This window comes from Carcharhinus amblyrhynchos, chromosome 4 (genome assembly GCF_965287045.1).
Source record: "Carcharhinus amblyrhynchos chromosome 4, sCarAmb.v2.hapA, whole genome shotgun sequence".
Lineage (NCBI taxonomy): Eukaryota > Metazoa > Chordata > Chondrichthyes > Carcharhiniformes > Carcharhinidae > Carcharhinus > Carcharhinus amblyrhynchos.
Window position 1 is genome coordinate 72,275,497 of NC_137327.1, and position 287,187 is coordinate 72,562,683.

The 287,187-nt window shown below is 42.4% G+C and overlaps 1 protein-coding gene across 7 annotated transcripts; it reads right to left on the minus strand.

The window, feature by feature from the left end:
* Positions 1 to 57,960: 57,960 nt before the first annotated feature.
* Positions 57,961 to 209,757, minus strand: LOC145342114 (muscleblind-like protein 2). Of its 7 annotated transcripts, none has more exons than XM_080187343.1 (10): positions 209,639 to 209,757; positions 107,511 to 107,675; positions 101,633 to 101,833; positions 96,035 to 96,271; positions 94,435 to 94,488; positions 92,373 to 92,523; positions 91,420 to 91,455; positions 79,738 to 79,829; positions 79,327 to 79,400; positions 57,961 to 62,827 (listed from the first exon to the last, which is right to left on the minus strand). In XM_080187343.1, exons 2-9 carry the CDS (start codon positions 107,562 to 107,564, stop codon positions 79,344 to 79,346), a joined length of 882 nt encoding a protein of 293 aa, XP_080043469.1. In that variant the 5' UTR covers positions 107,565 to 107,675; positions 209,639 to 209,757; the 3' UTR covers positions 57,961 to 62,827; positions 79,327 to 79,343. The 7 variants fall into 7 exon arrangements, with proteins under 7 accessions (XP_080043469.1, XP_080043462.1, XP_080043467.1 ...); XM_080187336.1 differs by lacking the exon at positions 209,639 to 209,757 and adding an exon at positions 169,882 to 170,109; XM_080187341.1 differs by lacking the exons at positions 94,435 to 94,488; positions 209,639 to 209,757 and adding an exon at positions 169,882 to 170,109 and having other exon boundaries at positions 92,373 to 92,418.
* Positions 209,758 to 287,187: the final 77,430 nt, after the last annotated feature.

The window sequence follows — 287,187 nt, forward strand, 5'->3', positions numbered from 1 at the left end:
CCATTCCCTAGGGGGAGACGGAGATTTTGGCTGCAAGCTGCACAGCACACCTCTATTTCTCCGTTGAAATGATAAAGATCAGATAATAGAAACATGGAAACTAGAAGCAGGGGTAAGTCATTCTTTGAGCTTAGTCCACCATTCATTTTAATCATGGCTGATCATCAAATTCAATATCCTGATTCCCTCTTCCCCCCATATCCCTTAATCCCTTTAACCCAAAGAGCTAAAACTAATTTCTTCTTGAAATCAGACAATGTTTTAGCCTCAACTATAATCTGTGGTAGTGAATTCCACACATTCACCATTCTCTGGGTGAAGAAATTTCTCCTCACCTCACTAAAAGGTTTACCACTTTTCATCTAGACACCCCCACCATTGAGAACATTCTTTCTGAATCTACCTGTCTAAGTCTATGAAATCCCCTCTCACTCTTCCAAACTCCAGTGAATATAATCTTAACCAATTTATGTGACAAACCTGCTTGGTGAACCTTCGCTGTACTCCCTCTATAGCAAGGACATCCTTCCTCAGATAAGGACACCAAGACTGTACACAATACTCCAGATGTGGCCTTACCAATGCTCTATACAAGTGAAGCAAAACATCCCTATCCCTGTACTCAAATTCTTCCTGTCTGCTCTTCCTAAACACTGAATAGTTCTTAATGTTTAGTTCCCATCCTTGGTTACTTTGGAACCATATTTTATAATGCCAACTATAATATACATATTTACATCTACTTGTATCACTAATTCATCCATTGTTTTCGATGCTCCAAGCATTCAAGTACTAAACCTTAAGGTAAGCACTTTAAGATTTATTTTCCCTTTCCTACAAGTTTTTACTCTGGCCCTTGATCTCTCTGCCTATCACTTTCATCATTCTCCTTTCTGTCTTTCTTCTTGCTCTTAATTCCCCTTGCTGTGAACCCTTGCAAAGGTTCCCACCCACCTGCCATATCAGTTTAAACCTTCCCCAATCACTCTAGCAAGTACTCCATCAAGGACATCAGTCCCAATCCTACCCAGGTATAACCCGTCCAGTTTGTACAGGTCCCACCTCCCCCAGAACCAGTCTCAATGCCTGAGGAATCTGAAACTCTCCCCTCACACCATCTTTTCAGCCATGTATTCATCCTATATATCCTGCTGTTTCTACTCTGACTAGCAAGTGGCACACTGTAGTAATCCTGAGATCACTATCTTTGAGATCCTACTTTTCAGCTTACTTCCTAACTCCCTACATTCTGCTTTTAGGACCTCATTGCTTTTTTTAACCTATGTTGTTGGATCAATGTGTACTACGATCTTTGGCTGTTCACCGTCCTCCTTCAGAATATCATGCAGCCACTCCAAGACCTTAGAACCAGGGAGGCAACAAACCATCCTGGAGTCTTGTTTGCAGCCACAGAAATGCTTATCTATTCCCCTTACAATTGAATCCTCTATAATTATTGCATTCCCATTGCAGAATCAACCATGGTGCAATGGATTTAGTTGTTGCTGTTTTCCTCTGAAAGGCCATTCCCCTCAACAGTATCCAAAACAGTATATCTGTTTTGCAGGGGAATAGCCACAGGAAATTCCTGCACTACCTGCCTAGCTCTCTTGCTCTGCCTGGTAGTCACCATTATCTTCCTGCCTGTGAGCCTGAGCCTGTGGAGTGACCACCTCTCTATGCGTGCTATCCGCGATACTCTCTGACTTGCGATGTGCCACAGTGTCCCCAGCCACTGCTCCAGCTCCAAAATACAGGCTTCCAGGAGCTGCTGCTGGAGACACTTCCTGCACACATGCTGGCCCCAGACCCTGGAAATGCTCCCAGCGTCTATTTGCTTGAGGGATAGTTATAGGACACCAAGGAGGATTCCTCTGCTCATATGACTTGGCCATGCTAAATTGTCCTTTTGTGTCCAAAGACATGCAGATAATGTGGATTGGCCATGCTAAATTGTTCCTTAGCGTCTAAAGATGTGTAGGGTAGGTGGATTAGTCGTGGTAAATGAGCGTGGTCATGAGGATAGGGTAGGGAGGGTGGCCTGGGTAAAATGCTCTTTCAGAGAGTCGATGCAGATCCAATGGGCCAAATGACCACTTTCTCCAATGTAGGGATTCTATGAGTGCAAAGGATCTGTTACATCCGCCTGAGAGGGCAAATAGGACAGCAGTTTAAAATCATCCCTATACAAATGGCAGGGGCATCATAGGGCATCATTCCCTTCACACTGTACAGGAAATCTTATCCTTGACTTTGGTGTGCCGGTGTTGATCTGAACCCCCAACCATTGCACTCAGACAGAGCACTACCAACTGAATCTCAGATGACTGGTAACAGCCTTCGGAAATGGCCTAGCAAGCCATCCAGTTATAATGGGGTAGGTAGGAATGAGTGATCAATGCCAGTAACACCCACACCCAGGAATACATTGTTTAAAAACTGTTATGCTGTTTTAATAACCTGTTTGACCATGTTATGAATGTACCTTGCCAATCAAGGCCTGGGGTGGGACGCAAATCTGGGGAGCCTATTTCAGAGATAGCGGCTCTATCCACTGCATCACAGGACCTTCCCTGTTCAGTTATGCATTTAAATGATTGTTGTAGAACAGAGAAGCTTTCAACTTTCGACACGCATGCCACTTTTTCCAATATGGAAACCTGATTCAGGCCATTTGATAAGTTGAGTTAGACACGTTTCATTTAATAATTGTGGATCACATTTCGAGTTCTTAGATTATTTGTAATCAACATTTAAACAGTCAGGGCAATTAAGAATTCAGGAAAGTCCTGTACCATAAACATCACAGAGCAAACAATATTTCATGAAACAGATTATACAATCACTTGGAGAACAGCAAAAGGATGGAAATCTGTACAGTGTCAGAGGTTTAAAGTCCTATACAAGTCTGCTGCTGTGAATAATTCAGAACAACATTTCAAAGGGTTGAGCTACAGAAGAAGGATGGTGAATATACATAATGAAATGTGTGGTGTAGCCTGCCAGAAATCCTGTGTTCAATGGGGAGGAGCTTGGAGGAGTCCAGTCTGAACTTGGCATGGTGCTTTGTGCCAAGCTTAGTGCCCATCCTTTCCAGGGTGGGAGTGGTGGCAAACTCCATTGGCACGCTTAAGGACGCAACTATGATGCTGCATCTCAACTGCAGCACAAGTGGAAGCCAATCACTTCTTTCTGAGGCAGGGAAACTCAGACTGAGGGCATGGATGATCACTTTACAGACATGCAGGCTTGCACTGCAACCATCATGACTTTGGATTACAATCTCACAAACAGACCAGCAATCTGACCTCCAACAGGTTACTAGGATTGCTGAAGTCCTGCACCAGGACAGTGGCAGTGGTTCCATGGTGCACATTCCTTTTGTCCTCACTCAGGATGGCAGCATGTCCTCCCATTCCTGCCACTCCACCAGTGCCCTTGCAGTTCTCAGTTAACCAGCCCAGTCAGTTGCTGCCAATGTGCCTGGGTAAAGACACATGCAAAAGTTGGCACTAAAAGAAGGATCAATGATGACGAGTTGAGTTTTGAGTTGTATATGGCATGGTTTCATGGGTTATTTTTGCATTGGAGCAAAGCAGATGCTGCTGTGGTCAGTGGCTGAGAGATGTGGGGCAGTCAGTAAATGGCGAATATGGGTTGCGATTACTGGTGAGTTCAGCCATCATAATCAAGGACCCCTCGCACCCCAGATATACTCTTTTCCATCTTCTGGCTGGAAAAAGGTACAAAAGTCCTAGAAGACGTACCAACTGACTCAAGAATAGCTTCTTCCCTGCTGCCATCAGTCTTTTGAACGGACCTACCATGTATTAAGCTGCTCTTTCTCTACACCCTATTGGTAATTGTAATACTATATGCTGCACCCTTTCCTTTCCTTCTCCCCTGTATACTCAATGAATGATATGTTTTGTCTGTATAGCACACAAGAAACAATGTTTTACATGTAACAATAATAAATCAGATCAAATTAAATCTGGGTGTACTTTCTTCATTGGGTAGGTTTATTGGGGGAAGCCAGGTGAAGCCTCCTTTTTACACTATTAACTGTTGTTTTCCAGGAGGTTTACAGGTCCCAAAGCCATTTTGAGAAACAATGGAAAGAAGATAATTATGTTAGGTGGGTGGGTGGGTGGGTGGTTGTGGAGGGCTAAGTTGACAGGTGGGTGAGTGTGGAGGTAGAGGGATGAGTGAGGGAGTAGTTGGGGGTAGATTGGTTGAAAGGATAGTTGGGTCCAGAGATTGGGTTGTCAGGGGGTTGGGAGGAGCAGCAGGGTGGTTAGGCTGGTAGCCAGGGGTGGGTGTTAGGAATTGTCAGTTCAAGGGGGTGGTGGTTGTATCAGGGTAGTCGGGTTGGAGGATAGGTGGGTAGGGCTAGTTGGGCCAGGAAGATACTCTGGGAATCAAGGCTGGTAACAGCCTGCAGAAATGGCCTAGCAAGCCATCCAGTTATAATGGGGTCGGTAGGGATGGGTGATCAATGCCAGTTACACCCACAGCCTGGGAATACATTGTTTAAAAACTGGTGTTTGGGAGCTGAGTGATAACTGGGACAGGAACCGTGGGTGGTAGGAGGAAGAATCATGAATGTTTCCAGCCTTAGAGGTGGGAATTCATGCCATATTACACAACACAGATCTCATTAATGATACAGTCAGGGGTTTCCCAACTGTTCCAAGGCAGGGAGGGTTGGATGGTGTGCAACCTGTCACCATTTCCAGATGCCATATTTAAAAGGCACCTGGGGATGGCCCACCAATCTCCAGAATCAGTGATGCATGCTTGGAGGTGCTGCTCAATGCAGTGGAGGCCAGGAGGCAAATCCTCTTTCCAGAGGATAACAGGACGAGGCCGAACCATCACATCAACCCTGTATGGGAGGAAGCCACAGGACTCTTTCCTGAAGGTGTAACCCTCACTAAGCACTGCAGGACAACAGTAGAATCAGCACTGCTTCTGTAGGTCATACCTGGCCTATCTCTCCAGCTAATAGTTTGCACTGATACAGTCTTGTTCCTACAGTGTGCATAAATCCACCCCAAATTTGCAATTGTGAGTAAATTGGTCAATTTGTTAATAAATTGATAAATGACTTTATATAGCACCTTTATGATGGAAAACATCCCAACATGCTTTACAGGAATGCTATTGAACACAACTTGGCACATAAAGAGATAATAGAACGGGTGGCAAAAAGCTCAAAGAGGTTGGTTTTAAGGAGTGTCTTGAGGGAGAAGAAAGATACAGAGGGATTTAAGGGGGACAATTTATAAGCTTAGGTTCTCGGCAGCTTAAAACACAATCCTTACAAAGCAACAATTCAATCCAGTTCCTTTAATTCAAAAGACAGCAGGACCACAAGTACATCAGTTTCCCAACTCACACTAACTAGAGTAAAGAGGCAGCGTCCTGTACTTTATTAGTCAGCATAGGTAAGACAGTGTTAGAGGGGGTGCATAAACTAATCACTGCTGGAAGTGTAAATGGGCAGTCATCAGGGGCAGTGAGCGCTGAGCCTACCCATGATACCTCATGCAGTCCAAAAGGCTGCCAAAACTCACCACCTAAGCTCATTGGCACGCCAGGCAGAGGGTGGCTGACCACCCCCATCCTTCTCAAACTGAAAAGGAGCGGTAATCAGTTCAGGAAAGGTTTGAGGTTAGGAATGAATGCTGGAGAATTTAGAGAGGCCTCTATTCACATCTCAGGTCTTTTACCTCTAAGTAATTTTCATATCTTATTGACTGCATTTTTGCAGGTTTCCAGGGGCTTCCTAAGTGTTTGTCAGTGGGAAATGCTTCATTTGGTGTCGATGATAAACCTCCTGGCGTAGATGTCCATGCAGCACTTCAGAGTCGACTACCCAGAGAGCAAGTGGAACAGATCTGCAAGATATCACATTGACTGAGAATCAATGATAGAGTCAAACCTGGCTTCTAAAATCAGAGAAAAGTGGACACACTCAGCTGGTGAGGAGAGAATGGGTGCATTAACATTGCAGGCACAAATCTGAATGCAGTCCTACAGCTGAAATTTATCCTGCCAGTTCTAGCTGTCAGCTGCAGCTGGAGTTCTCATCGTGTTTTCTTTCCTTGTTTCCACTGGTTATAAAGCACCCAGAAGGCTGCTGCTAACATTTACAAATTAAAAATCAATTTTCCCAATTGTGCTTCCTAACCAGCCGACATTCAAAACATCCCAATGCACATAAAGACAGCACATCCCATGGAGGATATATCATGAGGGGATATTTTGACATGAATTACAATTCCTAATTTTCAGGAACAGCTGAATATATTGACATAAGAGCACAAGGAATGGGAGCAGGCCATTCAGCCCCACAATGCACTATGATGATGGCTGATCTGTATCTACCTATGTACCTTCCTTTAATCCCTAGCCCTTGATACACATGGCCTTGTTTCTCCCAATCTGCAATTCTTCTTGTGAAACGTAAGTAATCTGTGAATAATTAACCTCCTTAACCAACATTCCCAAAGTATGTTTGCTTCTGTGATAATAAATTGGTTCTCTACCACACTTTAAACCCAAGAGTGCAAATTGGATGTTTACAGAGCAACAGCATTGTAACAAACTCCTCATTTGGAGTATTGTGCGCAGTTCTGGTCGCCTCACTATAGGAAAGATGTAGAAGCTATTGAAAGGGTGCAGAGGAGATTTACAAGGATGTTGCCTGGACTGGGAGGCATGCCTTATGAAGTTAGGTTGAGGGAGCTGGGACTCTTTTCCCTGGAGAGACGAAGGTTGAGAGGCGACCTGATAGAAGTTTACAAAATGTTGAGAGGAATAGATAGGGTGGACTCTCAGAGGCTATTTCCCCGGTTTGAAATGGTCGCTACGAGAGGACACAGATTTAAGGTGCGGGGAGGGAGGTTCAGAAGTAATGTTAGGGGTAAGTTTTTCACTCAGAGGGTGGTGAGTGAATGGAATCGGCTGCCGTCAGTGGTGGTGGAGGCGAACTCGCTGGGGTCTTTTAAAAGACTTCTGGATGAGTATATGGGGTTTAATGAGATTGAGGGCTATAGATAGGTCTGTAGGTTGGTAGGTGATGTGATCGGCGCAACTTGTGGGCCGAAGGGCCTGTTTGTGCTGTAGTGTTCTATGTTCTATGTTCTATGTTCTAAAGTGAACACGAAGTCTGATAAGGAAACCAACTGCTTAAGCAGAGAACCACTGAATATATATGGTGTAGAAAGAGGCCATTCGGCCCATCAAGTCTGTACCAACTCTCCAAAAGAGCATCCCGCCCAGGCCCACCTCTCCATCCTATCCACATAACCCTGCACATTTACCATGGCTAATCACCTAACCTGTACATCTTTGGACACTAATGGGCAATTTAGCATGGTCAATTCAGCTAACCTGGACATCTTTAGACTGTGGGGGGAAACCGGAACATCCAGAGAAAACTCGTGCAAACATGGAGAGAACGTGCAAACTCTACATTGTCACCCAAGGCCTGAATTGAACCAGTGTCCCTAGCGCTGTGAGACAGCAGTGCTAACCACTGTGCCACCTTGGAAAATTTATTATCCTGTGGAGGGTGAGCCTTCAAACCAGAATGCCCATCGGATGGATGTGAACAGAAGGATCTTCAACAGGGTAGGTTTACTAGAATGATATCTGGACTCCATGGATCAATGGAGCAGAGATTATCCAAACTGTATCTGTATTCCCAGAAATTGAGATGGTTATGGGATAGTTTGGTTGAAGTTTCTAAGGGAAACCAATAAGGTAAAGGAGAAATTATTTTAACTGATTAGGGAATGTAGGTCTAGGAGTTGAAGTCTAAATATTCAAGCCAGACTTTACAGGAGTGAAATTAGAAACCAAATAAGGGTGCAGTATGGAACTCTCTCCAGCAAATGACAATTGATGCTAAGTCAGCTGTTAAATTTAATTCTGAGATTGATGGATTTTTGTTGTCCAAAGTCATTCGGAGATAATGAGACAAATGGATTTGAGAGGTTATTAGAGCTCCTCCTGTGCTCATGTGTCAGTTTGTTTGGGATCCTGTTTCCTGCGGAGAAATACAAGTTCGCCTTGTGTATGCAGCATTGAACTGTTTTGTTCACAATAGCTAATTCAGGCTCCATATGTGACTGGGTGGCTGGAGAATATAGACCTCCATTGAGAAAGGCTAACCTCCAAACCGCATACCAAACTCAGTGCACATTTCAGCAGTCCTTGGTTTGACCACTAGGTGGTGGTGTTCATCGGTGTGTTTGCATCATTCTCCCACCCCAACAAGTACAGTTAATGAGGTGGTACAATGTCAGATTGCACCTCCTTGGTGACTAAAAGAGGGACACCTAACAATGAGAAATAGTGCTACACTAAAAATTTAATGCAATTGAAAAATCCACTCATCACATTCGAAAATAAAATGCCATTTCTAGGCATGGTGGCTGGGTAAAGAAAAAATAAACTCACGTTCATAGAGAATATTTCAAGACCTTTTGTCCATTTGAAGACGCTTTACAACCCAATTAGATATTTTTGTAATTTAAGAAACATTGCAGTCAATTTGTGCACAGCAAGCCCTCACAAAGCAGCAGTGAGAAAATGGCCAGATAGTCTGCTTTGGTGATGTTGTTGGAGAGATAATTATTAACCAAGACACTGGGGAGAACTCCCCTGCAAATCTCTGACCTTTTATGTTCACCTGCAAGATCTCAGTTGCTTTGGGAAAATGACTTTGTTAACACTGCAGCACTCCCTCAGTGCCACACCTATGCATCAACCTGGATTTGGTCTCTGGAATGGGACTTTAATCCATGACCTTCTGTCTCAGATGAGAGAATTAACAGCTGAGGCATCTGGTGTGAACACTTGACTTCATTCAGAGGCTGACAAATGCTAACAGCAGCCTTGCCTGTCAGTTCTGCTTTCAGATGGTGAGTTAGGCAGATTTCAATGTGCTGACTCACGGTGGGCAGTGCACAGTAAGAAGAATGCACAGGCATCATCTGGGAAGGTCTGCCATGCAAAGCATTCCTCCTGTTAATTGATTGTGAATCGGAGAGCCGTGTGCATTATTGATTGCCTCAATACTGTTGAGTGAAGACAAGAAATTTTCAGCCCAAAACCAGCAGAGCTGGTTCTGCTGTTGTGAATGTCTGTCTGTTAGCATGTGCTGATGTGCTAATTAAGATGATTCTGCAGGGACTACTCTAATTAATTGTAATTGTCTTAGAATTTCCCCTCCCCCAGATCAGGCACCTAAACATGGTGAGTTGCTATGGTAACACATTTTTAACCTTCTCATTGGTTGATCTGGATCTCCACATCATGATTTGGACGACACAGGTGGCACCAATTAAAATCAAATTAACAAAAAGTGACCCCTTTCTCAAGATGCACAAACGTGAAACATTGAATTATAAATAAAAACAAAGTAAACTCATGGACTAATCAACGATGCTATACCTTGCGCCTTCTGCTCGTTGCTGTGCCCACTGCATGGGAAAAACCCCAGCTGTATTGGTGTCATTGGCTGCCGCTTTGCCAGGGAAAATCAAGAGAGCAAGACCGCGAAAAAGAGGCGGGCAATCAGAAACATTGTACCCATAGGCAGGCACTGCTGCCACACAGGGCTAGGGACCCCGATTTGATTCCGATTTAGGGTGACTGTGTGGAGTTGGCACGTTCTTTCCATGTCTGCATGGGTTTCCTCCGGTGCTCCAGTTTCCTCCAAAGATGTGCGAGTTAGTTGGATTGGCCAAGATGAACTGCCCCTTAGTGTCCAAAGATGAATTAGCCATGGTAAATGTTATGGGGATATGGGGCCTGGTTAAGATGAATGTCCGTACGTTAGATTCCCTGCACTATAGAGATTCGATGGATTCTACAGGCCTATATTGAACCCGGACCTGGTAACCACTTTGGCCAAGGGCAGGAAGGTGACCTATGAGCAGGTTCCCTGACTACCCGCTCCTCCCCATCAAATAACAAAAGGACAGGAGAGTGGGACAAAAGTGCATCCAGAGGTTGTGGAGAATAAAATTAATGGAAGAGGGGCAGCAACCTCACACACTAGGACTCGTGTAGGCTGCAACAATTATAGACAAGCCAAAGAGACATTCAAGTGGTTTAAAAAGCTTTTGGGCAGGACAGCTCCATGCAACACTCTCCAACCCTGACCTGAAAAGGAAGTTCTCTATTGGGGTCACTGGTCTTGTCTAAACATCAATGATTAGCCAAAGTATGTCAAGACAGTGAGATGGAACATCAGGCTGTGTCTGGATAGGAAATGTGGGGATGAGGTGGAGAACACACAGGATCAGAAGAAAGTGAAATGTAGGAGCAGGAATTCTGATTCTTGTGATCTCAGCATGATGGCACCATCAATTTTCTGTGAAGTCAGTGGCACAACGCCACACTGTCTGAAATAGTGCGATGTACGACTGAAAGACCTGCTGAAATTAATACAGGATTGTTTGCTGGTGCAGTATGTCAAAAAGGAACAAATGGAAATCATATATTAGATCAACATTTACTTTTGAACCTAAACTGATGTTAGAACTCCTGGTGGAAAACACTTGGCAACATAAGAACGTATGAAATAGGAGCAAGAGTAGGCCATTCAGCCCCTTGAGCCTGCTCCTCCAGTCAATAAGATCATAAATGATATGATTGTGGCCTTCATTCCACTTTCCTGTTTTCCTCCCCCTCACCCCCAAAATCTTTGACCCCCCCCTCCTACCGAAAGATACAAAAATGTCTATCTCAGCCTCAGCTATATTAAATGAGCCAAGCTACCACTGCACTCTGGGGAAGAGAATTCCACAGACTATCAAACCTCCAAGAGAAGAGATTCTTCCTCACTTTCCTCCCCTTTTTCTGAAACTCTATCCACAACATTCTGCGATTTAGTTTGGCCGTTAGGTACTAACATCGACAATCAGTTCCAGATTTCGGAAGGGATAACCTTTTGGATCAGATCAACCAGTCAAACCTACAAAACTGACATGGTTACAAATGGTCAGTGATTAACGGCAAACTAAAATTCATGGAAGCAATATGCACCTTCACATCAAAAACAAGGAATTAAAAATTATTATTTTAGGGATGTGGGCATCACTGGCAGGGACTGCATTTGTTGCCCATCCCTAATTGACCTTGCACTGAGGGGCTTGCTGGACAATTAGGTCTACCAGTTAAGAGTCAGACACATTGCTGGGGGCCTGGAGTCCCATGTAGAGCAGACAAGGACAGCACATTTCCTCTAGTGAACTCAGTTGTTTTTTTTATAACCTCATGGTCACTGTGACCAGCTTTCATTACTAGGTGTTTCTTTTTTCAGATTTCACCAGCTGCTATGGTAAGGTTTGAACCCATGCTCCGAGAGAATTACCCTGGGTCTCTGCATTATGAGTTCAGCAATACTGCAGAAGAGGCCATTCGGCCCATTGGGTCTGCATCGACTCTCTGACAGAGCATTTTAACTAGGTCCTCTCTCCTGACCTATCCCTGTAACCCCATTTATTTACTGTGGCTAATCCATCTAACCTACACATCTTGGGCCACTAAGGCCCTGATTTTACCGGCACGCCTGCCCCAGATTCGGGGTGGGAGAGACTTGCAGAATGGCATTCTCCATTGGCCTTGGGTGTGACCTTCCAAGCTTTGGGTGGGCGTGACGGTAAAATTTTGGCCTAAGAGGCAATTTAGCATGGCCAACCCATCTAATCTGCACAAAAGTTAAAATTCTAAATTAGGACAAGGCCAATTTTGATAGTATCAGGCAGGAACTTGCAAAAGTTAATTGGGGGAGTCTGTAGGAAAGCAAAGGGATGTCTGGTAAATAACAGGCTTTCAGAAGTGTGTTAACCAGGGTTCAGGGTAAACATATTCCTCTTACAGTGAAGGATAAGGCCGGCAGGAATAGGGAACCCTGGATGACTCGGAATATTGAGGCCCTGGTCAAGAAGAAGAAAGAGGCACGTGACTTGCATAGGCAGCTGGGATCAAGTGAATCCCTTGAAGAGTATAGGGAGTGTAGGAGTAGAGTTAAGAGAGAAATCAGGTGGGCAAAAAGAGGACATGAGATTGTCTTGACAGATAAGGCAAAGGAGAATCCAAAGAGCTTCTACAAATACATAAGAGTAACAAGGGAGAGAATAGGGCCTCTTAAGGATCAACAAGGTCATCTGTGTGCGGATTCACAAGAGATGGGTGAGATCCTAAATTAATATTTCTCATCAGTATTTACTACTGAGAAAAGCATAGATGTCATGGAACTTGGGGAAATAAATAGTGATGTCTTGAAAAGTCTACATATTACAAAGAAGGGGTGCTGGAAGTCTTAAAATGCATCAAGGTAGGTAAATCCCCAGGACCTGATGAAGTGTATCCAGGACATTGTGGGAGGCTAGGAGGAAATTGTGGGTCCCCTAGCCGAGATATTTCAATCATCGATAGTCATGGGTGAGGTGCCTGAAGATTGGAGAGTGGCAAATGTTGTGTCTTTTTGAAAAAGGACTGCAGGGAAAAGCCTAGGAACTACAGGCCAGTGAGCCTCATATATGTGGTGCATAAGTTTTAGAAGGTATTTTGAAGGACAGGATCTACAGGCATTTACAGACACAAGTATTGATTAGGGACAGTCAGCCTGACTTTGTGAGTGGAAAATCACGTCTCACAAATATGATTGTGTTTTTTGAAGGGGTAACCAAGAAAGTAGATGAGGGCAGTGCAGTTGATGTTGTCTACATGGACTTTAGCAAGGCCTTTGACAAGGTAACTCATGGTAAGTTGTTGCGTAAGGTTAAATCTCACGGGATCCAGGGTGAGGTATCTAAGTGGATACAAAATTGGCTTCTTGACAGAAATTGACAGGTGGTTATAGAGGGTTGTTTTTCAAACTGGAGGCCTGTGACTAATGGTGTGCTGGGTCACCTGTTATTTGTCATTTATATTAATGATTTGGATGAGAATATAGGAGGCATTGTTAGTAAGTTTACAGATGACACCAAGATTGGTGGCATAGTGGACAGTGAAGTATATTATCTCCAATTGCACCGGGATCTTGATCAATTGGGCCAGTAGGCTGACGAATGGCAGATGGAGTTTAATTTAGACAAATGCGAGATGATGCATTTTGGTAGGTTGAACCAGGACAGGATTTACTCAATTAATGGTAGGGCACTGGGCAGAGTTACAGAACAAAGAGATTTAGGGGTACATGTTCTTAGCTCTTTGAAAGTGGAGTCATAGGTAGACAGAGTGGTGAAGAAGGCATTCGGCATGCTTGGTTTCATTGGTCAGAACATTGAATACAGAATGTGGGATGTCATGTTAAAGTTGTACAAGACATTGGTAAGGCCTTACGTGGACTACTGTGTGCAGTTCTGGTCACCCTATTAAAGAAAGGACATTACTAAACTAGAAGGAGTGCAGAAAAGATTTACTGGGATGCTACCAGGACTTGATGGTTTAAGCTAGAAGGAGAGGTTGGATAGACTGGGACTTTTTTCTCTGGAGCGCAGGAGGCTGAAACGTGATCTTATAGAGGTCTATAAAATAATGAGGGGCATCGATAAAGTTGATAATCAATATCCTTTCCCAAAGATAGGGGAGTCTAAAACTAGAGGGCATAGGTTTAAGGCGAGAGGGGAGAGGTACAAAAGTGTCCAGAGGGGCAATCTTTTCACACAGAGGGTGGTGAGTGTCTGGAACAAGCTGCCAGAGGTAGTAGTAGAGGTGGGTACAATTTTGTCTTTAAAAAGCATTTAGATAGGTGGGCCGAAGGGCCTATTTCCATGATGTAAACCTTTATGACTACCTTTTATATTACTACTACATCATAATCTCTTCTCTGTGTTAGCATGTGTTGATGTACTAATTAAGATTATTTTGATCCATGAGAGACAATGTTCTGACATTTTAAAAATACACTGGGGTCAAGCCTGTCCCCTCAGCAGGAAGGAGTGTAAGTATTGTAGTTGCAATTTTTACAACGGCAGATCAAACAGAACTGGATGATTATCGAATCATTAGCTTGAATTTGGTAATGGGAATAGGTGGAATCCTTGTGCTTTTAGGAAGGGTAATTAGGGAGGTAACAAAGTCTTTAAACTAGTACGAGATCGAGAGAGATCTAAAAAAAAAGAGGAGCTTATGGCAGATACTGAGGGCTATCCAGCCTCTCCTTATAACTTAAACCATCAAGTCCTGGTAGCATCCCAGTAAATCTTTTCTTCACTCCTTCTAGTTTAATAATGTCCTTTCTTTAACCACAGTGAGTAGTGAGTATCTGGAACAAGCTGCCAAAGATAGTAGTAAAAGCAGGTACAATTTTGTCTTTTAAAAAAACATTTAGAGCATTACATGGGTAAGATGGGTATAGAAACACAGAAATATAGAAAAACTACAGCACAATATAAGCCCTTCAGCCCACAAAGTTGTGCCGAACACGTCCCTACCTTAGAGATTACTAGGTTTACCTACAACCCTCTATCTTACTAAGTTCCATGTACTTATCTAAAAGTCTGTTAAAAGATCCTATTGAATCTGCCTCCACCACCATTGCCAACAGCCCATTCCATGTACCCACCACTCTCTGGGTGAAAAGTTTACCCCTGACATCTCCTCTGTACCTACTCCCCAGAACCTTAAACCTGTGTCCTCTTGTAGCAACTATTTCAGCCCTGGGAAAAAGCCTCTGACTATCCACTTGATCAATACCTCTCAATATCTTATACGTCTCTATCAGGTCACCTCTCATCCTTCGTCTCTCCAAGGAGAAAAGGCCAAGCTCCTTCAACCTATCCTCATAAGGCATGCTCCCCAATCCAGGCAATACCCTTGTAAATTCTATGGCTTCCACATCCTTCCTGTAATGAGGCGACCAGAACTGAGCACAGTACTCCAAGTGGGGTCTGACCAGGGTCCTATACAGCTGCAACATTATCTCTCGACTCCTAAACTCAATTCCTCGATTGATGAAGGCCAGTACATCATACGCCTTCTTAACCACAGTTTCAACCTGCGCAGATGCTTTAAGCATCCTACAAACTCGGACCCCAAGATCCTTCTGATCTTCCACACTGTCAAGAGTCCTACCATTAATGTTATATTCTGCCATCCTATTTGACCTGCCAAAATGAACCACTTCACACTTATCTGGGTTGAACTCCATCTGCCACTTCTCTGCCCAGACTTGCATCCTATCAATGTCTCGCTGCAACTTCTGACATCCCTTCACACTATCCACAACACCTCCAATCTCTGTGTCATCAGCAAACTTATAAACCCATCCTTCCACTTCCTCATGCAGGTCATTTATAAAAATCACAAAGAGTAAGGGTCCCAGAACAGATCTCTGGGGCACTCCACTGTCTCACTAACTGTCCTGGCTGGAGACAATACACATCTCTTTAACCTGTGCTAAACCCTCTGTCCACTCACATTGTCTGTACCTTTAAGACTTGATTACCTGTAAAGAATTGCATTCTAACCATTATTTTGTAAGTTGAATTTGTGTCTTTATATGCCTTGTTTGTGAACAGGACTCCCACTTACCTGATGAATGAGCAGCGCTCTGAAAGCCAGTGGATTTTGCTACCAAACAAACAGGTGAGGTGCTGGAGGACTACAGGTATGCTAACATTGTCCCATTATTAAAAAAGGGAGGTAGAGGTAGACCAGGAAATTGTAGGCCAGCCGGTCTAACCTTGGTGGCGACAAAATTTCTAGAAAGAATTGTGAGGGAGAGATATTTCTGCACTTTCATAGATAATCAGAGATGGTTGGCATGAATTCATTAAGGGATAGTTGTGTTTGACAAACGTAATCAAATTCTTTGAGGCAGTAACCAGGAGCGTTGATGAGGTTAATGCATTTGATATAGTTAATATGGTCTTTAGCAGGGTTTTTAATAACGTCTCTCATGGCAGACTGGTCAAGAAAGTAAGGGCCCATGGGATCCAAGGCAAAGTGGCACATTAGATCCAAAACAGTCTGAGAAGTAGAAAGCAGAGGATGATGATAGAGGGATGTTGCCGTTTTCAGTGAGGTTCCACAGAGAGGGTGTTAGGGCCCTTGCTGTTTATGCTGTATATAGATGATTTGGGCTTAATTGTAGGGGACATGATCAAGGGGTTCATGGATGACACAAAAATTGATAAATTGGAGGATAGCCGTAAACTTCAGGAGAGTGTCAGTGGACTGGTCAGGTGGCAAAGCAGTGGCAAATGGAATTCAACCTGGAAAAGTGTGAGGCAGTGCATGTGGGGAGGACTAAAAAGGCAAAAGATTGGTAGAATCATGGAAAGGCTGAAGATCAGAGAGATCTTGGAGTGCACATCAACAGATTCCTGAGGTGTATAAGGTACGGGATTCTTGCCTATATTAGCCGAGGCATTAACTACAAGAGAGATCATGCTGGAACTATATAAAACACTGGTTAGGCCCCAGCTGGAGTACAGTTCTGATCACCACATTATAGGAAGGATGTGATTGCACCGGAGAGGGTGCAGGAGAGATATATCAGGACGCTGCTTGGGCTGGAGGGTCTGAGCTATGAGGAAAGATTGGATGGACTGAGTCTGTTTTCCTTTCAGCACTGAATGTTGAGAGGGGACTTGATAGAGGTATATGAGGTTATGAGGTACACCAATAGAATGCATGAGAAAGCACTTATACCATTAGCAAAAGGGTCAATAACCAGGGGGCATAGACTTAAAGTAAGAGATTGAAAGAAGACTAAGAGAGGAGTTGAGGAGAAACTTTTTCACCCCGAGATGGTGGGAGTCTGGAACTCAGTGCCTGAAAGACTGGTTGAGTCAGAAACACTCGTAACATTTAAGAAGTATTTAGAAATTCACTTGCACTGCCATAACCCCCAGGGCTATGGACCAGGTGCTAAGATTAGTGTAGTCAAATCTTTGTTGGCCAGCATGGGCATGATGTGCCGAATGACTTCCTACTGTGTATTAACAATTATGGATCTAAAAACTGCAAGAAGTGTGAGTAACCTAAATGTAATAAAACAGTGAAGAACACAAGAAATAAAGTATGCGAGTATGTTACTGGCAGTGACCTGAATAAGGTTGTCAAACTGGAATCGGAAAAGGTAGTTAACCATAAAGTAAAATAAATGCTATTAAAAATGGGTTAAGATGTTTGTACAGCAAGGCACACAGTGATAAAACTGTGAGCTGGAGGCAATCTTGTGCTGGGAGGAACCAGACATTATTAAGATTACTGAGATGTAGTTACAAGAGCTGGACTGGAAATTAAACATTGTGGGATAGAACATATTCAGAAAAGATAGAGAGGAAAAGTGACGAGATGGAGTAGCTATAATGACTTGGAAGAACATGATGGTAGTGGAAAAAAAACAGAATAGAGCTATCAACAAGTCAAAAATAGAATCCACATAGATTGTGTTATGACTATTAGACTTTATAAAATGGTTATGTTTAAAACTATCTCTTTTAATGCAATGTAAAATAGAATGCCGTGGAATGAGGGATACTGTGAAATATACTGAACTTTGCCAAGCAACAGGCTCATGTTACCAGGCTGCCAGAGGACAACTAAAGAACCACTAGTTGATGCCTTGTTGCTGGAAGTTGATTCAAGTGAACTCAGAAGATTAAAGCAAAGGGATGTTATTTATGAAGGTACTGGAATGTTCAGCCTCGCAGGGCAGGGAAAAGCAAGCCTGCTGAATTGCTGGGAACTTTAAATACAAGGCTATGTATCTGCTGAGAATGTGCCATGATGTATAAACATGGTGTGAGGTTTTAGGTTAAGAAGTTTTTGGGGAATACCTTTTCTGTAATTTAGTGCATTAGTTGCTCCCTAAGTAATGTTTAGTCAATGGTGCTTTTAGTTTGTTACACTAAAAGCTTTATAAAGTAAACCTTGTTATGTGATTCTTTGTGCTTGTCACTGGGATTTATAACTCTTTTTAACTGTTATCGATTTCTTTAAAACTTTAACAATTCAGCTGAAAGATCACAAAGGATCCATCACACTACACATTAGGTATAGTCTACACAGCACCTAATAGCGGAAGGGAGGTAGAGGAAGAAGTATGCAGTCAAATCAGGGAAATGGGAAATTATAGAATTTCAAGTACCCTGACATCAATTGAGCAGTAGGTAATCCATAGAATTCGTAGAAGCCCTACAGTGAAGAAGGAGGCCATTCAGTACATTGAGTCTTCACCTTCTCTCTGAAAGAGCATCTTACCACTCTGCCCTATCCCCATAACCACACATTTTTGCCATGGCTAATCCACTTAACCTGCACAACTTTGGACACTAAAGGGCAATGTAGCTTGGCCAATCCACCTAACGTGCACATCTTTAGACTGTGTGAGGAAACTGGAATACCCAGAGGAAACCCAAGCATAAGAGCACAAGAACTAGGGGGCATAGCCTCAAAATACAGAGAAGTCAATTTAGAACAGAGTTGAGGAGGAACTTCTTTTCCCAGAGGGTAGTGAATCTTTGGAATTGTCTGCCCAATGAAGCAATAGAGGCTACCTCATTAAATGTGTTTAAGTCACAGATAGATAGATTTTTAACCAATAAGGGAATTAAGAGTTATGGGGAGCAGGCGGGTAAGTGGAACTGAATCCACTATCATATCAGCCATGATCTTGTTGAATGGCAGAGCAGGCTCGAGGGGCTAGATGGCCTACTGCTGCTCCTATTTCTTATGTTATTATGTTCTTACACAGACAACCAGGGGGTGCAGGATAAAAGGGATTAGGACTGAATTAGCAAGGCAAAGAGGAACAATGAAATTAAATTACCAAGGAACAGAAGGCAAAATAGTAAAATATTTGACAGGCAATCAATTAAAGGAAGGCTATGATGGGAATGTGATTATTAAGGGACAGAAAATGATACCACAGAATAATATAGAGATGGCAGAAATATTAAATCATTATTTCACTTTAGTATCTACCAAGGAGACTGAATAGGAGAACATGATATTGAACAATGAGATAAGGAATGAGGTAAGTGCATTTAAAATAAAAACAGGATTTATTGAAAGAAAATCAAAGAGGATAAGATCCCTGTGTCGATGGATTGCATCCACATATTTTAAAGGAATCTAGGGAAGCGATAACAGTGGTCTTACTACACGTGTTTAATAATTCATTAGAAAAGGATTCAATGTCAGAGGACTAGCTGATAGTTAATGTAATTCCTATATTTAAGTTGGAAGGCAGAACATGTCCACTGAATTATAAAGCAGTCCATTTAAAATCAGTTGCAGGAAAAATAATGAAATCCTTAATAAAGAAGAGAATAGAAAAGCGTTGAGAGATTAGAAATATCATAATCAACAGTTGGTATGGACTTCAAAGGAGAAAATTTTATTTGACTAACCATATTGATTTTATGAGGAAGTAACAGAGAGGGTGGATAGTGGTCATATGGCAGATGTAATTTATCTGGATTTTCATGAGGCCTTTGATAAGGTGCCTCATAATAGTCTACCAAATAAGATCAGAGAATGTGAAGTCAGGACAAGTGGCAGAATAGAATGCTAACTATCTTAAAACAGAAATCATGGAATGGGAGGCTAGGCAAGCAAATGAGAGAGAAGGGAATTGGGGGTTACAACATTGGATTTGGATAAGGAAAGATGGAGAGAGGCTTGAATAGAACGTAACCGCCAGCATCAAATGGTTGGGCCAAATGGCCTGTTTCTGTGCCATATATCTTACATAATCGTTTATAAAATGTTTGCCAGTATTGGCCCAGATTTTGCGGTTAGTGATGTTGTGCTTGTATCTTCCCATAGACTTCTCATGGACTTTTAAGAGAAATATTACAGCCTTTGGAGTGACCCCATTCAGCATGTTATCTTATGCAGGGGACCTGGGGCATGAGTCTTTTCAGCAAGCAGAGGAAAGAATCCTCCGAAGTGGTTACCTTGAATAAAATGTGACAGCAGATATTGAATGACTGCTTCTGCAAATAAGACCCACTGAAAGTGTGGTTATAACACTCAATTTTGGCTTTATTTGATGATTTCCATCATTTGAACTTACCTGCAGACGTGAACCAGAAACGTATAGAATTAGCAGCTAAGTGCTCATTAGATGCAATTTTCATGGTTTGTGTGTATGGGGGTTCCAAACACTCATTTCCATGCAAAGTGCAGTTTTCTGACTGGGACATAGCAACAAACTGCAGGATGGCTCAGGGATCAAGGAAGAAGACAGAACGGGTTAGTGTGGCACTGCATGTCCTGGCAGAAGAGTCCAGAGGATGTCCTGTGTCCACAGTGAGTAAGGAAACCTTGGTGCTGTTCTTCCTGGTCTCATCAAATACATCATCCAAACCAAGGGAAACCTTGAGCAAGATGCTTTTTCTTCTGGTGACTCATTGGTTATAATAGCACAGTAATCCTTTTATTTGCAATCCTTTTATTTCATTCATTTGTGGACATGGGCGTTGCTGGTTGGTCAGCATTTATTGCCATCCCTAGTTGCCTGAGGGCAGTTGAGAGTCAACTACATTGCTGTGGCTCTGGAGTCATGTAGGCCAGGCCAGGTAAGAGGGGCAGATTTCCTTCCCTAAAGGACTATTAATGAACCAGATGATTCTTTCTGACAATTGACAATGGTTTCAGGATCATCAGTAAATTCTTAATTCAAGACTTTTTTTTATTGAATTCAAATTCCATCATCTGCTGTGGCGGGATTCGAACCCGGGTCCCCAGAACTTAAACCGAGTTTGTGGATTAATAATCTAGCAATAATTTCACTAGGCCATTGCCTCTTCAGGAATGCTGTTCATAAACCTTGACAAAGGGGGTGTAGCGGCAGAGAGACTTGGTTGTATATGTTCATAAATTATTGAAGGTCACAAGGCAGTTTGAGAGTGGTTAATAAAGCATTTAGCATCCTGTATTTTATTAATAGAGCACAAAGGTAAGAGGCTACGTTGAACCTATACAAAACACTGTTCAGCATTAATTGGGGTATCATGCGCAGCTCAACCTTATTGCGCACCACAATTCAAAATCTATGCGGTGTGGGAAGTCACTGTTTTATTTTACTTTTATTTTACTTTTTTATGGAATAATTTTTTAAACATTTTCTATACTATATTTTTATTAACATTTTCACATGGGTGAACCCTGAAGCTTCAAGTTTCACACAAGAAGCTGAAAGCTTACTTATGCTGGGATCATGTTAAACGTTACACGTGCTATTTTGCTCATCACATACTCGATGGGCGGTACTTTACAATCATGTCATGCCTGTTTTCAGGCATGATGCGGTCATAAAATGGGGCATAAAGCGATTAGTGCGATTGGCACAGGTTTTCGCAACCGGCACCATTTTATGATTTCTGGCGCAGTCAGCCTCTCGCCAGAAATGGTCGAGAGGCTGGTTAATGTATTCAAATATATTTAAATACATATTTCAGTGTAATTAGCGAGCCCTGTGTTCAATCGTCCGGGCTCACCTGCCCTTATGGCCTTGAACAAAGAACAAAGAACAAAAAACAGCCCAGGAAACAGGCCCTTCGGCCCAACGAGCCCGCACCGCCATTTTAACACTACCAGTCCCCCCCTCCACCCATGACCCTTATCTATTGTTTTATGGCAATCCACATTGCGGGAAACTAATTTAGGGACAATTTATTACTTCTAATCAGCCTAATAGCACATCTTTGGGGTGTGGGAGGAAACTGGAGCACCCGGAGAAAACCCACGCAAGCACAGGGAGAATGCGCAAACTCCCACAGACACCGGCCCAAATCCATGTGTCTGCACAGCAATCAGTGATAGTCACTGAGCTGTCATCTTGCCCAGTATCTGGTCAAGTTTAGGCACACACTAACGACATGAAACACTAGGCCAATCTCGAACATTCAAGAGCAGCCCAAATACAATCCATCGCGTGTATGCCCCTTGTTGGACAACAAGGCGGACCGACTTAAAACTTGTGAATGAAAAGAGAAAAAACATTATTATTATACCATATCCATTTACCTTACCAGGGACGCCCCAATGCTAATGAACGTTATTTAAAACAATCTCCTATATCCACCCATCTCCAACCCACTCATGTGCCTGTCTAAGTTACTCTTAAACAACTCTAGCGTGCTTGTCTCCACCACCTTACTTGGCAGAGCATTCCATACCCCCACTACCCTCTGTGTGAAAAACCTCCCTCCTGCTATGAGAGGACACAGATTTAAGGTGCAGGGAAGCAAGTACAGAGGAGATGTTAGAGGTAAGTTTTTCACTCAGAGGGTGGTGAGTGAATGGAATCGGCTGCCGTCGGTGGTGGTGGAGGCGAACTCGCTGGGGTCTTTTAAAAGACTTCTGGATGAGTATATGGGATCTAATGGGATTGGGGGTTATAGATAGGTCTATGGCTTAGTAGGTATAGAAGTGATCGGCGCAACTAGTGGGCCGAAGGGCCTGTTTGTGCTGTAGTGTTCTATGTTCTAATATCTGTGTTATACCTCTCCCCCCTCACCTTAAGCCCGTGGCCCCTCGCATTGTGTGTCTCTAACATAGGAAATAGCTTACCTCTGTTTACTCTATCTATACCCTTCATAATCTTATATACCTCTATTAGATCCGCCCTCAGTCGACGTCTTTCAAGGGAAAACAGCCCCAATTTGTTCAATCTTTCCTCATTACCCAGATCTTCCATACCAGGCAACATCCTGGTAAACCTCCTCTGCACTCTCTCCAGAGTCTCCACGTCCTTCCGGTAGTAAGGCGACCAGAACTGGACGCCTTATCGGAGAGGTTCTTGCCAGCAAGGAATAGATATGCTCTCCATGAATGGAGAGCAGTCGACTTAGCTTCACTGGTGGAACTGGAGACCTTTGAGGCCCCCTGGGGAGGCTGAGGGCAAGAGAGTTGCCCCTTGGGCAGTGCCACCCTGACAGCTGGGCAACGTCCACTGGGCAGTGCCAGGGGGTGGGATCAGTGGGAAGGGGCCAGTGGGGGGCAGGGCCAATGGGGGAGGAGCCAGCAGAGGGTAGGTTTGAGGGGGAGAGTGGGAGGGAGGGGGGGCCTGCTCTCTGCAACGATCAGTGGGATGGAGTGCAGTGGGTTGGTGATCAATCTGGACAGCGGGGGTCAGTGGAGGTTGTGTCTTGGGTCATGGGGCCTCACGATTGCAGGGGGGGAGCTACTTCAGGCTGCCTGCATTTGTAGGGGCCTGACAGTTCTTTCTTTGTCTGTCTGACCCCTGCTACTGCTGATGTGAATGCGCAGCATCAGAGGTCTACACATGTGCACTACCTTTCTTTGCAGGTTTCCAGGCGTGTTAAGCCCCACCCACAGGCTTTTATAGTGAGCAACAGACTTATTCAAAATTTTACAGCCAGAGAGCATACGGGGGAGGCTGAATCACACCCAGAAAACAGGCTTGAAACTTTCTCAGTTCCACGCCCATCCGGCACTTAGGAAAAAACCTAGTAAAATACCACCCACGGTGTGTGATTTAGCTAACCTTGCCAGAAAACCACTAACTCATGCACGATGCATGATCAGAGGTCCGGACTAATCAGTATTGACCACCTTATGAGGATGTGTTTAATTAATGAATTAATGTAAATGGGCACGCTCCAGAGTAATGACTAATTATACTGGATAGTAACAATAGAAAGGAGAGAGGAAAGGAGAGAAACTGATGACATCTGTGTGAGTGACAGAGAGAGGGCAAGCAAGACTGAGAAGCTGGTGTATATCTTGAATGAATTCCTAATAAACTTGTCCAAAAGCTGCGAGGTGTTAGTGAATTCTTGAATCTAACAGAAGACATTCGAGAAGGTGCAGAAAAGATTCATGAGAATGGTTCTAGGGATGAGGAACTTCAGTTACATAGATAAATTGGAGAGTTGGGACTGCTTTCCTTGGAGATGAGAAGGCTGAGAGGAGATTTGATAGGGTCATTCAAAGTCCTGAGGCAACTAGACAAAATAGAGAGGGAGAAACAGTTCCCAATTGGCGGAAGGATCAAGAGCAAGAGGGCACAGAGTTAAGGCAATTGGCAAAAGCAGCAACACAATGAGTGATTAGAAGCTGGAATGTGCTGTCTGAGATTGCGGTGGTGGCAGTTGCAATTGAGACATCCAAGAGGGAATGAAAAGGGAGAATGCAGGGTGGCAGGGAGAAGGCAGGGCAGTGGTACTAAGTGAATTGATCCTTTGGAGAGCCAGCATAGGCACAAGAGATTGAATGGCCTCCTTCTGTGCTGTAACCATTCTGTGACTCTATGTAACCATCTTGTAAAGTCCAGCATTTATAACAAAGCTTAAAGCAACTCCCTGCTTTCATCCTAATGTCAAATTTACCTTATAGTCACTGGTACATAGAGACCCAATGAGTTTAGACTGCATCCACTGGGAAATAAAGGTCAAATGAGTAGATCTAAAAGATCAACCATCCTGAATGTCATCTGCAATACCTTTTTTGATTCTCCTTTGGTTGTTATAGTAACCATACACTGAGAGTGTAAAGTTAAGCTCAATGATTATAAACACCTCTGATTATATCAACAGCATCAAGTAATTCAATCATAAACCATTAGGCTCCCACTTTTACAGTTACTTAATAAGTAAAAGTCATGGCTTTAGTTCGGTGGTATTCTTGGATTTGTATTGATATTTCGAGGAATGTCTGCTATATTTTCCTCATTATAAATAGGCCCATTGATGTACTGTGACTAAGTCACATTCCACTGTTGTTACGCTTCATTTAGGGAACTTTCCAAGATTATTTTCCAGGGTTTTGAAGATTGTCTTCAATGGGCCCATTCCTTTTCCAGAAAAAATGCAAATAAATGACCCTGCATCTGACCCCAACCACTGAAAGAGCACAGAAAATAAAAACCAGGAAAAGACTTTACAACAATAGCTCTTGCACAACCCAAATAAATATCATTAAACTTTCATAGAAGGAAATAGTTTCTTAACAACTCATCATTTTCTGCTTGCTGATAACTCAATGTCATAACTTCTCAATTTGTTCCTGAGGTGTAAGACAGCTGTTTAGGAATAGCAGTCCATCACAAAATTGTACAGATATTAATTTATATTCAGTGAAAATAAATATCATGGAATTGTATGGCCTATTCAGCCCATCCTGCCTAGTTTTCTGAAAGTCCTATCAATTATTCCCATTACCCTGCTTTGTCCCCATTGTTGTGATATTATGTGCATGCCACTATGATGTAAAGGCAATCAGCAGAGCAAGAGTTAACATGGGACTGGAGAATAGCAGCAACCATGGCAGCAATGTGGCACAGTGGTTAGTACTGTTGCCTCACGGCACCAGGGACCCAGGTTTGATTGCCAGCCTGGTCACTTTCTGTGCAGAGTCTGCACATTCTCCCTGTGTCTGCATGGGTTTCCTCCAGGTGCTCCGGTTTCCTCCCACAGTCTAAAAGATGTGCTGGTTAGGTGCATTGGCCATGCTAAATTCTCCCTCTGTGTACCCGAACAGGTGCCGGAGTGTGGCGACTAGGGGATTTTCACAGTAACTTTATTGTGATACTAATGTAAGTCTATTTGTGACACTAATAAATAAACTTTAAACTTATAACCATGGTGTGATGTATAGAATCACATGATAATAGACTTAAAGAGAACACTCTATAAACAACCAGCGCCATGCAAGACAGTAGCCTGGAATTCATAAATAGTTAGACTATCAATAAACAGTTCATGTTTAAACATATAAGTCTCAAGCTCTTCACTACTGAGATATCAGCCAGCAGTGAGATACCATGGCTGGAATTCTCCCAAGAATAAGTAAGTGCCCAACAGGCAGGAAAAAAGGAGATTTTTCCACTGTTTTTTGAGTGTACTTAGTTTAACAAATCTCTGGCACTCCACAGAAAGCCTCAGGGAAATACACATCACTAAGTGGGAAGCAGGGCCTCACCCCACTGGAGAGGCCAGAATCTATGCACTGAGCAGGCTACTGTGCATGTGCCGATCTGTCAATGGGGAGATTGGCGTATGGACACTGCGCACCTCTCTGCTCCACCCCACACTCCTCGCATTGCTGGCTTCCCGATCATCAGCCTCCTTCTACCAATCGCTGGCTTCAAAACCATCCCCCACTGCCAATTGCTGGCTTACTCGACCTCCCTCCAACTCCGATTGGTGGGCCACTTGACCACCTCCTCTCCCCGGGCCAGCCCCAATCACCAGTCCCTCCATTGGCCAGCCCCAAATGCACCCCCATTACCTCCCCACCCTGTGCAGCCCCAATTGCCTCTTCCCTCCCTCTCCAACTGATCCCATGGCAGAGTGTGCAGCGGGTTCCCCCATGAGCACCGATCACCCCATCCCCTTTGTAGGCCATGGCCCCGCCTCCTTGGTACTGCCTGGCGTCTGGTCGGCAGTGCCAGCGTGCCTAGTTAGCAGTGCTAGGATGCCTGAATGGCTGTGTTAGGGAGGCACTGCCCAAGGAGAGCCCCCTGCCTCTGATCTCCCATGAGGCCTCAATGGCCTCTACCTGCACCAGCAGAGTGTTGACAACTGGTCCCCGGGAGAGGGAGATTCTAATGAGCCTGGAGGATTATGTCCCCAGGCTTGCTAATCATATGGAAATGGCAATTTCAGTATTATAATCAGCACCACGCCAATTTCCAGTGCGAGGCTTATTAGATTGATAAGCATTGCTGGGAGACTTGCGATCGGCCGGATGCCTCCCACTGATGTCTCCCGGCCCGCTGCGCTCCCCCCAACAATACAATGTGGTTGGTGACAGTGAGATCAGCAGTGATGACCAACAGTAATTATGATCAACCATTATGATCAATGGTGATCAACAGCAGTAAGAAAGATGGCAGCCAAATGCATTAATCAAGAACAGTATCCAAAGGTATGAAAACCTGAAGCCAGACTGCAGACATGCACCTCAGAAGAAAACTTGCAAGACTGCTGAATAATGTTGAGTTAAGACACACGGATCACAAGATAGGTGAGCAATGCTGCAGAAAATTGCAAGAATCTGGTGACAGTCCCAAGGCCCTAGCATCCTGAAGGCAACAGAAAGAGAGCTGGAGATGAAAAAAAGAAGGTTGAGAGTTTAAAAAGAGAACTCTGCAGAGCAGAGTAAAAAGAGAGGACAAGCCTGCAGAGTTTAATTGAAAGGGAAATCTTTGTCTTCCTGCACAGAGGGAAACATTGCAGAGCCAGGAATAAAAAGTGATATAGTTTTAATTTTAAAGAAAGAAATTCTACAGTATTTTTTTAAAAAATTGTTTTTTAAGAGAAAGAAAAGTTTTGAGTTTAGACAACTTAAGAAACAGGAAAGGTTCACAGTCACTTGGAGTCCACCAAAATTTAAAAATGTGGGAAACTCACAGCACAGAAGAACTGACAGCTGCTGCCAGCCTGAGTAAAAGGAAACAGTGCTGCACTGACAGCTCTGAAAGGGGTAAATACAAAACATGGCTATGGACAGAACATTAGAAAAGCTAGCTGTACTTGTGATAAGGAAATGGCTATACCAGGCACAAGAATCACCTAGTATATTCCCAATAGAGCTCTGAGGGCAACAAGAAACCCCACAGACAGGGCAACACCACTGAAGGCAACAAGAGGCTCCCAATGGAGGGCAACAAAAGACCCCAAAGGGAAGCTATCAAGACAATGAACAGTTGAAAGAATTGTCCTTCAAGAATGATTGCAAAAGAAATGTGTAACCATTCAGCAACATGAAGAAATGAAGACTGTCTTAAACAGCAGAATGGAAGCACAGCAGAAGAAATTTGAGGTGAATCTACTGAATTACATGAAAGCTCAAACTGAAGTAAAGGTGCCTCACAAAGAAAAGTTGAATGATCTTCCAAAAATTCCTTAGATCGAGGTTTATTCTTCTGGAAGAGTACAAAGAGAAAGAACATGACTCTCACTTCAGTGTGAACAGGCTGAAGAAGCAGTTGGTGGAAGAGACTCAGCAGTTCCACAGTCCCGCAGTAAGCTACAAGAAACAGACTGCAGAGCTGAAGAAGCAGCTGAGTGGCAAAAAGGAAATGCTGCAAAACTTCCAAGCTGTGAGCAGATGATGAAGCCATGATGAAGCACAATTACAGAACTGAAACAAGTTTAGGCTTCGTTGGAGATAAAACTAGTCAACAGTAAAAACAAAATGAAGGACAAGGACAAAGTTATGCAGCAGATCAAGAAAACTCCAGCTGAAATAAGATCAAACAAAGCCATGGTGTCTGAAAAAAAGCAGATGAAATGCAATTTGACGGAGCATAACGAGTGAATCAGCTGGAAATAGCCAAGTACCAGAAACACAGAGTACTGCTGCCATTCCTCCACACGTGACAGACAGATATGTGGAAGAACTTCGAAGCCTCAAGACCATCTGAATTCAGAAAGTCAGAAATTTGAAGTGGGGGAGAAGTGATAACAAGTAAAGATAATATACACTGTTGGAATGGGGTAAAGTTTTCTTTGAAGAAGAAAAGGGCATTTTGCAACATTGTGTACATGCCACTGTAATGGCAAGCAAGGATTAACACGGGACTGAAGAATAGTGTTGCCCATGGTATGATGTATAGAGACACATGGTAATAGACTCAAAGAGAATACTGTAAGCAGCAAACCTACATGATATCACACAACGCAAGACAATAACCTAGGATTGGTAAACTGTTAAAGACCACAAATAAATGGTTAATGTTTAAACATACAAGTCTCAAATCTCTTCATTGAGACATCGAAAGAACATGCAATACCCATGATCTCGTTTTTTTTTGCCTTTTCAAATATTTATCCCCTTTGAAAGGGATTATCAACATCTGTTCTCATTGCTTTTTCAGGCAGCACATTTCAGATTGAAACAACTCACTAAGTAAAAGAATCCTCATCTTACCCACTCATCTGCTGAATGTCTTAAGTCTTTGTCCTTTGGTTATTGATCCTACTGCCATTGGAAACAGCTTCTGCTTATTTACTGTTGTCAAACTCTTCACAGTTTAGAACACCTGATTAAATCTCCTCTTAACCTTCTCTGCTATAAGGAACATATCCCAAGTTCCCCATTCTCTCCACATTAACTGAAGTCACTCATCCCTGATACTATTCTAGTAAATCTCCTCTGCAGCTTCTCTAAGGACTTAATATCCTTCCTAAAGTGCAGTGCCCAGATTTGGACAGAGGTATAATCAGTATTGTTTTAAGGCTGAATGGAACTTCCATGCTTTTGTGCCCAATGCTTATGTGTACAAGGTCAAATGTTTTTATAACAGCCTTTGTAACTTGAAAATGGATGACTAATCAACAGTTTCAGATGGCAAATTGAAAATCTACCTCAATGTTTGAAGATCAGTTGGAATAAACTCCCCACTTGTTAACTTTCCTAGTTGTTCTTGGCATGATATGCAATGTTGTACATGTATTTCTTACTCATTCACAGGATGCGGGCGTTCCTGCCCATCCCAAGTTGCCCAAGAGAATGTGGTGCTGAGCTGCCTTTTCGAACTGCTGTAATCCCTGTGATTAAATATACCCACAGCGCTGTCATTCCTTTTAACTGTGCCCCTGGGTGTGTCTACATTAGGAGTCTGCTTAGAAACAACACTCAAACCTGCATGTGCATTCTCTAGCAGGCCCAAGCAGTACAACATTTGTGAACAGGTACTGTAAGGCATCAAAAGATGAATTGATATAATTTATTCTTGGGGATTAGGTGGCAGCGACAAGGCTGGTGTTATTTCCTCTTCCCTTATGAACGTAGAACAAAGAAGAGTACAGCACAAGAATAGGCCCACAGCTCATCAAGCCTGTGATGGCACATGATACCTTTCTAAACTAAAGACCTTTTGCCTTAATGTGGTCCATATCCCTCTATCCCCTATCTATTCATGTATTTGTTAGGATGCCTCTTAAACATTGCTATTGTATCGGCTTCTACCACCTCCTCTGGCTGTGCATTCCAAGTACTTAGTATCCTCTGTCTAAAAACCTTGCCTCTCACATCTCCATGTAACTTTCCCCCTTTTGCTTTAAACCTATGTCCCTTAGTCTATTCGTAATATATATAAATGACTTGGAAGAGGGCGTACGTGGTGTGATCAGCAAGTTTGCAGATGACACCAAGATGGCAGGATTGGCGGATAGCGAGGAGGATTGTCAGGTGACACAGCAGGATATAGATAGGTTGGTATACTGGGCAGATAGATGGCAGATGGAATTTAATCCTGATAAATGCGAGGTGATGCATTTTGGAAGGAATAATGCAGGGAGGAGTTACATGTTAAAGGGTAGACCAATTAAGAGTATAGAAATGCAGAGGGACCTGGGAGTGCAAGTGCACAAGTCTCTGAAGGTGGCAACACAGGTGGAGGAGGTTGCAAAGAAAGCTTATGGAATGCTAGCCTTTATAGGAAGGGGTATAGAGTATAAGAGCTGCCGTCTAATGCTACAGTTGTACAGAACGTTGGTTAGACCGCATTTGGAGTACTGCGTCCAGTTCTGGTCACCTTACTACCAGAAGGACGTGGAGACCCTGGAGAGAGTGCAGAGGAGGTTTACCAGGATGCTGCCCGGTATGGAAGGACTGGGTTATGAGAAAAGATTGGGTAAACTGGGGCTCTTTTCCTTAGAAAGACAGGGATTAAGGGGGGATCTGATAGAGGTGTATAAAATAATGAAGGGTATAGATAGAGTAAACAGTGGCAGGCTTTTTCCTAGATTGGAGACAAATATCACGAGGGGTCATGAGCTAAGGGTGAGGGGGGAGAAGTATAATTTGGAAACTAGAGGAAGGCTTTTCACACAGAGGGTCGTGGGGGTATGGAATGCACTACCAAGTAAGGTGGTGGAGGCAGGCATGCTGGACTTGTTTAAGGTTTACTTAGATAGGCACTTGAGTGAAACTGGGATGGAGGGTTATAGGAGACGGTTTTAAACAAGGGTCAGAGCCTCGGGACGTTCCTGGAAATGTAATGCTACATGTGTTGATGTTTTGTCTCTTTTACTCCGCAGGTGTGTCGGTCCACCTTGTTGTCTAACGAGGGGCATGCACTCGGTGGGTCGTGCGTGGGCTGCTCTTGGATGTTTTGAGAGTGGCCTAGTACTTCGCATCATTGTGTGTGCTTAAAACTAGACCAGCAGATGGGCACCAAAACAGCTCAGTGACTATCACTGCTAGCTGTGCAGATACATGGATTTGGGCCAGTGTTTGTGGGAGTTTGCGCATTCTCCCTGTGGTTGCGTGGGTTTCCTCCGGGTGCTCCGGTTTCCTCCCACACCCCAAAGATGTGCTCTTAGACTGATTGGTGTAACAAATTGTCCCTAAATTATTCTCCCCTGAATCTGGTTTCCAATGGGGGTACCATACGTATACACATGGGTCAAGGTAGGTGTAGGAAAATGCTTTGTTAAAATGGCGCCACGGGCTCATTGGGCCAAAGGGCCTGTTTCCCGTGCTGGGTTGTTCTTTGTTCTTTGTTCTAGTAATTGACATTTCTATCCTGGGAAAAAGACTCCGACTATCCATTCTACCCATGCTTCTCATAATTTTATAAACTTCTATCAGGCCACGCCTCAGTCAAACCAAAGTTGTCCAATCTCTCTTCATAGCTAATATCTCCCCAAACCAGGCAACATCCTGATAAACCTTCTCTGTACCCTCTCCAAAGCCTCCACACCTTTCTGGTAACATGGCAACCAGAACTGTATGCAATATTCCAAATGTGGCCTAACTAAAGTTCTATACAGTTGTAACATGAGTTGTCAATTTTTATATTCTATGCCCCACCTGATGAAGTCAAGCATGTCTTATGTCGTCTTGACCACCTCATCCACTTGTGTTGCCACTTTCAGGGAACTGTGGACCTGTATGCCTAGAACCCTCTGTATGTTAATGCTACTAAGTGTTCTGCCATTTATTATATACTGCCCTCCTGCATTAGACCTTCCAAAATGCATCACCATGCATTTGTCTGGATTAAATTACATCTGCCACTTCTCTGCCCAAGCTTCCAGTCTAAATAATCTGCTGTGAGGGCAGCATGGTAGCACAGCGGTTAGCACTGCTGCCTCACAGCACCAGGGACTTGAGTTTAATCCCGGCATTGGGTAACTGTGTGGATGTTGCATGTTCTCCCAATGTCTGCATGGGTTTCCTTGGGGTGCTTCAGTTTCCTCCCAAGTCCAAAGATGAGTGTGCAGGTTAGGTGATTTGCCATGCTAAATTGGCCCTTTGTGTCAGGGGGACCAGCAGAGTAAATAATGGGGGGCTATGGGAATAGGGCCTGGATAGGATTGTTGTCAGTACAAGCTTGATGGGCTGAATGGCCTCCTTCTGCACTGTAGGGATTCTAAAATTCTTCTATGATTCTATGTATCCTCTTGTTATCCACCTCACAATATGCAGCTCCTCCAATCTTTTGGTCGTTCACAAACTTACCAATCAGACCACATATATTCTCCTCCAAATCATTTATATATATTACAAACCGCACGGGTGGTAAACCTAACATTCATGGAATATTGACCTTTGTCTCGAGGGAAAAGGAATACAAAAGTGAGGAAGATGCTTCAGTCGAATAGAGGTCAGACCCCAGCTGGAGCATTACACTCAGTTCTGGCTAGACCAAAAGGCCATAGAACATTGGAGCAGAAACAGGCCATGTGGCTCAGCTAGTCTGCTCCGCCACCATTCAATGAGATCATGACTGATCTGGTGTGATAATCCTCAAATCCATTGACCTGTTTTATCCCCATAACCTTTACTCCCTTACTGCAGTCAGGGTAATATGTTGTATAAAACAGCATTGTGTGCAGATTCACACAATGATACCAGGGGATTAAAGAGTTAAATTATAACAGCATGTTGCATAACTTGTTTGGATTCCCCTTAAGAAGGCTCACGGCGTGAACTAATAATCTCTTTACAATGATAAAAATTGGAAGACAGAGAAACAATTTCCTCTGTTGGTGACATAGGGCGTTATCTTGTGGAGGTGACAGGGATCTTGCCTGGCTGGAAAATAAGTGAGAAAGCTGTGTTGTCTCATTTAATGAAGGCCCACCAAGCCACAAGCTAATCACACAGTCGAGGGGGCGTTGGCAGGCCTTTTTATGGGATCAGGACCCCGGGTGGAGGCCCACCTGCCAAGGACTGTCTGCCTATCAGAGGCACATTTTGCATTGAATCCCATGTTGAAGGAGGAAGGAGGTCGGGCACACTGCCATCATTTCCAGGCACCATACTTAAAAGATATGTGGGCAGACCTTCACTAACAGCAAGGGGGATGAGCATGAGAAGGCAGCTAGTAGTGGGCGGCGGTTTCTCACTTCAGCAGTGCATTGCTGGAGCACTCCTCAAGGTAATTCATAAAAGGCAGAATGTCCTCTTCACCAGCGATTGCCACAGACAACTATCCCGGCTGATCATTGCAGCATGAGAGGGTGTAGGCAGTGTGGTCAGCGCCTGTAGAGTGCAGAGGAGGACCACCCTGCTGTGCAGGAAAAGAGTCAATGATTCGATCCACACTGCAAGAGTAAGTGAATCTTCCACTGTCCAACCCAACTCACCACAGCTGTGGCTCTCCCATCGGCTGTCGGGTTCAATGGCAAAGCCAGCATTTCTCTTGACCATCCCTATATGCTCTCGACAAGGTGTACACTGCTGCCGTATTGAACCCCTGCAATTCATGTGCTGTGCTACTATTAGGAGAACCGCAGGGGTTTCCCCTCAGCCACATTGAAGACACAGTGTGTAATGGCAGGTGCTGCTGCTCCCTTGCACTTGTTGCCCTGTCATTCTAGCTGGTACAGCTGGTAATGGGTTTGGAGTTTGCTGTTTCAGGAGCTTGGTGAGTTGTTGCAGTGCAACCCACACCTGCTGCTACTGCGAACAAGTGGTGGAGGAAGTGAAGGTTGAATGTACTGGATGGGATGTCAGTCAAATGGCTTGTTATCCTGGATGGAACACCCATTTTCTACTGGAGATGCAGTCAGACCTGCACTGATCTAGGGAGTACAAGTCACCACCACATAAAACCTAAAATGGGCAGTCACTCAGAGAGACCAAAAATAATTGTATTTTGCTTGCCATGACTCCAGAACATACCAAAGAGTTTTACAGCCAATGTAATATTTTTGAAGTGTAGTCATTGTTGTCTTGTTGGACAGAAAAATGGGAGCCAATTTGAGCACAGCAAGTGCCAACAAACAGAGCAGATAATGGCCTGTAAGCTCCTGGCACCCCAGTGTTTGATTTGGAGGATACTCCAAAGTTGCACTGGGGATCCCTCTTGGATGTTTCCAGTTTACCCGGCAATTATCCAGAAGCACTAACTTCCTCTGGAAAACTGCACTTGGCTGGGAACCATCCGACAAAGCACTTTAATTTAACTTTGGATAGTTCTGCCAAGTTTACTCAACCCCCCAGACTTCCAAATCCCCAGAGGACTTCCACCCCCATTTCCCCGAACCAACTTAACCTGACACGTGCCATGCCCCCCACACTGCAATCTAACACCCCCCCCCACACCACACTTCCAGCACTCGAGCTCCGACTCCTCCCTTGAGCCCCTTTAACCTCACCTACTTTATGATTTTGTGAAAAAGGGAGGTGTCCTGCTTTGGAGATGTTCGAGTTGGAGATGCTCCACACTGCCTGAACCTCACCTGGTCTGAGTCAGGACAACCAGGCAAGACAGAGGCACTCCAGAATTTTAACGCAGACAAGTGAGTATGGAGTGGCAATCTGACGTTGTAGCCAATCTGTCTTGGTGATGTTGGTTAGAGGATAAATATTGGCCGGGACGCTGCAATGAACTCCCCTGCTCCAACTCAAAATAGAGCCACAGGATAGTTTACATACACACAAGAGGCTGCAGATTACTCCCAACAGTGCAGTACTACCGCATCACTTCACTGGAATGGCAGCCTTGAAATTTGTTATACTCATGTCCTGAATTGGGACTTGGACATGCAACTTTCTAGATTTGAGGCTGGAGTGTTACCAACTGAACCACAGCTGGCAAACCACTTATGTGGTCACTTAGCATTATCATTAATTTCAAAGTTACATCTTGAGCACTGTGTTTATTCATTAGTTTACACTGTATAGCATTGGTTGACAACCATAGAATCCCTACAGTGCAGAACGAGGCCACTTGGTCTATCGAGTCTGTACCAAATGCTCCGAAAGAGCATCTTACCTCTTCCCTCTCCCTGTCACCCCACATTTTGACCATGGCTAATCCGTCCACCCTGCACATCTTTGGACTGTGGAAGGAAACAGAAGCACCCGGAGGAAACTCACACAGACATGGGGAGAGCATGCAGTTTTCTTGAAAGCTTTTCTGCATTGTTAGTATGTGAAAATTACTCCTGCGTCTGAAATTTCAATGTGTTTTCAGCAGGCCTAGCAGTCAATCCAGAGAGAGAAAGAGAGATAGCGGGTCGAATTTTATAGTCCCTCCCACCGCCAAGATTTTCCAATCCTGCCAAAGTCAAGGGACTTTGAAACGTCTCACCATAGTTAAGGCCCCAGCTACAACAAGGCCATAAAATTCCACCTGGTATTTCAGATTGAGTAATAAACTAAAAGCAAAATACTGCAGGTGCCAGAAATCGAAATAAAAGAACTGCAAATGCTGAAGAAACTCAGCAAGTCTGGCAGCGTCTGTGGAAAGAGAAACAGAGGGCGGGATTTTCCAGCCATTGATGCCAGTGGGATCTTCCAGTCCCACTAATAGCAACCCCTTGTCGAGGGTTCCCAGACAATTGAGCGTAAGCAGGCCAGATCCAAAAGGTTGGCCACATTCAGAAATCTTCCATCAGCAAATTGTGTAGAAACAGCCTGCATGAGCCTGTTGCAAACATCAAATATTGCAGTGTCAAATGTAAAGTGTGAGAAAGAGGGAGGGAAAGCAGAAACAGTGAAAGTAAAATCAATTGTTTCAGCAAATTTGCAGAGTCAGAGATGAGATCAACCCAAACTATATCAGAGACAAACCAAAGATATACCTGAGACAGATCAGAGACAGACCTGAGACAAGGCAAACAGAGCAGATACAGAACAGGGATAGATGAGAGAGAGAGACCAGAGACAGCACAGAGCCTAAAACACTGGCTAAGGGTGCAAACAAGGGAACAGAATGTCCTGCTATATGTGCCCTGGGAGATTGCAACAGTTGCAAATCAACAGTCATTCCTGAAATAACTCCTGAGAAACCGGTGTCTCTTTCCCAGATTTTGTTTAATTACAAAATTCTATGCCACTGCTAGAGTGCTTCAGGTACAAAGTCAGAGTCAGGAATCCCAGTGGACCTGACACTCCCTTAAAGTTACTCAGGTAAGTCTGCCTGATTGGGCAGGCAATTATGACCTCAATCAGGGAGCTCATACTCCAAGAGGCCAACCTCATGTGCCTCATTGACATCATTACAACTCCTTGTAAGAAGCACTGATAGAACACGATATCCATGATTGCTTCCTGTCCAATGGGCAGGTGTAACTGAATGGACAGCAGACTGGATTGTAAGCTCCCCACTAGTAGTTTTGAAGGCTGGGGAACTGTTAAATCCAGGTGGCAGATTGTCAAGTGCCTACCTGTGCACCCCTACCTCTGCTGTAGTTTTATCAGTGGTGAAGGTGGCATCAGATGACCAGCTTGACACTGGGTCAATTGAAGCTTGTGTGTTTAGAACATAGAACATAGAACACTACAGCACAAACAGGCCTTTGGCCCACAAGTTGCGCCGATCATTTCCCTACCTAACAGGCCTACCTATAACCCTCAATCCCATTAAATCCCATAATCATCCAGAAGTCTCTGAAAAGACCCCAGCGAGTTCGCCTCCACCACCACCGACGGCAGCCGATTCCACTAACTCACCACCCTCTGAGTGAAAAATTCCACTCACTCACCACCCTCTGAGTTTGAGATTAATACTGCAGTTGGGATTTCACAGGCGGCAGAAAAGACCCACGCAAATGGTCAGGTTGGCAGGTTTCCCTGCATGAGCTAGTTTGATGTAGAGATGCCTGCGTTGGACTGTGGTAAACACAGTAAGAAGCCTCACATCACTAGGTCAGAGTCCAACCAGTTTATTTGATAGTAATCTCACAAGCTTTCAGAAACGGTGTTCCTTCGTCGGGTGTGTGGAAGGTTCTGGTCAGAGAAGGGCATATAAGGTCACACACAGTTTACAGAATGTTGATTAGAATGCAAGTCTTTACAGCTAACCTGCTATTCAAGTCTTAAAGATGCAGACAATGTGAGTGGAGATAGCATTAGCATAGGTTAAAGAGATGTGTATTGTCTCCAGACAGGACAGTAAGTGAGATTTTACAAGCCCAGGTAAGTCATAGGGGTTACAGATAGTGTGACATGAGCCCAAGATCCTGGTTAAGGCTGTGCTCATGTGTGCGGAACTTGGCTATCAGCCTCTGCTCAGTGACTCTGCACTGTTGTGTGTCGTGAAGGCCGCCTTGGAGAACACTTACCCGAAGATCAGAGACCGAATACCCATGACCGCTGAAGTGTTCGCTAACAGGAAGGGAACAATCTTGCCTGGTGATTGTCGAGCGATTGGGGAGACCATGCAGATGCAATGCAACAGATGAACAAACATCGCTCATGAATGAACATTGGAGCAATCCGGCAGCAAAAAACTACAGAGAAAGCAAAGACAAACTCAAAGTCGCCAACCATGGCATTCCATGCTAGAACGTCCATACCCTGCCTGATCTTCGAATCAGTAGTGTACCTACATTCTGTTCAGCTCCAGTTATCAGTGTACTTAGCCTTTATCTGTGATATCACCGTGTATTGCATGTAGTTGAACATACTGATGAACATACACTTGAATATATAAAGGGGTTGATATACATCATCACAGGAAATTGTTCTTCAATAAAGAATCCTTTGCCTTACCTATTGTACCCCTAATGTTTGATACATTCATGTTAAGAGGCAATGGCATAACAGTATTTTGTGCACATAACTGCTGTAATGAGACAATGCTGGCAAGAGAAGGCCAGTGTGAAGATAAAGGAACAGGTATACTTTTTTTGGAATCATCTACACCCTTCAGATTTCAGAGAGCTTGAGGTTGGTTTTACCATTACCATAAGAGATTACAAAGGATCTGGAAAGCTTCCCAAAGGTCCTAGAAATGCCTGATGAACCCACGTCTTTCCCTGCAATAGTATGGGAGACATATAACTTTTAAATATCCATACATTGCCATAATGACTAATAGTGATGATATACAGGGAACACTCTATGATGCTTTGAAACATCTCCTACTATTAATCCTTAAAGGCAAAATTATCCTTAAACAATTTAGTTGCTATAGTTACTGGTGAAGCATCCTCAGTCAACATAGAGTTGGAAAGGAAAACTCAAATGGAATTCTTCTGCTTTTGTTGGGTGCCAAGACTTACCTTGCTATCACGTTATACAACGTCCCAACTACAAGGAGAACACAAGGCAGCCTGGCAGCAAAAACATTCACAGCACCAGGAACCCAGGTTCAATTTCAGCCTTGGATGACTGTGTGGAGTTTACACATTCTCCTCATGTCTGTGTGGGTTTCCTCCAGGTGATCCAGTTTCCTTCCATGGTTCAAAGATGTTCAGGTTAGTGGATTGCCAATGCTAAATTGCCCCTTAGTGTCCAATAGGTATGTAGGTAATGGGGATTAGCAGGGTAAATGCATGGAGTTTTGGAAAGCTCTGTCGGAGAGTTGGTGCAGACTCTATGGGCCTCTTGCTGCACTACAGAGATAGGGATTCTATGATTCGAAGCTCTGGCATCTCACTAACCATGTGCTTGCTAAACTGAAGCAAAACATTGATGTCAAGCCAACTCTTGCTATGTGAGGAACAGATTACTGGACAAACAACCAGCTGATCTGCTCCAAACTAATTCTAAAGATCGAGCCAAAGCAGTACAATGGCCATGGCACTGTGGTAATTTCACTGGACTGGTCATTCAGAGACCTTAGATCTTAGAATTCTGGATTTGTATCCTGCCACAGAAAATTAGAAGGCAGTTAGGGATGGGCAATAAATGCTGGCCCAACTAGCAACACTCATGTCTTGTAAAATGAATTTTTAAAAAATCAGCTTGCCAAAGCAATGGGAAATAATGGGCCAGTGTTAATATCCCTAAACAAAGTAATCCAGGGACCCAGGTTAATTCTCTGAGGATATGGGTTTAAACCCCACCATGGCAGATGAATAAAAGCAGAACTGAAACTCATCTCATTAATGAATACCATGAAACTATGATGAAATATCGTAAAGACCCATCTGGTTCACTAATGTCTCTCAGGAAGAGAAATCTTCCATTCTTACCTGGCCTACATGTGACTTCAGACCACAGCAACGCAATTGTCTCTCAACTGCCCTCTGAAATGGTCAAGTAAACACTCATTTCAAGACAATTCGGGATGGGTGACAAATGCTGACCTTGGCACAGCATAAAATAAAAGCTAGGTATAAACGCCTCAAGAAACCAATTATTAGGCCTTATCAGAGAATCATCAAAACCCTACAGCACAGAAAGAGGCCATTCGGCCCATCGAGTCTGCACCGACCGCAATCCCACCCAGGCCCTACCCCCTTATCCCTACACATTTATCCACTAATCCCTCTAACCTACACATCTCAGGACACTAAGGGGTGATTTTTAACACGGCCAATGAACCTAACCCACACATCTTTGGACTGCGGGAAGAAACCGGAGCAGGGCCCAGACTGAAATAATGGAGAAAAATCTGGTGCTGTGTTTATTCATACAAGTGCTTGATTGTAGTCACTGAGATGGTGCAGCACAGTGTTTACACAAACAAGGACTAGATTGTAATAACAGATCTTTCTATGAAATATCCAGTTCCTGCAGGGCAGGAGGAGGCCATTCAGTCCATCCAGACAGATCCTATCCCAGTGTTTACCCTCCCCCTGACCCTGAGCAGTAACTGATCCTGCCCAGTGTCCCTATGCTGCTGATGTTTGGAGAGTGTGAGGAAAGGCTCCCCCCGCAGACACGGGGACAATGTACAGACTCCACACAGACACTGAGCCCAAGGCCGCCAATTGAAGCCGGGGCCTCCCTGACGCTGTGAGAGCGCAGCACCAACCACTGAGCCCCCACCGTGCCGCCTCACAGTGTAACTGACCATCCCCCCGGCTCTGTTAATATTATACAGAGACACGCTGTATTTACACAGTAAATCACCATTTTAATCCTGAAGCTGAATGTTGAAACTTTTTTTGGGCCGTTAATTCCTTACCGTTATTCACAAATCCCCGCACCGACCAACGACACCTCGCCTGCGCACACCCTCCAGGAGTGATACTTAGCTACACAAGTTGACACCAGTCAGTCATTTGATCTTCCTCCCTCAAGTGCTGTAGTCTGAATGGAAGCAGCTCCCTGACTTCACTTAGGCATTCTGGGATGATGCAAGCACTGGGGCAAAGGCTGGTTTCATGAGGTTGTTGAAAAAAAACCTCCTATCTTTTCAAAAAGAAGCAACTTGTGTGTGCAAATCTAGCAGCATCATGATCAACAACCAAGCATCAAACCTACAAAAAGTGCTAAACGCAAGCTCTAACGTGCTTTCAGAGAAATGCAGAATGACTGGTGGAAGATTAAACCTGATGAGCTGTAACATCTAGTTGACAGGCATGATGTGTGTTTTTACAATGTGTTGAAGATTGTGCGTGGCCCAACTACCATAACCTTTGCTCCAACCTAACTGCTGATGGAAATGTATCAATCATGGATAAGGCAGCAGTGATGGAAAGGTGGTGAAAGCACTTTGCTGAAACCTTCAACAGTGACACTCACATCTCAGCAGACTCTCTGCTTCAAATTGCACCTAAGAAGTAAAGTCCGTATCTTCCTCCTTCCACTGTAGCATTGCTGAAGGCAATCAAATTAATCAAACAAGACAAAACCCCCGGCGCAGGTGGCATTCAAGCAGAGGTTTGGAAGTGTCATGGTTGTTAACTAGCTTGCAACTGTCTACAAGGTCAAGTCGGAGACGGAATGACAACCCGTCCCTGAGTGGCAGTTAACCAATTGAAGTAAAAGGCTGAATGAATACTGCTCTTCCATGGTTGACTTAATTTTTTTCAGTCTGCTGGTGGGCACTGCCCCAGGGCATCTGAAACACAGCCAGTGAAAGGAGATGGCCGCTTGGAAGAAGACTTGGGAGGCCAGAGCTCCAGAGTAAATTAAAGGACCCTCTCCATTGCATTCCACCCCACTGCATTTCATAAAGATGGCCACAGTCACGACAACAGAGGGTTCCCACAGTCTGGCAGCTCTGGCCATTTTTAAATGTAAAACTCATAAAAGTATTGCAAGGCTGCCTCCATCTTGAGGTGCCCTCTGTCCCCTTTACCTACATCAGCAGGCTGCCACTGTCTTTGTTGGATGGCATCCTAATGGCCCATCAATGAGGGGAGCCTATCCTCTGTCATTAATTGTGATGTTGAGATGCCAGCATTGGACTGGGGTGGGCACAGTAAGAAGTGTCACAACACCAGGGTAAAGTCCAACAGGTTTATTTGGTAGCATGAGCTTTCGGAGCGCTTCTCCTTCAACGGGTGACATCATTGCCAATCTTGAGGTCGCAACTCATGTTTTATTACACCACGGGAGGCCTTAAACCAAAATCCTCACCCCCTGTTCTCAGAGCAGTGCAATGTTCTTCCCTGCAGTGATTGAAGGGACAACACCAAGAGAGTAATTGTGTCACTTCTCCAAGCTCCAAAAGAAATGGCCTCGTCTTTGGAACGGACTCAAATGGAAAGAATTCAATTGAAAGTAAGAGATTAATGAATTCTACACATGTTACCTGTCAGTCAATTAGAACTGGAGATGGAGCTGGTAAATAGGAATGCAGGAAATACTTACCTGCAAAGTAATCATTGTACTATAAAAAGGCTCATCACTGTCATGAATGTCAATCCAGATCTTCTTCCAGAATACTTAATTGGAAAATATAGTGCTTCAAAATTGCATGGAATGTTTTACTGAGAAACATAACAGAACACTGATCGATCAAACAGAAAATTATTCACTGTGTATCCAATAACGGGGACTGAGGTCTTCAGCAAAATACTTATCTGAAAAACGTGCGATTTCACTTTCATTATGAAAGATGAGAACAACAGCAATCTGCATTTATATGGCTCTTTAATGTTATCAAATGTCCCAAGGCACTAACACAGGAGTAGAATCAAACATAAGGAAATAATAAGACATATGAGCAAAAGCTTTGCCAAAGGTACATGTTTTGAGAAGTGCCTTGAGGGAATTCCAGAGCTTGGGACCTAGGCAAATGCAGGTACTACCACCATTGATGGGGTGATTAAAAATGGGGAATGCTTGAGATGCCAATATTAGAGGACTGCAGGTAACTCCCAGTGCTGTGAAACTAGAGGAAATTGGAGGGAAAATCAGGGTTTGAGCATTGCGTGACAGGAGACAATGTGGGTTGGTGAGCACAGGAGTGATAGAGAAATAGAACATGAAAGGAGCAGCTGAGACTGGGATGATCTCCAGTTTAGAGATGGTGAAGTATGATGAGAGTCGAACAATGCATTGGTTTTGTCAAGTCTAGAGGTGACAAAAGCATGGGTGAGAGATTTCAGCCATGGATAACCTGAGGCAGAGAAGGAGCTGGGTGAGGTTATGGAGATGGAACTGGGCAGTCTTAGTGCTAAATGGGCAGCAGCTCATCTTAGGGCCAAATGTGATACCAAGGTTGCAAAGAGACCAGTTCAATCTCAAAGAGTTCCCGGTTTTACTAAATATTTACCTTTGCATCAAATATGTATATGCAAATGGTTTGGGATATGGTGTATACGTGGGGAGATGGGAGAGGGTGGACATGTGAGAGGGCAGGAATAGAATGCATACCTGAGTGGGGTGGAGTGGTATATAAATCGAAGTTTACAGTTCCTTGGATATGGTTCCTTCTCATTATTTATCTATCTACTCGCTGGGCCAGCATTTATTGCCTATCCCTAGTTGGCACTTACCACCCTCAGCCCCTTAACCATGACAAAGGCTTTTATTCCTTCATCTCCCTAGCCTACAAACAACCCATAAGGAGGCTGCCTGTGCTTAAGTCTCCATGGTCCCATACTAACATGTGAAGACTTAGGAGCCAACACTGGAGTCCAGATACCCAAGTTAAAATGCAGCCCTATAGTGAGTGTTTAGATTAGATGGCCAAACAATGCGGCAGATAATATTCAGGAACAAAAACAGAAAATGCTGGAAAATCTCAGAAGATCTGACAGCATTCAGGGGCATTAGTTGCAGCTTTATTTTTCCAATCTGAACAGAAACTTTCTCTATGCAGAGTGAAAATATGTTGATTACAAATTGTTAGCATACATGCCGAGGAGGTGGAGACTTCCTTGTCTTGCAATTTAGTTGCACCTGTACTTAATCTGGATCAAAGGTTCAGCGGCTCATCTCCCTAGCTCCATTCAGTTTAATTCTGTTCTATCAGGTCAGCACTGACAGCTGCCTTGACTGCTTAGTGTCTCCAATTCAATATTAATCCAATATCAAGTGAAGCAGGGATGCTCTCCTTCAAGCCAAGATAGTTAATGGAAGATTTAATTTGGAAATCCAAAGATATGAAAGGTTTTGAGAGAGTTAGATCAGAGAAAACAATTTCCATTATCAGGAGTTGGTAACCAGAGGACACCATTTTAATTGCCAAAAGAATCAGGAGAAATGAAGAGAACACAATGAACTGCTATGGAATGCACTGTCTGAAAAGATAGTGGAAGCAGATTCAATAGTAACTTCTAAAAGAGAATTGATAAAGGACTTTCAAATGAAAAACTTGCACATCTATGGGAAAGAACAGAGTTGGGTGGTGTGGGACTAACTGGGTAGCACATTCAAAGGGCTAGCATAGGTATGGAAAATTAATAGCCTTTATTTACATAAGAACAAGGAACAGGAATAGGCCATCTGGCTCCTTGAGCCTACTCTGCCATTCACTAAGATCATGGCTGATCTTTTCGTGGACTCAAATCCACTTACCTACTCGTTCACCATCACCCTTAATTCTTTTACTGTTTAAAAATTTATCTGTCTTTGCCTTAAAAACATTCAACGAGGTAGCGTCAACTGCTTCACTGGGCAGGGAATGCCACAGATTCACAACCCTTTGGATGAAGAAGTTCCTCCTCAACTCAGTCCTAAATCTGTTCCCCCTTATTTTGAGATCATGCCCCAAGTTCTATTTTCATCTGTCAGTGGAAACAATCTCCCTGCTTCTATCTTATCAATTACCTTCATAATCGTATATGTTTCTACAAGATCTCCCCTCATTCTTCTGAATTTCAATGAGTATAGTCTCAGTCGACTCAGTCTCTCCTCATAAGCCAACCCTCTCAACTCCGGAATCAATCTGGTGAATCTTCTTTATACTCCCTCCAGTGTCAGTATATCCTTTCTCACAGTACTCCAGTTGTGGCCTCACCAGCTCCTTGTATAGCTGCAACATAACCTCGTTGTTTTAAAACTCCATCCTTCTAGCAATGAAGGACAAAATTCCATTTGCCTTCTTAATTACCTGCAGTACCTGCAAGCTAACTTTTTGTGATTCATGCACAAGTTCCCAGGTCCCTTTGCATAGCAGCATGCTGCAATCTTTTACCATTTAAATAACAGTTCATTTTGCTGTTATTCACACCAAAATGGATAACCTCACATTTACCAACTTTACGCTCCACCTACCAGATCCTTGCCCATTCACTTTCTATAGCCCTTTGCAGACTTTTAGTGTCCTCTGCACACTTTGCTCTGCCACTCAAATTAGTGTCATCAGCGAATTTTGACACACTACACATGATCCCCAATTCCAAATTCGTCCAAATTTCCTTCTTACTGCCTCAACCTCAGAATGCTTACAACTAATGCCCCAATGTGACTGTTCCTGTTTTCCCCATCAGACATCCTGGATGGAATTTTTTGAGAATGATTCTAAGCATCCAAAAAATGGGAGAGTTCCTGATTTGTTTTTTGCACGATCTTATGCACTTAGTCATTGAAAAAATGACGTAGGCTCTTTGTAACTAATGCAGGCAGTGGGCTGGCTTAATTCACCAACCAGCCTGGAGAGGTCTACTATATGCAGACCTCTGGCACATGCACAATTGTAAAAGCAGGGGTCTGACAGACAGACAGAGAGCTGTCAGGTCCCTGCTGGAGCCAGCCTGAACCAAACCCCATCCTCTCTGCAATCACAGTGCGTGAGCATCTAGTCCCTGCTGCAACCCCCACTGCCCAGGCCAATTGTGCTCCCCTCCCCCATCCAGTCCAGTTGCAGACTAGCAGCAGCCCCTCATCCCTCCCCCCATCTCATCCAACACGGTCCGATCACATGCAGAGTGGCAGCAGGCCCTCTTCCCTCCCCCGATCGGGCCACCCTCTCTCCCCTGATCAGGCCACTCTTTCATGCCCTGCCCCCTTCACCTTATCCCAAAGGCCCCATCCCATTCATATCCCACCCATAGGTCCCACACCATAGGCCTCGCACTCATAGACCCTGCCCACATAGGCCCCATCCCCAGCACTCCCAGTGCCAGGCTGGCAATGTCATGGTGCCAGGGTGACTCTGCCAGGCTGGCACTGCCCAAAGGACATCCCCTTGCCCTTGGCCTCCCCGGGGGGCCTCAAACGTTCCACTAGCGAAGTCAACATGACTGCTCTCCATTCAAGGGGAGCAGGTGTACTCCTCACCAGAGAGAAACTCTTCCAGCGAGACCATAAATGCAAGTGAGCCTGGATGATTGAGCACCAGGCTCACTAAACACATGTAAAATAGAATTTGAACATATTTAAATAAATTATTCAGCTTCTCACCCATTTCCAGCGAGAGGCTGACCTTGCCAGAAATGCAACTCTCATAAAATCCGGAGAGCCGAGAAATTGATCCTGATTTCTTGGCTCTTGCGTGATTTTCCCAGCTTGCTCCAGTGTGGGAGAATGAGAGAGAGATGAAACATCTTTCATGTTGGAATCTATGCTGTATAACAGTCTGAGCTGATGACTCTCAAACTCTAATTGGATGGATTCCTGCAGGGAATCTTCATCACAACTAACTGGTGATGGAAGGTTCCAGCTTTGAGATTTTCAGCTGCAGTTACAGAATATATCCATGGAGAAACTGAGCTGGCTGAATTCATAAAAGTGGCTTAGGATGGGTCTGACCTTTAAAGAGAGTTTTGCACTCACACACTGTCTTCATGTCCCTAGAATGCCCCAATATGATTTACGATCATGACATACCTTTGAAGTGTCATCATTGTTGTAACATAGGAAAACATGGCAGTCCACACAGTAAGATCTTTTATAATTGCCCTGAGTGGATAGACAGAGCTTTGCTTTAAAGCTTCATCCCAAAGGCGAACTTCAAATAGTGCAGCACTCCCTTGGTGCTGCACAATCATGTCAGTTGGGATGGCTGTGTTCAAATCCTGAAATAGGATCTTCTGACATTGATTCAAGAGCACCACCAAACATGGCTGATTTCTTACGACAGAACAAAACAGAAAAGTGTCAATTTGAATTTGGATGAGAGATGCTCTTTGCTCTTCTTAACCTTATGGAATTATTTTGAGATTGTGTGGGAAGATCTGCGAGTTAGCGCTCCCAGCTTGGAGTATCACTAAACAAGAGGAAAAATTGAGTGTCCAGATGTTGAATGCTGTGCAACCGAATGCTGCTCATCTTGATTTTGTGGTCCTGAAAGTAACTGAGGCAAGCCTACAAATGGGCATTCTGGCTTCTTCTTTTTTTGGGATGCAAGCAACTCTGGCCCATCCTTAGTTGTCCAGAGATGTGGTGATGGACATGGTTGATGAACTGACCTTGCCCCACTATGGTGATTGGTGCTGAATTCCAGATTATTGCCTCAGTGATGATGAAGCATTGGCTGTTCATCTCCAAATCATGAATATGTGTGACGTGTGGATTGTCAGATCAGCCATGATCCTATTGAATGGTGGAGCAGGCTTGAGAAGCTGAATAGTCTATTCCTGTTCCTATTTCTTATGGTCACATAGAAGGGGGCTTGGGTTGATGGTGCTCTCGCACTATTGCTGCTTTTGTTCTTTTTGACACTAAAGGAGGGAAGGCTGGGAGGTTCTGTTAAAGAAATGTTGGTGAGGGGCTACAGTCCCTTTGTGGATTGTACAAACAGCAGACACAATGGATGTTGAATCCAGTCGAAATAGCACTTGGAAGTGAACTGCTGAAATTAAATGGATGGTGTTGAGCTTCTTGTGTGTTGTTGTGGCTTCTTCCATCTAGCTGATTAATGAATTAATTAATTCATTAATTAATGTTAATGAATATTAATCAGGCAATAAGTACATGGAAAAAACAAACCAATGGGCTCCCCAAAGGTGCAGTACTTGATCCAATCCTGATCGACTTGTATACAAAAGATCTTCTAAAAACTACCACCTAAAAATTTGTATATGCTGATGATATTTGCCTCACAATTCAAGCCTCCAACTTCGACACCTTGGACTGGGCCCTAAACGTGGTCTTGTGAAATCTTAAACAATACCGCAACACATGGTGACTCGCGCCAAGCCCTGTAAGAGCAGCATCCAGTTTATTCCATCTTCACAATGCAAAAGCCAATAATGAGTTCAACACTCCAAATGAATGGCACCCAACTCTAGCATATCTCGGAGTGACCCTAGATAGGAAACTAACCTTCCAGAAACACCTCAAAACAACTGCAGCCAAGGTCAAGTCCAGGAACAACTTGATTTCCAAACTAGCCGACTCGATGTTGAGTGCTGCTAACATCACCCTCTGAACCTCAGCACTCGCACTCTCATATGCAATAGCAGAATGCTGCACTCTTGTTTGGTCAAGATCATCACACAAATGTGGAGCTAACACTTTGCCAAATACTACCATTCACATCATTACCGGAATACTATTGTCAACACCACTCTCTTGGCTCCCTGTCCTGGCAAACATCACTCCTCCATGTGTTCACTGACTTGCAACAACAATTGATGCCACTGTCTGTTGGTGTGTTCGTCTAAACCCTACGGTTTAAGTATCTGAGGAGCTACAAATGGAAATGAACATTGTGCAATTATCAACAAACATCCTCATTGCTCTAGCGATGAAAAAGCTGAAGATGTTTGGGCATAGATCACTACCCTGAGAAGCTTCTGCATCACAAACATGGGGTTGAGATAATTGGCCTCCAACTAACACAACCATTTGCTTTGTGGCAGATATGATTCCAGCCCATGGAGAGTTCTTCTCCTAAATCCGATTGGCTTCAATTTTACTAGGGCTCCTTGAAGCCACACTTCAGCAACTGCAGCCTTGATGTCAAGGGCAGTCACTCTCACCTCCTGTCTTGAGTTTAGCTGTTTTGTCCCTGTTTGGATCTGGCTGTAATGAAGCCAGGAGTTGAGTGGTTCTTCTGGAACTTGAACTGAAACTGAGTGTCAGGAAAAAGGATATTCATGAGTAAATGCTGCTTAATGCCAGTGTCAACAACTTCTTCAATCAATTCACTGATGATCGAAATTGCACTGATGCAGTAGTTGGCCAGGTTGGATTTGTCCTCCCTTTGTGGACAGGAGGTACCTTGACAATATTTACACTGCTGTAGCTATACTGGAGGGGCTTGTCTAGGGGTGCAATGCGGTTTTTGAACATAAGTATTGAGCATTATAGCCAGGATATTGATGAACCCATAGCCTTTGCTGTATCCAGTGAACGTAGCTGTTTATGATATTATATAGAGTGAATCAAATTGGCTGGAAACTGGCATCAGTGATGCTGGGAATCTCCAAATAAGGGGAAGATGGATCATTCACTCCGCAGTTCTGGCTGAAATGAGTTACCAATGCTTCAAACTTGACTGGTGTGATGACACCCCAACTTGATAAAGTTGACTCCATTGTTGCTTTCATGAGTACTCCATGCTCTCAATTACAATGACATCAGTAGTTATAGTTCGGAATAAATTTGATACCAAATTTGATAGTGCACTGCACTCAAAACAAACACGCACAAAGCTATTCTGCACGTTCAAAGTTATCCAGGGCATTCAAATCTATCCATGTGCTCAAATCTGTACATGTGTAAAAGCTATCCACATAATCAAAGCTTTTCAGCATGCTTAAATGTTCCCAGCATGCTCAAAACTATCCATGTGTGTGGAGTTTCCCAGCATGCTCAGGGCTATCCAGTATGCTCAATCCTTGAGGATGGCAATGTTTGGAAGCCTGCTGTTCCAGTTAGTTGTTTGATTATCCACCACCAAACACAATTGCATGTGGCAGGACTGCAGAGCTTAGATCTGATCCGTTGATTGTGGAATTACTTGTTCCTGTTAATTGCATGTTGCTTCCACTTTTGGTAAGCAAGTAGTCCTGTGCTGTAGCTTCATCAGGCTGACAACCAGAATGCCCGGTGGTGCTCCTAACATGCCCTCCCACACCCTTCATTAAATCAGTGTTGGATTCCCTGACTTGATGGTAATGGTGGAGTGAAGGATATTCAAGGCTATGAGGTTACAATTGGTGGTTGAATCTGCTACTGCTGATGGCCCACATTATCTCATGGATGTCCATGTTTGACCTGATGTCATGAGACTTTGTGGGTTCTAGAGTCAATGTTGAGGACTGCCAAGACTGTCTACCACTGTACTGCCATCTCAAGTGGATTTGTCCCGCTGGTGGGACAGGGCATATCCAGCGATGGTGATGACAATGTCGGGAACATTCTCTGTGAGGCATGATTCTGAGAGTATAACTATTTCAGGCTGTTGTTTAACTAGCCCATGAGACAGCTCTCCGAACTGCCCCAAATTCCCATATGTCATTGAGGAGAGCTTTGCAGTGTAAGGTTGTCTTTGTTATGGTGAGATTTGAACTCTGGTTTGTAACTTGAATTGCTAGTCCTGTAACATTTCCAGAGCCCGTGGCCTAGGAAGTTCAAGGCAGAGCCCACCAAATGTAATGCAGTTAAAACATATGTTCAGGAGGCTGAATTAGCTGTAAGTAAATATCTCTGAGGCTGTGAGATTAGAAGAGGTTACAGAAATAGGAAAGCTGCAGGGACTGGAAAAAATTACAGAGATGGCAGCGGTGCAGAGACTGCAGGAGATTACAGAGATAGGAGGGATGCAGGACTGGAGGAGATTATAGAGATAGAGAGGGGTGCAGGGACAGGAGAAAATTAGAGAGATATTGAGGGGTGCAGGGACTGGAGGGCATTTTAGAGTTAGGGAGGAGTTCAGGGACTGGAGGAGATTACTGGGCAGCACAATGGCACAGTAGTTTGCACTGTTGCCTCACAATGCCAGGGACCCGTTCTGGGTCACTGTCTGTGTGGAGTTTGCACATTCTCCCTGTGTTTGTATGGGTTTTCTCCGGGTGCTCCGGTTTCCTCCCACATTCCAAAGATGTGAGAGTTAGGTGGATTGACTATGGTAAATTTTCCTTAGTGTTAGGGGGACCAGCTAGGGTAAATGCATGGGGTTATGGGGTTAGGGCCTGGGTGGGACTATGGTCGGTGCAGATTCAATGGGCCGAATGGCTCCTACTGCACTGTAGGATTCTATGGTTCTACGATTCTATGATTACAGAGATAGGGGTGCAGGGACTGGAGGAGATTACGGAGATCGGGAGGTTTGCTAGTGAGACATGGGAGGATCTAAATTAGTTTGGCAGGGGGATGGAAACCAAAGCAAAGGTGAATTAACTGAAGGGGGACCAGAGAGTAGGGTCAGTAAGACGCAGAGAAAGAGCAAGCAGGGTGATGTTGCTAATCAAAGAAGGTCTGGTGGACCGAATTGCATTTGTTTCAATGTGAGAAGTATAACAGTTAAGGCAGGTGAACTTAGAGCTTGGATTAGTACTTGAACTATGATGTTTTTGCTATTACAGAAACTTGTTTAAGGAAAGGACAGGATTGGCAGTTTAATGTTTCAGGATACAGATGTTTCTGATGGGATAGAGGGGGATGTAAAAGGGGTGGGGGCATTGCACTAATGGTTAAGGAGAATATCACAGCTGTACTCTGGGAGGACACCTCGGAGGGCTCAAACAGCGAGGCAATATGGGTAGAGCTCAGGAATAGGAAGGATGTAGTCAAAATGTTGGAGGTTTACTATAGCCGCCCAACAGCCAGTGAGAGATAGAGGAACAGATCTCTAGGCAGATTTTGGCAAGACGTAAAAGTAACAGGGTTGTTGTGGTGGGATATTTTAAGTTTCCCTATATTGATTGGGACTCACTTAGTGCTAGAGCATAAATGGGACAGAGTTTGCAATGAGCATCAAGGAAGGCTTCTTAAAACTGTATGTAGATAGTCCAACAAGGGAAAGGGCCATACTGGACCTAATATTGGGGAATGAGCCTGGCCAGGTGGTCAGTAAGGGAGCAGTTCAGGAACAGTGACCACAATTCAGTAAACTTTAAGGTACTGATAGATTAAGATAAGTGTAGTCCTCAAGTGAAAGTGCTAAATTGGGGGAAGATTGATTACAATAATATTAGGCAGGAACTGAAGAAAGTAGATTGGGAGCAGATGTTTGAGAGAAAATCAACATCTGGCATGTGGGAGGCTTTCAAATATAAGTTGATAGGAATTCAGGACTGGCACATTCCTATAAGGATGAAGGATAACTACGGCAAGTTTTGGGAACCTTGGATAATGAGAGATATTGTGAGCCTAGTCAGAGAGAAAAAGGAAGCATTTGTCAAGCAAATGTGGAGTACAAGGAAAGTAGAAAGAACCTTAAGCAAAGAGTAAGGAGGGCTAAAAGATGTCACAAAAAATCATTGGCCAGCAGGATTAAGGAAAATCCCAAGGCTGTTTATACATATGTAAAGAGCAAGAGGGAGAGGGTTGGCCCATTAAGGACAGGAGAGGGTACCTATGTTTGGAGCCAAAGGAAACGGGCGGGGTATTAAATGAGTACTTTGCATCAGTATTCACCAAAGAGATAGACTTCATGGATGATGAGTCTGGGGAAGGGTGTATAGATAGTTTGAGTCATGCTGAGATAAAAAAGGAGGTATTGGGGGTCTTGAGAAACACTAAGGTTGACAAGTCTCTCGGGCCTGATAGGATATACCACAGAACACTGTGAGAGGCAAGGGAGGAAATTGCTGGGGCCTTGAGAGAAATCTTTGTATCCTCATTGGCTACAGGAGAGGTCGCAAAAGAGAATTGTCAATGTTGTTCCTTTGTTTAAGAAGGGTAGCAAAGATAATCCAGGTAATTACAGGCCGGTGAGCCTTATATCAGTGGTAGGGAAATTATTGGAGAGGATTCTTTAAGACAGAATTTACTCCCGCTTGGAAATAAGTAGACAGATTAGTGAGAGGTGACTTGGTTTTGTGAAGGGGAGGCCGTGTCTCACCAACTTAATTGAGTTTTTTGAGGAAGTGACAAAGATGATTGATGAGGGTAGGGCAGTGAATGTGTCTACATGGACTTCAGTAAGGCCTTTGACAAGGTCCCTCATGGCAGACTGGTTCAGAAGGTGAAGTCACATGGGATCAGCAGTGAGCTGGCAAGATGGATACAGAACTGGCTCGGTCATAGAAGACAGAGGGTAGCAATGGAAGGATGCATTTCTGTAACAAGTGGGTTCCTCAGGGATCAGTGCGAAGACCTTTGCAGTTTATAATATATATATAGATGATTTGGAGGAAAATATAACTGGTTTGATTAGTAAGTTTGCAGACGACACAAAAGTTGGTAGATTTGCAGAATTGTGATGAGGACCATCAGAGGATACAGCAGGATATAGATTGGTTGGAGCCTTGAGCAGAGAGATGGCAGATGGAGTTTAATGTGGACAAATGTGAGGTAATGCATTTTAGAAGATCTAATACAGATAGGAAATGTACAGTAAATGGCAGAGCCCTTAAGAGTATTGATAGGCAGAGGGATCTGGGTGTACAGGTACACAGGTCACTGAAAGTGACAACGCAGGTTGAGAAGGTAGTCAAGAAGGCACACAACATGTTTGCTTTCATCTGCTGGGGCATTGAATTTAAAAATTGGCAGGTCATATTGCAACTTTATAGAACCTTACTTTGGCCAAACTTGGAATATAGTGTTCAATTCTTGCCACCACACTATCAGAAGGATGTGGAGGCTTTGGAGGGGGTACAGAAAAGATTTACCAGGATATTGCCTGGCATAGAGGCATTAGCTATGAGAAGTTGGAGAAACTTGGTTTGTTCTCACTGGAATAATAGAAGCTGAGGGGTGACCTGATAGAAGTCTACAAGATTATGAGGGTCATGGACAGAGTGGATAGTCAAAAGATTTTTCCCAGGATGAATGGAATCGGCTGCCGTCAGTGGTGGTGGAGGCGAACTCGCTGGGGTCTTTTAAAAGACTTCTGGATGAGTATATGGGGTTTTATGGGATTGGGGGTTATAGATAGGTGTTGATGTGATCGGCGCAACTCGTGGGCCGAAGGGCCTGTTTGTGCTGCAGTGTTCTATGTTCTATGAAAGAGTCAATTACTAAGGGACATAAAGTTAACATGAGAGGGGCAAGGTTTAAAGGAGATGAACAAGGCAAGTTTTTTACACAGAAGGTGGTGGGTGCTTAGAACTCACTGCTAGAGGAAGTAGTGGAAGCATTTACGATAGTAACTTTTAAGGGACGTCTAGTCAAATACATGAATAGGATGGGACTAGGGGGATATGGTCCCTAGAAAGGTAAGGGGTTTTAGTTCAATCGGGCAACATAGTCAGTGCAGGTTAGAGGGCCGAAGAGCCTGTTTCTCTGCTGTAATTTTCTTTGATCTTTGTTCCTTTGTTTTTTGGATGCATGGACTGGAGGAGATGATAGAGTTAGGGATGGGTGCAGGGACTGGGGGATATTATAGAGAAAGGGAAGGTGCAGGGATGAAGTATATTGTTAAGTTGGCGAGGTGTTCAGGGACTAGAGGAGATCAGAGATATAGGGAGGGGTGCATACATGGAGGAGATTACAGAGATGGGGAGGTGCAGGGATGGAGGGGATTATAGAGTTAGGGAGGATGCAGGGACTGGAGGGGATTACAAAGATAGGGAGGTGTGCAGGGACTAGAGGAGATTATAGAGATAGGGAAGAGTGCCGGGACTGGAGGAGATTACAGAGATAGGGAGCGATGCAGGGTTTGGAAAAGATGATAAAGATAGGGAGGGGTGCAAGGACCAGAGGAGATTATAGAGATAGGGAGGAGGCAAGTACTTGGAGGGGTTTAAAAACAAAGATGAAAATGTTTAAATCAAGGCATTACGTGATGGGAGCCAAAGGCTCCCATCCTTTGGAGAGGCAATCCGTTGACTGTGGGTGTGACTGGAAAATCTCAGCTATGGGCATAACTGGAAAGCCTCGGTAATGGGTGAAACTGGAAAATCACGACAATGGACAGAACTGAAAAATTTAGCCATGGGCAGAACTGAGAAAATCTCAGTTATGGCAATACTGGAAAATCTCAACCATGGCGGGACTGGAAAAATTCTGCTGTGGCAGGACTGAAATATTTCAGCCATGGTAGCATTGGAAAATCTCGGCCATGGCGGGACTGGAGAATCCCACCCTTGGTGTGCACTGGGACACAGGCTGCAGAGTTAAAGATGTCTCCAGTTTAATGAGGGTAAATGAGGGCGACTGGTCAGCAGTGTATTGGAATAGTCAAGTCGAGGGATGACAAAACCATGGGTGAGGGTTTCAGCAGTAGATGAGCTGAGGCAGGGTGGAGTGGGATAATATTACAGAGGTGGAAATAGACAAACTTAATGATAATGCAGAGGGAAACTAAGAGCTCAAATCAGAGTTAAAAATGTTGCAAGCAATCAGGTTTAATCTTAAACAGTTGCCAAGGAGAGGGGTAGAGTCAGTAACTAAGGAGTAGAGAGTTTACAGCAGGGGCCAGTAGCAATGGTTTCTCAATATCTAGTACTGGTATAAGGAGGTTTGGTATGCAAAAAAATGACCAGCATTTGGGATGGACTTTTCAATGGTTAATAAAGCAAAACATCTGAAATAATTTAATAAAGAACTAGATGTCGTGCTTTGAGAGACAGGAGGAGAGCGTAGAGTCTTCTGCAGAAGGTGGGTCTTCCATTCATATCGGTCTTGTTTACACACTAGGGAGTAGGAAATGGTCGGAAAGATTATGATTTTCCAATTTGATAATATTCTGCAATATATCTGTGAGACAGTGGGATAAAATGAAATAACATTCCTGGCTAAAATCCCAGTGGGTGTGTGAGTTTGTTTCATTAATAGCATCTCAGCCCTTCCTTCATATTTGGGAGAAAGAGAGACAGACCATGCCTAAGCATCTAAGAACATAAGAACATAAGAAATAGGAGCAGGAGTAGGCCATCTAGCCCTTCGAGCCTGCCCCGCCATTCAATAAGATCATGGCTGATCTGTCGTGACTCAGTTCCACTTTCCTGCCCTCTCCCCATAACCCTTAATCCCCTTGCCTATCAAAAACCTGTCAACCCGCGTCTTAAATATATTTAGCGAGGCAGCCTCCACCACTTCAACGGGCAGAGAATTCCAGAGATTCACCATCCTTTGAGTGAAGAAGTTCCTCCTCAACTCCGTTCTAAACCGTGCCCCCCCCCTTTATCTTGAGGCTGTGCCCTCTAGTCCTACTGTCCTTTCTGAGCGGGAAGACCCTCTCCACCTCTATCCTATCCATCCCATTCATCATCTTATATGTCTCCATGAGATCTCCCCTCATTCTTCTAAACTCTAACGAGTACAAGCCTAGTTTATTCAGCCTCTCCTCATAGTTCAACCCTCTCAACTCCGGTATCAGCCTAGTGAACCTCCTCTGCACTCCCTCCAAGGCCAAAATATCCTTGCGTAAGTACGGCGACCAAAACTGCACACAGTACTCCAGCTGCGGCCTCACCAGTGCCCTGTACAGTTGCAGCAAGACCTCCCTACTTTTATATTCAATCCCCCTCACTATGAAGGCCAGCATCTCATTAGCCTTCCTGACCACCTGCTGCACCTGCAGGCTGGGTTTTTGCGACTCATGCACAAGGACCCCGAGGTCCCTCTGCACCGTTGCATGTTGCAGTTTTTCGCCATGTAAGTAATAGTCCTTCCTACCATTATTCCTACCAAAGTGGACAACTTCACACTTGCCAACATTAAATTCCATTTGCCAGTTCCTGGCCCATTCGCCCAGCCTATTTAGATCCCTCTGCAGACTTTCCACACCCTCCGCACAATTTGCCGTTCCACCAATCTTGGTGTCATCAGCAAATTTTGACACCATACACTCGGTTCTCTCCTCCAGATCATCTATGTAAGTGGTAAATAGCTGAGGCCCCAACACCAACCCCTGGGGCACTCCACTAGTCACCAACCGCCAATCCGAATAGCACCCATTGACCCCCACTCTCTGCCTCCTATTTGACATCTCTATTATACTCATTTTGTCAGTTGACTGATAGGTGTTTGATTATTTCTCAGTGCAGGGACTGCTTTAATCATTGTATTCCTTTTCCAGAAAGTGATTTCTTTGACAGATTAACACCAAGATGTCGGCGTGTGGCCATATAAAACACTGCACATCTAGGGAGCAGGAGGCCTAATCTGAGCAACACTCACCTATGGTTGATAGTCTTTCGTGGGGTGCGGTTACACTGGTAAGCCCATCCTTAATTGCCCTTGAACTGTGGCTTACTAGGCCACTTCAGAGAGCAGTTGCTGTGGGTCTTAAGGCCAGACCCTGAGGTAACTAATGACAGATATCTTTTCCTAAAGGACATTAGTGAACTAGATGGGGTTTTACAACAATCAACGATCGTTGTCATGATAACTAGCTTTATAATTCCAGATTTATTAATTACATTTAAACTTTACCAGCTGCCATGGGAGGATTTGAACACATGCCCCCAAAGCCCTTGGATTACTGGCCCTGTGGCATTACCACTACGCTATCATCATCTTACAACAGTAACAGTCTTAAAATAGTGCCACAAGCTCTTGTATTCCTGGAGGTTGCTTCCTCACAGGGCCCAAGTTCCCATCTGATTGGAAAGTGAATGACTTCTTCATCATCAGTCTGGACGAAAGTCAAAAATCATCAAAACAGGCAATTTTTCACCCCTTCCCAACATCTTCAAAGAAGATGCAAAGAACACAATTTTCCTGCCCCTTTTGGTTGTTCTCCTGGGTTTGTTCACAGCAATAACTGTGAGATTAATCTTTAGAACAATCAATTTGTAACAATGGCAGGGCTATCTGACTCCATCTCATTGAAGATCAATGGCCCACCACATTCCCCCACCACAGCGAAGTCCTGTCATGACAGGATGGGAAAGTTTGGGCCAAGATCTTTTCAAAGGTGTTTGGTGACCCTCACTACCCCAGTTGCCCTGGCAAAGCAGTTAGCATCATTTTGAAAGGGGGTCATTAGCCACAAGTACAGATCTCAGGATGCAAGTCCTTGACTCCATTTAATTTCTCCTTCTTCAGGTACCATTACCATTAGTGATCATAGATTTCAATTAGATTGGTCTATTATAATATATGGCAAAGTGCTGCAGTGATTTGCCATTGAATTTCCACTCTAACACTTGCCTTTAGGCATACTAGAAGAATTTTGGGCTGGTAATCAACCAGTTTGGCCACATTGTGGCCATCAAGTAAGTGGAATTTGAATCCAGAGGTCCTAGACCAGAGGTAAGCTACCCATTGCACTACAGGACTTCCATTCCCATTACTGGACACTGAAATGTGCAACATATGTAAACTCATAAAACATATTTGGATTTGATCCAAGGCTGTTTGCAGCTGGTTTCTTCACAGAATCAGAAACAACAAAAAAAGCACTTGTCTTTTGTTTCACTGTGATGTCAGTGGGCGTAAAATAAACGTACAGACAGCTAACCATTTTAAGCACTTTATTTTTTTTTAAAAGGTCAGAAATTAAACAATGGCATAAAATACTGAAATATGTAGCATACAGCACATCTCATCTAAAGCACGTACAAGCACTACAGCGAGCTAAATTGGCAGAAATCTAAAAGAGAAAAGAATTTCAAAGCTACTATCTTGCTTGTAACAGCTGAGGGAATGAACAGCTTTTTAACATCTGTGCGATTTTGGGACCTGGCCTTAAAGGGTAAAAGCTCCCATTCCCTTCATTGCAATGTAATTTTTATTTGCCCATTTTGTGAGGTGTGATGTGGGGAGGCAGTCTGAGTGCGACTCAGATTAAGTGCGAGGTTATTGAACTCGCATTCACAAGCAGGTAAAGATCTCCTCCCTAGAATGCAGACAGAGATTGCAAATCACCGTCCGGAATCAGAAATTGGCCTCTTTGTGCCGGGGACAACAGTCCTCGAAAGTTGACAACGAGATGCTCGTTGAGGGAACAAAGGCACAGGGGACCTTGCTTACAGGTTTCCAAAGCAACCCATGAGCAGGGATACTCATTCCCTCAGTTGCTAGGATACAGCAGCCATGGCAACAAAATCAGTAGGCTTCCACCATCAGATTGCATCTGTGTACAGTATTATAGAACTTGAACCTTTGAGATCAGTGTAACATGATTGTTTTTTTTCATCTTGCAATTCATCTGTTCCTTTGTGTGTTGCTGGTTAATTTATTTGAATTTTTTTTCACTGTTTAGAGCATTTCAACAGTAGGATTGTAACTGGCTGCTGAAGGCTTGATTCTAAACTCTAGAACTCAGTGTGTGTGTTGTTCTCATTCATTGTACAGTAAAGCTATGGCAAACTACAGAGCTTTTCTCAACAGCAAAGCGCTATCATGCTTCCAGATAAGTTTTATAGCAAAAACCATTCCTCGTTTCTTTTTTTTTTCAAAGCCTTTAGCAATGCCGACCTTATTTACCTTAACAAACTTTTCTGTATTTAACACAGTTCCTTTTTTTATTCAAAATAAGATCTGAATATTTCTTTTAACTATGTACATAAGTGCAAAAAAAAAGATGTGTCACACACAATCATACACTAACAGGTCAAATCAGTTAAACTGCAGCATTCTCAGATTTTTCAGAGTTTTTTTTACAACACTGTACCACGCTTTCAACTTGTTAAAAAACCCGGTTCTAAATCCATGTGTTGTAAACCTCTTTGAGAAAGGGACGTACAGACACAGATTCAGGTCTCAAGTATGTTTTGAGTGGAACTTTGGGTATTCAAAATAGTCAAAGGATATCATTTCTCTTGGCCTGAGTGTGTCTAACTGTACCTTTTTTTTAAAGTTCATGCCGATGTACATTTTTTTTAAATTACAAGTGAAAATTCACAAATAATTTATACAAAGGTAGCCATGTTGTAGTTTTGTTGCCATAGCAACAACTCAATATCATAATTAGTTAACAATGAATCTATCATTGTAAGAGTTACATACAAAGTTAATTTTATTCTAAAATGTAAACTACACAAACTAGGTATGTATTGTATTAAACTTTTTACCATATCCCAGTGAAGGTTAGCATAAAATAAATGACTTTTAATGAATTAATAAATGGTTTCAAATACAAATGTTAAAACCAAACTTTTATTAACACTCCCTCAGATTTAAATCGTTAGTTCCTAATTGACTGTAATTAAAACTAAGCAATCAACATAGAGTAGAGAAACGACAGCGATCAGTGTTAGAAAATGAAATTTTTAGACTTGAGTCTTATCACTGTTACTACACTGTATGCTGTAACATACTGACATTTAGATTAGGCTATTGGCTCAAAAGTCTATAGATTATATTGTTTTAAACCATTATAGCACATCTAAGGCCCTTTTACAGGCACACAGTTAGTCAAGTCAATATCTCACTGATCCTCCTGAGAGGGATGGAACTTTGTTCCCAAAGATTTTTCCGTTCTCAGAGCACAGTATTGTGAAACACACAAGGGTGAAGAAATGTAGTGTTACGAATTCTGTCAGGTGCGTTGACAGAGCCTGCAAACTACATTAACTCAAATTCCCATGTAGTTAATGGAACATGTGGCTGGTATACAATGACTTAGCCATTTAATCATTTCAGTATCAGAATCAGTGTGCTTGATTCCTACCCTTCCCCCTAGCTATGTGTTGCACTTTTTTTTGCTGCGATGGAAAACACAAGGGTTAATTTTAAATTTGTCCAGCCCAACTGGAAAACAATCCCTGTTTCAGTCCTCTACCCTCTTCTTTCCACTTTCCCTCAGTGTGACCCGTTTTATCCAATTTCAGGATTTCTTGCATATCATTTGCATAAGGCTGAGAAAACTAAACGCAAAGAACAGAAATAAGAGGGAAACAGAACTGTGGATGATGTAAACAGTGATGTTGGATGATGAGGTGGCGTGAGATGAGAGGAATCGGTGAAAACAAGTGCAGGAGGGCATCAGATTCCAGCCATCCCGCGATGTGAGACAAAGAAATGAGTCTGTGATGCTGAAAATTCTTATTTAGAGTCACTTTCAGTTAACGTGACTGTTATGAAGAATGCACACGAGCTAATGATGTTTATAGTCTGACGACTTCCATTTTTCAATTAACAAATCATTTGGAATAATTCATTGCACATTTAGTATTATTTCTCTTAGTGCGTACAGCTTCAGAAATGGTGTTTTTTTTTGCCTGTGTTTTTAAATTGCATTTGGCGACACTAGTGCTTTGAGCTTTCGTTGCTTTTAACCCTTTTAAAATTTTAATTTGCCAGTGATGCTAAAGCATCTGAGGCACCTCATTGAACTACCCTAAACATCCTCCATGTGTCTTTTTATCAGCAGGAACCTTGGACCTTTCTTGAAATGGGAAGTTTATTTTAAATTTCAGACTTACATTCTACACACCCTGCATCGAATGCTGGGGAAATGGTGGTGTGAATGACTTGGGAGGTTAAAAGTATGATGGTTTGGAAGTACTGAGCCAGTTCAAAGGATTACCCCATTGAAGCTAATGAGCCTTTCCAATTGCATCTCTTAATGTTTCAGAGGCAACACCCACCTCCTCCCTGTATTCACCATAGTCAAGATTCGCAGTGATATTCTGCAACTTATGACACAAATGTAGCTCTGAAGTGGATTCTGAGTTTGCACTGCATTTAATGGCATCGTCTTGAATGTTGCCAGTGTTACAAACTAAAAGCAAATTAAACTAGACCCTTGGATTACAAGTAAGGATCCTGGTGGAGGTAACACTGTCATTTTCAATACACTCTTTAACTGGATGGGATCAGTTGGAGATCCCACTGTTCTGAGGTGGACAACCTCAAACAGCTCTCTGACTCTCAGCCCAGTCAATTTAAAGGAATGGACATTAGCGTCTGTCATAAGTAGAATTATCCCACTGTTTTACCGAGATGCTGATCTGTAATCTGAAGCTGTATTTTCCTAGCCGATGCCATCAAACACAATGCGGGACTGCAGCAGCCCACTATCAATGTGACAGAGCTCTCGGATAGAGTCTACTGTGGTCAGAAAGCAGTTCTTGTACCTTGACAGTGAAGCGCGGAGGATGACAGCATGAAACATTTGCTTTAGCTTCAAGGAACCAGGGTCCCTTTAACACCCTCAATACACCACATTCATTCAAGCTTAGTGACACTCATCCGGCTTTCTCTGAGGCACTGTAACACAGTGTGAAGGAAGAGGTTCTGACCAGCAATAGAAATGAGAGAACACACAAAACACGTGCAAGGTTATCCTCCAATAGCCAGGCCTGTTTCATCACAACAGTTCAGAAGGAAAAACAGGACAAAAATATTCGCAGTAGAAAGTAAGACGTTAACAGAAAGATCAGTCATCTTGTCTCTACATTAAAGTCTTTTGAAGTCCTCAGGTACAATTATGCAGTAACTTGCCAAAATCACAGATTGACTCTGGCACATATCTGTCAAGTATTTAAGTTTCATTTCTCTACACAGATAGTGATACTTATCTAGTCTTTTTGTAAGATCATGAGTTTTCTACTAGAAGTGTTTATATAGTTGAGTACTGCATGCCCTTCAGAGGCTCCTGCTCATAACCAGCTAATATCACAGGTATAGGTGTGTATGTGAAGCATGCATGAATATTTATGCAGAAAATATTGCTATACAAAACATATCTCTTAATTCTGGATATATTCTAAATTTATAAAATTTGATGTTACATAGACAAGGCATAATTGAAAACTGGATACGCAGTACGGACTGGAGTTCATTGTCACTCTCTATTTCAATTATTTTTGTCCTGTTTCTTATTAACATTCATTTTTTGTTTGTAATAAGGACTAAATGGGAAACATGGTGATGAAATAGGAGGCTATTGGGGACCCTGTTCCACGAAAGACATTTCCTTAAAAACAAAACTATTTTTTTAATTCCAATGTAAACTTAACATTCAGTTAAGATAACACTCTTACATAAAAATCGAGACAGATAAACAATTTCTATTGATAATATACATTGAACCAACAGTCTTCATACGTTGAAAATGCTTATCACTATTACCATGAATTGATTATAAATGTGTTACAGCAATGAGATATAAGCAGTAGTATATCTCATTTAATTACTACATATAAGTAGTGTCTAACAGGAGTATGTAAATTTACTTGATGTTTGAATAGTGCTTTTTGTTTATCTTCTTGACATTCCCATCATTTTGGTTTTAGTTAGCATGTAGGCTGTGGTAGGCTTACTGTGGAGGTGGTAGCATGGGGATGATGGGAGTATGTACACAAAGGCCATGTGCAGCTTCCCAAAGACATGTTCTGGTTTTCCACCAGTGTGCTGTTCATTATTTCAACATGATGTCCTATGGAGCAAGAAGACAGAAGTTAGGGTACATAGAACAGGCACCTGTTTTGTCCTGTTTACATGTCACACTGTTCTCATTCAGCCCTCTGCCAAACATTAAGACTCAAACCTGATGCTTCAGACTACAATTTAAATACTTTCAAGCCTTCATAAGGCAACGCTATCATCAAGTCACAAATAACTTACCATTCATCATATTGCAGCAAGAAATGCCTTTATAACTCGGTCACTAATGTAACAGTTCAACTTTCTATGACCTACCAATGTCAATTTTGCAGGCAGTGGTTAAATCATTGAACTTTAGTAATTCATGGAATTTTAGTTTTTTTAACCTAATTTAAAAACAATGTTTGTGTGTCCTTTCTGTTAATATTTTCATTCCGTATATAATAGAAACTGCCAATGTAAATTGCTCACACAGCAATTTCATGAATGAAGATACTGCAGTGCCATCTTTACTGGAGGGTGCCAATACAGCATGACAACTTTACATCAGCATTTTCCATCATTAAATGTCGGCCTAAGAAATTATAACAAAAATACTAAAATCTTTACACCTGCTTGTTCGGGTCTGAGTATCTTTTATTGACTAATCCTATTTAATCTAAAAACTATATTCGTTGCAATACCTGCTGTGTGCAATGTTATAGAAAATTAACACATATAATTATTTACATATTTGGAGTTGTGCATAAAAGCAGTTCTAGTTTTTCATTTGTTACTGAACTAGATTTCTCACCAGATGACCATTTGGGTTGGATGCTCTGGGCTCCATTGTCTGCTAGGTGGATTGTTTTACCAAACTGAAGCCCCCTGTCAGACCAACAGGCTGACTGAAATTGCTCACTCCCAGTGCTCATAAAACATTATTATCACAGAGTCCTACCAGAGTCCATGTCCTACCCTTCCCAAGTCTCACAGCTGAGTGTGAAATAATGAAAAAGAGACATTCCCCGGCAGTGAAAATATTCTTTTTTGCTGATTGCTTTTTGTTAAAAATTTCCAATAAAATAGCCCATCGTATCTGGATACGATCTATCCATTAGGGCTATTTGCCCTTCTTTTCCCATGTAGTTCTATTCTCAGTTACCAAGATTGATCTAGTTCCCCTTAAAAAATGTTATAATACATGTTCTCATAATGGTCTGAAATATTTCCTTGATGCTTTCCTCTTGGTGACCACAAGTCAACATACTTGAATAACATCCATTACAAATAGATCATTATCGTGAATGTCTATTAGATCCCTTGCAATGTCTTCTGGGCAGGAAGACATTCTCCTGAGTATGGTACTCTCATGGTTTGTTTTTGAACTAGTCACACAATTTAGGGCATCAATTCTCATAACTGGGAAATTGAACTCCAAATCGTTGGCAATTTGTGGGCTGGAAACTAAACAACTGTGAAAGCTGAATTGTTGTAAAGAGAAACACACAAGTGCCCTTCAATTAAAAGCACCAGCAATCCCTAACCAATCTGTTTACATATGACCTCAATTTCACATGATGTGGATGACTCTTAATAACTTCTGAAACATAGTAACCACTGCCTGTGTAAGGGGATCACAACATGTTACAACCTGTATATTGGGTCACCACACAATGCTGTACATCGGGTAACTACAATAACACCTTTATATAGTTCAATCATAGAATGCTGTCTGCATTGCTGTCTGCCGTACATCGGGTAACTACAAGATGCTGCCTATTTATGGGGTAACTGCATGGTACTGCCTGTATGTTTGGGTACTTACATGAAACTGCCTGTTACACAATGCCACCTTTTTATTGGGTGATTTCATGATGTCACCTACATACATGGTAACTATACAGTAAAAACAAACGAGGTAACTGAATGATATTGGCTGGATATGGGTTAACAATTGTGTATACATATGTAATTACTGCACATAGTTGCTTCAGTATGGCTAACTACATGATACATCGCAAGTATGGGGTAACTATATAATAGTGCTTGTATATACAGTACCTACACAATAAAGCATGTATACTGGTAACTACATTGTTCAAAATAAAGCTGAATAATAAATATGGCAATGACTAATGAATCAATTTAACATTAATGATGTGTAGCTTTAGAAACAATAATCTGGTATAAATTTAACAAGTATGGACTCGTAAAAGGAGAGCCAGCGTAGAGCTGTTAAGGGCACATTGTGATTAACTTAATTGAGTTTTTGATGAGGTAATTGAGAGGTGAATGAGGGCTGTGCAGTTGATGTGATGTATACAGACTTTCAAAAGGCATTTGATAAACACCACATACTAAACTTGTTAGCAAAATTGAAGACCTTGGAATAACAAATTATATCTAGGCTAACTACATGGAATTGCCTCTCTCTGGGGTGAACACATAGTACAGCATTTATAACAACAACCTGAATCTCTATAGCATCTTCAACATAGCAAAATAACTCAACAGGAGTGGTTATTCAATAAAATTTGACACTGACTCACTTAGGAAGCTGTTAGGGGATGTCACCAAAAGTTTGGCCAAAGTGATAGGTTTTAGGGACTGTGTTTAAGGATAGAAAATAAAGTCATGGTGAATTGCTGTTTTCCAGAATGAAAGGAAGTATAGAATTTCCCATGGTTCAGCTCTAGGACCACTGCTGTTTTTAACTTAATTTAATGGCTTGAGCACAAAGCACATTCTCAAAATCTGCAGATAACACAAAACATGGAAGTATAGCAAAAAATGAGGAAGTGGACAAGCCAATGAATGGATGGGCACATGGCAGATAGAATTCAGTTCAGGAAAGTGTGAGGTGTTGCATTTTGGGTAGGAAGAGTAAGGAAAGGCAACACACGCTAAATGTATAAGTTTAAAGGGATGCAAGAGCAGAAACTTGGGGATGCTTATGCACAATTCTCTTATGTAGCAGGACAAGCTAGCAATGTAGCTAATACGGCATATCAGATATTAGGCTTTCTACTTTGAGGCACAAAGGAAATGAAACAAGAAATTTTACTAAGCCTATACAAAAAAACCAATTCAGCCCCAGCTGGAGTACTATGTTCAATTCTGAACAGCACACTTTATGGCTTTGGAGAGAGTTATTAAAATGGTTTCAAATATGAGAGATGAGAATGGAGTTATGTAGATTGACTGGAGAAGCTGGAATTCTCCATTGAGCAGCGAAGGCAAAGAGATGATTTAATAGGAGAGAAAAAGTGCAAAGATATGAGGAAGGGTAGAAGGGAGTGGGACTATCGGATTCCTCTTCGAAAGGCTGTTGGGCCAAATTCTCTTCTGTGCTTCTATAATTCTGTGTGATGCTGTTTTTACATGCAGTAATTACACAATCCATCAAGGATATAGGTTAGCTTCATGTAACACCTTGTACCTAGGATAACTGCATGAAATTGCCTCTAGATGGGGTGAACATGTAATACAGCCTTTGTAACAAAAACTTCTATTTACATAGCATCTTTAACATAGCAAAACAAGTTACATAGGATTGATTAAAAAAATTGACACTGATTCACTTAGGACTATTAACAGAGGCCACTTAAGGATCGGCCAAAGTGGTAGGTTTTAAGGACTGTCTTGAAGCAGGAGAACGAGATAGAGAAAGACAGAATGCTTTGTAATATAAATTTCTTCAGAAGCATGTTCACAGCTCGGAGGTTGAGTCGCAATGTGACTTTAATTGAAAAGTTTGCAAGTAGATGAAAGAATCAGGTTTTAGATGTGCAAAAATGCAACAAACATACAGTAACAAAAATGGAAATATGAGGGGAATTCCATAGTTCAGGGACTAGGGAAATGAAAACACAGCCACCAACAGTGCAGAATTAAAAAGTGTGTATCTGGAAGAGGCCAGAAATAGAGAAGGGCCGATATCATGGAGGTTTATCGGGCTGGAGCAAGTTACAGAGCTAGGGTAGTGTGAGGGAATGTAGGGTTTGGAAACAATTCTGGATATGAAATAAAAATATGATAAGCCTTATGTATGAAACAACTATAGCCTGCATATATGGTAACTACACAATGCCACCTGTATGTGGGGCAAGGACATTATACAGACTGTGCATAAAAGAAGAAAATTAAAAAAAAGACTTGCAATTCTAAAACACTTATTGTGACATCAAGATGTCTCAAAGCATTTTATAATCAATTAAACACTTTTGTAATCACTGTTGTTATGTAGGAAACACAGATGCCAATTTGTGCACAAGATGGTCCCACAAACAGCAATGAGAAAATGATGAGATAATCTGCTTTTAACTGTCTTTAGTTGAGAGATAAATGCTGAACTGGAAAACAAAATGAACAGCACTATTCATCTTGAAATTAGAGCTGAAGTATCATCTACAGCTTTTACCCATGAGGAAGATGGGGTTTTGTGTCAGCATTTCATCTATAAGACAGACCTCTGACAGTGCAGGACTCTCTCTAAACTGCAGTGCCAGCCTAAACTTTGTGCTCAATTCTGTAAAGTTGGGCTTGGACTCATGGCCTTTTTGACTCAGAAGTCCTGATCATAACTACATAATATCAGGTGTAATGAGCAACTACATAACAACAACGGCAAGAACTTGCATTTAGACAGCATCTTCAATGTAGTAAAATGTCCAAGGCAACTCACAGAATGATCATCAGACAAGATTTGACACCAAGTCACATAAGAAGGTCAGGACAGGTGGCCTAGGGTATGGTCAAAAATAGGTTTTAAGGAGTGGCTTCAAGGAAGAAAGCAAAGTGGCGAGGTTTAGGAGGATATTCCAGAACTTTGAACTTTGGCAACTGAAGGTGTGGCCACCAATGAAGCAATTAAATCAGGGATACATCAGAGACCAGAATTTGAGGAATGCAGACATGTTGCAGGGTTGTGGGGCTGGAAATGATGAGATAGGGAGGGGTGAAGTCATGGAGGGATTTGAAAACAAAAATTTTAAAATCAAGGCTTCATTTGAGACCAGTAGCCAATTTAGGTCAGCAAGCACAGGGATGACAAAGGGACAGGACTTTGGTGCAATAAGGACAGAGGTGACAAAGTTTTGGATGAGCTCAAGTTTGGACAGGATGGAAGATGGGAAATCAATGAGTTCAGCGTTGGGCTAGTCAAGTCCAGGAGTTAAAAAAAAGAACGGACGAGGATTTCAGCTGAGGTAGGGACAGAATTGGGCAATGTTCTGGAAGCTCATCTTATGGACATTAAGACTGGTCAGTCTCTAACAGTAGCCAAAATGAAAAATGGAATCAGAGGCTAAGGAACAAAACTTTTGGCAGGAATCAAAGATGAGAACTGGACAGGCAATCAGACAATTTAGAGATTGTTGTGGAATTGAGAAAGGTGGTGGTGAGATAGACCTGGGTGTTGTCAGCATAGAATTAGAATGTGATAATGTATTTAATCAGAATACAAATATAAGACTTAATAGCAGAAGCAGTCTATTTGGCCCTTCAAGACTGCTCTGTGATTCAGTAAGATTATGGCTGATGTTGATTTGTTCTCATTTCCACTTTCCTCCCTATCCCCCATAACCCTTGATTCACTTGCCTATCAAAATCTATCTAACTCAGCCTTTTAGTCACCCCCCCACAGTGGAATCATCCCTCTGTTATCCACATCAGGATCTTACATGTTAAAATAAAATCACCTCTCATTCTGATTTCCAATGGGTATAGGCCCAACATATTTAACCTGCCTTCAGAGAATAAATCCTTACCAGTAATAAATTGTGAACCTTCTTTGTACTGCTTCTAATGCAATTATATTGTTAATGTATGTTTGTGACTGCATGATACAGTCTGTAAATTTGAATCATAAATAGAATCCCTACAGTGCAGAAGAAGCCATTCAGCCCATCAAGTCTGCATTAACTCTCTGACAAATATCCAGAGTATTTTACCCAATCCCTATAACCCCACACATTTACTATTGCTAATCCATCTAACCTACATATCTTGGGACACCAAGGGGCAATTTAACATGGCCAATCCATCTAACCTGCACATCTTTGGACTGTGGGAGGAAACTGGAGCATTTGGAAGAAACCCATGCAGACATGGGGAGAATGTACAAACTCACAGTCATCCAAGGCCAAAATTGAACCCGGGTCTCCTGGAGCTGTGAGGCAGCAATGTGTACCATTGTGCCACCTTGCTGCCCCATTTGACTCACTGATGGTTTCTGTATATGGAACAACTCAGTGATAAAATCAGTGGGTGGGGTAATTTCTTGCCACTGACTCTATATGAACCAACTACAAGGATACAGGTACTGTGTAGAGATAGTACCTCATTCAGACTGTATATGGAATAATTGTACAACAGACAAACATGATAATCCACAACTTTACATGGATTAATTACGTAATGTATGAGCTTTTATACTGGGTAACTAAATACTAACAACTGTTAATGAATCAACTATATGATACTGCCTGCTTATGTGATAATTACATTGAACAGTATATGGATTAATAGCATGGTACTGTATCTGTAAGGACTAAGGATGGGAGGGGGTGGGGAGGGTGGGGGGCGGTGGTGAGGCAATTCTTAAAGAGCTACAGTGGGCTCAGGTCCAGTATGTACATATCACTCAGTGATTCTGTGGGATCAGCCCAAGAATGGCCTCTTTATTTCTGTGGTTACTGTGCTCTGGGAGCTGCACTCAAGAAGAAATTGACCATTATTTGGACAAATTTGGCTTTTGGAAAGCCAGATTTAGAATGCTGTACCTGTATTAGTATTGACTACCTCATCTTTCCTTTAAGCGGCTCAATAAAACCTTTGACCTTTTGCTTCACAAAATCTTTACAATGCCAAAGGCCATTCAGCCCGTCAAGTCTGCACTGGCTTTCTAAAAGAACATTTTACCTATCCCACTCCCCTGCCTTATCCCTGCAACCTTGTACATTCTTTCTTTTCAAATAGCAATCCAATTCTCTTTTGAATACCTCAATCCAACCTGCTTCCACCATCCTCTCAGAAAGTTTGTTTCTGACTCCAAACACCCTCTGGATGTAAAGATCTTTCTCAAATCACTGATATTATTCCTTATGCCAATTACTTTAAATCTGTGCCCTCTAGTTCTTGATAATCTTTGAGTGGGAACATTTTCTTACTATTTACCCTCTTCATATCTCTCAGGATCTTAAATATCTCAATCAAGACTCCTCTCATCATTTTTTCCAATGAAAACAGGCCCAACCTCTCAAATCTATCCTCATAGAGACAGATTTGTATCCCTGGAATCATTTTTGTGAATCTTATCTGTACTCTTTCCAATGCCTTTACATCCTTCCTCTAGCGTGCTGCCCAGAACTGGACCCAGTACTCTAAATGAGACCTAATTGCAACAGCTCATGGAATAGAGTAACTGTGGGAATAAAGAGGCCATTCTTTGGCTGATCCCAGAGGACAGAATCAACAGGAGATGTGCACGCAGAGGAACTGAATCCAGTGTAGTGCAAGTATCTTACACAAGTTCCACATAGCCTCCTTACTCTTGTACTCAATGCCCCTATTATTAAGTCCTATGATAGGATATGCTTTATAAACTGCTCTTTCAACATGCCCTGCCATCTTCAATGACATGTACATTACAGCGAAGTCTCTCTGTTTCTGCACCTCCTTTAGTGTTTCTCCCTTTACTTTGCACTTGCTCTCCATATTCTTCCTGCCAAAATGAATCACTTCACACTTCTCTGCATTGAACTTCATCTGCTACTTTTTTGCGCAATCTACCTTTATGACTATGTCCGTTTGAAGTTCAAGACTATCCTCATCACAGTTAACAAAATATTTCCAATCTTCCTATTATCTGCAAATTTGAAAGTAATTCCCTGGGCACCTAGGTCATCAATATATATCCGAAAGAACAAGGGCCCCAATACTGACCCCTGGGGAAGTCCACTGCAAACCTTCCTCCAATCTGAAAAACAATGATTCACTCTGACTCTTCCTGTCACTCAGCCAATTTCTTACCTAAGTGCTTACTTCCCCTTTTCTTCCATGAGCCACAGTTTTATTCATAAGTCTGTTATGTGGCACAAAATGAAATACTTTCTGAAATCCATACACACCACATAAACAGCAATGTCCTTATCAACCTTCTCTGTTACCTCCTCAAAAAACTCAAGCGAGTTAGTTAAACATGATTTTCCTTTAATGAATCCATGCTGACTTTCCTTAATTATCATGTACCTGTCAAAGTGACTAATACTTTTGCCCTAAATTATAGCTTCCAGAAGTCTCCCTACCACTGAGGTCAAACTGACTGGTCTGCAATTGCCGGCTTTATTCTTGTACCTCTTTTTTGAACAGTTGTAATTTCGTTGCTCATGGCTCTGTATCACATTTTGTCCAATAACATAGAAGCTCCTCGGGCCACTTCACTATATTAAAGAGGGGAAGAATCCCTTGCACTTTCTCAACGTAATGTCATTAGATCTTTTGTACCCTTTTGAGGACCAGGTCTCGGTTTGTATTTTGGATTCTGAAAGGCCTCCCAGTTCTTTATCATTTGAACTAAAGTTCTGCTATGTTCAATATTTTGCCGTACGCTGCCTTGTATCTTGAACATTGTGAGGGGTCGTAAATGTGAGATGTTAGATTACTAGTAAACTTGTGTACTCTTATTTTCTGAATATAATACACCCGCTGATTTTCATGAATGAAGAATTAGAATTGCCTTATCACCATAATACACACCTACGATTTTACAATACTGTGGTCAGTGTCATTATTCTAGGGGCAATGATATGCCAGTTTCAAGTTATGGATATCGGCTGAAACAGGCTGGAGGCCCTATTTGAGGATGCCACACTCACAGAGGATTCTGCACTTCCTACCTGCCATGTTTTAGTATATAAAGGTAAAGTCACCACAGTCCCAGATGGCTGTAGGCTGGCCTCCCATTTGAAGGGGGAGAGATGACTAATGGTGATTTTAACCCGAGGATCACCGCACCACAAGTGAGGGGCAAGATTGAGTAGGGATAATATGCAAATTAATATACCTGGACAATAAATATCAAAATAATCATCCCATAAAAGGTATTGGCTAATAAAGAGAACCAAAACTTTGCAAGAAAAAGATGTTAAATATGATTGATGCCATTCTCCGTGGCACCCACTTATCAACTGTAAAAAACATTTTGAGTTGTCACTGTGTGTAACACGCACCTTAACTTCTAGATCAATTTCTAGAGAAGAAATTATTATATTGTGAAAAATACAGTACTAGTGAATTCACAATGGTTAATTACTAGGGAATTTGTGACATCAGATTACTAGCAGATTTGTGACAATTTAATGACTAATGGTAATAACTCAAGTGTTCAGTTTCCTAGGTGGCTTTAATAGTCTAAGAGTGACAGCTTGAAGTGTAATGCACAGTTACATATCATAGAATCATGGGACGGAATTTTCCCTAAAACATCCGACATACTTTGCAAACATACTTTGCGAGTGGAAAATCCTATCTCACAAATTTGATTGAGTTTTTTGAAGGGGTAACCAAGAAGGTAGAAGAGGGCAGCGCAGTTGATGTTGTCTACATGGATTTTAGCAAGGACTTTGACAAGGTACCGCATGGTAGGTTGTTACATAAAGTTAAATCTCATGAGATCCAGGGTGAGGTATCTAAATGGATACACAATTGGCTTCTTGACAGAAGCCAGAGGACGGTTGTAGAGAATTGTTTTTCAAACTGGAGGCCTGTGACCAGTGGTGTCCCTGAGGCATCAGTGCTGCGCCCACTGTTATTTATCATTTATATTAATGATTTGTATGAGAATACAGGAGGCCATGGCTAATAAGTTTGCAGATGACATTACGCTTGGTAGCATAGTGGACAGCGAAGAAGGTTATCTCCAATTGTAACGGAATGTTTATCAATTGGGCCAGTGGGCTGATGAATGGCAGATGGAATTTAGTTTAGACAAATGCGAGCTGATGCATTTTGGTAGACTGAACCAGGGCAGGACTTACTCAGTCAATGGTAGGGCGTTGGGGAGAGTTACAGAACAAAGAGATCTAGGGGTACATGTTCATAACTCCTTGAAAGTGGAGTCACAGGTGGACAGAGTGGTGAAGAAGGCATTCAGCTTGCTTGGTTTCATCGGTCAGAACATTGAATACAGAGGTTGGAATGTCTTATTGAAGTTGTACAAGGCATTGGTAAGGCCACACTTATAATACTGTGTGCAATTCTGGTCACCATATTATAGAAAGGATATTATTAAAATGGAAAGAGTGCAGAAAAGATTTACTAGGATGCTACTGAGACTTGATGGATTGAGTTATAAGAGAGGCTGGAATGACTGGGACTTTTTCCTCTGGAGCGTATGAGGCTGAGGGGTGATCTTATAGAGGTCTATAAAATAATAGGGGCACAGATCAGCTAGATAGTCAATATCTTTTCCCAAAGGAGTCTAAAACTAGAGGGCTTGGTTTAAGGTTAGAGGGGAGAGATATAAAAGTGTCCAGAGGGGCAACTGTTTCACACAGAGGGTGGTGGGTGTCTGGAACAAACTACCAGAGGTAGCAGTAGAGGTGGGTACAATTTTGTCTTTTAAAAAGCATTTAGATAGTTACATGGGTACGAAATGCATAGGGGGGATATAGGCCAAATGTGGGCAATTGGGATTAGCTTCTAAAAAAAGTTGGGCCGAAGGGCCTGTTTCCATGCTGTAAATCTCTATGACTCTATCACAGTGGGCAGGAAATGTGGCATTTAAGCCACCAGCCCCAAAGATTACTTCCTTCAATGTATCGTTCAGCTGGTAGAAAAAAAACTGAGAAGCGTTGGTCCCACAGTGTAACACTGGTGAAGCAGGTGCAATGCCCCCACCTCCCATACTGGCCGTAGGTGCATCAGGATTCCCATTATGTACTGTTAGGAAAAATGGCATCAAGTCAGTGTGAAACACGATTTGGGCCTCTCTTGGGGCTTTCCGCACCCAACTCCAATCCTGGCTGATAAAAATAGGAGCGGAAAATCCTCATATACAATAGTCACAGCATAGAGGGAGGGTATCGGGTCCATCATGTATGTCCTATCTCTTTCAAACAATTATCCAGTTATTTCAGTTATCCACTCTTTACCCATTTCCCTGTGATTCTTTCTTCTTCAAGTATTTATCTAATTCCCGATAGAAGGTTACAATGGAATCTGTCCCTACCACACAATCAAGCACATAAAAAGGTTTATCCCCATGTTACCTTGAAATCTTTATCCAAACTCCCTCATCCTGTGCCTTCTGTTTATTGTCCGATGAGACATTGGAAATATTTTCTCCTTATTTGTTTGTTCTGTGTCTAGGCTGCTCCTCATCCCGGATCTGCATATGGCTCTTCAGCTCCCCAAAAAGCTCCTTATGGAGCATCATTACCATTGGCCCTCATCCTTTGCCTTCTCTCTCTTTGCCTTTTGCCTGTCCCATCATTTGAGTTTTCCTGCTTCAAATGGCGAATGTAATTTAGCCCTAACCCCAAGTTAATTTCTAATTTAAACCTTTACTAACAATTCCCTGGTAAGTATCTGTTCTCTGCTGTCTTCAATGAGCTTTGGCTATTTTCTCAAATTTGCCTGAAATTTTCTGCATATTTCTGAATATCTCTGAAATCATAATTGACTCCAGAAGATGAGCTTTTATCTACATGACCGTGCCATTAATAAGTCCGTGTATTTCTACTTCAAGAACATTGCACCTCCCAGTGCCTCCTCTTTAGCCCTCCTGATACTGAAAACCTTATCTATACCTTTGTTATTTCCTGATTTGACGATTCTGATGGACTTCTGGTCAGCCTCCCAAATTTTATTCTTCATAAACTTGAGGTCATCCGAATCTCTGCTGCCCATGTCCTGACTCATGCCACATGCCGTTCACCCATCTACCTTTAGCTCCTAGTTAAGCAATGCCTCAGTATTAAAATTCTTCTGCTTGACTTTCAAATTCCTCCATGGACCTTGCTCCTCCCTAACTTCCTCCAACCCCCTAGATACCTCGGAGATACCTGCACTCCTCTAAACCTGGCCTCTTGATCATCGCACAATAATTGCCATGGCCTTTAGTTCTGGGATGTCCTCTCAAAACCTTGTGTCTTTTCTTTCATCATTTCGAACAGTCCATAAAATCTGTCTCTTTGACCCGTTGTACTAATATCTCTTTAAGTGGTTCAGTGTCAAACTTTGTTTGATGACAAGCCTGTGAAGCACTTTGGGATTTTTATTATACTAAAGCAGTTGGAAGGGGTGGAGTTTGATCCCGCACTCTCCGTGCAAGGTATCAGTGTAGTGGGTTCAAAATCCCATGAGATTCGAAAAGCACGGTTCACTCCAGCTTGACCGTGTTTATTTTTATTGGCCTTTGCAGATGATGTAATCAGAATTACACCCATAATGGGTGAGAACCTGATTTTAATAAATTTTAATAAATCTGAATGTAATTAACTAGTCCCCTCACCAAATTATCCCCCTCACTCAACCCGCATGTTGGTGGTCTCAACAGATTTTTTTAAAAGAAAAACCCCTACTTGTCTTTTGTTTCCCTGTGGGGGCACTAAGGTAAGTAGAGCCCCCAGGGGATAGGGGCATGGCCAGACAGGCCCAATTTACTCAACCTCCCATCAAAGGATAATCCTCTGATCTCAGGAATCTATTGAACCTTCATTGTAGCACTTCCAATACAAATATATCCTCTTCTATATGGAAATCAAAATTGCACAAATTACTCCAGGTATGGTGTCACAAAGTCCTGTACAGTTGTAATAAATCTTATTTATTTTTGTACTCCAATTTCTTTGCAATAAAGGGCAAGACGCCATTTGTCTTCTTAACTTCTTGCTATCCCTACTTGCTAATTTTCTGTGTGTATTATACCAGTACACTCAGGTACTTTGATCATCAACATTTATAAGTCTCATGTTTGTTAAAAACATGTTCTGTTTGTCTATTCTTATGACCAAAGTGGTTGACCTCACACTTTTCTACATCATCCGCATCTGCCACTTTATCAATCCTGATCATTGAGGGGAGGTATGACCTAGTGGTATTGTCACTGGACTAGCAATCCAGAAATCCAGGGCAAGATCTAGAATTCTGTAAAAGTCTGCAATTAAAGATTATGATCATGTCCTAAAAAAAATCTAGTTCACTAATGTCCTTCAGAGGAAGGAGATCTGCTGATCCACTGCACACAGCAAAGTGGTTGACTCTCAAATGCCCTCTAAAATGGAGGGCAGTTACAGATGGGCAATAAATGTTGGTACAATCAGTGACGCCCACAACCCAAACACGAATTTTCAAAAAGTTACATTCTCTAAAAACAATAAGACATTTGTCAAATATGATTTTCCTTTTGTAACGCCATGTTGACATTATCTGAGCAGATTTCTAAATTAAGACATCCTTAAGAGATTCCAGTATTTTCCTAACAACTGATGTCAGGTTAACTGACCTATTTTCTCTGCCCCTCCTTTCTCAAATAGCAATGTTACATGTGCTAACTTCCAACCTGCTTGGACTACTGCAAAATTTAGGACATTTGGGAAAAACATTACAATGCAACTATTACCCCTGCAGCTATCTTTTGTTTTAGAATCATGGGACATAGGACATCAGCATTTGGTAATTTTGGGGATTTTATATATTGCGTTTTTCTAATAATTTTTCTGCTGTTATTAAGTACCTTAGCTTCCTCACTCTTAATACTTCCTTATTAGCCTCTATTTCTACAATGTAATTAGTGTTTTCTACTGTAAAAACAGACACGAAATATTTGTTCAATATTTCTGTCATTTTCTCATTCTTCATGATCATTTCTCCTTTCCCTGCCTCTATGGTACCAACATTTATTTTAGCTACTCTCTTCCTTTTAACATACTTATAAAAGCTTTTACAATCCGTTTTCATATTTCTATCTGGCTTACTCTGATATTCAACTTTTCCTCTTTTATCAACTTTTTGGTCACTTGTTGTCTGTTTCCAAACACCACCCATCCTCCAGTTTACCACTATTTCTTGCAACCTCTTCTTCTAATCAAATACTATCTTTAAATTCCCTAGTAATCCAGGAATGTATGTTTCTTGCTGAGTTTTTTGTTTTTAATGGGATGTATTTTTGTTGATTATTTTGAATTGTTTCTTTCATTGCTTCCCACTGCTTATTTACCACCATAACAATGTCATCATAGCATCAGCCAGAAGTGCCAAAATGTCCAAGGCTTGATAGCACCTTGCAAAACACCAGTGCACTGCAATTACAGGAGTACATCTTCTAGTGCCAAGTATTGCCACCAAGTCTTCCTAGCCACTAATCCTGTATGGTTACACTACATTTGCCACTAGTTAAGGGGAACTAATAAATTGGCATAATGGCAATGTGAAAATTTGCTCAGTGGTCACTCTCTCCTGCCCAAATCTGGGTGTGAATGTAAATTAAGCCCAACTCCAAGCATTTGCAAGCATAATTTAAGATCATACTTACAGTGCAATGCTGGGGGAGTTCTGCATTGTCAGAGGTGCTATCTTTTGGATGAGATATTGAACTGAAGCCACATCTGACTTCTTGGGTGTAAAAGATCCCAAAGCAACACTGAAGATCAGTGGAGCTCTCCCAGTGTTCTGGCCAATATTTAATGCTCAACTAACTTTATTAAAATAGATTATCTGGTTGCTATAGTACTGTAGTTTGTGGGTCCTTGCTGTACACAGACCAGCTACAATGTTTCCTACATCAATGACTGCAAGTGTGGGTTTATTGATTATAACATAGATCAGCAGTGACCCTTTAAAATATCGGCATTTTGTTTCTTTAACTGAGAGAAAGCTAGAAACTATGTGCCGGAATAGGTTGTTCGAGCCTACTCCACATTCAACATGATCATGGTTGATCCTCTATCTCAACACTATACTCCAGTGCTCTCCCAATAGCCCTTGAGACCTTTAGAGTCTAGAAATTTACCCATTTTCTTTTTAAATATATTCAGTCACTCTGCCTCTACAGCCTTCTGTAGTACAGAATTCCACAGATTCACTGTCTTCTGAGTGAAGACATTTCTCCTCATCTCAGTCCTCAGTGCCCTACCCATATCCTGAGACTGAATCCTTGTTTTAGACACCCACGATGTGGAGATGCTGGTGTTGGACTGGGTAAACAAAGTAAGATGTCTCATAACCCTACATCCCAACATCCAGTCTGTCCAGCCATGTTAGAATTTCATATGTTTCAATGAGATCCTCTCTCATTCTTCCAAACTCCAGTGAATACAGTCCCAGTTGACCCAATCTCTCCTCATAGAACAAACCTGCCATCCCAGGAATCAGTCTGGCGAGCCTTCACTGCACTCCCTTGATGATAAGCATATCCTATGTACACAAAACTCCCAGACATGGTCTCACCAAGACCCTGTCCAACAGTGAGGTATCCTGGTCTCTGTGTTCAAATCCTCTTGCAATGAAGGTCAACATAATATCTGCCTTCTTAACTGCTTGTTGCAAATATATGCTTGCTTTCAGTGATCATTTCAATAGTAGCCTAACTAACTTCCAAATCAAGTAAACTTTTCTCCTGGCTGCACAAATGCTAAAATACATGTGCTGGGTAGGTGAATATTAAGGAAACAAGAAGATTACAGCATCAGGTTAACATGGAGGACAATAGAGGATGAAACAATGACAGAATGTGGGAGCAGTGGGCATTGGCAGAGCTGCAAGTGTGAATCCAATCTCACTGCAAAATAGGATTGATTTTCAAATTGGTGCTTGGGTAAAACACTGCTCAAGCACCCACTATATTTCCATTGATTGCTTGTATGTTTGTTCTTTATTTATATTTATATCAAGTTATGACTGTTTCATTTGCTAGCATGAGTCCACCTACATTACAGTTGTTTTACTTCCTTGCTTGGACGTGGAGCAATACAAACTTCACTTGTCATCAAGTCAGGGGGTAGAGTTGCGGCCTGTGGTGAGACATTTAAACCTACTCAATGCTATTTTAAATCTGACATTAGCTGTATTAAAACAGGATAAAGAGGAATTGTGGGGCCGGTTTACTTAGAACAAATCTTTTGTCCTGTCTTGGCACTTAAGTTCCTAACATTGGTATCTAACCTTTTTCAGTAGCAATGCCACACCTGAAGGTACAACAAGTGTGTGCCTAAAGCACAAGAGCCACAAATACAATAAAACATTTCAAAGCAATCCAGATCACAACAATATAATCCACATTTTGTAATATTACTAGGATATCAGCCAATTAAAAATATAAACTGTACATGTATTTGGCTAACATCCCAAATTCCAAGTTCAAAAACATGCTTGTATAAATGACTGAAGAGTTAGTCTGATAATGAATGACTTTTCTTATTAAATGCATTACAACATGAACATGCATCACTAACATCACTTATATTAAACATTTTGGTTTCACCAGAGAGACAGAATAAGTTTAAGAACAATCTTTCACTTCTTGGGCAAATTCTCATTGGTTTATATTAGTATTTAAAAGAAACTTACTGTTCTATTCGTAACGTCTACATCTGTGTAACAAACATGCTGCTACTGAGTTCATCTATTGATAAAATGGGCATCTACAGTGGAAAAGATTTCAGATTAAAATGTGACTTTTAAAGATGAACTTATCCTCTATACTAACACACATCCTAGCATTGACATTTACATAAAAGTGTGTGCAGTGAATGAATTAACTGACAATTTTAAAAGGGAAAAAAAAGTAATGTCACTAACATTATGCATAGCTACATCCAAATCATAACACACACTGATGTCGTGACTGAAGAATACTTGTCTTAAAACAATTTTCCTTGACTTAAATTTAGCAAACAGAAAGACTTTGAAATCTGATTTTAAAGCAACAGCTCACTTGGAACAAGAAATGTCAAATAAAAGCTATTTAAAGAGCCAAACCTGATTGGCTGTTGCTGTTGCTGCGAAGGGAGCGTTGGTAGCAGGTGTTGTTGCGGACACAGTGGTGGGCGTAGCGCCGTGCATCATGGGTACTTTCAGTAGGGGACACCATGGAAGCGACAAACAGGAAGGGTGTAGCGTTATGGTAACCATGGCAGCGTGTGGTGTGGATTGCAGGCGTGGCAGGTATCACAGCAATAAGCCATGTGACATCATCATGAAGGGTGACACCAGCATGCAATCATAGTGCAAAAAGCAAGACAGCATTGAAAGAAATAAACAAAACAAAAAGAGAAAAAAAGGAGAAAGCATATTACAATCATAATTAAGGAGAACTTAAAACACTCTAAAAGACTTTGTACATTATCAGGCACATAATGATGTATTTGTGTAATTATATAAAATAAAACACAGACTTTGAAGCAATGTATTTAACAGGTACTCTGAACAAAATTCTGTTTGGAATTATTTAAAAAGCATGAAAAACCAAATTTTGCAGTTAAATTTAATTCATGTGAACACATGGTAACTACCTAAAGGACATGTATGGACAAAACCAGATTAGATTAAAAAAGGGAGGCAGTTAATGTCCCAGTGTTAGTTACATTTGTGCAACATCCAGAATGGGAGGTCATAGAAACAGGCTTTTATTTACCCTGTCACTAATACGCACTCATGTATTTACACATAATCAAAATTAGACCAATGCTTACTTATACAGACATTCAAAATCACAGCTAAACAAAATCACACTGTTCAAAATCACACCCACTCAAAATCACAACTGCTCAAAATCACAGCTAATCCAAAATCACATCCATTCAAAATAGCAGCTAACCAAAATCACACCCTTTCAAAATCACGCCCACTCAAAATTGTACCCATTCAGAATCACCCCCACTCAAAATCACCTCAATCAAAATCACACCCACTCAAAATCACACCTGATCAAAATCACGCCTAATAAATATCATGCCTAATCAAAATCAACCCATTCAAAATCACATTCACAGGATTGTTTCTGGATCCTGAGCACAGCCCTGGGTATAAACAATAACATTTTGGGATTAGACCCTCTCAGTTGGCATGGAGCCAGGTTTACTGTCCAATTAAGGGCAGCAGGTGGGCTTTGAAAGATGACAGGCTAATCAGAAGCTTTCCCACTTTCAGGGGAACTGCTCATTGCAAGAAAGGGTAACTGACAGAGTACTTTTTCATGTAGGGCCCCTCTCAACAACTTATTTGAAAGCCTAAAATTAATAGAAAATGCAATCAGCCTCCACTGTGGATTGTGAAGAACATCTATAGGTTGGCCTAAAGCTACCCCCTCCCCACCATCCAGGCAGACTGGGAGGGGCTGGAGGCCTTTGTGTCACTGCATGCAAATCAATTAACCAGTCCTTTGTATTTTTGGGTCCCCCTGGCCTTTGTTCCTAACTTCGGGGGAATCCGACAATTCTGCCCACAGTCACACAAGCGCACACGCACACATACGCATGATGATTGACAACCCATCCAAGAGCATTGGGCTGACCCCAGTTCCTTAACAGCAGGGCAGGGCAGCATCATGTTGGAAGTTAACTGACGGTCTCTGGGATTGCTTCCCCAATTAAGGACATCAGACCACTCCTGGAAACTATTGGCCCATGAGAAGGCTACCATCTCAGCAGCCTCACCAGGAGAGGTAGCCATTGTCAGGACTCAGCTAGAGGAGGAGGATGCCACAGCAATGAGCATGCTCCCTCACAATTTAATCCATGGAGTCTGGGGGTGCTGGCAGATGCCTGACTGCCCCCTGCCCACACTGGAACTCCTCCGTGAGGTTGGTAAGGTTTACCTGGCTGTCTAACCACCTGGTGGAAGGTCCCATTCCTGCCACTAGTTAAACGCCAGCAGAGGAAGGAACAGGCCTTTGATTGGCTACTTCCAAATTGCTTTGGGATCTAGGTGGGAGATCTGGCACCTTCCCAGCTCCTGGCAAGGCAGCACAATGGCAGGAAAGATAAATATGCCAATCCTCACCATTTCACAGGCTCCACAGCCTCCTGGTCCATCCCCAAGGATTGGACAAATCGAAACTCTTAGGATGCAATTTTGACTCAAGTGCAGCCATGGGTTGGCATGGAAATTTGCATTGCCTGCAAGTGTGGTGGCTTGAGGACAATATTCTAGGAAGAGGGATCTGTGGCAGAAGGGTTACATGCCTGAAAGCGGAACTTTATCAACTGAGTGGAGTTAATGACTATCTAGGCAAATTATCAGAGATTGATTGGCAGTCAGTTTACAGGTCTTCTTTGGTTTGAGAACAAGCCATTTGCCCTTGGGCAACTTCCCACTGGCAGGCTGTGGAACCAATATTCCTGCCAGGCCTAGCGTGGTAGGCTGTCCTGTTGTGGCGTTTTCCCTCCATTTTCCTTCTGCAATGGTGCCCATCTGCTGATTCCTTTTTTAAATTGAAAAGTTTAAAAAGTAGCAGAGTCGACACCTTCATTTTGAGTCTCTCTCTCTCTTATCTAAACAGCAGGTTACCGCTGTTTCTTTTTCATTAATTTGTGGGATGTGGAAGTCACTGGTTAGGCCAACATTTGTTGCTCATCTCTAATTGCCCTCAAGGAAGTGGTAGTGAGCTGCCTTTTTGAACTGCTATAATCTATTTGGTGTAGATACACCCACAGTACTGTTAGGGAGGGAGTTCCAAGATTTTAACACACTGACAGTGATGGAATGGTGATATATTTCCAAGTCAGGATTGGGCGTATGTCTTCGAGGACAGCTTGCAGGTGGTGGTGTTCCTATGCACCTTCAGCCCTTGTCCTTATACGTGGTAGAGTTTGCAGGTTTGGAAGCTGCTGGTGAAGGAGTCTTGAGTCAGTTCGTGAAGTGCATCTTGTAAAAGATGATATATTGTACGTCGTTGACAGAGGGAATGAATGTTGAATGTGGCGAATGGCGTGTGCCAATCAAGCAGGCTGCTTCTTTCTTGGATAGTGTTGAGTGTTATTGTGGCCTCATTCATCCAGGCAAGTGATCATCACATTCCTGACTTGAGCCTTGTAAACGATGGACAGACTTTGAGATATCAAAGGCTGAGTTTCTCACCATAGGATTCTCCACTCCTGTAGTCATTGCATTTATATGGCTAGTCCTGCTCAGTTTCTGGTCAATGGTAAGACACAGATCGACAATGGGTGATTCAGCAAAGGTAATTACATTGAATTTCAAAGGAAGATGGTTCAATTTTTTTTATTGGAGATGCTTATTGCCTGGCACTTGCGTGGCTTGAATGTTACTTACTACTTACCAGTCAAAGCCTGAATATTGTCCAGGTCTTGTTGCATTTGGACACAGACTGTTTCAGAATCTGAGGAGTCGCGTACAGTGCTGAACATTGTTCAGTCATCCATGAACATCCCCATTTTGGAGCTTTTGGTGGAAGGGGATGTTATTGATGAAGCAGCTGAAGATGGTTGGTAGGTTGGTGGATGATTGAACACCATTCCCTTCAGTGATGTCTTGGAAATTAGATGATTGGCTTTCAACAACAGCAACCAACTTCCTTTGTGCAAGGCTCAAATAAGCTCAGGAGCTGAGTGGCCCTGGCTCCATCCAAACTCTGCATCAGTGAACAAGTGAGTAAACATCACTAGATGGCACTGTTGAGGGCAGCTTGCATCACTTTGTGAATGATCAAGAAGGGGCTACAAGAGTAATTGACTGGATTGCGTTTGTCATGCTTTTTGTGCTCAATTTTCCACTGCGTCGTGTAAATGTTGTAGCTGTATGATGATTCCGACTGACCTTCCAGCTTCAGGAGCCCTCATTCCACCCTTAATTGGACAGTGAGTCTAACCGCAATAATTAGTCAATTCTTGACTCTCATTTTGACCCAATTTTGGAATCCCAACAATAACGCACATCCTGCCCAAAAAGTCATGCATTTATCACAGACTCGCGCTCACAGTCAAAATCACACACATATGTATTTACATATGCTCACACTCATTTTCTAAGACCCAGACTCATTCCCGCAGCTGGTGCTATGTTTATGGAAGATCTAATGATCTCTGTAGGGTGGATTTCCCCTTTCCCAAGGTCAGTTTGATCCAGCACTAAATCAAAGGAATTTCCAGGCCTCCAGTCACAGTGATTTTATCAGGTAAGTTAAGCAATCAATCACATTGAAGTATTCTCACAGACAGCAAACAAGGAAGTTAAAGCACTGATTATCCTTCATATTTCAATATCATTTTACAGAGCGTGAAATAAAGTTTGCAATATACACATGGCATTAAGGTAAGGGTTGAGATATGATAAGCCTTTTAAAATAATAATTAAAATATGAGGAACGTTTTTTCTTCGAATGGAGAAATTTCTCATTTCACAAAAATAATTTTTTTTGGGCCATTGGAAGTGTTCAGCAGTAACTATGGATTTAAGACACTGTTGAAAGATCAGATGCACCTCGGTTAACAAGGCACAACTTTCTCATGGGTTTTTATGGCAAGACTAATGGAGTGAAAGGGAAAGTTTTCATCAGTTCAGCGATTTCTAATTGATTGCCGACCTGAGGAACTCCAACAGCTTGCCCCATGCAGAAATATTAAATGACTGACAGCCACTACTGGATTTCTGTGTTTAATTGCACAATGTGTACCAATCAGAAGCTGCTGTCAGTGTTAGAGGAGAATCAATGGTGAACACTGACAATTTCCGTTGTGTGACTCAATGTCAGATTCAGGCTGATTATGTATCTGTAAGATACTTTGGGACATTTTATTGTTTCACAGGGTGAGATGTTGCTGTTGTTGCACTCAAGCTAAACAAAATAATTTAATTTATTTTGGATACCCTAAGATTCTGTTTCTCAACTCCCCAACCCCACATAGATTCCTAACCTAACTTGACAGGCAGAATGGGGTGATGGTGCTTTTACAGTCAGCCAATATTATTTCAACAGAGAATAAGGTAGGCAGCATTACAGTTGATAGCTTAGTCTGCCAGTTCGCAGGTTTGGCTAAAATTGCCATCTTGTTGGTGCTGAACATTTCAACAATTTTCAAGTGCTGCTTTTGATATTAGATGTATTGGAAACTAATGTCCACTTAAATGCCCCAACAATGAAAGGGAGTGTGATAACCCAGATATCCAGTATCTATCCAACCCCATGCGTTCGGCTATATAGTAACTAGCTATTCAAAATCAGGAGCTCAAATGTATGCATCTAAGAGAGTTGAAGAGATGTAGCCAGGAGCTCATTTGCACAACAGCCTGATACCTAATTCACTAAAGGTTGCACAGAGTGACACAGTGGCACAATAGTTAGCACTTGCTGCCTTAAAGCTCCAGGGGCCTGGTTTCAATTCTAGTCTTGAATAACTGTCTGAGCTTGCATATTTGCCCAGTGTCTGTGTGTGTTTCCTCCGGGTGCAACAGTTTCCTTCCACAGCCGAAAGATGTGTAGATTAGGTGGATTGGCCGTGATAAATTATTGGTGTCCAAAGATGTGCAGGGGTCATGGAGATAGTGCAGACTTGATAAGCTGTATGACCTCCTCTGCACTGTAGGGATTTTATAACCTTCACATTGTTTACATTCCTATTAGGAAGTGTGTGAGAACAGTATGCACTGATGTGACCTCCACTTGCCCCTTCTTTCCTGTCTCATAAAGAAAAATTCTGCTTTTCCCCTGATACTGCTGCTCAAGGAGCATTCATTACACAGACTCCTTTGTACCTTTGCACTCTCCTTTCATTGCTATACTTTCTCCACTGTCACAATCAGTTTCCATTTTTTTATACCACTTCTCCTCAGCTTTACTTGGTTTCATCAATCAGAACACTGAATACCGGAGTTGGGATGTTTTGTTGAAGTTGCACAAGACATTGAAAAGGTCACACTTGGAATACTGTGTACAGTTCTGGTCACCCCATTATAGAAAAGATATTATTAAACTAGAAAGAGTGCAGCCAAGATTTACTAGGATGCTGCCCGGACTTGATGGTTTGAGTTATAAGGAGAGGTTGGATAGACTGGGACTTTTTTCTCTGGAGCGTAGGAGGCTGAGGGGTGATCTTATAGAGGTCTATAAAATGACAGGGACAAATCAGCTTGACAGTCAATATCTTTTCCCAAAGGTAGAGGCATCTAAAACTAGAGGGCATAGGTTTCAGGTGAGGGGGGAGAGATACAAAAGTGTCCAAAGGGGCAATTTTTTCACACAGAGGGTGGTGAGTGTCTGGAACAAGCTGCCAGAGGTAGTAGTAGAGGCGGGTACAATTTTATTTTTTAAAAAGCATTTGGACAGTCATATGGGTAAGATGGGTATAGAGGGATATGGGCCAAATGCGGGCAATTGGGATTAGCTTAGAGGTTTAAAAAAAGGGTGGCATGGACAAGTTGGGCTGAAGGGCCTATTTCCATGCTGTAAAGCTCTATGACTTTCTGAGGTCCTCTCTTCTCCACCCCTTCTGCGGCTCACATTTCTCTATATAGTCCTTTTGTCATTAATGGTCATGAGTTAATAAGTTAACAAGGTAAGCAGGCCAGACAGAACTGACCCATTCTGTTGAAACAGGGTTATTTCATATCTTTACTTTCATCCCTATATGGACAGTAAATAGTCTCACAACACCAAGTTAAAGTCCAACAGGTTTACTTGGTAGCATGAGCTTTTGGAGTGCTGCTCCTTCACCAGATCTGTGCAGGATTTGTTTCACAAACGTGGTATATATAGACACAAACTCAATTACAAGATAATGGGTTGGAATGCGAGTCTGAACAGATAATCAAGTCTTTACAGGTGCAGACAATGTGAGTGGAGAGAGGGTTAAGCATAGGTTAAAGAGGTGTGAATCGTCTCAAGCCAGGACAGTTAGTGAGATTTTGCAAGCCCAGGCAAGTCATGGGGGTGTTACAGATAGTATGACATGAACCCAAGATCCCAGTTGAGGCCGTCCTCATGTGTGCGGAACTTGGCTATCAGTTTCTGTTCAGCAATTGTGCGTCGTCATGTGTCTTGAAGGCTGCCTTGGAGAATGCTTACCTGAAGATCAGATGCTGAATGTCTTTGACTCCTTAAGTGTTCCCCGACAGGAAGGGAACACTCCTGCCTGGTGATTATTGAACCGTGTCTATTCATCCATTGTCATAGCATCTGCATGGACTTGCCAATGTACCACGTTTCGGGACATCCTTTCCTGCATTGTATCAGGTAGACAATGTTGGCTGAGTCGCAAGAGTATGTACCTGGTGGATGGTGATCTCACGTGAGATGATGGCATCCGTGTCAATGATCTGGCATGTTTTGCAGAGGTTGCTGTGGCAGTATTTGTTGTGTCATGGTCACTGTTCCCCTGAAGTTTGTTGCGTACCATTGTCTGTTTGAAGTTGTGCGGTTGTTTAAAGGCAAGTAGTGAGGGTGTGGGGATGGCCTTGATGAGATGTTCATCTTCATTGATGACATGTTGAAGGCTCCGGAGAAGATGTTGTACCTTCTCTACTCTAGGGAAGTACTGGCCGATGAAGGGTACACTGTCCACCACGTCCTGTGTTTGTGTTCTGAGGAGATCGGTGTGGTTTTCACTGTGGCACATTGGAACTGTTGATCAATTAGCCAAGCGCCATATCCTGTACTTATGAGGGTGTCTTTTAGCGTCTGTAGCTGTCTATTGCAATCCTCCTCAACTGAGCAGATCATGTGTGTACGGAGGGCTTGTCTGTAGGGGATGACTTCGTTAACGTGTTAAGGGTGGAAGCTGGAGAAGTGAAGAATCGTGAGGTTATCCGTGGACTTGCAGTACAGTGAAGTGCTTAAGTGACCATCCTTAATGCAGATGCATGTGTCCAAGAATGAAACTGATTCTGGAGAGTAGTCCATGGTGAGTCTGATGGTGGGATAGAACTTGTTTGGACTCATGGGGAACAATCACTGAAACAACTATTTGCTGACATCAACAAGTATACGGACAAGTCCTCTGTATACACAGGATCTGCTCAGAGAGGAGGATTACAATAAACATCTACAGAGACTGAAAGACACCATCGTTAGAACAGGATATAGCACTCGACTAATCGATTGACAGTTCCGACGCACCACAGTGAAAAACGGCAATGGCCTCCTCAGAAGACAAACACACGACTCGGTGGACAGAGTATCCTTCATCGTCCAGTACTTCCCCAGAGAAGAGAAGCTACAACATCTTCTCCGGAGCCTTCAACATGTCATCAATGAAGACAAACATCTCCGTCCCCATACCCCCACTACCTGCCGTCCCCTTACCCGCACTACTTGCCTTCAAACAACCATGCAACCTCAAACAGACTATTGTATGCAGCAAGCTACCCAATCTTCAGGAGAACAGTGACCATGACACGACACAATCCTGCCACAACCTCTGCAAGGCGTGCTGGATCATTGACACGGATGCCATCATCTCATGTGAGAACACCACGCACCAGGTACATGTTACGTAAACTTGGCCAACATTGTCTTCCTGATACTCTGCAGGAAAGGATGTCCCGAGGTATGGTACATTTACGAGACCGTGCAGATGCTATGACAATGGGTGAATGGGCACCACTCGACAATTACCAGGCAGGAATAATAACTTCCTGTTGGGAAACACTTCAGCCGTCAAGGGCATTCAGCCCCTGGTCTTCGGGTAAGCATTCTCCAAGGCAGCCTTCAAGACTCACGACAACGCAGGATTGCTGAGCAGAAACTAATAGCCAAGTTCCGCACACATGAGGATGGCCTCAACCGGAATCTTGGGCTCATGTCACACTAGCTGTAACCCCCATGACTTGCCTGGGCTTGCAAAATCCTTCCAACTGTCCTGGCTTGAGACAATTCACACCTCCTTAACCCTGTGCTTAACTCTTTCTCCACTTGCAATGTCTGTGCCTATAAAGACTTGATTACCTGTTAAGACTCACATTCCAACCATTATCTTGTAATTGAGTTTCTGTCTATATATGTCCTGTTTGTGAAACAAATCCTGCACTCACTTGATGAAGGAGCAGCGCTCCGAAAGCTCGTGCTATCAAATAAACCTGTTGGACTTTAACTTAGTGTTGTGAGACTACTTACTCTGCCTACACCAGTCCAGCGTCGGCAACTCCACATCACACCCATATGGAGGAAAACCACAATACTTTGCAGAGTGGAATCAGGCAGATTTTTTGGCAGCAGCCACCAAACCTGCATCCTCTGCCACCCTGAAGGACTAGGGCACCCAGAAGGACTAGGGCACCCAGAAGGACTAGGGCAGAAGATGCATGTGGTCATCTCCATCTCCAGTGAGTTCCCTTCAGAGTTACACACTGTCCTGTCTTGGAAACATCACTGTTTAGTTTCACTGAGTCAGATTCCCTAACTAATAGCACTGTGTGAAAACTTTCACTATACAGATCGCAGTCATTGAAAAAGGCAGCCCATCACCAACTCCCAAGGGAAACTAGGCTGAGAGATCACTCTATCCCAAGAAATAAATTTTTAAAAAATCAGCTGGATACATATAAAGAATAGAACAAAATCCCAAACTTTGAGCTATTTCTCTTCTGACCTTTTCCTTTGTAGAACTTCCACGTGCAAACTGCTGACGTAAGACCAGGATGGTGAAGCATCTAACTTATCTGACTTCTCTGCAGCATTCAGCTTTGGGCAGGTAATAAAGATTTATGTTTTGGGCAGGAAGGAGGGTTAAATTTGATGTTGCCACCCAAGGTTAAAGCATCGTTATCCCAGCTTGTACAGATTGTAAATATACTGAAAGTAGTCATTGTTCATCGTTTACCAGCAATGGTGATGGAATAGCTGGGAATATACTTAGTTACTGCTCAAAAGGTAAATGGTCACTAAGTCACTCCAATCTGATAATTCAAAGAGGGCATGAGGAGGCAGCAAGATAGTACATTGTACCTCAGTATGGCAGAATAACCTTTGGTTTAGTGGTAACATTTCTGCCTCTGAATCAGAAGGTGGAAGATTTGAGCCACCCCAGACATTAGGGAGTCCCATCAAGGAACACTTGCTTCCACTAGTTAAGGCTAATTCCCATAGAACATTGGATTCAATACAGTGCAGAAGGAAGCCATTCTGCCCAGCGAGTCTGCACCAATCTCCAAAAGTGCATCTTATCCAGGCCCATCCCCCTGCCTACCCCCATAACCCCATGCATTTACCATAACTAATCCACCTAACCGACTCATCTTTAGATACTAACGGCCAATCCATCTAATTTGATCCAGCCCATAACAACCTAGTTAAATACCATTTAGTGCATGCATTTCTGGATACTGCACCTTGGAAAGGGGTTATTGTCTCTTGATCTTCTATACACAAAGTAATACAATCCTAGCTGCAATCAGTCCTCCTAATTTAATCCTTTTAGAATAGCCTTGATTCCTTGACTTCTCCTGAGCTTTGACTTAACTTGTTACCACTGTTATTAAGTTGTGTTTAGTGAGGCTCTTGATGTGATTCTGTAAACTACACAAGCTACACTTGCAAGAAGCACAGGTAGCATGGCCTGCAGCTGGGTCATGCCTTTGATTCTTTGACTGGCTAATCCTGGTGGGCAATGTTCCACACTGGGAACTCAGCATCTCAGGCCCTGTATGGACAGAATTTAATGCAGGTGAACAGGTTCCCACCCACTGGCTGGAGAACCAATGAATGCCCATTGTCGTCTCAGGCACTTAAGTGGTCAGCGGTTGTCCTTCCTCAGGATCCAGCATCCCATAGGCCGAGATCCCATCTCCCAAAAACTGTTGACCATTGAGATGTTTGCAGCCGCTCATCATAGGCAGCGCCAGGTAGAGTGATGGTAGCTGTCATCAGTGCCTCCAGGAAGAGGGCAAGGATTGCCCAGGAACTCAGGCCGCAGCTTGATGAGGATGAGATGTCGATTGCAGATCATTTGATGGGTAGAAGGTGCTTAAGCAGCAAGAGGAGGGCCTATTCTCAATGCTAGGTCCCTCAATTAGGTACTGAGTGCCTTTAAATGATGGACCCCACCTGAGAGTCTGCAAGCAAACATGGCAGGTTGAATAAAGTCTCTATTGTTCCAGATGATCATAGACTGCCCACCCCTTTGAGAGAGAGTTGACTGGTGGTGATTTTACCCGAGGATCACCACACCTCAGGCGAGGGACAAATTTGAGAAAGCAGGGCTTTCGTGAATAACCTCGGTCAATATGGGAATTAAACCCGAATGATGCTCTGCATCCTTAACCAGCCATCCAGCTAGCTGAGCTAAACCCAGGAAGTGAGATGAGATCCTCAAGTAAGCATTCATTACCTATTTAGTGGCCTCAATTGGCAGTCAGGCAGGCATACTATCCACCAGCCTTCCCAGAATTAATTGCCAGAGGTTACAAAGCAACAGGGCCCCCAACCTGCACCCTCACACCTTGTTGAATGCTCTCTGCTTCTAAATCCGACCTCAGGGGAGGGCATTAAATTCTCTCCTAAGTCGTCTGGGTGTAACCTGATGAGATCCTCTGGAGTTTGCTCAATGTTCTGACAATTTGCAGTGACTGGCTAGTCGTGTGAGAATATCAGGAAGTAAATATTGGCTGACAGTAACTCTTCCCAACACAAACACACAGCGAAGTTTTGAAAACATGAGTGAGTTAAAGAAAGGTCAAAAAAATTTGAGAGAGATAAAGCTGCAACCTTACCAACACTTGCAGTGGGAGTCATGCACAACACTGAGCCTGCAGATCATGCAGTGAAGCGTTGAAAGGATAAACAAAAAAAAGGAACATTGTTAGAAATAGTTAGTGTCCACACACATTCTGCATGAAACAGATTATAGCCAGTAGAGAAACCTTCAGTGATTTCCTCAGCACATGCAAGGTGAGAGTTTAGTTTTTTTTTATACGTGGAGCTAAAACTATGCAATCAGAATAATTCTCTGGGAAATGATGAGAAGCGTGAATCGACGCAATAGCAAATGCAGAGATAAAATGCACTGCCTCCTAGCCAGAAGAAGCAAGTATTTGTTACTTCTCTGTACTTACAAAGTGCATCTTAATTCACAGCTACAACATTCATGCTGCCTCATTAAGAACATTTAGGATTGGAATTGGACCTAGCCGAGCTGCAAAATGGAGTGAATTGAATATCAGGCGGGAGTATGGAGGCAATTGATACATTACCATCTGATATGCGTCCCAAGCCAAGTTCAATTTCAACCCCCCCACCCGCCATTAGAACATCAAAACCAGGAACAAATTGTGCACGGAAAGAAAATTTCACGCAATCTACTCCAAACACAGCTGCATTATTTTTCTTTCTCTGATCCTGCACATTTACCGAAAGTTGCACAGCAACATCCAAGCATCCATGTCGAGGAATGTGAATTTTAAAGGAGCTGATTGTTTCTGAGACCAGATCATCTCTCCCCACCCCCACCACCCCCCACACCCCAGCTCTTCATTTGAAAATGTGGACTTGCAATATTTCAAACTTAAAATGGAAACAAGAGCAGCTCCTTTAAAGGTGAAAACCATTCTGACATGAAGGGGATGAGCGCTTGCCCATTCTTGAAGTGACGCCAGCAGTAAAGCCCCGTGGCTTCCAATACCAAAATGAAAGAGTGCATGAGAAGCACAAATGATAATGGACTAACCTGTTGGGATGAATGTTGGTTGTTGCAGCTGCATATTAGCTAGAGCCTGTTGGTAGTGGAAAACACTGGGATTAAACACTGTGGTGGCACCATTGGTTTTTTCAAGTGCTGGCCTCTTTGGTAAAGGTTGGAGGGCACCAGGCTGGAGGGCCTATGGATGAGGGATTCATTAAGACAAGTAGAAAATAAATGATGCATGCACCAAACAATATGCATATACACACATACACACACACACACACACACACATACACACACACGCACACACGCCAAAGACTGGTCTGCCATTCTCCAGCAACTAGTAATACCTAAAGCAAGGCAGCAGCTGAAGCAGACTATAGCTGCAAGGCATTGTGAGCAGTAGACAAGTGCGAAAAGCATGAGAGGCAGAACAAAAGCCTTTTGAGAATCAAAAGTGGAGCTGCAAGGCCACTTAACAGTGTTCGACTTTAAATGCAGGACATTGAATATCAAGCTTAAAGTGAGAGAGTTTGGACAGGCTGCACATTGACACATTGATGGAATGAGAAGAAAAACAATGCATTGGCAGCACAGTGACTGAAGATCTAAAACACACACTATAGAATAAATACACATTACATAGTCAGGGTTCTCGCTAGGGTTTTAGAAAACCCTGGGGACTTGATAAGTCTCAAGGCTCATTTTTGTTAACACGCTCAGAAAGTCAGACAAAATGAAATCAAATTCAAGTTTCACTTTAACGGGAACCCTGCACGTGACTGAAAGCAGAAAGAAGCAAGTGAAGCGACAACATAAATGTTTGCTGTAAACTGCAGCACCCAGAAAACAGGAAACTGCAGCTGGCTTGCTCAAATAGTACGAGTGATTATGGCACAGTGGCTGAGGACATACATGAAAAGAGATGTCTCTGTTTAACTCGCCCTGTTAACTGTGGCATAATAGATACCTGGAGGTTAGAGTTACAGAATTCAGATTGGGAAATGTCCCTCCTTCTTACTGCTAACCATTATTTTGTGTGATTATGGACACACTGCATGCTGAATTCTACGATTTCACCCTTTAGCGAGTGTTTGACCATTTCTTGCTATTTGGGCAAGTTTGGCATTTGGAAAGCTGCTCAGTAAAATCAAACAGCACAGAAGAATCTCTCAAACCCATACCAGCTCTTGGATAGGGCTATCCAATCAGCAACATTCACCTGCCCTTTCTCCACTCCCCTGCCCTTTCCCTGCTCCCCTGCCCTTTCCCCATACCCTGCTCTTTTCCCCAATCCTCTGTCTGTCCCCCATTCCCCTGCCCCTCCCCATTCCCCAACCTTTCCCCGCTGCCCTGCTCTTTCCCCATTCCCCTACCCTTTCCTGATTCCCCTGCTCTTTCCCTGTATCTCTGCAATTTCTTTCCTCCTTTTCACATACTTATCCAATTCCCTTTTGAAAGTTACAATCGAAGCTGCTTCCACTAACTTATCAGGCAGTGCAGTAGTACTAATGCATTGTTGGTTGGAATTTTAGATGGCATTCTGTCAATTTGAGCTATTAAGGCAGTGACTGGACAATTGTCTGAATGTATATAAGTAAAAGGATTCCACTCTTTGTTGCCAAAATCACTTCAATACAGTCAAACCTGTTTTAAATGCAGCATTAACTCCCCAATCAAAATTGTCCTGTTTCTTTCAGTCTGTGCTCTCTTTCAATCCCTGGAGACCAATTCACCTTGTATCTTGGAAGGTTTTTGTTTAGTGCTGCACCAAATCAAAAGGCAACAAATACAACAGCACATTCTGAGCACTATGGAGTGCAGTAGCTCTACCATAAATGTTCACAGGTCTGTTCATAAGGCTGTAGAAACAGGTTTCACTGTGGCTGTATCTCTTTTTGCGATGCCAAACCCTTAGGAGATGGCGAAGCGCTAACTAGCACCACCAAAGTACACTCCAAATAGGTCAATATGCAATGGCAGTGTCCTAAGGGTCAATTATGATGCCAAACAAATGAAAATGCACTCATGCGGTCTAACTAACATTACATTTACAAATTAAAAAAAGTTACATGCAAAGCAAGAAGGTGAAAGGTGCAAGTACCAGGTCAAAGGTTGCCTCGAGGGGTCGCTTCATTGATCTGACAGCTGGCTGAGTCTTAATTAGCAGGCAGCGAGCACATGGATGGCAATGGGCCAATGGGGTTCAAGCGCATTAACATAATTAGCAAGCAGAGGTGCGTCATAGGGGCAGCAATGCATTATGGATAGGTGAAGAGGGGAGGAGAAAAAACAAACTGAATGCATTATACAACATATTACAAAAGAACAAGCATGCATAACAAAAGGTGTTTTACTACTGTTATTGTTTAGCTACACAATTACAAACAGACACCCTTGTTCACTGTGCAAGTGAGGGTCACAACGTTTGTAATCACTAGATGAAAAGCTAATTCTTTTGTTATAGGAAGCTAAAATGCAATACATATACATAAACACTCTGGGTGCTGATGGCTTTACCATTGATGCACTTCACCATCAATGCAAATTTTTAAAAATAGCACTGTTCCTTGTGAGTTTTAGCAACGTCTAATGTAAATGAATGGCTCCACCTCCTGGGCTTTAACAGTGTGCTCCCCACAATCCCTCAGCAAAAAGCTTCTCCACCATCCTAAAATGATGAGACAAATGGGCCAAAAAAAATTCTCAATTGAAATCCAACATTCTCATCCTCTCCCGAAAAGAGCAACATTTTAGGTTTTCCCTGATCATTTGAACTTATTTATGGTGTTCAGTTGCCCCTTATCTTTAATTCTAATGAATTCTCAATCACAGATGTTAAGCTACTGCTCTATATTATCCTGCTTTTCCTCTCTCACCTTTCTTACATAGCAGAGTGATGTGTGCAATCTGCCAATCTAAAGGCCTGGGAAGGTGTGACGAAATGGAATTTTGGACTTCCATAAGATCAGTGCCCATTTTTCAGCAAAAAGGGTGGGCACTTCACATGCACTTCACGTGGAGGGCAGGTCAGTTCTACTGACCGGCCACCTGACATGCGGGCATCACAAATAGAGGTATAATTGAACGGGTGGCCAGGATTCTACATGCTTCCTCCTCAAAGACGGCACACTATTGTACAGGAACCTCAGCATGGCTGATATGAGGTCCACTGCCCACCAAAGACCTGATTCCCTGTGCCTATCAATGGCAGAGTGATAAAGCAACACTTGCTGAATTGGATGGCTTGATACCACCAAAGCAAAAGTCCAGGTATTCAGCTAAAACAGGCTCATATCCTGTTGCACCCCTGGCATCTGGCATGAGGTAGTGGAGACTGTTAAGACTTTCCAGATTGACAGAACCTTCTAGGCTAAGATCTCTGTAATGGAACAACAATGACTAAACAAAATGGTGTTCCACATTTTAACACTGGCTGATGGCACATATTCACTCGCCAGCCGTAACGCAGCTAACACTGCCAGCTATAAGTTATTTGCCACTTGACTACTTTGCCACATTTCAGAAAGATCCACCTTTGACACATTTTACTCACAGTGTGTTGAGCACAGGGGGAGCGTAGGTTATTAGTCATTTGTGATTAGACAATTATGTTGTAACTTATCCATAGAATTTTGAGCACAGACAAATTCTGAGATTACAAAGACAAAGAACTCTGTGCCCGCTCTCTCCAGTTTACCTACCATGGCAGCGGCTGCAGTCTGATTCACCTGGTGCTGAGCGGCCTTTATTTTGGCTTGCAGATGTGCAGGTGGGTGGAAGTACTTGCACTTCTCCCGTGAGCAGCGACCCTTGATATAATCCATGCAAACTGTGACCGTGTTTTCATTCGAATCAATCATTGCCATTTCAAGGGGGTGTGCGTAGCGACAATCGTTTTCACCCCGAGTGCAATTTCCACGCTGAAACTCCCTGCAAACCTAATAGAAGCAGTCATCAGTAACCAGATTCTCAGTCCACCAGCTTTCCTTCACTTTTAACATAAAAACAAAAGACAGACTGAAACACAACATTGCAAATCAATACAAACTGCATTGTCGCAACGTGATCCATTTTGTATAGAGACTTAAAGTTTTATGGTTTGTGACATTCTTCTAATAAGTCAAGTGATGTACTCTTTTATAAATACAACATTATAACATTATGCAATACAACAGAAAGAAAATAAAGACTTGCATTTTACAGCATCTTTACAAGCACAGGATTTCCCAAAGTGCTTTGTAGACAATTAAGTACTTTTGGTCACTATTGGAATGTAGGAAACATAGCAGCCAATTTGTTCCAAGCAAACTCCCAAACGGCAATGTGATAATGAACAATAATCCATTTTAGAGGTTGACAAATATTTATTAGCTCTCCTCATTATAATGCCATGCGCTCCTTTGCATGGTAACGTGTCTTTAAGGGATATTAGTATGCAATCACTAGAATGGAAGTGTGGTCATGTATTCTGGTCTCAGTTTCACTTTGCCCTGTCAGCACAAAGCAGCACACACAATGCGGCTGAACCAAAGTTTTATAAAGTTGCAACATAACTTCCTGACTCTTGTACTCAATGCCCTGACCAATGAAGGTAAGCATGTCATACGCCTTCTTTGCCACGCTTTCCACTTCTGTGGCACTTTCAGGGAGCTATGGACTGGAACCCCAAGATCCCTCTGTACATCAATGCTGTTCAAGGTCCTGCCATTAATTGTACATTTGATCTCCCAAAGGGCAGCACCTCACACTTGCCTGGAGTAAACTCCATCTGCCATTTCTCCACCCATAACTGCAACTGATCTATATCCCACTGTATCCTTTGACAATCTTCTACGCTATCCACAGTTCCACCTATCTTTGTATCGTCTGCAAACTTACTAACCCACCTAAATTAGGACATTTTTTCTTCAGACAAATGGAACCAGTGGAAGTTTGGAATTCTTATCCTTAAAAGGTTAAGCTGCAGGAAGACAACTGATAATTTCCAGATTGAGATCAATAAACCTCTTTCAAATAAAGGTGTCAAAGGATACAGAACAACGGTGGGTAAATGCAGATGAAGTACAGATGAAGTGATCTGGATTATATATATGCTCAAGATTTTGATACATAGTGAGTTCACATAGATAAGATTCATTATAAATATGGACATCGAAATTCATAATGGAAAAAGTTAACACACAAACTTGTGAGAGAAATATGACAACAGGAAGTAAGGTGTTGCAGACAGGAAGTGTCGTTTCAATAAAGTTGTATGCCAACTCGTTCTACAGAGATCAATCTCTACATGGCATATTTTGTTTTCAAGGATGAGTTTATTCACCTTCAACCTCTATTCTGCAAAATAAACTGGTGTTTCAACTTTGTGCTGCAGTGTTGTGTTCCAAACCAGGAGTTAGCATAATATGCAATTCCTGATGTGAGGAATGTCGGATCTGCGACTCGCTGTTATGAGGAAGAGACCAGATGCTTGTAAAATGAGTCTGAGTGTGTAGTGGACAGTGATACATCTTGGGGAGTTCTCTCTGACCACAATTCAGAAACTGACCTTTCTCAATTCCAGGGAGATGATTGACTACCCTCAACACAATAAAGAGAAAAAGAACAGCTTCAAAATAAACAGTTGCAGCACACTGCAGCTTTTGTCTGTAAATCAATGTTCTGTTCATCTTTTTTCCCTTTTTGAAAGGTTTGGCTCTTTGTGGGGTATTATTTCACCTTGTCTATCAGAAGCACTTAGCTACTGGTGCCACAAGCACCAATCGTAAGAACGTACAAAATGGAGGAGACAATACAATGATTGAACCTGCCCCAGCATTCAACACAATCAGGACTGATTTTTGTCCCAACTCCACTTTCTAGCTCACAACCCATATCCCATGATTCCTGAGAGACTCAAGATACGTCTATCTCAGCTGTAAATGTTTTCAGTGATAAAGCATCTCCAATCCTTTGGGCTAGAGAATTCTAAAGATTCATGATCCTCTGAGCTTAGAAATTTCATGTCCTCTCAGTCTTAAATCATAAAATCCCTACAGTGTAGAAAGCGCCCATTTGGCACATCAAGCCTGCAACCATCCCACTCAACTCTTCAACCCATAACCCCACATATTTAGCCTGCTAATCTCTCTCACACTAAGGGGCAATTAAGCATGGCAAATCAATCTAACCTGCACATCTTTGGATTGATCAGCCTCTTATCCTGAGACTGTGTCCATGCCTTTTTGGTTTCCCAGGCAGGATAAATATCCTTTTAGCATCTACCCATTAAGTCCCTTCAGAATCTTGAATGTTTCAGATCAGATCTTGAGCCACTTGGACAAAGAAAATCATGGGGTGTGGTTTACACCGTCAGTCTGATGGGGTGGAGCCTACTTGAGTCAGCAGATCAGTGTACCATCTTTAAAGGATGGCCTGATCAGCATTGGAGTTGAACACCTCCCACCCTCTCCCACAGATACGGACATTCCCTCCCCCACAGGCATTGGGGACTCTTCCCCCAACCCCCTACCTCAAAACTATACAAGTATCAAGGCACTCTTTCATACCACTTTCCTAACCAGTGCAGCAGTAACATGGGAACTATCCTCCTCACTGCCAAATTCCTCCATTCAAAGGCATGAGATCCAACCAGACATTGTGGGAGTGCACCCCATTTCCTCACTGGGGCTCCCTAGAGGGTCTACCCATGGTGCAGCCCCTAGGAATACATTGGCAGTACCAGATTGGCAGTGCTAACCTGTGCCAGGGAGTAGTGCACGAGTGGGTGGGGGCGTCCCTCATCCCCAGGGGGCCTATATTTCGCTAGAAAGAAGGCGGCTAAGAGGGGATCTTATTGAAACATATAAGATGATTAGAGGTTTAGATAGGGTGGATAGTGATAGCCTTTTTCCTCGGATGGAGAAAGCTAGCACGAGGGGGCATGGCTTTAAATTAAGGGGAGGTAGTTATAGGACGGATGTCAGGGGTAGGTTCTTTACCCAGAGGGTGGTGAGGGATTGGAATGCCCTGCCTGCTGCAGTTGTAAATGCGCCTAGTTTGGGGGCGTTTAAGAGATCTATGGATAGGTTTATGGACGAAAAGGGATTGGTTTAGGTTAGAGGGTCATTGTTTTTTAACTGGTCGGTGCAACATCGTGGGCCGAAGGGCCTGTTCTGCGCTGTAATGTTCTATGTTCTATGTTCTATACTTACCCTGGCCTCCCTAGTGGGATCCCCTTGACTGAATCCTATTCTTCTGATGCCATTGTATACCTCGCTGACATGATGGTTTGAATACTCAGTGAGGAGGGGAGGGGGGGAATCATGTGGCAGGGAGCTCCATTAATTATATTAAAATCTACTAAGATATATTTCAATGAGGTTCCCATTATGTCACTGGAAAAGGTGAGGAAAATCGGGAAGCAAATTCCCACCGGCGAGAATCTCATTATCGACTCTCACAGGATTTTGTGCCAGTGCTGCCATTAATGCCTGCAGCAAAAGCAGGAGCAAAATCACCCTCATGGAAGTGGAATGGATGCCACTATGGATAAATCTTGGTCCATAATGGCCTCTGATAGCAGGAATGACAATGACAATTTAATATAGGCAATTTTTAATGATTACTTCACAAGGCCATCCTTAATTGCCCTTCAGCCAACTGAATGACGTGTTACACCATTTCAGAGGACAATTACAAGTCAACCACATTGCTGTGGCACTGGAGTCTCATGTAGGCCAGACCAGGTAATATGGTGGATTTCCTTCCCTGTAGGATATTAGTGAGCCAGATGCATTTTTTTTCATAACAATCATAGGCTGGATTTTCCGGTGGGTTGTGGTGGAACCCAGCGAGGGAAGGTTGGCAGTGACCCAGCCAATAGTCAATTGAACTTCGGCAGGACTAGACAAGCCCGGCAGCGAGCAGATTTGGAAAATCCCACCCGTGGTCACCATTATTGATGATGTGAAGTTGCCGGCGTTGGACCCGGACTGGCACAGTAAGTAGTCACACAACACGAGTGTTGTAGGTAAAATAATACCGTGTCAATGATCTGGCACGTCTTGCAGAGGTTGCTGCGGCAGGATTGTGTGGTGTCATGGTCACTGTCCTCCTGAAAGCTGGGTAGGTTGCTGCATAAAATGGTCAGTTTGAGGTTGCGCAGTTGTTCGAAGGCAACTAGTGGGGTTGTGGGGATGGCCTTGGCGAGATGTTCGTCTTCATCAATGACATGTTGAAGGCTCCGGAGAAGATGTTGTAGCTTCTCTGTTCCAGACAAATACTGGACGACGAAGGGTACCCTGTCCACCGTGTCCTGTATTTGTCTTCTGAGGCCTGTGCAGTTTTTCACTTTGGTGCATTGGAACTGTCGATTGATGAGTTGAGCGCCATATCCTGTTCTTACAAAGGCATCTTTAAGTATTGTGCGGTCCTTCTCATCTCAGCAGATCCTCTGTGTGCGGAGGGCTTGTCCATAGTGGATGGCTTCTTTAATGTATTTAGGGTGGAGGCTGGAGAAGTGGAGCATCATGAGGTTATCCATGGGCTTGCAGTACAATGAAGTGCTGAGGTAACCGTCCTTGATGGAGTCCAAGGATGCAACTGATTCTGGAGAGTAGTCCATGGTGAGTCTGATGGTGGAATGGAACTTCTTGATGTCATCACGTAGTTGTTTCTGTGATTATTCGCCAGGAGTCCAAAGGAAGAAAATATCGTCGATATATCTAGTGTATAGCGTCGGTTGAAGCTCCTATGCAGTGAAGAAGTCTTGTTCGTACCTATGCAGGAAGATGTTGGCATATTGAGGTGTGAATTGTTCCCCATGGCTGTCCCCAACCATTATCTTGAAATTGAGTTTGTGTCTTTATATGCCCTGTTTGTGAAACAAATCCTGTACTCACCTGATGAAGGAGCAGCACTCTGAAAGCTTGTGCTACCAAATAAACCTGTTGGACTTTAACCTGGTGTTGTGAGATTACTCAATGTACCATTATTGATATTAGCTTTGTATTCCAGCTTATTTAATTAACTCAATTCCCCAATTGTCATTGCAGGTTTTGAAGTTATTTTGTTGCATCATGCCTCTAAGCGACTAATCTAGTAACATTATCAATAAATTAGCAAACCAACAATTTTTATAATTTTCATTAAGTACCATTCATAAAAGAACGTATGATGGAAAATGTTAACAAAAATGTGCAAAGGGACATAAAATGTTAATACATTGTACAAAAATAGTTCTAAACGTATAAAAGGAAGTTCTTCCCTCCATTGTACACATACATGAAACACAGACACACGTATATAAACACTGATACCTCCAATTTGTCTGTTCGTATTAGTTTCTGTGAAGCTGTGTTTCCTTGGACAGTAACGGTGGGATTCCCTGACACCAGGACAGGTGCGTTCGGTAGGAGTTCTGTTGGAACCAATCCCATCCCGTGGGTCATGTGACTCAAGTAGGGATTGAGACCCATTGTATGATTTGTTGCGATAGGTGGATTTACAGGAAATGTAGTCTGTGGATAAAGGGAGAAAGAAACCATATTTATAGCACTTCAGAATTTAGTTTTTATTTTACATTTGGATGCAAAAATAATGACAAATAAAAATAAATGCAGCCTGTCTCATAGAGTTATGGGGCAGAGTTTTACAGTCTCGCTCGTTCTGAACTGTAAAATCCCTCCTGAGTTCAACCTTCCCATGTCCACCCCTCACCCGCACCAATTCCTGTGGCAGACAGGGTGGTAAAATCCCAGCCATGGTATTTGATACAATAAAGACACTACCATCATGTGTGAGAGAGCAAAAAAATGCAGCTAAAACTTCAGACCAATTAGGGACAAAACACTAAAATTCCTCTCCCAATACCCATTGCGTAACCAAAACTAATCCAAGAGCCCTCTTGAACTGAATAATGCCTGTTGATCTGTAGCCCAGTGAGAAACAGGTCCAATTCTCATTTAAAGAATTTTCAGCCAAACACATAGTGTCCTTGCTTCATTTCAAAATGGTCCAGGATCAAATCTTTTCTGCTTAAACCATTTTAAAGTTCTACTATTCCAAAAGGATTTCAGTGAGAATGTTAAAAGTTTAAAGTTTTAAGGTTTATTTATTAGTATCACAAGTAGGCTTACATTAACTCTGTAATGGAGTTATTGTGAAAATCCCCGAGTCGCCAGACTCTGGCACCTGTTCAGGTACACTGAGGGAGAATTTAGCATGGCCAATGCGCCTAACTAGCATGTCTTTCAGACAGTGGGAGGAAACTGGAGCACCCAGAGGAAACCCACCCAAACCAGGGAATTATCATTACATTGACATCTTTAAGACTTTGAAGTCTATGATTCCTGAGTTCTCCTGTCAGGCTATGGTAAAAAAACAAACTGAGGCCCAGATTTTCATTACAGGGAAACCCTCTCCATTAGGCCGAACAGAGCAGGGTAGCCCAAAACCATAAGTCCCATTTCCAAACACAGCACTTCCCATTTTCATGGGAGCAAGATTGCGGATGAGGCACATTTGCACATCCACACTTTACAGAGGCAACTGGCAGTTTAAATTATCAATTGCCTCCAGGGAGTAAGATTTTGATAGGCCAGGAGTATGAAGCTGAAGTTTAGACCTGGTAAGAACAGGTCTGAACTTCCTAGAATTGTCTGTATAGGTAGGGTAATCCTTTGGGGAAGTCACATACCCCTTTAGATCCAGTCCTGGAACATCTTTGGAGCAGGTCAGATGCCTTTTGGGATTGTTAAAAGTATGCATAAATGTGTGTGAAAACTGCATAAACTCATTACCATCAAACTCATTGGAACTGTTAACAAATTGTTAAATCAACAGTCAAAATTGTAAAAAGGGCCTGTTAAAGGGAGCTGTCAAGCTGGCAAGGTATTTAAAATAACTGTCCTTAAAACTTTTTTAAGAAGTCTACAGTGCTAAAAAAAGATCGCTTGCTATTTCACCTTGAATATTGACACAAGTTTAAATAACTGGATTAATGCTGAATGATTGATTTCATAACCATCCATGATAACAGTAGGGTGCCTGCCATTCCAATTGATTGACAACTGGTGTCAATCAGCAAGTGATGTGGAACTATGAATTCTAGTATTTGGTTATAAGGAATTGTGCACTTGAATGAAATGTTTGTTGTTTGTTTCATTGAAAGAACATAAATGTAGCAAATTGTTTTATTATGAATATGGTGTAGTCTACAATAGACACTTAAAACTTTTTTTAGCAATTTAATCTTACCCCTGTATGGTTCAGAGACTTGTCAATAAATTGGCATGGTAGGTATAAGGAGAAAAATGTGGTAGGTAGGGAGACATGGTTGGCATGAGTTATCACTAAGTTGGTATAGGGACTATGAAGGGTCATGGAATGGATGCAGGAATATAGGTTGATTGGAGGCATGAGGGGCCATTGGAGTAAGTACAGGGCATAGGTTTGTACGAAGGTTTGAGGTCAGCATGAGTAGCATGAGGTAGAGGTTGGCATGAAAGGCCATTTTGGTCTGTATTGGGGTGTATTTGGCATGGAAGGCTTGAGAAGCCATGGTGGTGAATATAGGTATATAGTTGGCATGAAGGATATAATGAGATATGAAGTTAAGTGGGAGCATGAGTGGCATGGGTTGGCACGAATGGAGCATGGAGGGCATGTTGGGGTGGTTGTGTTGAGTGAAGGCGAGAGCTGAAAGGATGTTTCTTGTTTTAATCATTAATTTTAAACTTTGGACACAATGCTGGAGCCCCAAGGCACACCTTCTACCCAAGCTGCCTCCACAGTTGCATCCTCTTCAGTTCTTCTTGGGTCGCCCACCCTGACTTCTAATCCAGCCTACACCTCCCCGACTGCAAGTCCAACATCCAGCAACCCATTTTTAAAGGCATGCTTCACAGAGCCATGAATCCTTCCTCCTCTGTTTCCTCAACCCAGGAGTGAAAATCTGAGCCTGAAGTTCCTTCACCTCCACAACAAATCTAGATTGTCCATATCAACCAATGTGCCTCATTCACATCAGTCATGAGAATCCACGTGTTTTCAAAAACGAATCCATCTTGTAGGAAATTTGTTGTAAAGATTTTCAATAGAGACTAGTGGAAAATCCCAGATTTGCAATTAGAAAGAAAAAGAGAAGGGAGGACTTGCAATTATAGAATTTTTTTTTACACTCTCAGGACATCCCAATGTGCTTGACAGCCAATTAAGTGCCTTTGAGGTAGAAAGTTATGTGATGAAAGAAACAGTGGAAAATAGTAGAAATGTGGTTGTGGAGGCAGAGATCCTAAATTCTTTTAAAAAGCAGTTGGATCTGCACCTTAAATGCTGTAAGCTACAAAGCAGTGGGTCATGTGCAGGGAGATGGGATTAGAAAGGGCGCCTGGGTGTCTTTGGGTCAGCATGGCCAAATGGTTCCCTTCTGTTCTATATAATTTCTCTGGTTCTATGTATGAGTCTGTAAAAATATAAATATATGAATGATAATTAGCCAATGGTTCATTGGTGTGCCTTCTGACTGATATTCAGGGTCTATTTTACTCATTCCTGGAATGTGGGTGTTGCTGGCTGGTCCAGCATTTATTGCCCATTCCTGAGGGCAGTTAAGAGTCAACCACATGTAGGCCAGACCAGGTAAGGACGATGGATTTCCTTCCCCAAAGAACATTAGTGAACTAGATATGTTTCCATGACAATCTACAATGGGTTCATGGTTATCACTAGACTTTAAATTCCAGATTTTTATTGAATTCAAATTTCACCATCTGCTATAGTGGCATTCGATACCGGCTCCCAGAGCAGTACCCTGAATCTCTGGATTACTATCCATTTTGCCTCCCTTATTAGGTGAGGTGGTGGTGTCACTGGCCTAGTAATTCAGAAACCAGGGTAATGCTCCCAAGTTCTGAGTTCAAATCCCACCGTGGAAGATGGATGAAAATTCAATATTCAGGATAAATATGTTTCTCACATCTTTTCTCATGTCCTGATGACTTTTCTCCACGACTGCACACATCTGTGACCTGGAGACTGAGTTCAGGATATGCAAATATTAGTGTTGAGAATATTAAAGGGTAATACCTCTACTTTGCTGAACTAAAGCCAATTGTACTCATCCTTGAGTTTTTTTTCGTTTTCTCCAGTATCCTTATATCATTTAATAATATAAAGGTTAGAACTAGCATAATATTCCAACAGTGGTCTCATTGAGTTTCAATATATGTTTAAGATAGCTTAAGATAATAAATCTTAGAACTCTCTTTGCTTTTTTACATGATCTTATTAATCTGCATCACTATTTTTAGTGATTTGTCTATTTGCACTCCAAGGCACATTTCCTCCTTTGCCCCATTTAGATTCTTGTTTTCCACGTGATTGGTGACCTTCTTAGTCTCCCTACCAAAATACACCAGCTCACACTTAGTTATATTGAATTAAACTTGCCACCTACTCATCTAAGCTGCAAGCTTATTCATGGCCTCTTGTGTTTTGTGGCACTCTTCCTCAGTATTGAATACACCGACCTTGGTGTCCATCTGTAAATTTTGAAATTGTACTTCTAATTCCCAAATCCAGATTGTTTATGTGAATTGTGAATCACAGTGGTTGAAAATGTCCAGTCCCGTCCACAGCAGGACTGGAAAATCCTGTCCAGTGCCCTGGACAGGGTCAGTAACAGGGGGCAAAGTTCTAAGGTAAGAGGCAATGATTGAGAGGGGTTTTGAGGAAGGGCAGCAGGAATCTAGAACCCACTGCCTGAAAGGTGGTAGAGAAGGAACCTTCATAACATTTAAGAAGCATTTAGATGAGCTCTTGAAATGCTGTAGCATACAAGGACCAAATGCTGGAAAATGGGATTAGAATAAATAGGTGCTTGATGGCTGGCACAGACACAATGGGCTAAAGGGCCTCTTTCTGTGCTGTAAAACTCTATGAGTGGACTTTTTCCAAAAACAAATTCTGAGGGCAGAATTCTCCAGCTGTTCATGTCAGTTCATGTCTTGTTCCACTGGAGTGAATGGAGATTTGGTTGAGCATCAAATTCTCAGTCCTCACTTGCAGGGGCATGAACAGCCAGAAAATTCTGGTCTAAGTGTCATGTCTTGCGAGAAAACCAGACATGCTGGGCAAATCAAATCGCAATCTTCCTCACTTATTCATTTTTTGGGAGAGTGGTGAGTTTTGTATTGGTTCATGCCCCCCCATTGTATTCCCGCCTTCACGAGCCCCACTCAGACTCCACCTCCTCATGCTGCAACCCCCTTGGCACTGCCCCTGGCATACTGGCAGCACCCACATGGCAGTGCCAAGGTCCTAATTTTGCAAACTCTGACTTTATTCCTTCATGTAGTATGTGCGACCTTATCAGAGAATTTTGAAAATCTAAATATTTTGCATCTGCATTTCCCTTGTCAACTCTTTCTGTTACCTCACAAAATTCCCATTCTGTACTGACAATTCTTTATTACATTTTGATTTCTGGATGTTCTTCGATTATATTTTTGAGTAAAGATTTAATTATTCTTCCTATCGGTAATGTTTAGCTAACTGGTTAATAGTTCCCTGGATTTGTGCTATTATTCTTTTTCAATATAAAAATCATTTCAGCAATTTGCCAACCTTCTGCTAAAATTCCAGTTGCTCTTCAGAAATAAGGAGGCATTAAATCATGTGACCAAAGGCTTGGTCGGACATACATTTCATGGAACTTGAAAGGAGAGAGAGGTGGAGAGGTTTTGGAGGGGCGGAATTCCAGAGCTTGTGGCCTCAGGAGCCAAAGGCACAGAATGAAGGAAATAAGGAATGGATAAGTCACCAGAACTGGAGGAATGCAGACATTTCAGAGGATTGTTGGAAGTTGCTGAGATAGGGATAATGGAGCAATTTGAAAATCAAGATGAGAATTTTTAATCAAAGCATTGGTGGACAAGTCAGCAAGCACAGAGATAATGTGTGAGTGCAAGTTGATATACAGGCAGAGAATTTTGGATGAGTTTGAGTTTATAGAAGATGGAAGAATGGGAGGCAATCAAGAGAGTATTGAAATAATTTTCTCCTGAGGGAGCCAGGGCATGGATGAGGGTTTCAGCAGCAGCTGGGCTGAGGCTTTGGCAGAGATGGGTGATATTACAGAGGTGTAAGTGGGTGGTCACGGCAATGGTGAAGCTAGGTGATGAAGCCAGTGCTTACCATTGGCTGCAATTGTGTGCCTGGCAGCATGAATTGCATCTGCTGTGCGAGCATGGCCGCTGCAGTCTTCTGCTGGATTAAATTGTTCCGTCCATTGATCTCCAGCTGTGTTTTCAAATGTGGGGGTGGATGGAGATATTTGCAATTTTCCCGAGTGCAACGTCCCTGCAAGATCAAGAGCAAAAAAAAGCATTTACAGCATTGGAAATGTAGCCCATTAAGGTAGATGCAAAACGGTTTCTGGAAGATTCTGTATTGCTCTCTCACCATCATCCCATCCCATCTCACTGGGCTAGATCCAGGGCCAAATATTAAGATGCATTTTTAGCAAAACCAAGAAATCCACAACTATCTCGAATAATCTTTTTTTAAAAGTTAGCTGATATTCTCAGATAAACCCAGTCGTTAAATTTGGATATCTAAACATCAAGGTGGGTGACACATCATCACCTGCCCCACACAAATCCTACTGAAGCAGCTTAACATTTGTCATGTAGCTGATGGGTAACACTGAAGCTTTGAGACACACGGGATGACTTGTGCAGGAAGGTGTGAGTTTCAAGGTAACTATACAAATATGCTCCCTGCATCTCTAACCTTCCACTCCATTTTCCAACCTAACAGTTTGCTCAGAAATGTTTTGAATTCATTATACAGTACATGAGTATCACTGGCTGGATCAGCATTCATTTTTGAGAGCATTTAACAGTAAGACACATTGCAATGAATCTAGAGTCACATGTGGGCCCGATCAGGTAAGGATGGCAGATTTCTTTCTAAATAGAAAATGGAAATAAATGATGGTAATCATTAGACTTTTAATTCCAGATTTGTATTGAATTCAAACTTCACCAGCAGGATTTGAACCTAGTTCCATGATCTTGCTCTGAGTACCTGGATTACTGTGACAATGCCAATGCCTCCCCGAAGCAGAGGACTGCTCACAACCTTGCCACAGTATTCAAGCTGAGCTCCCAAATACATATATTCTTCATTGCAGAGGCCCACATTTGTAATTATTTCCTGCTGCTGCCCATTCTTTGGTTTGGCTTTGGAGCAGCTAAATGCTCACCGTTACCTTTGCTACCTACATACTTTGATTATTCCAATATTCTTCAGGCTGCCATCCCACCCTCATTAACTCCAGGTCATCTAAAACTCAGGTGCAACATCCTACCCCACATAACATCACATCATTGCTGACCTTTATTGATTCTTGGTGCTATCCCTCAATAAGATCATCCCTCCCTAACTCTGTAATCTCTTCCTTTTAGCAAGGTTATAAAGTCCCATCAAATGTCCGCTGCTCGCTGTCTATGGGAAGTGGGAAATTAAAAGTGAATCAGCATGATCTAGGTTAAAGCACCCGATAGTTGAGATTAGATTAAGTAATACTCTGTGATATTTTAGACGGGATATTAAAGCACCTGGCTTGTCATAAACATATAATTCTTTGTCAGTTAAAAATAGGTTTCCCGTTATTTATCATAGTTGTGTGTGAGTCATTGCTGTGCACGTGCAACATGTTGTGTTTACTTGCATACTGTGAGAGTGGTGAAGGTAGAAATCTACCTCCTGATGTTCCACACTGACTTTTCTAACCATGAATCAAATGCAACCACCTGGCATCAGATTGGTTTTAAACTTTCTATTTGATCTTAATTTCCTTTCATCGCCTGCTCCTGTGACTTTCTCTGGCTGCTTCCGTTCCTGTCAAGGTCATCAAATAAAGTGGTGATCCTGACGTTCCTCTGTCTGCAGTCTGGTGAGTATGATAATGGAGAGGAGGAAAGAAAAGGCACTCGCATTCAAGTCAGCGCATTAATGCCCTGTGAGACTCACAAATGGAGCAGTGATCAGATCTGCCGACCTTACCTCACCAGTCAAGATGTATGGTTGATTAAAGGGATTAGGTGCATATATATCCTTCACAGTCTGAGGAAAATGTCATTTAAAGCACATGACACCACAATGACTGCCACTTTTAACAGAATTCAGACTGTTTAGGCTGAGAGAGAAAGCTGCAGAGCTCACACTGAAATCTGTCACGTCTGCCCAACGCCTTGAATATGAAAAGCTTTCAGACTTTGTTGATGGATGAATGCAGACACTCACTGATCCTTCATGGAGTTTACAAGGTATTGAGAAAATTCAATGTTAAGGAATTTTTAAATTTATGGGAGGTGCAGCCATTTTGGCTTGTCTCTGATTGCTTTGGGACTGGGTCTGAGAAGGAAGTACATGAACCCATTTTACCAGTACTAGGTCTTTACTGAAACAATTCAAAATTAATCACACTGCCCCACTCTCTCTTCAAAGCTCCATATCTTCCCTTGCACCATTAATTATGCATGTTTTCCTTCATGTGCAGTGGTCTCTGCTTCAGTCAAAATAGTCACGGTGTTTCAAATCTCTCATAATAATTGTTTTCCATCCCAAGCATTGTTCTAACATTTCCCTGATTATAAAACAAACCTTGATTCTTATCTGCATTATTAACAATTGAGGGTGAGCTTCATCATTCAAAGGGAGTTGGAGTTTATGAATTGAAGAGAATAAATAGATTAATAAAATGATGAAAGCAATAAAAATAATTCAGAAATAGCAGAGGTACAGGAAATGGCAAAGTATAGCCACACAAATCTCTATGTGCAACACTTGAGGGCACAATCATTTCAATTACAGTATAAAATACGTCATTAGATAAAATTCAGATAGGTGTCACAACAAATTAAGTGCTATTCCTGCACACAAAGAGGTTATTGTGAAGGGCTCTCTTTATTCAGCTTTGTTGCAATAATGATCACATTTCCATTTGACAAAGGAAGAGTGAACTTATATTTACATAGAGCCTTTCACAACCTCAGCACATCCCAAAGTGTTTACAGCCAATGAAGTACACTTGAAATAAGGTCATCTTGCAATGTAAGCAGCCAGTGTGTGCACAGCAAGATCCCACAAACAGCAAAGCAATAGTGGCCGCATCATTTAGCTTTGGAATGCTGATTGAAAGATAAATGTTGGCCAGAACACAACAGAGAACCCTTTCCTGCTCTTCTTCAAATTTTGTCACGGGATTTATTCATCTGAGAAGGCAGACAGGAATTTGGTTTAACACCTCAGCCAATGAACAGTATCTCCAAAAGTGCAACACTCCCTCAGTCTTGCATTGGAGCATCATGCTGGATTGTGTGTTTGGAGTGGGGCTTGAATCCATAATTTCTGATTCAGAGGCAAGTGTGCTACCACTGAGCCAAGGCTGAGACCAAATAATGCTGTAAAGCCAAACTGAACAAAGATCAGTAACTGTAATGTATGGTTCATAGAAATGTAGGAAACAGGAGCAGAAGGGGGTTCATTATGATCATTATGGGGTTCATTATGTTCATCCAAGGGGGTTCATTATGTTCATTCATTATGATCATGGCTGATCATCCAACTCAACAGCCTGATCCCCACCTCCCCACCCCCCCCACCCCTCCCCCGCATCATATCCTTTGATCCTTTTTGCCTCAAGTGCTATAACTAACTGCTTCTTCGTAACTACAACCAAATATTAAATAGGTGTGAATCACACGCTGGACACAGAAACAGCACTAGTTTGCAAATTTGGATCCTCAAAGAGAATCCAAAGAGTTTGCAAGTTCATAAGGCATTTCCCCTCATTTCTGGACATTCCACAAGTTCTGTATATGTAAAAATAATCCATTATTTTCACATTCACATGGAAGAACCAATTTCCTCCGAGGATATAAGGCAACCCAGGCCAGGGTGGGATTGTTGCCGGGTAAATGTTGATATTTGTGGAAGGAGTTTTCCTCATTCTGAAAAATGAGGGCATTGGGTTATAGCAGTGTGTGCAGTTTTGATCTCTTTGATGAAGGGAGGATACAATTGCATTGAAAACAGTTCAGGGAAAGTTCGGGAGGCTGATTCTTGACTGAAGGGATTGCCTTATGAGGAAAGGTTGTAAAGTGGAACTGAGATCAAGATCAAATCGGCCATCACCTTCATAGATGGTAGATCAAATCTGAAGGGCCATATGACCTATTTTTGCTCCTTTATCTCATCGTCTTATCATTTCCGGAGTTCCTATAAGAAACCACTGATCCAAGCTGCAGGGTACATTCTGCAGTCTGCTGAAATTCCTGGGCCTGAAATCTAAACTAGTCCAATGGAACTTAGAGCAGTTACCAATGCCTTTCCAAGTGGAGTTAGAAGTAAGTGATATGCAGGTTCGTGACAATTTGCCTGGGTGACTACATCAAAAGTCGAGGTAGAAAAAGAATCAGAGCATTGAGAGAAAAACTGATATGGACTGCACAGGAATTATATTGCTCTGTACTCAGATTATACTTCTGACATTAAAGCATACAGTGCAGAGGGAGTCAATTTGATTTATTTTGCTTACGTTCTTTAAAAGAGTTATGTATTTAATTCCATTTCCCTCAGCTCCACCCAGCTCTTTCCCTTTCATTTATCCAATTCACTTTTGCAAGTTACAATTGAATTTGCTTCCGCTGCCCTTTCAGGCTGTGGATTTATCGTGCTTCACTAAGTAGGGTCACTAAAGAGTCAGTGACCAATGCATTACCACCAATACTGGCTCCCCCACAGCCATTTAGCTGAAGGTGGGGACTTCCGTCCTGACTTGGGAGGAAGTCCCATTTCAAAGAGCTACCTGGGGTGGGATACTCCAGCCGTGCTCACCCCTAAACTGGAGAATCCTGCCTGAGGTCCGCCGACCTTTGTGTGGTCTGCCCTCCGCCCACAACAATTCCCTTGGTGGGTGGGATAGGAAAATTCACCCCAGGTCTCTTGTTCCTGCAGCGTCAGAAGCGGCAGTGGACAGGACTGGGACTGCAAGCAGTACAGGAGTTCAGGTCCAGAGAAATTTTGGGGGTCTCAGGATGGGAAGAGAGCTGGCCAGAGAAGGGTAGAAGTGTTTCCAGAGAGGTTAGGAGGGAATGAGCATTCACAGGGGCTGGACATTTAGTGGAAGAAGGACAGGAGGAGAGAGGGAGTCCAATGTTGAAAGGAGGCTGTTGAAGGAGGTCCCTCTCAATCCCACCTCTTCTAACCTAAGTCCTGAGCAGGGTCACTTTCCGGGCCTCCCCCATCACTGAACTCCTCCCACCAGTGCCAGAAGTTCAGACTGGGCAGGACACAGCTCTTAGGTGGTCATTATTTGTCCCTTTAAGGGTCATAATTGGGCCAAGGGTAGGCCGCCAACCTAAGCCTCAGAAATCCAACCTTAAAACTAGGGAGAGATTAGGACAGACAGACAGGAGCCTGGTGGAGTTTGACAATCCTTTCCAGACTACAAACCCACCAGCAGGGGGAGCATGCAATTCTGCCCATCCACACGAAAAATAAATAGAAGAGTTTATGCAAAAGTTTTTTTAAACATTATTCAAAGAATATGACTTCATATAATTCACTTATAAATGCAGCTTGAGAGGGAGTAGTGCCAAACTAAGGTTCTGGCTGACACACTCATCTTTGTTTGGTGCAGTATAAAAGCTTGGATACTTATTAATTGCATCCACTGGCACTGAATAGGACCAGTCAGTGCAATGAAGGTCGTGCTTATTGGGAGCTGTGGAGCAGCTTGCAGCCAACACAAATACCGAGGGCCACAAACTGAAATGCTCTTTGCTCTCTGCGTGGGCATGTCAGCTTTCGGAGGCCCAAAAAAGTTTCAGCAGCAGGAATCACAGCAACTGCATGAGGGGGAATAATCTTTTATTTCTGCAAAACTTATAACTTCCACAGGACATCCATTTCACATTTTACCATTTTACAGAGAAGGAAACGAGGGAGTGCAGAATGTAATGTCACAGTCATAGCTCAGGTGTAGAGAAAGATCAACGTTCTAAAGTCTGACGGCAGCAGGGAAGAAGCTGTTTTTGTTTTTGGTATGTGACCTCAGGCTTTTTGTATCTTTTTCCCGATGGAAGAAGTTGGAAGCGAGAATGTCTGGGGTGCGTGAGGTCCTTAATTATGCTGGCCGCTTTGCCAAGGCAGTGGGAAGTGTAGACAGAGTCCATGGATGGGAGGCTGGTTTGCATGATAGATTGGGCTACATTCATGACTTTTTGTAGTCTCTTTTGGTCCTGGGTGAGCAGGAGCCATACTAAGCTGTGTTACAACCAGGCAGAATACTTTCTATGGTATCTATAAAAATTAATGAGCGTTGTAGCTGATGTGACAAATTTCCTTAGTCTTCTGAGAAAGTAGAGGTGCTAGTGGACTTTCTTAAGTATAGTGTTGGCACGGGAGACCTGGACAGGTTCTGGGTGATCTGAACACCTAAAAACTTGAAGCTCTCGAACCTTTCTACTTTGTCCCCATTGATGTCGATAGGGGTATGTCCTCCACTACGCTTCCTGAAGGTGATGACAATGCTTTGTTTGGTTGAGGGAGAGATTATAATTGCCACACCAGTTCACCAGATTCTCTATCTCACTCCTATACTCCGTCTCGTCATTGTTTGAGATCCGATCCACTATGGTGGTGTCGTCAGCAAACTTGAAAATCAAGTTGGAGGGCAATTTGGCCACATAGTCATAGGTGTATAAGGAAGATAGATGGGGGCTGAGAATACAGCTTTATGGGGCACCGTTGTTGAGGATGATAGTGGAGAAGGTGTTGTTGCCTATCCTTACTGGTTGTGGTCTGTGGGTTAGGAAGTTTAGGATCCAATCACAGAGGGAGGGGCCGAGGCCCAGGCTCAGAGTTTGGAGATGAGTTTCATAGGAATAATAGTGTTGAAGACTGAGCTGTACTCAATAAATAGGAGTCTGATATAAATGTCTTTGTCATCTAGATGTTCCAGGGTTGAGTGCAGGGCCAGGGAGATGGCGTATCTGCGGACCTGTTGCGATGGTAGGCAAACTGTAGTGGATCCAGACAGTCAGGAAGGCTGGAACTGATTCACGCCAAGACTAGCCCTTCATAATGATGGATGTCAGAGCCACCGAATGATAATCAGTAAGGCAACTGCTTGGTTTTTCTTTGGTACTGGGATGATGGTTGTCTTCTTGAAGCAGTTACGGATGTCAGATTCAAGTCTGGAGACTTTTCAACATTTTCTGCTTTTGTTTCAGATTCCAGCATTCGCTATTTTTTGCCTTTACTTCAAAGAAAGCTGACTGACATAGTTAAAGCCTCAATATGGGGCTATTGCATGAGATTGCTAACTATTTGTTGATGGCAGAGCACTTCCCCCCCATTCCTCAGCCATATGCAGAAACTGTCAGTTCAGTGGTGGTGTCCTTCCTACCACAATCCAGGGAAGCAATGTGAGAGAGGCTCCATTCAATGAAGACACTGTGCCAAATAATGGAGGAGTCCATCACTGTGGGAGGGTCTTTCCCCCTCCTTCCAGCAACACAAATCCCTTTTGGCCCTTCTTATATCTCTTTTTTGTGGCTGATGACTGAGAATGGTGGAGCCCTCAAACCTTCCTACTTCAGTGCCTCCCATCTCCCCCAGTGGGAGGAGAACTGCCAGTTCTCTGAATGGGCGGGCAGCATCATGAGCCTGGAAGCATCATGAACCCGCCCACCATCCTTAATCTGGCAACCAGCACAGAGGAAGCCAATTGTGGGTCTTCTTTAGGAAGAATGCTCTGCTGATCTCACTGTCAGCAAGCGTGGACTCTGGAGATGTATTTGTTCCCACATCAGGATCCCAGAGTCCAGAGGAAAATCCCACCCAAAATTTCAGACATAGGGTGGAGTTTTCCTGTCCTGCCCGCCCTGGGTCTGGAAATTCCCACCAGAGGTCAATGGACTTTTTGCTTGTCAGTCAAATTCTCCGTCCCGCTCATGACCATTCCCATGGTGGGAGGGATGGGACTTTTTAGATATAGTTTATGTGCACAAGACCTGAATCCATGATTCAGAGTTGAGAGCTCTGCGAACTTGGTCGAGTTGGCACTTGAGTTAGAACGAGCCCATGTTTTACTGCACTTACAGTGGTAACCCATTGCCTTCACGTGCCATAGACAATATTTAGGGTGGTTTACAAACCATAATTTTCTTCCAGGCTGTCAGCCATTGCCGCTTTACTAGATTGAATGAGTAATATTCAAAGATCCAGCATTGTCAATAAAGTACAGAACTGGTTAATACCTTCACAAAAAGAAATCGAAAGTCACTTTCCCATAAACCCCTGAACAACCTGACTCATCAGAGCCCATGGAATAGGTCAAGTGCTTACTTTTTCATGTAGAACAGCAAAGAGGAAGAATCAAAACAGGACAGCAAAAGAAGCCTGCGAGAATCAGAGAGCACCGTTAAACTGTTTCATTGCTTTTCCCAGAAAACATTCCCATGCTGCATTTTATTTTGGTCGCAGTAAGTTCAGTTCCATCAGACTGCATCCATCAATGAGCCCATCAAAACTGGGCAGGATCCATGTCTCGGCAAGCTGAGATCATCTGGAATGTCAGGATGGCAATAAATCACACTCACTTTTTTTATTCATGAGATGTGAGCATCACTGGCTGGATCAGCATTTGTTGCCCATCCTTAATCGCTTTTGAGCTGAGTGGCTTGTTAGGCCATTTAAAAGGCATGAAATTAACCAGCAGCAAACTCACCTGAACTCTTAACAACTCACACAGCAAAACGTTCCTGTCCCCTTGGATTCAGAATTATCGAAAATCAGATTGGCTGTCTGCCCTTACTATCCATGAGACAAAGGCTAAATCATGTCGGCAATAGAAAATTCCATTCAATTAGGTGGCTAAAGGACATAATTGCCCATTTAATTGTTGGCGGGGACACTTCCGGCTCCCGTGCATGCCTGCCCACTGACTGTAATGTTACATGTGAGCATGATGATGTTGGGACACGTGCCCTGATGCCTTCTCGGGCCATTTTGGGTCAGGCGTGCACCCACTGAAACAACATAAAATTCTGGCCCTGAAGTTCAGACAGGCTGTCCACAGGGGTTGTAAGGGATTTTTGAGTTTAGTACAAGGTTATGTTGGTACAGCACACATCTGGCTGAACACCATTGCTACAACTGTCATCCCAAATCATCTGATGTATTTCAGATGGCATATTTCTATCAGCAAGTTCATGTCTATTCACATGCCCATTCAAATTATTTTGTTAAAATCTCTGGCACCTCAATTGCACCTTGTTGTGAAGCATTCCATCTTTGACTTACTCATGGTGTGAAAACATTCCTTCTCAACTTTCCACCATCCTCCTGGTGATCCTTAAACCCTGTTAGTCATTCACCAAACAGTAGAAACAATCTCTTCACTGCCTACTCCTCAAACCCCCAAGTCCTGAGAGCTGCCACTTGCCTTTCTGCTAAAGCCCTACTGCTGTAAAGTGATTCTCTTGCTCTGTTTAAGCAGAGTGGAATTGCTTTTCTGGAAATCTGATAAGAATTGTGATCATTTTTTATGACAACACTTATTCTCTTTTGGGAATTGACTGTTGTAATTTTTACTTTTTGATTATTTATTTGCAAACATTCTAAAAACCAGAATCTAAGGCCAGAATCTCACATGTGCAATTCTTAACTTTTCTGGGACGCCCAGTGCTCAACTGCAGAGTCATAATGTGGAGATGCCAGCGTTGGACTGGGGTAAACATAGTAAGAAGTCTCACAACATCAAGTTAAAATCCAACAGGTTTATTTGGTAGCAAAAGCCACTAGCTTTCGGGCCTCTAACACTTTGTCAGAGTTCGGAACTCTCCACTCACCTGACGAAGGATCAGAGGCCTGAAAGCTAGTGGCTTTTACAACCAAATAAACCTGTTGGACTTTAATCTGGTGTTGTACAACTCAAGATTCAACCCCACCCCCCACCAGCCCCCAACACCCCCCTCCCCCCACTACAACACCCCCACTCCCCAACAACCCCCCACCACCACCCCAGCACCCCACCCACACCCCCACCCCAACCCACCCCACACCCCCCCACCCCTCCTACCCCCCCACACCTACCCCGTACCCCCCACCCCAATGCTACACCCCACACTGCCACACCTCCACCTCGCCACCCTGTCACTCTGACACCCCCCAACCCCCACACCCCTCCCCCCCCCCCCCCACCCTGAGTTAAAATCCTATTTTTAAACAATGTCCTTCTGAAACTTTTCAAACACTCAGAATATATATTTATCTCATTTGTTTTAATCGCAGCAAAACAAGGATTGGCCACCTCTTGGCAATTAGTCAATTTAGAGAGCAGTCAAAAGGGCAGTTGTACTTTGAATGGCACGTGGGTAGCAACAATGCAGCTGAAACAACCTCTGCATTCACATTACTGGGGCTTAATGGTCATGGGGCAGGACAGGGTGGGAGAATGGGGAATAAAGTAAAGTTCATTCAGGCTTTGTTCAGAGGTCATCTCTTACTATTGTGATATATCTCAGCTGCAAGCTTAGACAGTCAATTAAACTAGAAGAGATCTGAGGAAGAGCAAAGAAAGAAAGGTCTTGTATTTACAGACAGCCATGACCTCCCTAAGCATTTTATACATGGTGAATCGCTTCTGAAACTCAGTCACTGTTGTAATTTCAGGGAGCACGGCAGCTAAAATGCACAGCAAGCTTCTGTAAATAGCAAATGACAATTGCAGATAATTTATTCCCATGAAATTTAAACAGCAAATGTTGGAAAAACTTTCTAGGTCTGGTTGCATCTGCGGACAGTTAATGTTTGAGTCCAAGATGAGTCTTCTCTGGATGTTCTAAATGAAACCTTCTTTGAAGAAGAGTCATATTGGACTCAAAATTATTCATGATGGCTGAATTCTACAGCCACTCCTGCTGGCAGCCTTTTCCACTCCCACTGAGATCTTTTGAACAGCTTGCCACATTTTCCGACCCAATGTTCCATGGCAGGTCCATAAAATTCCATCCTCTGTTTCTCCATCCTCGGAAGCTGCAGAGTTTATCTGGCATTTTCTGTTTTTATTTCAGATTTCCAGCATCCACAGTATTCTTGCTTTTCATTTGTTTTAATCTTGTTATTTCACAGACAAAATCATCCCAGGATGCCGGGATAATGTTCCTACTCTCCTTCAAAATAAACACATTTATATCCTTCTAAGAGGGCAGATAGGGTCTTGGGTTAACATCTCATATGACAGGCAGCACCTCCAACACAGCAGCACTCACTCAGTACTGGAGCATCAGCCTAGATTTTGTGCTCAGGAGTGGGGTTGGAAGAGATACTGTGCTAATAGTATAAGAAGCATAGCAGCCATGCTGCAAATTACACCATCTCACAAACAGCGGTGAGATAAATGACCATGTAGCTTGTATTGGTGGGATTGGTTGAGAGATAAGCATTAGACTGGACAGTTCCCCTGCTCTTCTGCATGTTGTACTCTGGGCATCTTTCCAACTATCTGAGCAGACAGATAATGGTTAAAGATAGCATTCCTTCAGTACTCCACTGAAATGCCAATCTAAGTATGCAAATAAGGTTTCCAATCCTCCAGGAATTGGCCTGGAATTTCCAAGAATTAAAGATTAATTTTGGCACACTGCTCTGACTGACCCAGCAGGGAAAATTATCAGGCGCATTAAAAATGGTCTTTCTTCAGATTCTTTGAACCATCATCCAGGTTTTTGTTGCAAAATAGAGGACATGTTGACTTTATCGTTAGAGGAGCAGCCATTGATCTGTTTAATTGGATGTTGATGCAGTCTCCGTGGAGATATACAACACTGCAAATACTGAAGGTGATAACATGGCAAACTATAACAAATTAGCATATTAGTGCAACAAGCTCACTAATAGAAAAAGGATTTTACAGTTGCTTATGCTAACCCATGCCCGAGGGCCCTAATCCGAGAGAAATGCCACCATTTCTGAAATGTTAATGGCCCCAGAAATCTGCAGCAGCTTGTCAATCGCAGAAAAGAGGACACTGGTTTGAGTGAAAAGATGCTGCTGTCAGTCAAAAACTGCGTTTTGACTGGTGTAATAAGCACAGTGCAATGTGCAGAATCCTGTTTTAGAACTTTGCTCAGCTTTGCCTTGATTACTTGAACAAAACAAGTCTTAGGTATATACGCCTATATAGAGAGTTGAATTGGATAGAGCAGTCGCATTGCTATTTAGACTGTCTTTGCTGGATACATATTATTCTTTATTTGGCAGAAGAGCCTATTGTGGATTCAAGCCACATCATGTCGACCTTGAACTATGATTAAAGTATGTGGCTTTTTTTAAAAGCCTATCTTTCACAAGGCTGTGCACTGTCTAACTATACTTGACCTGTCGATTGGGGCTAGGTAAACAATTTAGTCACAGGGATGGTTTCAACAACACACTCTCTTACCATGAACATAGCAACTCAAACCCTTTGCATAAGTGCACACTTCATACATCTCAGCTGGCAGACAACAGCATCAACCCACATTCACCCTTTTACACCTGAAACATCCAGAGGCCCTTCACAGGGGCATTCTCAGTTAGAATCTGATACTGAACCAACCACATAAGGAGATATTCAGACTAGTGAGAAGAGATGGATTTTAAGGACTGTCTTATATGAAAAGTGGGTCGGAGAAATATCCAGAGCTCATCCAGGCAGTATTTGCAAATGATGGAGCAAAGTAGGGATACCCAAGAGATGAGATGTGGAGGAGTGCAGGTATCTCAGAGGGTTGCAGGTCTAGTGATATTCACATAGATAGGGAGGGGTAAGGCCCTGGGGAGGTTTCAAAACAAGGAAGATCATTTTAAATTTGAGTCATTGGGAAAGCAGGAGTCTGCGGCCAGGATTTTCAAGCTCCCTCCTCACCCCACCACGGAGTTCTTTCCGCAGTGGTGGGGGCTTGCCATTGATCGCTGATATGATCATCTCTTCCTGCCAAACTCAATGGCCATTTGCATTACCCACTGGCTGTGCCACTGGGGAACCCACTGCAGGAGGGGGCACCTTTGGTAGCACCGGAAGATCCCGCCAGTGGGAAGTTAGGGGCAGAAAATCAGGGCCCATGAAGGCCAGCAAAATGCAGCTGCTGTAGATTTCCCATTGGTCTAATACATATTTCTGTGTCACATCTGGTGACAACAAACCAATAGCGGTCACTGACAATGTTAAGATAAAGAGGATAGATTTTTACTGTCACTATTGAAGTGAAGAGAATGAAAACTAGGCAGGTTTGATAAGCAGTGCACAACATATTGCGCTTGAATACAGTCCAGACAGGGTAGGTAAAACTCATAGCAAATGCTCCAGGGAAAGAACCTGGAGGATTGCTCATTTCAATATCAATTGGCCCAAACTGAGTGATAGCCTGTTCTAATTCCCGCTCAGTATGTCCCATTTTGGATTTCAGTTCAATGTTGTATGTGTTACTGACTTAAGGGCCAGATCATTCTAATCTGAACTATAAATGGAAGGCTTGGAATACATAAATCCTTCATTGACTCAGAGAAAATGGCACGCCCATCAGACCACAAAAAGTGAAAAGGTCCATGAACAGTGCGTGCTCATTCATCATCATTAGAACTGTGATTGCGCAGATAGCTTGTTTCAATTGAATAGGTTGGCGGGGGTGGGGGTGGGGGGGGAGGCGGGGGAATCATAATCTCAAGTTGTTTAAGGCACGAACTATAGATGTGCTTTTACATCAGAGAATACTGGACCTGTAGAACAAGTAGCAGGCTCATGTGTGCAATGCTGATTCATTACATTCCTTCAATTGAGAACAGCTCCTGTTTCTGGCAGGGATAGGAAGTGTCTTATCCAAAAGGTAGGTTCTGCAAGATGTTAATCAGGGTCAGAGTGATCTCTTGGACTCGATTTGATCACATCAAAATGGCTGGAGAAGAATTTCCCAGATTTGATTCCTTTCCAAGTTTGTCTATTTATTTACCTCATTTTTCTTTACTCCTTCCAAGAGATCACATTGAGTGGGATGTGAAATGGATATATTGTAATACATAGTCATATGGAACAGATTGAATGGAGCAGATAGGCTTTTCATGTTCATGGCAACTGAAAAATAAGTGACATTAACTTTATAAAATTTAACTAAACAATGCCTCATAGCTCCAGGGACCGGTATGCAATTATGGCCTTGCATGACTGTCTGTGTGGGGCTTGCACATTCTCCCCACGTTTGTGCGGGTTTCCTCCGGGAGCGCTGGTTTCCTCCCACACTCCAAAGTCATGCGGGTTAGGTTAACTGGTCAAACTAATTTGACCCTTAGCGTCAGGGAGATTAGCAGCGTAAAAACACGGGGTTACAGGGATGGGCCTGGGTGGGATTGTTCTTGCTGCAAGCTTGATGGGCCGAATGGTCTCCTTCTGCTCAATAGGGATTCTGTGATTCTTTAATTTGTAGAGGAAGGAGGAGTGCGAGAGCAAGAGCTACACCTGGAGTTCTGACTTAGGAGACCACAAAACATTTAATGGGTTCAACAGGTTATTTACAAGGGTTAAAAAGATTAGAAAAACTAGAGAATGAATCATAGATGTTAACTGTGGTGATTTCTGGGATGAAGGGAGTTTTCTTAGGGGAATTGTTGACAAGGTTGGACCCATACTCACTGGCATTTCAAAGAATGATTGGTAATCTTAGTGAAACATGTAAGGTTCTGATGGGGTTGACAGGGTAGAAGCTGAGAGGATGGTCTCTGGATCAAGAACTAGGGGATGTGGTTTAAAAATACAACATCTCTGATTGAAGATAAGGACCCTTCTCTCAGAGGGTTGTTAGGCTTTGGAATTCTGTGGCCCAGAGAGCAGTGGAAGCTGGGTCATTGAATATATCCAAGGCTGAATTAGATAGATACTTGCTTGACAAGGAGTCCAGGGTTATGTGGGTGCTGGGAGAAAAATGGAAAACTCAGATTAGTCATGATCTTACTGAATAGTGGAGCAGGGTTAAAAGGCCAACTGGTCTACTGTTGCTCTCATTTCCTATTTCTTATGACAGTCAACATTCATCTCAGGCAATACCCTGGCACCCTAGCATGGCAGTGGGGCGTTCCATTCTAGGATATTCCACTTATGTGTGGGGGTGGGAGGGTTGCCGACGATACGAAGGTTGGTGGTGTTGTGGATAATCTGGAAGGATGTCAGAAGTTGCAGCGTGACATAGATACGATGCAAGACTGGGTGGAGAAGTAGCAGATGGACTTCAACGCAGATAAATGTGTAGGATGCAGGATGTAGGAGTACAATATCAAGGGTAGGAGTCTTAGCTGGGTTGAAGAGCAGAAGGATCTTGGGGTCCGGGTCCATAGGACTCTTAAATCGGCCTCGCAGGTGGAGTATGTGGTCAAGAAGGCATATGGTGTACTGGCATTCATTAATCGAGGGATTGAGTTTCGGAGTTGGGAGGTAATGCTGCAACTTTATAAGACCCTTGTCAGACCCCAGTTGGAGTACTGTGTGCAGTTCTGGTCGCCTCACTACAGGAAAGATGTGGAAGCTATTGAGAGGGTGCAGAGGAGATTTACAAGGATGTTGCCTGGATTGGGAGGCATGCCTTATGAAGATAGGTTGAGGGAGCTAGGTCTCTTCTCCCTGGAGAGACGAAGGTTGAGAGGCGACCTGATAGAGGTTTATAAAATGTTGAGAGGAATGTTCTCGGAGGCTATTTTCCAGGGCTGAAATGGTCGCTATGAGAGGACACAGGTTTAAGGTTTTGGGAAGCAAGTAGAGGAGATGTTAGGGGAAAGTTTTTCACTCAGAGGGTGGTGAGTGAGTGAAATCGGCTGCTGTCGGTGGTGGTAGAGGCGAACTCACTGGGGTCTTTTAAAAGACTTCTGGATGAGTATATGGGATCTAATAGCATTGGAAATTACAGATAGTTCTAAGGCTTGGTAGGTATAGATGTGATCGGCACAACTTGTGGGCCGAAGAGCTTGTTTGTGCTGTAGTGTCCTATGTTCTATGCTCTATGCTCCCCTGTGCACATGTGAGAGAGGGAGTGTTCCCTTTATCCATGAGAGTTGTTGCCCAGGTGTGCTTGTGGGGGGATTTCCCCATATCATAGAAGGAAAAGGGGGGAGTCAGTATCAGGGCACTCTTTACAAATGGCACCAGGATTCCTGTGGAACCAGCTCTGTCAGACTTTGTCTGATGGTGTGGCCACGTCTCCAGATTTTCTTTGCATAGAGTGCCAGGATACCTGGAGAGAAAACTTAGCTGTGCAACTGGACAGCTGCATCCCAGTTTTCTTGCCCCACCCAAGGAATATCAGCACCTTTAGTAGGAATGCGGTGAATGGTAAAAGTGTCAAATGTCACAAGGATTACGTGAGACAAGATGCAGGAATACACCAATTCTCCTTAAACTGTACCTTTCAAACCCCTGACCACTATCATCTAGAAAGGCAAGGAACACCACCACCTGTAAATGTCCCACCAAGTTATAGAATCATAGATTCTCTACAGTGCAGAAGGAGGCCGTTAGGCCCATCGAGTCTGTACTCACCACAATCCCACCCAGGCCCTATTCCCATAACTCAACATATTAACCCTTCTAGTCTCCCGACACTGGGATCAATTTAGCATGGCCAATCCACGTACCCTGCACATCTTTAGACTGTGGGAGGAAACCGGAGCACCTGGAGAAAACCCACGCAGACATGGGGAGAATGTGCAAATTCCACACAGACAGTGACCTGAGGCCAGAATTGAACTTGGGTCTCTGGCGCAGTGAGGCAGCAGTGCTTACCACTGTGCCGCGCCTAAAGTCATCCTTGACTTGGAAATATATCAGCAATCCTTCACTGCCGCTGGATCAAAATCCTGGAATTCCCTCCCTAATAGCACTTAGATGTATCTACATCACAGGGATTACAATGACAAGAAGGCAGCTTACAACCATCTCCTCAAGGGCAATTATGGATGGGCAATGAATGCTGGCAGAACCATAAAGCCCATATCCACTGAATGGATAAAAAAATATAGGTACATCTAAGGGAAAGCCAGATACCATAACTCGTGATGTATATGTCAAGCCAGTATATAAGACAACCCCATTTTCCCTCCCCCCAAAATCATATTTTTTAGATACTCAGCATACAAGTTGACCCCCCCCACCTCAACTTTTTCACCACAACATACTGCACTTACATCAATAGTCAGCCTCATGTTTTCACCCTACTTGTGTTGCTTACAAGTAGCAGATAACCCTTACGGGTGATGGTGGCATTGTGATAATGTCGCCAGACTGGTAATCCAAAAGCACAGGCTGGGGTCTTGGGTTCAAATCCCACCATGGCAGGGGGGGTGAGGTTTAACTTTAATTAATAATTCACCAATAATAGTAACCATTAAACTATCATTGCTACCTGTCTGGTTCACTAATGAATGATGTCATGTGACTCCACACCAACAGATGACATAGGCTAACAAGCCACTCAGATCAAGAGCTCTTCTAGATGCATAATGAATACTGATGTTGCCTTGAAGGATTAAGTAGGGGGAAAAAAAGAGTCAAAGGGATCAAACAGGTGATATGGGCTGTGTATGGGTCTTTCTATTGGGAGCTTTTTGTTAATTCATTTATGGGATGTGGAAGTTGTTGGCTAGACCAGCATTTAGTGTATATCCCTAGTTTCCCTTGAGGTGTTGGTGGCAAGCTGACTTTTTGAACTTCTGTGGCCCCTGTGGTGTTGGTAGTCCCACACTGTTAGGGGGGGATTTCCAGGATTTTGACCGAGTGACGGTAAAGGAATGGCAAAAAATTTCCAAATCAGAATGGTGAAAGATTTTGAGGGGAATTTCCAGATAGTGCCGTTCCCATGTTTCTGCTGCTCTTGTCCTTCTAGATGGTAGCGGTCCTGGTTTGGAAGATGCTGCCAAAGGAAATTCGGCAAGTTCCTGAAGTGCTGTTTGTCGATGGCACACACTATTGCCACTGTTCATTGGTGGCGGAGGGATTGAATGTTTGTGGTTAGGGTGCCAATCAAGCAAACTGCCTTGTCCTGTTGAGCTTCTTGAATATTGTTGGAGCTGCACTCACCCAGGCAAGTGGAGAGTATTCCATCGCATTACTGAGATGTGAATGTAGGTGGTGGCCAGGCGTTGGAGAATCAGGTAGGGAGTTAGACACCGCAGGATTCCTAGCCGAGAGGGATTTAATGCTGCGTTGGAAATTTTATGGAGGGGTTTTAGTACAAAGGTGGAGGTTTTATTGAGGTGTGGGCTGTAGGTTTGGAGGTAAGGTAGAGAGCTGACATTGGAAACAGAGCAAGAGTGGGTTACTAACCAAAGTCTAGTGGTGAAGCCAACCTAAGTCAAGTGACCAGTCCCAACAAATTAACCCCCACAACTCCCAAAATGAAGGAAAAAACAGTTATAATATTCCACCTTGTATCAGCCCATCAGTGTCCTCATTTACTTTCAGATCTCTTTGGTTAAACCTCAGGATGTCAATGAGACACAAGTTGTTGCATAGAGGGTTTGCTTAGTGAAGGCCTCCAATCAATTTGCTAATTTATGTGGCACAGATCTAAATGGGACAATCACAGGATCACAGAACTCACCCCCTGCCCCACCTCCTGCTGCCCACCCCACACCTCTGCCACCCCCCTCCCCCACCACAAATAAAACACTTGGTGCACACAAAAGGACAGAAGGTGCCTTAGTCATTGAAGGAAAATGGGGTAAAGTTTCCAGTCACACCCACTATAGGACTCATTGCAAGTGGGATAGAAAATTTGACAGACCATTGAAAGATCTGTTGACCTTGGGCGGAAGTTTCTAGTCTCAGAGCCGGTGCAATCAGAAATTCTCGCCAAGGGGTCTAATGGAAAAGGGATGATTCTGATTCGATTTGATTTATTATTGTCACATGTATTAACATACAATGAAAAGCATTGTTTCTTGTAAACTATATAGACAAAACATACCATTCATAGAGAAGGAAATGAGAGACTGCAGAATGTAGTGTTACAGTCATAGCTAGGGTGTAGAGAAAGATCAACTTAATGCAAGGTAAGTCCATTCATAAGTCTGACAGCAGCAGGGAAGGAGCTGTTCTTGAGTCAGTTGGTATGTGACCTCAGACTTCTGTATCTTTTTCCCGAAGGAAGAAGGTGGAAGAGAAAATGTCCGGGTGAGTGGGGTCCTTAGTTATGCGGGCTGCTTTGTCGAGGCAGTGGGAAGTTTAGACAGAGTCAATGGATGGGAGACTAGTTTATGTGATGGATTGGGCTACATTCATGACCTTTTGTAATTCCTTGTGGTCTTGGGCAGAGCAGGAGCCATACCAAGCTGTGATACAACAAGAAAGAATGCTTTCTATGGTGCACCATACTTGATGAGAGTCATAGCTGACGTGCCAAATTTCCAATTCTGTGCAGACAACATCAGGAAAAACCCTGGAATCCCATAAGAGTAGATTGGAATTTGATTTATCAGGCTCTGTGAATCCGTGTCAAGACAGGCATTTCAAAAACCCCATGGAACATAGAACATAGAACATAGAACATTACAGCGCAGAACAGGCCCTTCGGCCCACGATGTTGCGCCGACCAGTTACAAAACAATGACCCACTAACCTAAACCAATTCCTTTTCGTCCATAAACCTATCCACGGATCTCTTAAACGTCCCCAAACTAGGCGCATTTACAACTGCAGCAGGCAGGGCATTCCAATCCCTCACCACCCTCTGGGTAAAGAACCTACCCCTGACATCCGTCCTATAACTACCCCCCCTTAATTTAAAGCCATGCCCCCTCGTGCTAGATTTCTCCATCAGAGGAAAAAGGCTATCACTATCCACCCTATCTAAACATCTAATCATCTTATATGTTTCAATAAGATCCCCTCTTAGCCGCCTTCTTTCCAGCGAAAACAACTCCAAATCCCTCAGCCTCTCCTCATTGGACCTCCCCTCCATACCAGGCAACATCCTGGTAAACCTCCTCTGCACCCTCTCCAAAGCCTCCACATCCTTCCTGTAATGTGGGGACCAGAACTGCACACAGTACTCCAAGTGCGGCCGCACCAGAGTTGTGTACAGTTGCAACATGACGCTGCGACTCCTAAATTCAATCCCCCTACCAATAAACGCCAAGACACCGTATGCCTTCTTAACAACCTTATCTACTTGATTCCCAACTTTCAGGGATCTATGTACACATACACCTAGATCCCTCTGCTCATCCACACTATTCAAAGTCCTCCCGTTAGCCCTATACTCGACACATCTGTTATTCCTACCAAAGTGAATTACCTCACACTTCTCCGCATTAAACTCCATCCGCCACCTCTCGGCCCAGCTCTGCAACCTGTCTAAGTCTTCCTGCAAACTATGACACCCTTCCTCACTATCTACCACACCTCCGGCTTCGGTGTCATCAGCAAATTTACTAATCCACCCAACTATACCCTCATCCAGATCATTAATAAAAATTCCCCATGGAGACTGGGAAGCAGCGAGAGAGAGAGAGCAGTGGTCTCAGCTCTCTCTGCTGGATTCTGGTACAAGGCATCATAGATTGCACATACGTAATCCTGTGTGCTCTCCATCAGGATGCTAGTGTTTTCCAAGAGGAAGGGCTTCAATACACGTTACAGTATTTTCAATTTCTTTGTGACCACAGGTAGATTGTGATGCAGGCATATGCTGTAAAAATTAGACTTTTTTTGTTGCCCTAGGAACAGGTGGTGACCAAATCGTGGCTTCCAAGGTGAGAAGTCTTGATAAAATAACCAGAGGAAACATATTCCTTCTGGTGAGTGTGTCAACAACCAGAGATCGTTGACTTAAAATCACTGGCAAAAGATCTGGAGGGGGGTTGAGAAGAGATTTGTTCACTCAGAACTGTCGTAATCAGGAACACTCTTCCTGAAAAGGTGGTAGAAGCCAATTTGATAATAATTTGAGTTGAAAAGGTTACTGAGGATTAGGAGCCAATGAGATTATGGACAAATGTGGCAATGTGAAAATAAGTATGGCTACTCTTTTGACGAACCAGCCCAGGCAAAATGGATTGAATGGTCTCCTTTTGTGTTGCAAGTTTCTATGATTCCAGAAATTAGTGAGAGATATGAGTTTGGAGACTTTGGTGTTGCAACACCAAAACTTTGTAATTTTGGTGTTGCTTAGCCACTTAACAGCTCCTTACTTTTCAATTATGACTTTATAGTCTTCCAAACTCAAATCAAGTTCAACAATTTCAGGTCATAATCCTGCCCCCATTTTTTTTCCAGTGTCTTTGTCAATCTTTAACCCACATCCAATATCACAACGGCAGACTTATAGTTATTTATGATGCTGTAGTTTATGGCTTCTTACTGTGCACAAAATGGCCACCACATTTCCTTGCATTACAACAGCGACTACACTTTAAAAGTAGCTCAGTGCTATGAGGTGCTTTCAGACATCCTGAGGTTGTCAGAGGTGCTATCATGTTCTTTATTTCATTTATTTTATCATCCACATGATCTCACTTCAATCCATGTCCCTGTGGGTGTGATCCACAATGGTTACTGCTGTTAACAGCTATGTGGTGTCCCATACTACAGGCAAACTGCTTTAATAATTCTGACATCTTCAGTGGAATCTTGTTCAGACACTATGGGTGGGATTTTACACCTTTGTTCAACCTGAGACCGGAAAACCCCACCTAAGGTCAACTGATGTTCCCATAATCTGCCCCTCGCTCCTCTGATTCCCATGTTTGGCAGGGCGGTAGAATTCTGGCGCAAGGGTCTCACCTATCGGCAGGAGAGCCAGCGAGAGACCTGTGGTGCCTCCATACTGCTCAACCACATGCCAATAAGGCAGTGATGAGGTCAATAGTGGCCCTTCTTCAGGAAGACATATCTAGGGAGAGCTGCTCGATTATAGGGAAGGGATACCTCAGAAGCCAGTTACTCCTGTGCTCAGCAATATCGTCTAGGAGGCCATGGCCATGTAAGTGATAAGAGGGAGCAGGAGGTTTCCTGGGGTGAGAAGTGTGGGATAGCAGGCAGTGGTTTTGGAAGCAAGGGAAGGGAAGAGACCTCCCCTTATCCTCATTGCCCAATACCCAGTCCCTTGATCAGACACCTACTGCCCTTGATTGAGTTACCAAGGCCCGTCAGAGAGCTGTCAAACTGCTCACAGGATAGTAACTGTCATGAATACCACATGCAAACATGCCTACCAGCTGCCATATTAAACCCATTGGTAGCAGGATGAGGCTCTTAAGTGGTCCTTGATTATCCACCTTTCTATGCAGAACACAAATCTGGAACAGATAGGAAGGAGGCAAGGCCCAGATATGCCCCCTTTCCTCCCTGTCTCCAAAATTGCCACCAGGGAGAGCACAAGAATTTTCCCCTTGTTCCCAAGTTTGTATTCTGATTTCACAGAACCCTACATTGCAGAAGGAGGCCATTTGGCCCAACTTGTCTGCACCGACAATAATCCCATCCAGGCTCTATCCCCATACTCTGATGCATTTAGTCCTGGCTTATCCCCCTGACACTAAAGGGTAATTTAGCATGGCCATTCCACCTAACCCACACATCTTTGGACTGTGGGAGGAAACTGGAGCACTCAGACGAAACCACGCAGACATGGCGAGAATGTGCAAACTCCACACAGACGGTGACCCAAGCCAGGAATCAAACCTGGATTCCTAGCACTGAGAGGCAGCAGTGCTAATCACTGTGCCACCATGCCACCCATCACCTGGGTGACTGACTGAAAGACAGTAGCACCTATTGGATGTAAAGTGACTTCTCTCAGAATTGAAAAGAGTCAGACTTATAATCTCCTTAATATGTAAAGCTTTCTTGCAACAATCCTTTAATGAAGAGAGTTTCTTTATAAATCCTGTCATTCTTAGATTCCTCCTTCCGATAATTTGCCATATCATTATAATATTATTATTTGGGATTTGGTACAAAGTAAATGGATCACAACAGCTACCTTGCTTTCTGTTTAACTTTGATTCTAATTATATCATTGAAGATAACTTGTAAAATGCAGAGCCATTTCATATACAGAATACGTCAGCGAGTTTAGAGTTTATAAGGTGTCAGCTTTCTTTCAATGGCAGCTCCCTCACCACTGAGTTAGAATTGATTTAGGCTGACATTTAGCCCAGCACTGAGGGAGTGCAGTACTGTCAGATGCGTCAACTTCCTGATGAAATGTTAAATTTAGGCCCACCTGTCTCCTAAAGTGGATGTAAAAGATGTCATGCTGCTACTCAAAGAAAATCAGAGGATTTAAGTCTCTTAAGCAATAGCACTAAAACAAAACTGATTACCTGGTCATTGTCTCCTTTTTGTTGTGCACAAATTAGTGGATCAGTTAATTACAATCTCAGTTCTCATTTCAGGAGTTTTATTCCCCAGTTGAATTCTATTCCTCTGCTGCATGAGCCATTCTTGACAGGATCAAGGTTATAATGATATCAAGGCTGAGATTCCAGTTCAGTTCAGAGGGAGTCCTGTCAAAGCTGCTAGCTTTCAGATGAGAAGTTAAAATAAAGCCCTGGGGTGACATGGTGACACAGCGTCAGGGACCCAGGTTCGATTCTGGCCTTGGGTGGCTGTCTGTGTAGAATTTACACATTTTCCATGTGTCTGCATGGGTTTCCTCCATGTGCTCCGGTTTCCTTCCAAGATGTACAGGTTATGTGGACTGGTCATGCTAAATTGCCCCTTAGTGTCTAAAGATGTGTAGGTTAAGGGGTGAGCCGTGGTAAATATTTGGTGGGGGTGGAGGGAGGGGTGTTCCGCCTGGATAAGATGTTCTGTCAGAGAGTCAAGATGGGCCACATGGCCAGCTTCTTCACTGTACGGACTCTATAAGCTGGTCTCTCAGGTAGGTGTAAAATTCTTCACAACACAATTCCAAAGAAGATCACAGGAGTTATCCCTAATGTCCTGGTCAATATTTATGCCTCAATCAACATCACAAAAAACAGATTATCTGGTCATTACCATGTTGTTGTTTGTGAGATCTTGCTGTTCATAAATTGGCTGCTACGTTTGCTGCAATAATGATCCGTCTTCACAAAAATCATGCTTAATTGAGCATAAAATGCTTTGAGGTGTCCTGACATTATGAAAGGCAAGACAGAAGTGCATAGTCATCTTTTCATTTTTTAAAATATGTATCTCTACATCCCTTATAGCCTTTCATTTACTTGGACTATGACTAGAAAAGGGAAATGGATAGGTGACCATTTAGGTCGGAAACTTTCAAAATACGCTAGTTAACTTGCAGCATTTTTTCCCATTATTTCAGGTTTCCAACATTTCCAGCTTTTGTTTTCCCACTCCTGTTAATCTCTTCAATAGGTGGCTATGCCCCCATAGAATCTCTACAATATAGAAAGAGGCCATCCAGCCTATCAAGTCTGCACTACCTATCGGAAAGAACATCCCTCAGGACTTCCCCTCCGTCCTATCTCTGTAACCTAGTGCATTTACCATGGCTAATCCAACTAGCCTGCACATCTTTAGACACTAAGATACAATTTAGCATGGTCAATCCACATAACCTGCACATGTTTGGACTGCCAGGATGGATTAACCTGAAATTTCCCCAGGTTAACTTGCAATGACCCAATGACAGAACTCGCAGGATTAAATGGTCTAAAACAGCCATGCCTCCAGGGTTTCCAGGATGGGAGATCAGGAAAATTCCTCCATTCTGGTAATACATTTCTTATTTCTCCATTTCCTTCTGTCCTGTGTCTCACCAAATGGCAACAGTGGAGCCGCCAGGCTGCGACCTTCTCTGAAGTCTGGCAGCCTACTCTTCCTAGTATCTTTACTGCTCCAAATGCCTTTGCAGAGTAAGCAGTCTATTAATTCTCAATAAGCTTATAACATCTAGTCACATTGCAGTGTAACCAGATCTAAGTGTTAGAGATTTGGAATCACATCTACAGTTACAATCTATTTATTAACTGCATTTTGTGATATAGGCTTGGCTGCATCCAAAATGTGGAATGACTGCTCTTATGGCCACTAACATATTTTCATTATTGAGTTTCTCCCAACTGTTCACCATCTGATTAATATTAGTTTTCCTTCACTAGTGAATCCTGTCACAGAAAAACAATTTTCCTTCCTAATTTGTTGTATAATTTTGATTGCTTGCATGTCAGCTGCAAGCCTGACTTGTGGAATGCCTGAACCATTGATCATGCAGGGAGTGGAAAGAAATTAGCAATTAGCATAGTCTGTGTCTGCATTGAGTGGATTCAGAACAAAGTGGTTTCATTTCAAACTGATACTATTCGTAGCATAACTCCAAAGTTGTATCCTGTGCTGATTCTACAGTGAAGGTTATAGATTCTCTGTGGATTTAACTCACTCCACGTATGACCTGAGTCAGTTTCGACCTCCTTCCTTCTGTATGTCACGCCTCCATTCTTCAATTCACTCTATCTCTCATTCCCCGTTTCCTCCTTTTTCCTCATTCTCCATGCCACATGTTCCATTGCTTCTCCCTGTCTCTTGTTCTTATTTTCATTGCTCTCATTCTCCTTATAATCTGAGCTACTGAATTACTGTATGAGTTTGCATGACTCAGTAGCTATTGTAGGTTTGACAAGATTTGCCCAGTGCACAGACACCAAATCGATCAGATCTTCGATCAAAACACCCAGTTGTGCTCCGGATAGTGGGATTGGTTGGGAAGGAGGGGAAGTAGCAGGAGGCAGCAACACAACCATTAACAATCCTTTCAAATATCACCATTCCTTCCAATCGATAGGACAGAGTAACACAGAGAAATAACTCATATCAGCAGCAACTTGAACCTCCCTGTTCAAAGAGACCTTCAAGATCCTCCAACCTTATCCATGGCTCTATAAAACCCCCTCTGGACACCAATCAAACATTTCCAACTCCATAACCTTGATGGAAACTGTAGGAAAGCTTGGGAAGAAAATAACCTCCAAAATAAACAAATTGGATGTATTTTCCACTCCCCTGGTGGAATGTTTCAAGGCAAAACACAGACCTAAGGAAGTGGAGAAGCAGAAACTGTACAAATAGGGTGGAGGAATTTTCCTGGGATTTATCCTAATCTCCCACCCTGGTGGATCCCGCCACAGGAACAGACAAAACAATCCACCCATTTTCTATGATCCAACATCTCAGCAACAAGGTTTCAATCTCCCCGAGTAGAGAATTTGGGCTGGACATGTACATCAGATGGACACATGAGTCAAGTGGCATCTCAAAAACTGACCTGGCTGAGATATAGAAATGCTGAGCAAAGTGCATATGAACATCTTGCACCCAACATAAGTTTGAGGGCGCCATCTTAGAGTTACTGAGGGGCTGGGCATTAGACTGTTTAGGGAACTTAATGTTAAAACTGTGACTTGCAGCTTCTAATCTTAAAGCCATATAAGAAAAGTGTCCCCAGTTCTAACACTTAATCTACTGTCCTTTATTGTGGTTCTCTGATCCCAGCACTAAACTGGCTTAGCAAGTGTGAGGTTATCCACTTTGGCAGGAATAATAGTAGGAGGGATTACTATTTAAAGGGCGAAAAGCTGCAGCATGCTACGGCGCAGAGGGAACTGGGGGTCCTTGTGCATGAGTCGCAAAAACCCAGTATGCAGGTGCAGCAGGTGATCAGGAAGGCGAATGGGATGCTGGCCTTCAGCGCGAGGGGGATTGAATATAAAAGTAGGGAGGTCTTGCTGCAACTGTACAGGGCACTGGTGAGGCCGCAGCTGGAGTACTGTGTGCAGTTTTGGTCGCCGCACTTGTGCAAGGATATTTTGGCCTCGGAAGGAGTGCAGAGGAGGTTCACTAGGCTGATACCGGAGATGAGCGGGTTGGACTATGAAGAGAGGCTGAATACACTGGGTCTGTACTCGTTGGAGTTTAGAAGGATGAGGGGGGATCTTATAGAGACGTATAAGATAATGAAGGGGATGGATAGGGTAGAGGTAGAGAGATTCTTCCCACTCAGAAAGGACAGCAGGACTAGCGGGCACAGCCTCAAGATAAAGGGGGGACAGTTTAGAACGGAGTTGAGGAGGAACTTCTTCACTCAAAGGATGGTGAATCTCTGGAATTCTCTGCCCGTTGAACTGGTGGAGGCTTCCTTGCTAAATATATTTAAGACACGGGTAGATAGGTTTTTGGTAGGCAAGGGAATTAAGGGTTATGGGGAGAAGGTGGGAAAGTGGAACTGAGCCACTTCAGATCAGCCATGATCTTGTTGAATGGTGGGGCAGGCTCGAAGGGCTAGATGGCCTACTCCTGCTCCTATTTCTTATGTTCTTATGGAGGCTACATAAATGTATTTTGGACATTACTCTTTATTGTCAGCAGTCCTTCCTCCCGTCATGTTCCTGACCAGCATTTCCAGTGACAGGAAGGTTCTATCTTATCAACTCTGCTCAGCAGCCCTCTCACTTGAGTTGGAAAGTCAAGGTCATCCAAGGTATTTGAGCGCATAATCAAGACTGACATATCACTGCGGCACTGAAAGAGTGTTGTATCGCTCAAGATCTTCAGGAAAGGCACTGAGATGAAAGTACATCAATTCAGATGGACATGAAGAATTCCACATCACTACTGCATAGAGCAAGATGTTTTTCAGTTATCTGGCTCAGTATTCTTGCATAGACCAATGCCACCAAAAGAAACAAAGGTTGACTGGCCTTTCATTTAGTTTACTGTTTGTGGGATCTTGCATGCTGTTTGGTTGGTATGTGACTGTCCTACAAATGAAATTGTTTGTGAACAACCCTTGGGATATCTTGTGTTTTGTGAAATGTATTCTATAAATAGATGTTATGATCTTCTGTTCTTGAGATGTAGCTCTGTTTATTGACCTAAGACTGTAAATCTAACTGCTCTCTACAAAGGAAAATCCCAGGAAATATGAGAGTAGATTTGCAGATGCTGAGAAAAGTTTGCAGCATGGCTTGCACTTGCTAAGTTCCAACCATGTGAAGGAAGAAACCCACATGAAATAAAAGTCTTCCCGTCTCTTTCTTGTTAATTTAGTTTTGCAGTTTAAGATGTGATGCCTGAGATGTGGCGGGGTGGGGGTGCGGGGGAGTTCCAAAGATTTGATATGACACCAGTAGATCTCCCAGAGCAATATATCCTGATACGCCCAGTGCATCATTTCTACAAATGTGGAGCTCAAGATTCTTTGAGATCAAATGTTGTTAAGTAAACACAGGGTGAGACCATTCACAGTGTAATTAATGTTTGCTTAACCAGGTTGAAAATTGAAATGTTTTGGTCAGTTCTGAGCTATTGGTTGGAAGTACATGGCAGAACAAAAAGCAATTTCAAGGATCTTTTGAACTTGTAACAAACTATGTGGCCTGGATTGGAAATTCAAGCATGTCACTGCACTGGTTTTCATATACTACTGCCGAATCCCAACATACATTAACGGTGCACTGTTTGACAAGGACTGTGTTAACACAGAGCACAATATTCTGCTGCTAAGGTGAAGCTTATTCCTTTTGGGCCATATTACCATTAAGTAAACAATAGGTGAGGTCAGGGTTTAATTCTTCATGACGCTTTCAGTCAATATCCCAGCATCCTTGTTGTTAGAGTATGATTTATAATGTTCCCATTTCTGTGCCAAGTGATTGCCAGTGTGTTTTTTTTTGATGTGTGACACAGTTGAGCACTGTATTTCTTGCATGAAGGAGGAGGAAACACATAATAGGCATGTTGTTTCTAACACTTTCAGTGCCTGTCATATGCTGCAGTTCAATATTGGAGACTACGCTTATATTAACTGAGAAATTAAATTGTGGCATTTTTACTCATACTTTCAGGATCACAGTTCATAATTTCCCTTGAAAACTGTAATATCTGCCTGGGTGAAGGCATTACTTGGTATTCAGCAGTACTGAGGACTGAGAAGGACATTATGTGGATTAGTATCAAGAAGGGGCCCTTGGGTGCTGTTAGTGCTGGGGATTGATATGGGATCTGATGGAACTGGGGGGGGTGATGGAGAGTCCTGGAGTTTGACAATGTTGTAGTGGGAAATCATGCAATCTAAGGGTGTGCATTTGTACATTTAGGGGCTTGAATACTGGAAACAACCTGGTTGGGTTGGAATGTAGAGCTGGCTCACTGAAGGATTCCTGAGATTTAAGCAGCAGGAAGGACAGGGGTTTGACTGTATGGGGGGATGGACTAAAGACAGACAAATGAAGACATCTCCACTTGGTTTCCTATTTCTCTTTCTCTAGACTTGGTAACAAACATATGGCTGTGTTAATCATATCAATTAAAACCATGATATACATTGTCTGAAATATTACCTCACAAGAAAAATTGTGCTTTATGCTGTTTCCTTTCAAGTTGGCGCATTATTGTTGTGGAATACAAAGTAAGCGTGACAGACAGCACTTACAGCATTGTTGGCAGCAACTTCCATGTACAGAATCTATTAATTCAGTATTTAACAGTCATAAAATGATTGCTACCTCTGATAGCTCAAAAAAGGTCCCCGCGACATAGTGAAGCATATAGATGGATTTTTTCTTTTGCAGATGACTTTTGCAGATGAAAGTCAGCAAAGCCCAACCTGATAATTCAATATCAGCTCCCAGTTTTCTTTAATATTGTGAAGGAACCAACAAACATTAGAAATCAGTTTTTCCACTGAGAAAAATAATACTTGATGAAACTCGGTTTCAGATTCCTAATTATAAACAATAGTTGCTGTCAATCTGATCCTGCTCTTTATCTCTTTGTAACTGCTGTGCATGTCTGAGTGTGTGCTGGAGGCAGATTCAATTAAGGCTTTCAAAGCAGTATTGGATAAACAGCTGAAGGGAAATATTTGCCAAGCAATAGTGTTAAGGCCTCAGGAGTGGAACTAGCTGGGCTGCTCTTGTAGACAGCCAGCACTGATTTGCAGGCCAAGTGGCCTCCTTCTGTGACGCAGCCATTCTATGACACAGAACCGTTCATAATACATGAATTAGTGTGTAGTACAATATTTACTTGAAAAAATCGTTGTGGGAAAATCATTGGGAAATACAAAATGCTACGACATCACAGGCAACACAACCTTCCATGTGAATTGAGGCATGCAAGCTGGAAAATATTGCACATATTACACATTACAATATTGCACATTACACACACACACTTAGATCCAGTACTACTTCTCAATTGGGTTGAATTTCAATGTCTTGGCAAGGGTTGTTGTTGTATCATTATTGGAAAAAACTGAAACCCAGAAACTCAAGATTTCTTAATGCCAACAGTTTGAGATCCACGCAAAGTAATGGGTTAATCATCAGGCATAGCTCCAAGTCTTGAACATGTCCATGCAACTCTTAAGGTCACCTATCGGCTACTGAAGACATACTACTCTACACGTGCCTGGCCTTGTCCTTCTGCACGTCGGCAATAAGTAACAGCATACTTCTTTACAGAATGGTGTGCTGATGGTGCTGGTTCAGGTTTGTGATGTAGTGGTCCAAACTGATTTTGAGTAAAGGAAAAGACTTATATTTCCATAGTACTGTTCCTTGACCTCAGGATGTCCCTAACCTCTCTACAGCCAAACAAAATACTTTCTCATCTGGTCGTATAGAACTTAGCTTTTTGTCTTGCTCTCATCAGGACAACCAGCTTGTACTGTTGGTATAAGAAGCTTCAATAGCATGCTTCTTTTTCCAGCAATAAAATACTTTATGTAGTGGGAAAAGGTTGGCAAATATGGCGGCCAATGTGTGCACAATAAGGCCCCCAGGCAACAATAAGATATATAAACAGATGATCTGTTTATAGAGATGCAGATTGAAGGATAACTATTAGTCTGAGATTAGAAAAGTAAGGAAGTTAAAATAAATCATCAATCTCTGGTTGGGCCTCAGCTGGAGTTTGTGTCCAATTCTGGGCACCACATTTTAAGAAGGCTATTAAGGCAGTAGAGAGGGTGTGGAATAGATTTACAGAGGGGTGCCAGGAATGCAGGACTTTAGTAATGTGGAGAGACTGCAGAGGCTGGAGTTCTCCTTATGACGGAGATAGTTAATAGATTTAATTGTGGAGCTTGAAGTCCTGAGGGTTATGGAATAAATAAAGAGAAGACATGACAGAATGGTCACAGGACACAGATTTATGGTATATGAAAGGAACCAGAGTCCTTTTTTAACATAACATCGAGTTATGATCTGGAACTCACTGCTTGAAAGGGTGGAGGAAGTAGATTGAGTAATAACTTTCAAAAAGGGATTGGGTAAATACATGAAAAGGAAAAAAAAAGTCAGGGCTGTGGGGAAAGAGCAGGGAGTGGAATTAATTGGATAAGTTAATCAAAGAGTCAAAGCAGCCATGATCAGCGAAGTGGTTTTCTCTGTGCTGTCATATTCTCTGATTCATCCATATGAGGGAACCACACTCAAGAGTCCAATTCTGAAAGGATCATATGTTAAATTACTGGGTCACCATTATTTTCTGGGTTTGGGGCAAAATTCAACTCCAAGAAGGCACAAAACTGACCTTGGCAGATCAGCCGCCCATTGTACACCCCGGCCAATTATCCTCTTCATGAAAGCAATGAAAAGGAAAATCAGAGTGTGCAGTGTGGGGCTGTTGTTCTTCACCACCCCAAGAAAGCTACATTTCACCACCTCTCTAACCTGTATTGGGAGTCACATGCACACTAAGCTGAGTCCTCCAATATAAAATTTAGATTCCACAGCTGTTCAAACCAAGCATGTAGATTCAACAGCAATTGGCTAGGCTGTGGAAAGGTGGACTCTCTGATATGCAGTAAGTTGGCTGGTTTCACTTGGGCAATGCTAGGAGCAATAAAACTGGGCTGAGCTATATGTTGCCATGACATGGAAATGCCGGCGTTGGACTGAGGTAAGCTCACAACACCAGGTTAAAGTCCAACAGGTTTATTTGGCCGAACAAACCTGTTGGACTTTAACCTGGTGTTGTGAGACTTCTTACTATATGTTGCCAGCCAGCAGCCTCTGTTAGTTGTGGAGGGGCAGGATTGTGCTAAACTGTGATGCTCTCTGAGGTCCAATGGTTGGCTCACTCTCACTGCAAGCTGCCTCTTCCACCAGAAATTCTGCTACAGGGAGAGGAGGGGAACCAACAAATACCAACCACAAGTTCTAAAAGAGATAGCTGATAAAGGGGAGTGGATGTGCTAGTGTAATTTTCCAAAATTCATTAAATTCTGGAATAGTCCCATCAAATTGGAAATTGGCAAACGTAAGACTGCTTTTAAGAGAAGGAGGGAAATAGAAAACAGGAATTTATTAGCCAGTCAACCTGGCATCAGTTATTGGAAAAATGCTGGAATCTATTATTAATGAAATTTAACAATGCGCTCGGAGAAGTATAGTATGATTAGAACAAGTTAACCTGGTTTTACAAAGGAGAGATTCTGCTTGACAAATTTATTTGAGTTCTTTGGGGATGAACTTGTTGGATGAACAAAGGGGAACCAATAGATGTAGTATATCTGGATTTCCAAAAAGCATTCAATAACATATCACACAAAAGGTTAGTAGACAAAATAAGGGCTCATGGAGTTGGGGGGTAAGGTACTAGCATTGATAGAGGGTTGGTTAAAAGACAGGAAGCAGAGAGTTGGCATAAGTGGGGCATTTTCCAGTTTGTAGGCTGTGGCTCATGGCACGCTTTAAGGATCAGTACTAGGCCTCAACCAGTTAGAATCTATATTAATGACTTAAATGAAGAGACAGAGAGTAATGTATCTAAGTTTATTGATGATATCAAACTAGGTGGAAAAGGAAACTGTGGGGAGAACACAGAGAGGTTGCAAAAAGATATAGACAGGTTAACTGAGTGTAACAAGATGGCAGATGGAGAATAATATTTTTTAAAAAGAGAAAATATTTTTTAAAATGGTGTGAAAATAGCAAATGTTGATGAACAAAGAGACTTAGATGTGCTCCTACAAGGAAGACAGAAATTTAGCATGCAGGTACAGCAAGCAATTGGGAATGCACATGATAATGTTGGCCTTTATTGCAAGTGAATTGGAGTTCAGGAATGAAGAAGCCTTGCTACATTTTTCTGGGCTTTGGTGAAACCATAGCTTGGATTCTTCCCCAAAAAAACTAAGGTACAATTTCATGCGTGGGCAGGCAGGGCCTCAAGTCAGGAAACCTATTTCACCTATTAAGGTCCTTATGTGGCCAATTAATGGTCACATAAGGACCTTATCCCACTTAGCTTCAAACTTTAGGCTGGCAGGAGTGGGTGCGGGTAAGATGGGAAAGGGACACAACCTTTTCCCCATTCTGGACAAGAAGGGGGTGGTGAGGAGTGCCTCACTCCGAAGGTCCCAATGCCATGATCATCCCTACCCATCCCTCATGCCTCACATCCCCGTAATCCCCTACCTTCCCACCCCGGGACCCAAATGTCCCAGGACTTAGTCCCAGGCAGAGCATTACCGTACTATTTATGACCATTGCAGCGCTGCGGCTGGCCAGTTGAATTGATTGGCCAACAGCTCTTATGGACCACATCTTCCTTACAGAGGTGGACAGAAGTCCTGACTACTGCTAATCAATGTTCAAGTGAACATTAACTGGCAGTGGGAGTTGAAGAGCCAGTGGTTGCATGTTAGATACCAGCTCTTAGGATAGTGAGCACCAACCACTTGCCATCCTTAAAATTCTACTCCCAATCTCAGCAGATTTTGGGAGAGAGAGAATTCCAGATTTCCACTCCCTCTTGTTGGGTAGCATGCTTCCAGATATCACCCCTGAACAACCCAACTCTAATTCTGTGGTTTGTTTCCTTGTTCTGGGCTCCTGCACAGAGAAAATAGTACAATATCAGCAAGAAAAAATTCCATTCACATTTGAATTATGTCCCACACATACAATACTGTTGTGTAGGACCAGTGGAAGAGATAACCATTAAACCACAGTAAGTGGCATTCTACAGTTGTAACATGATATAGGAAAAAGCTTTTTCACACACCCAGTGGTTGGGTCTGGAATGTGCTATCTGGGAATGTGGTGGGGGCTGGTTCAATTGAGGTATTCGAGAGGGCATTAGATGCTTTTTTGAATAGAAACATTGTGCAGGGGTATGGGGAAAGGCAAGAGAGTGGCACTAAGCCATGATGTTCATTTGGAGAACCAGTGCGGACACAATGGGCAAAATGGCCTCCTTCCGCATTTTAACAATTCTTTGATTCAATTCAAATGTGTGATTTTGTAATCTGAGACTGAAAGTTAGCTCATACAGGATTTGACATTAGGTTCTGTTAAACCTGGCCAAGAAAACAGGAGGTTCTGCATACCAAGGCCATAATAATAGCCTAAAGCTGTATTCTACAATATAAACAAAGAAAAGCAAGCAGCTGTTTCAAAGCTGAGAAAATGTGCAATGAGGGCATGTGTATATAATTAATCACCACTTTTCTACCCTATCTTTCTATGAGGCACTGTCAAAAAATAACTGCCCGCCAATGAGTTACCAACAGCAAATGAGCAAGGTATCCCTATTGGCCATAATACCTTTGGCTGACTTTGTGCCATATTTTTGGTGTGTCACTGAAATGATTGTAATGATAAATTCATAACTGCTCATTACTGCTTCCTCTACATCCATTTCTCAGGTGTAGCCTGGCTACAGCAAATAAACTGATTACTAGTCTGCAACTATTCCTTGGCTAGAAATAATTTATTACCTTAAGGGTGCCGAGATATTCTTGCTGTCTTTCCAAACTGGCAAAACAAACTACTGTCATCTCCTACTCATTTAACGCAAAAGACGAACAGTTTTGTAAACAAAAAAAACGACATTTTCATTGCAACATCCAAAAGTGCTTCACAGCCAATGAATGTAGTCCCTGTTATAATAAGAAATATAGCAGCCAATTTGCATGCAGCAACACCCCATAGATAGAAATGTCATGATGGCAAGGCAATCTTTTATTAAGCGATCTTTTTTGAAGGCTTGATATTGGACAAAACTCTGGGCAAAATTGTTGCCCCTTATAGATGCTTCAACCTCCCCCTCAAACAGCAGATGGTTTAACATCTCACAGGAGGGCTATGTTTGGTGTTATCACAATTGCAGAGGGTACACTTGCCAACCAGGTGCCACTGCAGTGCCTATGTTGATGACATACTTTAATATACCACAAAATATACAGACTGAGTAATCTCAAATAATAGTCTTCCTCATTCCATTTGCTATGTTTAACCTTCATTAATCCATATTCCACAATACCATAACATGCAATACTCAATATTCATTAGTATGCTTTCTACAATATTGTTGGGAATGAGAGTGCGAGGAGGACGCAAAGAGGCTTCAAAACGATTTGGACAGGTTAATTAGAAGCACAAAAGTTCAGACAGGACAAGAATCTGGAGATGGAATGTCATGTGAAAAAATGTGAAGTTATTCATTTTGGTGGGAAAAACAGAAACACTGATCATTTTTTAAATGAGGAGAGACTGAGAAGTGTTAATATCCAAAGGGACTTGAGGGTTCTTTTCCATAAGTCGTGAAAGCCAACATGCAGGTGCAGCAAAAAATTGGGAAGGCAAATTGAATGTTGGCTTTTATTGCAAGAGGATTTGAGTACAGGAAGAAAGATGTCCTTCTTTCAGTTGTATAAAACTTGGTGAGACCTGAATATTGTGTACAGTTTTAATTTCCTTAACTGAGAAAGGATATACTTGTTACAGAAGAAGTGAAATGATATTCCACCTGTTTGACTCCTGAGGTAGTGGGATTGACCTATGAGGAGAAACTGAAGGCACTGGGTATATTTCTCTATGATCCTCTAGAGAGACAATTTCACTGAAACATTCAAAATTTGTTTTGGGCTCAACAAGGTGATGCAGGAAGAATATTTTCCCTGGCTGGCAGAGTCTAGGACCAGGGGAGACAATCTCAGAACAAGGGGTAGGTCATTTAGGACTGAGTTAAGGAGGAATCTCTTCAGTCAGAAGGTGGTAAATTTCTACCTCAAAGGGTTGTGGAATTTCAGTCATTGAGTATGTTCGAAACAGAGATTGATAGATTTCTGGATAGTTTCTGGATCAGCCAGAGCTAGCTGAATGGTGGCACAGGCTTGAGGGGCCAAATGGCCTGTTCCTGCTCTTATGTCTTGTGCTCCTCCTATATTCTATTCTTACTCCTCACAATCATCAATAGCCATTTATTATTTTTTTCTGTCCTATAGGAGTCATTTTACAGGCTTATGCTGCAATTAAGAAGCAACACTGCTTTCTCAACATATAAATTGTCTCTTACTGGTTTATTCATCTAGTGGCGAATTCTCATGAAGCTTCCCAAAGCAAATAAAATGAAAGAAAAGAACAAGAGTAGTTAAATCACATCATGCGATTTACAAAGACAGTGGGTGGAATTTAGACAGTGGTGTTTAGCCTTCCTTCCTGCTGCAATCCATGTGGTGGAGGTACTCCTGTAAAACAAATGGGTAGTGGGTTCCAGGATTGTGATCCAATGATGGTTACGGTGAAGAAACGGCAAGGTACAAGTCAGTGTATATGTGTGGAACTTGGAGGAAATCTTGCGGGCAGTGATGTTCCCATATACTTTTGAGGGAGAGCAAGCATATACTCGCGAAGCTGGATCACTCAGCCAACATCTCCGACTAGTTTTACATTTCATTGTTGTTTGTGGAATCTTACAGTAAGCAAAATAGCTCTTGTTCTGCTTACAGTTAATTGAAGGGGAAACACTTCAAAAGGCTGGATGTAGTGATATAGATGCGAATGCAGAAATATTTGATGAGGGACTAAAATTGCTGCTGGTGATGTGATCACAACTAAAAGTGCCAATAGTTTATTGACTGTACCCAGTTGATGACTTAGCAAAGCAGCCAGGAGAGGAATTTGGCACAAGTATGTGGCGAGTTTGAATGAAAACATCAGCAACAATAATGATTAAATTTTGATAATACTAAAAGAACATCATCTCACTCATATGAAAATATTATAGCATTTGTTATTATAAAAAATGCCACAGATTATACTGTTATGAAATAGTCTTATCTACATTAGCTCAAGTAAATTAGTATACACAAAATGCACACAATGAACAGAGTGCATAAAATATATTACAGTGTAGACTGGTATAAAATCTACAACAGCACAACTATTAACAAACATACTGACGAACACATTGTAAAATACACTAGAGAAATGCTAGATGCAAAATAGAATGCATGACACATTAATGTTAAATTCAAATGCAGGAAACTATTACCACTAAATAACCATCAAGAACAGGGGTAGTGTTCTGGTATTTCACAGCACAGATTATCAGGAAAAGAGATGTAAGGGATTTTCTACTGTTTATGCTAATATTATCATTGCATCAGCTGAGTCAGCAAGGATTTCTACAATCTTTCACAGTGGTTCAATAATCAGTTTGCTGGATCAGGACCTGGCCCTGAAAGTGGCCATGGTTCCCAGTCCAAATTGTGAGAAGCCATGGATTTGAGAAGGTTCTTTAAATTGTGCATATATTCTTCAGCACACAGTAATGATTGGCCAGCTCTGAAATGTCTTTTCATATAAAAAAACTATTTAATTCACTAAGAAGCTCATGAGGATACGCTAACTAAACAAGGAAAGGATTCAATATAATTATTTAAAGTCATTTTTAGTGATCTTCAATCAGGTTCATCACAAGTGCAGAACTGGGCATTCATATAAAATGCTTACAAAATTCTGAACACATAAATTAGAAAGAGGAGTAGGCCATTTAGTTCCTCGAACCAACTCTGCCATTCAATAAGATTCATGGCTGATCTGATAGTGACCTCAACTCCATTTTCCAGTCTACCCTCTATATCCTTGTCAATCAAGAATCAATACAACTGCCTTAAAAATATTCACTGACCTGCGTTCACCACTGCCTAGGGAAGAGAGAATTCCACAGACTCACAACCCTCTCAGAAAAAATCTCCTAATTCCTATCTTAAATGGGACACCCCTTATTTTTTAACTCTGTCCCCTAGTTCTAGCCTCTCCCACAAGGGGAAACATCCATTCATCATCCACTCTGCAAGTACCCTCAGGATCATATACATTTCAATAAGATCGCCTCTTGTCCTTCTGAACTCTAGTGGATAAGAGCCCAATCTTTCCTCTTCCAACAACCTCTTTTTAGGAAGCAGCTGAGTTAATCTTCTCTGAACTGCTTCGAATGCAACTATGTTGTTTCTTAAATAGGAGACTAAAACCGTACACAGTACTTCAGATGTGGTCTCACCAACTGTTCAACTGCAGCAAAACACCCTAACTTTTACATTCCATTCCCTTTGTAAATATAGAAACTAGGAGCAGGAGTTGACCATTCAATCGTTTTAGCTTGCTGTACTGTTCAGTATGATCATGACTACTCTACCCCTGCTCTCTCTCCACACGTCTTGATACTTTTAGTATCTGGAAATCTATCTATTTCATAACTACAATCAGTGACTTGGACCACTTGGCTTTTTGTGGTGGGGACTCTCGCAGGTTTATCACCATCTATGTGAAGACGTTTCTCCTTATAGAATAGTTATAGGGTAGTACAGCACAGAAAAGCCCCTTTGGCCCATTGGGTCTGCACCAACAATAACTACCACTTAAGTTGCGCAAATCCCACCTTCCAGTACTTATCCCATTTCCCTGAATGTTGTATTTCAAGTGTTCATCCAAATACTTTATAAAAATTGTAAGGTTTCCAGCCTCCACTACCTTCCCAGGCAGTGCACTCCAGATTCCCACCACTCTCTGAGTAAAAAACAATTTTCTCAAATCCCCTTTGATTAACCTGCCCCTCACCATAAAACTATGCCCCACGTGATTGATCCCTCAACCAGGAGAACAGCTGCTTCCTTTTTTCCCTGTCTACACCCCTCAAACTTATGGAGCTCTGCAGCTTCAACATAACCGCCTTGCTCTTTTACTGTATGCCACAACTGATAAAAGCAAATGTTTCAAATGCTTTCTTATTTCTATTTACCTGTTCTGCCACCTTCACGGATCTTTGAATAATTACCCCAAGATCCTAGTGTCCTGCCATTCATTAAATATTTCTTTCAATGTGCGTCGCCTCGCACTTATCAAGGTTAAATAATATCTGTTACTGCTCTGCTGACCTGACCAACCCAATTATTTCTTCCTGTAACCCACGACCGTCTTATTCATTATTATCCACCCTACCAATCTTAGTGTCATTGGCAAACTTATTTATCATTCCCCCACGTTATAATCTATACAACTTTTGTATATAACAAACAATAAAGGACCCAGCATTGAACCTTGTAGTGCGCCACTGCACACCAGCAGCCAGTCACTCAAACAGCTTTCTATCATCACCCTTTGTCTCCTATTACTAAGCCAGTTTCAGATCCATCTCACCAAGTTTCCCTGAATTCCATGTGCCTCAATCTTCTCGGTCTCCCGTGTGGCACTTTGTCAAAGGCTTTGCTAAAATCCATATAAACTACATCTTCCCTCATCCACACACCATCAGTTTTTCAAAAAATCCTGTCAGATTTGTTAGGCATAACCTTCCGCTGACAAAGCCAGGCTGACTACCCCTAATTAACCCAGGCCTTTCCAAACAGAGATTAATTCTCTCCTTCAGAATTTTGTCCAGTAGTTTCCTTACCACTGACATTTCCCCGCCGCTGACTCATCTTAGTCTGAAAGTGCCTATCCTGTATCCTGAGAATGTGATTCCTTGTTCTGTTGTTCTGTGTTGTTTTTACATCCAGTCTGTCTGCAGGAAAGGTACCCCATTAGCTGCCACCTTCCACTCCGAAAAAGATCCATTTATTCTCACTCCGTTTCCTTTCTGTTAACCAATTCTCAATTCATACCAATGCATTACTCCCAACCTCATGTGCTTTAACCTATTACGTGGGACTTTATCAAAAGCTTTCTGAAAATCCAAATACACCACATTGACTGGTTCTCCCTTATCTATTCTTAGTTATATCCTCAAAAAACACGAGCAAGCTTGCCAAACATGATTCTCTTTATAAATCTATGTTGACTTTGTCTAATCCTGTTGATATTTTTGGAGTTTTCAGTTATCACATCCTTTATAATAAACTCTTGCATCTTCCCTACTTCTGATGTTAGGCATACAGGTCTCCAATTCCCTGTTGTCTTCCTCTCTCCTTTTTTAAACAATGGGGTTACATTTGTCACCCTCCAATCTGCTGGGACTATTCCAGAATCTACAAAAGTTTGAAAGATGACAACCAACTCATTCACAGCCACCTCCTTTACTCGCTGGGATGTAGATTATCAGGCCCTAGCTTTCAGTCCTACTAATTTGTCCAGCACATTTTTTTAAGAATACTAAATTCCTTCATTTTCACTTTCTCACTAGCCTCGTGTTTCTAAAGGAATGTGTCTCCCTCTGTTGAAAACAAATCTAAGACAGTTATTTAATTAATCTGCCATTCCTTTGTTCTCCATTTTCAATTCTCAGGTTTTGGACTAAAGGGACCTACATTTGTCTTCGCTTAAAATCTTTTTCTTTATTCATAGAGAAAGAAGTTAACAGAGTCTGCTTTTACTGTCCTTGCAAGTTTACTCTCATACTCTGTTTTGCCCTCTTAATCAATTTTCTGGTCTTCCATAACTGAGATCTATAATACTGCCAATCCTCAGACTTGCTACTTTTTTGAGCAACTTAATAAACTCATTTTTGGATCTAAAACTAGCCTCAATGTCTTCTGTTAACCATAGGTTCAGCTACTTTACCTGTAATGTATTTGCACCAGAAAAGAATGTATAAGTGCTGCAATGCATACATCCATTCCTTAAATATGAACCATTGCCTATCCACTATTATGCCTTTCAATGACATTACCCAATATCAGCAAACTTAGCAGTCATACAAGACATTGATATAAACTGTTGAAACACAGCACTGATTCCTGTGGCACTCTACTTGTTACATCTTGTCAACTGCAAAGAACACATTTATGCCTATTATTTGTTTCCTTTAGCTAACCAATCTGCTATCAATGCTAATGTGTTATCCCTACACCATGAGCACTTATTTTATGGAGGAACCTTTGATGTAGCAACTTGTCAAATGCCTTTTGGAAATCTAAGTATACGACATCCACAGGCTTAATTTTATCCATGTTGCTTTTTACTTCCTCAAAGAACTCTAATAAATTGCCTTTAATAGTTAATAAACTCAATCTTTTTTAACTCAAGAAAGCCTGATTAAAGTAGCTTGTTTTAAAATATGGATATTGGGGCTGGGAAAAGGGATCCTCAAAAGGATGGATTTTTTTTTAAGACTTGTCTTGTTGCAACCAGCAGAGGGTGTTGAATAAAGACAAGGAGCCAGTTCATTCCTCCTAGAACCATAGAACCCTACAGTGCAGAAAGAGACCCTTCGTCTCATCGAGTCTGCACCGACCACAATCCCACCCAGGCCCTACACCCATATCCCTACATATTTTACCCACTAATCCCTCAGCATCTAAGGGGCAATTTTAGCATGGCCAATCAACCTAACCCACACATCTTTGGACTGTGGGAGGAAACCCACTCAGACACAAGGAAAATGCGCAAACTCCACACAGACAGTGAGCCGAGCCGGGAATCAAACCCAGGTCCCTGGAGCTGTGAAGCAGCAGTGCTAATCACTGTGCTACTGTGCCACCCACCCGGGGCATAACAATTGGAGGTGTATTCCAGCCAGACAGTGACAAATTTGGGGAGTCTCACCTGGGGATCAGTCGAAACAATTTAGACAACTATCCCTTTATCTTTCTCTCACTCCCTGTACTGAAATGTTGGTTGAAATTCTGTCCGTTCACACCCTGCAGTCGCTGCCAGAGAGAATGGAGAATTTGGCACTCATCCAAATCTTCATTCACTGCAACGGGACTGGAGAATCCCAGCCACAGGTAAGGTCAGAGAATCCAGCCTGTCATGTATCCTTGAATATTCAGATTCTGGCTTTTGTCAGCATGTCTCTGTAATGGCTATCAGATCAGATATTTTTATTTCTATTTGAGCTATCAATTCATCAAGTGCTATATGCAGTCAGAAACTGAGCTTTTAACTCTGTCCTTTTATCATTTTTGCCATCTCTGGCTTTATTCACACTCTTATGTTTGTACACTCTGTCCGTTCCTGCCACGCTCTGATTATCACTTCTCTTATTGTTACCTTGTTCTCTTGCCTTATCCTCTCTCTCTAATTGATCACATCTTCCCACATTTGATTGCTTGCTCCTATTAAATTTAAAGCCCTCTTCACTACCCTAATTGTACGACTTGCCAGAATATTGGTCCCAGCACGGTTCAGGTGAAGACCACCCTGACGATACAGCACCACATTCTCCACTGGCACCAATGCTGCATGAATCGGAATACATTTTCCCCCTCCAATCTTTGAGTCACACATTCAACTCTCTAATCGTATTTCTCCGACATTAATTTGCTTGTTGATCAGGTATTCATCCAGCAATCATTTCCTTTGAGGTTCTGCTTTTTAACTTAGGTCATAGCTGCTCATACCCTGTAAGCAGAAGCTCTTTACTAGTCTTATCTATGGCATTGGTACAAACATGGACAACAATCACTGGATCCTCCTGCTTCCACTGCAAGCTCCTCTCCAGAGGAGATGTCCTGAACCTTGGCACCAGGCAGGCAACACAATCATCGGAATTCTCGCTCTCAGTATAGAGAATTAGGTCTTCCCTTGACTATACTGTCTCCTTCTACCATTATATTGCTATTAATTCTACTTTCTTAATTGCTTCCTGTACCATGGTGTCATGGTCAGCTTGCTCATCCATCCTGTAGCCCCACTTTGATCCATATAGGTTGCAAGCACCTCAAACCTGTTAGACAATTGCAAAGGCTGACTCTCCTGCACTTCTACCTTCTGGGTCACCTGCATCTTTTCCTTGACCACTGACCAAATCAGGAGGCTGTATCCTAAGGGGCGTGACTGTCACCTTCTTGTCGTGTCATAGTGTCTGCAGTTCAGCCCCAGCTCAATAATTCTGAGCCAAAATTCATCAAATCACAGATACTTATTTGAGATGTGTTTACTTTGAATCACACTGGCATCCAGAAACACTCAATTTTACAGATGCAACATATTACCCTGCTGTGTCATCTTTATTATGAGTGTATTTATTTATTTTTTAGAATTAATACACTCTTCTACTCCCAACAACCTTTGCTGTGGCTAGTAAACCTTACCACAATGAATAAAATCTGACAATTAATAACAAATTCTACAAGTTTTGAAGATGAAATGTGCCTTTTGCTGACAAACCCATTTTCAGCTGTGTATATAAAACTATTCTTAAATACACCAAGGAATACTTTGGCACGTGGATGATTCTAAATTTATGATTAACTCAATGAATTGTAGGAGAAATTTAAAAGTTTGACCTGCCAGAGGAATATCAAGAGCATTTTTGGTGCAATATTTCAACTGCTTTGTGGAAACACTACCCTGCAGTGCTCAACAAGGCAGGTCCACAAAACATTTACAAGGAACAAAGGACATAATGATTACCTTTGTGTTCAAATATTCTTTATTCACAGGTTTCTTTTGTAAAATGGTTTTGGATCAAACACCTATTAGAAAAAGCACCATGATGCATATCGGAACTCATGACAACCTTTCAGGAACCCTTCCTTTTCAGGATATGAAGCTTAGAAGCATGAACTAGCGTGAATTTCTGTAATTATTGAAAATTGCAATTGTTTCCTTCTGCAGGCACTTCTGCTGTGTTAATTGGATAAATGATAAATGCAGCATAAATGATGCTTGGAAGATGCCAACATTCGGCACAGTGGTTAGCATTACTGCCTCACGGCATCAGGGACCCGAGTTCAATTCCAGTATCCATTCATGGTGAGGAGTATGCATGCTCCCCCTGTGTCTGCATGTGTTTCCTCTGAGTGTCCCAGTTTACTTCCACAGTCCAAAGATGTGTGGGTTAAGCAGATTGGCCATGCTAAATTGCCCATTAGTGTCAAGGGGGACTAGCAAGGTAAATACATGCAGTTATGGGGCCTAAGTGGGATTGTTGTTGGTGCAGGCTCAATGGGCCAAATGGCCTCCTTCTGCACTGTAGGGATTCTGTATTGATTCCAGACTTCTGCCGTGACCTCAGATGGAGACACTGAATGGGAGGTTAGAAGGTCCCTCGAGAGGGAAGGAGACTTAGAAGGAAGATCCCTTAGGGCTAGCCTGATATACTTCTGAGCACGAGGCTAAGAAGCTGAACTCAACAGCAGTGAGTGAATAGAGGCAGGCTGTTTATTTCCAGTGGGTCAAGGACAACAAAGCACATTCTAAATCTAAAGGGCAGAATGGCCTACTCCTGATTTTGTATTCCATGTATGTTTCTATGTAAATAAGATATACACCACATAGACTGCAGCAGTTCAAGGAGACAGCTCACAACCATGGCAACTAGGAAGGGGCAATAAATGCTAGCCAGTGATGTCCACATCCCAGAAATGATTTTTTAAAAAAAATGAAAGAAACTAATACAAAAATCAAATAGTGCAGATGTTCGAAACCTGAAATAAAAGGAGAACATGCTGGGGATGTTTGGGCAGTCTCTGTGAAAAAACAGAGTTAGTGATCAAGGTACATAACCAGGTGCTGATGAAAGTTCATCAACCTGAAACATTGGCCTGGATTTTTGCTGAGTTGGGCCTATGCAGGAGCCCTTTAAAAATAGTGTGCGAGACCTGATTCTGGAAACCCCACCTCTCTTCCCATTTCTGGTGATTTTTTGCAGCTCAGGATAATGGTCTGGGTAGTGAGAATGCATGCAGACATCCTGCTGATTCCACTACAGGGTAGGACATTCAAACCTACCGCACAATGTCCACCAGTTTCAATAGTTAGATGCTATGATGTAAGTTAAATGTCTTTTTATGAAAGGGAGTGATCATAGGGCACTGGTCTGCAAAGGGAAGTTGACCCATATATTGAATAGCACTGTATATATGGTGAGATGCATCAGAGTACTGCATCCAATGGCATCAGTAATATCCAAAATAGAAGAAAACAGTGCTTGGGACCACAGTATAATCATTTGATACTACAGTCCTTTATTTTAAGATTGAAAAAAAAAACTGGCCTACATTTCACAGAGGTGAAACTGCTCCTGCACTAGCACAACTGCTCCTGGACTACTTTGATTGGCATACCATCTGCTGTAAAGTAGAAAAAAGCCTTAGTCATCTGTTACAATTTCAGTGGCCTCCATTTTTTACAATTGGAGATATTTATTTTGACAGCTGGAGTTGTTATGAATGCTAGGCTGAGTTTCAAAAGATAAAGAGCCACTTAACTCAACAGGGCTCAATGTGAACAATTTGAATGACAGTTTTAAGGGGTTATTAAAGGATTAACTGCTTTTTGCAACAGATTTGCCACTTGAGGTATTCATAAAGTGAAATATTCAGAACTGCTATGAATGAGACTCTAGATTTGAAATAAGCAGTTGCAGAGTTCTACTGGCTGTGTCAAACTTACTCAATCAGACTTCCTAATTACAGCCAATCATTACAGAAATGTGAACTGCAGGCTGCAGTTCACGGGAGAGATGGGTCTGCCAAATAGAGAAGTTTCCCAACTCAACCTTTCCAATTCCTCCTCCACAGACATCAGGTCAAATAACTGTGTTCCTCTCGGCACAGATGCTATCAAACCTGCTGCGTGTTTCCAACATCTTCTGTTTTTATTTCAAAAGAGTGTAACATTGTTGCTTAGTCAAGATCATTAAAAAATGTTGATTATTTGACAATAAGGTACAATCATGGCTTGGGGGGTGTTAATTATAACAAAACCCACCCAAAGGGAACCTGATATGATTGGTTCAATTATCTGTTTCCCCATTTTAAACAGAAATTAAGATTGGACCTGGTAGATAAAACAGGGTGCCTAATCCTATCATATGAGTTTCTTAAATTACTCCCCTGGAATTTATATTAGGTCAGGAGGCCATTTAACTCTTTGTCTTGTGCTGATGCTAGCTCTTGATCTGCAGTTGTTTATATTAATTCCCATTTTCTTCCCCTTTCCTATATTCTATTTCTTATTTTTCAATATCCTTTCAAATGATATGGTTGTTTCAATCCTTCATGATAATGTATTCAAAGTACTAGTAATACTCAATGTAGAAACAAAACACTTTCTAACTTTTTGCTCTTCATTCAGAGCCTGTGCTCTATTGTTACCAACTACTGCAAGCAAAATTTCATTAATTAGCCTCTCAAACCCGTTCCTAATTTTGAAAACCTCTAAAATATTTCTTCTTAACCTTCTTTGTTCCAGTGTAAACAGTTGGGCTTCTCCCTGATTATAGCCTTTCATTCCTGGGACCATTTCAGTGAATCACAAGCCCTAAGCAGTGTCTTGTGAGATGCCACAGGCTTTTTTGCTCATTTGATGTAGTCTAACAGTCTCCTGTTACTGTGTTTACATAAACACAGTATGTCAATTCCGTCTTTCAGACAAGACGGTAAATAAAATCTGTCTGCCCTCTCAAGTGGATGGTAAAAGATCCCACGCCAGTACTTTACAGACAAGAAGAGTTTACCCTGATGAGATGTCCGATACTTTTCTCTCAACCAACATCACTAAACTGGATTATCTGGTCTCCTAAACTATTGCTGTTTGTGGAACATTGCTTTGGGCAAATTGACTGTTGCTGAATTGGGAAGTCAAATACTGGCCATAATCTGCCAACCCTCCTTAGATGCAGGGGTGGGACCAGAGGACAGGATGATTGTAAATGTTATCCTACTCAAAAAACAGCTACAGGCCTCTCTGGTTATTCTTGGGAAAATAGAGAAACCATAATCTAAGACAAAATTGAGTAATTTGGACAAATATGGATTAATTAAGCTCAGGCAGGGAAATTCATGTTTAACTAGCTTAATTGAGTTTTGATGAGCTAATAGAGGGTTAAGGAGAGTAAGAAAATTGAAGTGTTGTATGTGGACTTCCAAATGTGCCACATAATAGATTTACTAGTAAAGTTAAATCCCATGGAAGAAAATAGATATTGATGTATGGTATGGCTACGAAGTTAGCTTTTTGATTTGATTTGATTTATTATTGTCACATGTATTAACATACAGTGAAAAGTATTGTTTCTTGTGCGCTATACAGACAAAATATACAGTCCATAGAAAAGAAAATGAGAGAGTGCAGAATGTAGTGTTAGAGTCATAGCTAGAGTGTAGAGAAAGATCAACTTAAAGAAAGATAAGTCCCTTCAAAAACCTGACAGCAGCAAGGAAGAAGCTGTTTTGAGTCGGTTGGTACATGACCTTAGACTTTTGTATCTTTTTCCCAAAGAAAGAAGGTGGAAGAGAGAATGTCCAGGCATGTAGGCTCCTTAGTTATGTTGGCTGCTTTGCTGAGGCAGCAGGAAGTGTAGACAGAGTCAATGGATTAGGCTACATTCATGACCTTTTGTAGTTCCTTGCAGTCTTGGGCAGAGCAGGAGCCATATTAAGCTGTGGACACAACCAGAAAGAATGCTTTCTATGGTGTATCTATGAAAGTTGGTGACAGTCATAGCTGACATACCAAATTTCCTGTTTTCTGAGAAAGTAGAGGCATTGGTGGGCTTTCTTCACTATAATGTCGGCATGGGAGGACCACGATAAGTTGTTGGTGATCTGGATATCTAAATACGTAAAGCTCTCGACCCTTTCCACTTTATCCCCGTTGATAAAGGCTGGGGCATGTTCTCCTTTACACTTCCTGAAGTCGATGTCAGTCTCCTTCGTTTTGTAGACATTGAAGGAGAGATTATTGTCGCCGCACTTTTCATCAGATTCTCTACATCATTCCAGTACTCAGTCTCGTCATTGTTTGATTCTGACTTACTACAGTGGTATCATCAGCAAACTTGAAAATCGAATCAGAGGGGAATTTGGCCACTCAGTCAGGTATATAAAGATTTGAATAGAGGGCTGAAAACACAGTCCTGTGGGGCACCGGTGTTAAGGATGATCGTTGAGGAGCTGTTGTTGCCTATCTTTACTGATTGTGGTCTGTGACTTAGAAAGTTCAGGATCCAGTCACAGAGGGAGGTGCCAAGGCCCGGACCACGGAGTTTGGAGATGAGTTTCTTGGGAATAACAGTCTTGCAGGCTGAGCTGTAGTCAGTAAATAGGAGTCTGACATTGGTGTCCTTGTTATCTAAGCATTCCTGGGTTGAGTGCAGGGCCAGGAAATGGTGTCTGCTGTGGACCTATTGTGGCAGCAGGCAAACGGATTTAGTAGTCCGGAGGCTGGAACTGATTCGTGCCATGACTAACGTTTCAAAGTATTTCATATTGATAGATGCCAGATCCACCGGCCGCTAGTCATTAAGGCATGCGGCTTGGTTTTTCTTAGGTACCGGCATGATGGTCGTCTTCTCGAGGCAATAAGGACCTCAGATTGTTGTAAAGAGAGGTTGAAGATACCTGTGAATGCCCCTGTCAGCTGATCCATGCAGGATCTGAGTGCATATCTGGGTACCCCATCTGGGCCAGTCGCTTTCCGTGGGTTGACCTTCAAGGAAGCTGCTCTGAAATCTGCAATGGTGACCCCCAGACACAGGTTTTTCCATGGTGGAGGGCATGCTCTCGCTGACCTCTTGCTCAAAATGGATGCAGAATGCATTGAGCTCATCAGGGAAGGTATGATGGAGCCAGCGATTTTACATGCCTTCATCTTGTAGCCTGTTATGTCTTGCAGACCTTGTCATAGTTGGCAGGGATCAGTGTGGCTTGCCTGGGACTCTAACTTGATCCGGTGTTGTCTTTTATGAGTGAATGAGAGCTGAATGATGGGGAATAGAGAATAGTGGTAAACAGCTGCTATTTGGAGAATGATATGTAGTAGTGATAGAGATATTCAGAATAATAAGGGGTCTGGACAGAGCAGATAGGAAGAAATTGTTCTTATCTGTGGATGGTTGAGAATCAGAGGACACTGCTATAGGAGTTATAGAGTCATTGAATCATAAAGGTTTACAGCATGGAAACAGGCCCTTTGACTCAACTTGTCCATGCTGCCCTTTTTTATAAAACCCCTAAGCTATTCCCAATTGCTTGCATTTGGCCCATGTCCCTCTATACCCATCTAACAATCTAAATGCTTTTTAAAAGAAAAAATTGTACACACTTCTACTACTTGTTCCAGACACTCCCCACACTCTGTGTGAAAAAATTGCCCCTCTGGACACTTTTGTATCTCTCCCCTCTCACCTTAAGCCTATGCCCTCTCATTTTAGACTCCCTTACCTTTGGGAAAAGATATTGACTATCTATCTTGTCTATGCCCCTCATTATTTTATAGAGCTCTATATGGTCATCCCTCAGCCTCCTACACTCCAGAGAAAAAAGTCCCTGTCTCTTCAGCCTCTCCTTATAACTCAATCTATCAAGTCCTGGTAGTAAATGTTTTCTGCATTCTTTCTAGTTTAATAATATCCTTTCTATAATAGGGTGACCAGAATTGCACACAGTATTCCAAGTGTGGGCTTACCAATGACTTGTGCAACTTTAACAAGACATCACAACCCCTGTATTCAGTGTTCTGACTGATGAAACCAAACTTGCCGAATGCCTTCTTCACCACTCTGTCCACCTGTGACTCCACTTTCAAGGAGCTATGACCATGTACCCCTAGATCCTTTTGTTCTGTAACTCTCCCCAGTGCCCTACCATTAACTGAGTAAGTCCTGCCCTGGTTCAATCTACCAAAATGCATCACCTCGCATTTGTCTAAATTAAACTCCATCTGCCATTCGTCAGCCCATTGGCTTAATTGATCATGATCCCGTTGCAATTGGAGATAACTTTCTTCACTGTCCACTAATTAATTGGCAAAAACAGCAAAGACATCATGACGAAAATCTGTTTTTTGCACAGAAAGCAGTTAGGATCTGGAATACACTGCTTGAGTGGGTGGTGGAGGCAGATTCAAACGTGGTTTTCAAAAGGGGAATGGATAAATCATGAAGAGAAAACATCATCATGGACTCTGGGGCACCTAGTGGGTGAAGGGGACTAGTTAAATTGCTCTAACAGAGAGCACAGGATGATTGTCAATGTTATCCTACTCAAAAAAAAACTACAGTCCTCTCTGGTTATTCTTGGGAAAGACAGAGAAACGTAATCTAAAACAAAGTTCAGGGCCACTTGGACAAATATGAATCAAGTTCAGGCAGGGAAAATCATGTTTAACGAGCTTAATTGAGCTTGAGAGTACAAATTGAATGAGCCAAATGGCCTCCTTTTCTCCTTTAACCATTCTATGATTCCTACAATACAATAGTGAAAGGGCACATTTGCCTGTCAATCAATTTGGGATGACCTGAGGATATGAAAGATGCCAGTGAAATGCAAATAAATGCAGTTTGTTACTCAACTGGCCCTAATCAGTTTTTACTCCACAGATTCTACAATGTTGGATCTGTAGGGTTAAAAAGTCAGAAGAGGGAGGATGAACAAACAGGTTGGCTGAAACTCTTGTCCCTAGAAGCTGGTAGGTATGGAATGGAGATCCAAGGGAGACAGTGATAGTATCAACAAGAGCCAGGCTGGTTATGAACCTGGAGGAATATTTGAAGAAGGACTGTGAAAGAGGTAAGGAGGTACATGATCACCAAATAGTCCAGGCAGAAACTCCCAATAACAGAACATGTGGCATCATCTCTTATGCTCTCCCCCAGGTAACACAATCCTGGTCTTGACATATATCACTGTTCCCTTGTTGCCACTGGGTCAAAATCTGGAACTCCAGACTTGTTAGTACTGAACATATTCACATGATGGACTATAGCACTTCAAGAAAAAGACCCATTGCCATCCTCTCAAGTGCAATTACAGGTGGGCAATAAATACTGGCTTTGCCAGTGAGGTGAATATACTGAAAATGAAAAGTAAACATGTGGGATTTATGCCAAAGTATTGCAGCCAGTGTGAAGTAATTCTCTGCATATATTTTTTAGGTGCTGAAACTAACCAGGTGGACTATCGGGTCCATGCCAATTTTGGACACTCCAACCTTCCTAAATTACATCAGATATAAAGATTTAATACACTTGTAATTATCAGAAATATATGACATGTTAAAATAGCACATATAAGTAATGCATTGCTACACTTCGTTCAACATGTAAATCATGTTGTTGTCAGGCTTTGGGAATCCGTGCTGGAGACATGGCTTTGTGCTGGGGATGTGGTCCCCTGCTGGAACCTAGCTCTGTGCTGAGGCCTGGCCTTGTCCTAGTACCTAGCTCTGTCTTCAGACCTAGCTCCGAGCTGGGCCTGACTCTGTGCTGGGGACGTGGCTCAATGCTGGAACATGGCCACCCTTTAGCAATTCATCCAATGAAAGTTTATCATGTGCAAACATTGGCAGACATTCGGGCAAAAATCACAGTTGGAATTTATCCTATCCTCAACTGACACTCTCACATCTTCCAACAGCAATCACTGGACTGTGAACAACATCAGAACCACTTGTTGAGTTTCATTTCACTAACACAAACCAACCTTCACAGCCCATTATCAGCTTGTCTGAAACTAGATAACTGAACAGAGACTAGGGGATTTAACCCAAGACCTTCCTGTATTATTGTCTTCAACAGGGCACTGAGATTCCCTTTTCTGAGCTATCACAAATCTTCAAGTAGAAATTTAATAAAGTTCTGACACAATAAAAAAGACTGCACTCTCACAGATACATTTGCACATACATGCACTCACACACACATACACATTCATAAATTTGGAGATATATTTGGTCATTTACACATTCTTTCTCCTTTTTATATACTTCTGACACTTCAAACTGTGACTCCTGAAAATTGATGCACACAGTCAAACCATCAAATGTAAACACTGAGCAGATTTGCTGCGATGTTGTTTGGGTGTAGCCTGCATCATATGTGCCCCTTTCAGAGTCACTTCTCCACCAGTCTCTGGGGAAGAAGTCTCAGTATGCAAATCCAGATAATTATTCAAGCTCCAGAATGCCAATGTAAAATGGATGGTTTCCGCTCCCTACTTTGAAATAATTATGAATGTATCTTATCTATATTACAAACTGACATACCTCACTAATGCTGCCCTGGCCAAAGACTCGTGCAACTGACTAAAAACACCACATAATTTTTGATCATTCCACATCGCAGGCAACAGACAGGAGAATGAGAAGCAAGTTCCTATATTCTTTAACGAGTCAACTAATTTAGAATAACAGGTGCTGATTACACTGTAGTGCATTGCCAGCTGTGGGTCAGTGGGTAGCACTCTCACCTCTAGCTTAGAAAGTTGTAGGGTCAAGTCTCAGTCCACAGGCTTAGGCCTGTGATGTTGGCTGACATTCTAGTGCAATACTGAAGGTGTGCTGCACTGCCAGAGGGGTTACCTTTCAGATGAGGTATTAAACTGAGACCGTACATCTGTCTGCCTTGGGTGGTTGTAAAAGATTCCATGCTGCTATTATTGAAACAGAACATAGTTATTCTTCCTGGTGTCCTGACCACCATTGTTCCCATAACCAACACCATCAAAAACAGATTAACAGGCCATTGCTTTCAATGTTGTTTGTGCAATGGAATAGTAGTGGAGTGGTTATGTTACTGGAGTAATAGCAAAACAAGTTAGTTAAAATATCTTCCTGGCAGTCAAAAAAATTGAATTCAGTTACAATCAAATCTAAGAATTTAAAAAATTGGAATCAGTAAATATCACCTCAAAGCAGTTGGGTTGTCATAAAAAAAACCCAACTGGTTCATAAATATTCTTTCAGGAAGCAGTCCTACTGTCCTAACTCTGTCCTGGCCTAAAGGTGACTCCAGTCCCTCACCAACATTGTTGACTCTTAACTGATCTCTAAAGGAGTCCAGCAAGCTTATCCATTATATCAAAACTATGGTTCAGGAATAAGAGCGATTAATGCCCACATTAAAAGGATGAATAACTGAAGGAAAAATTGCCATACATAATAAAGGTGACTGGCTGCATTTCACCTTATCATTTATATGACGTGATTTGAGATATTTCTCAGAGATACGGTTGGACACGTCAGCACAAGACTTTATTTTTACATACAGCATACTGAATTATCTCAGCTTTTGCCAGTTATTATTTATAAGACAGCCAAGATGAAAAGGCGGTGGGGGGTTGGGGGGGGGGGGGGGCGGTGCGGGGGAGGGTTTCATCGTGATGGTTCTCTATTACTATTTGCTCAAATCCCATCAATGACAAGGTGTGAAATGGAATTTGATAAATTTGGCTTGTACCAGGAAAAGATCTTGGTTAAAAAAAATCTAACTAGATCAACAATGACTGAAGAGAAAGGAACTTGCCACCCTTTTATCCAGCCTGAACTATGTGTGACTCTAGCTTCACATAATGTAGTTTTTGTCTTCATGTCCTTGGGGCGACTAGAAATAGACAGTTTCCAGATATTATCACTTACCTCCAAGAACTAATAAAACTGTGAGGCAAGTCTGCAGCATACATGTCTTGAGGACTGAGTCATTCACATTCTATTGCTCTGATTTCCAGGAATTCTCTGTAATAATTGGTCATCCTGCAATTCTGTTTATTTGTATGTTTAGAACCATTGATCACCATGGATTGATTATGTTAAATTCTGTCGTTACGATGTATGATTTATGAAATAGCATTCTGCAATTCTATTTGTATCATCTTGCAATCAGCAGATTGATGACTTCAGGAATATCAGAGCTAGGAGGCGGTCTTTCAGCCCCTGAGCCTGTTGCATCATTCCATTCAACCTGAGCTGATCTGTTCATCCCACCCTTTTGCTTCATATTCATTGATACCCTTCCCCTGAAAAATCTAGCCACCTGGTTGAAAGGTCCAACATTCCCCCATCCACAACCATGGGGATAGCACATTTCAGATTTCTATTACCCTCTCTGCGAAGAAGTGCTTCTTAATTTATTTGTTTTCAATCGATGTAGGTCTTAGATAGGGTTGTTCATGATCTGGACTTACAGATATTGCTGGAGGTAAGGATGATGGTAAACTCTATCTTTTGTAGAAATTGTGCTAGCTGTGTACAATGCAGGTTCAGTACAAGGCTCCACATAGAACTATCTCTTGCCATGCTAGCTGTCATGTAATCTTAGATCATTGATGATGTAGATTATATATTTACATATTTAACATTAACCTTTTACATTTGAATTTCAATCCTGAATGGTCCAGCTCTAACTTTAAAATTGTATCCCATTATTTGTTGATTCCTCCACTAAAGGAAATAGGAAGCAGCAATTTCCAGATTTAAAACTTTCTGGCTATCTGGCCCATTTTCATGTCCCAACCTTGCTTACAGCAGTAGCATGCCTTCCAGTTCAATAATCTGGAAGATACCCAATTAGCAACCCGCCTCTGAGATCGCTGTCCAATTAGGGATGGTGGGTGACCTGAGAGGTGGGGAGTTTGATTCTGCAGGCCTCATTTCAAAATTAGCTGGCAGTGGGAGTGCTGTGAAGTCGAATGCAACAGGAATTGGAGGGACGTAATGGTGGCACACCACAGGGACAGCTGGCATAGCATCACTCATAATGGACATCAGATTCCAGAAGCTATTCAAATTTACGTTTGTCAATCAGGCTCACAGTGCAGCACATTTGCGTGTACTGGAAGCTACGTACAATATACAAGGTCTGTTCTTTGCAAATAAAAAGAACAGGTACACGCATTATGCATGTTTCAGCTAAACAAAATAAGTGACAACCATGTGTGCATTCATCCCCCAGGGCAATGTCTTGACTGATCAGGGTCAAGCTGTCTGGTTTAAATTTCAAACAATGTTTGGCAGTTAACTATCAGTCACCATCAACTGTTGCATTTTCCATGACAACACCTTGATGAATCAGAGTCCACTTGCCAACCAATCAGCATTCTCCTCTCATACAGTATAAATCGTTGTTTTCGCCTTATACTGGTGTCCTCGCAAATTGTCCCCATGAGTGTGAAACAAAAAGCTTCAATACGTCTCCTTTTTTTAAGCAATACTCAAGTTCTGTGCCAGCAAACAATGACAATATTTAAATAGAGTCAGGTGGCCTAAAGATGATTTGTGAGGCCCATGTTGCTATTAAAAAAATGAATGCACAGTGGCACGTGAAAAGCGTTGGCCATCAAAGTGAACAAAAATGATGCAAGTGAGCTGGAGAATCAGTAAACACTGAGCTGTGCCACAAGTGGAGCACAAGGAAAGTGGACTGGTGAAGAAAGATGTGCCAAAAAGCTATCACATGGCAGGTTGGAGGTAGGGGAAGGCAGTGAAGATGGGATAGTAAGGACAGCCTTAAACTAGGGCCAAAGGATTCATCAGTATACACAAAAAATGGAAGAAATGTAAAAGCAAAATAGTGCGGATGCTGGAATCTGAAACAAAAGCAGAAAATGCTGGAAAAACTCAGAGTTGAAATGAAGAAATGTAATGTTGGAAGCTTTCTCCGTCATAATAAATTGTGCTCTCATGTGGACTGTTTGCACTGAGGTCTAGCAGGAGGTGAACAGCCAGTATAAAAGGATTAGCCACACCCATCAAGATGATGCCAAGATTAGCTACAGGCTCTGGTACGTCTACCTTCTGCAACAACACTCAAGAAACTTGATACCATCCAGGAAAAAGCAGCCACTTGAACAGCACTCCATCCATTCTTTAAACATTTGATTCCTCCATCACTGATACACAGTAGCAGCAGTGTTTACCGTCTACAAGCAGCAACTCACCAAGACTCCTTTGACAGCACCTTTCAAACCCACGACCTCTAACAGCTAGAAGGACATGGGCAGGAGACGCATGAAAACACCGCCACCTGGAAGTTCCCTTCCAAGTCACTCATCATCCTGACTTGGAAATATATCCTTGTTCCTTCACTGTGGCTGAGTCAAAATCCTGGAACCATCTCTCTAACAGCTTTGTAGGTAGGTGTACCTACACCAAATGGACTGCAGCAGTTCATGAAGGATGCTCACCACAACCTTCTCCACTTGTGATGGACAATATATGGTGGCCTAGCCAGCAATGCACACATCCCATGAAAAATAGATAAAAGAAAGGAACCATGAATCTGGTCTAGATCAATAGAGATGCGACTGTACAGATCTCTGTCATCAGCTGCAAGGACAGCTGCAACCACTTTGAAGAAAGAAGCTGATATAACCAGTGAGAATGAGAGTCAGCCAAGGCTTAAAATTTTGTCTGTTTGCAAGTATGCTGCAGTATCGACTTCTGCCAGCGAGTGACACAGAGGATCACTTTCCTCACAACCAATTCACGTAGCATCACGTTGGTCTTCAAAAACAAGCAATCAAGGCGATTGGAAAGCTGTTGCATAGCTACGCACTCTGCGCATCAATTTTTTGCAAAAAACAATTTTGGAAGGACGTGTATGATTAATTTAAGGCAAGACGTGTGAGGAGTGTTGCTTAGGGAGGACAATGTGACGTTGGACCTATGGTTCCCAAAGCATTCCATTACTGAGGAGTGTCTTGACCTCAATGTCAGTTTGTGTTGCAGACTAGCTGATAGATTGATTAGTCAACAATTCCATAGTTATCATACGATTCAACTACCAGGATGGTTGAAGACAAACAAGATAAACATTGGTTATTTTCATTGAGCAATTCCTATGTTCTATCCTGAACCTTTCTTTTAACTTTTCCCGTCATGCTTTAATCCTTTTCCACCCTATGTCCTCCACTGCCTTGTTATTAATAAGTTATGATGTGGCGATGTCAGCATTGGGTTGTGGTGAACACAGTAAGAAGTCTCACAACACCAGGTTAAAGTCCAACAGGTTTATTTGGTAGCAAAAGCCACTAGCTTTCGGAGCACTGCTCCTTCATCAGATCTTCCACTTCCCTGATGAAGGAGCAGCATTCCAAAAGCAAGTAGCTTTTGCTGCCATTAATAAGTTAGGCAGCCTCCTGAAAGTTCCAAAAGCTTTTGGAGTTTTTGTCTCCCGACACTGATGTTTTCCTCTTAGCAATTCCTCTCAACCACCACCAGTTTGCTAACTCCACCTGTCCAAATCTGTGGCAGGAGCCACCCTAACACGCTTGACTCTGAATATAAGCATACATAGGTAAATGTTGGACCAGGACCCATCTGAGTGACACTCAAATCTGTGTCAACATCAAGTTTAAACAAATTTCTTGACTGAATTTTTCTCCCCCACCTTCCCCCCCTCCCCCCCGCCGCACCCCACACACACCATGAACCATGAAGACAGAAATTGAGCTATTGGACAAATAGTCATTTGTAAAATGTGTAGCAGTCTTTGCTGCAATGCAGTGTTCAATGGCAGCTTCCAGTCCATCCCACACAACAGCTAAAGTGCAAGAAGCGATTGATCGATAGATTGGGAGGCAAATCATCTAGCATTCCAATGTTTTCCATATTCCAACCCTATTTTACATGTAGACATGCAGATCATAGATGAAATGACATTATCAAGCCAATGCAAACAATTTACTGACCTTCATTTTAACTATAAATTAGTTAAAAATTAAAGTTATTGTCTTATTAGATCGGCCACACTGCCTACTTCATGTACATATACCGTAGGTTTATTAGATACTGAATTCTCCAGTCTCGCACACCCCATTACCACTGTCAGAGAAAACATAGAATCTGACGCTCAGCCAAATCTCCATTCATTGCAGCAGGATCACAGAATCCCAGCCATGGATGAGGTTGGAAAATTCCAGCCTCTATCTTTTGCCTTCTTAAAAAATGTTGGTTGGATTTCAAGGTGAGATATTTAATGTATCTGAAGGTTTATTTGTTGAAATAATGTGCATTATTAATGACATGCATCAACACTCAAGAAGTTCAACAGCAGCCAAAACATTCATCCCGCTTTTATTGAGTATATCTTCACACGCACACTGTTTTTGAGGAATAATGGGGAAATCATAGAAGGATTCTTGACCTAATTATCAGCCCACTGAACTACACTAAGACTGCTCCTTCCATAGCCAACAAGCCTTGACATTGGACTCGAACCTGGAGCTTCAGGACCAGCTGTAGGGTGCTGTCACTGTGCCATAAGGCCTCCCTTGCACTGTTTGATCAGCAAACTATCCACAACCTTAGCATGCATTCTCTTCTCTGCAAGATGCCCTGCAGCAATTTGTCAAGCCACCTTCCAAATTCGAGACCCACTACCATCTAGAAGGGCAGTGCCAACAAGTCCATAGGAACACCACCAAGGTTCCCCTCCAAAGCTATATACCATCCTGACATGGAACTATATTGTCATTTCTCCTGAAATCATGGAACTCCCTTCAAACAGCACTGTGGGTATAACTACACCACATGGACATCAGCAGTTCAATAAGGCAGCTCACCACCACCTTCTCAAGGGCATTTAGGCATGGGCAATAAACACTGGCATGAATGATATCCACATACCCAGAACAAATAAAACATTTTTTTTGTGATGTTTGCTGTGATGTCAGATCCTTTAACTTCTTGCATTTGTCGTAAGTTGGGCCCCACCTAAGAATCCATTCCAAGCTACCCCAGTGGCACCAACTATCATAATACCTGACACAACAACCACTTCCATTTGTCTAAAATTCATCACCAGATATTCTTGTCTTAACTTCATCTCTACTGGAAAAGTTATACTTGTATTTCAATTCCATCATTTAATCACCATCAATAATTGGAAGCCAGTGTATCCACGATTATAGGCGTAAGTCAGAATTGTTCAGAGAAAATGTCATTTTAAGAAAAACCACAATATGCTTCAACCACAACAATCACCTTACCTGCTGATACTTGAACCTCAAGACAAATTATAAGCAACATCTCAACTCTACATCAATATAAACAATTCAAATTACTGCAGCACCCACAATACAAGTACTCATATGTAATTCAACCGCTAGAACATGGTTCTTAAAAGCCCTTTCTCATTCATAAAGCAGGGCACATTCAAGTCAGCAACAACAACAAGAACTTGCAAATTTAAAGCAACTTTACATAAGAAAACATGCCAAAACATCCCTTTGCAGGAACATGGTCAATTAAAAAAACTACTACTGAGCCAAAGAAGGATCCATTTGGACAGATAGCCAAATGCTTTGTTGAAGAGGTAGGTTTTGAGAAGCATTTTGAATGAAGGAAGAGGTAAATGTAGGTTTAGAAAGGGAATTCCAAAGATGCGCCAAAAACCCCTGATCTCATCCACGGTGAGGATTCGTCTGTGCCACTGCAGTGAGTGGAGTTTTGGCTGAACGCCAAATTCTCCATTGTCATTAGCAGTGGGGTGGCTGCAGGTGAGAGTAGAGGATCACACCTCAGAGGTCTTATATATGACTGAAAGAAGTGGAGGATACACAAGAGGTCAGGTTTGGAGCAACATCAAAATCTGGGAGGGCTGTAGGTATGTCGCAGTTTACAAAGAAAGGGAGGGACAAACTCAAGGGCGAGAATTTTTAGTTGTTAATATTGCCAGACAAGGAAGCCAAGTGAGACAGTGAGCACAGGGGCAATGGGTAAACAGGACTTGATGTGAGTTAGGTATAAGGAGCAGAGTTTTCAAATGTGGTCAAATTAATGGAGGGAGGATGATGAGAAGCAGGCCAAGATAGCAATGGAATAAAGTCGAGTGATAATTAGAAGTATGGGTAAAAGTTTCAGCTTAAGATTGGCTGAGGAGGGCAAAGATGGGTAATGTTAATGGAAGTGGTCTATGCGATGGAGAGTTACGTGGTTGGAAGTTCCACTTGAGGGCAAATGAGATGGCACGGTTACAACAATCTGCTTCAGTTTGCAATAACTGCTTGGGTGGGTAATGGAATTGATGACTGGGGACTGGAGTTTGTGATGGGCACTATAGGAACTGAATAGCTTTGAATTTCTCCTGAGTGTCAGAGAAACAGTGTGACAACACAGGAACAGTGAAGGGATCGGGAAAAAGGTGGTGATGAAGATGAGTTAGCTGTCAGCATGTGTAGAATTTGAGGTGTTTTCAGATAATGTTACCAAGGGCCAGCCTATAGATCAGAAACAGAAAGGGGCTAAGGAGAGATCCTTGGGAACTCCAGTGGGAAGTGGAAAGAGAGCCCATTCCAGCTCATTCTGTAGCTACGACTGGATAGGTAAGAGTTGAACTAAACATAGGAAACTAAGGAGGGGCATGGGATAAAATGGTGTGGTCAAACGCTGTAAATAGGTCAGCAAGAATGAGGAGGTTTCCATCATCACAGTCACACAGGATATCATTTGTGATTACAGTAAGGGCTGTTTCATTTACATGATAGAGTTGGAATCCCTGATTTCGAGAGATTCAACATGGGAAAGATGGGAACATGCAGCAACACAGAACAATTCGAAAGGTAAAACAGGAAAGAGCAATCTTAAAAAGGGACATAGCAAGACTAAAATAACTGGCAAACTGAAATCAATGATTAACGAGAAAGAGGAAATCGAATTAGGTTAGAGTTTTCAACATGAAGGTTTTTGTCCTTCATGCTCCCATTTCATTCCAAGCAGCATGTTGTTCTGTGTTGTTTTAATCTCAGTGTAACATTTCTCAAACTTAACACATTTTGCTACTATCTATCCATAATATTGCTCTTAAAAGTGCAAATTTAAAGTGGGGGATGGAGGAAGCTGCAGCCTTTGAGCCATTTGTGACTAGAAACAAATTCATGTGAAACTCTCCTGATTGCCATGGTGTGAGTAACCAAAGTGGTGCAGAATCCAGAATGGAAAGCAGGTTCCTCTTTGTGTCAGATAGAAGGGATGTGAGGAGACACTTTGCAAAATGAGAGTCATTAGCTGGCAGCATGTGGACAAATTCAAGGTAAGTAACAAGGCCGGGAATGTTAACTTGCAGTAACAGGAGAACGATTCGGGTGGTGAGCCTCCTTGAATCAGCTTGCAGATCAACTAGATCATTGATAATATGCATCTCATTTTGCTCCATATCCTTCATTACCCTTAGCTTCAACCCAAAATATTTATCCCTCAACAACACAACTAAAAATAAAACAGTTTATCATGTCATTGACTCATTGCTGCTTCTCGGATTTTACTGTATGTAAATTGGTTGCCACAATTCCTACATTACAACAGAGACAGAATTCTCCAGCCCAATCCCTCCTGTGGCAGTTTTCCCACGGTGGAGACAGCTTGCCAACGGCTGCTGGTGGGACCATCCAGGGTTAGACTTCGGCAGAATCACAAGATCCTGCCAACGGGAAGAGCTGGAGAATTCTGCCCTTGGCTATTGAAAAAACATTTCATTGTATGTAAATTGCTTTGGGGCATCTGAGGTGCAGTGCTAAATTTCCAGGTTTTTCCTTTTGTTTCCTTACCTAACAAAACTCTATAGTTTCAATCATGGAAATTTCTACTGTCTCAACATTTGTAGCCTTTTGGGGGAGAATGTTCAAGATTTGTATTCCTCTTCCCAAGTGTTTCCTACTTGGATTCCCCATCAGAGAAAATAATTTATTTCCATCCACCCTATTGAATCCTTTTATTATTTAATATAACTGAATTAGATTCTCCCCTCAGCTGTCTAAACTCAAGGAAACAATTAATGGGCTCTCAGAATCCAATCCTTTAGTTCCCAGTATCATTCTGCGGTACACGGTCAACAGCTAATGTAGTCTTCCCGAGCTGCAGTGCCCTGATTTGGATGCAGTACTTTTGGTTGGGGTTGGAACAATGCTCCAAACAAATGAATCATCACTTTCTCGAATTCGTACTTTAGTCTCCTTGAGGTCAAGGACAATATTCCAAAGCAAATCTAACACACCAGAACAGCAATATATGGAGGGCCCTGGCTCAGGGTTGTTAACGGAAAATTTAGGTTGAGCATCTTTACATAAAGGTAATTTAACAGTTGGACTGCTAATTTTTATTGGAAAGGAGAGTGGAGGCCACAGCAAATTGCAGCGCTAATGGGTTGATGGCATCACTGACATTTGGAAAGTAAGAGATTCAACGGACCTTCTTCTGACTTCAACCAATGATCTTGTGAGGTCAAAGCCCCTTTAAGACAGGTCCTCCAATTTTTCGAAAAGTCTGTGGGTCAGTTATTGAACCCAATTGATGCAACATCAGTAAATATAATTGTCTGGCATTCAAAAACACATTTTTAAATAATTAAAATCCATTCCCCCACCCCTCTGCAATTTTGTATTTGGCCAACATTGAGATAGGGAAAAGCTGCACACTGCAATACACTGGAACCAAAATCAGCTCGACCAACATTCCACCCTTCTGAAAAGTAGTAAACCAAATATCCAAGAAGGCATCAGAATCTGCAACCAGGATATCGTCAATAAAATTGAAATGGCTGGATTAATAAAATTATGGACAATTAAATTCCTACCTTCAATGAGTCGAAGCAGGCAATGACACGACCATTTTCAACATGGCAACTTCGTGAAGGATGGGCAAACTTGCATTCCGCATCAGACCGGGAACAAGTCCCTCTCTGGAACTCTCGACACACTTCCAATGTCAGCCATTTTGTGTCACGGATCATTGAAACATTCACAGCCATATTAGGAAACTGAAAGGGTATGTGGGTAACCGAACACCTCCCACTTTATTTTGCTTTCTGCCCCACCCCCACCCCCCCACCCCCAAGAACAGTACCAGTTTTAGAAAAAAGTGTATAAAAGTAAGTTAAAATTATAACTTAACAAATAAAGTCGTTCCTTTGGTTAAAAAATATATTTCTCTTTTTTTTCTTCCCAGCACTTAGGTTTTCAGTTAGTCAGAACGGTGTGCAGAAACATGACATCGGTCGAAGAGCCAATCTTAAATTAAAAAGAATTCATCACACAAACAGGCGGGCATTGGTTAACGGGTTAGCCCCTTTCGATGTGTGTTGGCAGAAAAATATATCGCCTTTAATGCCAAATGAAGAAGTTATCCAAAGGTAGCAGCAGCCTGTCAATGGAATTCCGTGCTCTCCAGTAACTGGTTTTGATTAATTCTCTTGTAGCATATGTTGCTGTCGGTGCTTCGTTTTACAGTTAAGCTTCACTTCTCTTGGGGAGATGGAGGTGAAGATCTCTCTTTCTCTCTCTCTCTCCTATTCCCCAGATCGCACATTAACTGATCGTGAGACAGTGGAGGATGAAGATGGAGTGAAGGGGGAAAAAAAGAAGAGAGAGAATACTTGCTGTTGAATGTGAAAAAGGCCGGGAGGGGAAAAAATGGGACGTTCGGCAAAAACGAAAAGGATGGGTGATTTGTCGTCTCCTAGAGCCTCTTTAAGCAAAGCCAAAAGGGGAAAATAAAAGCCGGAGATAGAAATCCAAGCAGCAGAATCTTCAGAAAAGGCACTTTTCAGCAACCTGCGGGGGGGAAAAAGAAAATGTCAGGGAAAACAGGCTGAAAATATACAAGCTCCCCTTCATAACCCTGATTTCCATACGATAGTCCTACCGACATGCCTTAAAACGTTCAGACACTAACAGTGCAGCATTTTGCAGTCAGCCATTGGAGATTAAAAAAAAGGGCCATTTCCCTTCATAAAGCTGCACATGGTAAGGTGGAGAGCCAATTGGGACCGGCGTTGCAGTTAAAGCTTGGGCGACTGGCCAATGAGAGGGGCCGTCTCATATTGATCCATTCTGGCAGACGTTCATTGCTATGCCCACTGCACTGAAAAATCCCTCAGCCCTGATGTGCTTGCCTCTGCTGCACTGACAATACGTACAGTAGGACGTTTTAAAAGGAACCCTCGCTGGCTACATGCTCTGTGTGTGTGTGTGTGTGTGTGTGTGTGTGTGTGTGTGTGTGTGTGTGTGTGTGTGTGTGTGTGTGTGTATTCAGTTGGGTGGCACCAGGAACTCTAAGCCTTCTGTTATGTGGCTTATATGCTTCTGAAAATGTCAGGTCACGACAAAATAAAACGCCATACCAGCTGCAGCAGTAAGAGAGTGAGCTCGGCATAGCTCAGTGAAATGCCTGTAATGGTTTATGGCTGTGTGCCACATCCGACTGCAGCCAGACATAGTCTTGAGATGCAACGGAAAAAAAAAATCTAACAGGGTGTGGTGAGCAAACAATGCAGATCCTTACTGCAAGGAGAGAGAGAGAGAGAGAGCGCGAGTAAAGCCTCGATTAGTCGTCACCCTTGTTTAACTCGCAATTAAAGGAATAAAGCTGTATTAAATTCACAGGGTTCGATGTTGATTTCTGCGTTATGATGCAGTCCGTGTAGGCAAGCACACAACAATCAGCCAATAATGGGCTGGGCCAGGACGATAAGATAAAGGAGCACATATCACAGCAACTCAGAGAAATGCTACCACACAAGAAATATTTATTTCAGGCAAAGGGGACAACACTTAAGAACAAACAGGACATTTCGATACACAGACAGTAGAATCTGACTATGGGAAAGAATAGACCACAGAGGGTTAAATGCTATGCCTAGAATGTGTAAGGGAAGCAAATGAACAAAAATGGAACCACATACAGAGAAAAGATAATGAATAATGGACGAGATTCATGATATTCCACAAGTGAGTTCACTGAGTTATGAAGATCGTCTCTCTGGTGACACTTCTCAGTTGCTCATATAGTGTTAATTGGTAAAAGAACTCTCGAAAAATGAAGAAATCTCAGACCCACATCTGATCGCTGACTTGTGCTGAGTTCACTATGTCACTGCAGCAGGATTGGGGAACTGTATATCCCCGGGATTTGGCACAGAATAAAAAAAAATCCAGAAGTTCTCCTCGCGAGAGCTAAGCCGAGGGTGCGGCAAAAACGTGGTGGATGCTGGGAGAGGATAGGCCTGTGCTGGCCCGTGTCCACACCACAGTCAAAAGGTCAGTGTCATTGATGCCAAAACTCAGATCAAAAGTACTGCTGCGTTGAGATAACATAGGATACAGTCTGTGGACAGGCCATACTAATAAGACACACATTTGTGATCGTGAGTGCACAATATAAACTAATGTGCAAGAAGTTTTTGTGACATTCTGCAATATATACTCATTGGACACAATTTATGGAACAGTCCCTGCTGTAAACTAATGTATATGACATAGCCTATGGGACAAGCCCCAGCATAAACTAATGTACAGGGCACAGCCTGTGGGACAAAAACCAGTGTAAATTAATGTACAGAACACAGCCTGTGGGGCAAGCCCCAGCATAAACTAATGCACAGGGCACAGTCTGTGGGACAAGCACCAATGTAAATAAATGTATAGAACACAGCCTGTAGTGCAGGCCCCAATATCTAATGTATATGAAACAGCTTGTGGTGAAGGCCCCAATGTAAACTAATATATAGGACACAGCCTGAGGGACAGGTTCCAGTATAAACTAGTGTATAGGACACAGCCTGTGGGGCAAGCCCATATAGAGAGGTGGACTGGTGGTGTTGAGATGGTGGTGCGGGCTCGTTGGGCCGAAGGGCCTGTTTCCCGGGCTGATTTTGTTCTTTGTTCTTTCTTTTATAATCTAATGTATAGGACTCAACTGTGGGCCAGCTCTCAACATAAATCAAGGTATTGGACACAGCCTGTGGAGCAGGACCCAATATAAACTAATGTACAGGGCACAGCCTGTGGGACAGGTCCCAGTATAAACTAGTGTATAGGACACAGCCTGTGGGGCAAGACCCGTTGTAAACTAATGAATAGGACACAACCAGTGGCACAGATCCCAGCATAAACTAATGTACAGGGCACAGGATGTGGGACAGGTCCCGTCATAAACATAACTGGGTTAGTAAGTTTGCCGACGATACGAAGGTTGGTGGTGTTGTGGATAGTCTGGAGGGATGTCAGAAGTTGCAGCGTGACATAGATAGGATGCAAGACTGGGCAGAGAAGTGGCAGATGGACTTCAACGCGGATAAATGTGTAGTGGTCCATTTTGGCAGGACCAACGGGATGCAGGAGTACAATATCAAGGGTAGGAGTCTTAGCTGTGTTGAAGAGCAGAAGGATCTTGGGGTCCGGGTCCATAGGGCTCTTAAATCGGCCTCGCAGGTGGAGGATGTGGTCAAGAAGGCGTATGGTGTACTGGCCTTCATTAATCGAGGGATTGAGTTTGGGAGTCGGGAGGTAATGTTGCAACTTTATAAGACCCTTGTCAGACCCCAGTTGGAGTATTGTGCACAGTTCTGGTCGCCTCACTACAGGAAGGATGTGGAAACTGTTGAGAGGGTGCAGAGGAGATTTACAAGGATGTTGCCTGGACTGGGAGGCATGCCTTATGAAGATAGGTTGAGGGAGCTAGGGCTCTTCTCCCTGGAGAGACGAAGGTTGAGAGGCGACCTGACAGAGGTTTATAAAATGTTGAGAGGAATAGATAGGGTGGATTCTCAGAGGCTATTTCCCAGGGCTGAAATGGTTGCTACGAAAGGACACAGGTTTAAGGTGCTGGGAAGCAAGTACAGAGGAGATGTTAGGGGTAAGTTTTTCACTCAGAGGGTGGTGAGTGAGTGGAATCAGCTGCTGTCGGTGGTGGTAGAGGCAAATTCGCTGGGGTCTTTTAAAAGACTTCTGGATGAGTATATGGGATCTAATGGCATTGGGAGTTATAGATAGTTCTATGGCTTGGTAGGTATAGATGTGACCAGCACAACTTGTGGGCCAAAGGGCCTGTTTGTGCCGTAGTGTTCTATGTTCCATGTGTTCTAATGTACAGGGCATAAGTTGTGTGCTGGTGTGGGTTTTGGAAGTCCTGAAAAAAAACACATACTTCATTGGAAAGTTAGTGACAATTAGGGAAGCCAATGAGGAATTAGCAACATTCTGAAAGTTAAATCTCAAATATTTTGATGCTGAATAAAGCCATGCTTTATATTGAAAATGAATTGATGTATTTTTGGGCTGAAACCATTGGCAGAGGTTTAAAAGATTTAAAAAGCATTTCAGTGACTCAAAACAGAAACTTCTTAGATGGCTGAATATTAACATAGCTGTATCCTGCAAATTCCAAAGCCATTGTAATGGAGCCAGACTGTCTACGAGAACCCATCAGAGGTAATCATTGCCAAGGAATGTAAATGGTCTATGTCCTGAGCAATTCCCAAAATATTCAACCTGTGCACTCAACTGGATTAGACGCAATCACTTTGGACAATGGACTCTGGCTGAGAAAGGAACTCTTCCAGTCCATAATCTAATCATGTCTAAACCTCAGACCTGAGGTAAACATGCAATGACCATGTTTGGGTAACTGGTCAGATGGTGAGTGGGGATCATGTGATGAGCCAACTCATCCTCCCATGTGTTTAAGAAATTACTTTTCTCCAAGCCAGATACCAGAAGGAAGAGAGAGGATGAGGAAGGACCCCTGAGTGAGTATAGTCTCTTTCTACAACTAGCCAGCAAGTTCAAGTTCTGCCTGTCATTTGACCATCCATAGGCTGCAACCAGTATTTTAAGAATCAACCCGGAAGCTGCTATCTCCAGAAGGAAAGATGAAATGTCCATTTATGTCTTCAATTGTCTCAACAAGAATCCAAAGATCACCTCGTCCAATCTGAAATTATCCAAGTCATCAATTTACAGTAAAAGTAAAATACTGCAGATGCTGGAAATCCAGAAAAATAAACAGAAAATACCAGGAAATCCAGCTGGCCTGGCAACATCTATGGAGAGAGAAATAGCATTAGCGTTTTGAGTTTGCATGACTCTTCTTCAGAGCTGATTCCACACCAGTGTTACCTTTGTTTCTCTCCCCAAATGCTGCCGGAATTGCTGAGTTTTTCCATCATTCACTGTTTTTATTACCATCAATCTGCAAGATCCATTTCCCACTAAATTTTGATAGATTTTGAAACTGCTTGATTAAGCCAAGCACTTTATAATCTAACTGTGTGTGAATCTGTGTGTGAAGCCTTGAATGCATGCATATGTAAGAATTGAAAAGTTTTTATTATTTTATTTGGATTGAATGTTAAGTACAATAATTAATATTCTGTAGTATTTTTAAAACTTACAAACAAATCTGTCTGTATCTACATTTTTTGGCCATAGCAGTTAAATTTAGGGAATTTTCACAGTAATTTCCTTGCAGTATTAATGTAAGCTGACATGTGACACAAATAAATAAATTTTAAACAGTTAAAAACTTACTGAATTGACAAGAATATATTCTTTTAAAATAAACCTTTTGTGGGAAATGAGGTGAGCCATTCAACTCCTGCTGACCTGATCATAACAACACCTTCAAATGTCACTTCTTCTTTAGTCTCCCTTTCACTCAGCACTGACCTTTGTTTTCTTATTAACACATCTGCTATCTTACCTTTATGCCACTATCAGCACCTTCTTTAGTCTTTAATGCTACAATTAACATTTCCTCTGTCTTGTGTCCATGACATCTTTGTCGATCGCTCCGACATATGCCTGACCTTCTATTCAGCTCCACCTTCTCCACCCTCACTCCAAGATATAATTCATCACATTTCTACCTCTCTTCAGCTCTGAAAAAGAGTCATACAGAAACATTAACTCTGTTTCTCTCTCCAAAGATGCTGCCAGACATGTTGAGTTTATCCATATATTCTGTCTTTTATTTCAGATTTCCAGCATCTGCAGTATTTTCCTTTTATGTCACTATTCAAAAATAATAGGCACTTAAAGGATTCAGAAAAAATGCACTGAAATAATTTTTCTTTCTTTCCAGTATCATGAAAGTTTGAATTCAGGGTTTAATTCAATTGTTAGATATTAATTGTTTTCAATGATTTTAAAATAATTCTCACTACGTTGCATGGCTTTTGAAGGGTGTACATAATGCATACTGGGTGAGTGGCTCTGGAGAATATATGAGGCACGGAATGGCATGGGAGATAAGTTGGGGTGTGAGAGGACAAGGTGATGTTATGGCCAAGCTGAAATGGTATGGGCAATCTAAGGGGACATGGGGTGGCATGGGCAGTGAGGGATACGTTTGAGACAATGTTGGGGGCTGGGCTGCTGTGTTGGAGAACTAAGGGCCTTCTCACCAAGACTCCTTCGACAGAACTTTCCAAACTCACAATCTCAATGCCACTTAGAGAATAAGCAGACACATGGAAATGCCGTCACCTACAAGCTCCTTTCCAAGCAAAACACCATCCTGACTTGGAACTACATTGTCTTTCTTTTACAGTCACTGGGCTAAAATCCTGGAACTCTCTCCCATTGTGTACCTACATCACATAGACCACACTGGTTCAAGAAGACGCTTCACCACCATCTTCCCAAGGACATTTAACAATGGGGGCTATCTGCTGTTGATGCTCAAATTGTAAAAATGAACCATAGGATTCCTACAGTGCAGAAAGAGGCCATTTGACCCATTGAGTCTGCACCAACTCTCCAAAAGACCTCTGCCCTTTCCCCATAATTCCACGCATTTACCATGACCAATCAACTTAACCTGCATATCTACGGACTGTGGGAAGAAACCAGAGCACCCGAAAGAAACCCATACAGACACAGGGAAAACATGCAATCTCCACACATTCACCCAAGGCCAGAATCGAACCCAGCTCCCTGGTGCTGTGAGACAACAGTGCTAACCACTGTACCACCATGCCACCTCAAAGACTCAAGGACTATTCCACAAACAGTGCTTTATAAAGGAGATCATTCCACAGATTGTGTTCAACTCATTTGTTTATACTAGGGACTATCCTAGTATAGTCTATTTCTGGTCCATCTGCCTTTATGGTACAATAGCACATTGTTGTCCTAGTAGTTCTTTATCCATGGGCTTGGACGAATGATCTGGGAACATGAGTTCAAACTCATCAACAACTGGGAGAATTTAACTCCCGATCATTAAATAAAAATTGGATCTTAGTAATGGTGACCATGAAACTGCCAGATTGTCATAAAAATCCACCCAGTCTTTCAATGTCCTTTCAAGAAGGAAATTTACATGTGCTCCTGACTCATAACAATGTTGGTGCCTCTATAATGGTGACATAAGCTCCATTCAGTTGTATGAAACCACTACAAACTTTTAATGAAAATTCATGGGCCATTGACCTAAACAGTGGGAATAACAGTGGCATACGCTGCCCACTTGATACTGCAAATTCTCCCTCACTAACATCAAGAGACTTATGTTACATTTGGGAGAGCTGTTCATCAGATAGTCAAACAACAGCCTGACATAATCATACTCTTAATCACAGCTTACAGGCAATGTCCATCACCATCACCTGGGTAACATGTCCTGCTCCATCAGCAAGATAAACATCATCAGAGCTGGCAGTGATATATGGTCAGGAGGGAGTCTGGGAGCCTTCAGTATTGAACTCAGACCCCATGAAGTCTTGTGGTATCAGATCAAACATGGTCAAGGAAATTTCCTGCTGATTACCACCTACTCCTCTCTTAGTGTTCCTCCATGTTGAACACCAGTTGGAAAAAGCACTGAGTGTGACAAGGTACAGAATATACTCTGGGTGGGGGACTTCAATGTCCATCACCAAAGCTGTTTGTTAGCATCGCTACTGACTGTGCTGGTCAGGTCCTGAAGGATATAGTTGTTGGGACTGGGCCTGGACCAGGTGGTGAGAAAACCAACAAGAGGGAAAGACCTACTTTTCCTCACCAACCTACTTATTGCAGATGTGTTTGTCCATGACAACATTGGTAGGAGTGACTATTTTGTAGAGGTGTCTTTATACTGAGGACATCTTCCATCGTGTTGTGTGGGGCTACCATAGCGCTAAATGGGATAAATTCAGAACAGACTTGGTAGGTCAAAGCTTGGTATACACAAGGCACTGTGAATCATCATCAGCAGCAGAATGGTATTCAACCACAATCCGTAACCTCATGGCCTAGCACATCCTCCAGTCTACCATTACCACCAAGCCGGGGATCAACCCTCGTTCAATGAAGAGCACAGGAGGGCATACCAGGAACAAAACTAGATATATCTAAGATTGAGGTGTCAACCTGGTGAAGCTTACAACACTGCACTAATTTAATGCTAAATAAAAGAGATCCCACTAATAATGGATCAGATGAAAGCTCTGCAGTCCTGCCACACAGTCGTGACTGTGGCAGATTGTTAAACAACCCACGGGAGGAAACTCCATGAACACCATCAATCCACAATTTTGGCGGAGCCCAGCAGTACACGAGTATAAAAGACAAAGCTGAAGTGTGAAGTGATGCGTTTTGGCAAAAGGGATAGTGTGAGATAATATAGATTTAACGGCATAGTTAGAAAGAATGTGCAGGGATAGAAGGATCTGGTGGATCATATGCACAAATCTTTGAATGTTGCAGGACATATTGATACAGTACTTAGTGAAGAATATGTGATCCTGAGCTTCATAAACAGAGGCCTGAAAATTAAAGCAGGGAAGTTACGCTCAACCTGTAGCTTTGGCTGGGCCTCAATTAAATTGTATCCAGTTCTAGTCACTGCACTTTAGGCAAATGTGAGGGTCCTTGCAAAGGTGCAGCGGAGATTTAGCAGAATACTTCCAATCTCACAAACATGCTTCTCAAAAACCACATTAGTATTCACTGACATTCAAGCACTCTCGACTATTCTATCTTTCACAGGCATTACTCACACATCTGATAGATAGCATTGCTCTTCAACCATGTAAGGCATCACTGACCAAAAGGACACCTGTCAGTACACTCACTCACAATTACCAAGCTTTCACTTTCAGAAAAAGAAAGCACACTAACAGGACCTGCCACTGAAACATGACTGTGTGAGATTGCTTAACAATAAGAATTTGCATTAATATAGCCCCTTTGAAATAGTAAAACATCCCAAGACACTTTCAAATTAAACATATTATGACACTGAACCTCATAAGGACATGTTAAGGTGGATGATCAAAAGCTGAGTCAGTGATAGGGTTTAAAGTATGAATTGTAAAAGGAGAGAGTGATAAAGAAACAGGGAGGGAATTCCAGGATTTAGGGCCTTGGGCAGCTGAAGGCATGGCTGCCAATGGCGGAGTGATTTAATTTGGGAATGCACAAGGAGCCAGAATTGGAAGCCCCACACAGGGGCTTGTGATGCTGGAGTGGATTACAGAGATCAGGAGAGGCAAGCTCATGTAGGAATTTGAAAACGAGGATGAAAATTTAAAATCAAAATGGTCCTTAACCAAGATCCAATGCGAATCAGTAAACACAGGGATAATGGGGGAATGGGATTTAGTGCAAGTTGAGATAGCGTGCACCATTTGACATGTACTCATTAGATGGATGAATCTGAGAATCCTTTAGTATCGTCAAGATTACAGTTGGCAATGATCGTGAGGGGAGTAGCATACACCAAGGCCCCAGGCAGAGCAGGGACATATCACCTTGAGAACGTAAGCAGGAAGTACAATTGTTTTGATCCTAAATTCCCCTGAAAGTATCCTCACTTCCAAACTTTATAAGATCTCATCACACAAATTCTTCAACAGTGTGTACACATGCTGCATCCCTCGTTCCTCTTTATAATCACAAGCTCACAGGAGACAGATCCAGCTCACTCACCCACAACCCCAATAAGTAGGGGAAGGGGAAAAGTAGGAAGAACCATTTCACTCCCCAGGAGGAGGAGGAGGAACGTGAGAAAGAATGCATTATATTAATTACCACCACGATCACAAGCACCATTAGATAGCAGCACCCTGTAATGGCTAAGGCAAAACACAGTGGAGGCATAATAAACCAGTGGGCAGCAGTCAGACTGCGTGGAAGGGAAACAACAGGTACCACATTGCCAGGGTGCTGGGTGGGTAAGTATTATATATTTAAAAGGGTTAACGGTTGCTTTAACAGCTGATCACATGATTTGATGTCATTAGGGTGTTTGCACAGGCTGCTATTTTACTTTCAGTTTGTAGAGGGATAGAGGAGCTTAGCTCCAACCCCAGTTTGTAGCTTGCAGTGGAACCTGGAACTAATCCTCTGTGGGGTGAAGTATCTTGCTACCTTCAGCCAGGGACTGACGACTGATGGTGCAACTTCTAATGCAGCCTTGCAGCTTGCATGCAACAGCAAATTGCTGCAATAGAAGCTGAGGCAGTTGCCAACGCACATATCAATAGAATTTCAAATGGATGACCACACAGAAATGCAATTAAAAAACAGTAAATTTTTGTCTGTGAATAGGGGTATGTGATGCCATGCTTCAGAACAGCACCATTGTAACAATGCTGAGTTGGTGGTCTGGATGGGGAAGGGTAATGGTTTTAATGAATGAAAGAGTGGATTGTGTCATTTGGAAGCTTGTGGGGGATCAGTCCTTTGCTTGATCCTCTTATTGTATTGATGCAGTTACAGCATTCAAAGGGGTTGTATACGAGGAATACTGAGGAAGAACGCTCAAAAGCAACTTGTGGACTGTGATAAAGGATCTCATATCAGAAATCTCCTCCAGTGGACAGCGGTGATCATGTGACAACAAAAACAGAAAATGCTGGAAAATCTCAGCAAGTGTGACAGCATCTGTGGAGAGAGGATAGCCACAGATACTATCAGACCTGCTGAGATTTTCCAGTATGGTCTGTTTTTGTTTCAAATTCCAACATCCGCAGTAATTTGCTTTTATCTAAGTGGTCATGTGATATGGGCTAGCTTACAGAGTGCCCTGGGACAAATCCATCCCAGAATTGTCATTGTCTCAGAGTGGATGACAGTCTTAGGGGAAAATAGGCACAGCTCACATCATCTCACATAGTGTAGTACACTAATGCTCCTGTTATTCCAAAATAGAGAGAGTTGTACCACAGACTTGTCAAGGTATCATGCCATAATTCCAAGTCTCGGCCTTCTCCAGAGGTCGCCAATGTCACAGATGCTTTCAATTGATATCAAACAATCTAGTTCAATGCACTAGATACTGCAGAAGCCATGGGCCCGATATTCTGGTAATAGTATGGAAGAACTGTTCTCTAAAAGTTGCCTGATAATTCAATGGTAAAGCTTTGAGTGGAGTGAGGATTAAAGGGACAGGTGCTGGGAGTGTGAAGAAGATAAAGAGGTGAAAATTCCAGGTCTCAAGAGCCTATGGTTCCAAAACTCTTGACATTCAGCAAGATGTGACATTAAGTTTAATTTTGACATCTAATGCAAAACTCTTATTCGTGTTTACTGTCTAGAAATCCAGAAATATTCTTTAAATTATAAAGAAAGGCTCACTCTTTATACTGAATCAAAAATGAATGTTGGCCATCAGGAAAATGGGGTGAGCTCTGTAGGAAAGCAACTTGGCAGAAACTGATTTCTGGGATCACAAAGGTTTTGCTGGTCACGATGTTGCCTTTGTGCTATTATTACATTGGATATCACAATGCTGAACCAATGCAGCAACCAATCAAATCCCAAAAGAAGGATATAATGCAGCAGAACAAAGGTCATATTTTAACTGCCCAATGATTCAGCCCTAGCTCCTTAGCTAGAATCAGAAGTTTCCAAACACTGACTCTGGCCAACCTCTCCTCCCTGGGCTCAACTATGGCTCGGTAGTGTTGAGGCAGCCAGTCATGGCCACTACCCAAGAAGGGACTTCTCTCCATAACACGAAGAAGCACAGACTCCCTACAATTCATAAAGACACCATTCGGTCTGACTGGCTCACAGAGTATCCCACCCAGGCCCACCAGGCCCCCCTGCCTTCCAGCACCCCCCTGCCCTCACCCCATTCCCTCTGCCCTAACCCCGTGAACTTGTACAATTACCATGTCTAATCCACATAATTTACACATCTTTGGACACTAAGGGGCAATTTATCACAGCCTACCCACCTCACTCTTAATTCCCTTAATGATTACAAACCTATCAATCTAAGCTTGAAAATGTTCCAAGGATTCAATCTCTATAGCTTCCTGGGGAAAGAATTCCAAAGATTATCCACTCTTTGAGAGAAGTAATTCTTCCTCAAATCCATCTTAAATTAGCACTCCCTTATTTTGTGATTATGCCCTCTGGTCCTACACTCTCCCATAAGTGGAAACATCTTCCCAATATTTACCCTGTCTAACCCCCTAAGAATCTGTTATGTTTCAATCATATCACCTCTCATTCATTCGAACTCCAAGGAGTACAAAAACCAACCTCTTTAATCTTTCCTCATATGGCAGTCTCTCCATACCCAGAATCATCCTAATAAATGTCCTCTGTACTGTCTCCAGTGATAGTATATCTTTCCTTAAATAAAGGGACCAAAAATGTACACAGTATTCTAAATGCAGCTTCACTAGTACCTTGTATGATTGCAGCAACACCTCTTTTATCTTTCAGTTCCCATGAAATAAAAACCAGCATTCCATTTGCCTTCCCTATTATCTTCTGCATGTCTATGTTAACTTTTTGGATTTCATAAACAAGAAACCAAAGTGACTTTGTGGTACAGCTTTCTGCAGTCTTTTTCCATTTTAATAAACAATCTCACATTTTCCCACATTGATTTCCATTTGCCAATTTTCTGCCCACTTGTTTAACCTATCAATGGAGAGGCAGTGGCGCAGTGATACTATCACAGGACTATAATCCAAAAGCCCAGTGCAAGATCTGGGGACCTGGGCTCAAACCCACCATGGTAGGAAGTGAAATTTGAATTCAGTAAAAAATCTGGAATTAATAGTCTAATGTTGACCATTGTTGTTAAAACACACCTGGTTCAGTAACGTCCTCTCAGGAAGGAAATCTGCCATTCTTACCTGGTCTGGTCTACGTGTGACTCCAGATCCTCAGCAATGTGGTTGCCTCTCTAATGTCCTCTGAAATGAATGGCCAATAAATGCTGCCACAGCCAACGATGCCCATATCCCATTAATGAATTTTAATGAAATCTCTCCGTAAACTATTTATATCCTCCTTACAAGATGCCTTCCCTCCCATCTTTGTTTCATCCACAAATATATTCCTGCCTCCAAATCACAAATTATTGTACATCTTAATTTATTTGCTTAGAATGATATTTAAGATCACCTGGTTTTCAGCAGCCATGGAGATTGACACCAATCCAAGGAGAGTTGGCTGGCCACCAACCCTGTCCATTCCAGGAGGGTTAGTAACCTTATCAAAATACCTCCAATGGTAATCTTCTGCTTGCAGGGGCAGGCAGCTGTTTGTTTCCTGGATATTACGTACTGAATCCATTCAATTAGCTTTTTCAGGTTGGTGAGGATAAAACAGCCCAGATTTTATAAGAATTGTTGAGCTGGCTTACAGTGAAAACCCACTTTTCATTGCTATTTATGGGAGCTTGCTGTGCGTAAATCCATGTTCCCTACATTACGACAGTGACCACAGTACTGAAGTCCTTCAATGTCTGCATGGATGAGATGAGGAGACATTCACTCAAAAGGTTATGAATCTTTGGCATTTTCTACTCTGGAGGGGTGTGGATACGATGTGGAGATGCCGGCGTTGGACTGGGGTAAATGCAGTAAGAAGTCTGACAACACCAGGTTCAAGTCCAGCCGATTTATTTGATAGTTATTTTACTTTACTTAGTTATTTATTTTAATATCAAATAAATCAGTTGGACTTAAACCTGGTGCTGTCAGACTTCTTACAGGATGTGGATACTCCATTGTTGAATAAATTTAAGGCCAGATAGATAGATTACTGGTCTCTCAGGGAAAATTAAGCAATATAGGGAACAGATGAAAAAAATGGAGTTGAAGCCCAAGATCAGCCATGATTGGACTGAATGGCATAGCAAGCTCAATGGGCCATGCAGTCTACTCCAGCTCCTATGTCGTATGTTTCTGACTGCAAAAGTCATGATGTAAACACAAATTTGCCTTTTGTTTTTTGAATAGTAGGCAAAGTTCCTCTGCCATTCTTTGAATCTTTTAACTCTACCTAAGAGGACAGATGAGGCCTTGATTTAACATTTCACCAGTAGCACTGTGGTTAGCACTGCTGCTTCACAGCTCCAGAGTCCTGGGTTCGATTCCCGGCTCGGGTCACTGTCTGTGTGGAGTTTGCACGTTCTCCTCATGTCTGTGTGGGTTTCTGCCGGGTAGTCCGATTTCCTCCCACAGTCCAAAGGTGTGCGGGTTAGGTTAATTGGCCATGCTAAGAAATTGTCTCTTAGAGTCCAGGGATGAGTAGGTTAGAGGGCTTAGTGGGCATAATATGTAGGGATATGGGGGTAAGGCCTGGGTGGGATTATGTTCGGTGCAGGCTCGATGGGCCAAAGGGCCTCTTTCTGCACTGTAGGGTTCTATGATCTATGAAATGGAAGCACCTCCGACAGCACAGCACTCCCTCCGACTGCACTGGCAACGTCAGGCCCCATAGTGTTCACAGCTCTCTGGAGTGCGTTATGAACCTCACAGTATTCCGATTCAAAAGGTGCATGAATGCTACCCACTGAGCAATGGCTGGCAAATCCTTAGCTACACTCATGGCTGGTTGATGTGAGTTAAAATAATCACATGCTAAACCATTGATTTGTGCTCTCCTTACAACATGGTCATTTCCATTGTGATTTTAATTCATTTTCTTGGCCTTTTATTAAATGCTGACAGTCACACCACTACCCTACTCACAATTTGTAGAAAGGTATCTGCTTTATACTCTTCCAGAAAGACATTTGCACCGAGAATCTGAATCTTAGAAATCCAGATAGAAGCACAGCGAATCAAGCTTATTTTCCGCATAAGTCACAATTATGTCCAATCCCATGCTGCTTTCACTGCCCATTCATTCAATATTCCAATATAATAGTAGATATTATACCATCATGTACACCTTGAAATTGTGTCAAAATTGGTCTCTTCACACTGCTGTCAAAAATGCATAAAGCCAGATGTGGACTGGAAACAGAGACTTCATTTTATTTATTGATGGGATGTGGACGTCACTGGCTAGGCCACCAATCTATTGCCCATCTCTAATTGTTCTTGAGCAGATGATGATGAACCAACTTTACTCTGAACTGCTGTAGTCCATGTGATGTAAGTAGGAGTGCATTGATTTTGACCCAGCAACAGTGAAGAAACAGCAATTTTGTTCCAAGTCTGGATGGTGTGGTTTGGAAGAAAGCATGAAGGTGGTAGTGTTCCCATGCATTTTCTGCCCTTGGCCTTCTAGATGATAGATGTCATAGAATTAGAAGATTTTGACAAAGGACCTTTTACAAGTTGCTGCAGTGTATCTTACAGATGGTACACACTGCTACCACTGTACAGTCATGGTCAGTGCAGACTCAGTGGGCTGAATGTTCTTCTTCTGCATTGTAAGGATTCTATGATTCTATGGTGGAGGAAGTGATGTTGAAGGTGATGGACGGGGTACAAATCAAGTGGACTGTTTTATTCTGGATACTGCAGAATTTCTTCAGTGTTGCTGGAGCTACACTCATCTAGCCAAGTGGAGACTATTCATCACATTCCTGACTTCTGACTTGTAGATGGTGGACAAGCTTTAGGAATTCTGGAGGTGCTTTACCTGTTGCATGATTCCCAGCGTCTGTCCTGCTCTTGTAACCACAATATTTATATGGCTAATCCAGTTCAGCTTCTGGTCAATGGTAATTCCCAGGACGCTGATTGGGGGTTCAGTGATGGTAATGCTGTGATGTTAAGGGGCAATGGTTCAAATTTCTCTTATAGAAGATAGTCATTGTCTGGTACTTATCTGGTGTGAATATCACTTGCCACTTTTCAGCCCAGGCCTGGATATTGTCCAGGTCCTGCTGCATGCAGACAATGGATTGCTTCAGCACCTGAGCAGATACGAATGCAAAGAAAAAGTTTTAAAAACTTTAGCACAGGAACAAGCTCTTCGGCTCTCCAGGCCAAACACGTAGCCCTAACTAAACTAAAAAAAATCCTTCTGCCCTCACTTGGTTTGTTTCCCTCTACTCATGTACCCATCCAGATGCCTTTTAAATTTGCTAATGTACTTGCTTCCATCACTTCCTCTGGCAGCATGTTCCTGGCAATCTCTGTGTGAAAATCTTCTCCCACACATCTCCCTTAAACTTGCCCCCTCTCACCTTGAACCTGTAACCCCTTGAAACTGACACGTCCACCTTGGCAAAATGTCCCTGATTATCCATAATTTTGTAGATCTCTATCAGGTCTCCCCTCAGCCTCCGTCTTTCCAGTGAAAACAATCCTAATTTATTGTACCTCTCCTCATAATCAACACACTCGAGACCAGGCAATATCTTGGTGATTAGTAATGAATTAGTAACTAAAACTTCCATGTCCTTCTGGTAATATGACAACCAGAACTGCACGCAATACTCCCAAATGAGGCCTAACTAAGGTTTTATATAGCTGCAACATGATTTTCAACTCTTGTACTCAATGCCCCAGCCAATGAAAGCAAGCAAGCCATATGCCTTCTTAATCACCTTGGCCACCCGTGTTGCCACATTTAGGGAACTGCGGACCTGCATGCCCAGATCCCTCTGTATATTAACGTGCCTAGTGTTTTGCCATTTACAGTATAATTCACACCCAAATTTGATCCTCCAAAATGGAACACCTTACATTTCATAGAATCATATAAATCAGAGACCCTGCAATGCAGAAGGAGACCATTCGACCCATCGAGGCTGCACCAACAACAATCCCAGCTAGGCCCTTTCCCCATAACCCCTTGTATTTACCTTGCTAATCCCCTTGACACTAAGGGGCAATTTTTTTTATCATGGCCAATCAACCTAACCCACATGTCTTTTGGACATTTGTCTATGTCAAGTCTCCAATCTATATTCTGTTGTATCCTCTGACAATTCCAGGCGCCATCAGCTACTCCACCAATCTCTGTGTTATTTGCAAACTTGCTAATCAGACCACCCACATTTTCCTTCAGATCATTTATATATACTACAAACAAAAGAGATCCCAGCACTGATCCTTGCGAAACACCACTGGATACAGATCTCCATTCTGAAAAACATCGTTCCACCGCTGTTCTCTGTCTTCAATGACCAAGCCAATTCTGTATCCATCTAGCCAGCCCACCCCAAATCCTATGTGATTTACTTTTTGTACCAGTCTGCCATGTGGGACCTTGTCAAACACCTTACTAAAGTCCATACAAACTACATCCACAGCCCTTCCCTCAACAATTATCTTTGCTATCTCTTCAGAAAACTCAATCAAGTTGGTAAAACATGACCTTCCCCATACAAAACTATGCTGCCTGTCAGTTACTAATCTATTTTCATCTAACTGTGCAAATATCCTGGCCCTCAGTATCTTCTCCAAATGTTTCTCCAGTACTGATGTCAGGCTCACTACCCTATCATTTCCTGAATTATCCCAGCTGCTTTTCTTAAACAAGGGAACAGCATTGGCTATTCTCCAGTCCTCTGGAACCTCACCTGTGGTCAAAGAAAATGTGAAAGTACCTGTTAAGGCCCCAGCTATTTTCTCCCTTGCGTCCAGCAGTAACCTCAGATAGATCCCACCTGGCCTTGGGGGCTTGTCTGACTTAATGCAATTTAGGATACCGATCACTTCCTCCTTTAATATATTGACATTCTCTAAGCATTCACACACACATCCCTGACTTTAATATCCGGCATGTCCTTCTCCTTGATGAATATCAACACAAAGTGCTCATTAAGGATCACACCCACTTCTTGTGGCACCATGCATAACTTCTCTCCATTGTGCTTGAATGGGCCTACTCTTTCTCTTACTACCCTCTTACTCCTAATATATAGGATTCTCCTTGACTCTGTTTGCTAAAGATATTTCATGATTCCTTTTAGCCCTCCTAGTTCTGCATTTAAGTTCCTTTCTACTTTCTCTATATTCCTCAAGGACTTGGTCAGTTTTTAGTTGCTTAGACTTACCGTATGCTTCCTTTTTCCTTTTGACTAAGCTTACAATTTCCCTTGTCATTCATGGTTCTCGAATCTTGTCATTTCTATTCTTCATTTTTGTGGGGTCGTCCATGCCCTGCACTTCTATCAACTGGCCTTTAAAAGCCTCCCACTTGCCACTCCCAATCCACATTCCCCAGTTCCTGTCTGATAGTGCTGAGCATTGTGTAAGCATTAGCAAATATCCCCACTTCTGATCCAATGATGAAAAAAAGGTTATTGATGAAGCAGTTGAAGATGGTTAGGCCTCTGGCACTACCCTAAGGAACCAATGCAGTGATGTCATGGGACTGAGATGATTGCCCTCTAACACAACAATCATCTTCTTTTGTGCCAAGTACGACTCCAACCAGTGGAGAGATTTCCCCATTCATTCCCAGTGACTTCAATTTTACCCAGGACAAGAAGAAAAAGATTGATGAGGAGTCGGAGTCTGGCAAGAAGAGGACATATGCCAAAGAGAATGGGTTTGGCTAGGAATGGGAGACTGCAGCAAGGGGAGGGAGACTAGTGGAAGAACGTAGACTGATCCTTTAGTATTCCCTCATAATTAATGTCAATATGCACAGCCACTGTGAGATGTAATCTTACAGGTTTGAGTAATCTATTCATAAATATATGCATTCAGAATTGCATCAATGTCATAACGTGGAACAACATTTGTGAGCTGCCTGAAGACTTAGAATTACACACAGCAAGAGAACTGAAGTGAATGGGAAGTTTCCACATAACCTGTCTCCAAGACAAGCACGCTGGAACCATTGATTTCAAAATCAATGCTGCAGGAGGAATAAAATTGGGCTCTGGAGATTTTCTTCACCGGTAGAGGCATTAGTTCTGGTAGAACTGATCAGTGGCCAATTATTTTGTCACCTCACTAATTGTAATAGTGTGTATCTCTCTGGGTAGCTGCATTTGCCTACATAACAACAGGGACAGCACTTCAAATCACAGCATCAATTCACATTGTGCCTTTAAATAGAAAAAAATGTCTCATGGAGATTCACAGGAATGCAGTCAGACAAACATTGACAGCATCACAGAGAAGGGAACACTAGAAGACATGACTGAAAGCTTGATCAAAAGAGTCAGGGGGATCATAAAGGACAACAGAAAAGATCTAATCGGCTGTGATGCATTTTGGGCTCATGAAAGGTGCTGAAGAAATGCAAGTTCTTTCTTTCTGACTCTGTTTCTTTACACTGCAGTGTTTTGTCACTTTTTTTAAATCCATATTGTAAATTAACAGGCTGTGCAACATGACTGCAACACAGTGGCTAGCACTGCTGCCTCACAGTATCAGGGACCCAGACTAAGATCCAGCCTTGGGGGACTGTCTCTGTGGAGTTTGCACATTTTCCCCATTTGTGTGGGTTTCCTCTGGGTACTCTGGTTTCCTCCAACAGTCCAAAGATATATAGGTTAGGTGGATTGGCCATGCTAAATTGTCCCTTAATGTCCAAAGATGTGTAGATAACATGGATTAGCCATAGTAAATGCACAGAGTTACGGGGATAGAGGACACCTGGGAAAGATGGTCTTTGGGAGAGTCAGTGTAGCCTTAATGGGCCAGATAGCCTCCTTCTGCGTTGTACATAGAACATAGAACATAGAACACTACAGCACAAACAGGCCCTTCGGCCCACGAGTTGCGCCGATCACATCAACACCTACCAATCTATAGACCTATCTATAACCCCCAATCCCATTAAATTCCATATACTCATCCAGAAGTCTTTTAAAAGACCCCAGCGAGTTCGCCTCCACCACGACTGACGGCAGCCGATTCCATTCACTCACCACCCTCTGAGTGAAAAACTTACCCCTAACATCACTTCTGTACTTGCCTCCCCGCACCTTCAATCTGTGTCCTCTCGTAGCGATCATTTCAACCCGGGGAAATAGCCTCTGAGAATCCACCCTATCTATTCCACTCAACATTTTATAAACTTCTATCAGGTCGCCTCTCAACCTTCGTCTCTCCAGGGAAAAGAGTCCCAGCTCCCTCAACCTAGGGTTTCTATCTACTGGTGCCAAATTCCCTCAGCCAGTTTCTGGCTGATTCACTCCATAACTCTAGCAGACTTCCTGCAGAATTATCTTGGATCTTGACCTGAGCTGAGAAGCACGCACCTTTTGATCTTATGAGAGACAGAGCCACTCTCCACTCATTACACGATCAGTGAGATGAAGGGAACAGTGTCTGTGGGCAGATCACCCCATGTTCCTTGGCCTACATGAGGCCTCTTGTATTGCTGAGCCAGATATGCTCAGCCAGATGAGGCACACCAGCAGGGCTACTAATGGTGATTAAATGCATTCCTCCAGGTTTCATCACATAACTTGTCCCCCAAGCTCCAGCCAACAAATCCATCCCTGTGACGCAATGCCTTCCTTACACCAAGTGGAAAGCATAAAGATTCATTACCCAGCCTTTCTTCCCCCATTTTCAATATTTTTATATCTGCTAAAGGAAAAATTGTTAAAAAATGACAAAAAAACCCAGTAACTTTCTTAAAATTCTGATGATTTTTCTCCTGAGTTTTGCAAAGCAGCATCCTGGAGAGCTTCAATTTCTGGCAATTCTTGGCCAATCCTGGAGGGTTGCTAACCCTATATACTAACATGCAGAAAACTGCAAACATAGCCAGGCCAGGGAAGTTAACTGGTTCCCATAAAGGGGGTCAACAATTAAAAATAACGTTTTATATTGGACCCCTTGGTAACACTTTTCTTTCTAAAGAGAAAGGTGGGCTATATAAGGTTAGAAAGTGCCCAAGATACTACACGGAAATGATAACACCCACAGCTAGTGAGAAACTCAGGCTTCACATTGTGGGTGCAAGCTCCAGTCTACTGCTTTAATCACATCATCTAAACTGAGGTTACAATAGTGAGGGAGTGTTACCTTGTTAGAAGTGTGTGGAAAATATGTCCCTACCCATCTGCTGCGGTGATTCAGTTGGGCATGAATAATACATATGATACTATTTGTGGAAACAGAAGGTAGCTAAACCTTCGCCCTTAGCCAACAACACCCAGACCTTCATCTCCGTGATGGCTACATCTTCTGCTGTGCAACAAAATGGCTGCTGTGACTGCCTGGAAACTGCAGTTCAATGACTGACAATCTGTGAAGGACATTGAGGTGTTTCTGAGGAATTTGAGGAATAAAATACCTTTGCAGGATCTATCTAACCGAGCCTGGAAAATACAATTGTCCAGGGTGTAAACAAAATCCTGTGAAACAGGTTAGACTGTGGCCCTGTGAAGGACAGCAAAACCAGTAAAATGTGGAAGCACAAGCATCTATGGAGCTGAAGGAGGCCATTTGTGTTGGCTCTTTGCTAGAGCTAATCCCACCAACCTGCTCTCTCCCTTAATCTGCTTCACATTTATACAGTTTAAAAGGTGCAAAGATTCCCACTGCCTGTGACAAAACATGCCTTGCTCTAACATCCCTCGAAAGAAATTTCTCCCACACCTTTCTGTGATCATTTTAAAATGATGGTATTCAGCTCTGACTTTCAAACTGAAAAGAACCTTTATAATCCTCTAATTCACCTTCTATGCTCCAGTTGAATTTTTTCTAGCAAATAAAAACAGCAAGTGCTAGAAAAACTCAACAAGTCAGACTGCATTTGTGGGGAGATCGACAGACTTAACTTTTCACGTTCAAAATTATGCCACATTAGTATCTTCTTGTTCAAAATGATCATAGTATCGTAAACCTCTCCTCGCAACTATGGATTCCCATCCCTGGCATGATCCCAGTGAAAACAGAAAGAAGTCTCACAACACCAGCTTAAAGTCCAACAGGTTTATTTGTAGCAAATGCCACAAGCTTTCGGAACACGCTGTTTCCTCTGGAAATGATACACATCCTTTTAACCTGTGCATAAAGCTCTCTCCACTCACATTGTCTGTACCTTTAAGAATTGATTAGCTGTAAAGACTCGCATTCCAATCATTATGCATGTAAATTGAGATTGCGATTTTGTGCCTGTTTGTGATCAGAACTCCCACCCACCTGACGAAGGAACAGTGTATTCCGAGAGCTTGTGGCATTTGCTACAAAGAAAGCTGTTAGACTTTAAGCTGGTGTTGTGAGACCTCTTTCTGTTTTTACCCCAGTCTAACACCAGCATCTCCACATCATAATCCCAGTGAAACGTTGCATTCTCCAACAGCCTTACCATTGAATGGAGGAGCAGACCCGATGGGTCAAATGGCCTACTTCTACCCTTATGATTTATGGTCTTACTCTCCTTTCCATAATGGAAGCCAAAACTGCACCACCACTTTTCCCACTGTGGCCACCAATTTGTCTTGTACAAATTGATCATTAACTTTGCTACTTTATTCTCCTATTTATAAAGCCCAAAATGTTTGTTGACTCTTGTTAATGCTCCAGATCTGCCTACACTTGGAAATGATGCATTCCCTTGACCCTTTCCGTGAGCATAAACGTCATCTATTGAGACGCTTCTACTTTCATCGCCTCTCGGCCTATTCAATAACCTCTCGATGTCTCCTGAAGACTTTTCATCATTTGACAAACCTTGGGTCCATATTGAGATGGCACAAATCCAAACTGTCTATATACATTGAGGACAAAAATGAAACCAGCACTGACTCTTGAGGTGCATTACTTCTAACCCTTCTCTACACTGGTTCATTGTGCAGTTATAGTCTAGATGGGGATTTTGGGCATTAGCTATTCTCTCGGAGTAGGCTACTGAAGTTAGTAGTTTCTCAAAACCATTATTCTTTATTTACAGTAAGCATTTACACATTTGGACCGTGACAAAACGTTGGAGCTTCTCCTCCTTCCAGATCTTTCTTACTTCTCAGTCATGTGATATTACATCGTTATTACATCAGCATCTTGTACGCTGCCAATGTTAACCCTTTACTCAGCACAAATATAGGATGGGAATCCGGTGGCAGTGGCAAGGGTCTCGGCCATGGTGAGACCCCAATGTTGCCTCTTTTAGGGAATACCCACTGCATCATGTGCACTCAGGCACTTGACAGGTCAGTGGCGGGCCTTCGCTGCAATCAAGGACCCCAGGGTTGGGTGTCCCACCCACCAAGAGATGCCAGCCAATCAGAGGCCAATAACTCTCCATACTCAGCAGTGCCACCAGGAGGCCTAGGCCTAGGATCATCATGGAGTCAGACACAGGTGAATGATGGTGGGAAAGGTGTCACTGGACAGAGGTCATAGCGATGAGTCGGCAGCAGGGGCAGGAGGCATGGCTTTGAATGCTGTCCACCCCTTCCCAATACAGAGTTTCTTGACTAAACATGGAGTGCACTCCTCCCAATCCCTCTGCAGGAAGCCCAGAGGCAAATAGACAGGGTTAACATGTGCTTCCTGCAAGGCAAAATCACGACTGCTACTGGGTTAATAATAACGGTAGTGGGATCATAGAATCCTTACATTGCAGAAAGACGTCACTATGTCCATCAAGACTGCACTGACTCTCCAACAGGGCATCTTACCCAGGCCCTATCCCTGTAACCTCACACGTTCATCCTGCTAATTCCCCTAACCTACACATCTTGGGACACTAAGGGGAACTTAACATGGCCAATCCATTGAACCTGCATATCTTTGGAGTGAGGGAAGAAACCAGATAACTTGAAGGAAACCCACGCAGACATAGAGTGAATGTGCAAACTCCACACGGACAGTCACCCAAGTGTCACAGATCTGGGAATCAAACCCAGATCTGTGACACTGTGAGGCAGCAGTGCTAACCACTGTGTTATGGTGATGAAGACCTTAGCTCCCCACTTAAGGGAGTCAATCAGCAGGGCTGGAAAGCCATATAGATTCCTTCCATCCTCAGACTTAAATAGGATTGGGGTGGATAGGTGGTACAGGTCACCGCTGCTATCCTCCTACCTGATTAAATGCCTCCCTACCACCAAACTCACCATGGGAGAGGGCACTAGATTCTATCTTAACATCAAACCATAATCATAGCACCAATGGGACATAAAGAGGGATCATCTAAATATCTCTACAATATGTCAAACGTTGTGTATAATGCACACTGCTTCTATGTACAATAGAAACAAAGCCAATAATTTCCAACTGTTGTTTCTCACCTTGTCATAACCTCAGGAGATTATTGAGGTAACAAAAGCAACTAAAAGTTTTCATAATCATCCTTGCTCTCTAATTTACCCCAGGATTTTCTCTTTAATCATCATTCATTCTTGGGAACTGGGCATCACTGGTAAGGCTGGCATTTATTACCACTGCCCAGTTGCCCTTGCAAAAACGGTGATAGGCTTTCTTCTTGCTCGGCTGTATCTTGTCAATAGGATTATATTCTCTGGAGTTTAGAGTGATTGACATTTGTCACAGAGACATACTTGACATTGCGGATGATGAGAGGTTGTTTCCTCTGGCTGGACAGTTGAGAACGATGGGTCATAGTTCCAGGATACAAGGCCAATCATTGGGATTCGTGGCCAATCATTAGGGTACAAGGCCAATCATTAAGGGCTGAGAAGAGGAGAAATTTCTCCCCTCGCAGAGTTGAGAATCTCTACTTCAGAAGTTTATGGAAACTCCATTATTGAACGTCTTCAAGACTGAGACGGATAGATGCTGAGCACTATTCGACAATGGGACAAGAAGGTGGAGGTGAGGTAAAAGTTCAGTCACAACCTTAATGAATGTTGGGTAGACTCAATGGCTAATTTTTAGGTTTTATGTGTTCTGTGTGGCCAATGTTCTCACAAAATGTTATTGTGTAGGGGGACCCAGCATTCTGATCCAGGAATGATAAATCTGTAAGACACAATGATGTGGAACTCAGAGAGAACTTGCAGGTGATGATACTCACCTGCACTACTGTGCTTGCCTTTCTATGTGAAGATGCAGTATGGAGGGATAAGAGGGGCAGGAGGAGTATAGAGGGGCAGGGGGAGTGTGGAGGAGCAGGGGGAGTGCAGAGGGGCAGGAGGAGTACGGAGGGGCAGGAGGAGTGCGGAGGGGCAGGAGGAGTGTGGAGGGGCAGGAGGAGTGCAGAGTGGCAGGAAGAGTATGGAGGGGCAGGAGGAGTATGGAGAGGCAGGAGGAGTGTGGAGGGATCAGAATGTGGAAGGGCAAGTGGAGTGTAGCGGGGCAAGTGAAGTGTGGAGGAACAGATGGAATTTAGAGCGGCAGGTGGAGTGTGGAGAGATAGGTGGAGTGTGGAGGGACAGAGGGAGTATAGAGGGACGGAGGAAGTGCGCTGGGACAGGAGTGCGATGGGACAGGAGTGCGATGGGACAGGAGTGCGATGAGACAGGAGTGCAATGGGGCAGGAAATGCTCCTCCCAATTCCTTTCAATTAAGAAAACCAGTTTCCAACATCACTAAACATTCAAAGGTGTGTTAATGGTGTCTCTCTTTTTGTAAAGACAGAAAGAAGTAATTTTAAAATTGATGCATTAACCTTGGAAAGAGCTCTGAAGGAATTACTTTACTGCTAAATGGAAAGAATGCTACCCTCCGTAGCAAGGGTTTATAGTGTCATGTAATCAAGGTGAGCAGATCAGCATTGATCTAGTTTAATGGTAGAACAGGTTTGATGGGCTGAATGGCCTGTTGCTATCTCATTTTTTGTGAACTGATGGTATTTGCAAAATTTCTGATGTCACGGAGTGCCTTAAAGGCATGAGTGAAAACAGGTTTTGTGTGAGCTCGGAGGAGTGTTTACAGCAGCTGCTTTCATCTCAGTCACAATTGTGTCACCTTGTTTTTCCCGTTCCTACCTTGAGGTTTCTGACCAGTTACTTGTTAAAGTGTGTCAATACTTTCACCACACAATATCAATAAACTCTCCGAGGCTGAAGCATTGGTATTGTCTCTGGACAGTGATCCAGAGACCCAAGATAATGCTCTCGGTCCCACGTTCAAATCCCACCACCACCACCATTCCTCACCAGTAGGACAGATTCAGCAAAAGTGGCAGCACAGTGGTACAAAGCTGGGAGGGAATTATGCTGGGATTCCTCAACATTGACTCCATATGTGGCACCAGGTCAAACATACACAATGAAACTTCGGACTGATTACCCCTTCAGCTGATGAATCAGTTCTCACAGAATCAACTTGTGGACCACTGAGGGTGGCAAGAATGTACTTGGGTGGGAGGTACTTCAATGCCCATCACCAATAGTGGCTGAGGAACACCATCACAGATCAAGCTGGTGAGTCCTGAAAGATATAGCTGCTAAACTGGGTTTGTGACTGGTGGTGATGGAACCAACAAGTGGGAAAAACATAGTTGATCTTATCCTCAGCAACCTGCTTGCTGCAGATGCATCTGTCCATGACCACCCCACAGAGTTTGTGGAGACAAAGTCCCACATCCACATTGAGGATCTCCTTCAACGTCTTGTGTGGCACTACCACTTGCTAAATGGGATAGATTTTAAACAGATCTAGCATCTCAAGACTGGGCATCCATAAGGTGTTGTGGGCCATCAGCAGCAGCAGCAGAATTGTACTCAAACCACAATCTGTAACCTCATGGCCCAGCATATCCCTTACTCTGCCATTACCATCAAGCCAGGTCATGTTAGAAGCAGCACCAGGCACACCTAAAAATGAGGAGTCAACCTGGTGAAGCTACAACACAGGACTACTTGCATGCCAAACAATGGGAACAGTGAGCAATTGACAGAGCGAAGCAATTCCACAACCAATTGATCAGATCTGAGCTCTGCCGTCCTGCCACATGCAGTTGTGAATGGTGGTAGACAATTAAACAACTCACTGGAGGAGGAGGTTCCACAAATATCCCCAAGCACAATGATGGAAGAGTCCAGCACATCAGTGCAAAAAATAAGGCTGAAACATTTGCAACAATTTTCAGCTGAAAGTGCCGATCTCATCTCGTACTTCTCAGTCCCCAGCATCACAGATGTCAGTATTCTGCCAATTTGATTCACTCTACATGACATCAAGAAGTGGCTAAGGCACTGGATGCTGCAAAGGCTACTCTCCTGGACAATATTCCAGTAATAGCGCTGAATACTTGTGCTCCAGAACTTGCTGCTCCCCTAGCTAAGCTCTTCCAGTACAACTACAGCACTGGCATCTACCCAGCAAAATGGAAAATTACCCAGGTATGTCCTGTATACAAAGAACAGACAATTAACGCCCCATCAGTCTAACCCTCGATCATCAATAAAGTGATGGATTGGGTCATCAACAGTGCAATCAAATAGTATTTACTCTGCAATAATTTGCTCATGGATTCTCAGTTTTGGTTTTGCCAGGGTCACTCAGCTCCTGACCTCAATGCAGCATTGGTTCAAACATGGATTAAAGAGCTGAACTCCAGAGGTGAACTGAGACTGACAGTCCTTGACATCATGGCAACATTTGACCAAATATGGTATCAAGGAGCCCTAGCAAAACTGTAATCAATCAAAGTCAAGGGGAAAATTCTCCACTGACTGCAGTCATACCTGGCATAAGGGAAGATGGTTGTGATGGTTGGAGGTCAATCATCTCAGTTCGAGGACATCACTGCAGCAGTTCCTCAGGATAGTGTCCTGAGCCAAACCATCTTCAGCTGCTTCATCAATAGCCTTCTTTCCTTCATAAGATCAGAAGTGGGGATGTGCATTGAAGACTGCAGAATCTTCAATGCTATTCACAACTCCTCAGATACTGAAGCAGTCCATGTCCAAATACAGCAAAACCTGGACAATATTGAGGCTTGGCCTGACAAGTGGTAAGTAACGTTCACGTCACACAAGTGCCAGGCAATGACTATCGCCAACAATAGACAACCTAAACATCATTTACCATTTATATAGATGATCTGGAGGAGGGAACCGAGTGCAGGGTGTCGAAATTTGCTGATGACACCAAGATTGGGGGAAAGGCAAATTGTGCGGAGGGTGTGGAGAGTCTGCAGAAGGATCTAGATAGGCTGGGCGAATGGGCCAGGAAATGGCAAATGGAATTTAATGTTGGCAAGTGTGAGGTGGTCCACTTTGGTAGGAAGAATGGTAGGAAGGACTATTACTTACGTGGCGAAAAACTGCAGCAGGCAACGGTGCAGAGGGACCTCGGGGTCCTTGTGCATGAGTCGCAAAAACCCAGCTTGCAGGTGCAGCAGGTGGTCAGGAAGGCGAATGGGATGCTGGCCTTCATAGCGAGGGGGATTGAATATAAAAGTAGGGAGGTCTTGCTGCAGCTGTATAGGGCATTGGTGAGGCCGCAGCTGGAGTACTGTGTGCAGTTTTGGGCGCCGCACCTGCGCAAGGATATTTTGGCCCTGGAGGGAGTGCAGAGGAGGTTTACTAGGCTGATACCGGAGTTGAGGGGATTGAGCTATGAGGAGAGGCTGAATAAACTAGGCTTGTACTCGTTAGAGTTTAGAAGAATGAGGGGAGATCTCATTGAGACGTATAAGATGATGAATGGGATGGATAGGATAGAGGTGGAGAGACTCTTCCCGCTCAAAAAAGACAGTAGGACTAGGGGGCACAGCCTCAAGATAAAGGGGAGGCGGTTTAGAACGGAGTTGAGGAGGAACTTCTTCACTCAAAGGGTGGTGAATCTCTGGAATTCTCTGCCCGTTGAAGTGGTGGAGGCTGCCTTGCTAAATATTTTTAAGACGCGGGTTGATGGGTTCTTGATAAGAGAGGGGATTAAGGGTTATGGGGAGAGGGCGGGAATGTGGAACTGAGCCACGACAGATCAGCCATGATCTTATTGAATGGCGGGGCAGGCTCGAAGGGCTAGATGGCCTACTCCTGCTCCTATTTCTTATGTTCTTATGTTCTTAAGTTGATTGGCCATGATAATTGGCCTTGAGTGTCAGGGTAAATTAGCAGGGTAAATACATGGGGTTTCGGAGAGAGGGCTGGGTGAGGTTCTTGTCAGTACAGCCTCGATGGGCCAAACAGCCTCCTTCTGCACTATAGAGATTCTGTTAATGCATTTCTTCCTCCTCAATTTATTATTCCATTTTATTCTCCCCTCGTGTCCTCTCTCCTCTATCAGACTACATTCCCCCATCCAGCTCCAGCAGCATCAACAGGCCATTCACTGTCCATTTCAGCTGCTCACAGAGATCACCAGGGCAATGTTAGTCCTCATCTCACTAGTGATGGCCACCCACTTTCAACTACTCAGCTCAACAGAAAAGACAATGGAGCTAGTGTAAAACAGGCTGCTGATACAAGGCAAATTTCAATCCCTCCCTATCCCATGTCCCCTAAACTGCTGGACATCCACAAATACCTATCCAATTTGTTCTGCTAATACCTCCTGTATGCAGCCCCCAAGTGAGAATAACTTGAATAGAACAATCTCTTCACAGATTGCAAGCAGAAGCCTGATCCTGAGTGAGATCACACTCTGGTTGTATTCTTCTGATGCTTGACTCCAGCGCTAAATAGATTAAATCGTCCGTGCTGAAAATTGGAGCGTGCATGCTGGACTGAGGGTCAGAGGGTCTGGCCTGCATCATATCAACAAAACACAATGTTTCCAGTGACAATAACACCATGGTAACTCTGGCTGTTGCTTCAATGCTGTGTGTTTTACAAACGACAGGTCAAATTGCGACAAGTGGCATTGTAAATCTCTGTGCCCAGAGAATCATTATGGAAACTGCATGCAGCCGATTCACTGGGCTGATGTGTTCCTCTCCATTCTCCCAGTGAGGCTCTGCCAATTTTGAGATAAATGCCTTCAGTGCCCATGCACAAACCACTTTTCACAAGATCTATGATTCAGATTTGGAGCAGTGAAGGAATTAAATATTATTTTTTGACTGTAATTCCCAATAGAAGAGCTAGTTTTGCTGGTGGAAGAATCTAGAACACATTGAGGGGGTGGCACAACATTAAAATTACTCAGGAAGAAAATCAGGAAATGTTGCCTCAGACAAACACACGGAACTGTGGAAATGTGAAACTTGCCCCCCTCTCCTCCCCAGTCCCCACTCCCCACTCCCCTACCCCCCGGAAATGTGACCAACTGAAGATTTCAAGATTGAGATCCACCATCAGCGCTGTGCCTTCAGGCCTCTAGGCCCTACACACTGGCCTTTCCACCTGTATCTACTCCTTAAATTCCACCTCTTCGACCAAACAGTTGATTAACTAGCTGCTCTGACTTATCTCTGCAATGTTGTGGATGTGCCGGCGTTGGACTGGGGTAAACACAGTAAAAAGTCTGACAACACCAGGTTTTAGTCCAACCGATTTATTTGATAGTAAACTCACAAGCTTTCGAGGTTTCCCTCTTCGTCAGGTGAACGGAGAGTTCTGGCCTCGGACAGAGCATAGTCTGCGCTTTATATGCTCTGTCCGAGGCCAGAACTCTCCATTCACCTGACGAAGAGGGAAACCTCGAAAGCTTGTGAGTTTACTATCAATAAATCGGTTGGACTAAAATCTGGTGTTGTCAGACTTTTTACTGTGTTTATCTCTGCAACTCAGTAATGCTGTCTGGTCACATTCTTGTGAAGCACCTTGGGTGATTAAAGGTGCTATATAAATACAAATTATTGTTGAGATTGGTTGGTTTATATCTGTGATTTAATGAGCAGGTGGAACAAATGGAACTGAAATATAGGTCAGCTGTAATCTAACTGAATGGTGGAACAAGTTCAAGGGGCTGAGTTCTCCTCCTTTTCTCATAGGTGATTAGGTCACGGTACATTTGAACCATATATAAGTAAGAGATGTTGTAAAGGAAAATAAAACGTTTATTTATATATATTCTGATAAAGTGTATAAAACTACTTGTTTTGATCATTTTTATTTGCCAACTATCTTAGATGAAGCTGACAAAGCTGCAGCCTCGAATAGAGCTGCAATGAATAATTGAGGTCAACAGCTCCAGTATAATAAAGGTATTTGAATACTGTGATAGCTCCTTTGGCAACATGCACTGATCATTCATTGCCTTGAAAGAACAGCTGCAAAACAGGACCATGTACAGTCCAGACACAAAGTGGATTAAAATATGGAACACAATCTACACGCCTTGTTTGTCCAAAGCAGGAATGCAAAAATCTACATACAGGCACAGATACACAATGTAATTACCATCATTCTTGTCTTCAATTCAGAAGATCATGGGTTCAAACCTGGTTCTAGAGTCATGAATGTGTAATTTTGACTAATGGTTTAGTGCAGTACTGAGGGAGTGTTGCATTGCTGGATGACACTTTAAGCCTGTTTGCCTTCTGAAGTGGATGCAAAAGATACTACCATACTATTTAAGAGAAGAAAGAGGAATTATCCTTGGCATCTAAGCCAATATTCATCCCTCAATCAATGCCACAAAAAAAGATTGCCTAGTTTTTAACACTGTTGTTTGTGGGAGCTTGCTGTGCGCAAATTGGTTGCCATGTTTCCTACATTAAAGCAGTAACTATACTTCAGAAGTGCTTCATTTGCAATGGAGCACTTTGGGGTTTCTTGAGGTCATGCAAGGCACTGTATGTCTTCCTTTTTATGTTCTTTCATACTGTAAGTGCACCAATAGAACTTCAGTTTTCGCTGACTGATATAATCAGTAGTATTGTAGACGATTTATTCCAGCTGCTTCTAATTTGACAGGAGGGCTGACTTTAGAGGAAAGACCTTATAATTTCTTCAATTCCCAACAAAACTTTGATTCTAATTAGATGCTACAAAATCAAAGGGAAATTATTCTGGCTCCCTCACATTTAACAGAACGAAATCACTCAGAAGGCAAAAGAAGTATTTTACTCTTGGTAGCAATATCCTCGTCCACACGCTCTACTCTCAATCGGATTTACTCTGCACAATACCAGGCAGGGTGGAGGGCAGCTAATCAGGCCTGACCTACAGATGTCAGCTTCACTTCAGCTAACGCGGCAGAATTGCCACGTCAGTGATATCAGGTAGAATTTTAAATAAAATATTTCTAACTCTGGCTGAGATCCATAGGCTTTCTCTTGGCTTTGACCTGATTGCACTCTCTCTCTCGCTCTGTTTTTCCATCCTGTCTCCTGGTCTGTATCGTCTTGGACTAATCTGTCTGCCTGTTTGTCCCTCTCCCTCCTTGCTGCATACTGTTTAATCTACCTGCTCAAGGACAAGGGGGTACCTCTGGATCAGAATTGCAAATATCACAGCTATTCCCGAATGTTGGAGATTGTCTTTAGGCATGCAAACACAAGTGATTATTTTCAAAATTGACAATTCAAGAGTGCACCAACATCATAGTACACTGAGACACCGCTGTTTTCTTATTTAAATTACAGCCTGTCTTCATACTGTATCAGTGGATCTTCCATTTTCAAGAACATATTCACAAAAACCATTCGCCTTCAATTTCTCAGTCTGCTTCTCTCCCAAAAGTTGCCCTGCAAGATTCTGACACAACCTTAGATACATCACTCCTTACACTGAACAGCCAAAGCTAGCAGGCAATGTAAAGGCAGTGTTGGATGTTCAGAGATACAGAGACTTAGAGGCAAAGAGGATTACAGAGAGAGCTAGCAGAGAATTGAGACCATGTTGGGGCTTATGGGTGAGGATATTTTACCGGCGCCTAAACGTCACCCAGTAGGATTATAAACATTGAATTTTAATGTTATTAGAAATTGTGGTTATAGAATCATAAAATTCCTACTGCGCAGAAAGAGGCTATTTGGTCCACTGAGTCAGCACTGATTCTCCAACAGAGCATCTTGCCCAGGCCCTTCCCTCTGGTCTATTCCCACAACTCTGCAGATTTACCATTTCTACCCCACCTAACCTACACATCTTTGGACATTAAAGGCAATTTACCATGGCTAATCCACCCAATCTGCACATCTTTGTATTGTGAGGAGGAAACCAGAGCACCTGGAGGAAACCCACGCAGACATGGGAAGAATGTGCAAACTTCACATAAACAGTCAACATTTACCGTTATAAGTTGCTATGTCAACATGTCCCATTCAAATATTGCCATAGCAAGTGTCACTTTTTAGTTTCAGGCTCCGGCCTCTAGGTGGTTTTGTGAAGCAAAATTCTGATGTCTTCCCTCTAAACTCTATCACCATTTTGTGTTGAAAAAAATGGCTACTTCATTGGATTGAGAGATATTTCCATATCAGTGGCCTGACTGTAGACCTGCACTAGACATCTAGCAAACTCCTGAGTACAGTTGAGCCACTGTATATTTAAAATCCTTGTACATTCAGTTAGTTGATCCTTAACCCCATCATAGCTTTGCCTGCACAAGAGTGCCAAGCACATTAAATTATTATTTCTTTAAATTAAAAAATGCCCTTTTTTCAGCTTCTGCATTGAGGCAGCTCTGATACTGACAGCTTTTTGTGAAGGGGAGGCCGCGTCTCGCGAACATGATCGGGTTTTTCCAGGAAGTGACGAAGATGATTGATGAGGGTAGGGCAGTGGACTTCAGTAAGGCCTTTGACAAGGTTCTCTCATGGCAGACTGTTGCAGAAGTGAAGTTGCATGAGATCAGAGGAGAGCTGACAAGGTGGATACAAAACTGGATTGGTCAAAGAAGATAGAGGGTAGCAGTGGAAGGGTGCATTTCTGAATGGAGGGCTGTGACAAGTGGTGTTCCTCAGGGATCAGTGCTGGGACTTTTGCTGTTTGTAATATATATAAATGATTTGGAGGAAAATGTAACAAGATTGATTAGTAAGTTTGCGGACGACACAAAGGTTGGTGGATTTGCGGATAGCGATGAGGACCATCAGAGGATACAGCCGAATATAAATCAGTCGGAGACTTGGGCAGAGAGATGGCAGATGGAGTTTAACCAGACACGTGAGGTAATGCATTTTGAAAGGTCTAATGCAAATAGGAAATATACAGTAAATGGCAGAACTCTTAGGAGTATTGATACGCAAAGGGATCTGAGTGTACAGGTACACAGGTCACTGAAAGTGGCAATGCAGGTGGAGAAGGTAGTCAAGAAGGCATACAGCATGCTTGCCTTCATCGGCCGAGGTACTGAGTTTAAAAATTGGCAAGTCACGTTGACGCTTTATAGAACCTTAATGAGGCCGCACTTGAAATATAGTGTTCAATTCTGGTCGCCACACTACCAGGTGGATGTGGAGGCTTTGGAGAGGATATAGAAAAGATTTACCAGGATGTTGCCTGGTATGGAGGCATTAGCTATGAGGAGAGGTTGGAGAAACTTGGTTTGTTCTCACTGGAGCAACGGGGGTTGAGGGGAGACCTGATAGAAGTCTACAAGATTATGAGAGGCATGGACAGAATGGATAGTCAGAAGCTTTTTCCCAGGGTAGAAGAGTCAATTACTAGGGGGCGTAGACTTAAGGTGCGAGAGGCAAGTTTTAAAGAGATATACGAGGCAGGTTTTTTACACAGAGAGTGGTGGATGCCTGGAACTTGTTGCCGGGGGAGGTAGTGGAAGTGGATACAGTAGTGACTTTTAAGGGGCGTCTAGACAAGTACATGAATGAGATGGGGATAGAGGGATATGGTCCTCAAAAACGTAGGAGGTTTTAGTTAAGTCAGGCAGCCTGGTCGATGCAAGCTTGGAGGGCCGAAGGGCATGTTCCTCTGCTGTAATTTTCTTTGTTCTTTGTTCTTTATAACCCGCTTCAAATTGAGCAGTTGCTAACAACAGCTGGATTGGCGAAAAGCATTGCCTCTTGTAACCTGGCCAGGAAGTAAAGTGGAGTTACCCTGCCACGGCCTCCTGCTGCAATTAGCGTTTTCAATGAGCAACAGAAGTGAGAACACCAAGCTTATGGCAAGATTTCCTGACTGCCTGTACTCTTACTTACATTGGGAATAACCACGAGAAATGAGAAACTATAGTATTAGGATGGTCTGTCTGTTGCATGAATGGCGGATATTAAAATATTCTTACCAACAAGGAAAGTTTTGATCAGGAAACTGACAGATCTAAACATTTTATATTTGGAAGATAAAGTTTTCTTTTGAAAGTGCAGCTAATGACAACAGTTGACAAAATTTGTGTTTAAACCTAATCCAGTGCCAATTTATTTCCTACAGATGTTTGCTTGAGAAAAGAATGATATGCATTTCTATGGTGATTTTCATGAGCTCTGAGTGCTTAGAAAACCTACAGAATCCTTAATTTTCAAAAGGAAGAATTCAGCCCATCGCATCTGCACTGATTCTCTGACAGAGCATCTTACTCAGACCAAATCCCTGTAAACCCCACACTCATCCTGCCAAACCCCCTAATCTTCACACCTTTAGATACTAAGGGGAAATTTAGCATAGCCAATCCATCTAAACTGTGTATCTTTGGACTGTGGGAGGAAACCAGAGCATGACGGAAACCCATATAGACACTGGGAGAACATGCAAACTCCACACAATTGCCCAAGGCCTGAATTGAACTCAGGTTCCTGGTGCTGTGAGGGAGCAGTGTTAATCACTGTGCCAACATGTCCCAAAGTACTTTACAGCCAATGTACCACCTTTGAAGTGTAGTTAATGTTGTAATGAGGGAAATGAGTTGTATTCACAGGTCACAATATTAAATTATCTATAATAAAACAACATGTCTTCGAGGAAGGACAAGCTTTTTTTAAAGTAAGCCACTTCCTTTTCATTGCACACATTGAAAATTGCCTATTTGAAGGGGGAGACATAGGTGTTATGGTAATGTCACTGGACTAGTAATCCAGAAACACAAGCTAATGCTCCGAGAACACAGATTAAAATCCCACCATGACAGCTGGTGGAATTTAAAGTCAATTAATGAAATTTGGATTTGAAAGCTAGTCCATAATAATCCACCAGGTTCAGTGATGTCCCTGATCAAAATTAATGTTCTGTATGCCCTACATGTGACTCCAGATTCCCAGCGATGTGCTTGACTCTTAACAGCCCTCTGAATTGGCTAAGCAACCAAGGTGAGTACGAAGGAACAGCATTCCGAAAGCTTGTGTGTTTACTATCAAATAAACTTGTTGGACTTTAACCTGGTGTTGTGAGACTTCTTACTGTGTTTACCCCAGTCCAATGCCGGCATCTCCACATTGTGACTTGCCAGAGATGCCAGTGTCCCATGAGAAAATACATTTTAAAAATGATATAGTTTACCCAAGAAGGTCTATTGTTCCATTGCAAGGGTCCCCAAGAATAATACTTGTCAGGACATATTGAGAGGTAAATAGGAAATGAAGGAAGAGCTGCGGTATTTATTGGTCATTTTCAAAACAGGAAAGAGTTCTAAGAGTGAAATATTAGCCTAACCTGCCTCTCAGCCACACTTACATCCCTCCTTTTGCTGTCAATTCACTGTGTGATTATTGTAACTAGCTCAATGACAAGCATAACCTCTCACAGAAGGAGCTGATGGTGCACAAATACAGTGCTCTCTGGACTGCTGGGCTCTGATATTTAATAGCGTTACATGGCTTAGATCATTGCCTTCCGCTAATTACAGGATCAGATCTCAGGCTTATATTGTAATCACTCCTGAAATGTGTCTCCAGTTCCAAAGTTTCTGATTAAACAAGATAGGGATATGTTGCTTTCCAAGAGAAGAATAAATCAAGGTTCACAATTCACTTTTAAGTGAGCCACTGTGTTTTTAGCGTAATTTCAATTTCAGTTATAATCTTTACTTAACATACATACATAACAGTCTGGAGTCGTGAGTGAGGATAGCACTAGTGCCTCTTAATTGGACGGTTATGGGTTGAAATCTCACTTTCAGTGGTTCCCAACACATGTGCCGTGACCCAGCAAAAAAGATTCAACATTCAAAATTCATGTAATTAAACAAAAACCACCCTTTGTCTTTAGCTCTGTGGTTACCATCTCCAAGACCCAAAAAAATCTTGGGCCTCCCACACATGTGCTGGCTGGGAAAGAGCCGCACACGTGTGGTTTAGATTTTCTATGCTGGTCAGCCCCAGGCACATGACTAACGGGGCTTGGAGCTGAAGGCAAAGACTCCCATGCACCCACAAAAAAAGCAAAAACTCTGGGAGAAGTGAGAGAGATAGGGAGAGGTAAAAAAAAAGGCCCAAGGACAAGGGGGAGTTAAAAATGAAGTCACCAGTAAGGGGACAGAGAAAATAGGAGGTGTGCCTCAACATTTTATTTTATAGTATTGAGGTGCGCCATGACATATAAAAGGTTAAGAACAACTGCTATGCACCTAAGCACATGATCTAGGTGAACACTCCAGTGCAGTACTGTGTGCTTGTTGCACTGTCAGAGGTACTGTTTTCTGAGGCCAACATAAAACATTGCATGGCACTACTTAAAAACAATGATGACTTCTTCTCAGTTCTCTATTCCTTAAACAACATCATAGGAGAAGTTTGTCTGATAGATAACATATTGCTGTTTGTGAGAGCTTGCTGTGCACAAGTTAACCACTGCCTTGCCTTCATTACAGTTGTGGCTACACTCAAAAATATTTAAGTGGCTGGGTAGCACTTCTGGATGGCCTGAAGGCACTATTTAAATGCAAGCAATTTCCTTCTTTTAATCTTGATAATTCAGTCTTGTTTTGCGCTTGGAAAATTTAAATGATCTAGTAATTTGAATGAAGTAATGCAAAACACACAACACCATGCAAAATGGTACTTTTTAAAAAAAAACCCGAGTTATCAGATAATCGGATTTAGGCAACTCAGATCAGAGCAGAATGAATATCAGGGTGAAACTCGCCTTGGGTGGTTAGCACTAAATGGGTCAGCAACCCAGTTTACACATGGCCTGCTTTTCATTTCAATTGGAAAATGGGGTATAAAAGGTTGCCAGTTTTCTATCTTCCCCTTTATACTGCTGCCCAGATAGATTCCAAACCATTCACTATTTGACCTATGCAACAACATAATCTGCAGCTCACAAATTAGACCAACCTGGGCCAACACCTTCTCATTTCAGACCAATTCATCCTCCCTTTGCCCATACCCACCTTCCCTACCCCCAAATACTCCTTCCCAATCTGCTGATATATAAACATACTGCTTATAAATTTGTTTACTTCCCATCTCAATCTAAATAATTTAATAAATGCCTTGTTGTTGCTGGCAGCGAGCTCTGCACAGCTGCGTTGGGGAGTTTCCATCCCAGACACACACTGTTTACCAGCTTAAGACACCCGTCACTACTGCACCATGGCAAAGAACTGCCAACCCTCATCAACAATATTCAATGCAGAAAAGACAAAGTTATTTAGCCTCAACCACCATTTCACTTCAAACAGTATATGTTCTCAGTGAGCAACTTGAACTTCAAAATCTCCTTGGCCACAAACATATAATCCCTCACTGTTTTATTTTTAGATGTTGCCGTGAAAACAGGCAGATATCGGTTCTTCCCATGGAAGTGAGCAACTACAAAGATACAACTCTTTTCAAACACAACACAAGGACTCTAGAATTAAGAGCAGGAGAAGGCCATTCGGCCTCTCAAGTCTGCTTATGCCATTCAGTAAGATCATGGCTGATATGATTGTGGCCATTTTCCTGTCTGCATTATAGTCATACAGTCAATTCAATGCCGTCGTCGTGATTTTTGTCTGTCATCTGAGTACATTTTGCCAGTTATATTCAATCACATGATTAATAAGTGGCAGAGATGAATTAAATACATTAACATGCAAGTCACTAACGGGCAATGAATTGCATTAATCAATTTATATGTGAGTCACCACCGGATAGAGAGCAGAACATTGTATTAACTAATTTAAAGTAAGAGTCACCAGTCGATTAAGCTGCATTAATGAACATAACGTACTAGTCAACAATGAACAGAAAGCTGCATTAACTGTTGTAACTCACAAGTCACTAGTAGACAGAGCTACATTAACTATGAAACAGCAATAGATAGAGCTGCTTTATTTGTAAGTCGCCAACAGAAACAGAGAAGTGTCACTGATAGGTGCACGAGGTAGATAGAGGTATATTAACTGCAAGATGGTGGTGTGTTAACTGTGAGTCACAATACTAATTCAGTATGTAAGGTTGACAAATTGTATCTTCACACATGTGAATCTGTCAGTTGTTTGTTAAGTGCATCCTCGATGCAAATGACAAAATAACGATCCAGGCCGATGAGATAATTAAACAAGCATGCAAAGTGTTTCGAGCTGAGAAACGTTATATCTGAAAGCAATGTATTAGCTTAATAATCCATATAAGGACCTGCTTTGAACGACATAAAATAGCAACTCATTCAAACTGCAGGTCTTGCCAACAAAACCTTATAAATATGTTCAAAATAAGTTCCTAGCCTTTCTAGCATGCCTTATAAATAACATTACGCTACGGGTGCTAGACATTGAACACCATAAGAAGCCTTATGAAAAGCTTCCTTACCTGATTGCCAGTCAGCAACAAGCAGACATTCAAAGTGAAACTGGAGGAGAAGAACACTAATCGCACGGAGCAAAAACATGCAGGATAATTGCCTGAAGTCTCAGCATGGGTATATAATGATCACCGCCATTTTAAATACTGACATCATTAGATGAAACTAAATTAACGCGCGTTTCATGTACATAACTTCATAGCTGGGCCATGCAACCATGCTCAGCCAAATCAGCTCCGGGATATATAAAGTGCTCCGTGGTTAAGCAGTTTTGTGAGCTAGCGAAAATGAATCAGAACAGATCAGTCAACCCTTTTATTTTGTTGCTCCCACATTAAGAGATGTCATCATTTATTAATGGCATGTATGCTTTTGTTATAGCTTTAAAACTATGCTGCAGTCTGGTAATGCAGCATTTGCTTGTTCCTGCTTCCCTTCTCTATGGGACTAAGATGGTACATTCCAAACAATGAGCGCCTAATGGCCTTCAGATCTACTGCTTTGCCTGCAAGGGTTCAGTCTGACTGTTGCCATAGTAACCTTAACTGAGAGCTCACTTAACTCTTGCTTAAATGCAGCTGTCTATGTGTACTGAGGTGACATCCATGCATCAGGTAAAGGCTGTTGTGCAGTGACTCAACACTATACACCTCAAAGTCCAAAACAGCCCCAAATCCCCAAAATAATTTAAACCCATTTTGTCTCTCACTTGCTCTTAGATATGTGTCCAATGCAAGTCACAGCAACGGTAGGCCAATTGGTAGACCTTAATAAGATCAAGGCTGATCTAGATGATGGCCTTAACTCCATTTTTTTGCAGCCACCGCTGTCACCACCCTGTGCTCCCCATAACCCTTAACTCCCTTGTAAATTAGAAATCAGTACAACATACTAATAGGATGTAGAATACCCTTAAGCTTTGGAGAGGCCTCCTCTGTTCACAACTAAATGGACCCCAAATTGGCCTGGAGAAAATAGGAAAACAAAATTGTTGGAAGTAAAAATGACATTCACCATGTGTTTATTCATCCACAGAGCTAGCAGTGGTGTGTGTTAAAGATGCTTTACATTGAAAGTAAATTAATTCCCTGGGAATAAATAAACCTCAGCTGTGTTCCCATGTATAGCACTCATCAGAAAGTTATGGGTTCGAGTCCAATTTGTAATGAAACCTATACTTACATGAGTTTGAAGTTGGGAGGTTGGGATGACCAATTCCCGACAATCCTTGTGCCTTTTGCATGTCCAACAGCTGGGAAATGGTCACATGTGTAATTCGGTTATTTCACATTCCTCAGGCTGAGGAATGTACAGAAAAGAGAAAGAAGAATGCTGCAAGATCCAAGTCAGACGACCTGGCATGAATCAACTACCAGTGCCAAATAAGTGTCCCAGGGACAGGAATAAGAAAGGGAGAGATGCCAAACCAGGGTGAGGAACAGGGAGAGATCCCAAAAGGAAGTCGCAAGTAAAGGATTAAAGTCAGGGGAAAGACACAGGTCCCATTGGGTTAAAAGAACAGAGAAGACAAATAGGCTCCAAATTAAAGAAAGAACTGCAAGAAGCAACCTTGAAGTGAGGTGGGCATGAGAGAAGCCCTGAAGATCTGAAAAGATTGGTGACTCCATGCTTGGACAAAGGTATTCCTTTGGAGCAGTAAAGTTTGGCTTGGCACAGCCAAAGATCTGAAATTGTGATTATAAAGTTATAAAGAAATCTAGGGGAGACAGAACCTTGGAAGGCAAGATTAAAACATTGTGAGGTGAGTCATTGTTGAAGTCATCCAAGTGGGACCAACTTTTGGAAAGAATTCCTAGGCGTGATCTTCAGATATAAGATTTTAAACATTCATCTAAAAGGCAAATTTTCAGTGAGATTGGCTGGCTCACTATGTAGCAAACATATGGGTGAATTGTGATAAATCCATGGATTTTGGTCGCATCTGTCATCTATTGTGTAACATGGTGTGCCCAACTACAGTTCACCTGTTAATTCACATGTACCTCATACTTAGCCTGGGCGTTAGAGTAAAAGATTTACTGTAAAATATTTTATCTTTTTGAGCTTTTCCTGTAAAGTTTATTTCTGTTTGTTAAAACACTCTGGAATATTGTAGCTTCATTCACTTAGTACGCGTCTTCACATTCAAACTTTATCTATTTGAAGTAAAACATTATTGGCCCCAAATCAAATCTCCTCCCCCACCCCACTCCACCCGCCCCCAACCATCATTCACCTGGCCAGGGTCTGCAAAAACATCATATCACACTATAAAGGCTACAACATGTAACCAAGGCTGAGTCAAGTTTAATACTGACTGCACTGTCATCTTTCAGATGAGGCCCTCAGTCTGCCCTCTCCAGTGGTAAAAGGTCTCATAGCATATATTCAGCAAAGAGCAGAGGAGGTCTCCTTTAGTGTCCTGGAGAACACTTACTCTTCAATCAACGCCATTCCAACAGATTTTCTGTTCCCATAGGTATTGCCAGGTCCTTGCTGTGTTCAGATTTGCTGCCTTCAACTGTATCTTGTTGATTTGTACGATCAAGAAAGTTGTTTGAAAGCCGATTATTTCTAATAGGAATGAAATCTTTCACAAGGAGCTAAACCAAGTCATTCTGGGGAGATAGGTGTCAAAAACTTGTCATGGGGCAGGTTTACGTTGCCAGGTCGATGACTCATCAGCATTCTATGTGTCTGAAGAACATAAATAATGCTCCAAATTGGCAACACACAATCCAACTGTGGAGCAGTGATACCATGAATGTACTTCTGCCTCACTCCCTTAATTTAATTTGATGATGATTCTGTTATTATTTATAAATGTTTATTCTTGTAATGCTATTATTTGAGCTGCCAAACAGAACTCAATGCAATTATAACTATTGCTATGGCAGTGATAGTCAGTACCTTTCCCACATCTGACAAGCTGGATCATGGTGCAGGAGAGGCAGGGCTATGATTTTCTTAAAGTTAAGGGTAATGGTATGAGCTGGAAACAATAAATAAGGATCAAAAGAAAAACATATGTGGATCTGGATTGGTCTATCAGTTTACTTGTTTCGGCACATGAGCTGTGGACAAGAAGGGGTCATGGGGAGAGCACTAAGGAGGGAAACCACCTGGGTGAGGAAACAATACCATTCAGGAGAATGGGTGGGTGATGATTGTGGGAGATTCTATCATAGGGCTAGATAGTATCTTTTACAAACATGGTCCAAAGGCCTGGATGTATGTTGTTTTCCAGGTAACAGGCTCCTGAACATCACTGGGCCAAATAGAAAAGATGCTGGAATATGTAAAGGCAAGAAAGTAAAGAGTTTGTGACTGGAAACCATTGTCAACACAGAATTGGTTCAAAGTTTTACAAAGAGTTAAGTTCTAGATTGAGGAACAGAACCTCCAGTCAAGTCATCTGCTAAAGGGGGGTAGAGCAAAGCTGAAGGCCATCAATCTAAGGTAGCCACCAACAAAGCCAAGCAGAGATTCAGAAAAAGAGACGAAGGATGAGAGGTGACCTGATAGAAGTGTATAAGATGTTGAGAGGTATAGATCAGATGGATTCTCAGAGGCTTTTTCCAAGGGCTGGAATGGTTGCTACGAGAGGACACAGGTTTAAGGTGCTGGGGAGTAGGTACAGAGTAGATATCAGGGTAAACTTTTCACTCAGAGGGTGGTGGGTGAGTGGAATTGGCTGCCGTCGATGGTGGTGGAGGTAAATTCGATAGGGTCTTTCAAGAAACTTCTGGATGAGTACATGGGACTTAATAGAATTGAGGATAATAGGTAAGCCTAGTAGGTACGGATATCATCGGTGCAATTTGTGGGCTGAAGGGCCTGGTTGTGCTGTAGTTTTTCTATGTTCTATGTTCACCTGAAGAGAGGAGAGAAAGTAGAACTCACTGCAGCATGAGTGGTTGAGGTGAACATTTTAGATTCATTTAATAGGGGGAAAAGAGGGTCGCACATAAATAGCATATTTTGTGACCACTGGATAGCACAAAGTGCTTTATAGTCAGTGTAGAAGTGTGGCAGCCAATTTGTACATAACAAGCTCTCACAAACAGCCATATGATAACAACTAGATAATCTGACTTTTTCTTTTGTTGATTCAGAAATAAATATTGGCCAGGTAATCAGGAATAACCTTCCTGCTTTTCTTCAAAATAACATCCAAGGTCACTTACATTCACTCAAGAAGGCAGAAGGGGCCTTAGTTCAATGCTGCATTTGAAAGGCACTACCTCAAACAGTGCAGCTCTCTCTCAGTACTGCACCACAGTGTCAGGCTTAGGCTGTGGAGCAAGATTTCAACCCACAACCTTCTTGCTCAGACGTGAGAGCACTATCCACTGGGTTCTAATGTCACCATGACAAATATAAGAATTTTGGAATTAAAAGTTTAATGATGACCATGAAACTATTACTGTAAAAACCTATTTAGCTCACTAATGTACTCTAGAGAAGGAAATCTGCATCCTTACCTGGTTTGGCCTACATGTAACTCCAGAGCCACAACAATGTGGTTGACTCTCAACTGCCCCTGGGCAAGTAGGCCAGCCAGTGATGCCCACGTCCCCTGAAATTGTTTTTTAAAAAATAGCTAAACAGTTTTACGTGCATGTGCACGCCTTCAATCTCTCTGAAGGTGAATTCAGTTAATGATAGACAAAGCAAAAGACTGTCACAATCAGTGCCAGTCATGATACAGTGGTAGTATGCTCGCCTCTGAATTAGCAGTCTGTTGGTTCAAATCCAAGTTCAGGCTTGATCACGTAATTGATTCTGATATCCTAGAACTGTATTAGTAAATTTCTGACTGCTATGGGATTCTCTTCCAGATGCAGTGTTAACCTGAGGCCCCATCTGCCCCTCAGGTGGGTATAAAAGATTGCATAGCACTTTTCAAAGAAGAATTGTGGAGTCAACACTTACCCCTGAACAAACATCTAAAAAGCTTTGGGGTAAATTTTCCATCCTGCCTGCCATGGGAATCATTGCAGGCTGAACGAAAAATTCAACAGACCTCTTAAAGGTTCATTGACATAGGGCAGGAATTTCCAGACTTGGGACCAGAATATCCCACCCATCTGTTCATTGCTGTTTGTGGGATCTTGCTGAGGACACATTGGCTGCTGCGTTTCCCACTTTACAACAGGGAGTATTCTTCAAAAAATACTTCATTGTCTCTGAAGCTCTTTGGAATTAGCTGAAGTTGTGAAAAGATTGGAGGCATGCAAGCTCTTACTTGTTTTTTTCTGAAAGATATTTTTCAAAATCTTTGCCAGGTTTGTGAATAACTGAAGTTGTTCCTATTTTCTAAATGCCAAGTACAAATCACCCTGGATCCCCTTAACTGTGTGAACGTGTCATTTTAATTACTCAATGCAGTGAAATGTTATCGTTCAATGTCTATCATTTCTATACATGCTTTGGTTGAATATCAAAGATGTTTTTATTTGGACCTGGATAGATTGGATGGGAAAGGCCTGTTTATTTTAGCAGGGAGGTCAGTGACAATTGTGCATAGATTTAATGTGATTGGGAAAAAAATTAGAGGGTTAGACAAAGAAAACATTTTTTCACCCCATGATTTGTGGGGTCTGGAACTCACTTTCTGAAAAGGTAATAAGGGCAGGAACTCTCAACTCCTTTAAAAGGTGTCTGTGGAGTGTATCTGAAGTGCTGTAACCTGCAGGACTATGGCCCAAGTGCTGGAAAGTGGGATTAGTCTGGGTGGCTCATTTTTCAGCCAGCACAAACACGATGGGCCAAGTGGCCTCTTTCTGTGCCCTAAACATTCTACAATCCTATGAAACAGGAAGCGGTTCAACCCCAGGGCAATGGTACACAGAAACTGTTAGCTCCCCCAAGCCTGCACTGCCTTTCAAGGGGTCATGGCTGATATGTACCACAGCCCCATGGTGATAAGGAAATTCAAGGTGTATTCACGAGTTCAGTACGACTGTTGCCTGACAAAGATTTCCAACTCGCACCTTCTATCATTTCTGGATGAGGTCCTTTCATGAGCTATATACCAGCAAAAACTGGGAGGACTGTGTCCCAATTTGTATGTAACTAAGATATCTTCAGCAGATTATACTTAGGGCAGAATCTAGTTGGGCTCCTGGGAACAGGTAACGAGATGAATGGAGACACTTAATTGTGCAGCTGGCAACACGTAAACTTCCTGACGGCAAGCTGAAAGTTGGGAAGCAAATTGGCAACAAATTAAACATAGATCATAGTTCCCAATGGCAAATGGCAGGAACATATTTTTTATGCATTAGAAGGTCATGCTTGCTCATTAAAAACCATGTCATCGGATTAAATTGTACCTTTGTGATTAAGTCAGCAGCAAACAGGTGCCTTCAGCTTCACAGCTGGTTTAGTGAAGCCTGCAGCAGGTCAAGTGGCTCAGTATGGTCTGCAGTAGGTTAGGTGGTTAAAGATGACAGGGAGGAGGTCAGGTGGTTAAAGGTGGCCTGCAGTAGATCAGAAGCTTAAGGGTAGTCTGCAGTAGGTCAGATGTGAAGTGTGGCCAGCAATAGATCAGTAGCTTAAGGGTGACAGGGAGCAGGTCAGGGGATTAAGGGTGGTTTGCTTCAGGCCAGCTGGTTCTCCTGATGGGTTTTGGAATGAGTGGTGTCATATCTTCAATCAGGCTAATGAGGTTGGCCTATTGGAGTATGAACTTCCTGATTAAGGTTTACCCGGTGCAGAGGGCACTGGGGAAGGAGGAGGACCTCCTCGTGAACCTGCTCCTGGGCTTGGCAAGGTGTGCCATCTACAGGTCCAGCCAACGGGCGATTGAGGGGGTTGTCCAACATGACTGTGTGCCCCTTTACTTCATGGCCGGCTGTCCCTGGAGAGGGAGCATGCGGTGTCCGAGGGCACCGTTGATGCCTTCCATGCTCGCTGGGCACCACAGGGACTGGGGTGTATTATTGACCCCCCAATCACATTTTACTTTCATGTTTTAAGTTTCCTTCCCGCTTTGTTTTTTGTTTTGGGCGGTTCCCCTCCTATTAGGGAGCTGCCCTTTTGAGTTGTCCCGAAATCAGTTTGATTTTGTTTATTTGGTTGGACACTAAAAGAGTTCCCTGATTAAGGTTTCAACAAAAGATGTCCCTGATTAAGGTTCCAATTGAGGGACCAATCGGGGAGTCTTTGCCTTGTATTTAACCGGGACTGTCAGTTCTAGAGTTTGTAAATAAAGGGGTTTTAGTGAAGGGACATCTGCCTCTAATGTACTACACTAGAAATTGCCTTTCTTGCATGGGCAATTTTGTTGAACCAGGGGAGAGGAGGCTGAACTGTTGCATTGAGCTCTGGTGGTGATGGTACAGGAAGGTCAAGGCATGGCTCTCAGAGGGAAGGTTGGGTTGTGGCAGCATTATTTAGGGTTGTGGGAGAAAAGTCAATCTCTATTGAACCCAGCACAAGCATGATAGAGGGGAGTTCAAGCCTGTCCAGGTGCTATTAAACATAATGCCCAGACCTTTGATCCTGGAGGATAATGGCAGGGTTGGCAACTTCCTGCCTGTCCGCCACCACACAATTGGCCAGGCCCTTCAGCCACGTATACCTAATTGGCTGGTCACCATGTGACTGCACGTGATCACACTCACTTCCAGTCCCACTGTCAGAACATTCGCCACTGCAACAAATTTTAGCCCCTAGTTTACATTTTGCTTGATGTCAGTGAAATGTTTGTAACTCAAATACAAATGAAAGCCAGTTCCTTTCGTTCCATCATGACCGTGCATATCAGTTTTAACCCAGCCAAGCAGAATTACAAACCTACCATATTTTCCCTCAAATTCCTTATAGTTCTCACTGGAAAAGAGGTAATTATGATCACTACTTTTAGAATTCGAAAGAGACTAGGTTACATTGATCCATGATAAGCTTCTCCAGCATATTAGGTGTGGGATTTTCTGATGGCACTTGCCCCAAGACTGGAAAATCCTGTCCTGTTGCAGAGGCAGTAAGAGTCAACTACATTATTGTTGGTCTGAAGTCACATGTAGGTCAGACAGCAGATTTCCTTCCCTTGAGGACGTTAGTGAACCAGAAGGATTTTATACAACAATTGACGATGGTTTTATGGTCATCATTAGACTTTTAATTCCAGATTTTTATTGGATTCAAATTTCACCATCTCCCATGGTAGGATTTGAACCCCGGTCCCCAAAGCATTATCATGGGTCTCTGGATTACTTGTCCAGCGACAATATCACTATGTACCACCTCCACGATATACTCCAGGAGGTATGGCAGTGTGTGAGATGCTGTCTTTTGGATGAGATGTTAAAGCTGTCTGCTGTCTATGCTAGAGGAAGAGATCCCACGGCACTGAACAAGAAAGCAGAATTCTCCCAGTCCCCTGACAAACCTGTATTCCTCAATCAAAATCAGATTATCAGTTTGCGGAAGCTTGCTTCATGTAAATTGGATGCTACTTTTTCTACACGATCACAACTTGAAAATACTTCATTGGACATCTTGAAGTTGTGAAAAATGCTATTGAAATTCTCTTTCTTTTTCAAATAAGGACATGACTCCTATCCAGATATGTTTTACCTTTGTACTGTATGTGCTTAGACCACATTCCACTCACCGAGTAATCTCATCAACATGAAGAAACATATTTCATTCCAAATATGGTCTGTTGTACACTGAACAAGATTCAACATATATCCCCCAAGAACTTGACCAGCTGCAATAACATATCACCCATGCTGGCACCAATCAAGAACTCCAAAACTTGGCAGGAATTGAATGTGTACAAAGCTAATGTAAAGCTACAATTTGCCTTTCGATTCTCTATACAGAGCTGTTTTGTTAATGCTGAACCAAAAAAAAATCAACTTGAGCCCACTGGTGCAGAAAAAGCTGCCAATAAAATCCCAATTGGAGTGTTAAATTCTCTACAGTAGTGCCTTCACACTATGTCTACATGCGATCAATACTAGAGCTTCAGTTAACAATTCATTGCAACACAGACAAGCCATTCAATATTAAACTATTCACTTTTTCATCCCCTCTGTGCCCAGCAGCACATTCATTGCTTTACTGATCTGGCAGAATCACGTTCTGTGTTGCTCCCGTTTTGCAAGGACATGTCTTCAACCCACTCACATCAGCCTTCTCCTGACCAGGGAAAACCATCTAGACATGATGGGGGATGTTGAAAGCAGTCATCACTCAGGTCCCCACTGGAGATCAGTCTGGTATGCAGACATTGAAATTCTCATCTCCGCTCAATAAGCTTTAATAGACCTAAAGCTTTTGGGAATTAGATCAGCATCTTTTGAACTTCATATTGTGGACATAACACCCAATCGAATTAGCTCTGCAATTTTTGTTTGTTCTGCAGCCTTTTTACTGATTATTGGGCTAATGGAATTCCATCCAAAATAAGGTTAGTTGATTCCAGGAGCAGATATCACTGTGAGGCACCCCCAACGTGAACAGATTCCAATGATGGTGGATGGCTGGAACAGATTGTAGTTGTAGTTTCTGCTGTTTCCCAACTACATTTTCAACTCTAGTCAAGCCTATAATATATTAAATATGCCACGTACATTGTCTTCCTTAATGATACCTATAACACACTTGTCACACCTGCAATTGCATGCTTTGGCCACACATATTAAAGTTCCAGTGGCTACGAATCCCCATACAAACTGAGGGCTGCTCTGACTGTCCAAGAATAATACCACAGGAGTACCCAGTGTTAGGTTGGTATATATAAGGCAAGTGCTCAGAGGTCCTTGTTCAGTGGGAGAATGGTCAGAGACCCATTTCACTGGTTCCTCTGTCAAGTGAGGCTTGCACTGGGGATAGTACCATACAGAATTTAGCTTCTTTCCTATTAGTGAGGCTGAAAAGATTGTCTTTGCATTTCAGAATGTGGACTTAACTTTGCACTTGCATTTGCCGTGAGGCCAAGCGGCAATGTGGGTACAAAATCTCATGAAAATCAAAAAATGAGATTCTTGGCGCCAAGATATTGTTTTCTGAATTTCCATACCCTTCACTGGGGACGTAATGAGCTTCCTGCCCAGAAATCATTTTGATAAATAGGGGTAGTTTCTTTGAAACAATAACGGGGTCTCCATTCCAAGATGGCACCCCATTCTATGTGGAGATGGTGTTGCTGGCTATATCAGGATTCACCCTGCCAGAGTAATGGCAGAAACCACATCTCCAGATTCTCTGTGCCATCCACTTTTCCTACCCAAGGCAACACCTTGAAAGAAAATCAGAAAATTCCATCCAATGAGGTATTAAAATGAGAAATGGTTGGCAGATTGAACAAGACGATTGGAATCATCATCCATTTTTATTGTCTTGTGATCTAGTGAATAGCAAAGTTAAAATCAATGTCAGCAAGTTCCTCAAACGTTTGTGATAATACAGTGCCTTTTAAACAAAAATCATGTTTCTTGCAAGGGATATGTTTAAAATTCAACTCTATTTTATATGGTGCTGATTTGTCTGCACCTCACATGCTGAGAATGCAGGCTAATGATTGATTGTAGCTAGGGATGTGTTTCTTTTAATTTGAGTTAATGCATTCTTGTTTATTTTTCCCCTGGGATTTCATAGAGGGCTTTTGATTAGGTTGATAGACAGAGACAGAGTTATGTAAATGTGCAGAGTTAAGCTCAAGGGAAAAAACATATTTCTCTTATTTTAAGACAGTCAGTTTCTGCCTGGTCCTGAAAGCAGGGGGTGTTTTTTCTGTCTCCCTCTGGAGGCTGCTGCTTGGGGCTGTCAGAAGACAGGTATCTTTCTGTGTCTTTCACTCCACAGGTGTTCAAAAGGCTCAATGACTGTTAACAAGTACAAGCATGTAAGCCTGGGGGTTTGCTAACTAATTATGAAGAGGCATTTAAGTCTATAAGTTGAATATTGCTTGATTTGGAACTAAGATAGATAGGGAGATAGGTTAGCTACTAAGAGTTGTGTCTTGTCATGTTTAAATATTTTATTTGATAAATGTTAAGCTAATTCATTTGTTATAGTTAATCTGTATTGTTAAATAACATTTGTTTTGATAAAAGCTTCCGAGTGGGTCAATAGAATCACACAGGGGTAAAACACCATATCCTCACACTAACGCCAAAATTGAAAAACTATTGGGGTCTAGTCAGACTTCATAACATACTTTGGGGTTTCTGCTCTGTTACAATGAGGTCTGATAACATGTTTCATTCATAGATTATATTATAAAAATAGAAACAAGGTAACATGAAATGTTGTATCTTATCACAATAATATGAAGAAAAGGCAAATAGGTTTGAACGGCTGAATGGCTTACACTCCTGTGTTCCTGTGCCCTTCAATTAAAGTAGCAAAAGAGAGGGAAACTGAACATTTATATGTCTTCAGAATGTGGGATCTTGCCATGTACAAAATGCCTGCCACACTTCAAGTGTAGCAGAAGAGGCTATACATCAAGCTAGTGTGTTGGATCTAAAGCCATGTGGGACACCATGTGGTGCATTATATAATGCTTGCATTTTTTTTCCCACATTGTAAGAAGTGTTACATGTGCAAAGGAACAGCAAGAATGATATGTTCTTCTTCACTATAACAGTGATTACAATTGAAAAAGTACCCAGTTGGCCATAAAATGCTTTTGAACATCCTAAACAGCACTTACAGAATTGTAAATCTTTTTATATTTTACTTTTTATTCATTAAACACTAATTTTATTAATATTTCTGAGCTTAGAGGAGATAATTACCTCTTCATTACTGACAATAACTGGATGACTTGACTGGTAAGTCCAGTTTGTAACTGAGACACAGTCTGGGTTCCTAGTCTACGTTACAGTACGTCTTGATAACCCCCTCAGATCTGATTGGTTCAGGCTCCTGATTGCCATCTGGTGACTCCTACTGGAGTACCTGATGTAGATGAGTTTTCACCACAACCTCTCCTTATGATAATAAGTCCCAATTTCTACCTACTCTGAGCAAAGACATTTCTCCTGAATGCCTTGGTACAATCTACTCAGAGCGGGCATCTTTTCTGAGGCCATTATGTCACAATGTCAATGCATGACGATTGATATAAAGTGAAGACTGTGATATTCCCACACCCATATGAGCTATCCCATGTGAAGAATAGTAGGCTGAGGAACCAGGTAATGCCTGCAAAGAACCTTTAGGAGAGCGTACAGAAAAAACGAGAATGGAAGTTACATGCTCGAAGGTGTAACTGGATCAGCTCCATCTAATTCATTTTCTGTCCTTGAATTGTGTTCAAAATCAGTGAGAAACATTTGTTTTCCTAAATAAATGCCACATCCCTTAACCACTGATGAGTGAGATTTCATCCTTCTGCTCATTTGGTGAGTAACTCTTGCAGCTCTGATGGCCATGTAACTCAGCCCTGTCGATCAGTGACTGTTCACATTTTCATGTCTGCTTGATGTGCCAAGGGAATCTGGTAATGACATCATGGCACAATGGCCTCAGAGATGGTGCCTGCTCCCAGGAGACTGCAGTAAGGCATTCAGAAGAAGGACCTTTGCTCAGAGTGGGTAAAAAATAGAACTTGCTACCACAAGGAGCAGTTGTGGTGAAAACTCAGCTATATTTAAGGGAATTGAGATGGACAACTTGACCCAAAATGTATCTTTCTGTACTGTTTATGCAACGTAAACCTATATAACAGGAAGGATTGCAATTTTCTCATTTGTCAATCCACAAAACAGGCAACATACAAAAAATTCTCCCAATGAATTGGTCCACCCAGCCTCTCTGATGCAATTGCTCTGATGTCTCATTTGTCACAATATATACAGTCTCTATAAGAAACAAGAAATCAGATTTTTAAAAACTCAGGCCAGTAAGGGAGGAGAAAAACAGGAAAAGTCCTCTCTGACCCCCTAATGTGATCAAAACTAATCCAGGGTCCACTCAGGATAACGCAACAAAGAACCTGAAAAAAAGTACGATAGAAATAAAGACCAATGAGCAAGACCATGAGAATGACTTTTTGTTTCATTTTCAAGATTTTAGTTATTGTTCAAGGATCATATTATGTTGGCCTTTCAGATACCGGCTCTGCAAATTCTTTTTTTGAAGTGAGGATTTGATCTGTGTGTCCCCTCCAAACTTTCTTGTCATTGGTTTGCACCATATAAGAAATAGATCCCGTTTTTGCAGATATTGTACTACTTCTCACTCAAAGAGTAATTTTTCACTATAACTCTTTCTCTTTGATCAAAGCTTCTTGGTTTCGATGTTTGTTCAAGGCGAGTAACTTGGTTTTGTTGCTGTTGCTCTACAACGGTAGATGTGTTAGGTAGTAAGAGCAACTCAAATTTGGCTTTCAACTTCCTCTTTAAAAACAATATTGCGAGTTTTGGGTTGTTGAATGGGATGTGTTTCTATGAGATATAGGAAAGTTCTATTTACTCTCTTGGCTAATGGTCCTTCATCTATTGATGCATTAATGGCATTCTTCAATGACTAAATTAACCTCTCCAATCCGTTAATGGAAGGATGATAAAGTGCAGTTTTGATATGCTGCATGCCATGGTTTGTGAAGTAGTCTTTGATGTGAACTGAGTTCCAATATTGCTAACTAATTGATCCATGTTGCCAAATCATGTAAATATTTTGTTCAGTATGTTTGATTGTCTTTTCTGTGGTTGTCAACTTCATCATCATGATTTCAAGCCACTTGGAATGTGTGTCCAATAGGATCAGAAACATATATCCCTCAATTGGTCCTACAAAGTCAATATGAACTTTTTGCCAGAGTTGTCTCAGCCAATTCTCTGGCTGAAGTAGTTGAGGAAGTGGGTATTTCACATTCTAACACAAGACTGTCACTGTACTGCTCTTTCTTCAATTTATAAGTTTAGTCCTGGCCAACAGAAATAACTCCTTATGAGTTCTTTCACATGTGTGACTCCAAAATGTCCCACGTGAAGTAGGTCCAGTATGTGACTCCACAAGCATGGAGGAATGATCATTCTAATTCTTCCTTTTTTACGATTAACGCAAGTTCTCTTGTTCAGTACAGCTTGAATTGCAGACTCCTCTTCTGTTCATCCTTTCAAGATCATGTCCATGACCTTCTCCACCTGATCTGACCTGGTGCATCTTTGCACTGGACAGGCTGTAACAATACACTATCAACCTGGGAAAAGTGCAAGATGTTCACATTGTTCACCTGTGATTCAATTTTGTCTTGAATTTTAGACATGGTAGAGAGTCAGTATTGGCATGTTGCTCAGATCTTCTGTATTTTTGCACTGATAAAATGTGGGATCATCTCTGCAAATGACTCACAACAAGAGACAGTATTTTTATGGCCCAGTGATCATTGTTAAAGGTCTGTGGTCTGCTAACAAGGTAAAATCCCTTGCATGAATGATGAAATCTCTTGATTCCAAAATCTATACTTAGGGCTTCCTTTTCCAATTGAGCATAATTTTGTTCAGCACTTGTCAATGTTCTCGAAGCGAAAACTATTGGGGTGGAATTTTCCCATCCCACCCACCATGAGAATTATTGGGGGTAGGAGATGGACCATGCAAAGATCCATTGACCTCAGCCTGCTCTTGGTCTTTCATCTCCATTTAGCATTATGAGAGACAACTCTATCCACCCCATTAGACGATGCATCACATGCAACTGACATGTTTAAATTAGGGTCAAAATGAACAAAGACTTCCAATATAGTCAGCATATTTTTGACTTTATTATATGCCTTTTCACAGTCTTTTGTCAAATCCATTGTTAGTTCACATATAATAATGTACGGACTGAGTCCTAAAATCATCACAGTTATGATATATTCTGTGGTTTAGCTGCATCTAAAAGTGCAGTCTTTTTCTTAGGTTTCTAGTGGAGTCTATCCTCATCAATTACACGGGCTAGTTAGCTTATTGAAGGCTTGAAAAATTCACATTTTTCTTTCTTCACACAAAGATTGTGCTTCTCTAGATGCTCCAGTGTTTTGTCCAAGTTCTGTAAATGTTCCTGTTCATGTGATTAAATGTTATACAAATAACGTTGGACACTGTTAAGACCATTTAAAATTTATCCATTGATTTTTAGAATAACGCCGGTGCCGATGTTATTCCAAACAATAGATATTTATATCAGGACAATACTTTGTGAATAACGATCATTAACAGTGGTTGCGACTCAGTTGCCAGCTTCATTTGGAAGTATGTTTGGAACAAATCTATCTTATCGAACAGCTGACCTCCAGACAATCCAGTGAATAGGTCCTCAATTTATTGTAAGGGTCACTGATCGACACACAGCACTGGACTTAACATCATTTTGAAGTTGCTGCAATTCTTATAGAATCATCTGGTTTAATGACAGGAACGATTGGAATTGCCCAATGGTGACGGACTCGATTACTTCATCTTTGATTAAATTTTCAGTTCCATTTCAACTTTTGGCTTGATTGTGTAAGGCACAGTTCATACCTTGAAGCATGTTGGGTTGCTATCAAGTTATATCTTAAATCGTGCCTTGGCTCCGGTCACTTCCTGAAAGTATTTTCAAATACCTTCTTGCATTTTTCTAAGAGTTTCTGTGTTGTGTTATTTCCATCAACTAATTGTTTAACTGCTTGCCAATTTAGTTTGATTTTGTTCAACCACACTCTTCCAAAAAGTGCAAGAAAATTTCCTTTCACTACATGTAATGGCAATTTTTCAGATTGATCATTTGTTTTGAATTGCACCACACTAAAACCCTTCACTGGAACCACCTCTGCTGTGCAAGTTCTCAGGATGGCTTAAATGGTATATTCTTGAACTTTTGTTGATATAAATTTTCAGGTATAAGAGATATGGTAGCTCCAGTATATGCATCCATTTTAATTTAATTCCCATTTAGTTTCAGATACACAGAGATATTGGGTGTATCACCTTGCATCGATAATACACTGAATTAATCTTCATTCCTGGTAGACAACGTATCTTCCTATGAATCTTCATTGTCTTCAGTTTCTCTGTAGACTTATTTTGTAGATTTGGATGCTTTTTTGCATTTGCCCAGCTTCAAATTTTGAGGATTCTGTCTGGTCCAACACACCTTTGTTATAAAAACATAGAAACTAGAAGCAGGAGTACACCATTTGGCCCCTCGAGCCAGCTCCGCCATTCATTTTGATCATGGCTGATCATCAAATTCAATATCCTGATTTCCCCTTCCCCTGTATCCCTTGACCCCTTCAGCCCCTAGAGCTATATCTAATTTATTCTTGAAATCAGATGTTTTGTCTTCAACTGCATTCTGTGATAGTGAATTCCACACATTCACCACCCTCTGGGTGAAGAAATTTCTCTTCACTTCAGTTCTAAAAGGTTTATCCCTTATCCTCAAACCATGACCCCTAGTTCTGGAAGTTGTGTGACTTTTCCTGCCACAATTATGACAATTGTTTTCTCAACACCAACATGCCCTACCTGGACACACCTATGGCATGCTTACGTGTTGAGAGATTTTCTTTCCTCAACATTCAACTTGTGTATTTTGGCACAAGCTCTGATTTGGGAAAGTTCTTTAGCAGCCTATTCCATGGACACTGCAATCTCAACAGCAAGTTTTAGTGTTAAAGAGCAATCATCTATGAATCGCTTTATTCATAAAAAAGAATGTCTCTGTTATGAATGAAGGTTTAGGCGAGAAGTATTCTTCAAGTGTCTTAGTCAATACCTCATGAGTTTTTGTACCAGGTTTAGCAGGATGGACAAGACTTTGTAATAGAAAAAGGGTTTTCTGTCTAATTATACTTGGGAAAGTTGATACATTAATTTCCATTTGTAGCAAGGTAATATTGAAATCTTGCTTCATAGATATTCCATGATGTTAATTTGATTTATTGTCACATATATTACTATAAAATGAAAAGTATTGTTTCTGGTGCTATACAGACAAAGCGTACCTACCATACCATGGAAAAGAGTGTGAAATGCAATGTTACAGAGTCTAGCTAGAATGTAGAGAAAAATCAATTTAATGTGAGGTAGGTCCATTCAAAAGTCTGATGACAGCAGGGTAAAAGCTATTTTTGACTCAGTTGGTACGTGATCCCGCATTCTCATCGAATGGCTCCATGACGTCACCTCTCACTGCAATCGTTTGTTGCCAGTTCTTAAGTTGTAGCACTTTCTTTTACTTTTCCTCCTGTCTAATTTCTTTTCTCTTCTAATTTAATTTGTATTATTTCTCAACTAAAAAAGACTGTTGTCAAGCAGATTTCAGAACAGGCCACATGACTCCCCCACCATTAAAAACGACCCAAAACATAATAATCTTATAAGCCTCATAATTGTAACCACATTTGTCTAATTTTGACACATTGAATGTTTGCAATCTTAATTTTTGTACTTGGTGGCTGTGCCCTAGGCCTGACTGCTGGAACACCTGATCTAAATATTATTACCTCTCAATCTCTCTCCCTTCCTCCAAAAACACTCCCTAAAATCTACCTCTTCGATCAAACCTTTGGTCAACTTCCTGAATAGAACATAGAACATAGAACATTACAGCGCAGAACAGGCCCTTCGGCCCACGATGTTGCGCCGACCAGTTAAAAAACAATGACCCTCTAACCTAAACCAAACCCTTTCCACCCATAAACCTATCCACGGATCTCTTAAACGCCCCCAAACTAGGTGCATTTACAACTGCAGCAGGCAGGGCATTCCAATCCCTCACCACCCTCTGGGTAAAGAACCTACCTCTGACATCCGTCCTATAACCACCCCCCCTTAATTTAAAGCTATGCCCCCTCGTGCTAGCTTTCTCCATCCGAGGAAAAAGGCTATCACTGTCCACCCTATCTAAACCTCTAATCATCTTATATGTTTCAATAAGGTCCCCTCGCAGCCGCCTTCTTTCTAACGAAAACAACCTCAAATCCCTCAGTCTCTCCTCATAGGACCTCCCCTCCATACCAGGCAACATCCTGGTAAACCTCCTCTGCACCCTCTCCAAAGCCTCCACATCCTTCCTATAATGTGGGGACCAGAACTGCACACAATACTCCAAGTGTGGCCGCACCAGAGTTTTGTACAGTTGCAACATGACGCTGCGGCTCCTAAATTCAATCCCCCTACCAATAAACACCAAGACACCGTATGCCTTCCTAACAACCCTATCTACTTGATTCCCAACTTTCAGGGATCTATGTACACATACACCTAGATCCCTCTGTTCATCCACACTATTCAGAGTCCTACCGTTAGCCCTATACTCTACACATCCATTATTCCTGCCAAAGTGAATTACCTCACACTTTTCCGCATTAAACTCCATCCTCCACCTCTCGGCCCAGCTCTGCAACTTGTCCAAGTCTCCCTGTAGACTAAGACACCCTTCCTCACTATCAACCACACCTCCGACTTTGGTGTCATCAGCAAATTTACTAATCCACCCAGCTATACCCTCATCCAGATCATTAATAAAAATTACAAACAGCAGTGGCCCCAAAACAGATCCTTGAGGCACACCACTCGTAACTGAACTCCATGTCAAATACTTACCAAGTGGTGGAGGGTTTTTGATAAGATAGGGGATTAAGGGTTATGGGGAGAGGGCGGAAAAGTGGAACTGAGCCACGACAGATCAGCCATGATCTTATTGAATGGCGGGGCAGGCTCGAAGGGCTAGATGGCCTACTCCTGCTCCTATTTCTTATGTTCTTATGTTCTCTGTCTCCTATCCGCCAGCCAATTCCTAATCCAATTTCCTAAATCACCCTCAATCCCATACATCTGCAATTTCTGCAGAAGGCTTCCATGGTGAACCTTATCAAACGCCTTACTAAAGTCCATATATACCACGTCAACTGCCTTACCCCCATCCACCTCTTTGGTCACTTCCTCAAAAGACTCAATAAGGTTAGTAAGGCACGACTTACCCTCCACAAAACCATGCTGACTATCTCTAATCATTTCATTACTCTCCAAATAACCATAAATCCTATCCCTAATAATTTTTTCTAAAACCTTGCCCACAACAGAAGTAAGACTCACCGGTCTATAATTCCCAGGGAAGTCTCTGTTCCCCTTCTTAAACAATGGGACAACATTCGCTAACCTCCAATCTTCTGGCACTATACCGGTGACCAACGATGACCTGAAGATCAGAGCCAGAGGCTCTGCAATCTCCTCCCTTGCCTCCCAGAGAATCCTAGGGTAAATCCCGTCTGGCCCAGGGGACTTATCTATTTTCAAACCCTCAAGAATAACTAGCACATCCTCCTTATCAACTGCAATACTGTCCAGTTTACAACCCTGTAACCCAGTGTTCTCCACAGCTACATTTACGTCCCCCTGCGTGAACACCGAAGAGAAATATTGGTTCAATGCCTCTCCAATCTCTTCCGGTTCCACACATAAATTCCCACTGCTATCTCTAACTGGCCCTAATCTTGCCCTAACCAACCTTTTGCTCTTAACATATCTATAGAACGCCTTAGGATTCTCCTTAATCCTATCAGCCAAAGTCTTCTCATGTCCTCTTTTAGCCCTTCTTAACTCTCTCTTTAACTCCCTCCTAGCCAATCTAAAGCTCTCTAGTGCACTACCTGAGCCCTCAAGTCTCATCCGGACATAAGCCTCCTTTTTCTTTCTAACCAGCAACTATCATCATCTTTTCTTCAAATTTTGATTGCACTCCCTTACACTTTTATGGCACTAGATTAATGCAAGTTGTCACTGTTTAAGGCATCTAATAGCTTTTCATTATTTGCACTCCGTTCTACAAAGAATCTTTTCTAAGGCTTGGCTGTGATGTGTTCTTGCCCATTACAGACCTCATTCAAAGTTTGTGCTTTTAGTTTAAGACTTTTCAAATTGACTTTTATTCTGAACGTGACTCCAGCTGTAAAATAACACTGCCCAGGGAAAACATGGGTATCTTATTGCCCAAGCAGGATCAGACTAAAGTTCCTGTAGGTGCCAATCGTACGATTTAAATTATTTGTCCAACTTCAGGTACAGTTTTAAAAATACTACCATTCTGTTGAAAACAGCTATTAAGTTCATTTGAACCAGGCAACAAAAAAGCTCAATGAATTGACTGCTACATTCTTCAAAATGGTTTCCCAGTTTCTCTACAAACAGCAAAAGTGAGAACAAACTCCCTACATATAAGTGTTATGACTGAGTGTCAGTGATTTTGAATACCTTTATTATATCTGATGGGTTCTGCACTCCACTGCCTGTGACATATTGTTTTGATCTGTCAACAAGGCTGTTGACCATCAATTAAAACTCAAATTATCATCAGACCAAGTGAAAACATGAGTTCATTTTAACCTTCCCGCGAAGTGCTATTGCTCAAAAAATATTCCAGGTTCAGGTATTCTCCTTGTTTTTGACAGAGAAGTGCATTATTGTTTGATCGCATCCACCACGTTTACAACTTTGAAAGGTTGAGAATTGACATTTATTTAGTGCCACTCCTGATCACAGGTCATCCCAAAGCATTTACATACAATGAAATCATTTTGAAGCATATTCACTGTTGTGAATACTGCATTTACGCAGTAGTAAATGCAGTAGTCACACAACACAAAGTAAGAACCCTCAACATTACTGAGATAAACAACCAGATGATTTTCACAGCCTTTCTCAAGTTTCATGAAAATTGCCCCATCTTTTGTCTTGTTTTCATGATAGATGGGAACCAACACCATTGCTGTAAATGAACACTTTCACAACATAAACACACAACTGCAAAGCACCTGCAACCTTGTTACAAGCTACTTTAACGTGTGCTATCTGACCTTTGCCCTCCAAGTCAGGTGATCCCATGAAGTCCAGAGCATACCGTACTATATCTAATACCAGAGTCCACTACCGCAATCACCCTATTATCATGACAATTTTGATTAATCTTTCTCATCGGAGTGAATGATGAATACCAAAAAGCCTACTCTTTATCTATTCTTGCATCTTCTGTCACAACCTCTCTGAGTTCATCTCCTCCTGCTTTAACCTAATTCCAATAAATTGCTGACCATTCTCCATCCCTTCCTGACCAACCATTGTAAATAGTTCACATTCAAAACTTCTGGCACACCCTCCCGCCTCAAAAAAAATCCAATCTTTGAACCCTCTCGCCCTCACTGGGCAGCACAGTAGCACAGTGGTTAGCCCTGCTGTTTCACAGCTCCAGGGTCCTGGATTCGATTCCAAGCTCGGGTCACTGTCTGTGTGGAGTTTGCGCATTCTCCTTATGTCTGCATGGGTTTCCTCCGGGTGCTCTGGTTTCCTCCCACAGTCCAAAGGTGTATGGGTTCGGTTGATTGGCCATGCTAAAAAATTGCCCCTTAGTGTCCAGAGATGCGTAGGTTAGAGGGATTAGTGGGTATAACATGTAGGGATAAGGGGGTAGGGCCTGGGTGGGATTGTGTCGGTGCAGACTCGATGGGCTGAAGGTCCTCTTTCTGCACTGTAGGTTCTATGATTCTATCCTCTGCCCAATCTCCAACTCCCATTTCATCTCAAAAGTAATTGAATGTGTCATCAGCTCCTACATTGCCTGTTTTTTTGTATCTGTATGGGTGAATCATCCAGTCCTATTTTCTTCTGTCCCACTGAAATGAAATGCTTCCAATCGTAGTTGCCTCTGACAATCTCCATATCTGTGCCCCCATTTGGCATTTTTACTTCTCACTCTCCTTTACCTGTTTGCAAATTTTGAGCCAGTTGATCACACCACCCTTCTCCACTGTTCAGCTCAGTAATGATGTGGAGATGCCGACGTTGGATTGGGTTAAGCACAGTAAGAAGTCTCACAACACCAGGTTAAAGTCCAACAGGTTTATTTGGTAGCAAAAGCCACTAGCTTTTGGAGCGCTCGCTGCTCCTTCATCAGGTGAGTGAGACAGCTCAGTAACACAGCCTCCATTTACCTACACATACATAGTTAGAGCATTGCAGGAATCCAATAAGCAACAGATGAGCTGAGATTTGTCACTCCCTCTCCCTGTACCCTCCTCTAGCCCTATATTGTCCCCAGAGCTTTTCGTTCCTCCAGCTTTTTGCATCTTGTGATTCTGCCTACCCAATGACTTCAGCCAGCTAGGCTTTGGAATTTGCCTTGTAAGCCTTGCCTCCTCTCTACCTCTCTCTAATCCTTTATGATCTTACAAGCACCTCCTTCTCCCCTTCTTAATTTCCATATATTTGACTTTGGACAGGATTCCCAACACCCCCTGCAGTGTGTTTTGTGGCAGCAGAGTCAGCACGCTATTGTCTGGTGGAGGGATCTTCTGGTCCTGCTATTATCAGCAGGGTTTCCCCATTCCTCGTGCCCTCCAGTTCTGCAGGGACCTAAAGATCCAACCGACAGGAATGGCGAGAATATCTTGCCCTCTGTGTAACCATGGAGATGGAGACAATGTAACACATCCCCCTACACAGAAATCTCTCTCAATGGTTTTTCTTTCAGGCATAGATTGTTACTTAGAATCAATCCATTCTCTTAATCTAACACTGAAGTTTGGCTGAGCACCAAATTCTCCGTTCTTGTTGACAGCGAACGTGAACAGCCAGAGCATTTTGGCCTGTTTTTAATAACTTAAAAATTTGTTTTAAGACATTTTTCAGAAAAGACCTGCATGAGATATTGATGAGAAGACTTCAAAAGAGTTACATGCAAATGGAATTGACCTAGTTATACAAAAATGTTCAAAATCACTGACACTAAGAGACAGTTTCGCAAGAATGATGGCTACCTACATCACATGATTTCAACTCCTGTTTAAAGAGACGCTCCAAACAGGAAATTTGCTGAAGCTTCAACTTGGGAGCCAAGAGAAGGAAGTGGGAGAATGGAGTCAAAGGATGAACCTCGGTTCAGTAACAGGTCACTGAATACACTTGTAGCTGCTGAGAGGACCCACAGGGATATACTGTCCCCAGGTGACAGGAGGAAGAAGCAGGCTGAGAGCAGCAAGAAGGCATGATTGGGGAAGTGGAGAAGGTCTGGAACAGATAAGTAGCGCCTGGATGCAACACAACGCAACAGCATTAATAGTCTGAGTAGGGCAGGAAAGATGAGAGCAGAGGCACATTGTTCTACTTCCAGTTGTCCAAATCACTCCAACTCCTTACTCTGCCTTCTCAAAGCTATTCCAACAAATCATTCCTCAAACCAACTTACCTTTCATGTGCATCCATCTATGTCTATGTATTTCCTTCCAAGCTCAGCTGCCCATCCACCTCTGACACTCACCCACATCCTCATCCAATCTTATGTGTCTCCCTTTTAGCCACCTCAACAATTGATCACAATCTATCTTTTTAACATATCATAAGTCGCATTCATCCTTGCAATGAGAAGAGAGACTAGAACCAAGAGGATAAAGCAAAGAACAAGAAGTGGTTCCTACACATAAGAAATAGGAGCAGGACTAGGTCATCTAGCCCCTCGAGCCTGCCCCGCCATTCAATAAGATCATGGCTGATCTGTTGTGGCACCCACTGGAGGCTGTGTGGACATCAACGGAGCTTTGGCAAATTTTGGAGATGGGGAGAAATTTTAAATATCAGGCAACAACATGGCACACAGCAGCAACTCCTGTTGGCTATCGTCAATAGCAATATATGCCCTCAATGACTCCACAGCCCAGGCAACATCAAACCTTCGAACCTCAGCAGTATTCATTCATGAATTTCATCTCCCACAGTGTCCTCAGGCTCTCTGCAGGAGGTCTTCTAGCTGACAAACATGACGATGACTCTTCATGCAGACCATGCACCAGCTCAGATACTCACATTTCAGTGGGCTGGTCAGGCAGCTATCTGGTTTTTGCACATGGTAACTCACGCATCACAAATGAGCAAGAATAGACAGTGAAGTCAGGAACAGCAATGTGTCAGCGACCACAGGACTCTCCAAGCTCTGTTCGGCTGGATGCAGATGTTAAGCCTCTGGGGGCTGTCAATGAACAGGAAACATCTGGAGCAGCAACAGAGAACGTGCAATGTATGGGTGGTCTTTCCAGCTGCACTGCTCAATTGACAAAATTGGAAGAGTTTGCCTCTCTTGTAACATTGGTGATTCTTTGGTCCATGGATAGATGGTCACCTGCAGCGAGCATTAAATGCGGCAAACACAGGCCTTCACCAGCGGCTTGCAAACTATGAATGTCACCTTAAATAAAGATGACCACAGCTCAAGTCATTGCTGATGGACAGCAAACTGCCCAAGTGAACAGGGAAGGATAGGTGGACTATGAGAGCTGAAAGTGCGCATGAAATTGTAGACTCCACTCAAAGCACAGCTATCTTTTGCTTCCCCCTCAGTAAGTATCCCAAGTGTCTTGTTTGCCAAGTCTCCTCCTGCTTGGGTATAGTCTTTGGTGGGGACCTGTCGGTTTCCAGGATGCTAGTCAAGAGCATTCAAACAGTCAGATCAGGTATCTAAGCAACCTGCCTCTAACTCTGCTCAAGCCATTGGGATTTCAAGCTATAGGAACAGAAAAGAAAGATAAAAATTTGTAATTCCACCAGGATATGTTTCCACAAGGATGTATACATGGCTGTTGAATACACTGTTAGAATTATCAGCAGCTGGTTTATGTCTGAGTCACATAATTATTTTTCTTCTCCAGCACTTTCCTGTCTTCTCCCATTCTCGATTACTAGATAGTTAGTGACAGTTTTCAGATGTGTGATGATAAATGTGAAGACATGAATTTAGTCTCACAATGGGGCATCTGTAAAAGGGGAAGGTGGGGGTGCCTATTTGTGGGACTGCTTTTTGTTAGAGACATCTTGGGGAATTAAAAGTGGCTTCTGCATGGGTAGCCTGGCACCTAAATGATCCTCACATGAGTGAGAGCATCCCAAGGATTTCAGGCCTCAATGTGCATTACTGGCAATGCCAATTGCACCATCTGCCCCCCTTTCCTCATCTTCACCCTCCTCCTCAGAATCATCTGAAGAGGTTTTGTGCTCTTTGCCTTGTCCATTCTGCAGGTTCAATCCTCTCTGCTGTGTAATGTTGCACTGCACATCACAACCATTCTGGAAAGCCTGTGTACACTAAAGGGAACCTCCTGACCTGCCCACATACCTGAGATGTAGCTAGTGTATGCCTGTGCATGTTCGCTGAGACTAAAGTAGTCACGTGATGTTCATCATATTGTTCCCGGGCCTCATCTCTCAGGTTTATGAAATCTCCTCAGCCACATTTGGCATCTGTCTCTTGTCTCCAAGCAGCCAGCCGCAAACTCTATTTCCATGTTAAAATTTCCCCTCACCCAAAATTTCTGATATAAACACATTGGCTGGAATTCTCTGGCCATTCATGCCTTGCTGCCACTGCCAGAGAGAATAAAGAACTTGGTGCTCAGCCAAATCTCCATTCACTGCAACAGGACTGGAGAATCCCAGCTATGGACGAGGTCAGAGAATCTGACCCATTGTCAGCTCAAATTATGACCCAGGTGTCTCTGCATTTCCAGCATTTTGTTTCAGGTTGCAGTATGATCTGCAATTGTTTTTTCCCCCACTCCTCTTACTTTAATCTTGTTGAGGGAAACTATGCAGCATGAGTGGCTAGCACTTGCAGAGCCAGGGACCCGGGTTCAATTCCTGGTTTGGGTCACTGTCTGTGTGGAGTTTGCACGTTCTCCCCATGCCTATGTGGGTTTCCTCCAATACTCCAAAGATGTGCAGATTAGGTTGATTGGCATGCTAAATTGCCCCTTAGTGTTAGGGGGACTAGCAGGGTAAATAGATGGGGCCTGGGTGGCATTGCATTCAGTGTAGACTTGATGGGCCAAATGGCCTCCTTCTGCACTGTAGGGATTCTATGATTTTATGAACTCCCATTTTCAACCCATTTTGTTCACATTATGCTCAGCCTAAGGTCTGGACATCTGCAGTGCTGTAACATATCTGAGTGAATTTTGTGGCAGTTTTCTTTCTGCTGCGTATTTGTTTCTATATAAATGGAACCAGTGGTTAGCACTGCTGCCTCACAGCACCAGGGACCCGGGTTCGGTTCCTGCCTTGTCTGTGTGGAGTTTGCACGTTCTCCGTGTCTGTGTGGGTTTCCTCCAGGTGCTCCGGTTTCCTCCCACCCTCTGAAAGACGTGCTGGTTAGGTGCATTGGCCCGAATAGATGCTGAAGTGTGGCAGCTAGGGGAATTTCACAGGAACTTCATTGCAGTGTTAATGTAAGCTTTACTTGTGACTAATAAATATATCTTAAAAGGCAATTAAATGACTTTCCTGTCACCAACAATGCATTGCTTTGTTCTAGAATTTCTTCAAAATAGCAATCCTGAGGTCAAAGTATTGAAATCAGGAAATGTTTGTCAAGTATTTGCGTTAAACCCACGTGCAACTCAGGGCTAAAAACCATTTAAAATCCTGTCACTATTAAGTTTGGTAATAGCCTTCCAGCTGTCGTTGATATCTGCAGAATCTATACGCTCTGCTCCTTGTGGTTCTAAGACTAAAGATCTTACTGAGGTCACAGCAAGATGCTGTGCAGATCTTTTCAGGTTCTGACAGATATAATTAGGCAGACAGAATGCAGCCACGAGTTGAAGTACAAAGGGTTCAAACAGAAGTGACTATCCAGACTCACCCGAGTAATTTCAGCTTTCCACGCCTCACCACGTACACAGATTGCACTCCGGTGCCTTTTGCTTTACATGAATAAATAGCACGAAAAGCAAGCCAGTGCAGAATCCTTACTCAGTGACCTAATGTGCCCAGTAATTGGCCGCAGATTATTCCATGAGCAATCTGCAATGTTGTCAATCATTAATTCCGTAGGTACGAATGTCTGGCAACAGCAAGGATGTGAATCTGATTGCTGATTCTAGCTGCACAGCACTGGCACTGGACTGAGGACAACTAACTCACACATTGCACTGGATATCTATCCCATCTATCCATCTGTCTGTCATTATATCAAAATGCTCGATATTTCAAGGGATGCTTTTAATTTTTGACATAGAACTGATGGTAGTGAATCATTTAAAACATATAAAAGATGTTGGTTATGCAACACCTATGGAGTGAAACGGACTAAACGTGTCAAAACCTGTTCTGAAGCTGACCTCACAAAATCAAAGTCACAGAATTGTTACGGTGCTGAACCAGGCCATTCGCTGTCAAATCTGCATCGGCTCTCCAAATCAACATTATGACTTAGTGCCATCCCCCTGCCTTTGCCCCATTTTCATTCAAATGATCATCTCAATTGAACCTGTTATATATTTAAGTGGTTGCATGATTGCTTTAGGAGCCTGTCACATGATTTGATGGTGATGTCATTAATATCTTTTACAGGCTCCTATTTTCATTTAATTTTCTACTCTGTTCAGACAACAGCTGTTACAATAAACCTGTGTTGCTAAATCTACATGTGCAAACTATATCTTTTTTGGCTTAACAACCCACAACCTCTAACATAGTTAGGACATTATAGAACCTGCCTCCACCACACTTTCAGGTAGTGCTTTCCAGACCTCAACCATTCAGTGTGTGAAAATGTTTCTCACATGACACTTGCTTCTTTTGCAAATCACTTTAAATCTGTGCCCTCTCATTCTTGATCATTTTATGATGACAAGGATGTTATGTGATGGACAATGTGTTATCTTGTTGCTAACTGGAGGCTGGGTTGGATTTTATGGGTTCTCAGCAGAGGGTTTACAGGTGGGGTGGGTCGGAGAAACTTAAATACAATGGGTGTTGTACCCAACACTAACTTGCCTACCTCTGTCTCTATTGCTATTTTACCTGTGGCAGGAGACGTATTGAGTGGCCCACCCACCCATGTGCCAATTAGAACCCTTAAGTAGCCAGTTATTGCTGCTAAATTCAACAACAAGTTCAACTTGAGTTGTCTAACATCTAGTTCACAAGATCAGGTCAATGTCAATTAAAAATTACACAAAAGCTTATCTCTTTGATAATGCTTTTAGCCATTAGTTCTAATATTGCCTTACATAGTTTAGTGTCTAATTTTGCTTTATTGTACTCCTGTGAAGAACTTTGAGATGTTTTATGTTAAAACTGCTATGTAAATATATATTATTTTTATGCAATATTAGGTGATTGATACCTAGTGTTCTCTCCCAGACAAGTGTCAACCACGTAACCAGTTTGGAAAAGAATTTCCCAGCTACCTTTCCACTTAATATCATGGGTTATTATTGGAATTTTCATCTTAACCAAAAGGTTACATGGTTTTAGTGTGACATGGGAAATCAATGACCCAATTTCACAATGACAGACAGCCTCTCTGTTGTGGCAAAAATAGCAAAACAGCCCAAGTTTTAGAAGTACCACTCCCAAACATGGCATTTCCCATATTCATGGGTGCAAGGGAGTGTTTCACATGCATTTTGTGGAGGCAAAGGGCCATTTAAATCATCAGTTGCCTTCACTGATATAATGTTTTGATAGGCCAGGAGTGTGATATCTGAAGCATGTGGATAACATCTGGTTAGAACTGGTTTGAACCTGATGGATTTGTTTCCAGTGTACCCCCTTGTGAGATAAAGAGGGTAACGGTACCCCTTTGGATCTGGTCTCCGGACACTTTTGGGGTAGGTTAGGTACCCTTCAGGGTTGGTCAGGTGCTCTTTGTGGGTTGCCTCTTGCAATTGCTAAAAGTCAACATAAATGAGAGTAAAAAGTGCATAAATTCATTACTGTCAAGCTTAGCGGATCTGTCAACAGACCCGCCAAAATCAACTATCAGAACTGTCAAGAGGACCTATCAAAAGAATCTATTAGCAACATGAAGAGATCCTGTCGATAACACTTGTCAAAGGGAACTGTTAAGCTGTCAAGACATTTGACAATCCTACTGTTTAAATCTCTTTTATTAAAAAGATTTCTTCCTTTTTCACTCTCTCTGCTGACAAAGCCTGAGGGCTTCCATTACTCGATTAGTGCTGAATATCTGATTTCATAACTGTCCATTATCAAAACAGGGTTCCTAACATTTCAGTTTGATTGACAGCCGCAAGTAGTTATAGACTCTAATGTGGATCTTTGATGAAATGTTTGTTGGTATAAGGCTTTATCCAGTTGAACAAATGTAAATGCAGTTTTTTTTGTGAATATGATGCTTTTCTCAATACAGTGAAGTCTGAAATAGACACTTGGAACATAATTTTATCAAACTTTATAGCATTTCAGCATGGTTCTGAGGTTCTGCACATAATGGATATTAGGTGAATTGGTGTGTTAGATATAAGGGCAAAAGGTGGTGAGTTAGCATGAGTTGGCATACTGACAATAAATGTCCTTTGGTTGGAGGTGCATAGTGTGGCAATGAAGGGTCTGAGTGACCATAAGCAGTGGGTACAGGGTCATAAGGTGGCATTGGTGACACAGAGTGCCATAGAGTTTTTGGGGGCATACCATGGCATGGGTGGCATAAGGTTGGCATGAGTTGACACAAGTGAGCATGGGGAGTGTGTCGGGGGGCAAGGGGGATAAGAGCTGAAGGGATGTTTCATTATTTTTAAACATTGGGCACAGTACGAAATCCCTGAGGCAGGTCACTACCAGAACACCTATGCACCCAGCAGCCTCCTCAGTTCTTCGGCGTTACCCACCCCTACTCCAATCCAGCCCACACCCACCATCTTTCCTTCCCCTCAACAGTGGACCAAAAACTAACCACTGTGCAGCCATTTTGAAAGGTTAATTTTCCCATTTTTGCTAATCCAAGCCAGAAGTGAGACCACAGGACTATGTGTTGTCAGATTGTAATTGTGTGGAACACACTGGATGAACCCCAAATTATCTTTTTTCAGAATCACAGAACTCCCCCCCCACCAAAGGGTTGGATGCCCACTTCAGAGTCAGGGATTGTACGACCACCACAGAGTTGACAATTGAACACTCCCCCTCCCAAGCACCACACTGGGGAATCACGCCTCTTTTCTCAAATTCCACAACATGCAGGGAAGCCCCAGCATTCAGGTTTTGCATCCAAAGCTTCACCCATCACCTCTGTAACCAGCTCCAAGTAACATCTGGATCCAATTTCAGAAAAAGCACACAGAGCTGATAGAAAGCAACAAAATCTTTTGCACATTCTACACTAATACATCCAGAACAGCCTGTAAAGTAAGATAACATTCGGACAATCTACTCATACCCATGGAGTCTTTAGCAAGAAAAGTAATTTAATTTCTTTCATAATCTCCTTTTACTTAATGCTACTGACATATGTCATGAGATTACTGGAACATTCCTCTCTGGAACGAGTCAATTTTATTTGACAAATTCAAATCTTTCTTCTGAAGACAGGTGGCTGAAAGACCGAGTGATTGAGTTCTTTGCCCCTAACTGGATTCTAGGGGGCACACAGTAAAGGGTTTCACACAAAACACTATCCATGAAGGGTCACATATTGTATGGATATTGAATTGTGCGAGAAAAAGGTTTATTGAATCATACTATCTTTAGAAATTGTCTACCTTTCGAAATTGTCAACCCATTGAAATTGTGCTGGTATTTTTCTTCACGAGCTATTCAGCCAAATTTCATCCTCCTGCTTGTTCCCTACATTCTTTCGTAATCCTCTTTTTCAAATGCTTTAGTACTTTTTGTGATTATATTAAATTGCTGCCCTCACTGTTGGCCTTCTGTCACTATTAACAGTGAAAAAATATTGGTTAGGATACTGGGGAGAACTTCCTTGTTTGTTCTCTGCTTAGTGCCAATGGGATTTTTAACATCCACCCAGAGAACAGATGGGACCTCAGGTCAGCATTTCATCTGAAGGACAGCACTGGGAATGTTGGCATCAGTTTTGTGCTCAGGACTCCCAAGTGGGACTTGAACCCGCAACCTTCTGGGTCAGAGGTGAGTGTGCCAATGTTGAACTAAGGTGATAAAATAACATCAACTGGAATATCTAGGCTGTTAGATTTGCATACTTATGACACAAACAGAAAACCTGCCAGGAGAAGTCTCTGGGTAATATTCACTCAGAAGTCTCACAACACTAGGTTAAAGTCCAACAGGTTTATTTGGTAGCACAAGCCACGAGCTTTCAGAGCACTGCCTCTTTGCAGCGCTCCGAAAGCTAGTGACTTGTGCTACCAAATAAACCTGTTGGACTTTAACTGGTGTTGTGAGATGACTTATTGTGTTTATCCCTGTCCAACGCCGGCATCTCCACATCATAATATTCATTCAACAGCAGAACCAATGTAACAAAGCTGTGTCTTCTATACGTGCACATTATTTAGGTAGCTCCCCCCCACACCCCGCAGTGAATAAATATTGATGTACCTTATTTGATTTAATTTGATTTATTGTCACGTGTATAAGTATACAGTGTAAAGTATTGTATCTTGCTCGCTATACAGACAAAGCATACCATGCATAGGGAAGAAGAGGAGAGAGTGTAAAATGTAATGTTACAATCATAGCTAGGGTGTAGAGGAATATCAACTTAATGCAAGATAGGTCCATTCAAAAGTTTGATGGCAGCAGGGAAGAAGCTGCTTTTGAGTTGGTTGGTATGTGTCCTCAGATTTTTGTATCTTTTTCCCAATAGAGAAAGGTGAAAGAGAGTATGTCCGGGGTACATGGGATCCTTGATTGTGCTGGCTGCTTTTCCAAGGTAGCACCAAGTATAGACAGCATCGACAGGTGGGAGGCTAGTCTGAGTGATGGATTGGACTTTGTAGCTGATTGCAATCTTGGGAGATCAGGAGCCATACCAAACTGTGATGCAACCCGAAAGAATGCTTTCTGTAGATGCTGATGGATATGCCAAATTTCCTGAATCTCCTGAGAAAGTAGAGGCATTGGTGGGCTTTCTTAATGATAGTATCTGCATGAGAGACCAGGGCAGGTTGTTGGTAACCTGGACACCCAAAAACTTGAAGTTATTTACCATTTCTACTTCATCCCCATTGATGTAGACAGGGGCATGCCTTCCACTACACTTCCTGAAGTCAATGACTATCTCCTTTGTTTTGTTGACATTGAGAGGGAAATTATTGTCATCGCACCAGTTCACCAGATTCTCTATCTCTTTTCTGTATTGTGCCTTGTCATTGTTTGAGACCTACAATGGTAATATCATCAGCAAACTTGAAAATTAAGCTGGACGGGAATTTGGCCATACCGTTAGAGGTATATAAAGAATATAGTAAGGGGATGAGGACACAGCCTTGTGGAGCAAGGATGTTAAGGATGATCATGGAGGAAGTGTTGTTGCCTGTCCTTACTGACTGCGGTCTGTGGATTAGGAAGTCTAGGATCCAGTTGCAGAGGGACGAGCTGGCACTCAGGCCATAAAGTTTGGAGGTGTGTCTCGTAGGAATAATAGTGTTAGAGGCTGAGCTCTAGTCTATGAATAGGAGTCTGAGATGGGTGTCTTTATTACCTACGTGTTTCAGGATTGAGTGTAGGGTCAGAAGATGGCGTCTGCTGCGGACCTGTTGTGGCTGTAGGCAAACTGTTGTGGATCCAGGCCATCTGGGCGGAAGGAATTAACTTGTGTCATGACTAACCTTTCGAAGTATTTCATAATGATAGATGTCAGAGCCACTGGACAATAATCATTAAGACACGTTGCCTGGCTTTTCTTTGGTATGGGGGGTAGTCATCTTCTTGAAGCAGATAGGAACCTCAGATTGGTGTAAAGAGAGGTTAGAAATGTCTGCGAAAACCCCTGCCAGCTGGTCCACGCAGGATCTGAGTGCTTACCCGGGTACCCCATCTGGACCAATTGCTTTCCGTGGGCTGACTTTTAAGAAGACTGCTTTGACATCAGTAATGGTCACCTCACATACAAGTTTGTCCGAGGTTTTCTGGATGAAGGGTATGCTTTTACTGACCACTTGGTCGAACAGGCATAGAATGCATTGAGCTTATCGGGCAGAGATGCACTGGAACTGGCAGTTTTACCTGCCTTCAGCTTGTAGCCTGTTATGTCTTGGAGACCTTGCCATAGTCAGTGGAGGTCTGTGTAGCTAGTTTGGGATCCTAGCTTGTTCCAATGCTGTCTTTTGGCATCTTTGATGACTCTCCATGGATCATGTCTGGCTTTCTTGTTTGGTCTTGGCCACCTGCCATGAATGCCTCAGATCTGGACTTCAGCAGGCATGGATATCCCTGTTCTGGTTGGGAAACATGTAGATTTGCTTTTTTGGCACACAGTCTTCTACAGACTTACCAATGAAGTCAGCTACTGTAGTGGCGCACTCGTTCAGGTTGATCGCTGAGTTTTTAAATACTGACCAGTCTACTAACTCGAAGAAATCCTGTAGGAGGTTATTTCCTCAGACCAACTGTGCTCAACTTTCTTTGATGGATTCTCTTGTTTCAGTGTTTGCTTGTAAGCTGGGAGCAGGAGCACAGCCTTATGGTCTGATTTACCAGACTGTGGGCAGGAGATAGCGCAATAGGCATTTTTGTAGCAGTGATTATGATGTTCAGGCCTCTGGTGGAACAGAAGATGTGTTTGTGGTATCTTGGTAGATCTTAGAACCTAGTACATCTTATTGGCTACCTTTAATAAAATGCTACCCCGTTTCAATCTAAACCTGTGACTATTTAAATGCTTTTTAATTTTAATTTTTTGAAAAAACCATGCAGCTGATTTAATATAATTTATATTTTAATTGACACAGTGGTTACTACTGCTACCTCTCAGCGCCAGGGACCCAGGTTCAATTCTGACCTCAGGTGACTTTCTGTGTGGAGTTTGCACATTTCCTCTTGTCTGTGTGGGTTTCTTCTGGGTGCTCTGGTTTTCTCCCACAGTCCAAAGATATGCAGATTAGGTTAGGTGGCCATGGTAAATTGCTCCTTAGTGTCAGGGGGATTAACAGGGTAAATACATGGGGTTACAGGGATGAGCCAGGGGTGGGATTGTTGTCAGTGCAGGCTCGATGGGCCAAATGGCCTCCTTCACTGTAGGGATTCTATGGTTAGTACACTTGCTTGAAGTACAGCTGAGGAATTGTTTTCTTAACAATGGTGTTGTTAATGTTCAATCACACTCTACAAGGAATCCTAGTTAATCCAAAACAATCCAGCAATCTTGAGGACATCTCAGCAGATTTTGATAATGTGAAGGCTTGTAAAGGAGCTGAGAACACAGCAATTGACAGTGTATCACTTGTACATATATATATATATATATATATATACACACATACAAAATATCTCTTGATTAAAATCACAAAATCTTCAAAGCTAAAGATTCTGAAATAAACCTAAATATTTACCAGACCTGTTGGCTAAATATTAATTGGTTTAATACGCTGTTGAAACAATAGGCTGGAGAAGCTTTAACTAGATTAGTTCTTATTTGGACACCTTAGAAATACTGCATCATCAATTCCAACAGAGTTATACTCTATGAGAGCATGTTATATTTACGCTGAGACTTTCCAGCCCTGCTGCAGTGGTTTCCCTGCGGCTGATTTAGTGATCCATTCAAATTCCTGTTGACTTTGGCCGACTGGAAAATCTCACTCATAGTTGCTGCACAGAAATTAAATGATGTGCAAAACACTCTTTCAGATCACCATGAGTCATTTACTTAATAAATCACTTTGATTTCCAAATACACTTGCACAGTTTAGCAGCAGACTGGCTGCCGCCATAGAGTGATATTACAGTGGGCAAATGCTCAACATCTTTTTGCAGCAGTTACCATTTAACAAAACCCATTAAAACAGACTGAGGATAGTCACACGCAGCCATTAAATGTCTTCTCACTGTTAGTTTGAACAGAAATTACAAACACTATTAGCCAGGCTGGCAAACACAAGAGACCATTACAGGAATTAGAAATCATCAGAGTGCAATCTGACTTTATGCAACACAGGATGAACCCCCTGAGAAACCTGTGTTTCTCCAATTCATACAACACTTCTTTTATCCTGCCATTGACAGCTGTGGCTTCAATTGTCTGGGCGCTTAACTCTGGAATTCCCTCCCTAAAACGCTCTGCCTATTTATCCTCCTTTAAGACAATCCTTAGAACCTAACTCTTTATTAAAGTATTTCATCATCTCCATTAATACCTCCCTACAAGCCTCATGTCAAATTTTGTTTGATTACATTTCATGAAGTGCCTTGGGATACTTTACTACGTTATTGTTTGTCACTGTTGAGAACAGCTGTGCAGGTCAGCTACTGAAGGGCTGTTGATCTCTTTGAAACTAGACTTCATTTCAAAGTGAAATCAAGCACTGTTGCACAGAAAGAGGTATGAATATCTGGGATTGTGGATATTGGGTGCAAATCAATATTTTCAAGGCTGAGAGAGATAGGCATTCACCTGGTAAGCATATCAAAGGGCATTGGTAAAAGGCAGATAAAAATGAGTTGAGGTATAGATCAACCCTGGTCTCACTGAGTGGGTTAGAGGGGCTGGATGGCCAACTCCTGTTCCTATGCATTTATCAAAAGCTTTCATGTTGCATTATGAAGTTGAAAGGCAGGTGATGCCTGTGCCATGAATGTTGACCAGATGTACAGTCGAACCTTTCTTACTGATGGGGAGGCATTGAGGCGGTGGTATTGTCACTGGACTCGGAATACAGATACCCAAGGTAATGGTCTGAGGACTAGGGTTCAAATCCCACCCACTCAAATCCCATGGCAGATCAATAAAAACCTTGAATTAGAAGTCTAACAACTACCATGAAACAATTGTTGTTGAAAACCCATCCGTTTCATTAGGGAAGGACATGTGATACACCTGGTTTGGCCTACTTGTGACTCCAGACCCAAGGCAATATGGGTGACTCTTGAATGCCCTCTGAAATGGTGTAGCAAGACACTCAAGTCAAGAGCAATTAAGGATGGATAATAAATGTTGACCCAGCCAGCGACATTCACATCCCATGAATTAATTTTAAAAAACTTCAACTGGTATCTGCATGTAGCCACCTTACCTGGGCCCTCCACTACCCACCCCAAACTGGCCCTACAGCTTCACCGTGTTAACACTTTTATTAAGATAAATTCACCTCAAATGTATAAGAACATGAATGGTGTTAGAACATTGATCAGGCTGCAACTGGCTTCTCTAATTACAGAACAAAGTTGACATTAATGGGTTTAACAATAACATAGCAGGAGTGGTAACCACCAATGGGAGTAACAACAAAACTATTTATTAACTATACTAATTACTTACAGAGAGTGAGAATGATGATACCAATTACTTGGGCTCCTATCCTAGACCATCAGGGAAAGCCTACGCTCAGCCCTAGGATTCACGCACTTCTGCACGATTGGCTACATGACCCTCCAAAACCTGTTCCCTTCAAGGAGTTTGCCTTGAGACAGATGAAACACAAAACTGGAGATTTTGAAGGTAAATATTCTTAAGCTATGTGATAACTCGAGGATTAAGTAAAAAGACAGGCTGAACAAGTGTACAAACTTCTCTTGAGCAGTAATACCTGTATTGCTCTTAACCTTCTCAAAATAGCAGACAATGCCAAGATGACCTTTGTTGTCAATTACAAGAAACTGAGAGGCTCACCAGTAAAGGACTCTCCATTGGGCCTTCAGCTCAGAGTCTTCACTCTTCACAGAGCCAGTTTGTCCAATTCATTTGCAGGAGGCAGAAACACCTCTTTGGTCAGGTCAGCCAAACCTACAGATAATTAGCACTGTACCTCAGGTAGAAAACCCACACTCTTTGGAACAAAGAAACCACAGAATATGTATATTCTTATCGGCATAAGTTACAGACAATCTGAGTATCCAAAGCCATTGTATGAATAGAGCTGTTCAATTGGTACTGAAAAGACAGTGCTTCTCAGACATGGGAATATCAATTGTCTGACTCGACCATTGACATTATTTGGTGAGAACAGCACCTTTGAACTCTATAGCTAACCGTCGGGGAAAGAAGCACCCAGATTCTATGGACCAATGAAATCCCATGATGTCAGAGGGTAGAATGTAGTTGTCTAAGATGTACGACAACTGTTAATGATTGATTTGTACCAATGACTGGTTCATAACTAACGGGAAGGTGGGAAAAGCAAATTTAAAAATGTATAATTGTCCTGTTTGATGTATTGTAACTTCAGAGTGGTATTGGAATGCTCAGGGCGTTCTCTTTAAAGACGTGTTGGACTGCCCAATGCTTTCTGTCCCAGTGATCACTGGTCAAATAAAGATACATCTTTAACCAGGATACTGACAACGCTAGTCTGTATTAGTTGAAGTTTTTGGCAATACCTAGTCTCTGAAAAAAGTCTTGCAACAGCCAGGGGTAATGTAACAGGGGAGGGGTGGACCATGGAAAGGTCTGTTGACCTCAGGTGGGATTTTCCAGTTTTAGGGTGAGTGTGTGTTTAAGAGGAATGAGATAAAGTTGGGAGAAAGATGTCCAGAATTAGCTTATCAGGTGAACCTAGAGGTCAGAATGTGCAATTGCACCATGAGTGTTGACACAGCTGAATTACAATGGAAAAAGTCTGACTAATGACTGTGACAACAGGCTGTGAGGATGATGAAAAGAAACGCTGTGCCCTGTCTAGAACATTTAATACACTGTATAGATCTTTCTGATTACCACATTGTAGTCACAAAGCTTTAGTCCACTGATAGGCCCTTGATCCAGAGTAATAAATGCATGCTGACAAGACTTTGAGTTACAACAGATTTATGAGCTTTGCTAACAATTAATGCCAATGTATTCAGTGGCCCTACTTAAGGCGATGGACAACATGAGTTTTATATTTAATATAACAAGATTTCCCAAGGGGGGGGATGGGAGGTAGGGAGTATAGGAAATCAAATCTACCTAATAAAATGAAAACAAGAAAGGACAGCATAGAAAAAAATAAACTAAATGAAGATTAAGATAGCCAGGCGTTAAATAAAATTTTGGAACAACAGTGTCAAAGGATGGTTAAAAATCCAGTGAAAGGAACTATTATTAAAAATGAGTTCACCTACCTATATACAGTATCTGGAATAAAACTGGGACTGGAGGCAATAATATGTTACAAGGAACTACACAGATTTAGGGATTACTGAGACATGCCAACAGAAACCTCAGGACAAAATTAAGCTTGAAGAATTGTTTCTCAGATTCACAGGATCACAAAATTGTTGCAGAGTAGGAGGCCATTCAGCCCATTGTGTCTGCACTGTCTCTTCAACTGAGCAGTTCATTTGGTGCCATTCTCCCATCATCTCCTCATAACCCTGCACATTCTTCATTTCAAGATAACAGTCTATTTCCCTTTTGAAAGCTTTGATTGAATCTGCCTCTACCACACACTCAGGCAGTGCATTCCAGATACTAATGACTCACTGTGTGAAAATCTTTTTCATGTCACTTTTACTTCTTTCGCCAGTTACTTTAAATCCGTATTTCCTCTATTTCTCAATCCTTTCACGAGTAGGCACTGTTTCTTCCCATCTATTCTGTCCTGACACCTCATGATTTTGAAAATTAAACCACCTCTCAAGGAAAATGTCCCAACTTCTCCAATCTGTCATCATGACTGAAGTCCCTCATTGCTGAAACCATTCTCATGAATTTTTTCTGCATTCACTCCGATGCCTTCACATTCTTGCTAAAGTGCAGCATAAAGAATTAGATGCATTAGGCCAGCTGAAGCTGAATCAGAAGGTCTTATACAAATTCAACATAACCTCCTTGTTTTGTACTCTTAATGCTACCCAGGAAACATGCAGAGGGCAAAGGGGGAGGTGGAGTTATTGGGGCTAGCATGGTTACAGTAAGAAAAAGTAATATGGTTATCAGGAAGATGAAAATATAATTTTTGTGAATAGAGATAAAAGAATAGGCATCTTCTTTGAATGGCACAGTGGCACAGCAGTTAGCACTGCTGCCTCACAGTTCCAAGAACCTAAGCTCAATTCCTGGCTTGCGTCGCTGTCTGCGTGGCGTTTGCACATTCTGCCTGTGTCTGTGTGGGTTTCCTCCAGGTGCTCCGGTTTCCTCCCACAGTTCAAAGATGTGGGGGTTGGGTTGATTGGCCATGCTAAATTGCTCCTTTAGTATCCTGGGATGTGTAGATTAGAGGGGTTAGTGGGGTAAATGTGGGGGTTGTGGGGATAGGGCCTGGGGTGGGATTGCTGTCAGTGCAGACTCGATGGGCAGAATGGCCTCCTTCTGCACTGTAGCGTTTCTATGATTCTATGATTCTCCATACCATCCAATAGTGGAAGGGAAGTGGAAGAAAAAAATATGGAAACAAATTATGAAAATGAATAACTATTTGGTATTAATAATGGAAGATTTCAATTGGACAGAAGATAGTAATTGGAAAGAAATAGGTAAAGGGAATACTAGAATGGAGTTCCTACATTGTGAAGAGAGCTCAAGCAAGCCAAACCCAAAGGAGTCACCATGGATTAATAAAAACAAAGGAAGTAAATTACGAGCAATAATAAAGGCAGAAATGTGGTGCAGTGGGTAGTACACCTATTTCTGAGCTACAACTTCTGCGTCCGAGTGCCATTCTAGAATGTGATGGCCCTTCATTCCATCTTCCATGGCCAAGTACATTACCCAATCTGTAATAAGCCCAGCACGAAAAGATTTACCATTGGATCCAGTAATGGATAATGTGCCAAGGAAATAAATTGAAGGTTGGGAACATCTAGACAATAGTGTCAATAATATAATATACTTTAAGATAATAATTGAAACGCACACATGTATGATGCAGACCAGGGTAATAGATTGGAGAAAGTCCAATTTTGAGGGACTGAGTAGAACTTGGGAAAACAAAATGGACTATTTTGGCAAATAATGAAATAGAATAGCAATGGGAAACATTCAAAATAGTATTTAATTGTGTGTAGGAAAATACTTTCTGCTAGGAAGGCAATAAATCACAAAGAGTCAGCATGTATGAATAAAAAGGAATAAATTGAGAGCAAAGATAGAGGCAGAAATGGAGGCTTTGTGGCGCAGTGAATAGCATGCCTATTTCTGAGCTAGAAGATCTGGATCTGAGTGCCATTCCAGGATCTGATGTCTTTTGTTTAGGCTGTGTTGGTTAATCATCAAAATGCCAATCCTTCCAATTAACCAGGCAGATAGTAAGGTTGGTCAGCATGGCGTGGAGTGGTGGCCCTCAAGCTATTGACTCCAACTTGAGGCTAGCAGCCTGACCCAGGACAAAGAAACTACGGAAACAAACATAAGCTTGAGATTTGCCTGCCTCATGCAAAATCATCTGGACAGGACACCATTACAGGCAGTGCTAAGGAAATGGTAGAAATATTAAATAATTACTTTGTTTTAGTATTTATCATGGAATCAGAACAAGTGAACATTAGAAAGTTGATAACTGCATTTAAAACAAGAAGAGGTGAAGAATGAAACAAAATAATCAAAATTAAAGGAGATAAACTCTGATCAACAAATCTACAAATTTTAAAATGATCTTGAGGGAGAGCAGAGGCACTACAATACATTTTTAATAATTTGTTGGAGAAATGTGGTAATGCTAGAAGATGGATGGGTAGCTAACATCATACCTATATTTAGGAAAGGAAATTGAACTTGCGTGTGCACCTATCAACCGTTCATCTTAATATCACTAGTGGGGAAAATAATGGAAACTTTATTAAAGGAGAGAATAGAACATGTAAAAACCAAAAACATCATCATAAATGGTTAGCACAGATTTCAAAAAGAAATGTCTTGCTTGGCCAATCACCTTGAATACTTTAAATTAATTATTGAAGAGGTAACAGTGGGAGGAGATAAGGGTAATATTGTAGATGTAGTTAAATTTTCAAACAGCCTTTGATATGGTACCACATAATAGACTAAAGTATAAGGGCTGGAATTCTTGGTCTCAGATTCTCTGGTCCCACCAGCATGTCCCTGCCCGTGGGTTGCCCAGCAGCAAGGGGTGCCTTCAATGGGAAATCCAGAACCAGAACATCCCACCACCAACAAATGGCATGCTGCCTTCCACTGGCAAGAAAACATGTCTGGGAGACCAGAGAATCTTGCCCAATGTCAGAGTATGCAGCGTCAGTGGATAAGCAGCAGAAATGGATTACTGCAAGGTAGAAAGCAGAAAGAGGAAATAAAGGTAAAGTTGCCATAGTTCCAGATGAGCATAGGTTGCCTCCCCTTTGAAAGGAAGAGCTGACTGGTGATGATTTAACCCAAGGATCACTACACCTCAGGTGAGAAGCAAGGTTGAGAAGATGGGGCCTTCATGAATAACTTCAGCCATTAGGGGAATTGAAACATGCTGTTCGTATTGCTCTGCATCACTAACCAGACGTCCAGCCAACTGAGCTAACTGAGTCCCCCCGGAATAAAGGGTAGCTAAATGGAATGGCAGAAGGTGGGAAATGGAGTTTCACAAGGATCAGTGTTTAGACCATTGCTGTTCACAATATATGATTCAGGCTTTGGAATCAAACATTACGGATGGGATATTATGGCCTTGCTCAACCCGAGATCAGAAAATCCTGCCTGAGGTAAATGGCCATTATTCGATTCCATTTGGGTAGGGCGGTAGATTCCAGTGACCAATTCTGAATTTTCAGATGACGTCAAATCAAGGAGGTAATCAACACTGAAGAAAACTGCAACAAATAACAAGACTATATTAACAAAGTCAGAGTCGGGTATATACTTTGCAAATGAAATTCAACACTGAAACACACGTGATGGTACTGTTTGGCGAGAAAAATAAGAAGGTTCCATATCACAGTGCTTAGAAAGTAAGAATCTAAATGGGGAGGAGGAGCAAAAGGATCTGGGAATAAAAGTGTGCAAATTACTAAAAGTAGAAACATGTTTACAAGGCCATTAAAAAAGCAAAGAAAGCACTAGGGTTCATTTCCAGAGGGATAGAATTGAAAATTAAAGATATCTTGCTTAGAACATAGAACACTACAGCACAAACAGGCCCTTCGGCCCACAAGTTGCGCCGATCACATCTGTACCTACTAAGCCATATTTCGGTAGATCCTTTCAAGGATTTCCTAGTCTTAGGTAGGTCAACAATAAATATTTAACTATAGAAATTATAGGTACAGTAAATGTGCAAGCTAGGAGTTCTCTCCATGCTTACTTCCACACCCAGCTCGGTCCAACATTACACTGATCACAAGGTGTATGTCATGTGTTCTCTTACATCACTATGTGGGCAGTTCTGCACTCAGTCCCACATTAACTCTTTATGTGCCAGATTACAATGAGAAGGCTGGGAGATGACATAAAAGTCGTATTAAAAATTATGAACAGTTTTGATAGAATGGATACAGAGAAACTATTCCCTTTTGCAAAGAGGAACATAGCTGAAGAACATCAATATAAGAGAGTCAATAAAAAATTAAACAGGGATTTGGAAGGAAATTCTTTGTACTGCGAGTGTTAAGAGTATGGAACAGGAGATGGTTGAAGTGAATAATATAGATCTATTAAAGAGCAAGCTAGATAAGCATATGAGGGAGAAGAGAGTATAAGTCTATGGTGGAAGATTTAGACTAGACAAGATGGGAGGAGGCTCAGGTGGAGCATGAATACCAGCACAAACTGGTTGGGCTGAATGGTCTTTTCTTCGCTATATGAAAGACATTCTATAATGTGTTGACTGTGTTTCTCTGCCAATCAGGGAAGTATGAAACATCAGCTGGTGCTATGTGAAAGGTTTACAGTCACTCTAATGAAGAATTTTGAAGAACATAAGGACTCTCCTCAAGTTCTGGTCAGCAGTCGGTCCAAGAAGTATCATCAGCTAGAGGAGTCCCAGATCTGAGCTTCAGAGTTTCAGCAACAGCTATTGTCACTGTGGTGTATTCATGAAGTTGAGTGTTATCTGGATGGTATGTTGCTGGGGGTAGTCACCCATAGTTAAAGATATGAAGACTTTTTTTTCTTTCGTGGTATCGCTGGCTAGGTCAGAATTTGTTACCCAACCCTAATTACCGATCCCATCTGCGGCTGAGATTTTCTGGTCCTGCTCCAGAGAATGGAGTTTTGGCTGAGCATAAATTCTCCATTCTCACTAGTGGTGGTTCCAGGGCAAGCGATATTGGAGAATCCCAGGCAGTGATTTGCCTCCCTAGTGTTGAGTTGAAGATGCCACTAAGCAGCTACAGAGCTCGCTATACATTTACGAGGCTAACAAACCAGACGTTGTGGTTATATTGGTACCAACAACATTGACACACAGAGGAACAGGATCCTGCAGGCAAATTTCAGGGAGCTAGGAAAGAAACTAAAAAGCAGGACCTCAAATATTGTAAACTCTGAATTACTCCCACTGTCGTGCACTACTGAGTATAGAAATTGCAGATAGAGCAGATAAATGTGTGGCTAGAAAAATGGTGCAGGAGGGATGGCTTTAGATTCCTGCGATATTGAAATCAGTTATGGGAGAGGTGGGACCTGTACAGGCTGGAATGTGTTGGAGAGATTGCGCCTGAACAATACCAAGAGCCTATATCCCTGCAGGATGGTTTGTGAGGGATTCTGGGAGGCTTAAGCTGGTTTAGCAGGGAGATGGGAATCTGCAAGTAAATTCAGAAAGGAGAGAAGCAAAGTTTGGAATGAATGATAGAAAATTGATAAGCAGGCATTGATGGCGGAGTAAACAAAAGCTAGAAAATGGAAATCAAAGGTGTTGGAGAGTGATTGGTGGTATCTCATTTATTGGAAGAAGTTGAATGTCTATGGTAGTTGAGTTGAGGGCACACTTAGCCATTTGAAAGTGTAATATCATAGAAATTACTGAAAGATGACAAGGAGACAATGGAAGTTCAAAATTCCTAATTACAGGATAGAAAGGGATAAAATTGTATTGCTTAAAGAAACACTCAATGATCCACCAATGAGGCTATGTGGGTGAACTAATGAACAAATAAAGGGAAATCACAATGTTAGCAGTGTACTGTTGACATCTAAATCAGTCAGAGAAAGATAGAAGACCGTGTATAGGAAAATTATGGAGAGGTACAAAATCAACAGGGCAGTGATAGTGGGGGTTTTCAACTACCTAAATGTTAATTTGGATTAAAATCAGTGGGAAAAGATATGGAAAGCATAGAATTGTTAAAATGCATTCAGGAGAATCTTTAACTAGTGCCTAAAAACCGAACAAGGAGAAGGGCTGCTCTGTTCTTAGTTTCTGTGAATAAATCCAGGCAGATGGAAGGAGAGTCAATTGGGGAGTACATAGATAGAAATGATCATAATTCAGTTAGATTTAATGTAGTTATGTGCAAAAATAAAGACAAAACAAGAATAAGTCTTTGGGAAAGGTGAATTTTAGTAGTCTTGGATGTGATTCAACAAATGTAGACAGAAAGCAGCCATTTAAAAGTAAATCAGTGTTAGCACAATGGGAGGTATCCTAGAAATCTAACCTTGGATCAGTAAATCTGCATCAGAAAGCACTCTCCAAAGATATAAGCATATAAACTAGATTAACACCTGAGTGCACCACTGAGGGAGTGCTACACTGCTGGAGATGCTAGCTTTCAGACAAGGCATATCTTCTATCAGGTGGACATAAAAGATTCTATGAAGCCATTTCAAAGGGGACGGAGTTCCACCCTGTGTTCAAGTCAATATTTATCTATCAAATGACATCAATAAAAACACATTTTAATCCATCTCAACTGCTATGCAAAAAAATGGCTACAATGTTTGCCTACAAACAATAGAGCATAAGTATTTCATTTGCTATGAAACTCTCCACAACATACGGAGGCTTTGAAAGATGCCTTCTAAACACAAGTTTTCCTTTTTAACATCAGAAAAATCAGACATCTAAGTTAGGCGAGATCCTCAGCACCGAAGGATCTGAACTTTTCGCAGGGATGGTCAATCCAGTTTCACTAGAGCTTGGATCAGGTGTTATCTTGATGCCCTGATCCAAAGACTAATGATAATAATAAAGCAAGTCCCATGAGTAATGATTATTTTGCCCTGTGACATAAATACAGTTAACAGATCACAACCAACCTGAGAATCACACGTCAGCCCAGGTCTATGTAAAAGCTGCAAGCTCAACAGTAAAAATCCCAGAGGGTTGCTAATGCTTTCAAAGACAAACTGTCAGAGATTCAAACTTTTCATGAATTCAGAGTTACACAGGTCAAAGAGGCTTCAACTAGGATTTAGGGCAAAATTCTTGTTGTGGAGTGGAAGTGAAGAAGTGGGATGTAAGTGATAGGTGGTGGGGGGGCGGTGGTGCAAGGGGGCTGGGTGTATGGAAGAGTGAAGCAGTAAGAGCAGATAGTAAGCAAAGAGGAAAGAATGGAAAAGGTGAGGTGGGGAACTGAAAGAGCCCAAGACAGGAGAGTGGTCTTTGCTCTGTGGTATCTGCTGTTTTTTCTCAGGATGACAGAATGCTTATTCCCTCGCCACCCACTTCACCAGTATGCGTCTTAGTGTCGGACCACCTGCTCACTGGCTCAGAGTGCTCCGGCTGTCACTGATTTCACCTCTGTACCTGGGCCCTCAAGGTCCAAAGGGGCTACAGATCAACCACCGAGTACAACTGCAGTGTCCACAGTGAAAACTGAGGAGCCCTCCAACTGCCAAACTGGAGCCACTAGGGAAACACTTCATTGGAGAAGCGCAATAGGCAAAAGGAGCAAAGAAGCTAGACACTTAGAGATCACACTGGGGTGATTATTAATTATTTGGGTGAAATAAGAACAGAAAATAGTGGAAATACTCCCTAGGTCTGGCAGCATTTGTGGAGAGAAAATGTTAATGCTTGGAGTCAAGACTGCCAGACTGCTGAGTATGTCCAGCACTTTCTGTTTTCATTTCAGATTTGCAGCGTCCACAACTTATTTTGCTTTTACATGAACAGAAATGGGATCAGATCATTGAGTAAATTTGTCTTCTTTGTTGTGGGTTTGTTGTTTCTATTGTGGTGAAATGAGGGCAAGATCCATCGGCAGAGGAAGTCAGCTGGATGATGGAGGTAAGGAAGGTCCTGATAAACATGGCATGGGGTAATGGTTCCACTGCTATAACAACAAATTCTCTCAATAAAGTGAATTGTACAATAGCACACTAAGGAACACGAGAACTGATGGAAGACATTCAGACCCTTACTCCTGTTCAATCATTCAGTAGATCATGGCTGATTTGTATTTTAACCCCATCTACCCAGAATGGTTCATAACCCTTAAAGCGCATCTCACCTCCTCCTGTTGGGCAGACTAGAAAATGGGACTCTATTTAAGAATAAGGCCTCCATTTTAAGGTGTTTGTTTCTCTCAGCAGGTCATCAATCTGTGGAATTCTCAGGAAGCAGAGGAGGCTGGCTCATTGAATCTATTCACAAGTGAGTCAGATAGCTTTTGATAGAAAAGGGGGCCAAGGGTTATGGGGGGGCAGACAGGAAAGTGGAGTCAAGATCACACCAAATCAGCCCTGATCTTATTGAATGGCAGAGCAGGCTCGAAAGGTTGGGTGGTCTGCTCCTGTGTTGCTAACAAAAAAATATTAATTCCACCACCCTTTCCCCAACCCTTTCAGATTCAACAGTTTATTGGGGAAGGGAGTTCCACATTTTCACTACCATTTTTGCATAGAAGTGCTTCCAGACAACAGGCTTTGGCAGCTTAGCTCTAATTTTTAAGGTTATTTCTTCTTGTTCCAGGCTCTCCTGTCAGAGAAAACAGTTTGCCTGAAACTACTCTATCACATCCTCTCACCAACCTTGTTGCTAAAAACCTAACCCTTGATGCAAAAAGCTATTGGAGTGACACTATGTGATGATTGCTTCATCACCTATCCTCCTCTTCTCTCCAGGGTATTAATGCAAAAACACACAATTCCATTGGACACAGCTTCAGCAGCATAAGATAGATACACCATAAACAAGGGTCAGAAGTACACCATTGACTAAGAATCATGACTTCAATTAATTATAGGGGAGAGCTTTATTCACGCAGCCATAGCAAGAGCTGTTAAAAGTGTGACCCACAGGCTTCCTCACTGCTATCATTGTAGAATATTGTGCGGCCTACACTGATAGCAAGACACAATGCTGCCTCTCTCCAGGGAATCAAGTTAATGTAGAGCAAATGGCACTATTGGAATGATTTTCTCCTCTTTGCATCTCTTGACCATATTCACCAAAAAAATTGGTTCTATTGGTTCACATTCAACATGCTAGCGTGGTTAATTTTCTTACTATTACGTCGGCCTTACAGACAATCTGTTTACGTGTACCATGTTTTGCAATAGTTATTTCTTGCCCTTTATAAGGGGTGACAGATATATTTGCATCTAACACATTTCACCAAAAAACAATTTTTCCTTCCTCAGACAAGTAGAACGGTCAATTCAAATTACAGAGGGTGTTGTGTGAACAACTCCTGGTGAGAAAATCTGGAGTTGGCTCCCTCACAACTCTGAAAGCTCCCCTCCCCTTCCCAGGCGATTGGGAATGCTATTTGCATCTTCTCAGAAACAGCTAATCAAAACTGTGAGTTCTTTCGTCACGTCTATGGAAATTTTACTGCAGTCTCCGGGAAATCGAACAAATGCAATCAACAATGGTGCTGAGCACAGGGAGAGTTCCCTGGGCAATGTACTGAAGGCAGTCAGCAAACATGGCACACTCCCACCCTCTGGTGTTCAATCAACAGAGGTAGCTGTGTTGAGCTTCTGATTGCAGTAGCTGCACTCAAAGGGCATTCCTCATCCTACAGACAATTGCAGGAAATAGAGGAAGCACTTAAAAAAAACTTGTCAGTAAATGAATTGTGCTAATGTGATCCCGTTAATCTGTTCATAAGGCAGCTTGTGCTGCACGCATAGAAGAGTTGATGCATTCCGCCAGGATCGTGTCATTGTGTAATTTTAAAGCTGTTACAATGAAACCAAATGGTATATCTACATTATCTAATTCTCCTATCCCTCATATTACTGCCAATAAGTCTGTCACTTGACAATGCATGAACAAATCAGAGATGGAGTTTGGCTACTGGTTTGCCTGTCTTCTGCTACCCTCTGCCTGTCTCCTTCCGCACCGATCTCCTCAGAAGACAAACACAGGACACAGTGGACAGAGTACCGTTCGTCGTCCAGTACTTCCCCAGAGCGGAGAAGCTACGACATCTTCTCCGGAGTCTTCAACATATCATTGATGAAGACGAACATCTCGCCAGGGCTATCCCCACACCCCCACTTCTTGCCTTCAGACAACCACGTAACCTCAGACCATTGTTCGCAGCAAACTACCAAGCCTTCAGGAGAACAGTGACCACAATACCACACAACCCTGCCACAGCAACCTCTGCAAGACATCCGGATCATCGACATGGATACCATCATCACACGTGAGAATACCATCCACCAGGTACATGGTAAATACCCTTGCAACTCGGCCAACATTGTCTACCTGATACGTTGCAAGAAAGGATGTCCCAAAGCATGGTACATTGGGGAGACCATGCAGACGCTACGACAACGGATGAATGAACATCGCTCGACAATCACCAGGCAAAACTGTTCCCTTCCTGTTGGCGAACACTTCAGTGGTCACGGGCATTCAGCCTCTGACCTTCGAGTAAGCATTCTCCAAGGCGGCCTTCACGACACACGACAGTGCAGAGTCGCTGAGCAGAGACTGATAGCCAAGTTCCACACACATGAGGACGGTCTCAACAGGGATCTTGGGTTCATGTCGCACTATCTGTAACCCCTGTGACTTGCCTGGGTTTGCAAAACCTCACTTACTGTACTGTCTGGAGACAATACACATCTCTTTATCCTGTGATCAGTGCTCCTTCCACTCACATTGTCAGCCACTTTAAGACTTGAACTGCAGGTTAGGTGTAAAGATTCGCATTCTAATCAGTAATCTGTAAACTGTCTGTGCTTTATATGCTCTGTCTGAGGCCAGAACTCTCCATTCACCTGACGAAGGGGCTAACCCGAAAGCTAGTGAGTTTACTATCAAATAAATCGGTTGGACTGAAACCTGGTGTTGTCAGGCTTTTTACTGTGTTTACCCCAGTCCAACACCGGCATATCCACATCATGTCTCCTCCCCTCACAGGCTTTCCTGAACAAGGTCCTCTTCTGTTCATTTAATGCATATATATGGCTGTGGAATTCTACTCTGTTCCTAATCTTTTTCATACAAAATACTTCTTAAAAATTCACAAAACATTTATGGAGAAACTGAAAGCAAAACTAAAAGAATTCATTTTACAAGAGAAGCAACCAGATAAAAAGATCCTCTGGGCTGTCTGTGATAGAGTAGACAGGCATATGGAAGCAAGCCGGCATTTGTGACCTTTGTCATCTCCAGGCACAAGGAGGGATCATGGCAATGAGCTTTAATTCTGACTCTCAACTTCTGGAGAGGCAATTATGTAAGAGGAAATAATCCATTTAATGGCAGCATTACTGGAGACTACAGGGAAGAGAAACCCACTGTGTGAGGAGCAGAGAAAGGGGCACTGCTTACATTAGTTTACATGGTGAGGAAGAAATAAGTGCAATTAAGCACTAGAATGTAAATCACAGCAATTCGATTCAATGCCAACTGCCTGAATATAGTGAAGCATTATTTCTAATGATGGACCGTTATACACTCAAAACACTTAACCAATTCTTTCTCTTTTTTAATGAGTTCATGGGATGTGAGCATCACTGACAATGTCAGCATTTATTGTTCATCCTGAATTAAGGAGGTATAATCTTCTTGAATCACTGTAGTCCATATGTGATAGGTACACCTACAGTGCTGTTTGAACAGTTTTAGGATTTTGACCCATCAACATTGAGGGATGGATATTATATTTCCAAGTCAGAATGTGTGAAGTACAAGGGTTATCAGGCATACCTGATACCGATGTAACCACTGATGATATATGTCACATGATTAAATAATTGTGATCTGGAAGGAAACAAATATACAACTTCAAGTGGAGTTGCTGAGATATATATTGATCTGTAAATAAACAAGAACGCCTTCTACAACTTGCAGGCTAAAATAGCTTTCTTGGGAACCAGGAAAGTCCTAAAGACCCTGAAGTCAAGATGAAATGTGGTGGCAATAGACAAAGGGTAATATACCCTTAAAAACTCTAGATGAAGACTGCAGACCTGAAAGGCCTTGAAATCCTTTGAAAGAGGAAATGAATAAAAAAGATTGAAGATTCACATGAGAACAGAGTATTATGGCTGCAGCAAATATAAGCAGACGCAAGTGCTCAGCATTTAGACAGCAGTGAGTACAAATCATGATCTACAAGTCAAACTATTGATGTAGAAACAGAATGAGAGCTTAGGACAAGCACGGAGTCTCCAATGCTACTCCAAGAACCATTCCAAAGTATTGAAAGCTCATAGCAAGCTCAACACTGGGACAACTGGAAGAAGAGATCTTCAAATACAAAGCAGCTTCAGATTTGCATAAGAATGAACCAAAGGGATAATACTTTACTCTATGCAGTTGGAGCTATTGCAGACAATATAATAACGAGACAGGGAGTCAATGAGGCTTCAAGTCCTCCTGGCATTTGATTTTTACTTCAGTGTTTGAAACTTTTGATAATTGAGTGAACAAAATTTAATAAGATGAAACAAAAGCCAGCTGAATACATGGATTCAATCATAAATAACTTGTAGTGGCCTGTAAAGAATTACAACTGCAAGATCTTCAGTGATGAATTAATAAATGATCATATAGTAGTTGGGGTTTTAGATGAAATTCTATCAGATTTCTTGCAAACAAGGAAAGATTTAACTCTTAAAAAAGCAGTACAGATAATGTGACAAACCAAACTTGTGGAGAAAGTGATGTCCCTTGAGAAAACTTGACTGAAACCATTCAATCTGCTGGGTAAAAAGAGAAAACACAGTGAAACAAAAATCAGGAAAAAGCATGCAAACTATCATCTTGAGATGCTCTTGGTGTGGTGGGAAAACGCTACACAAGCAGAACAAATGCCCAACAAGGGCTTTTTCCCACCACACCAAGAACATCTCAAGACGATAGTTTGCATGCTTTTTTCTGATTTTTGCTTCACTGTGTTTTCTCTTTTTACCCAGCAGATTGAATGGCTTCAGTCAAGTTTTCTCAAGGGACATCACTTTCTCCACAAGCGGAGGAATTTAGAGTAGCTAAGAGTAGTGGGCGAGAAGAGGATTGGGAGAGGTTTAAATGTCAACAAAGATTGACAAAGAAGTTGATAAGGAAGGGTAGGAGAAACTATGAAGCTGGGCTAGCGCGTAATATAAAAAAGGATAGCAAGAGTTTTTATAAATATATAAAAAGGAAGAGGCTGGCTAGGGTGAATGTTGGTACTTTAGAGGATGAGAAAGGGGACCTAGTGGTAGGGGATGGGGATATGGCTAAGGTATTGAATAACTTTTTTGTTTCTGTCTTCACGGAGGAGGACGTGAATAATTTGCCGGGTGTTAGCGATAGAAAGGTGGTAGGACTGGAGGGTCTTAATGACATTACTGTTACTAGAGAGGCGGTGCTCGACAGACTGGAGGGGCTGATTGTGGACAAGTCCCCAGGACCGGATGGAATGCATCCGAGGGTTCTGAAAGAAATGGCGGAGGTGATAGTGGATGCCTTGGTGGTTATTTTCCAAACGTCGCTGGATTCCGGGGAAGTGCCGGATGATTGGAAAACGGCTAATGTTTCGCCGTTGTTTAAGAAGGGTGCCAGGCAAAAGGCGGGGAATTATAGGCCGGTTAGTTTAACGTCTGTGGTAGGTAAAATGTTAGAATCTGTCATTAAGGAGGAAATTGCGAGGCATCTTGAAGGGAATTGCTTGATAGAGCAGATGCAGCACGGTTTCATTAAAGGGAAGTCGTGTCTGACAAATTTACTGGAGTTCTATGAGGATGTGTCTAGGGCGGTGGATAGAGGAGAGCCGGTGGATGTGGTCTTTCTAGATTTTCAGAAGGCGTTTGACAAAGTGCCTCACAAGAGGTTATTGCAGAAGGTCGAGGGACATGGAGTTGGGGGTAGGGTGTTAGCGTGGATAGAGGATTGGTTGTCAAATAGGAGGCAGAGAGTTGGGGTCAATGGGTGCTATTCGGATTGGCGGATGGTGACTAGTGGAGTGCCCCAGGGGTCGGTGCTGGGGCCTCAGCTTTTTACCATTTATATAGATGATCTGGAGGAGGGAACCGAGTGTAGAGTGTCGAAATTTGCTGATGACACCAAGATTGGGGGAACGGCAAATTGTGCGGAGGGTGTGGAGAGTCTGCAGAAGGATCTAGATAGGCTGGGCGAATGGGCCAGGAAATGGCAAATGGAATTTAATGTTGGCAAGTGTGAGGTGGTCCACTTTGGTAGGAAAAATGGTAGGAAGGACTATTATTTACGAGGCGAAAAACTGCAGCAGGCGACGGTGCAGAGGGACCTCGGCGTCCTTGTGCATGAGTCGCAAAAACCCAGCTTGCAGGTGCAGCAGGTGGTCAGGAAGGCGAATGGGATGCTGGCCTTCATAGCGAGGGGGATTGAATATAAAAGTAGGGAGGTCTTGCTGCAGCTGTATAGGGCATTGGTGAGGCCGCAACTGGAGTACTGTGTGCACTTTTGGGCACCGCACCTGCGCAAAGATATTTTGGCCTTGGAGGGAGTGCAGAGGAGGTTTACTAGGCTGATACCGGAGTTGAGGGGGTTGAGCTATGAGGAGAGGCTGAATAAACTGGGCTTGTACTCGTTAGAGTTTAGAAGAATGAGAGGAGATCTCATTGAGACGTATAAGATGATGAATGGGATCGATAGGATAGAGGTGGAAAGACTCTTCCCGCTCAAAAAAGACAATAGGACTAGGGGGCACAGCCTCAAGATAAAAGGGGGGCGGTTTAGAACGGAGTTGAGGAGGAACTTCTTCACTTAAAGGGTGGTGAATCTCTGGAATTCTCTGCCCGTTGAAGTGGTGGAGGCTGCCTCGCTAAATATTTTTAAGACGCGGGTTGATGGGTTTTTGATAGGAGAGGGGATTAAGGGTTATGGGGAGAGGGCGGGAAAGTGGAACTGAGCAGCGACAGATCAGCCATGATCTTATTGAATGGCGGGGCAGGCTCGAGGGGCTGGGTGGCCTACTCCTGCTCCTACTTCTTATGTTCTTATGTTCTTATGTTCTTAAGTTCGGTTTGTCACATTATCTGTACTGCCTTTTTAAGAGTTACCACAATTGTGGTACAAGTAGCCCACAGGAAAAAAGAGAAAATAACCAGATCAAGTCAAATTCAAGTGGAAGAATGACTGAAGAAATAAATAATGATGTGAGAGGAAATTAATGAAACAGAAAATAATACATGGAGCTCTAAATTACAAGTTGATGGTCATTCCACAGAATTCAAATGGATACTGGCTCAGGTGTTTCAGTATTATCAGATGAAGTAAAGTGGTTTAAAAATATCAATTACAGCCATCTATCATTATTACAGCAAGATTGAAACACAAGGATGAAGAAATTATTGAACAGCCATATGTCATACAGAGCCATTATTTCAGGAAAGCATTCTTGCAGCTAAGACTGATTGACAAGGTTAATGAAATTGCTGATGAACTGTTGGTAATGTATTCAGAATAGAATTTCCAACCCTATTTTCAAGCTTAGGAAATAGACAGATTATCGCATAAACCTAAGGGTGGAAAGACTCTTCAGAGAAATTGAGGTCCCTCACCCACTCTTAGGCAAAGTCAGAGTAACATTGAACACATCTTACACAAAGGGTCATCCCTCCTGTCAAAGGACTGTTCTGGAATGGTCACAGCACCAAAGCCTAATGGTGTAATTAGAATCTGTATAGGCTTGACTGAACTAAATAAATAAGCAGAGGGAAAGATCCAAATGGCATCAGTGGATCATAGTCTTGCTAAATTAATAAACAGCACTCTCTTTACAAAATGCTAATGCTGACTTTTAGCAGTTCTCTGAATACAGATTGTTAACTACTTCTCCCACCCCATTTATTTATTTTATTCATTTGTGGCACACGGGCATCGCTGGCTAGCCAACATTTATTGCCCATCTCTAGTTGCTCTTGAGAAGGTGGTGGTGAGCCGCCTTCTTGAATCGCTTCAGTCCATGTGCTACAGGTTGACCCACAATGCCGTTAGGGAGGGTATTCCAGGCATTTGACCCAGTGACTGAAAAGGAACGGCAATATATTTCCAAATCAGGATGGTGAGTGGCTTGGAGGAGAACTTGCAGGTGGTGGTGTTTCCATATATCTGTTGTCCTTGTCCTTCTAGATGGAAGTGGTCGTGAGTTTGGAAGGTGCTGTCTAAGGATCTTTGGTGAATTGTTGCAGTGCATCTTGTAGATAGTACACACTGCTGCTACTGAGTGTCAGTGATGGGGGAAGTGGATATTTGTGAATGGGATGACAATCAATTGGGCTGCTTTGTCCTGAATGGTGTCAAGCTTCTTGAGTGTTGTTGGAGCTGCACCCATCCATGCAAGTGGAGAGTATTCCATCATACTCCTGACTTGTGGCTTGTAAATGGCGGACAGGCTTTGGGGAGTCAGGGGGTGAGTTACTCGCATACATTCATAATTATTTTAACAGATTACCATTTGGAATTGCTTCTACATTTGAGATATTCCAAAAGGAAGGAGTGAAAGTGGATATAGCATATGGATGACATTTTCATACATGGTTCATTGAAGGGAAAACATGACCATCGAGTGGGGGCAGTCCCCAAAGTTCTACAAGAGGCAGGTTTGACATTAAATGACAAACGTGAATTTTAGGATTCATGATAAGATCCTTAGGACGCATTGTGCAGGCTTTAGGAATTGCTTCCAACCCACAGAAAACCAAGGTGATCGCGTACCCCCACACCCTGAAGCTTTGGGTGGTTGCAGATTCCTTGGGATGGTCAATCATTTAGGTTATTGCAGAAGGTCGAGGGACATGGAGTTGGGGGTAGGGTGTTAGCGTGGATAGAGGATTGGTTGTCAAATAGGAGGCAGAGAGTGGGGGTCAACGGGTGCTATTCGGATTGGCGGATGGTGACTAGTGGAGTGCCCCAGGGGTCGGTGCTGGGGCCTCAGCTATTTACCATTTATATAGATGATCTGGAGGAGGGAACCGAGTGTAGGGTGTCGAAATTTGCTGATGACACCAAGATTGGGGGAACAGCAAATTGTGCGGAGGGTGTGGAGAGTCTGCAGAAGGATCTAGATAGGCTGGGCGAATGGGCCAGGAAATGGCAAATGGAATTTAATGTTGGCAAGTGTGAGGTGGTCCACTTTGGTAGGAAGAATGGTAGGAAGGACTATTACTTACGGGGCGAAAAACTGCAGCAGGCGACGGTGCAGAGGGACCTCGGGGTCCTTGTGCATGAGTCGCAAAAACCCAGCTTGCAGGTGCAGCAGGTGGTCAGGAAGGCGAATGGGATGCTGGCCTTCATAGCGAGGGGGATTGAATATAAAAGTAGGGAGGTCTTGCTGCAGCTGTATAGGGCATTGGTGAGGCCGCAGCTGGAGTACTGTGTGCAGTTTTGGGCGCCGCACCTGCGCAAAGATATTTTGGCCTTGGAGGGAGTGCAGAGGAGGTTTACTAGGCTGATACCGGAGTTGAGGGGGTTGAGCTATGAGGAGAGGCTGAATAAACTGGGCTTGTACTCGTTAGAGTTTAGAAGAATGAGGGGAGATCTCATTGAGACGTATAAGATGATGAATGGGATGGACAGGATAGAGGTGGAGAGACTCTTCCCACTCAAAAAAGACAGTAGGACTAGGGGGCACAGCCTCAAGATAAAGGGGGGGTGCGGTTTAGAACGGAGTTGAGGAGGAACTTCTTCACTCAAAGGGTGGTGAATCTCTGGAATTCTCTGCCCGTTGAAGTGGTGGAGGCTGCCTCGCTAAATATTTTTAAGATGCGGGTTGATGGGTTTTTGATAAGAGAGGAGATTAAGGGTTATGGGAAGAAAGCGGGAAAGTGGAACTGAGCAGCGACAGATCAGCCATGATCTTATTGAATGGCGGGGCAGGCTCGAGGGGCTGGATGGCCTACTCCTGCTCCTATTTCTTATGTTCTTATGTTCTTATGAAAGTTCCTACAAAACCTGGCGCAAATCAATCAGCTATTATGATAGCTGGTGAGACAAGGTTCTATATCGTGGACCATTTCAGTAGAGAAAACATTTCACAATCATTGATGGTTTCTTAATTTTTGATGACAGACTGGTCATCCTTAACGTACATAAATTAAAAACTCTCCACAAAATTCATCAAGATCAATTAGGGATAGTGAAATACTGAATGAGAGTCCAGTAGTCAGCCTGGCGGCTAATCATCAGTCACTCATTTCTATCAGTCTCTCCATGAATGTCCTTGCACATTGAGTGAATAGGAAACTGCAGCGCAACCCATCAGTTTTTCAATAAGGTCATGGCAGAGTCTGGGATTGGATTTATTTGATTTTAAAGGCAAAGTTTTCATCATTATCATTAGTTACTACTCCAGATGGATGAAGTGACCAAACTACACAGCATCACTGTAGAGGCAGTCATTACATCACTGAAGAGAATCTTCATGACTAGTATTATCCCAGATGTTGTCGTGTCAGATAATAGTCCTCAGTTTGTTAATGAACTGTTCTGCAATTTTACGCAGGAATATGTTTTCAAGTATGTGACTAGCTCACCTAGATATCCTCAGTCGAATGGGGAAAGAGGAGTTCAAACAATCTAGAAATTGATGAAAAAGAACGAAGGTATTAACTTAGCCCTTCCTAGTTAAAGAAATTCATTGCTCAAAAGCAGGATCCCACCAGAATTATTGATGGCAATTTGGCTGTGAGCCAGCTCTACAACAAACACGACAACATAACATTACCTCAGATATCATGAGAGAGTTAAAAGACTGAGGTGCACCAAACACACAGCCTGGAATTTTAACATCCTGCCCGCCACACGAATTGGAGTGGGTGAAGGGCGGATAATGGTAGGGCCCGTTGACCTCAGGCAAGATTTTATGGTTTCAGGACAAGCAAGGCTGTAAAATCCCACCCAGAATCAAGCTCATAACTTCAACTTCAGATACAGAGAACCTCTGCAGCCCAGAGTGAGTGAACATAGGATCACAGGAAAGAAAGCATAGTAATTAGGAAGATTACTATGCACCACAGAGGCTAACCCTGTGAAGCTTGATACTTTGGGCAGAGATGTAAGGAGTATGTATATAGTTGGGATAAAACCTTGGAGGGAGCAGAGTAAAGGTTTAATATTAGGAGTATCTGCTGGGGTAACTATGATGTGATGTCATGCAGGGAGCAGCACGTGGCACGGCTGCCTCACAGCATCACAGACCTGGGTTTGATTTTTGGCTTGGGTCAAGAACATAAGAACATAAGAACATAAGAAATAGGAGCAGGAGTAGGCCATCTAGCCCTTCGAGCCTGCCCCGCCATTCAATAAGATCATGGCTGATCTGTCGTGGCTCAGTTCCACATTCCCGCCCTCTCCCCATAACCCTTAATCCCCTCTCTTATCAAAAACCCATCAACCCACATCTTAAAAATATTTAGCGAGGCAGCCTCCACCACCTCAACGGGCAGAGAATTCCAGAGATTCACCACCCTTTGAGTGAAGAAGTTCCTCCTCAACTCCGTTCTAAACCGCCCCCCCCCTTTATCTTGAGGCTGTGCCCCCTAGTCCTACTGTCCTTCCTGAGCAGGAAGAGTCTCTCCACCTCTATCCTATCCATCCCATTCATCATCTTATACGTCTCAATGAGATCTCCCCTCATTCTTCTAAACTCTAACGAGTACAAGCCCAGTTTATTCAGCCTCTCCTCATAGCTCAACCCCCTCAACTCTGGTATCAGCCTAGTAAACCTCCTCTGCACTCCCTCCAAGGCCAAAATATCCTTGCGTAAGTACGGCGACCAAAACTGCACACGGTACTCCAGCTGCGGCCTCACCAATGCCCTATACAGCCGCAGCAAGGCCTCCCTACTTTTATATTCAATCCCCCTCGCTATGAAGGCCAGCATCCCATTCGCCTTCCTGACCACCTGCTGCACCTGCAGGCTGGGTTTTTGCGACTCGTGCACAAGGACCCCGAGGTCCCTCTGCACCGTCGCCTGCTGCAGTTTTTCGCCACGTAAGAAATAGTCCTTCCTACCATTATTCCTACCAAAGTGGACCACTTTGGTGGTCACTGTCTGTTTGCACATTCTCCCCATGTCTGCATGAGTTTCCTCCAGGTGCTCCTGTTTCCTCCCACAGCCTGAAGATGTGTAGGTTAGGTTGATTGGCCGTGCTAAATTGCTGCTTGTCAGGAGGACTAACAGGGTAAAGATGTGGGGTTACAGGATAGGGCCTGGGTGGAATTGGGATTGGTGCAGGCTCATGAGCTGAATGACCTCCTTCTACATTGTAGGGATTCCATAATTCTTTTCTATGAATTAAGTAATTGAGAGCTGAAGGGAAGCAGAAATACAACCTCGTGTAGAGTTACTGAGATGTACATAAATCTGTAAATAAACAAGAATGATTTTTACTCAATTACAGACTAAAGGAACTTTCTTAGGGAAACAGGAAAACCCTAAAGAAACCCCATCTATACCTCAAACTCAGGCTGAAACAGAACGCTGTGTGACAGAGAGGAAAATATTCAAGCGGTGATGTTCAGGCTTGGAAGGTACGCTCTAAGGAGTCTTGGCTCGTTGCTTCAGTGCATCTTGTAGGTGGTACAAACTGCTACCACTGTGCATTAGTGATGGAGGGACACTGATCAAGCGGATTGCTTGTGCTGGATGATGTCAAGCCTAGTCCTGAGTATTACTCATCCATGTAAATGGAGAGTATCCTATTACACACTTGACCTGTTCCTGGATGGACTGGCTTTGAGTAATCAGGAGATGCATCCCTCAAGCAGTTTATATAGGGAATTGCAGTGTGGTGGCTATGTTACTGGACAGAGGGCTAACAATCTGAGAGAGTAAATTAAAATTTCCTCCAAAGTTGATATGTGTGGCCTTATAGGTAAATCCACGTTAGAGCTCCTCTCCCAAGCAGTGCACCCACAACAAACCAGCATTTTCCACTACTCATGGAATCTTCATGGAAGGAGTGAAAAGTTTGAAGCATCAGCCAAAGATGTGTTTACTTTGAGCAAGAATTTCTGGTCCTCACTGCAGGTGAGGCTGTAAAATTCCAACCTCAGAGTCCACTCAGTGAGGGGTGTAATTGATCTCCAGGCAAAGTCAGGTGGGGGATTACAAATTGGCAGCTTGTTTTACACCCTCTCTGCTTCACTTTTCTATTTTGCCACCTTTATTTCTCTAACTTTCCCAAGAACCTGTTAATCCCTTCACAAAGTACAAGTTAAATGGAGATGACAGAAATATCCAGACAAATTTCCCATCACTCAACATATTCTCACTCCACGGACAATTTGCCTCAAGCTTACATTTATTTTGTATTTTTGCCTACTTCACTGCTCAGCGTAGCTGTCGCAAAACTGTATGAAATAGATGATGAATATCTCACTGTTTTGTCATACCCAGTTTGCATAACATGAGGACAAACCTGATGAGATCACTTGGTCTGAACAACATATTATCGACCTCCCACAATGACATAGTCTTACAATTAATGCTCAAAAGATTTTCATGCTGCAAATATTTGAAAACAACTCGAAACAGCAAGAATTGGAAAGCATTTTTGTACCTTAGTTTGGTCCTGCATGATCTATATTACAAAAATACATTCGTAGCCAGATTATTAATTAACATGAAGCCCTACAAATATTGGTAACACGCCAAGGCAGGATCTGAAGGCATAAGTCCTGTGTCAATGTGCCAAATTCCTTAAACTTGCCACCTGTTACATCTCCTCCCTGCTCACTGCCTTAGCATAAACCAGACTGTTCAACCCTTGACGTCCCAATTGTCCACAAGCTGACTATCCCACCTCACACTTTCTCCATGCCAAGCACAGAGTATGTCAGCTGGGACTCAGTGGGTAACATTCTTGCCTCTAGGTCTGAACGTTAAGGGTTTGAAACCCCACTCGAGAGACAGGAGCACAAAAGCTAGCTACTTTAAACAGCCCTGATTTCTCCTCTTATTAAATGTCCATAAACTGAAAGGTGTTTATGATTTCCCCCTTTATATGTGGTAATGGTGGTATTTCTTTCAATTCTTCATTTTGGAGTGTTCAAATCCTCTTAAGAACTGAGGGAGTGCTGTTCTGTAAAATGTACTAACAGATGAACCTTAGAACTAAGCTTCCATTTATGCCCTTGAGTGGAACGTTAAAAACCCTATGTACCATTTGAAGAGGCAGGAATTTTTCCCTTTTGTCCTTATTAATATCTGTTCTTTAAACAGCTTCACAAAAACAGAATACCTGGGGTCTGTGGGATTTTGCTATTGTTATGGAGAGAGGAGGGGCTTAATTTAAACAGCCCTCACCTCTCCTCGCATTAAGTGTTCATAAATTGAATGGTGTTTTTGCTTTCCCCCTTTATAATATATCTTTTCAACCCTTCACTTTGGAATGTTCCAATATTCCTTTAATAATCCCACAGCAAACATGAGAGAGTAAGATGAGAGGAATGGTTTTGCTTAACAAACGCAGGAAAGGGGTTTCACAATGTCCAAATATTTGCATTTGTACAATAAAAGAGGGATAAGGGAAAGAAAGAGATACAGAACTAGACCAGGTTAAAAATAGGAGTTACATTTCACTTGAGTCCAGGATCCAGAATCAAAAGTCCAATTGAGCATTCCATCGGACGGTAGCAATCTGACTGTTGCTGGATATTCCGTCTTTCCAAAAGCGAGAACTTCCACAATGAGACAAGGCACACAGAGGTGAATTAGTCTTGAAGACACAAATACAGAAGTTCCAATATTTCACTAGTTCACAGTGCAGGTGAGGGCCAGGCATTTTTAAACCTGGATATGAGCTCTTTCGGTTGCTGTCTGTGAGATAATAAACAGTTAATGGAAACAGGCTGCTTGCCTGAAGTCCTGCTTTGCTTCTGAGGTCAACAGTGACTGAAAATAAAATTCAGAAGAATGAGGGGAGATTTGATAGAGGTGTATAAAATTTTGATGGGTATAGATAGAGTGAATGCAAGCAGGCTTTTTCCACTGAGGCTATGGGAGAAAAAAAACAGAGGGCATGGGTTAAGAGTGAAAGGAGAAAAGTTTAAAGGGATTGCGGGGTGGTGGGGGCTTCTTCACGCAGAGAGTGGTGGGAGTGTGGAATGAGCTGCCAGATAAAGTGGTAAATGCGGGGTCACTTTTAACATTTAAGAAAAACTTGTACGGGTTCATGGATGAGAGGGGTGTGGAGGGATATGGTCCAAGTGCAGGTCAGCGAGAGTAGGCAAAAGATGGTTTGGCACAGACAAGGAGGGCCAAAAGGCCTATTTCTGAGCTGTAATTTTCCATGGTTCTATTTCCCCAGGCAGGAAGCCCCCCTCAGGCTACGCCGTAGTAAACACTACAACGGTTTTAGAATCAGCATCCTTTGACCCCTCCCCCCCTCCCCAATTTCAACCCAAAAAGCAGAACCGTTTGCCCTGACTTGTGCTTGCATCCTGGCTGCTGACCATTCTGCTGACGTCTATACTGATTCTCGCTACGCCTTTGGCGTTACCCATGATTTTGGTCAGTTATGGGCCCAGCAAGATTTTCTTACCTCCTCGGGTTCCACGATCCAAAACTCCCTTTTTGTTCAGAACCTACTACAGGCTATCCTTCTCCCCACAAAATTGGCTGTTATTAAGTGTGCAGCCCACACATCGGACTTATCATTGGTCACTAAGGGTAATGCCCTGACTGATGGTGCCGCCAAGGCTGCTGCCGCCTCTGGCACTATGGCCGTGCCATCCATGAATAAGCCGGCAATAAATCGCTTGCTTCCTTTGAACGGGCATGCCAGATATAGCCACTGTTCAGCGCTTACATGGGGAAGCCTCTGCTTCTGAACAAGACCTTTGGAAGACAGATGGATGTTTGCATTCTGCATCAACAGGCCTCTGGGTTACTCCAGCCAGCCAAGTTTGTGTACCTGATGCATTATTATCTTCGTTGCTTGATTTCTTGTACTCAGATACGCACCTCAGCAAGGAAGGAACGTGTGGAATATTGCTCCACACCTGGTGGCGATGAAATGAAGCAGCCCAATCCCATATTATGTTGTGTTTGATATATCAACAAAATAATGTCGGCCAAGATATCAGATGTCCACAAGGTAGCACCCCCCTTGCCAGCTGGCCCATTTGATTGCATCCAGTTAGATTTTATAGAATTACCACATGTACAGTGCTACAAGTCTTGTCTTGTGATTGTTGATGTATTTAGCCGCTGGATCGAGGCGTTTCCCACCACCAATAACAGAGCCTCTACAGTAGTAAAATTATCATTGACAGAAATTATACCTAGATTTGGTATACCCCAACAGATTAGCTCGGACAATGGTCTCCACTTTGTCGGAAAAATTAATATGGAATCATGCGACAGACTACACATTCAGCAACAGTTCCACTGTGCCTAAAACCCCCAGGCAGCAGGAATAGTGGAAAGAGCTAATGGGGCCCTTAAAGCCAAGCTAGCCAAACTGACATCTGAAACCGATCTAAATTGGCTAAAGGTCTTACCCTTAGCCCTCTATCACATGAGAATAACACCCCACCCTCCCACCGGATTATTGGCTGCAAAAATAGTCTATGATAGGCCAAGCAGAACGCCCCGGGATGCAAATATGAGCCCACCCATGCAGATAGATTTACACGTTAGGGGTGACAAAATGCAGAAGTACTTCCACTAGCTAACATCATCTTTTAATTTCTGCATTCACAGGTACTGTGAGCCTTTGGACCAAACGAACGGATGGAGCCAGATCCTGGCCCACAATAGTCGGTGTTTGCCTTTGTATCGAGAACAGAAGAGTCTCGTGAAAAACTAACTTAACATGCATGGAGCCAAAGATTTTGGGCGAGGTATTAAATTAGTACTTTGCGTCAGTATTCAGCAAAGAGAAGGGCTTGGTGGATGGTGAGTCTGGGAAAGGGTATGTAGATAGTTTGAGTCATGTTGAGATCGAAAAGGAGGAGGTATTGGGGTTCTTGAGAAACGTTAAGGTAGACAAATCTCCAGGGCTTGATGAGATATACTCCAGAATACTGAGAGAGGCAAAGGAGGAAATTGCTGGGGCCTTGACAGAAATCTTTGCATCCTCATTGGCTACAAGGGAGGTCATGACGTGGAGATGCCGGTGTTGGACTGGGGTAAACACAATAAGAGGTGTCACAACACCAGGTTAAAGTCCAACAGGTTTATTTGGTAGCAAACACCACTGGCTTTCAGAGTGCTGCTCCTTCATCAGGTGACTCACCTGAAGAAGGAGCAGCGCTCCGAAAGCTAGTGGCGTTTGCTACCAAATAAACCTGGCGTGGTGAGACTTCTTACAGGGCAGGTCCCAGAGCACTGGAGAATAGGCAGTGTTGTTCCTTTGTTTAAGAAGGATAGCAAGAATAATCCAGGTAATTACAGGATGATGAGGCTTACATCACCGGTAGAGAAATTATTAGATAGGATTCTTCAAGACAGGATTTATTCCTGCTATATATGCGGACTTATTAGTGAGGGGCAACATATGGTTTTGTGAAGGGGAGGTTGTGTCTCACTAGCTTGATCGAATTTTTTGAGGAATTGAAGATGATGATTGATGAGGATAGGGCAGTGGATGTTGTCTACATGGATTTCAGTAAAGCCTTTGACAAGGTCCCTCATGGCAGACTGATGCAGAAGGCGAAGTCGCATGGGATCAGAGGTGAGCAATGTGGATACAAAACTGGCTCAGTCAAAGAAGACAGTGGGTAGCACTGGAAGGGTGCATTTCTGAATGGAAGGCTGTGACAAATGCTGTTCATCAGGGATCAGTGTTGGGACCTTTGCTGTTTGTAATATATACCTATAAATGATTTGAAGAAAATGTATCAGGTTTGATTAGTAAGTTTGCAAATGACACAAAGGTTGGTGGATTTGCAGATAGCAATGAGGACCATCAGAGTATACAGCAGGATATAGATCGGTTGGAGACTTGGACAGAGTGATGGTAGATGGAATTTAACCCGGACCAATGTGAGGTCATGCATTTTGGAAGATCTAATACGGATAGGAAATATACAGTAAATGGCAGAACCCTTCAGAGTATTGATAGGCAAAGGGATGTGGGTGTACAGATACACAGGTCACTGAAAATGGCAATGCAGGTGGAGAAGGTAGTTAAGAAGACATACGGCATGCTTGCCTTCATTAGCCGGGGCATTGAGTTTAAAAATTGGCAAGTCATGTTGCAACTTTATAGAACCTTAGTTAGGCCGCAGTTCGAATATAGTGTTCAATTCTGGTCACCACACTAACAGAAAGATGTGGAGGCTTTGGAGAGGATACAAAAAAGATTCAACAGGATGGTGCCTGGTATGGAAGGCATTAGCTATGAGGAGAGGTTGGAGAAACTTGGTTTGTTCTCACTGGAACAACGGAGGTTGAGGGGTGACCTGATAGAACTCGACAAGATTATGAGAGGCATGGATAGAATGGAGAGTCAGAAGCTTTTTCCCAGGATGGAACAGTCAATTACTAGGAGGCACAGGTTTAAGGTGCGAGGGCAAGGTTTAATGGAGATGTATGAGGCAGATTTTTTACACAGAGAGTAGTGAGTGCCTGGAAGTCACTGCCGGGAGAGGTAGTGGAAGGGGATACGGTAATGACTTTTAAGGGACATCTTGACAAATACATGAATAGAGGGATATGGTCCCTGGAAGGTTAGGGGGTTTTAATTAAATTCGGCAGCATGGTCAGTGCAGGCTTGGAGGGCCGAAGGACCTGTTCCTGTGGTGTAGTTCTCTTTGTTCTTTGTTCAATCAATTGATGAAATTTGCCATGACAGGGCCTGCCATTGTGATCACAGAGAATGTCCTCCAGACACAACAAAACACAATCCCTGTCACCAAGGCTCTGCTGCAACTCAAAGTGGAAACAAATGTGGGTGAAGTAGTTATGAAACAACAACAAAGAGGGAAAGAGTACACTGACCACAATACCCATAGACTCTGCACTCTAGAGCTGGGACATTCGGTCAGAATGGAAACTACACACAACAATGACAAACTGGCAGTGGTCAACGGCCATACCCCCAAACAGCAATGTGGCTGGCTTGGATGTCTACATCAGGAGCTAACATCAATTATTAAAGGTGCCTGAACCAGCACCCCTACTGCTGCAGAGTTTAACACACCAAGTCCGCAATCTGCACCAGTGGAGGTGGAGGCTCTTCAGATATCAATGCAACAAGCCCTGCAATCACTGTGCTTACCCCAGGAATGCCTGAGGCCACCCACCCAGTGGACACCCCAAGAGTACTCCAAGCATATCCAACCAATACGATTACATACTCCGGGTGCCTGAAAATATATATGAGCTGTTTTGTTTTGAAATAGGAAAGGAAGAGATGCAATGGATTTTGCGCCAAGTGTAGCAGCCTAAATGTGTGTTCTGTATTTTGTAAATAGTTAATGCTCTGTTGCCCAGGTTTGCACTCCATAAATAGGTAAAGACCTGTTTCCCCAATCTCACATTGTCAAGTGGCTGTCATACAGGTTGTCCCAACTGAAAGAGGGAAAATGTAGACTAACTGGTCATGTGTACACTGGAATAATGCGTACACAGAAAATGATGCGTCAGTAGCAATGGATTCTGCCTCAGCACAGGCTCTCATACAACATGTGAGAGCAGTGAAGATTTCTCAATAAATGGTTTAAGCTGCTAGTCCTTTGTCATCACTTCCATATAACCCAACAATTCTACAATGAAGCAATATTTTTTCTTCCATACAAGCATTTAGGATCTGGAATACACAGCCTGAGAATATAGTGAAGGTAGGTTCAGCCAAAACTTTCAAAAGGGAATTAGAAATTATCTGAAGAGAAATAATTTACATGGCAAAAGGGATATGACAGGGAATGAGACTACCTGCGTTGCTCATGCAGAGTTGACACAGACACAATAAGCCACATTGCCTCCCTCTGCGCTGTAATCACTCTACGATTATTCAATGGATTTTCCGGCCACGCTCACCCCAAAGCCAGAAAATCCCATCCAAAGTCAATGGATCTTTGCATGGTCCAAGTCCTGCCTGCTACAATTCCTGCAGCGGGTGAGAGGGGAAAATTCTGCACACTGTATCAAGCTTGAGCTAAAATATACGTATAAAATAATCTTTTTTTCTGTGCTGTTAAAAATGTAAAATTGCTGAGTTAATAGCATGTCTCCAGCTGAGTAGGAATCGCCATGTGGACAGGGAGTCTGTTCCAGCTAGCTCTGAACAAGTGCATATCTTAACCTGCCATTATGGTACTGATAGCCAAAGCATTAGCAGTCCTAACACAAGACAGGGTCTTCAAAGATAAAAGGGATCCTAACTCCAACTAAAAATTCCAACCGTCCTGTGTCCAACACGAGGAGGTATGTCACATGACCTCCCTCAAGGTGCACTGTGATATCCTTTGTTGGAACTAATTCCACTTGTTACTATCCGATGTCCAATATGAGCAGAACTCTAGGCCACAGCCGAGCTGTGTTCCAACAAGTCGGTGGCAACAGAAAGCCCTCTGACCCTCATCAAATCTGCCAACTACTCGAACTTGGAACTGGTGTATCCTGACTGATTCACTCTATGGGCATGATTTTATGGCCTCACTCACCCTGAAACCATAAAATCCTGCCCGACTTCAACAGATCTTTCCATGGTCCGCCCCTCGCCCACTCCAATTCCCGTGGTGGGCAGGATGGTAAAATTCCAGACTGTGTGTCTTCGCATGTTGTGCAAGTCTCACTCGGAAAGTTGGATTATTTTACTATCAGCCAACCCTCAGAAGGAGCGTTCCTTCCGGGCTGATTCTGGTCTCAGGGCAAATGTAAAACCCATATTTATTGTGGTCAGGCCTGAGCCCTCTTCCTTATCCCCCATTTATTGTGAGTGTAAAAGGGGCAGACAGTACAAAACCCCATTCACCTGCATGCGTGTCTGTGTGTAAAAATAAACCACACTTTCCTTTTTATCTTACCTCAAATTTGCTGTGTCAATTATTAACAGAGGATCTGAACCTTTCCAAATTTAAAGGTTGGGGAAAATACTCCAACATTTATAAAGGGGAAAATCAGAAAAGGTACATAGAAAGTGGGGAAATGAGGGCAGCTTAAATTAACCACCCTCCTGTCCAAGATAAATGGTTTTCAAATGTTTTTGATGGAAAGTACCTTTCCAACTGGATTTGAAATCAAGATCTTTAAAACGGAATTATAATACTGTTTAGTGTGCATATGACGAGCTAAACATACAGTAGTTTAATAATGCTTTTAAGAAAACAGATAATGACTTAAAGTAGCAATTGGAGATCTCTTCCACTGACACAGACAGACCAGACAATCTAGTGTTAAAGGAAGTGTAGTTCCACTAAGATTCTAGCGTGTGGCTACAGCACTGCTTTTAATGTGGTTAAATATTGTCTCTTAATGATCTACAAACCCATTCAGTTCACAGATCACATCCAATACTAACAGCTATTGGTCCAATCAATATTAACAGTGGTTGTGTCATATAAAAATGTTTAACAACCTCAAAACAGGTCACTAATTTACAGTATGCTTCTTTTAAACATTCTATAAACAGACACACTTTCTTCCCTCAATTCTATCAGGAGAATATTTTATACCTGTGCAAACCCAGAATAGTTCCTCAGTTTTGAATCAATGAATTTCCATTAGGCGGAATGTTTTATTCTGGTGCAGTGTCAGGCAGGAATGTCAGCGTGATTCTTGTTGGGTAGCAGAGGAGATTTCTGTGCCCAATTTTCCACTTTCCAGCTCATTAATTATGTATCAACGAGGAGCTCATTGAATGTCATAGTGGAGCGGGCAGGGACTCATCCATCCTGCTGTTACCTCATGAGGTGGAAGGTTCTAGCATCATATTTAATACATTCACTCACTGCAGGCTAGGTGTATAGCATCCTCATGACCAAAGGCTCCACGGTTCAGAGAGGCCACACTGGGAATTCTCCTCCAGACCATCCCGGAAAGGCAGGAGGTCATCTTTCCTCGGGATGGGAGCAGGAGGTTGTCCCACCTTACCATGCCAACCTGAGAGAAGGTCACCAGGGAGGTCAACGCCTGTGGCCAACAAAGAAGGAGCTTCTTGCAGAGTAGGAAAGAAATGAACAATCTGATGCGCTCAGTCAGGGTAAGTGAAATTTGTCACTCCAAATTCTCACTGATAAAAACAGCAGCAGTCTTAGGGTTAGAGTCCAGGGGGGTGTCACTCATAAACAACAGATGGGATACCCAGCACTGAATATCTGCCAACCACATTATGATCAATATTTCACATAAGGTCTTGTACAAATGGCATCTTAATCCCTTACTAAGAGGGACTCAGCACGTATAACGTGCATGCTTCTGAATTGCTCTTTCACCCATGGTGCTCACAGTCAATCCATCTGTCTTTATATGTAAGACAATATTTACCACAAGAAAAGTGGGAGAGTGAACACTAGAGGGAGGACCCTCTCTTGCCAAGAGTAGCCCATGGCAGAGCTCACTGAAGACGACAGAGATTGCTCCTGTGCTGAAGACGAGGTTGGCCTCCCCACAACAAGCCAGAGTGTGTCATCCATTATATATTGGCCAGACGTGGACAATGACTGTGAGTGATCTATAATATTGGAGCCTGCCTTTTCAGTCACTAATTATCTCTTCTTTCTATTCAGACTCCTAGTAAGAGAAGACAGAAGAAGAACTCCAGCAAATACCTCTGCCCCAGGCATTTCTTCAGATGTGGAGGCAAAGGAACCATCAGATGAAGACCCAGCATGGAGTTCATCTATACCCTCCAGCAGTGCAGAAATTTGCGGCTCAGTGAGACCTCATTCTAGAGTAGGCTCAGGGTCACACATGTCCACAGTTTCAGAGGCAGTAACAAGGACTGCTGAAGACCAGACCCCTGCTAAAGATCAGACCCAGGCAGAGTCTGATAATGAGCCTCTGGAATTGGCCCTGAAAAATGTTTGAAATGTAGAGATAGGCAGCAGAACATCAGGAAGAGTTGTGAAAGACCACCAACACACTAGAACAAAAGATGGACAAGTGCTTTCATGTTTTGTTTGCAATTTGACTGCACCATGTGAGTGCATCAAAGTATCCATGGGAAGGTTGACAGCCACCTTGGAGACTCAGATCCAGCAGTTCCTGCCAGATTTGTGCTGGTCTTACACGCCATCACTGTAGTCATAGATGCTTTCACCTAAGCGAGGGGGAAATGGGACACTTTAACCACCCTCCTGGTGCCCTTCTCTTCAAGGCATCAGAGAGGGACTCCCAAACAGCCAAAGGTAGGAGGAGTGCCAGCCAGCCGTTCTGAGAATATTCACTCAGGATGTTCCAAATCCCCTTTGCTTGTGACCCAGCAGGTCAGGACAAGGAGGGTGCACCTGCCCCAGAGCAGGAGACCCTTCACAAGCCAGGGCAATTCAGGCCTCAGGCTTCGAGGTTAAGCTACCAGAATCATAGAACGTAGAACAGTACAGGCCCTTCAGCCCTCGATGTTGTGCCGAGCTATGCCCAAACCCAAGATCAAGCTATCCCCATCATTCTAGTGTGCTCCATGTGCCTATCCAATAACCACTTGAAAGTCATCTGAGACAACAGGGCAATGTAGTCAGCAGACTGCCTCCACCTCTGCTGCAGATGTCAGATTTGCACCTAGACTTTATGGTACTGTAAGAAAAATTAAAAGGTACTGGGATCACAGTGATGGCACTTGTGTACATATACCTTGATTTTCGCATAGTGAATGACTCTTCCATGTGATGTTTCCAAGGTCATCCAAGTGTAACAGATCCTCTCCTCCTCAAATATCTCCTATTATGTCTTTCAGGGTCTACATTGTCTCATTCAATCTCAGCTCAGTCAGTTACCTTTATGTCAGTATCAATGACATGAACAAAACCAGTTCCTGGATGAACATGATGGTTGGACAATGCATTTGTAAGCCTCGTGGCAGAGGATCATCCAATATGGCCTCATAAATACAGTTCTTGAGAAGCTTTTCACAATCCTGATGCAGCAGCATTGAAGCATAGAATCCTACAGTGCAGAAGGAGGCCATTCAGCCCATCTGTACTGGCCACAATCCCAGCCAGCCCCTATCCCCATAACCCCATACATTTAGCCCTCCTGACATTAAGGGACAATTTAATATGGCCAATCCACCTAACCCACATATCTTTGGACTGTGGAAGGAAACCAGAGCACCCATACGAAACCCACGCAGACACAGGGAAAAAGTGCAAATGCCACACAAATAGTGACCCAAACCAGGAATTCAACCGGGGTCCTTGGCACTGTGAGGCAGCAGTGCTAACCACCGTGCCACCATGCCACCTCAAAACAGACATCGTAACATGACCCACATCACTCCAAACAAGTTCACTTTTCAACCGCTCGATGTAATATAAATAAGGAGGAGTAGGCCATTCAGCCTGCTCTGCCATTTAATAAGATCATGGCTAATCTAATAATAACCTCAAATCTACATCCCTCCTATCCTCAATAACCCATAACCCCTTGCTAACTGAGAATCTAACCACATCTGTCATCAAAATATCAAAAGATTCTGATTCCATTGCCTTTTCAAAAGAGTTCCAGAGACTCACACCCCTCAGAGATGAGATTCTCCACATCACTATTTTAAATGGGTGATCCTTTATTTTTAAACTATGACCTTCTCGTTCTAGGTTATCCCACAAGAAGAAAAATCCTCTCTACGTCCACCCTGTTAAGTCCCCTCAAGATCTGATATATTTCAATAAAATGACCTCTCATCCTTCTAAACTCCAGTGGATACAGGACCAGTGTGTCCAACTTTTCCTCATAAGATAATTATGCAAGTTATCACAAGTATCATTAAATGGACATTCTATAAATTGCTTCGAATACATTTTCTTAAATAAGGCAGCTAAAATTGTGCACAGTGCTCCAGATATGGTCTCATTAATGCCCTGTACAACAGTAGTAAAACAAACTCGGATGGGCATTATTATATTAATTGCTTCTTTACTGTGTGATTGATACCAGAATTAAAGAAATACAAACAATATACACCAAATATGTGGATTCTTGTAACTTAAACTGGAATATAGATACACATAATAAATACAGGAACATACTTGATATACACTTTACTCTATTGGCCAACACTAACACCCCTCAACTCATGTGAGTTGTGACATCACTTCCTTCATTTAAAATGAACTCACAACAGAAATCACATGAACTACTCATGCATGACTAACACTAAATACTGTTCATTTATACACAGGGAGCGATTTGTCCTTTCTCCTTCCTTCTCTGTTCCCCTATTGTGTTTCTCTGTTTATCTCCTGGGCACAAGTTTGAAAAGTACTGCTCTATGAAGCCCCTCTGGATATTTCTCTATGTAAACAGCACAAATCAAATGTAAGTAGTGATATAAAAAGAGAAACATTTGCACTTATATAATGCCTTGCACAACTACCAGTACTCTGAGATTTTAAAACATTTATTCACAGATTGTGGCCTTTATTACCACTAGCCATTATTACCCATTCCTAATTGCTCTTGAACTGAGTGCCTTGCCAGGCCATGTCATAGTCAACCATATCACTATGGTTCTCGAGTAACATGCAGGTCAGGATAACCAGATGAGTTTTTAATCACTAGACTTTCTAATTCCAGATTATTATTGAATTTAAATTTCACCACCTGCCATGTTGGGATTTGAACCCAGGTCCCCACCTCTGGATTACTAGTCCAGTGACAATACCCCTGAGCTACCACTTCCCACCCATCACTTTTTACAGCCAATGAACTACTATTGAAGCGCAGTCTCTGTTAGACTGTAGGAAATGTAGCAGTCAGTTTGCACACAGCAATGTGAACACATTAATGCAACAATCACTAAATAATCTGTTTTTGGTCTATGAATTGAAGGATAAATATTGGGCCCAGGGTACATACCCTGTTGTTCCTTGAAATAGAGCCACGGAATTCTATGGATCCACCAACAGGGACTTCAGGTTTAATCTTTCATACAAAAGACTTGACCTTTAACAGCATGGCACCTTCTCAGTGCTGCACTGATATCAACCTTGATTTTGTTCTCAAGTGGGACTTGATCCCCCAACATTGCAGTTGTAACAGTTCTACCAACTAAACCGCATTCAGTTTCAGGCATGAACAAATTTGTTACCTATTGCTTTTTAATCCAATCAATTTTCTTCTCATCAGTTTGTACAATATGAGGCTCTAGTTCCTCAGCTGACATGATTATTTCCTGCACTTCTTTGTAATATAAAAAGATTAAAATCTTTTGAAAAAAAAATTACATTACAATGCCAGTAATTTGTTAATTGAGTTTCTGTTCTGGTTTCTGATGATCAGGATCCAATATTTTATTTCTCTATAGAATTCACTTGGAAACAGCCACTAGACTCAAACAGAAATCTTGCTGCCTATTAATATTAAAGGCACCCAACTCCACTAGGCGTTCATCTATGAGCCCTCTCTGGGTATACGGCATTCCATCAAAGTAAAAGGAAACTTGTGTCTCCAGGGGAGTTAACTTTTTAATTCTGCAGAATCTGTCCCTCCCAGCGAGGTGAGTGCAGACAACACACGCTCAATGTGAAAATATCATGACACAACGTTGAATGTCATATACAGCATTCCTCAGACTTATTACTCAAGCAGGAGTTGTCTCACAGCTTTTTAATAAAGTAGACTTCATTCCCAGTACAGTTTATAATATCTGGAGAAAACAACTTTCCATTTCATTTGTCTTATTTAGGAAACTAGCACTTAAAAAGCAGTAGCACAGAGAAAATTTGTCTGCAACAATATAGAACAATTTAATCATTAAAGATGTACACATTGGAGCAATTGTGCTGAAGACACTGAACCTCACCTGCACCAAATTCATCTTCATTTGCTTTCTGCAGGTTCTGCAATTATGGAGAGAGAAATATATTGATATGCTGATCAGAATACTACAGAAGATGATCCTTAGAAATGGGGGGTTGTTTTGTACCAGCGAATGTGTTCTAAATTCTCTGTACTGAAGGCACCATTTCTCTCAGTTCAGCTGCCTATTTTACAAAGAGATCGTGACTGATCAGTGTTTATTCAAATCAGATTCAAATAATATCCAACTGCACAACAGGCCAGTTCAGTAATGTTAGATTCTGATAGCTTTATCATCTCATCTGGTGCAGCAAACTAGACTGCTTACATCTTCATTTCCCACTTCCTACATCCATTGAGAACACACTTCTTCCGGAGGGAGGAAGCTTGGTGACAGAACAATGCCATGGAAACAACATGGATGCCCACCTTGATGGTACCTCTGCTGAAAGCTTTGGCATCTCCACTAGAAGGCCAGACAGTTGCTGTGTCAGCCCGTCACCTGATTCATGAGGCGATGTAAATGTTACTCAGTGAATGGACAGCCTCAATTCAGTGGAGTGGGCAATGTCATGGTGTCATTTGAAACCTAGGAGCAAATCCATATCCACAGGCTGAGTTGTCCAAGCCCTGGTTTGGGACTGGAGTTGTGGCTGCAGTCAGCGATCGACCTTTTTTACAGCAACCATAATAAAGCACGGGTAACTCACGTTGTCCCTTAGTCAGAGTGCAGAAGAAATTTACTAGGATGCTACCAGGACTTGATCGTTTGAGTTTTCAGGGGAGGCTGGATAGACTGACATTTTTCTCTGGAGCGTAAAAGACTAAGGGGTGATCTTGTAGAGGTCTATAAAATAATTAGGGGCACAGATCAGCTAGACAGCCAATGTCTTTTCCCAAACGTAGGGGAGTCTAAAACTAGAGGGTGAGAGGGGAGGGATACAAAAGTGTCCAGAGGGGCAATTTTTTCACACAGAGGGTGGTGAGTGTCTGTAACAAGCTGCCAGAGGTAATAGTAGAGGCAGATACAATTTATCTTTTAAAAAGCATTTAGACAGTTACATGGATAAGATGGGTATAGAGGGATATGGGCTTTAATGATTCTGTGCAGGGAAGATTTTTGCAGCTGAGTAACAGGGAAGGTAATCAAACACCGTGCATCATAGGGCATTACCTGGAACAATAGTCAAGCATTGCTGTTCAGGGTGCTGCATGGTATCATGCTCATACCCAGAAACGACATCACTCATGCTAGCACAATGAATTGGGGGAGGATAGAGGCCACTTGGCCCATCGTGTCTGCATTGACTGAAAAATGAGCCAGCCAGTCTAATCCCAATTTTCAACATTTGGTCCATAAAGCCCCCCATAAAGTGCATATCCAGATACCTCTTAAACGAGTTGAGGCTTTCTTCCTCTATCACTCCCCCAGACAGTGAGTTCCAGAAGCCCACAATCTTCAGCATGAAAAGATGTTTCCTCGTTCCTCCTCTAATCTTTCAACCAATCACTTTAAATCATTTGTTTCATTCCTGTAAGTGTGGAAATGCTGCCAGTTGAATTTGCCACCTTGTTGCAATATAGATTGCTTTATGGTTAAATAGTGTTGAGAAGCTGGGCTCCAAGAATCTCATGGTTAAGTGAGTATTCTGGAACGGAATTAGATAGAAGAAACTTCCCATAAATGGGTGAGTTTATTTTAAATTAAAATAGTATTTATTTTGTTTTACCTGACCTTTATTTAGCTAGTTAAGTCAATTGAGAACCAATTTCCATTTACAATAAAGATCTGGCCAACAGGCTCATGCCACAGCAACAGAAATTACACAGCAATATAAACACTAAACAACAAAATACAAACTAAATTAGTAACTTGCTTTGAATCTGTTAAACATTTCAACATGACGCAATCACTGTTAATATTGATTAGACCAATAGCTGTTAGTATTGGATGTGATCTGTGAACTGAGTTGGTTTGTAGACCATTAAGAGACAATCTGTAACCACATTAAAAGCAGTGCTGTAGCCACACACTTGAATGTTAGAGGAACTACACATCCTTTATCACTGGGTGGTCTAGTCTGTCTCCATCCCTGTCTACATCAGTGAAATTGCCTTCCAATTACTATTCTAAATAATTATCACTTTTTTAAAAAACATTAGGAAAGTCACTCTTTACTTGCATCACTTTTGTGTTATGTGTATGATATTATGTTATAATTTAGATTGCATGTCTGTGATTACTGACTCATTTGCTTTGACCAAAACAGTTTGAGGACCACTGTTTGAAGAGATGCTCAGGAATAGTTTGAGATTTGAAATTGGCTCCATTCCTGTGCTTTTGGGTCATATGCCCCCTTTGGTGGTTATTTGAGGCTTTGGGGCTTAATGATTACACATATTTTGGTAAGTGCTTTTTTCAAAACATGTAAAAAATCTTGCACTCTGAAATTTGCCTCCTTAAGATTTGACTTTCTTGGTGCCATGGATGCCATTTTGTATCTAGGCATACAGGTGCAGTGATGGTGCCAACCACACCGGATGGTGAGGCTGGAAGTGTGCAATGCTGATCTGATCTACTACTGACATTTTGAATTCAATACTTGGGCTCATGCCCTCTCTTAACCTCACACAGCCGAACATAAATTCAACAGCAGGAAGGACATTTTTCTTCTCTTACAGGGTCATTAGTCTCAAAATCTCTTCCCCAGAGAGCACTGGAGACTGGCTCATTGAATTTATTCAAGGCGGAGTTGGAAAGATTTTTGGTAGAAAAGAGAGTTAAGGGTTATGGAGAACAGGCACTAAAATGCACTTGAGACCTATAATGAGGACTTCATTCATGAACAAAAAGGGATTTATTTACAGTGATCTTCAAGAGCAGCACTTTTGTAGCAAATTCTAAAATACCTCTGCCTCCCCTGCTGTGATTCCACACTGAATCTTGATTGGTCACCAGGTCACATGATCCTTACTTGCCTGTGTTGTCCTTGAACGACTATCAGCACAAGACCACAATCAAATATTGAAAGGCAGAACAGGTTCGAAGGGCTGAATGGCCTGCCTACTCCTGCAAATGCAGGACTCCTCCACCAATAGAACACCTCCAAATAGGCTTTCAGCAATGAATACCAGTGAAAGTGTCGGTAGCTCAGAAGAACCATGGCACTTTGGACCAAATGACTGTAAAGGGAAGCACAGAAAAGTGAAGGAAAACAGTAGTTATAAAAGATTCAATAGTCAGAGGATGGACAAATGTCTCTGCAATGACTGTCATGGCCTTTATAAGGTACGTTGGCCTTTATAAATCAAAGTATTGAGTATAGGAGTTGGAATGCTATAGTAAGGTTGTATAAGACATTGGTGAGGCTGAATTTAGAGTATTGTGTGCAGTTTTGGTCACCTAATTACAGGAAGGATATTAATAAGGTTGAAAGAGTGCAGAGAAGGTTTACAAGCATGTTGCTGGGACTTGAGAAACTGAGTTACAGAGAAAGGTTGTTAGGTTAGGACTTTATTCCCTGGAGTGTAGAAGAATGAGGGAAGATTTGATGGAGTGTATAAAATTATGATGGGTATAGATAGAGTGAATGCAAGCAGGCTTTTTCCAATGAGGCTAGGGGAGAAAAAAGCTTGAGGACATGGGTTAAGGATGAAGGGGGGAAAGTTTAAAGGGAATATTAGGGAGGGCTTCTTTATACAGACAATGGTGGGAGTGTGGAATGAGCTGCCAGATGAAGTGGTAAATATGGGCTCACTTCTAACATTTAAGAAAAACTTGGACAGGTACGTGGATGAGAGGGGTGTAGAGGGATATGGTCCAGGTGCAGGTCAGTGGGACTAGGCAGAAAAATGGTTCGGCACAGCCAAGAAGGGCCAAAAGGCCTGTTTCTGTGCTGTAATGTTCTATGGTTCTATGTGTAGACATTGTGTGCTACTTCCCTAAAACCACAGTGAAGAACATCACTCAGCATCAAATTAGTATTAAAGTGTCCTCTCTGACGCAGGGATCCTCAGGAAAAGATAAAACGTGACAGAGAAATTAATTTACAGGAGTACAGTACCAATATGGTGCATCAATCCCAGAATACTCCTGAAACGACATTACCATTTTATTGGACATTACAATTTAGTGGAGGAGACCTCATTGCAGCAGCTATAAATTAATTCTTAAAAGTACAAATGTTCACCTGTGGGTATTGCCTAATATTTAGATGTAGCAACTTCTCACAGATTCCTTTTTCAATTGTTGTTTAATGACTCAGATCAATGTTTCACTGGAGTAGGAAGCTTTTGTGTAAATTGTTTTGTACACATGTATGTTCCTTAGGATAAATGGGATGGATCAACAAGTAAGCGTGTAAAAAAGCATTGTATGAATTGATGCCAGGAATGTTGGCGAATGCAAGATTTAGTAAGAGGGAAGAACTGAGGGAGATCAATGTTAGTTGAGAAATGCTGCTGCAAGAATTGATGGCATTGAAGGCAGATAAATCCCCAGGGCCTGATAATCACCCAAAAGATCCCCCCCCCCAGGGCCT

Excerpts from the sequence above, each read along its gene's own strand:
- LOC145342114 (XM_080187336.1), bottom strand. The coding sequence starts at position 170,055 with ATGGCTGTGAATGTTTCAATGATCCGTGACACAAAATGGCTGACATTG. Across the intron at positions 107,676-169,881 it reads CCTGCTTCGACTCATTGAAG|GGACGTTGCACTCGGGAAAA; the intron begins GTAGGAATTTAA and ends TTGATCTTGCAG. Across the intron at positions 92,524-94,434 it reads TCGAGGCAACCTTTGACCTG|GCCCTCCAGCCTGGTGCCCT; the intron begins GTACTTGCACCT and ends CCTCATCCATAG.